Raw genomic sequence first — 288,358 nt, 5'->3', positions numbered from 1 at the left:
TACCCCAATGACATCAATCATCTTGTCTTGCCCAAACATAGGACACAGGCACCTGCTGCTCCAGCTTCTCACGGGCCCAGTCCAGTTTCTCAGCCACGCTACCACTATTTACCTGGATCTCCATCAGGTGAGACTTCTTCTGCCTCAGAGGGAGCAGGTGCATCTGGGTGTGGGCAATGACGTGGATCACTTGGCAGTACTTCTTCATGCTGCTCAGGTCTTTCTCCAGCTGCTTTTTGCCATCCTCATCTTGCCACTTTTTGCAGTACTTGGTGAAGGCCTTCTTCTTGGACTTATGCCAATTCTTATAGAATCGCTGATGTGATTGGCAAAGATGGTCTTAAAGCTCCACAGGCCTCTTGGGGTTTGTACATAACCCACGATGCCCACAATGACCATGGTGGGGTGTCTCCACGATCGTCACAGCCTCGACCACTTCCTTCTTGTTGACCTTTGAGCCTGGCCTGTCCACTGCTGATGTACCTGCGGCTGCCATGGAGGTGAGTTTGGAGAGGAGGTAACATTACTTTTCAGAAATGAAGTTGTCCAGTAATGGTCCCCAAACTATCAGTCACAGCCAGGTGAATATTTCATGGCTCTTAAGAGGTTAGGCACTATAAAACCAAAATTCTACTCATATCTCTACTTCTTGCCTTCCCATCTTCTCAGTCATAAATGGGTCAGTCATTCCCACATGAACACATCACTAACTATGAGCAGATTTCTCCAGAAGCTAAATGTCTTCTCTGGACGTGAATGTTGATAATCACACCATGAATGAGAATTGTTGTACTTTTCTCTATTTCTGCAAAAATTCTAGCCCTATTCTTATTTCTTTAGTCCACCACTCTCATCTTCATTCCCTAACTTCCTCATTCCAATCTACTATCCGAACAAAGAAATAGATCTCTACTGTAGCAAGAGTCAATGAGCAAAATTAGATACGCTTAATCCTTTCCAATTTGACGACTTTGAAAAGCTGCAAACATACGGGATAATTGAACATAACGTGTGACTCCCTCTTTTATTCAAAAGAGTTTAAGACAGAGTACCAGAATTTTCCAGGAGTACCCAGTTAAGATATAGAAAAAAGTAGATTATATAATATAGACAAATTGGGGTTAGAAAAACTGTAACATGATTACTTAATGCTAATTTCTTGAAATTAGTGCTTCCAAAACTCCTATAGAAGAGATACTTCTGAAGTAACATAGTCTTTCTTTAAGATATACATGACAAGCAAATTTTGATGGGATATACAAATATAAATGCACCCTTTTTTATGACAAGTAATTAGAAACTTTTGAATTTGGAAAAAGTCATTTTTTATAATGGAATTTAAAATGAATGAAATTAATTTTGCATGTGTATCAGAGTTATTTTGGAAGTATATGCAAGATGTGTTGTTTGTGTTGCCCATGGTCAATGTAGAATGCAAAGAGTTCACGCCTCAATTCTCCATTTCATTCCTACTCATACTATTGATAGCTGTTAACATCTACTGACATGTTATTGACATATCAAAGACAGCATCTCTGCTAGGTTTCTCTGCCATTCTGTGGGCACCTTAACAGAGGTCTTATTTTTCACTCGAGAGGCTATCCTAACAGCTGAACTGTAATTCTTGCATGTTGTCACCATTATTTATAAATGTTTGTGTTCATAACAAACATGTTGATAAAGTTTACAGAAAATATCTGTATGTTGTATGTTTTCTTTTATCTTCCCAAAGCAATCATATTACACGGAGGTACTTACCAGTACCAGTAGTTTCTAAGGCATCTTCATCCTCTGTTGTCAAGCTGATCTTATTTAAAAGTATAGACAAAAAATATTGGGTTATTAACAAAGCAACGTTTGAAATAATTTCCTAAAGAGGAAAAGAATGTTCACTAAAAAGCTCTTCTCTGCCAATCAATATTCCCAAAGGTTCTATTATCCTAACTACTAATCCCACCGGTCATATAATATATTTCCTGAAGATGATTAATATTTACAGCTGGGAGAAGTGAGCTCAGCAGAGATTCATCCTGAAGAGAAATCTTTAAGAAATCAATTCTATTTCAGTGTCTGAGAGTTGTATTTATTAATTAAGAAATATAAGAGAAATTTTCTCTAAAAGTCGAAAACAGTTGTCTTGTGAATAGTTATGTGATTAAAAATTGTTGCATGTTTTAGGAAAATAACTTAAAATTTCAGTGTTTGGAATTATGTGAAAATATTCATGTAATATATTTTAAAATTTAAAATCTTACCATCTTATCATCTTTTGTCTAAGACCGAGGAAATGGCACAGCAAATTTAATACTGAAGCTCAGGTTTTTAAGAAAACACAAGAAATTATTTTTAAGTCAGAATTAATCTATTAGAACTTCAAATAGAAACTGATTTCTATAGGATACTTATTGACTTAGAAAACCACAAATTAACATCATCTATACTGTATTCTATTTTTATTTATTTGATTAGACATTTTCCAATTACATTTTAAACTGGTTCATGCCATTCTCTGGAGCTGTGTTGTTAGTTTGCAAGCTACAGACTTGATGCCTCAGCACTAGAATATGTAACATCAATGCATGGACCTAGTTTTTGGTTCATTTTTTTTCTCTTTCACAGTATGTCTTCTTGACGCTATTTTTGAAAGTAAAGAATGGAAAGTTACATCTTTCACAACTGTGAATATGGAAAAAATTATAACCACACACAACAGACAACATTTTAAAAGAGTAAATAGACAACTTGGAATACTTATAATTAAAAAAGCTTTTGTTTGTAAATTAAGGCAACTAGAATTAGGAAAAAAAGTGATACAATTTGGGGAGGAATCAGTGAAATAAATATATTTGATAAAAATCTAACATCCGCAATTTATAGGTAATAGAAACAAATCTTGAAAATTGAACCATTATGCAAAATACAAGTGGTCAAAGGACACACATACACAAAAAATAACTTTCAAAAGAAAAAATGTAAACTATCAACAGTCATTTAAAAAACTATTTAAAAATACTAAGGATCAATCCCTACCTCTGAGGCATTCATTCCCTTGGGTCCACCAAAATTTCAAATGTGGCTAAAATAAAATTTTTAAAGGGAAGAATTCAGTGTCACAAAGTTTCTTGGAAGACCAATATGCATGTTCACTGCTTCTGAAACTGTGAACTAGTCCAATCAATTTGAGAAGTATTTTGGAATTATGCAAAAAAAAACCCCAACCCCAAAATACTAAATTGTTCATGCTTTCTTCCCCTTACAAATCTCATTTTTATCCTCCCAACAACCCTAGGAGGTAGGTATTATTATTATCTTCATTGTACAGATGAGAAACTGAGGTAGAAAGAAGTTAAGTGATTTGACAGCATAACACAGCTTGTAAATGTCTGAGTTCACATTTGAACTCAGGTCTTTACATCCTACCTGACTGAGGAAAAACAGACTAAACTAGGTTGAGGGTAATCAATGAGCCTTAAACTCATTGGTGAGTTAGTGAGGTGTCTGCCTGAAACATGTGAGGACATTCCCCCTGGTAGAATGCTCCAATGGCCGCAAAGATGGTTGAAGTGGGTGCTGTGGAATGCCAAGGTCATCCACTATATCCTGGGCTATCTCCAGTTGTCTTGACTTTTGTCTTGCCACTAGACTTCAATGACTCTTGAAGAGAGAGTGAACCTAATGACCTTGTGCAACTCTGCCCCACTTAAATCCAATTCACCTCCAAGTTAGGACATCATTCCCTATTGTCACTGGTCCTCTTTAAAAGGCAAGTCAAACAATGACCTTTCCTAATCCTCCAGCTACAATGCCCTGACTCCTAACTACCTTGAATTTATTTTGCACTTATTCTGCGTATACTTATAGGTACATGTAATCTCCTCAAATAGAATATAAGCTCTTTGAGAGCAAAAATTATTTCTCCTTCTCCTCCTTCTTCTTCTTTGTCTTTTTGTTTCTAGTATAGTACCTTGGCACAGAGAGACACAATAATTTTTTGCTGGATAATTCATAGATGTTGAGCAAAGAAACTTTATCATGACTGAATGACTGAGAGGGCATCTGACTTGAGAAGACCAGAGAAGATGGATCCAGAGGGATTGCTTGCCTTTGGCAAGAAGACCCACCTTGTCTATCTGGTCAGTCACCTCATTTTTTACTGATGAAAAAACTGACACCCTGGGATGGTAAGTGACTTGTCCAGGATCAAACAGGTAGAAAATGGTTAGACTTGCATTCAGGTGGTCTGAAATCTCTAGTTACTCTCTTTCAACTATACTACATGGTCTCCTTTCTTTTATCCTTCTCTATGGGGATAGCTAATTAGATAAAATTGTTCAATTTTGGTATTTTAAAACCTGAAATGACCTTAAGGATTTGCTCTAGCCCTCTCACTTTGCTGGTAAAGAAGAAAGTAAGGCCCAAAGAATTAAAAGGACTTAAAATCATACAGCTAATGAGAAGATTGAGAACCAGGTCAATCTTACCTCTCTTCACACTCCTTTTCTTCCCAGTATCCTATTGGGTTGAAGAGCAAGTCTATATTTCTTTCTATTCCCTCTGAAATTTTGTAATAATTGCCCTCCCCTCCTGCAACTAACTTCTGGAGAAGAGAGAGAAGACCTAAGGTTATTGGAGGGAGGTAAAAGGTTTTGTTTGGTTCTCACATGATGATGGGGTCAGCAGGATTTTGTCACCTGGCTAGAATGGAGAATTTTTTTTTTAATGTTGAAAATTATTACATTAATACAACCTTTCCTCCACTTCTTTTGTTTTAACTATCTGGGTCTCAGTTTCCTCATGTAGTAAAATGAATGCCATCTGCTCCTATATGGTATGGGGAAAAAAAGAAACAAACTGGAATTGGTACAACAACTAGCATTATGCTTGATGAACCATTCACTAAAGCGGCATAGAATTTTTTTAAAATCAAACACATTGTCTTATTCTGGAAGTACATAAAGTATACACTTTCTACAAATGTCCTAGTCCGGCTCTTGGCAATGAGAAAATCACTCTGGTTTCTCAAAGGCTTTGCCACTTGAACCTAAATTCTGGCAGGTCTTACCAAATTAAAAGGCTTTGAGCCTATGTGGAAACATGTTTACAAATGGGACAGAAGCTTGAAAATCAAGTGAAAAAGTAGACAACTCCTTGATTAAAGAATCTCAGAGACACAAGGGACCTCAGCAACTATGTAGCCCGGATCATACAACCAAGAATTCCTTTCACCATATATCTGACAAGGGGACATTCAGCATCTGCTGGGAGACCTTGGGACCATGGGGAGGGAGCGATCTTTTGTTGTCATTGTTTAGTCATTCAGTTGTGTTCAGTTCTTTGTGACCTTGTGGTTCATGGTGTCAATGGGGTTTTTTGGCAAGGATCCTAGAGTGATTTGCCATTTCCTTTTCCAGTGGATTAAGATACACAGAGGTTAAGTGACTTGCCCAGGGGTCACACAGCTAGTAAGTGTCTGAGGCCAGATTTGAACCCAGGTCTGTTCACCTAGCTGCCTCCTAAATAAATTTGTTATTATAGTTACTTTTTTGTTTTAGTCATTCAGCCAGTTGTAAATCCAATTAATTAACTTCTTTTCTAGCCCACATTTTTACATGCTTAAAAGAATAGAATGAGTGACTTTTATTGGGGTGAAGGGAGCTGGTTTCCTCAAAGTCAGAGGCAAATAATAGAGAATAAAATACAATATCTTCAACTAAGTGCAAAACTTGTCTTTACCTGGTTATCCCTTTATGAAATGTGAAAAAACTTCCTGGATTGAATTGAGAATTGAGAAGAATTGAGAACTGACTCAGAGAGCCCAACTGTATGTATGTATGTATGTATGTATGTGTATGTGTGTATATGTATGCACACATATATACATGCATATGTGCATATGTATGTATATATACACATACACACACAAGGGGCAACTAGGTGATGCAATGGATAGAGTACCACTGCAGGAGTCAGGAGGACCTGAGTTCAAATCTCACCTCAGACACTTGACACTTACTAGCTGTATGACCTTGGACAAGTCACTTAACCCCAATTGCCTCATCCTGGGTCATCTCCAGTCATCCTGATGAATTTCAGATGACTCTGGAGGAGAAGTGAGACTGGTGACCTGCACAGCCCTCCCTCATTCAAAACAAAGTCAAGTGCAAGTTGTGTCATCATTTCTCTGATGGCATGGTCTTCATTGGCAATGAAGGATGAACACACACACACACACACACACACATACATCATTCCCTTGGGAAAGAGGTGTGATACCACAAGAAAAAAAATGACACAGAGCCCTACATTACAGGAGGCATGAGTGGCTACATATATGTTCCTTACATATGTGCCTCACTACTAAAAAAAGTCAACACTCCTGGATCACTCCATGACTGGAAACAGACCCTCTAACTCCCTCCCTTAGAATCAGGAATGGCAACTGTAAGGATGCTTCATAGGACGGCACTCATTAATTCACATCATTTCTTGTGCTGAATTTTTTAGTTTCATTCATGGCAAGTTTATCTTGTCAAAGGAGTTTTGGGGTTTTTGTTTATTATCTTTGTAGGGTACGTTTATTGTCTTGTTTTTCTCTTGATGATGCTTTTGTGACTATTTCAAGTCAATATCTTGTGGGGTAGATGATCCTACAATTCCTGCAGGAGGGAAGGTAGTTACAATACAAAGGAATAGCCTTATCTATAATCTTCTTTCCCATTAGATACAAGGAAGATGAAGCTTTGATAATTACTCCCAGAAGCTGAAAGCTCTTGGCCTGTTTCTGAGGCTGTTGTTTTTCCTATGATTTATTATTATTCCGACTACCCCTCACTATCTTATCTCCTTCTGCTCCCTACTAGAACAGCCTTCGCCTCAGGCTTGGGTCTGCCAGTGGTGGCTCGTAGTTGAAGTTCCAACTCCAGCATCTTCTTTCTTCTCTGACACAGACCCCTCTCCCCTTCCAACACAAATGATGACCTGTAATCTTAACCCTGTGTAGCAGGGGGCAGTTATCAAGTGGCAAGAGTAACTTCCAAATAGATCTCTTAATATTTTAGAGGATTTTTTTGTTATACTTTTCATATTATTGGTTTTGTTGCAGAGTAGTTAGTGGAGCTGGCTTCCTGTTTTCTTGTTATTCTGCACTGTCAGAAATCTTTGGCCACCATGTTTTAGGAGGTATGTTAGCAAATCCAAAGGATTTGAGAGCAAGCAGAATGGTGAGGTCATTTGAAACAATATAAGAATTCATCAGATGAATTGGGATATTTAGCCTAGAGAAGGGAAGATGTAAAGGGATGTGATCATTGTCTTCAAATAATCTTGAAAACTGTTCATGTGAAAGATGGATTAGATTTATTCTAGTTTGTCTAAGAGGCAGAACTTCAAATTGATCTGGGTTAGAAGGTCTCTTGGTAATAAATAAAATGAGTCACCTTGATCCTAATCACTGAAAATGTTTAAGCAGAGGTTAGATGACCATTTGTCTAGGATGTTGTATAGTGCTTTCATGCTTGAGGCAAGGGATAAATTGGATGAACTCTAACATCGTTCTTAACTATAAGGATCCATGATTCCATGATTCAGCTAATGATTATTTAAATTCTTTGAATTTAAAAAGGTTTTTTTGAGGTCTGATTTGGATGTTCCAAGTCTCTTTAAAAAGCTATATAGAAAAAAATGTGTCCTTGAAATGTGTGCCATTGAAAAATGGCTGAGCAAATTACGGTAGTTGGATGTAATAGGATATTGTTGGTTTTTTTACGTTGTTATTTTTTTTATTTGGTTGAGTATTTCTCAATTACATTTTAATCTGGTTCAGGCAGCACTAAGAGTTTTGTGGCCATGAGTGTGATACCTCTGATCTAGTTTATTCCATTTGTTCCAAGTTGAACTCTCTCTCTTCTATAGAGTTCTTCTATACTTTTAAATTATTATTTAAATCTTTTATTGTTATTTAACTTAACACATCTTTTCATCTCCCCGGCTCAGTTGTAAGGTCTTTAAGGGCAGAGAAAATACCTTAAATTTTTTTTGCTTTTATTTGATATAGGTCTCCAGCCTATATTTAAAGATAGTCAAGGAAGGAGATTTTACATCTTCCTTTGTAACCCATTCCAGTACTTAATAATCTAGTCAGAAATTCTATCTTATCTTTAAACTAAATCCTTCCTGTTAAATATACAGTAGATCAAGTTGAGTTTGTTCTGTCCTTAGTGGAAATGGGAACTTGTTGAATATGATCTGGACTATTGTTCTTTACTTATTTAAAGATTAAGCAGAAAATTAACACCTGGAGAGATATAAAAATGGCTTAGAATGGTCCCTGATCTCCTGGTGATTAAAGCAGGAAAGATAATGTGTGTACAGAAATGACTATGAAGTAAGGTACAATCTGAAAGTTTGATAAAAGAGGCACAGAGTGTTCTGTTTTTCCCAAAACTCAAAATTGAAAGATGATGACCCTGGCACTCCTAGATCATCTCTGTTTTCCCCCGTCTTCTATGCTTGGTTGTTAAAAACAGGTGGTAATGCAAGGACCTATCATTGGACTCTGTGGAGAATCATTCTGCTTTTTACATTTAGAAGGAAGAACTGACCCCAAAAAAGCCATCACCATCATCTTCACTTTGATTTCTTCTTTGTTTTCTTGGGGTTGGACCAGTGTCATGTTCCTCTTAAGAATCTTCCTTTCCCTCTTGATGTGGCAAAGGAGAATCACTATCTTCATCACTGGATGATGAGTCTGAACTACTGCTCTTACAGTTGGAGGACAGTGCTGGTTCAGCAATGGGACTCAAGTGTGGCTCTTCCTCTGCAGTCTGTTGCGCATTGAAGCCCAGGGACAGCATGGGGCCAAACAGATCCCTGACCATTGAAGCCTGAGGACAGCCTAGCCTCTCTGCCCAGGCAGTAGATAGGACACATACAGACCCTCATAACAGAATATTATCACACCTTCAGAAAAGATGAAAGGGATGGATTCAGAGAAACTTGGGAAGACTTGCATGAACTGATTAAAGGTGAAGTGAAAAGAATCAGGGGAAAACTATATATAATGACTATAGTAATGCAAAATAAAACAATTTTTAAAGACTTAAAATTTTAATTTCTGCAGTGACCTAATAGGACTCTTGAAAACAATGACAAAGTATGCTTCTTGCCTCTCAGCAGAAAAGAGAATAATCAGAGATGCAGTAGGACACATATTTTCAGACATAGATAATTTTTGCATTTATTTTACTTTAACCATATTTGTTATAAGGGGAAGCTTTTATTTTGGGGAGAAGTCATGGGGAGAAAGGGAATTAGTGAGTGATTTTTAAAATAGAAAAGAGTATCAGTTAAACATTTTAAAAACACACAGAAGAAAACAAAAGGAAATTCAGAAGGGAATGTAGATAAGCAATTCTGTGTGTATTATCATGTTAATTTTAATATGTACTTAAGAAACTACATAATAGAGTCATGGTTTACAATCTTCCTTTTATTTTCTGTTTTTTTGTATAAGGAAATATTCATTTGTGAAATCTACAATAAAGAATTTTCAAATAATTTATTACAATTTCACTACCATAAAAACCAATCTTAAACATCAAATAAAAATTATGTAATACAGACATATTTATAACATAAAAATAGCCATAATAATATCATTAATGTATTGGGTAGACTTGGTTTTGAGTACCGTCCCTCAAAACATGATAATATTTTTTCAACTACTTATTTTTCTTTTAATAATCTGTCCCTCCCACTTTCCCCTGCCACTATTGCCAAAATAAAAAGTAAACACAAAGGTAAAGTTAATTTGTCCAAAACATATATCTGTGGAAATGTTTTGCATGACTGCACATATATAACCCATATAAAATAACTTACTGTCTCACGGAGGGAGGGAGGGAAGGAGAGAATTTGGAACTCAAAAAGTTTAAAAATAAATGTTAAAAAATTTTTTACATGTAATTGGGAAAAGATAATAAAAAATTTAGAAAAATGAAATACATATCTGATCACGTCACTGTCCTATTCAAAATTCTTCAGTGGTTTCTGTTTGCTTCCGAGATAAAATAAGAAATTCTCTGGCTGGCATTTAAAGCTCTCCTCAGTATTGCTTCCTCTTCCAATCTACTTTCTATCACTCCTCTTCATGTACGCTCTCTTTTCTAGTCTAACTGGTCTATTAGCTGTTTACCCCATGTGGCGTTCTAACGTCCACCACTTTTCCTTGGTCCAGCTGGTCCTTCGCAGGTATCATTTATACTCCTAGAAAATGTGCTGGATTTAGGATCAGAGAATTTGAGTTTGCAATTTGAGTTCTGCCACTCGCTAGCAATGTGACTGTGGGCAAATCACATAACCCTTCTGGGCCTCATTTTACTTTCTGTAAAATGAAGACTAGGTATCTTCAAAGATCCTTGGAGGACCAAATTCCATGGCCATCCTCCTCCTCCTTCTCTTCCTCCTCCTCCTCCTCTCTCTCTTACAATCCCTAACTTCTTTCAAAGCACAGTTCAGGTGGTCTCTCCTGCATGAAGACTTAACTCATCTCAGCTATTAGTTCTCTCTTGCTCTTGAAATTGTATAAAATTTTTGTTTATTTATTTATGTGTGTGTAGTACCACTGTTTGTAGAAAATAAGCTTCTTGAGAGAAACCACAGTTTCTATGTTTTTATTTGTAGCACCAGCACCCAGGACAATGTCACACACCTCGTTGCTGAATAAAAGTTTGTCTATTTGGACTTCATTGCATGTCCTGTACATGCCTGTCACCCCCTTCCTATCTATCTCCTTTTCTTGTGCACCTTCCATACATAAACACTTCTCTCCACCCAAAGCTCCTCCCTTAGCATGCTGTCCTGGATTGTCTCACATTGGTCCCACATCTCCCTAACAAAAATTCATTTTCTCTTATTAAATCTCAGCTGTTAGAAAATAAGCTGATTAAACAATTTCCTGTGTAAACCAAACAATCCATGACATTCCCTCTTGCCCTCATTATTTCTCAGGTGTGTTTGTTAAGATAAATGGATCCCTTGCAGAATCTAATTCAGTGTGACAGAGGATGGGGATGGGATGTTTTTGGGAGGAAGGAAAAAAACATTTATGAAGTGTTTACTCTGTGCCAAGCAGTGTGCTAAGCTGGGGATATAAATTCCATCAAGAAGAACGATAGTCCTTGCCCTTAAGGAACTCACATTCTAATGGAGGAAGAGAAAACACAAAAAGGAATTAAAAAGGGGATGGGAAAGAAAGCATCTGTCCTAGAGTAATGGTTCTGAAGTCTGAAAAGTCAGGAACAGAGCTGGGAACTGGAGGAAGGAAGGCCAGGCAGACAGGAGGGGATGAAATGAAGGCTGACGGAGTAACTTACCAATGACAAAAGAGAAAGGAGAACAGGTCTTGGGTGAAAAGATCACTTCCTAACTTCTACAGTCTCTTACCTGGTAGGATGCTTTAGGGTGAGGAGGACCCAGGAAAGAAGAGAAATTCCCAGATTAAATAGTAATAGAAATATGAAGTCACAAAATCAAGAACAGGGCAGGAGATGGGATTTGATCCTTCTGACATACAATTCATCTCTATGCCAGTCTGACCTTGTCCAGGGCAGGATAATGCTCCCACTAATTAACAGTATGATCTTGGGCAAGTCACCTAAAATCTCTAGGTCTGTTTCCTCATCTGTAAAATTGAGAAGGTTGGACTACATATGTGTGTATGTATATGTATATATTCATTTATTTAACATATTCCTTTTTTTCTTTTGAAAAGTTATTTCTATATTATGTTTTGTTGCAAGATATACTTCCAGACACACCCTTTTAATACAATATTTCCCTCTCCCTCTAAAAAAACAAAAGCTGGTAGATTATCCATTATTAACAGAAAGGAGGAATGTGGCATTTCTTTGGCAACATGTTATTAAAACAGATAATTATTTTGATCACTTTTTAAAAAATACATTGAATTGATGCCTTTTGTTTTCTACATTAAGTTATTTCTGTATCTTACCCCCTTCCTTAGTAACTCTCCCTTATAACAAAGAAAAAATCGACAGACCTGATCTGTCGGTGTCTCCAACATTCCACTTAGTGCCCCATCCCTTTATGGAAACAAATGGGGTGCATTTTATTACCTACTCTACTGGACTAAGGGTTCAGCTTCATCAGTGATATTTTCACTTCCACTGTGGGAAGTTCCTGGTTCTACTAGTTCTTCTTAGCTAGTCAGGCTTCAGTTTATACATTCTCCTCATGTTTCTCTGAATTTTTCATCGTCATCATTTCTTAGAACACAATAATATTCTGTTATACTCACAAGCCAGTTTGTTCAGCCAATCTCTATTAACCTTAGACTGCCCAGAGTTTGGCTGAGGAGGTAGGAAGTGAAAAAAGGCATATAAATGCAATTAAATCAAATGCAATTAAATCAAATTAACTCTTGCAGTCTTAGTGAAGGAAAGGTTTGAGATACGGCTAGAAAGGCTTGAGACCAACCATATATGCATAATAAAGTTAGGAATTTGAAATCAAGAATTGAGATGCAGGGGACAGACAGACAGACCAAAATGGAAAGGGAGAGAACTGGAGAGGGAGATAGAAAGATAGAGATAGACAGACACAGACAAAGACAGAAACAGAGAGGGAGGTCAGACTCAGAGAGCCCTTGGCAGTTTGTTAGAAGTGAAGTCCCTAAAATCTTTTAAAAAGGGTATAGTTTGGCAATCAGATAATAAAGAGGAATCACAGGAACTTATTAAGCATAATTCAGATTGAGAGAGACTATAGTCCAGTTGTGCAGAAAATGAATGTTAAAAATAGATACACTTTTATGCCTATGGGCTGTTTTTTCTGAGTTCCCAAAGAACTTAACCCCCAGAGGTGGGAAGATTCTTTTTTTGAAAAAATCAAATCTATCACTGACAAGATTCTAAGGACTGGTAGGTTCCAAAGTAGAAGGAAACCAGAGAAGAGTTTTTTCCCTAGTTCAGATATTAGGCTTGTGAGGGCCTTGCCCTTTGCTTTTTTTTTTTTTTTAAATACATAAGCACAAAATGTTATTTCTTTATACAACTTTCATGGAATTTGAACCAAACCACTAGGATTTGTTTATTTGTTTTTTAAAAACCAACCAAAGAATGGATATAAAAACTGTAGGCCTGAATCCAAAGATTTTTCTTTAATAGTACCAAATACCACAAGGTACACTTTTAAAAATATGTACAAATTTTAAATGCAAATACAATAGGGTTCAGTTTTAAAAAGAAAACAAAAACAAAGAATGAAACCACATCAGGATTTCCTTATTCCATAAAAGACAAACTTCGAGGGAACCTCCTCCAGTTCTGGATCCAAGTCTCAAAGTTCCCTCTTTGTCAAACTGGAAGTGTAACAAAGTGTTAGGTCAAGATGCCAACTCATCTGCTTCACATTCCTTCCCTTTCCTCCTTGTTCTTCAGTTAAAGTTCCAGGGGTGTGGAGCCTGCGGCCACATGTGGCCATCTAGGTTCTTGAGTGTATCTTTTTGACTGAGTCCAAGTTTTACAGAACAAATTCTTTGATTAAGGGGATTTGTTCTGTGAAGTCTGAATTCAAAGAGTCACACTTGAGGACCTAGAGGGCCACATGTGACCTTGAGGTGGTAGGTTCCCCACTCCTGAGACATACAATGACTTTGAGTGGTGAGAGGGGACACAGCTCTTAGCAACCCTCAGAAAGTCAAACTTTGTGATAGCATAGCTGTATAATGTGGGGAGGGGAGTCTAATTAAGCCAAAGGCAGCACCCTCCCCAAGGATTTCCTCTGAACCTGCTGGGCTAGAGCCCTGGGTGCACAGAAAGGAACCAGCAAGCAGCTATCTAGCACTTTCCTTCCTTCCTTTCTTTCTTTGGGGGTGGGGTGGGGTGAGGGGAGTCTATTTTTCTGATAAATCAATTAATTAACAAGTATTTATTAACGTTTCTGCCTCTTGCTCTGGAAAGAATATTCAAATCAATACTACCATTGCTACTGAAAAGGGCAGGAAAATTGACTGCCCTAGGGCAGTCAATCTCACAATCCCTGTGGCTGCCTTAGATCAAAACTCTCTTCCCTGGTCATCACTCTCCTATTGTGTTGAGTTCCCCAGTTAGGGCTGGGACTGACTCCCTTTTGTACCTCTGCAACCTATCAGCAAGGCACATCAATGCTTTTTCATCCATTCACTTCCCCATTCTCCCTGGGTCCCTGGAGAAGACCTGGATAGCTGGAAGAAGGCCAGAATCAGACAGATGCCGATGAATTCCCAAAAGGTGAAGCCTTGGAGCTCAATGAGGGAGTAAATATGCTTTTTAATTAATTAATTAATTTAATTAATACCCATATTAATACCCGGATTAATACCCAAAACTAAATCAATCATGCAGTTATTTGGCCAGAAATGATGTGGGAAAGGAGGTGGCTCTGACTTCTGAGGTGCTAAACACATCAGTCCTGATATTTGCTGGAGTAACCTGTGTCAGTTACCGTGATCTCTCCTTTCCTATCATTCTCTAGCCAGGGCAAAAAGAATTTTGGGGGTCAACTATTCTCATTTGATCCAGATTATTTTGGGGATCTCAAGGACCCAAACAGACAAATGAAGTCTTCCCAGACATCATCACTCCCTTGGGAAAGTATATAGGTAACATTTAACCTTTGGTTGTTGATTCATATAGCAGAAAACCAGAGGTAAGGGAATAAGCATTTATGTAGTACCTACTACGTGCCAGGCACTGCGTTAAGCATTTTTAGTAAATATTATCTCATTTGATCCTCACAACAACCCTGTGAGGCAGGTGCTATACCCCATTTTACAATTTAGGAAACTGAGGCATAAAGAAATTAAGAGGCTGGGTTTGAATTCAGGTCTTCCCAATTCCTGACACTGTCCCACGAGCTTCTCCTAACAAAGTCCACAACAAAGTCACTGGGGGTGAAAGAAGCAATTCATCCTGATGATATTTTGTAAATATTTAATGACATTTATTAAAGCTTTTATTATGTACAAAGAATTATGTTAGATATCAGGGAAATGGAAAAAAAAGACTTACCTAGCTCTCAAAGAGTTTATGATCTAATAAAATGTTTCATTTAACACCAACCAGAATGTCAAGAAGCAACAAAATAAAATTATGCACTAGGTGGCCCAGTGGATAGAGTATGGGCCCTGGAATCAGGAGAACCTGAGTTCAAATCCGACCTGAGACACTGACTAGCTGTGTGACCCTGGGCAAGTCACTTAACCCCGATTGCCTACCCTCCCCAAAAAAGATAAATAAATTAAAATAATTTGAGATTAACCTATATGTTGTTGTAGTGGATAGAGAGCCAGTCTCTAAGCCTGGCTCTAAGATCTGAATTCAAATTCTATCTGTGACACAAGCTGCCTCTGCCATCCTGAACATGCTGCTTAACCTTGTAGTGATCTACAGGTAAGTCTCTACCTTGAAGAGGAGATGCCAAGCTGCATTGATAAAGGGAGCCTCTTCACTCAGAAATTCCCTTTACCAATGAAATCACAGGCCTACTCCTTATCTCTAAACTATACTTTAAAACTTTGATGAATCTGTAATTTGACTTTCCTGAACTAGTACCAATTGTAATTTATCCAAGCCTTCTTCTCATGCTGACCTACCGCTTGGAGGCGGTCAGATACTAAGTAACTGTATTGGCAAAGAAATCCACAAATGAGACCTCTCCTTGGTCCTTGGGGGCAGCATCAGGCAGGCAGGCAGTGAATGGAGCAACAGCAACTGTGAGGACTGGTTTATCCTCCTAATCATCAAATAATTACTCCCGTCTATTGAGCGCTTTAAAGTCTGTACAATAATTTCTGCATGATAATTCTGTAAGTTAGATACATAAATAGTATTATCCTGTAGGTAGCGCAGTGGACAGAAGGCCAAGCCTGGAGTGGGGAAGATAACTGTTCTTAAGTTCAAATCTGACCTTAGACTCTTCCTAGTTATGTGACCCTGGGCAAGTCACTTAACCCTGTTTGCCTCAGTTTCCTCAACTGTAAAATGAGCAGGTGAAGGAAATGGCAAAGCACTCCAGCATCTTTGCCATGCAAGAAAACCCCAGATGGGTCACCAAGAGTAGGGGCATGACTAAAATGACTGAGCAACCACAATTCAGGGATTAGGGATGGGAGAAGAAGGGACTGTTAGTTTAGGGGGTGAGATCCAGAACCATTTTATCCCCTCCCCAGCCCCTGACATAACTGAGGTAAGGTCAGTGCTGCCTCAGCTCCAATGAGTTCACAGAAATCAGTGGCCCTCCATACCGTCCTCACAGAGAAAAGCAAAGGCAGACTGCTTGTCCTAAAAGTGAGTTGTGCTGTCAGACAAGCTGCCTGCTCATCCGACCTACAAACCCAAACCCGCCCGCAAACACTTGGGGACTGAGGTTGGTGCCCACGAAATGAAAGGCAGTCTTCTAATACAAATCACAGCGAATGCGTGAGTTCTTTTCATGGAAACTTCAAAGTTGAAGTGGGTTTTTTCCCCTCCAGATCTAACAATAGAAAATTCCAAGTACGTGCAAAAATAGCGAGGGATGCCTACATTTTGTACCCTAACGCTTAACTCCGGGTGGAGGCCTGCCAGCCTGCCGGCCCTCGGCCCTCCGGGCAGTGGGGGTGAACGGGCAGGACCGCGGCTTTCTGCCCAGGTCCGGATCTCTCCCGGAGGGTACCGACAGGCCTCTCCTCGGTATGGAGTCAAGCTGCCAAGGTAGCGGGCGCTCGGCGAAAGGCAGCCCCCGCCGGCCGCCCAGCCCATGCCACAGACATGAACCCCTTCCAGGCCCCCAAGCAGGAGCAGGCCGTCCTTCCTGAGCTCCCGCGCGGCTCCGGGCCAGGGCGGGGGGGACCGCAGCCGGAGGAAGCGGCCGTGCGGGCTGCCTGGCTTCCGGACCACGCTGCTTCCCCGCCCGTGGGCCAGCCGCTGCCGGTGCGGTGGGAGGTGCTTTTATTCTTTGTCAATCTGGATCCCTGCTGCGCGCTCTCTGGCATCGCAATAAGAAGGGGGAGGAAAAGAGGTGAGCGGGGAAGCCTGCACGAATCTCCCTCTTCCTCTCCCGCCTCCCGCACCGCCCCATGCCATCCCATGCCATCCCATCCCATCCCATCCCATCCCACCCCCAGCTTCCGCGGCGCTGCGGTCCGGATGCACTGCAGTATCAGGTAGGATTCCCCCTTTACCTCTTTCTTCCCCGGGCAGCACTCGCCCCGGCGGGCCAGCTCCCCGCCTCCCAGGCAGCCGGGACTTCGGAGCGAGCGGAGCTGCCGTCGGTGTCCTCCATAACCAACCGGGTGGGTTGCCCAGGAATCGCATGGAGAGAGAGAACGGGGCTAACCTGCCGTCCATCTCCATCCTGAATGCTCAGGCAACATTTTGTTTCACCGAGAGCAGCTGTAAAATGAGGGGGTTTTATTATTTTTTTTAACTACCCTCGCCCTTTTCCCCTCCCATGGAGAGAAGAACTTGAAAGGATCCGAGTTTGTGTTGTAAACCAGCAGGGCAGGTATCGGTACCTACCTAGCACGGGAACTGTGAATTTTCAGAACACACGTTCCCAAGCACTTCGGGCTTCCAGGCTTGGAGACCCTCAGATGCCAGTCCCAGGATGTGATCTGGCTGGGTAAGCAGGGCCGGGCCTGCTCTTACCTTTACAAAGTAGCCTTGGTACTCCGTGTGCAGTATGGCATTATTTTCAGGGATTTATATACCCTCAGTTAAGCAAGCCAATTGAAAGACATCCCAGAGACCGGGAGGGCAGCAAGAGCTGTGGACGCTTTGAATCTCATGGTAGGCTGGGAACTAACAACCCAGGATGAAGTTAGCCAAAAACTTGGTGGAGCAATTTGGTTTCCAACTTTTCTTTGAGGGTTGCTGGTAGGGGAGCAGGCAAGATCCTAAGTATGGCCTGCTCCTCTAGAAACATTCCCTAGTAACCTGACACCTTGAGCATTTATCTTGTCTCTTGGGGATTTTTCATTGCCATCCTCAAACCATGACTTTCCAACTGTTGCTACTGCTTATTTTGTCTGACTCCATCTGTGAAATATATATGTGCCCCACTTTTTTGGGGGAAGGTAAAAGAGGACAATAAAGGTGAGCACATAGGTGGAAAATATGGATAAGTATGTCTGTTTATCCATCCATCTATGTGCCTTGATCTGTTACAAAATGTGGAGTGCAAGAAAAGATTCAGAATCTAATTGGAGCTGAGCAGAAAGAATGAAATTATCTCAACTTTAGGAAACTAATGGGATCAAGTCAGGCAGCCAGGTCAGCTCAAGCACTGCCTCCTACAAGAACTCCCCTCCCCCCAAGTTACTAGTGCTTTCCTTCCTTAAATTACCTTCTATTTACTTATCTGACTACCTAGTACTGTATTCCACCCTCCACTTTTCAGCCCAGAATCAGGACCGGGCAGGGATTAGATCACTTTTTATCTTCTTTAAAATCATAGATTTAAAGCTAAAAGGGACCTTGGAGGTCATCAGGTTCAGTCCCCTCATTTTACACATGAGGAAACTAAGGCCTAGAGAGAATATGTGGTTTGCCTTAGCTAGAGTAAGTGACCAACCCAGAAATGGAACCCAAATGCTCTGACTCTAAAAGCACGGTGCTTTCCACATCATCATATAGGTGGTTTTATAATCCTAGCCCCATAGCCCCTTGCCTTGCAGGTAGCAAACTGCTTAATAAATTCATTTGGAGAATTTGAAATTCAAAAAAAAATTGTGTTCAAATATCATTCAAAAATGAAAAGCTGTATTATCACTTACACTTTGATGCTTCTGTTAGCAAAAGGGATTCATTCCAGTGACACCCCTTTGTTAGAAACTTCATGATCAGATAATAATATAGGGGACATAAAAATGTGTTAAGGGAGATTTATTATGCAATAATTTTATTAAATCCTAACTAACAATGTCAGATGCGGCTAAAGACAGTGTCTGGAATTGAGGAGGAAGGTGGAGCAGAAAGGACTGGCTGATTTAGGGTTTGATGAAGTTTAACAAACAATGGTACTTTCTTCAGGTGAGTTTAGAAGATTTTTTTCTAACCTGGCTAACTTTGTATAAAGGAGCTTTGTTCCCAGGAAATTAATCACTCAAGATAGGACTGGTTGTTTTCTGCTCTAGATTGACTTTAACTTTGTCTTATAATGTAGAAGTGTGCTTTTTTAAAAAAAAGTTTTTTGATGCCTTTTAAAAAAAATTTTTAATCAAGCATTTATTTTCTCTCAAAAAGAAAAAAAAAACCTTGACTATATGCATAGTCAAGCAACAAAAATTCCCACATTGACCATTTTTTAAAATGTGTGTCTATGTCTTGAGGCCATCACCTCTCTGCCAGCAAGTGGGAAGTGCATGTTTCATCATACACACTATGGAATCATGGTCCTTGCATTGTTCAGGGTTTTTAAGTCTCTGGTGCCTTTTGTTTCACTTGACTATATAACCCACTATCCAGACTGTTGCAGGTGACTAAGAAAAACCATTCAAAGCAATAATCTCCCACTAGGGGTGTGCTTTTAAGAAAACTTGGCACATGAAAATGAGTTTAACGAAGTATAAAACTTAAAGTAGAAACTGCTTGTTTTACTGAAGGATTCTTTCAGTTACAAGAATTAATTTTGGTTACCTTGAGAGAGTGAGTTTCTTTGTTACATTAAACATTGTCAGTTTCAAAGATTCTACAATGTCTCAGTACACCTCTTAAATAAAGCAAGGCTTCTCTGTAATGGACAGCTAGGTGGTGTAGGGGATAAAGTGCCAAGCCTGGAGTCAGGTAGCCTCGATTCAAATTTAACCTCAGACACTTACTTGCTGTGTGACCCTGGGTAAGTCACTTAATCTTGTTTGTCTCAATTTTCTTATCTGTAAAATGAGCTGGAGAAGGAAATAGTAAAACCACCATTTCCATATCTTTGCCTAGAAAAACACAAATGGGGTCATGAAGAGATGAATATGACTGAAATGACTGAACAGTAACCACAAAAGGTATATCTGTACCTGAGTCGTTGGTGAGATTCTTTATTCTTACTCTATTAGGTTACCTTTTTCAAAAGAGTATAGTATTTGGAGGCCCAACACCTCTTAGGACCCACTAGCAAGGCCAACGACCACCAAGGTGCCTTTTCTGCCTAGTCTTGAGATTGAAATCCAACTAGGATACAATTTGTCTCCATTTGGAGTATTTTCTTAAGTGGCCTTTGGTGTTTTGCCTCCTGTCCAGCTCCCTCACATCTAGATATTTAAATATTTCAAGGACTTGTGATTTTATGGCAATGGGTACTGCCTTTGCCTAAGGCAGATCACAGCAGCTCTTTACCCCTTGAGTGAATAGTCTTTAAACAATTGTCTGAGCTGAAAAAATTGACCCCCTAGTAGCCAAGCTTCTGCTGATGAGCATCTCTAGCTATACCAGGTCTCAAAAGTCCAACCTACATACAGTTATTCCATCACCTGCCTAGGTTTGAAGGCTTTCCAGCTGAGTAAGACTGGCCAGAGCCTGTCCTTCACTGGCATAAGCTCTAAGGAGATGGACGTCACCTCCACACCATGATGGGACATCACCTGCATAACAATTTTTAAATGTTTAGGAGATGGTCAGGCTAGCAAAACTATCCCAGGGAGCCCCAGGAACCAAAGGGACAGATATTCTTTGGTTCAGAGAATTGTCATTAAATGTACTGGCAACCACCATGGAAGACCAGAATTGAGAGCTAGAATTCTCCTTCACTAGGAGCTGACATCTCATTCCTGGCTTCTTTTCATGCATTCCTTCCCTTCACTCACAAATATGAAAATGACTCTAGTGTCTTTCTTTCCCTTCTCCTTCTTCCTCATTACCTCACGCAGCCTGTGTTCGGCTACTTTTGGGGGAGGTTACCTAATGATCATCATATTTCCAGGTCTCTTTTCCCATCAAAATTTACCTGTCCTGCCTCACAATCCTTTAGCACCCTTTCTGGGACTGAGTGATATAAATTAATTTGATAATTTAATCCATTTTTAAGTTCTAATGGATAAATGTGTTAATGTATCTGGGATCTTTTAAAGATAATTAAGGAATGATTTCAACATTAGAAGTAAGTGCGGTACAGTGAATAGAAAACTGGACTTAGAGTAAGGAAGACCTGAGTTCAAATCTTACCTCAGACACTTACAATCTGGTGACTCTAGGCAAGTCACTTAACCCTATTTGCCTCAGTCTCCTCATCTACAAAATGAGATGGAGAAGAAAATGGCAAACAACTTCAGCATCTCTGCCAAAAAAAACCCAAATGGGGTCATGAAGAGTCAGAAACGACTGAGCAGTAACAATGACAAAAACTAATAGAGTTTCAGGCATTTGGAGTAGGTTTCTGGAAGAGATATTTTTGGGGGAGGAGAGGCTTCTTCAACTTCCACCATCATCTAGTTCACACAGATGCACAAACTTACATAGATATTAAAAACAAACCAACCACGTATACCATGCAATTCCCCAAAGAGCAGAATGATGCATAGAAATGCAGAGAGGAAAGGAGAAGTTAAAAAAAGAAAAGTAAACATACATGGAAATAATGTACTTGTGAAGGAATCATGGGATGCATGCAAAAGGAAATGGTACACTGAAAGGTAGGGAAGAAAATGACTGATAGTGGGTAGTTGAGAGACAACAGAGTAGGCAGAGAGGACTGGGTCGAGGATGTACTGGTGGGCTTGTACAAATTAGAAATTGGCAAGTGCTTATAAATCCGCGTTATTTTGTGGATTATCTAGACTCAAGGTGGTGATGGAATGTTAATTATGCAGATTAAACTTAAAATGATGTGGTGCATTTTTGGAGAGCCAGTTGTGTAACATTTAATAATACATCCCTGGACCCTGGGCATTTATCCTCTCCAAGCCTCTGTTTCCTCAACTGTAAAATGAGGGTAACAATACCTATTGTATTTACCACACAGTTGTGAGGTTCAAATAATATCTATCTGTCTATCTATATATGTACATGCTTATATACACTTATTTCTATATAACATATAATATATGATATAACAATATGTAATATATAATGATATATTGTTATATATTTATGTTATAATATATTTTATGTTGTATATTTTTATATATGACATAATCTACTTACATGTGTATATATGTAGGTTTGTGTGTGTTTCTATTTATCTACATCAGACTGTAAACATCAAAGCAGGCTATAAATGTCAGCTCTTACTATTATGGCCATAAGGCTATCAGAGGAAGAAAAGTGATAGATGCCTTAGCTAGTGAAGAGCGATTTGCTTTGAGTGAGAGGATGTCACCATACAATGTTAGGTATGAAGTGTGTACTATGAACCGGCTACTTTGCTAAATAGTGGGGTTACAAAGAAGAAGCAAAACCAATCCCTCAGCTCTAGGAATTTCAGTTCCAATGAGTGAGACCACATATGCATATATTGGTACCCAGAAGGTAAATACAGAGTAGGTGGAAGTTATAACGCCTTTGAAGCACTTAGGAATGATCCCATAATTCTAAATACTGATACTTTACTGCATCTAAACTGATATATGATCAGTGAAGCATCATGAAGTGTGGCTAGGCACTGGTAAATGTCTCTGTCAGTATGTACCATGAACAGCTTAGCCTTTCCATTCGATAGCAGGATGATAATAATAATAGCTCACGTTTATACAGTTCTTTAAGCTTTGCAAAAACACTTTACGTATATTGTCTCATTTGACATAAAGATAATTCCATTTGCCAGGGAAGTGAGACAGTGCTGCTCATTATGCTTGATGTCTGATGACAGCAGACGGGTAGAAGTTTGTAGTTTTTTAACATCTAGATTAGACAGAATGATAATAAAATTATTAGAGCAGAGTAGATTTGCCACCTTAAATCATGGAGCTGACCTTGCAGGGTTAAGTCTTGAAGCTCTCCGGTGATAAGAAACTCATTACCTCCTGAGGTAGCTCCATAAGTGTAAAGAATTTATTGGTTTTTTGCATATAAAGCTGCAATCTAAGTTTTCCCATCTCTCTCTATGCCAAACATCTTTAATTCTTCAATTAATTCTTGTATGGGCAGTTAGGTGGTAAAAGTAGGCAGAGGGCTGGGCCTGGACTCAGGAAGACTCATCTTTCCGAGTCCAAATCTGACCTCAGATACTTACTAGCTATGTGGCCTGGGCAAGTCACTTAACCCTATTTGTCTCAGTTTCTTCATCTGTAAAATGAGCTGGAGAAGGACGTGGCAAATTGCTCCAGTATCTTTGCCAAGGAAACCTCAAATGGGGTCATGAAAAGCTGGACTCAACTGACCAAAAAAATGGCAGGAATTCTCTCTCCAGCCTCCTCACTAGTGCAGTTACTTATGAACACACTCCAGTTTGTCATTGCCCCAACTAAAATGTGTTATCCAGACTGAATATAAACTCCAGAACGGGTCAGGCTAGGGAAGACTTTAATTGGATTATCACCTCCCTAAATTCTTGCTACTACATCTTCAGCAGAAGAGAGATGTTGTTAGACCTACATTTTAGGAGCATTAATCCAATCTGGCTGGTTGGTCTGTCGGGCATAGTCCTTCATTCTCAAAGAGGATCAAAATGACATCACCATGATAAAATGAAGTTTCAGTGTGTCCGACTATGGCTGATCACACCAGTACAAGCTCAGAATGCTCTACCACAGATTGGGCACAGATAGTCCCTGTGAACATTTAGGGCGGATTCTCAAAATTTGTGTACCCTGCATTTCCTTTGAGCTGTTTCAATTCTGCTTTGCTCATAGAGGCCAGCACCTTCTCTTATATGGGCACACCATGCTGAACAGTCTTGTGCCAGTGTCTCCCATGTCACACATTCAATTTCAAAGTTCTTTTTTTAAATTTGTTTTCAGTGTTCTACAATCACTTCTATATATCTTAGATTTTTTTTCCCCTCCCTTTCTCTCCTTCCCCCCTATCTCCCCACTCCTTCCCTAAGATGTTGCATATCAATTCCAAAGTTCTTAAGATAGACCTTGAGAGCATCCTTGTATTGCTTCTTCTGACCACCACGTGAACACTTGCCCTCTGTGAGTTCTCCATAAAATAGTCTTTTTGGCAAGCGTACATTTTGCATTTGAACAATGTGGCCAGTTTGTTGGAGTTGTACTCTCCAAAGCAGAATTCAAATGCATGGCAGTTTAGTTCAAGTAAGGACCTCAGTGTCTGGTAACTTATCCTGCCAGGTGATCTTCAGAATCTTCCTAAGACAATTCAAATGGAAGTGATTCAGTCTCCTGGTCCACCATCCAGGTTTCACAGGCATATAATAATCAGGCAGCTGTGTGGAGGAAGACCTGGAGTGCTCCCCACCTTAATGAAATCACTGTGGTGTTCATCCTTCGTTTTTGAAGAAGACCATGACAGAGAAATGATGACATGACTTGCCCTTGACTTTGTTTTGAGTGAGAGAGGGCTGCACAAGGTCACCAGCCTCACTTTGTCCTCCTGAGCCATCTGGATCCAGTGACCAGATATTCATCAAGATGACTGAACATGGCCCAGGATGCAAAGGGAGACCTTCGCCTTTTAGGCTAAGGCCTTTTCAGGTACTCACTTAAAGTGAGGTAATGCCCATTCGGTGAATAGGCCTCTTTAAAAAGTAGTTAAGGGGATGGCCCCTTTAATAGAAAAGAAAAAAATAGATAAATCTTGCTGGGAGGGGCAGGAGCCTCAGGGTTGTTGTTTGGTTTGGAAGATAAACTGTTACTATAGGAACAGGAACTGAAACTGATTCCATTGGTACTGGGGGTGCTCAGGTGAGAATATTCCCTCTCCAATGCAGGCAACTCATAATTCCTCTACAGTCTAAAGCTTTAGAGAGCTGTCTAGAGCACAGAGAGGTTTAGTGACTTAACCCAAAGTCACACAGTCAGTAGGTGTCAGAGTTGGGGCTTGACCTGAGGTCTTCCTGGCTCTAAGGTAAAGTTCTCCATTATACATATTTCTTCTTGGGATCTCCAAAGGAAACTTGTTTCACATCAGACTGTGGCTTTTCCTGACTCCATGCAACTCTGCCTCATGAACTATCCTGAAAATTGCCAAACCTAATCTGAAGTAGCAGCCTGACCTAGGCAAATCTTCAGCTTAACTGTTAAGTTGATGAAGTTTTTCCTAGTATTCTCTCACTTTATCCTTAAGTCACAAAGACTCTTCTTCCTGAATTCAAATCTAGCCTTAGACATTTACTAGCTATGTGACCCTGGGCAAATCACTTACCTCTGTTTGCCTCAGTTTCCTCATCTGTAAAATGAGCTGTAGAAGGAAATGGTCAAACCATATATCCTGGATTTTCAAGGATAGACCTGATTTTAATGGTCTATCTTGTTATTTCAGTAATCCATTGAAAGGGCCCAAAATATTCTCCATGAATATTAATTTCACAAATCAAGTCCAAATGATCTCTGAGTCCAAAGCTCCATTACAACATTATTATATGTGTCACGCAACATTGTTTGGTCTGAATTGGGGTCAGATGCCAAGAAGTGCAAGGTAAGGCCTACTCCCTTCTATTTACTGGATAAAATGTAAAGCTCTTGGGTCTTTCACTCAATGACATTTGATAAGGTACTGGCCCAAGTTTACAGCTTCACAATTTCAACGTACTTGAAAACCACTGAGTTGACATATCAAGACTGATAGAGGTCATATGCCTGAGCTGGACCTTAGACTTGTTCTTAAAAGAAAGGAGGAGACAGATTCAGAGCTGAGTAGGTCTCTACTAGGGTGAGGGCTGCAAATGAATGGAAAACACCATATTTCACCACATAATCATCACACATTTTATGTTTTTTGCACAAAAAAGTAGGGTGCAGCTATTATGTGAAGCTTTAAAAAAATTCTGCTGGTATTACTTAAAAATCACCTATTACTAATCTGTCTTTGGTGCAAGATTAGGATGCACAGAATACTCTTGAATATACATCAAGACTGAATACTGACAACGTGCTGAGAATTCTAGGTTTGCAATGCAAGAGAGATAAATGAATATCCATATGCCACTGGTGAATATATTACTGCTCTGTTTACCTTTTAAGCAACATGATTAATAGAATTATGCCATGTGACGATTACGTGATGAAAGGTTACAAATGGATTTTTGGACTAAAAAGGATGCAATGATTATGCTGTGTCAACAATTATATGGTGAAATGTGGTAGATGCTGAAATAGTGAACAAAGTCATTCCAGGGTGAAGCAAACCTGAAGACTTTGCTCTTGTCAATACCAGAAGGGCTGGTACAGCAGTGAATTACATTCATCCCAACGTGCAACTCTGGACCCCTATTACTTTGCTGGTACTATGAGTCATGTTGACTCATAGGTAGTGATAGAAGGTGGGATACAAAATAGAGGACAGTTGCTTGGGATAGTTGGAGATGTGGTGACCATGAGAAACTACAATGTATAATGGAAAGTGTAGGGATCTTGGAATCAGAAGCTCTGATTCTGAATAACTCATCTTACTACTCAGAGCCATGCTGTCCCCATCTGTAAAAAAGAAACACTAATCCTTCGACTGCCTACCTTACAAAGTTCTTTATAAATCTTAAAACACTCTAAAAATATGAGCCTATTATGATTGGCTGTGACATTTCCAGTCATAAAACTCATGAATACTAGTCTCTTATGTCCTAATATTATAGCAAGCATATTTTTCAAACCCAAACTATGACATGTGATCTGACAAAGATTATTCCTCTTGTGAAGCCTTATTAAAAATAAACTTTCTTTTCTCGAAATCAGAACTGTCTTGGAAAATTTAGAACAGAGAGTCACCATGGTGTGGCGAGTGAAAGATGAAATTACTGAGGAAACAAAGGTTCAAGTATCCAAGCATATCGATTTATTAAGCAATGTATGCCCATTGCGTAACAAAACAGGACCAGTCCTCCTCAGCTTTGGCACTGGACCCCAAGTACAGGGGGAGACAGATTTTTTTGCGTTAAAAACAATTAGTCAAATAAGACCAATTAATTAAAAGAAAACAATTAAACAGGATACAAAATTAAGTAATCTGATTGCTTATTGGAGGAAAGATGAGGGACTGTCCAGGTTGGGAGAGGGAGAGCTAACAGGTACAGTTCCCTGAAATCAGAACAAGAGGTACTCCACTTCCCACAAGTATTTGTAAACAATCAAAGGAACATAGAAATAACTGGGTTGGCCAGCACAGGGTTAGTTTTCAGATAAGACATATGGGCTACTTGAGATTTATAATTGTGAGAAAACTCCTTCCATCAATCTTTGGATCTGACTAGATTTCTGGTTAGCATAACGCAGGACCTTAGTTAAAGGTTCTGAAGTGGCAGGGAAAAATGATCCAGCTTCTAGCCATGCAGGGTTAGGTTCAAACAATGCAATAAAGCTTTCTCACAATTCCCACGATTGAATAAAGTTTTCTCAGCAGACAGAAATTGGACTAGACCCGTAACTGAATAGAAAGGGAACTGAGCTAGCTCCACAATTGAGTCACAAGGTGGAGTCAGTGTGGTTGACTCAATTCCCACTAACATTTGCTTTTTTAATTCCTTCTGTAGCAACTATAAAAAAGGCTACTTGCTCAGCTGTGGCACCAAGGTAAACAGGGTAGCCTGTTTAATATACTTTAATTTGGAAAATAAAGTCACTATACTTTTCATTTCCCTAGGAACCCAGTGTCTTTATGCCCCCTAGGCAATTCCTTCCATCCAAATCTGCTCTCACTCAGTTGTTATGTTGGAAATGACGATATAAATGGGAGCTATCGTTGGTTTTCTTATTGGAAGTGCATTAATAAATTGATTCATTCTAATTTGGGGGGTGGTATGGGTTTTTTTGTCCCAACCAATAATTTCATTGCAAAGTCCATTTGAAAAAAACTTTCTCTTTTGTTTCAGAGATTTTCCTCAGGAACTCCAAGAGGTTAAGTGACTTGCTCTAATATGTCAGAAGCAATCAGGCCTACATTGCAAAGTCTCGTTAAAAATAAGCTTTCTTTTCTTGAAATCAAAATTCAAATATTTCTGACTCTAAGGCTGTCCCTTTTTCTCTCCACTACCTTTCCTCTTATTCCTCTGATAAATTAAAATATCTTCTAAAAGACCATAAGCAAAGCTTTTTAAAACTTTTTTTATTTTATAACATTAAAATTCAGGCTGTCAGACTCTCGTCTTGAACTCAAAGACTTGTTTACTCCAAGATTGTCCCTCTACTGACTTTCCTTCATTGTCTCTCCTATTCCTCGAATACGTTAAGATATTTTTTAAAAGGCCATTAAAATCTTCTTAAAGCTTTTTCATTCTATAACTTCTTAAAACGAAGAGTGAGGTAAAGGCTGGAAAGCATGACAAGAGGATGAACTGTTCTGAGCTCCATCATGTCCCATGACCTGCTGCCACCTGAACATCTTTGCCTAGATGTCTTGTAAGCATCTTACACTCAACATATCCCAGAATGGAGTTCATTCTTTTTTCAGAGGTTCTTAACTGGTAGTTGGTGAACTTAAAAATAACTGCATTTCAATATAATTGATTTCTTTTGTAACCCTGTGTATTTTATTTTATGCATTTAAAAATATTCTGAGAAGAGGTCCATAACCCAAAGAAGATTAAGAACTCCTTTTCTATTTCCATCCAAACCCAGCCTCCTCCATAATTCCCTTTTTCTTTGGAATGCACCACAATTTTTCAAATCATTCCAGATTAACAACCCTAGAATAATTCTTGATTCTTGCCTCTTCCAGATCATTCCCATTCAGCCAATTATCATATCTTATTGACTCTACTTTCACATTCTCTCTTGGATTCATTCCCTTTTCTTTATTCACATACCCACCACCCTATTTCAAGCTCTCCTCACCTCTTTTTTTTGGACTCTTGTAATAGCCTCCTCACTGGCCTCCAGGCTTTGAGCCTCTCTTATCTCCATTTTATCCTCCACGGCAGTCAAATTAGCCTTTCTAAAACACAGATATGCCTATCTCATTCCCCTATTCAGAAAATCTTCCATGACTTTCTAGCGCCTGCAGGATACAACACATAATCTTCAGCTTGTCATTCAAAGCCCTCCACAATATGGCTCCCACCTACGATTCCAGTCTATTCTAATCAAACTGGCTTATTATTTGTTATTCTTACATGACTATCTATGCCTTTGCATAGATTGTCTCAGATGTCTGGAATTCACAATTTTGCCTGAGGCCAATGCTGAGTCACAGCCTCAATTGTGGCTCAGTTAGTCATTTTAACCACCCTATGGAAATCAGTCCCTTTGTGCCACTGAACTCAATACAAAATTTCTGTTCCTGTGTGCAGAATTCTCATCACTGCTCTAGTTAGCTATATAATCTTTTTCAGAGGTTGATTTGTTTGGGCCTCAGTTTTCTCATCTGTAAAATTATTGGGTTCCAAACTAGACTATTTGAAAGATCTTGTTGAACACAAAATCTCCAAGTAAATAATCAAATGGATTTATAACCATGTTGATTCATGATGTTCTTACAATATTCAGATAACAGTCCTTGCCTTCTCTGTGTGATTCTTTCATGTTTTCCCAAAGATCTGGCACAGTAGGTTCACCCAATGTACTTCCTCAATTTCTTCTGACATTGTGAGGGTACCAGTGGATCACTGTGGCTACCCGCCTCTCATCCCTCCCACTTACTAGGTAACCAGCTCATCTTTTCCTTCTGTCACACAGCTCTTTGATGACATTCTTCCTTCTTTTCCTTCCTCATTATTTATATTATGCAGCCTGCCCATACCCACCATATGCTTTTCCATTGCTGTCTGTCTGTGTGATGTGTATCTTTAGTTTTTCTGAGGCAATGGTGTTCCAGATTTCACTGTTGTACAACTGATGGGGTTCAGACTCTGGGAAACTCCTTGAACATCCCTTGAATATCCCCACTTAACCTGGCCTTTCATACTCAAATCTGTTGCTCTTGGCCTAGCCCTAACGTTGTCTGTTCCCTCTTGATTGTTCCACCTACTTCCCACCCAAACCCTCCATTGTCTGATACCTCCCAATTGCTTCCAGCTGTTTCCCACCCTGGATCACTTCGCTATTTACCCCAGTCCCATCAAGATCCTCCTGAGACCCTCCTCCCAGACTGCTAGACCACCTCTAGATCTTTCCTATGGATTTTCTGTGTGTATGTTCCATCTCACCTCCATGAAGGCACTCAGATTCAATCCAGCTCAGACTCTGTGTAGCTGAGATTGTATCTGGCCCATCTGCGAATACAAGCGTTACAAATGTTTAGGCTCCTTAAGAGTCAACCCAATGTGGTGAATCTTTGATAAACTTTGTTTTTCTTTGATTTTAAGAAGGCTTGTATCGAATTCATTCAAGCAGGACCCAGCATGTCAGTATTTCAGGGTCCCCAGCACACCTAACCTCAACACAATGACACCATTAAAGTATTTAATGGATAATATGGGTCTTGGCTACTATGAGAAGCCACTTTCCTAAAAGCAATCTAACCCACTTAACTCTTTTTTCCTTTCTGCGTCCCTGTCATTGTATTGTCTATCTTATATATTTACCCATACTAATAGACAAGCTCTAAAGAGTGTCTATTCCGATCCATGTTGATATCTAGACAATAAACATTCTTCATCCGTTTAGTTTTTCCTTTCTGAAAGATCTATGACCCTAAGTTAATATAATACTAAATAGTCCTGCAAATAAACCTACTTCTTTATATTCCTGCAAATAAATCTACAAGTACCTGCTTGATGCAAAGCAAATGTTTCTGCTTTTAGAGAGAAGCTGTCCTATTGGGACCCCCTACCTACCAGTTGCTGGTGTTGAGGGTTTTCCAATGTTGAATTCCTAAAACAAAGGCCTGATGTGATTTTTTTAGCCCCTGTCATAGATCATCTGGGGTTACAAAGTGAGATCTTCTCTCTTGAAATAATGTTTTAGGTGTTCTGGTTGTTTCAGAATTGTTTTACCTGATCTTTTCCTTTTGTGTCCACCATACTTGAGCTACCTTTTCCCTCTACCTTTGGCCACCTTCTCCCACCGGTGAGTTCCTCTAGAAACTCCCATTTTGATGAAGGGACCAGACTAGCTTCGCTTCATTCTCCTGACTTTGCAACTACTCCTTCTTTCCCATCCTCCCACCTCCCCCCATCCCCTTCCCATACACACACACACTTCAGCTCCCACTGGAAATTAAGTTCCTTGAGTATAGGTGCTGGAATTCTTTCTGCTTGTAATTGTATCTGAGGGTTTAGCACAGTGCCTGACAAATGGAAGAGGCTTTGTCTCTCTCCTTTATGTCTCTCTTTGCTTTTTGTTACCTAAAAAACCTCCCTCTTTTGATTATAATATGTTCTCATGATCCTTACCCTTTGTTTTAAAGTTTTTCCTCTTCTCTGCTTCCAATATTTTAAATGATTTTTTTGGCACTTAGTGACCTTTAAAATGAAACAATAAACACACTTTCAAATATCAATAGCAACTCAACTAACTCCATAATGTCTTCTTAGCTAATGGTATTTTTATAGAGTTGCAGTCAGTGCGTACAGAGTTCTTTGTTATACTGTGTTCACTGCATTGTTCCACATAGACCTCTCCATGTCAGTATGATCTTCCTATCTGTCATTCTCAATGGTGGTTTAGTAAGTGCATTATTGCAGTGACCGGTCTGTGCAGTCATTTTGTCACTGTTGGGCATCTGGGTATTTCCAGGTTTTGGTCCTATAAATAGCACCACTATGAACACCTTTGAACAAATAGGCCCTTTTCCTTTTGGCTACTTTCCCTGGGATATGTGCCCAGTAGTGAGATTATTGAGGCAAAAGATAGGACCAATTCATAGCTTTTTCTACCACTTGCTAAATTATTCTCCAGTAGGAGTATTTAACCTAGGTTCATGAACTTAGTGGTGGTGGTGGTGATTGTTTTAATCATTTCGAAAATTGGTTTCCTTTGGGATCCTGGGTATTTTATTCCAGTGCATTTAAAAACATTTTTGTGAGAACAGGTTCATAGGCATTGTCAGCCAACCAAAGGATCCATGACACAAACAGCAGTTAAGAACCCATGTTCTACAGAAACATCTGACCAACTTGTATTGCTACTAATAGTATATGAGTGTACCTGTTCCTTATAGACCTGTCTATCACTATAGGTTTTAATATTTTAACTTACTTTTCTAATTAAAGGAATATCCTGAATTGGTTTGTTTTATTATATATTATACTATCCAATAATATTGTTATAACATTTATATTATTTCATCAAATTTTGTTTGTTTTTGTCAGGTTTCTCATATATTAAACCTGTAATTTACTTGGATCCACTTCTGGGATCTCTATTCTGTTCCATTGGCTTATTTTTTAATTGGGTAGTTTTGATGGTTGTTCCTTTATAATATTTTAAAATATGGAAGTCATTAAACTTCCTCTCACCTCCACTTTGTATTAGTACTATATTTCAGTACTTCAGGACGCTGTGATATCATCCATGAGATACTTCTTCCACTGAAAAAATGATTGAATGAATGAAAAGGCATTTATTAAATGCCTGCTATATGCTAGAGTCCTCCTTAACCTAGAGTTCCTTCACCTGGAACATGGGCATATACCTGAGAGCCAGTGTAGCTTCAGAAAGGGCCAAGGAACAGTTGATATGGTGTTTGCTGCCTGACAACTCCAGAAGAAATGCCAAGAGCAGAACAGAGGTCTGTACACAATGTTTGTAGAGCTGACCAAGGCCTTTGACGCTGTTAGTCATGAGGGCTTTTGGGAAATTATGTCAAAATTTGATTGCCCAGAGAAGTTCATCAATATTGTACATCAATTTCATGATGGCATGTTTGCCCTGGTTCTGGATAGTAGACTATGCTCTCGTGCCTTCCCAGTCACCAAAGGAGTGTAACAGGACTGTGTACTTGCTCCCATGCTTTTTAACATGATGTTTTCAGCCATGTTGACAAATTCTTTCAATGAGGATGAACACAGCATTAAGGTCAACTACCGTACTGATGGTAAATTCTTCAATTTGAAAAGGCTACAAGTCAAGACCAAAGTGGAGGGAGTGTTGGTGCATGATTTTCTGTTTGCAGATGATTGTGCCCTCAATGCAGCCTCTTAAGCTGAGGTGCAACAAAGTATGGATCAATTTTCTGCTGCCTATGCTAATTTGGCCTAATAATTAACACCAAAAAAACACAGGTGCTCCATCAGCCACCACCACACCATCCATACATGGAATTATTGGTTACAAGAAGTGGAGAAGTTTTGAATGGATAAATTCACTTGCCTTGGTAGTGAACTTTCCAGGGATGTACACATTGACAATGAGGTTGATGAACACATTGCCAGAGCTAGGTCAGTGTTTGGGAGGCTCCAAAGAAAAGTTTGGGAGAGAAGAGCTATTAGACTGACTACCAAACTGAAGGTCTACAGAGCTGTTGTGCTGACTTCATTGTTATATGTTTGTGAAACATGGACAGTCACCCGCACCATGCCAGGAAACTGAATTGCTCTCATTTGAACTGTCTGAGGAAGATTCTGAGGATCACCTGGCAGGATGAGGTACCAGACACTGAAGTCCTTGCTTGAGCTGAACTGCCCAGCATTCAAACTATACTTCAGAGAGCGCAACTCTGATGGCCTGGCCACATTGTTTGATTGCGAAAATGTACACTTGCCAAGAAGACTATTTTATGGAGAACTTGCATGGGGCACGTGATCACATGGTGACCAGAAGAAATGATACAAGGACACTCTCAAGGTGTCTCTCAAGAACTTTGGATTTGACTGTGCAACATGGGAGACACTGGCACAGGACCTCTCAGCATGATGTGCCCACATCAGAAAGGGTGCTGTGCTCATTGAGCAAAGCAGAACTGAGACAGCACAAAGAAAATGTAGGATGTGCAAATTTGGGATATCCACCCTAAATATTCACAGGGACTATCTGTGCCCAAACTGTGGTAGAGCATTCTGAGCTCATATTGATCTGATCAGCCACAGTTGGACACACTGAAATTTCACTTTACAATGGTGATGTCATTTCGGTCCTCTTTGAGGACGAAGGACAACAACCAACTTTATGCTAGCTACTGTACTGAGTTATGCGGAGGATACAAAATAAAGCAAAAGACAGTCCCTGATTTCTAATGTCTAGTAGTGGAGAGCACACAAACATCTGTGTACAAATGAGTACGGGATAAACTGTAAATAGAAGGAAGGCAGTAGAATTACAGGAATTTCAGGAAAGGTTTCTTGTAGAAGGTGTGATTTTAGCCAGAATTTGAGGGAAACCAGGAGGAGCTGAAGAGAGAGAACATTGCAGGCATGGAGGAAAACCAATGAAAAAACATTTTCAGGTGTTAGGAGATGAGTTCCTGAATTAGAGTTGTGGCTGGATAAATGGAGAGGATCTGGAGGATAACAAAAGGTGCTATGGAGGAAGAAATGAAAAGATTTGGCAGTGGATTTGATATGTGAAGTCAGTAAATGAGAGTGAGGAGTCAAGGAGGGGTAAAGATGGGAGATGAGGAAAAGGAGAAAATAGGAAGGTCTTGGTGAATAGCCCCAGTTGGGTGTGTGTGTGTGTGTGTGTGTGTGTGTGTGTGTGTGTGTGTGTGTGTGTGTGTGTGTGATGACCTGAGGTCCTCAACGTAGAGGATGGGGGGAAAGGATGCTGCTGTGGAAGGTTTGAAAAAAACCAAGAAAATTTGGAATAGCCACTGTGGAAAAAGACAAGTCAAGTGACTGATAAGTATAGACTGCAGAATTGCAGGGAGAGGGCAAGGAAAGGAAAAGGTCAGTATTGTACTAGGTTGCCCTTTGATTGATTGGAATGCTGGAGTGCTAAAGTATACCTGAATCCAAGACAAACAACTCCTTCCAAAACCAGCATTTTAGGAAGGCTCCCAGGACAGCCATTTGTCAATATTATTTACAATGAGTTACATGTAGTATACTCCCTATATGTAATAAGTGACATATTTCACATGCATGGTGCCCACTTATTACACATGGGTAGTGTCATTGATTATGCTCTTATATATCTTTTTTAAAAAATTGTGGTCCAGTAAGAATATAGAGAATCTTGTTTGATTATATTTGCTGTAACATGTGAGAAATAATTTTCATCAAAGACTAATGCAAGATGATGTTGTGTAATGTAGAAGATAGGTTGCTGGATTTGGAATCACTAAGATCTGTGTTCAGATCTCTCCTCTTGATGCTTATTAGCAGTCACTTAGCACCTAATTTATAGGGTTGATGTCCATGTGAAAAGAAATGTATGTAAAATGAGTTATGGGTAAAATTCTTTGTAAACCTTGAGACCTTATATGTCAAGTATTATTAATGAAAAAGATATATTTTGAACATGGGTAAATTTAAGGATAGCATACACTTTCGTATTTGATAGAAACTTTAGCAGAGAAGAAAACATTTAAATTTAGGGCTTTACAATATTGTAAGGATGATCAACTGTGAAAGACTTAACTACTCTGATCAATCAGTGACCCATGACAATTCTTAAGGACTGATGATGAAAAGTGCTGTACATACACCTCCAGAGAGAGACCTGATAAACTCTGAATGCATATTGAAGCATACTTTTTTACTTTATTTTTATTGTTTTATTTTGTTGGTATTTTTTTTTGCAGTATGGTTTATGTGGAAATATGTTTTACACGACTCCACATATATAGTTGATATCAAATTGCTTGCCTTCTCACAGAGGGGGGAAGGAGAGAATTTGGAGCTCAAAATTTTTTTTAAAAGATTGTTAAAAAATTTTTTTTACTTCTAATTGGGAAATATTTAATGCAATAAAAATAATTTTAAAAATAAAATAATAAATTTAGGTCTTTACTTGTGATTAGGTTAAAATAACTTGTCAAAGATTTAGTTGAACATATAATTATTGTTTAAAACTTCCTTTTACAGGATTCTTACTGCCTGGAGAAAAAGAGTAGAAAATGCAAAACAACGAAATTATAAAACCTGCCAAATACTTTTCTGAATTGGAAAAGAGTATCTTGCTTGCATTAGTGGAAAAGTATAAATATGTGCTTGAGTGTAAGAAAAGCGATGCCAGGACAATTGCACTTAAGCAGAGGACCTGGCAAGCCCTCGCCCATGAGTACAATTCTCAACCGAGCGTCTCACTACGAGATTTCAAACAATTGAAGAAATGTTGGGAAAACATCAAGGCACGGACCAAAAAGATAATGGCACATGAAAGGAGAGAGAAGGTAAAAAGGAGCGTTAGTCCACTTCTAAGCACACAGGTAATAGGAAAAGAGAAGATTGCCAGCATGCTACCTGAGCAAATTTACTTTTTACAGAGTCCTCCAGAAGAAGAGTCAGAATACCATCCTGACACAGCAAACCAAGGTATAAATGCTCCTGTTACTCCTTGTTCTGTTCATTGGGATGCCATCTGCATTTTTTTTGTGTAATGTCCCCAATTTTTACATATACTTTGATGTTGGTTTTTGATTTTCCTCATTGAGAGTTTGGGACAATGGAGTTGTATAGAGGGAAAGAATTAGACACTAGAATAAGGTGTTGATTTATTTGTTTGCAGCCCTTTATCATTGTGACACCTTCTTACAAGGCCTACAGATACTTCCAAAAATGGGAAAACTTTTTATTTGATTTACCCAAGGACTGTCGGTGATTATGTCATTCAGTCCAACGGGTCAGAATGCATTCTGAGCATGTAAACGGGCATTCTTCAAGGAGGATTTGTATTAATGTCTGCTATTGAATAGTACACAATGAGCATTTCCAAAAGTTTATTGCAATGTTTCTTATCCCAGAGATTCCCAACCTTTAACAATACCTAGGGATCTCAGAAATTCTCAAAAGAAAATTAATTTAACTTAATTTAAAGAGAAATAATAATTCTAGTGTTTACATAGCACTTTAAAGGTTTCAAAATGCTTTACAAATATTATCTCAATTGATCCTCAACACAATCTTGTGAAGTAGATGCTATTATCTCCATTTTACAGATAAGGAAAATGTGGCAGTTTAGGTTACTTGCTCAGGGTCACACAACTAGTAAACGTCTAAGTCTAGATTTGAATTCCAGTCTTCCTGACTCCAAAAATTATAACTGTTTGACAAGCATGTCATAGAGAATTCATTTAAGGAAAAGGAAGGATTGTTAGGAAAAAAAACCCAAAACAATGACTGGGTATCACAATTCAAAAGGCTAGTAGTAATCACTGAGCTATTAAAGTATCTATAGAAGAGCTAGAAAAAATAATATCAAAATTCATCTGGAAGAACAAAAGGTTCAGAATATCTAGGTAATTAATGAAAAGAAATGCTAGGGATGGTGGCCTAGCCACAGCAGATCTTCAATTGTATTATAAAGCAGTAATTATCAAAACTACTTGGTATTGACTAAGAAAAAGAGTGGTGGATCAGTGGAATAGGTTAGGTACACAAGATATAGTCAATGACTATAGAAATCTACTCTCTGATAAACCCAAAGATTCCAGTCTCTGAGATAAGAACTCACTATTTGACAAAAACCACTGGGAAAACTGGAAAAGAGTATGGCAGAAACTAGGCATAGAGCAACATCTTACACTGTATACCAAAATAAAGTCAAAATGGGTACATGATTTATATATAAAGGCTGATACTATAAGCAAACTGGGAGAGCAAGGAATAGTTTACCTGTCAGATTTATGGAGAATGGAAGAATTTATGACCAAACAAAAGACAGGGAACATTATGAAATTCAAAATGGATAATTTTGATTATATTAAATTGAAAAATTTTTGCACAAACCAAGTCAATGCAACCAAGATTAGGAGAGAGGCAGAAAACTGGGAAACAAGTTTTATAACCTATGTCTCTAATAAAATCCTCATTTCTAAAATATAGAGAGAACTGAGTCAAATTTATAAGAATACAAGTCATTCGCCAACTGATAAATGGCCAAAGGATATGAACAGGCAGTTTTCAGAGGAAAAAATTAAAACTATCTATAGTCATGTGAAAAAATGCTCTAAATCACTATTGATTAGAGAAATGCAAATTAAAACAACTTTGTGGTACCACATCACATCTATCAGACTGATTAACATGACAAAACAGGAAAATGATAAATGCTGGAGATGATGTGGGAAAATTGGAACACTAATACATTGTGCAATTTGGAACTTTGTCCAAAGAGTTATAAAAATGTGCCTGCCCTTTGACCCAGCAATACCACTTCTAGGGCTGTGTCCCAAAGAGATTATACAAATGGGAAAAGGATGCACATGTCAAAAATATTTATAGCAGCTCTTTTTGTGGTGGAAAAGAATTGGAAATTGAGAAAATGCCTGTCAGTTGGGGAATGGCTGAACTAGTTGTGGTGTTTGAATATAATGGAATACTATTGTGCTACAAGAAATGATGAGCAGTCAGATTTTAGAAAAACCTGAAAAAACTAGAAGGAACTGATGCTGAGTGAAATGAGCAGAACTAGGAGAATGTTGCATACAATAATAGCCACAATGTGTGATGACTAACTTGGATAGACCTATCTCTTCTTAACAATGCAATGATCCAAGACAACCTCAAAGGACTCATGATGGAAAATGCTGTCCACATCCAGAAAAAGAACTATGGAATCTGAATGCAAATTGAAGAATATTATTTGCTCTCTCTCTTTTTGCTTTTGTTTCTTCTTTTTCATGATTTCTCCCATTGGTTCTAATTCTTCTTTACAACATAACTAATGTGAAAATAGGTCCAATATGAATATATATATATGTAGAGCCTATATCAAATTACACACTGTCTTGGGGGGCGGGGAGGGGAGAGATGGAGAGAAAATTTGGAACTCAAAATCTTATGAAAGTGAATGTTGAAAACTAAAATAAATAAATTTTGAAAGTAAAATATCTATAGATAAGTAACAAAATATAAGTTTTGTTATATATTATATATAATACATATATTGTATATCAATATATCAATATAATATATATTATATATAGATATAACAAAATAAGTAACAAAAATGGCTATGCAGAGATGCCTTCATCCTTCGGATAATTTCAGAAAATATTTATATGTAATTTTGGAAACCCTCAACTTAGGTACTGTTTTTTTTTTCTAATTAAAGCTATTTATAAGTCAGTTATTTAGAACCTAGAACATATTTTCCTATGGAATCAATCCAGCAAATGTTTATTATACATCTGTTGTTTGTAAAGCACTATATGGTAGGAGCTGAGACTGAACTGATGTTATGGTTTCCAACAATATCTCGCTAATATTAGGTTTCATTAATTTTGTTGTGTGTGTGGGTTTTTTTTTAGTAATTACATAATGTGCTTTTCCAAATTTTAAATTTTAGGTGGTAGATCCAATATGGCCCTCCTTATCTGGTGCCTTCTGAACATCTTTCTTCTTCTATTTCTTAATCATTCATTAATGTTCTTTTTTCTTCATTTTTTTAATAATATCTCTATTACTAATTTGCCATTTCCCCCAATTCCAACCAAAATAAAAGCTCTCTTTATAAGCAAATAACCAGTCACACAAATCAAATCCACTTATTTGCCATATCTTAATTTGTATGTCTCATTCAGTACCTCTAGTCTATCACCTCTGCTAAGAAGAGGATCTTTAACCACTTAGCAAATGAAATTGGCAACATTAGGCATATTGTCTTATTTGTTTGGACAGTAAGCTTTTATTGGCACTTTTAAAACAACTTATCAAATTGATGCCTACTGGGGCTTTGTTATATTAAGCTCATTTGCCAATATCTTCCTCCCACTCCACCCCAACCTTAGCCTGGAAACATACCTTATAACAAACTGTTAAGCAAAACCAACAGATCATTAGTGTTTTTGATCACATACATGTTTTCCTTTTTTTCCCATGTTTTTCTTTGTATATATTGAAATAACTCAAGTGTAGCTCTAGTACGTCATCCTGGCACGGAGGTGCCTTTATCTTCCTGTCAATAGGGAAAAACTTCTGGCAAGCTAGAAATGCTAATAGAATGGACTTGGCAAACGGACCAAAACTTCATCATCTCATCACCAACCTAGCCAACCTTAAAGAAAAAGAGAGATATTACTAAGTTATGAATTTTTTTGACCAGGGTAAATCCTGAATCTAGTTACAAAGCTATAATGAGGTTGTGATGTGCACTGATTTAGAGAGTAAACATGGTCACAAATCTTTCAAAGTACTAAAGAAGTATCCATTCAAATATGTTGTATCTGACATCCTCCATATTTTTTAGTAGTCATGAATTTATCTTTCTCCCTTAAACTGGGATAAAATAGGCAGCTAAATGATGATGGATAGAACATTGGGCCTGGGAGCAGGAAGACCTGAGTTCATATGTGACCTGAGATACTTACTAGTTTTGTAACCCTGGGCAAATCACTTAACCTTTGCCTGCCTCAGTTTCCCCCTCTGCATAATGGGAATAATAACAGCACTTATCTCCCAGGATTGTTGTGAGGATCAGATGAGATAATATCTGTAAAGTACTTTGCAAATCCTAAGGTGCTATATAAATGCTAGATATTTCTGTTTTCCTCAACCTTTTAGAGAAATTTTTTAAAAATGTTTTTCTTTGGCCCATCTGCAATCTATTACATGTGTTATAAAGTATGAAAACAAGCCTTCTCTGTGGTTGATATCAACCTATAGAGAGATCTGTACTTGAATACCATCTTATATTTTTCTGTGTTTTTATCAGTGATTTGAAGGCGTGGGGGTGGGGTAGAGGAACACACATTTTTTAATGCACCAGGCACTGTGCTAAGTGCTTTATATATTATCTCCTTTGTTCCTCACAGTAACCCTGTGTGGTAGGTGCTATTATCCCTATTTTGCAGTTGAGGAAACTGAGGCACAAGTTAAATGACTTGACCAGGGTCACACAGGGAGGAAGCAAACATCTGAAGTCATATTTGAACTCAGAGCTTCCAGATTTCAAGCCCAGCACTCTATCATTGTGCCACCTAAATGCCAACATAAATACCAACATAGATGGCATGATTGTCAGATTCTAGGAACAAAGTTGAAAATATCACCAATGAATTGGCTGATTGAATTGAGATCTCATCAGACAATAGTGAAGGGAAAAACTGAAATAAAATTGGAAATACAAGTTAGGGACAGATTGTAGAGGGTCTTAAATTTTAGACTGATGAATTTGTTGATTTTTTTTATCTTACAGGCAGTAGGAACCACTGAAGAATTGTAAGCAGTTCTTAAGAATAAGAAGTCTGGTAGGGCAAGGACATAATTGTTTCCTTTTTAAATTCCTTAGTATTCTTACTCCTTCTAGATAATTTTCAATATCAATTTTTCATATTCTTTAAAATTTCCCACAGGGACTTCAATTATATTGCATTAAATCTCTATTAATTTAGTCTTCCCAGACATAATAAACTTGTCCTCCATTTAATAATCCTTTCTTTTAGTGCTCCCACTGGAATTTAGTGTTTCTATTTACATAAATAACTTATTACTGATTTAATAACTGGTATTAAATCTTTTCTATTACCCAATTTATTTTTTCCATTGTATTTTCTATCTAGATGCTGTTAGTATATCGTGAAATACAGTTGATTTTTAATTATATATCACAATCTTGCTGCTCATTAAAATTTTCTTAAGGTGGTATCTCTTGTTTTTACATCACCTCCATTTTCAAATATATTCCATCCATACGTCACTATCCCTTCTAACAAAAAATAAAACAGAAGGCAGTTCAGCAGTGCTGGCCAAACACATCAATTAGTCTGACAATATGTGCAAGATTCCACACCGTGCCCCCATTCTGCAAAGAAGGGAAGGAGATGCAATTACTCATCCCCTCCTAGAGCCAGACTTAATCATTATAATGACACAGAATGCTAAGTGTATTGTGAATTTGTCATTTTAAGTTATCTTCTTGGATTTTCTAAGTTTATATTAATACTGTCTATATAATATGAAGTTTTTATTTCTTTCTACATTTATAAGATTTCTTTTTCACTTTTGATAATGGTGATCAACATTTTTTTTACTGTATTCAGTAGGTATTAATTGCAGAAGACCTTGTTCTTGTTTTTAAAAGGGGGAACTTTTCTAGGTAATATGATATTAATCCTTGGTTTTAAATATGACCTCTTTGCTATATTAATAAAAATTATTCCTATCTATTTTAAGAATGGCAGTAGATACAATCTTACCAATCTTACCTCTTATCTACTAAAATAATTATGCAAGTTTTTCTTTGTTTTATACTAAATATGCTATATTGATAATTTTTCTTTGTGTCATGCCTACTTTTCATTGGTCCCAGGAAATAACTCTTAATGTTTGCTACGATTTCTCATAGGATTATTGAATCTAGTTTCATAAGGGCAGCTTTTCTGTGTGGGGAAGTGGGTGTGTTGCCCTTTTCGGGTATGGGAATAAAACCCACATTGAATAAGATTAGGATTTACATAGTACTTTTGCAAAGTGCTTACTATGTCTGAGGAGGGTATGGAGGAGCTGGACTTTCTTGTGACCTCTCACTCCTCCCCTAGACTGTATTTGTATCCCCAGCCATCCCCAGTCATCTTGACTTTTGTCACTGGACTTTGGTGACTCTGGAGGAGAGAATGAGGCTGATGACTTTGCCTGCCTCACTTAAATCCAATTTATGAGCAAGTCATGATATCACCCTCATGATTTCATTGGTCATCAACGACAATTTTCAAAGAGTCGAATAGAGGCTCCAGGGCAGTGACTGGATTGAGATGGTCTATGAGGTCTTTTCTTCTGCTCCTATAGGATAATCCCTAGTTTATTTATAAGGGCATAATACTCTTTGCCACACAGCATGTGTGGCATTTTCAGCATGTTTTCTGTGCTGGACTTGAAACTTTGATAATTTTCTTTATTTTCTCTCTAAAGTGCTTGGTCAGAATTTATTTTTATTCTGTACTTAACAAACACCTGCCCCGCCCCCCAAGAACATTTCCATATACAAAATAGAATGGAAAAGGAATATTACATATGAAATCATTTTATTATGTACATCTTGCTTTTTAAAAAAAGTCTGTAATTAATTTAGCATGTTACTTTCAAAGCTGTCCTGCCTCTGTTTCCTTCTGAACTTCTTTCTGTTTTCTTCTGGGCAGTTTAAAAGAATGCTTCATAGAACCTTCTTTCTTTAATTTTTTGTTAAAACTATTGGTAGATTCCTTCTTCCCCCAAATCTCTCCCCACTCCACCCCAGGAAAAAATAAATAAAAGCACAAGCCTTGTAACAAATAATAAAGAAAAACAAATCCACACATTTGTCTTATGCAAAAATATGTTTCCTATCATGAATCCAGCACTTTTCTGGCAGGGGGTGGGTAGTATGTTCCATCATCAGCCTCTGGAGTTCTGGTTGGTCATCATATTGATTGAGTTCTTAGTCTTTCAAAGTTGTTTGTTATTACCATGTTGTTATTGTATAAATAAGTTCTCTTGGTTGTTTTTACGTCACTCTGCATCAGTTTTCTTCCCTGCATTCTCTGAAACTGTCCATTTTGCCATTTCTTATGGCTCAATAATATACCACTACAACCATATCGTATATCATAATTTAGTTAGCTTCCATTAATGGGCATCTCCTTTGTTCCCAGTTTTAGGGTGTGTGTGTGTGTGTGTGTGTTTTGCCACATCAAAAGGAGTTGTACAAATATTTTTGTATATATGGATCCTTTCCCTCTTTTTTGATCTCTTTGGATTACAGGCTTAGCATATCACCAGGTCAGAGTTCAATAGCTCTTTGTACCTCCTTGCAAATAGTTACCAGAATGACTGGGCCACTAACAGTTCACTAATGTGTCAGTCTTCCCAAAGTCTTTCCAACAATTGTCATTTCCCTTTTTTGCCATCTTTACCAATTTGAGAAATATAACCTCAGAATTGTTTTAATGTGAATCTCTTTGATTATTAGTGATTTGGAGCATTTTTTTCTCTTTATGACATGGATATCTTCCTTTGGGAACTAATTGCCTGTTCATATCCTTTGACCACTTCCTGGGGGAATATATTTATATCTTTTTATTTATAAGGGTTTGTTTCATATTTTATTCATACATGTATATATTCATATATTTTAATCAGTTCTATCTTAGATGGTGTTGAGTCATTTTCAGTCATGACCGACTCTTCATGACTTCTTGGCAGAGATACCAATCTGGTTTGCCATTTCCTTCTCCAGCTCATTTTACAGATGAGGAAACTGAGGCAAACAGGGTTAAGTGACTTGCTATGGGTCAGACAGCTAGTAAGTATCTGAAGCTAGATTTGAACTGAGCAAGAAGAATCTTCCTAACTCCAGACCTGGCACTCTCTGCACTATGGTGCCACGTAGCTGCCTTCTCACTTAGATATCAGACTGTTTTGAGAGAAACTAAAGATTCCCCACCCCCCACCCCCAGTTAACTGCTTCTCTTCTCACTTTAGTTGATTTTGATTGTGCAAAAATGTTTCAGTTTTATGCAATCAAATTTGATCCTCTTCTGTAATCCTCTCTATCCCTTGTCTAGTCATGATTTCTTCCCCCTATCCATTGTTGTAACAATTGCCTTCCTCTATCCTCTTTTAAATTGTTTATAATGGACCTTTTATATCTAGGTCATGTATCTGTTTGGAACTTAATTGTGGTGTATGGTGTGACATCTTGGTTTAATTGTAATTTTTAACTTTGACCTAATCCATTACTATTTCCTTAGTCTTAAATACACCACAAATGTATTCTTCCCCTTCCCCCTTTTCTTTTAAATAAGGAGTGTATCCTGCCTGATCTTCCTGCCACTATGTAGGGAGAGAATAACTGGGCTGCATTTTTTATATCATCTCTTGATGTATCAGGCTTAAGCTGGATATGGCTCAATATGCTGGGAATTAGGAGGGTGAAAGAAGACCCTTCTCTGCTATTGACTTCCAGTTTTACCTTGAATATGATACATGATTCCTATGTATGTCTCTTGAAAAATGTGAAAAAATGATGCCTACACCTCCTTCCTTTCTCACCAGGACTTTATGCTCGCAAATAGCAATGTATTATAATTCATGATTGGGAAGGCAGCTTATCCCTAGAAATGCTATTAGGAATGTTTGAAATGTGCATTAACTTGTCTGGGCCATTGTTTCATTACTTCATTGAGAAGTCTAGTTAACAGCCTGAAAGAATGAATGTATCTTAAGTTGGCCACGAGGTGGCATAATGGATACAGCAGTGGATTCCTAATTCTGCTTGGTACTTTACCTCCCTCATCTTTAATTATCTCATCTATAAAATGGGGATAATGATAACACTTACCTTACAGAGATACTGTGAGCATATAAAGAGATCACATGTAAAGTGCTTCGTAATCTTTAAAGTTCTGTATAAATATTCGTTATGTTGTTGTGATTGTTAAAAAATTTTTTTTTTATTTAACTTGTAACATTTATTTTCACAAAATTTTGGGTTACAAATTTTCTCCCCTTTTATCCTCTCCCCCCCCCAAACCCAAGCATTCTAATTGCCCCTGTGACCAATCTGCTCTCTCTTCTATCCTCCCTCTCTGCCCTTGTCTCCGTCTTCTCTTTTGTCCTGTAGGGCCAGATAGCTTTCTTTACCCCTTAACCTGTATTTCTTATTTCCTAGTGGTAAGAACATTACAGTTGATCCTAACACTTTGAGTTCCAACTTCTTTAGCTCCCTCCCTCTCCACCCCTTCCCTTTGGAGGACAAGCAATTCAATATAGGCCAAATCTGTGTAGTTTTGCAAATGATTTCCATACTAGTTGTGTTGTATAGGACTAACTATATTTCCCTCCATCCTATCCTGTCCCCCATTACTTCTATTCTCTTATGATCCGATTGTTAAAAATTTAAGATGAATTGTAGTGTAGTGGATATGAGACTGGCCTTGGCCATAGGAAGACCCTGAAGCATCCTGTCACTATGGGTAAACCATTTAACTTTTCAGTGTCTTAGGAAAAACTATAAATTGTAGACAAGTTGCTGAGTTGCACCAAAGAAAGGTGTTCTTACTCTAGAACTGCAGTTCTAGACCTTACTTACACTCACAAAAACAAACCCCAAACTTTACCCTGTGGAGAAAATACTTCCTCCTGGCAAAAGTGCATTCAATATTAGGAAGCAAAGACTCTATGTAAATCCATTTTATCTGGTTGTTGGGATTTGAAATTGCCATTATCTGTTCCTTCCCATTCACTTTGTCCTGCATCTCTCCCAAGGCATTTTGGTATCGCCCTTCCCAAACTGGCCTCTGCATTTACTTCTAGTCTGTTGATATGGGAGAGCAGCCTCTGAAGGTCTGTTTTCTGTTCCTATCTTTCAGAGCCTTTTCCTGTTTCAAATCGAGAGCTATGTGAGGAGGAGAAGGAACTAATCCATTTCCCAGTTTGTGAAGGGACCTCTCAACCCGAACCTTCGTGTTCAGCGGTCAGGATAACAACCAATAAAAACTACCGCAGCAGAGCCTCTCAGGAAGGTGCTTTAAAAAAGATGCATGAGGAGGAACACCATCAGCAAATGTCCATTTTGCAGCTGCAGTTAATCCAGATGAATGAAGTACATGTGGCCAAAATCCAGCAGATCGAAAGAGAATGTGAAATGGCAGAAGAGGAACACAGGATAAAAATGGAAGTCCTCAACAAAAAGAAGATGTACTGGGAGAGAAAACTGCAAACTTTTACCAAGGAGTGGCCTGTGTCATCATTTAACAGGCCCTTCCCCAATTCACCATAGAGGATGGGGAATGAACACGCATGGGAATTTATATTTAACGAAGGTGTTTGGAAAAAAGGGTGTGTGAGATAAATCTGTGAATCTAAGACTTAACGAAGTTGGAATGAGACCAGTTAAGTGTCTGAATCAAATGGAAAGTAGTAACTTTTTTGAGATTACATTCAGGTAACACACATGACTTGCCCCCCTTTCTGACTACTTTATCTATAACCACCTCTACTAAGGATGAGGAAAGAAGTGATTTTTGGTTTTCGAACATTGTAGCTATGAGTATTGTCCTTCAGAATGTGACATTGTCTTTAATTAGGATTCATACAAGAACTCTGTGGGTTTGCTTTTTTGGTTGTTGTTTTTTTAATCAAATACAAGGTATTTATAATGAGACCATTTATTATTATCATTTGGATTATTTTGTACATTCAGATGAGGGTTGTTGTCTTCAAAGGGATCCTTCTTGGGAGGCCAAAGACTTGGTTCTGTGATCCTACCATTGCTCTGAGCACATCTGCACCTCTTCATGGAGAATGAGTTGCAGAATAGTCCTTTCTGCTTCATGACCTTATAGTCCTCTCTCTCTCTGTCTCCCTCCCTCTCTCTCTCTCTCTTTCTCTCTGTCTCTCTCTCACACACACACACACACACACAGATTCTCTCTCTCTCTTTCTCTCTGTCTCTCACACACACACACATACACACACTCTTGTTCTGGTCTTTTTAAAACATCTCTCCCATTTTTATTCTTTTGAGGTGAATTTGATTTTTTTTTATAATAGAAATCATCTGGAGCCCAGCCTAGAGCTTGGGAAGGATGGTACACAAACAAAACAAGAATCTTGGTTAAGAGATATAAATAATGGGACAAATCAGAGAGTCTGCAGAGTGATGGAGCCAAATGGAAGATCTTGGAATGGCAATGGGGTGCAAGGAGGAGGCCAAATAGACAGTGTAGAGAGGTGGAAACAAATGCTAGCTCTGGAATCAGAGCACTTGGGTTCACATCTTGCCTCTGACATTTACTATTGGTATGATTTTTGGGTTCAAGTGTGTTCACTTACCCTTCTTCATCTCATTTTCCTCAGTTATAAAATAAAGTTGTATTAGATGGCCTCAGATCCTTCCTAGCTATAGATGTAGGACCTGAAACCTGAGTTCTTCTGGCCGTGTGTGTCGGGGTCATGAAAGAGCAACCAGCACTTTATAAAGAGGCCAGGTGTCTTCCGGAGAGAGCCAGGATTTTGTAAGCATAATAAGATGGATGACATATGAGACAAATTTTGGATAGTGCGGAGTTTATTGAGACTGATTGATGGATAGTCAAAAGAGGGATAGAAAGAGAGAGAGACATGACTATAAAGTCATGAGAGAAAGAGGAACAGTGTGTATGTGTAAGAGAGAGAGAATGTGTGTGTGTGTGTGAGACAGAGAAAAAGAGAGAGAGAGAGAGGACTATAAAGTCATGAAGGAGAAAGGACTATAATGTTGAGACAGAGAGAGATGACTATAAAGTTATGTGATTGGTTGTCTTGGAAAGGTATTCCCAAAGAGAAGTCTGAACTCCAGAACTGTTCTGAGCAATGGTAGCTCACATCGTTGAATAAAGCGTATGGCCTTCAGGGCAACCAGGAAGAAGAAAGGCTTTCACTTGGATGTATATATCTGAGCACATTTGTTACACTGTCTTATTTTTATAATCACACCGGGTATATTTTAAGAAGGTTCTGCTTTCCTGGCAGTGTTCCCAAGGGCTCCCGCCTTTTCTCTGGATTTTCTACCTACTTCTATAGTATTAAATTATTGATTTCCTTTTATCTGGGCTTCCAGTCACATCCACAGAAAGACCCATTCACCAGCCATGCCAAAGGTGCTAGCTTATACTCATGTGATGAAATTATGCATTTAAAGAGCAGGGAGCTGGTTGGTTACTTTTCCATCACCAACCTATCTTACCAACATGGACTGATTCAACAGAAACTTTGACAAGTTCTTCCTCAGCATAAAATGACAGTTTGGAGAAGAAAATGCTAGGATAAGTGAGGTGATCAACACCGTAAGAGATGGCAAAATTCAGGCATTAGAGCATTGGACTGTCAGTCAGAAGATCTGAGTTTCCATTCTACTTACTTACTAGTAGTATGACCTTCAGTACGACACTTCACATCTGAGCCTCAATTTCCTCATATATAGAATGAGGAGCTGGACTCGATGACCTCTTAAGATTCCTTCTAGCTCCAAAACTACGACCCTATGACCCTCCAGAGCCTCAGTTTCCTCATCTGTAAAATGGGGATAATAATAGTTGCACTGTCTACCTCACAGGGTGGTTGTGAGGAAGAGTGCTTTGTAAACTGTGAAATACCATGTAAATATGAGGTATTATTATTATAAATTCTAAGGTAGTTCATTAGTATCCCAAGGTCATATGTGATGAGATAAGGATTCAGAATAAGTAATAGAATATACTCTACCTGGACACTATGAAGAGAGTGCTGGATTTAGGGTTAGGAAGCCTGGGTTTGAGTCCATCTTAGACATGCATTAGCTGTGTGATCCTAGGAAAGTCACCTAACCTGTACGAGCCTCTTTTTCCTCATCTATAAAATGAGAATAGTAATACCTATGACACCTGCCTCACAGGATTTTTGTTAGGAAAGAATTTGGAAAATCCTAAAAGATATAAATGAATGTTGTTATCATGCTTAGCTTCCAGAGGATAAAGACCTATTTTGTTTGGAGCGTTAGTACCAAGAGTATCCTAAAACAATGCATCCACAGAAGCGGTGTGTGCCAAGCGCCAAGCAAAAGGCACCTGACATCTTCTGGGCTTTGAATGCATCACTTGCTTTCTTTTTAAAAATGGTTTAACATTTCCCCCCAATTACATGCAAAAACAATCTTTACCATTAGTTGTTAAACATTCTGAGTTTCAAATTCTCTCCTCACCCTGCCTCATTGAGAAGGCAAGCAGTTTAATATAGATTATACATGTGTTATAAGTTATACATGTGCGGTCCATCATTCATTTTCTAAGTTTGTCCCTTCTCCTCCCACTTCTTTGGGTCTCTGCCTTCTCTCTAAACAGTGTAGCTCTAAATCCTCTCCCAATTCCCTGTGGACCCTCCCAAGGTCTAGATTTATGGAAGATGGCACAATACAGTGGAAATAACACCGGAATTCAAAAGACATGATTCCAGATCCAGCTCCATCACTGGGTATTAGTATGACCCTGGGCAAGTGCCTTTCCCCTTTCTGGCCCTCAGTTTTCTCATCTCTGGAGGAGAGGGGTTGGATCATACGACAGCTAGATGGTGTAGATATATGGATAAGACCAGCCAAGTTCAAATCCTGCCTCTAGCTATGTGACATTGGGTGTATCACTTAACTCTCAATTCCTCAATTTTCTCATCTGTATAATCAGGGAGATTGGATTTCATGACCTAAGGCCCCTTCCATTTCTAACATTCTATGCTTTTGGGGAGGAGATTATATCATAGCTTCAGAGTTAGAAGGGACCTTAGAGATCATCTAATCCCATTCCACTCATTTTATAGGTGAAGAAAAAAGGTCCAGACAGATTATGTGATCTACCAAAGGTCACATTTTTATTTTTCAGTCATTTTAGTCATATCCAATGCTTTGTGACCCCATCTGGAGTTTTCTTGGCAAAGAGACTGGGATGGTTTGCCATTTCCTTCTCCAGTTTACTGTACAGATGAGGAAACTGAGGCAAACAGGGTTAAGTGACTTACCCAGGGTCACAGAGCTACTAAGTGTCTGAGGCTAGGTTTGAACTCAGGTCTTTCTGACTCCAGGCCCAGCAGTCTATCTACTGGACCACCTTGTTAACCTGTAGATTATATAGGTAGTAAATAGGAGAAGTGGGATTTTAGCCAGTCCTGATTTCAAAGGCATTGCTTGTTTTCACACTGTACTCAAAATAATCAAAATGAAAGCAATATGGATTTCTTTTTCTTTTGTTTTTTGGCTAAAGAGAAGCACACCATCCCCTGAATGAATTTTCTCAGCTTCTGTTCTAGGACTATCTAATATTTGTGTATGCTTATTTGTGTGCATAGAAATTTAAGACTGCTTTAGGACTAGATAGCATAATCCCAGATAATATGACAAATGAGGGAAGAAAGAATGATAAGGAGACATAAAGGGAATTAGTGTGAAGTGACTGGGTGGGTGGGGCTGGATTATGGAGCACCTTGAATGCTAGACTAAAGAATCTGGACTTTTTTTTTCAGTAGGCAGGAGGGAATCCTTGAGGTAGAAATTGACATGAGCCACAGAGTGCTTTAGAAAGATTCATCCTGCAGTGATTTGTGGGATGTACTGGAGTAGGGAGAGACTAATGACAGAGAGACCAATTTTTAGGCTCTTGCAAGAGGGAAGAGACACAGATTGTTCTGAAGCTTCAGGTCTGGGTAAATTAGAGAAAAGTGATGCCATGAATAGGACATAATCAGGAGAGACAGGTGTGCACTCTTAGGCCCCAGCCCTTCCAGGAACTCTCCAGTGCTGCTGCCTACCCTTCCTCTTCATTCTTTTCTTGGTACTCCATTTCCACCCTACTACCTCAGCTGTGGTCATCTCTGTCTTTGCTGCTGAGAAGATTCCATTGCCTCACCACCATGCTCTCTGCTTCTCCTGAAGCTGCTTACATCTTTAGCTTTGGCCACCTTTAAATTCTCCATCCATACTCCCATCCCCTCAGGCAGCAGCATCACCACCACTGACTGAGGACTGGGAAACTACCCTCTGTATCCAGGCGGCTAAGCCTCCACAAATTATGAAATGTTATTATTTTCAAAACATCTTTCTATAAAGGAGCTATGATCCTAGGGAATTTAGTGGAATGAATGTACAACACATCACTTTCTGTGTTATTCAGAGAGCTTACAAAAGTGAATATTTCCTCTTGAATTTAAAAATAAAAATATTTTGAGGGCAGTGTTTGGGGAAGGCAAATGATTTTTTTTTTTTATGTAAAACATTTCCACACTAGCCACATTTTTAAAAAAGCAAGAGAAATGAAGTGAGAAAATTGTACTTCAATTTACACTCAAGAATTCATTAGTTCTGTCTTTGGAGGTGGAGAGCATTTTTTTTATCATGAGTTCTTTGACATTGTCTTGGATCATTGTATTGATCAGAGCAGCCAAGTCTTTCACAGTTGATCATCATTACAACATTATTGTTACTGGGCACAATGATCTCCTGGTTCTTCACATTTTACTTTGCATCAGTTCATATATATCTTGCTAAGTTTTTCTGAAACTATCCTCTGTCATTTCCTACAGTGCAACAGTACTCCACTGTAATCATATACTATAACTTATTCAACCATTACCTAACTGATGAGCATCCCCTTGATTTCCAATTCTTTGCCACCACAAAATGAACTGCTATAAATATTTCTGTACATATGAGTCCTTTTCCTTTGATCTGTTTGGGAAAGACAAGTAAATTCTATTTCACTTTGAAGGGCCTCTGTAGGGAGAATGGCAGACATTGTTCAATAGTGAACAGTGGCAGAGGTTGGGGAGAAAAGAGACTTGATATGTAAAAAACTCACAAACCTGGAAAAGAAGAGGATATGCATTTTCACTGGCACCAACTTGTCAGTCTCCTGCCAGTCATATCCCTCTACCTTTGTACCCTATGGCACTGACATCTTTTCTCCCTCTACGAATATAATGAGGCACTTCTGCCTTACATTCCATTGGCATAGAGAGGAAAGTTACTTGTCACAATACTATATTTCATAACATTTTGGAAGCCTCAGTGTCAAAGCATGTAACCTAATTATATCTCACTGAACCCCTTGAATTTCCTTGGTTCCTTCTATCTATGGTTGATTCCAGGAGAGCCATTCTATTTTCCTTCTTGCCTTCTCACCTCCCTTGACATCTCCCCATTTGTTCCCATGTCTTCTCTCTCCATTTTTTTCAAATGGTTTCCCTTTATTTCATTTTCCCAAATCTCTAGCTTGGCAGTATTTCCTCTTGCTCAACATGAGCCTCAATTCTCCATATCCTGGAGGTTAAATTACTGTGTGTGTGCGTCTGTGTGTCTCTCTGTGTGTGTGAAGGGAGTTGCAGAATGCTTAAAATGAGACTATATTCTTACATTTGGTATGGTTGAGCTAAAGGTAACCTTTGAAAGAGCCAAGTAAATGGGGCCCTGCTGTATTGTGCCAACTTTTATGTTGGCAAAATTCAACAGCTGTTGGAAGCCAGTGAGGGAATAATGGGATTGATGGTGGCTGCAAATTCTTTTCTTAACTTTGCCATGAAGTATGCCCTTGAATGCAACCTAATTTTTCTCTGCCTTGGTTTTTCCATTAGTGAAATTGGTGTGATGCTTATTTATCTACCTCCCACGAATGTTGTTAAGATTAATCAATTAATGGTGGTAAAAACATTTTTATAATAAAAAGTATTCTAAAGTATGTGACACTGTTATGATGCTACCATGCATTCCTGGTCGTAAAAGTCTTTCTGTGTTCATTTTCCCTTCTATAGCAGCATTACAGATGTGCCCACTTTAAAAAAAAAAAACTCAACAGAGCCTTTTATGATAACACACCCTTTCCCCTTTTACCCATTGGGGAAGCTGAGGCTGGTAGATTGCTTGACTTTAGAAGCAGAGCTAAAGCTGATGAGTATTTGCATTATGGGAGCACTCAGAAATAGAGGGATACCAGGCTGCCAAAGGAAGAGTGAACCAGCCCAGTTCAGAAAAAGGTAGCTGGTGAAAGCTTCTGGGCTGACCACTATTGGAATGGGTCCCAAAGGTGGCCACTGTACTTCCAGCCCAGGTGAGATAGGGAGATCTAGTCTCCAAAAAAAAAATTAAGCACATACAAATCTAACATGTATTAGAGCATCATTATTTGCTTTACAAAAGGGTTCAATATAGCGTACTGTAAATAGTGAGCCCTGGGGAATAGTTAAACAGGATTCCTTTTCCAAAAATGTGATTTGTATATTATTTTTTAAAGAACACATCTACTAAATAAAGGCAGTCCAATATATTTGAAGGTTTCTGAAATAACTTAGAACTTGGGCAGGGCAGTCAGCTTATTATTATAAGCCAGATGGCAGTTCTAGGGTGGTTCCCTTGCTATTGTGAGAGAAGGGTAGTTCAATTACTCCCTTAATACGCTAGGATTTGAAGATCTAGTTGAACCAGTAAAATGTCCGAAGGCTTCAGGTTCATGATTATCCCTAATATCAACCTGGCTTAATAATTTTTTTTTTTTTATAGCAATGGGCTGGGAGTCAGAAAGTCTGGGTTTGACCAGTTTCAACACTTGCTATCTGACTTCAGGCAGGTCACCAAAAGCCTTTGAGCTGAACATTCCTCCTCTTTAAAAGGAGGTTCGTCTTTGAAGTGTTTACCTTTATTGGGAGCCGAGTACTTTGCAGATGACAAAGCACTGTGAAAACCTGAGCCGATGTAGTAGCCATTTGGAATCCCAGATTTCAGATTGACATTTTTCTGATTTCTCCCTTCTTTTTGTGAAAAGCACAAGATGAACCTCTTGGGAGTTGAAGAGGGGGAAAAAGTCCTCTTCCTGTTCTTTTTCTGCTGTTAGCTGGTGGATTTTCCAAAAGTGGGCTAGTAAAAGTACCTAAGGGACTAGAGAAAACTTTAGGAAATTGTTGAGAGTGGATAGCAACCCTAGAGAAGGCACACTTAACTTTTTGTGTGTCAGTCTGTAGCAGTCCGGTGAAGTTTATGGATCCCTTCTCATAATAATGTTTTTAGTTGTATATAATAAGATACATGCAAAGTAACTCATCATTTTCAAACCTAGTTATGAACCTATTAAAGAAATGTGTGATGTAGCAATATATCTAGCAGCAGTTCTAATAACCAGTATAATTTCAAAGGAGTGATGAAATGAAATATTTCAAGATAATCTTCAACTACTACTATGATATGAAAATATCTGATTTCTATTGGTGACAAAGTAACAGGTATTGCTAACATTACTGTGGTTTGTTACTTACATTTCATAATGAAAGAAAATGTTAAATTTCAGTTAGAGGTTAGTAAAAATACAGATGTAATTTTTTTCAAAATCACTGAAATCTATCCATGGACCTTGGGGTCCGTGGACCCTACCCTGCACAATTCCAATTCACAAATACTGTATCTAATCTTACTCCGGTCTCAACCCTCCATCTTGATTTTTAGTGACATAGCAAGCCAGAAAATTCTCTTTTGTGTTGCAGAAAGGTCTTCTGCGGGTTGCTGCTGGCCGTGGGCCAGAAAACCAAGTTCCTAATTTTGAAATGTTTAAAGATCACTGCCTTCTAATACTAGTTATTTAGCCTGTTAGGACCTGAGGCTTACTGCCGAGTGATATTGGATACTACCCTTAAAAAACATTCACAAGAATTGGCCTCAAAGGTACTTGAACAGGTAGTTCAAGTCATTCATTAGACATTTTCTAATTGACAATTAACATGCACAATACTCTGCTAGGAGTGGGATTTGGAAAGATTATAGGAACAAGTCCAGTCAGGCAACAAACTTCTATTAAGCACTTTCTAGGTGCCAATGCTAAGAAGTGCTGGGGATACTAAGGATGGCAAAAAAAAAAAAAAAAAAAGCCTTATCCATGTCCACAAGTCGAGGATCCAGGGGGACAGGAGGAAGACGCAACATGTAAATAACTAGGTATGTACAAAATGGGAGGGAAAGGCATTAGTTGCTAGGATCTCCTGTAGAAGGTAGGATTTAAGTTGAATCTTGAAGGGAACTATGGAAATTGAAAGGCAAAGGTAGGTAGGGAGAACATTCCTGCCATAGGTAACAGCCAGTAAAAAGGGCATGGGGATGGGAGATGGAGTGTCCTTCTAGGTCCCTCAATGTAGCTGGATTATATTGTTCATGGTGGTGGGAAAAATAATAAAAATAATGGGGAGGTAAGAAGGCGTCAGCTTGTGGGGTGCTTTAAATGCCAAACAGAGTTTATATTTGATGCTGTTGGGAACAGTAAACTACAAGAGCCCAATGAATGGGGTGAGGGGAACACCATCATGCCTTCACATTAGAAAAACTACTTTGGCAGCTGAGTGAAGGATAGATTGGAGTAGGGAAAGATAAGGTTGGAGGACGATTGCCATAGTTCAGGAGAGAGGTGATGTGATGAGATCCTGAATGAGTGGAGAGAATGGAGAAGTATACAAGAGATGTTTTAAGATTTGAAATTAGACTTGATATGTGGAGTAAGTGAATGAGAGTAAGGAGTACAGGGTGACATAAGAGGTTGTGAGGACGGGTAAATGGGAGGGTGGCGGTGCCCTTGATAGGAAAGTCAGGGAAGTTTTCCTTGATGTAAGGAAGAGGGAAAAGATGATGAATTCTGTTTTGAACATGTTCTGTTTAAGATGCCTATGGGACATCCAGTTTGAGACATTAAAAAAGGCAGTTGGTGATGCAAAATTGTAAATTCAGGAGAGACTAAGGCTGCACCCACATATCTGATAATTGTTTGCATAGAGATAAGAAGACCCATGGAGGCTGATGAGATAACCAAGTGAGATTGTATAGAGGGAAAAGAGAAGGCCTAGCTTTGGGGGGATACCCATGCTTAGTTGGGCATGACTTGGATAAAATCAAGCAAAAAAATTGAGAGAGGTCAGACAGTAAGTAGCCAGGATTACAGTCTGATCTACAGTATAAAAATACCAATGGTAAGTCAAGAAGGATAAGAATTGAGGAAAGGCTATTATTATTATACTTGGCAATTAAGAGATTATTGGTGTCTTTGGAAAGAGTAATTTCAGTTGATTGATGAAATCTTAAGTCAGACTGTAAAGCTTTGAAGAAACCAGTAGATATGGAGAAGGATGATAAGATGGAGTTGAAAGGATAGTAGAGGTAATTTGCTAGCAAAGTTAAGGAGGGGATAGGGTTAAAGGAGCATGTAGATAAATTGACCTTGTTAAGGAAAAGGCTATGTCTTCATCTGGAGTGAAGGTGATTATTGGTAAAGATGTCTCAATGATATGAGAGGAGAGAAGAAGGGATAGGTAGCTCTTTTGAACCTGCACCAAAAGCTGGAGGAATTTCAGATTTTGGTTCAGCAACCTGATTTCATTCTCTTCTGTTCTTGATTTTACCTTAAGGTCTGTTTCCTGATGTCATGCCCCCACTCCCCTCAGAGAATCTATGCTTCTGACCCCATCTAGGGGACCTAAGGCTTATTTCTTCCCCCTGACTTCTTCTCATCACTCTTTGCCCTTCTCTGTGCCTAGATTCCAATCAGGAGCCCATCCCTCAGCTCAGCAGGATGGGTCCAAGAGCTTTTCCCTGTCAAGCAGAGCATGGAACTGATGATCAGAAGCCTGAGGTTCTGAGTTCCAAAATATCGGACAAATCCTTTCCACTTTGGCCTGTGTCAATGCAAATTAACACCAAAGGACTCAGACGAAAAATAGTTGCCTTTTCTGTCAGGAAACACTTCTAAAACTGTTTTTGTTATCATAAGTCTAGTCACCTAACAAGCTCAGAGTCTTTATTGCATAATAAGCTTACTTCTCTTTAATAACTCAAAGGCTCTAACAGCAATAGACCATGCTTTCAAGGTTCAGACATGTTACATCCTAATCCAAACATTCTATACTTCCCTCATAAGCATGAAGCCATATAGCCAAAGAGATTATAAAAACTACATTAGAAAAAGTTCTGGTTTCCTGGGAGTTGGATGCCTTGGATTCCAGGCCTTGGATTGATAACCTGTGTGACCTGGGCAAGTAATTTCACCTCTGTAGGTCTCAGTTACCTCAGATAGAAATAATAATGTTTATTCTGCTGTAACATTTATTACTCGGGCCCTCACTACCTGAAGGTTAGGTAGGTTATATTTTGTCCTTCCCCTAGGGTTCTCAAGTACCCTTCTTAAGGAGAAGTGAAGGGGTTTTTCTAGGCTCTCTGCAATCAGTTCTGACCCCTCACCAAAGGTACCCCCTCTTGCGCAGTTCCATTTAATCTCTAACAAAGTAGCTTTTGCAAAGGAATGTTTCCTTCAAAGGCATAATAACAAATAGATAGACATACTCTCCCAAAATGTGGAACATAATCCACCTCCACCATTATAGCACAACCTCATACTCTGGAGGGTGGAAGTGGATTAGTTAACTCACTTATCTACAGAACAAACACCCAATCTCTAGTTCCAAGTCCAAAACCCCCATCAGGTTCAAATTCCAGGTTCTCTGCCCTCTCTAGTCTCCTGTTGGACAGCCTGGCTGCAAGCTTCTGCAGGAGTCCTGCCCTGAAAGGCATCATGGGTTGAAATGGTGGGAATCACCTCCAACACCTAACACTAGTACAAACTCCAACACCACCAAGCCCATTTCTCTCAGAGTCAGCTTAAAAAAGAGGTTGTACCGGTGAAGAAATTTTTCTACTCTCACAGCTTCATTTAAGTCATGACATCAAAGCTGTGGTTGAACAATGTGATCTTCACCCTCTGGATTCAGCAGCAGGGAGTGCAGAACAGAGAGTGAGTCAGAAAGAACGGCCATTTTAGTCTTGCCAGCATCAAAAATGTAGCCTTTTGGGTTATGCATCCAATCAGAGGAGGCTATATCCATTCACCTCTAGTAGGAGATGCAGAGCAGTTCCATGTTAGTCACTCTGGGCATGCTCCAAAGGCCCCTCAGGATGCCTTCTTACACCACTTGTCTTACAGAAATGGCACTGCTGACCTGGCCTGGAATCTCTGGCCATGAGCAAATTACATAACCTCAATGCTCCAGACCTTTCTCTAAAACCATGGTCTACAGATGAGTGACCAATCTTTATCAGTGGAGAGAGTTGCCAAATAGGGAGTTCCTCATACTGATGAAAATCATGAATCTAAACCAAAATACTTGATCGTAGATTTAGAGCCAGAGGGACCTTAGAGGCTATCTTGTGCAACCCTCTCATTTTACAGATGAGGAACTGAGTCTGACAGACGTTAAATGACTTGCTTAAGGTCACACAGAATTAGTATCTGAAACAGGATTTGAAACCTAGTCTTCTAGAAGCCAAGGCTAGTACACTATCCATTACATGATGTTACTGTGAGGAAAGAAAGTATTTTGTAAAAATTAAAATACTAAATAAATGATTATTCCCACCCCTCCCAAGTTGTGAAGAAAGCATGTTATATAGATTTAAAGGGCTATAGAAATGGTTGCTATGATCACTACTACCAGCGTCCCCTCTTTATTGTGAAAATAACATTTTGTAAAAATTAAAAAACTATATAAAAAATTAAAAAAATCATTACTCTATTAACACCAACAACACCTGAGCCCCCCCTTTTCCCTCTTACTACCTAGTTCCCTCAAAAAGTTCTTGGGAAAGCACTTTGTAGACTTCAAAGTACCAAAGAAGTATAAGCTCTTATGGCTTACTGGTCTCAATTTGCCACAAACTATCACAATGCCGCCATCTTACCAACTAATCTGACAAAAGCACCACCAACGCAATTCAGGGTAAAGCTTTATGTGAAAGTCGGTAAATGTGTAATGTGTTAACATTGTCATGGCATTGTTGCTTGGGGCATCTGGGCCTCATTGGAGCTTAGCATTTGCTGTAGATAGCAGCATTTCCTCGCTCTTCATATTCCTCTTTGCTGACCCAGAGCTGCTGGAAGGCTTGGAGGGAGGCTAGGATGGAGCCTCCAGTCCATACAGAAGTCTTCCTCTCTGGTGCTGCTGCCACGAGGGGACTGTCATTGGGAAAGAGTTGGCTCAGCTCCCTCTGGAAGCGGTCTGGGAAGCCATCCAGCATAGTGCAGCCCCCACATAAGAGTATATTGGCCATCATCTCCTCCTTAAAGGAGGCTTCACATTTGTTGAGACAGGCGGCGGTCACGGAGGGCAGGCCCTGCTGGCTAAAACCAGCTAGGGAAGGCTTGAAGAGCATTTCAGAGCACAAGAACCTTTCCTTGCCAATAGTGATCAATTTCCCATCTGGGAGCTCATAGTCCACCCGTAGGTCTTCGAGGGGCAAACTGAACTCTTCGTCCAGATTGGATGCCGCATAACAACACTTTTTCTTAATGTGCTCCATGATATGTAGGTGTTCATCACTGAATTTGTGCCCGGATTCATTCAGTAGCTTCATAAGGTAATTGGTTAGGTCGCAGCCGGCATAGTCCACATGGCCTATCAAGCCTGGCATGATGTCCCCCTCTGAAATGGGCACAACATGGGAGACACCATGACCACTCTCTACTACTAGTCCTGAGGTCTTGCCATAGGAATAGATGGACAGCAGGGACTGAGAAGCAACATGCATAGCTGGGATGCTAAAAGTCTCAAACATCAGTTCTGCATACTTCTCCCGGTTACTGCTGGGACTTAGTGGAGGGTCTGAAACAAGAATAGCATGTTCCTCAGGGAGGATCTTCATGGCTGAATGAAAGATATACTCCCAGATATCCTGGACACAGTCCCAGTCCACCACTATACCATGTTTGAGAGGGTTGACCAACTTGAGAGGTACTTCTGTGTTCAAAAGTTCATGTCCCACATAGGTTTCTTTCCGGTTGTCTCCCGAGTTGGCAGTCTCCAGGAAGTGCTTACCAACTGTTGATGAGATGAAATAGGTGGGCCTTGGTTCTCCTGCATAGCCACATTTACAATACTGGGAGCCAAGGTCGATAATTAGTGCTTTGACCTTTCTTGTTTTCTTTGGTTTCATCTTCATCTGTGCTGGTGTCCCATTATCCATGGATTTCCCATCTAGGCTCATTAACATACTGGCTTCGCCAGGATCACCTTGGGCAGTTCCTACAGGCATGGGCCTAGGGCTGGGGGTGTTCCTCGTTGCCATTTGCTTCCCTGACTCAGTTTTCACATCCACATACTTGAGATCTGTGGTGAGAAATAAGTAAGGCTTACGCTCTGATGGCCGTCATGGCGATCACTGTAATTGTGATGTAACAAGCATTCATACTTCAGAGAGTTTTCCCCTCCAGTGGTCTATATGATGTATTGAGGACATGTGAACTCTTCACTTAAAAGTTCTGATTCAGTGGGAAATGCATAACTAGTTTTTTAAAACTCCAAACACCATTTATTCAGAGAACCTCTCCATGTCTCTCCATTTTACTCCTTTGCTAAGAAGGGTTGAGTCCTCTAACAGTGTTATTAACACTTGTGTTCAAAGAATCAGATAGAACCAAAATTCCCCTGATTAATTTCTTTGAGAAGGTATAAAAAATGTTAGCAAGTCAAGTCAGGGGAGACAACTTGAGAAATGTTGTTCTAAGAAATAAAATCTAATTTAGTAAAGATAGTTGTAGTGGCATAGGGAATAAAGAGCCAGTCTTAGAGCCAGGAAGTGCTAGAATCAAGTGCCTTCAAATAGGTATTGGCTACGTGACCCAGGGCAAATAACTTCCAGTACTCTTAAGTGGTTCTCCAAGACTAGAAATTGCAAAGAAGATATTGACCTATATTGGTAGGAGTAGCCTATACTAATGAAATAAATCCAGTATTCACTCCTTTACTGTACTTTAAGAGGCAAAGTAGAGTAATGGAAAGTGAGTTCGACTTGGAATCAAAAGACTTCATCTGAGATCTATCTCCAATTGTTAATTGTGTGACCTTAGACTTTTATTTGAAAAAACTGAGGTTCAGGAGAATTATCTCTAAGAGGGATTGATAGTAATTAACTGTCCTGCCTGCCTGCCTCATATTGTGGTTTTGAGAATCAAATGAGATGCTGTAGGTAAATGTTCTTTGTGAAATGTACAACAGTACACAAATGAAAGCTTTTATTAATATTACCATTATCATAATCCTAATTTTTTCTGTTCTACTATATGGAAATGTTTTCTCTCTCCCCCTTTCGGTGTTCATAAATTCAAGATAAAAAGTAAATTTAAAAATAGCATTATTATTATGGTTAAAAGTAATTTGGCTCTATGGTAGCAACTAAAAACCAGAATAAGCAGAGTAGTTCAATAACTGTTCATGAAGGTTCATTTGGCTACATGATCCCTTCCCTCAAATAGTTTTTAATCTAGAAGGAGATAACGCACACACAAGTCTATCATGGAACAGGACATGCATAAGAAGGGTGCAAACTATATGACACCTGGGTAAGGGAAGATCATTTTCAACTAGGAACCAGAGAAGGCTTCATGGAGTAAGTAGGTAAGCATTTGAGACAATTCTTAAAGGATAAATGGTATTATTTTAACAAGTCTTGAAGACAGAGTTAGAGAAGAATATTTCATTTGCAGGAGATGATGTGAACCTAAAGGCAGGGAGATAGGAAAGTGCAAACTTTGTACAGGAGTCAGAGATGAGTGAAACGTAGGGAGATGCTTGAAGCAGGGAAACCAATTAGGAAGTTATTTCAGTACTTCAGGACAGAGGGGTTAAGAACCTGAACTGGGGTAATCTAGGCTATGTGAGTGGAGTGAAGGGCACACATGAGATAGAAACAGCAAGATTGGGCAGTTGTTTGGTTGCACATGTAGAGTTAGAGTGACTAAGTCGGAGGATGCCACCAAAGTGGCTAAAATTGGTGTCTGGAAGGATGGCGCTGTTCTCTACAGTAATAGGGAAGTTTAAAGAGAGATGGGTTTGAAAGGAGAAATAACGAGTTCTGTTTCAGATGTGTATGCAGAGTTCAAAATAATCAATTGGCAGTTGTTGATGCAAGCCTGGTGCTCAGGAGAGAGGTAAGAGCTGGATTCGTAGATCTTAATATATATATTAATATATATATATAATTGATATATAATAATCTGTTTAGAGGTGACAACTGAAGGGGTGGCTGATTAAATCGCCCAGAATGAAAGCATAGGATAATAACAGCTAACATTTAGATAATGCTTACTTATCTCCTTTGACCCTCACAACCCTGGGAGGTAGATGTTATCTCCATTTTATAGATGAGAAAACTGAGGCAAACAAAGACTAAGTGACTTGGCTAGGGATGATACGGCTAGTTTCTGGGGCCGATTTTTGAACTCTGACTTCAGGCCTGGCACTCTATCCATCATGCCCGGGAAAGGTCTAGGAGGTTAAGGGACTTTCCTGGTCCCCCGAGCTTTCAGTGCTTACCTTCTGTCTACTATGTGTAGACAGACACCTTCTATGAACCTCGTTTTTAACATGTCTCTCACACTGGAATGTTAGTTCCTTGAGGACAGGGGCTATGTTTTCTCTGTATACCCAAGCACTTAGCACACTATCTGGCACATAGTAAGTGCTTAATCAAAGCTTGGTGACCAAATGGATGATGAACTAGCAAAGGATGTTGCACGGTGCCAGGCACTGTGCTAGCCCTGAGGTTACAAAGACAAACGTGTCATAGACCTGACATTCTATCAGGGGAGATAATGAATGAATGAAAAAGTATTTAATAACCCCTTACTGTGGCACAAATCTATTGGGCCATGCATATCTACCAGGCAGGCTGGAGCTGTTGGTCTGGTGGGTGTGACAGGTTTTAACCTTCAGTCTCCTAGTTTTCTTCCAGGATGACCTCAAGCCAAATCTGCATGCAGGCTTTCCCTGCTCTGCTGGCACTATCTTGCCTTCCCCTAAAAAAAAAATTACCATGTATTTAAAATGTAAGGTCCTTGAGGGGAGAGGAGATGGTTTCATTTTTTTTCTTTTTAACCTAGGGCAGTACTGGTATAGCACATAGCAGTATGCACTTAAATGTTTTGTTGATTGATTATATCTAGGCAAATGGGGAGAGATCAGCTAGTGTAGGGGAAGGCAGGCTGAGTTCCTGATAGCCTACCAGGTCCAAGCAAGAGGCTGATTTCAAACCCAACAATGGCTGTCCCTTGCCTCCTGAATAATGACTGAGCATTCAAGTTCTTCCTTAATCTGGCTCCAAGCTACCCTTCTAGCCTTCCCTAATATAACTTCCCATCATGTACTGTGTGTTTTAGCCAAGTTAGATTATTTTTTCTCACTTCTATGCTTCTATTCTTACTTTCCTAAACCTGGGAAAAGGCAGACAGACAGACAGACACACACACACACACACACACACACACACACACACACACACACACACTGTCTCTCTCTCAGTCTCTCTCGGACCCCAGTGGAGACAATGCAGGATCTAAAGCCCCAAAGTGCTGGGAATAGCCATTTATACCCTCCCCACCATAGATAAGCATATACAGAATATATACACAATACAAGTGTAGTGGGGAAGAAGGGTGGGATTTGGTTCTATAGCCTCTATCCATGGCCAGTTGATGTGATCACCATAAGCAAAGGGGAATAAAGTCATCCTTTATAAAATGTGAAATTCTTCCTGATAGAATTAGAAAGAGAGCCTGGACATTGAATGGGGAGACAGTTTGACAATCTGAAAGAATTCAGGCCCCTCAAGTAGGAGACACATGCACACACTCTACATGAAGACAGACTCATTCTGTTTTAAGGAGCAAGGCCTCTGGCAGCAGAGTCCCAGAGAGAGAACTAGCCTGGCTGGTAGATTTGGTCTGCAGGCCTACAGAGTTCAGCTGGATCTAGGGCCTAGCACTGTGGATCCTAGGCCTAGGAGAGAGCAGTGTGAAGACATCTGGTGAAGAGGAAAGGACACTGAGATCCTGTAGAATCAGAGGCAGGGATTGTTGTCTTTGTGTGTTATCATTAGTATGTCATCAACACTCCACTTGTCCCACAAGCACATGGAAAGAATGCTTTGTAGTTCTTATACCACTTATCGAAAAAGGGAATCAGAATAGATGTGAGAGAGAGAGAGAAAGGGAGCGAGAGAGAAAGGGAGAGAGAGAGAGAGAAAGACAGAGAGAGAGAAAGAGAGAGAGAGAGAGAGAGGGAGAGAGAGAGAAAGAGAGAGAAAGAGAGATAGAGGGAGAGAGAGAGAAAGAGAGAGAGAGAGAGGGAGAGAGAGAGAGGGAGAGAGAGAGAGGGAGAGAGAAAGGGAGAGAGAGAAAGATGGAGAGAGAGAAAGGGAGAGAGAGAGAGAGAGAGAGAGAGAGAGAGAGAGAGAGAGATGTTACTGTAAGGCTTTGGGGCAACAGGGCTTCTGACTGGCCCAAATATGTCCCGGGGATACTTGAGCTTGTTGTTTTCAGCTTCTTAGCTACCACCCTTAATAACACTCATGTAGATGAGAGCAATGATATGTATGATGAATATTAGCAACAAATTTTATTCATCTTCTGCAAACATGATTAAAAAGCACTATTTCTATAGCCTATTATTGTGCTATTAGAGCAAGATATAGTAGCTACTGGGTTCAAGATTTGTCTCTGGTACATATTGGCTATATGACCCTGGGCGGGTAAGTCACTTAAACTCTCAGGTCCCCAGTTAACTCTCCAAGATAAGAGCTCTCAAAAAATGGCCCACTGATCCCCAGGGTTCCCTGAGAGCTTCTTCCAGGGGTCTGTGAGGTCAAAACTATTTTCATAATAATACTAAAATGTTATTTACCTATTAAAACACTCCCTTTTTGACTACATATCTATATGAGGCTGAATTTTCTTTATATACTTCAATCAAAACATACTGTAACAGACTGAAGTGAATATGAGAATCTAGTTCTATTAAGCAAGTGAGAGAGATTTGCAAAAATATGTAAAACAATGCCACTTTTCTCACTAATTTTTTTTTGCTCTGGAAATTATTTTCCATAAATAATACTATTTATGGTAACAGGTAATAAGTTTATTATTATTTTAAACAAATCAAAAAGCAGTTTAAAATTTATTAGTATTAATTCCTAATACAGTACATATTGATATAATACACATAAACAACAGCTCTTTGTGGTACTCAGTTTCTGAAAGTGTAAAAAAGTCCTAAGATCAAAAAATCTGGGAACACTTGCTCTAAGACTATAAATTGCAGAGGAAGTACTAATATCCATAGGTAGAGGGAATTTCCTCATGCAGTATTTCCTTAACCAATGAAACCCACAGGCCCATTTCATTTTCTTCCTTTAATAAAAACAGAAAATATGTAAACTTTTGTTATAAGTAAAAACATTCTTGATTTTTTTTGGGTTAGTTTTATATTTATTTATAATAGAGTCTGTCTAACATTACTTTAAGAAGCCATGTTTCCACTGCAGTTTTGCAGAGTTGAAAGGCTGAACAGGACCAAAACCCAGCTAACACCTTCAGTCCCACAGGACAATGGTGTCTAAGGTTGCTAGTAAGGAAAAGGGGTGGAGAACAGGTTCCAGGCAGCTTAGTTACTAAGTAGTGGTTCTTATGGTAATTTGAGGGACTTTTTCATTAACCAGCAAGCAAGTCTCCTTGAACACTATTATGATAGAAAAAAAAGAATATATTTTTATTTCTGGCATGAATTATTTTTATATTTAATTTTTAAAATACGATTTAGTCTCATTTTTCTGAGGGATATTACACAACACATTTGAGGGGAACTGTGTTAAACGGGAACAGGGAAAACAGGGTGGTCCTCCATGATTTTCCCCATTGTAGTCATTCCTCAAAAAGACTGAAAACCACTGAGGCAGAGATAAGGAACAAAGAAATCACCCACATAGTGTTCTATGGTAAGTGGTATAGAAAGGGTAACCAAAGGTTTGAGTAATTTAAAATAGGTAGTCTTAGGAAAAGAGCACATAGAAATGACCAACTTTTTTTTTTTTATCCAAGATCTATCCTAGAGCAGACAAAACTTCTCAGTGATTGAAAATCATTATTCCACCAGGCTGTACCAACAGTTGCCTTCTGTCATAATCGGTGATGTCACTGTCAGGAAGATTCTGAAGTCACCATTTTGATTTTGGCCTCTTCCTCTGCATTACGCCAATTGAGCCTAAGGAAAGAGTCATCCATGAGAGGAGGGGAAAAAATATGGCATTCACAAGGACATGGGCTCCACAGGTAGCGACTATTGGGGAAGGTCCAGCAAAAAGAGCTCTACTTGTTAAAGCAACTGAACAATTTTCAAAGGAACCCGAGTCTTTCCAGGTTGCCTCCTTGACAGAAGGTCCCGCAAAAAAGGCACTGCTTATCAATAATAAGAAAAAATCTGAAGAAAATGCCCTTTCTACATTAGTTAAGGAGAAACCAAAGAGAGTGAAGAAAACCAGAGCAGTGGTTGTGGACATCGGCACAGGCTACTGTAAATGTGGCTATGCTGGAGAGCCAAGGCCTAGTCATGTGATTTCATCTACAGTAGGGAAACCTTATATGGAGACCGCTAAAACTGGAGACAACCGAAAGGAAACATTTATTGGACATGAGCTCCTGTACCCCGATATCCGCCTTAAGTTAGTTAATCCCCTGAGACATGGTATCATTGTGGATTGGGATACAGTGCAGGATATCTGGGAATATCTTTTTCTGCACGAAATGAAGATCCCTACAGAGGAACATGCTGTTTTGGTGTCAGACCCTCCCCTGGGTCCCTATACCAACAGGGAGAAGTATGCAGAGATGCTCTTTGAAACCTTCAACACTCCAGCAATGCACATAGCCTATCAATCTCGACTGTCCATGTACTCTTATGGAAAGACATCAGGTTTGGTAGTAGAAGTTGGTCATGGTGTTTCCTATGTGGTCCCAATCTTTGAGGGATATCCTTTGCCAAGCATCACAGGTAGGCTAGACTATGCTGGCTCTGACCTTACTGCTTATCTAATGACACTAATGAATCAATCTGGGAAGCATTTTACAGAAGACCAAACAAACATTGCAGAAGACATCAAGAAGAAACACTGCTTTATGGCTCCCGATCCTGTCCAAGAGAGCTCCTCCGTCAAAGATGACACAATTAACTACAGGCTTCCAGATGGAGAACAGATTACTGTTGGCCAAGAACGTTACCTGTGTTCCGAGATGTTCTTCAAGCCTTCCCTTATCAAATCCATACAACTGGGCCTTCATACCCAGACTCTGACGTGCCTCAACAAGTGTGACATTGCCCTCAAAAGGGATCTGATGAACAACATTTTGTTGTGTGGGGGCACTACCATGTTGAACGGCTTTCCTGACCGTTTTCAAAAGGAGCTGTCTAAAATATGCCCAAACGACATTCCTACAGTGAACGTGTTACCTGAAAGGGATACTTCAGTGTGGACTGGAGGGTCAATCTTGGCCTCACTTCAAGGATTTCAATCACTCTGGGTCCAGCGGTCAGAATACCAGGAACATGGGCCTTTCTTCTTATACAGGAGATGTTTCTGAAGCCAAAGCATGCCTGCTGGAACATGTACTCATGGCCCAATTAACTCTGCTGCCTCTCAGGACAGTGGCCCAAGATATATCTAAAATACCGTAACTCATGTTCTATTCAATAATTACCATGTTCCAATTCACAGTGTAAATGATCTTCTGTTGCTTGATTTCACAGGAATGGCAGACATCACAGCTATGTCATCTGACTTAGGTATTTGCCAAAATGAAAGGGTAGGGGGAGGAGGGAAGCTTAAAGGCATATACTATATTGTTTAACCTAAAAGAATTATTTTTTCCTTTAGAGGAAAAAGAACCTAGTTTTATTTACTTACATGCAATACTTAGTACAATTTTATAGTCAAAATTGGGGGAAGTAAGAGGGTCCATTAGTTGTTATTCTGACGAGAGCTTACCAGGGGCAAATAGACAATGAGTATTTTCTCCTCAAAATTGGGATAAAATTATCTAAGCAGAAAAATGTTCAAGACAACAACAAAAGGCCAGTCATCTGTGTATATACTCTGTTGGAAGTGGGCAGGCAAGGCTCAGCAAGGCACAGACATAAATAAGAAAATCAGCAATTGAGTAGAAGCAGCTTGGACTACAAGTTCACAAACTTCTGCTAGACCATTAGAGAAATACAAATTTACATTAAAATTTTCCACCCAGGGCCACATATAATCAAAGAAATATGAAGTGATTCTGTCAGTAGAGTATAAAGTTACAAGATTATAGGTGTGAATTACTTCATACCTTCCCAAACTGGGAGCAGGTTGTATTTGTCAAGCAGAATGACTATAGGAATAGGTCAACCATACAAAGAAGTACATGATCAACCAGCATTTATTGTGACTTATGCATGCCAGGCACTGTGCTAAGGGACATATAGTCAATTCTCTGATGGGTAACAGGCCTAATAGTTTCCATTTCCCCAGACAGTCAAGACACAAAGTTTTTGGGTTTTTTTTGAAGTTTTTACATAGTTTATTTATGCTCTGATGAAAAATTATCTTTACAGATAAACAACATCCATAGTGCCTTTTATTCCTTTTTGCCAGCACCAACATTTGCCTTTGCAGTACCCCTGACTCTTCATTCTGTTCTTGTGTTCTTTTCGCTGCTTTCTTAATGTGTTTTTCTTCTCATACAGGCCATGCCTTGCAAGTCTGTGCTTTGGTTCATTTTTCTTTGCATAGTCAAAGGAATCATAAATCATGCCAAGACCTGCTGTCTTGCCACCACCAAAATGGGTTCTGAATCCAAAGACAAAAATGACGTCTGGAGTTGTCTTGTACATCTTGGCCAATTTTTCTCGATTTCAGTCTTGGGCATCGTGGCCTTTCCAGGATGAAGGACATCTATAACCATCTGTTTACGCTAAAGAAGTTTGTTTGTCATTACCTTTCTGGGTCTGATGGTTACAGTGTCATTCATGGTGGTGGCCAGCTCCTCGAGCAGCAGGAGAGGGAAGGACACAAAGTTCTGGAGGTGGGAAAACTCCCTTTGTCAATACTGTCAGCCTTAAGCAAGTCACTTAAACTCTCTGGGCCAGTTTCCTTATTTGTATAATCAGTTGGATTACATGGTCTTGCGTTTTCTTCTAGTCCTAGATCTATGTATGTCACTTATTCATTAATTTATTCCGTAAATATATACTAAATAGCTGTGGGTAAGGTACCATGGGAGACATAGTGTGATCCAGTGGAAATAGTGTTAGATTTAGAGTCAGGTTTCTATTTGTGAGACCTTGGATAAGTCATTCAATGTCTCTGAATCTCAATTCCCTCTTCTAGAAATTGAGAGAAGACCAGAGTAAATAACTTTTAAAGTCTTTCTAGTTCTAAATCTGTGATCTTTGATTTTGTATATGACACAATCCCTGCCATCTTTCAAAAAGCTACTAACCATGGGCAAATTATATTATTTCTAGGTTTCCATTTTTGTTATTTGTAATTAGACTGTTGGACCTATAAGGTGTCCTTTAGATTTAATATTCTGTGACACCTAGGTGAATGCCTGCTATGGATATGCTAAGGTGCAGACTCAGTGCTATGGCAGCATGGGCTTTGAATTCATGGCACTTTGAAACCATTTAAGGAGGTGATATACACAGAAATAATTGCACTAGTGTTGCTGAAGTAGAAGGCCCCAAATTGTAGCATTTTCTACTGCTATGCGTTTTTCACCCAAGTCTGGAAATGTTCTTAGGTGTTCCAGAGTAGTGAAACATTTTGTAGGAATAAACATTATCTAGGCTTGGTTACTCTAGAGCCAAGTAATTTGTGCATTTGATTCTTGGTCTAGAATCCCTATTTGGTTGTAATGCTTCTCTTCCCTCACTAAATAAAGGGCCAAATTCATGAAATCTAATGGAAATCTAGACCTGAGTGGGATAAGCCGGCTCTGCCTCTCACATATCTGAAATTCAGGGTACTCCTGAGAAAATGAATCATATAGAGCAGTTTGCTACTGCTCAGGGTCATCTACAGTAGTGGTTTCCAAGGTGGAAGCCACTACAACTGATGGGGGAAGATGGTTCAAGACAGGCCAATTGGAGAGTGAGAAAGTAAATGGCATCTCACTCTTCCCATGACAGTCAACCGAATGCTTGTCTCTAACACAACCCCACTATTTATTATCTACATTCATGATCTACCACTCCCCCATTCTTACCATTGACTGCCAAGCATCAACGCCTCAGGTGTTTGCAACTAAATACAGACCTAGGTACCCACATTTACTGTATAGGTGTCATTGGGAAAATGATTTCTCATCTCCTTACGTACTCATATCCTGTGCCCAAAGCCTCTCATGGCAGTGGAAGGTGCCCTGAGTTAGTGTATGAGCAGGCATGGATGAGTTACCATCTGCATTGCTCATCTCATCCTTTCCCTATTTCTGTTAAGAGCTCTATCCCTCAGTCATCCAGGTTTATTCCCCAGCACTCCTCTCAGTCCATCTCTTGTGCACTTGCCACATCCAGCTTCTACTTCTGTTCCCTTTTCTCTGCTCACACTATTATTCTGTTCAAACACTCAATACCTCTCACCTATACTGTTGCAGTAGAGTCCCAACTGTTCTCACTGCTGTCTCCACCATTCTCCACCCAGATGCCAACAAGTCTGCAGTAAACTCTGAAACCTTCCTATTGGCTCTAGGATCCAATATAAATTCTTTTGTTTGGCATCTAAATGCCTTCACAACCTGGCTCCAACCCACCTTTCTAGATTAATGTATACATTACTCCCTTCTACACGCTAGGACAGTCAACTGTCCTTCTTGCTGACAACACTACATCATCCCTCTCTGACTCTGGCTGTCCCTCATGGCTGGAAGGTTCTCCCTCCATACTCTTGCCTCATAAAATTCTTTGTTTTTTTCAAAGCTCACCTCAAATATTACCTTTTACGTGAAACCTTTCCTGATCCTCCTAGATCCTAGTGACTACTCTTGCAAAATCACCTTGTATTTTTTTTTTTTTAGCTTGCATATGCTCATTTAGATATACAGTTTCTCCTCAAACAGAATGTGAGCTGCTGGAAGGCAGGGAACATTTCATTCTTGCCTTTGTATCCTGGTATTATGACTTGTTCAGTGGACGCTGCCTCAAACATTACCTCCTGTGGGCCCCTTTTTGCTTTGTGCAATCCCTTTAGCTAATGATTCTAAATTAAGGTGATGTCACCTTGTATAATTTTTTCCTGGTTTCACTGTCTCTCACAAGGTAAATTAATCCAAAAAATATTAAACATTCACATGTGCAGCGTACTATACTAGGCTCTAGAAATGCAAAAATAAGCAAGCCATGTTCCTCATGCTCTCCAAGAATTTACAATCTAGTAGAAGTAATGAAATGTATACAAATACATGTAACTAAAACTAGAATATGCTAAATGCTTAAGAGGGATGGCAAAATGTTGAGATGAGGGAGAATTCACTTCAAATAAGGATTTAGGGAAGGCTTCATGGAAACGGTAGCATTTTACTGGTCTTGAAGGAAAACAATATATCAGAGATAGGATGAAAAATATGTGTATTTGTGCATGTGATAACAGGTGAGCAGGCTTAGGGAAATATGAATAAAGGCACATTAGACAGTATGGGATTTATTTGGAAGAGAAAGAGGGATCCAGTTTGGCTGAAGTACAAAGTACATGATGAGAAATAGTATTAGAGAAAGTGAGATAGTTCGGAGACAGATTATGGAAGAACTTGAACACTGTCTTTATTTAGTAGGCAATAGGGAATCATTGTTGTACTTGAAATTAGCATCTTTCTTGGGCTGACTGGACTATAAAAAACTCAACATGCCTCACCCTAGTCAATCTCTTCCCATTTCTTATATTCACTCAACCAGTCAAGAAGTATTTAAGTGTCTACTATGTGCCAGGCTAAAAATAAAAAAAATATATACATCCACATGGAGTTTATATCCTAAATATAAGGTAAATTTTTTTTAGTGGGGGGAGGACAAGGTAAAGGGAATGTGAGCGTGGTGGTGGTGGTGGTGCTGGAAAAGCAGGGAAAGACCTCATGCAGGTAGGGCAATTCACTTAGGTATTATGTTAGTATGTTTTTTAGAAATGGACTATTATAAATTGATTATATACATTGTATGTGTATATCTATATATGTATATACATACATTTTTTGATTCAACTTCAACATTTTTATTGACATTTTTTATTTTTACATCACTTTAACTTCTCAATATATCTCTCATCGCCACAGTACATGCAGTATTCCACATCTATGGATCTCCTCTCCAAAGAGAGGGGGGGCACATTTTCATATCCCATTTTCAGGTCCAAGTTTGCTCATTATAATAATAGAATCTTTTTTTATCTTTTCTGTTTTTCACTGTTGGAATCGTTGTGCATATACATTTTTTCCTGGTTTAGCTCCCTTCACTTTTCCCCCCATGTGTCTCTGTATCCCTCACAGCATAATAATATTCCATTTTATCATGAACCACAATTTGCTGAGCCATTCTTCGAATGACATAGTCTCAGCATTCTAAAGAGATCTGGTATTCTTAGCAGTGTTCTGGGCAGTTAAAAAACACCTTTGAGATTCTAGTAAAATGTAAATTCCTCAAGTATAGGGGCTATTTTTAATTTTTGGATACATTTTTCCAAAGCCTCAAAATACAGTATGTGCTTAACAAATGCCAAATTATTAGAGCCCAGACTCTATCTTCAACTCGTAAATAGTGTGAATACTACTTGTTACAGGGCTTGTAGGAAGCAAAATTCTGCAAATATTTTATTCCTATTCCAAGCTCTAGCTAAAATTTTGCTTTTTATAATTTGCTTAAAGCACTATCAAGTGTGACAAACTTGACTAGAGATATATCAGAAAGTCATCAAAGATAAGTAGGGGTATAAATATTCTCATATTAATATTCTATATCTATTCAGAGTAATTGAAATAGGATTTCCTGGTGGTTTATATTCTGTAATCAGTAAGACCTGCAGATGGGTTGTTTTATGGTTTTATCTCATATAAAGGCCGGCTCATGGAAGGTTTTGGACAAGACATAACAGCCATCAAGCAATCAGAATGAACTATACTGTCACTCTGCATTTGTATTCCCACACTGTTCTGCCTTTTAATGACAACTTCTTTCCTCAAAACAAAAGAAAAACATCTTGAAAAATCTGCCATTTGTCAAAAACAATAGAATGGAAATCAGAACACCAATAATGAAAACAAAATAGTATCTGAGACTCTACCTAAGATATATTAATAAAAGGAAATAGTCTTTGGAGAACTAGGAGTTATTATTACATTATATGTGCTATGGAGGCACTCTGCTAAATTCTGTTGTGAATGTAACAGTATTTTACAGGCATTTCAATTTGAGTCAATCTTCTAACACTGCTATCTCATTAGCAAAAAGTATTGAAGGCAGTATATCAAGGCAGTCCATATATACAAATTAACTATAGGAAGTAAAAATTAAACATTGGGAAGTTTATTTGTTAAGGTACAACCTGAAATTTTTATGAAAGTTAACAATTGCCAACTAGGTGAAAACTGATAAATAGGAGAGCTTAAAAATTCAATGGAATTATAAAACTTTTTATCTTGCTTTAGTTAACTTGGAAAAAAGACATACAAATCATCAATTTTCACAAACCTTTAGGTGATACAACTACTGGTAGCTTATTTTTCATATACATTGCCTTTCATCAAGAACTTCAAGCATGTCACGGCCATGAAGTTATTTGCCCTCACGATATTCTTATGAGGTAGGAAGCAGGGATCATCCTCATTTTAAAGAAGACTAAGTGATCTGCCACTGTGTTAGAAATGTAGTGAAAAGAGAAGCCAGTCCTGATTACTGTACTAAACAGCAGTCACTAACTTTTAATAACACCATGAATAAGGTTCTTGTAACTTAAAAACTGAGTATAACATAAGACAAAAAAGAGATGAGGACTTTGAAAAAAAATAATTTTAAGGTGTTAGCCAAGGTCTGACCCAAAAAGTAACAGTCATTTCAGAGGATATTCCTCTTATTCTTCTCCAAAGTTCAGATATTAGGACCTCAAGGTAGAGAAGGGAAAACACTGAGAAGAGTTTAAAATATTCCTAATTGCCCTAAGAGCACCTGCAAACGGTGTGAGAACTACTCCAGAAGGCTCAGCTTCCACTGGATAGTTTTATTGATTTTCGGAGGTATGAAAAGTTCTGCACCTGAAAAAAACCAGAAAAACCTGAATGACACACAGAAAGATAACACCTATCTTGAGTGGGAGGAGCTGAAATTAGATGTGGATTCTAAGACCCACATGAAATTCCACATTTCAACATCTGGTGGATAGGTTTTTAACAGGAAAGGAAATAAATGATGCTGATCTCACTTTCTGTGTCTCATCAGAAATGGTTAGACCTGATGTTCCTGGGAACAACCCATCACTTCCCTTATGTACATATGATGGAAAGACAATACTCATTTAAATGGTTCAACACTAAGAAACAACAACTTGGTGGTGAGGCTGGCACTCTGTCCTCTTCCCAATGACCTGCTATGGTTATTTTTCCAATTTCCTCAAGTCACCGTATCCAACTTCAGGAGGCAACAAGATCCTAGAGTCACTGACACTGCCTTAATCTGATTCCATGTAAAATCTTGAATTAACAAGAGGTTTTTGGCTGATAGTTTACATTTCTAAAGCTCTCTCAAATTTGATACAATTAAATCTAATATAATCAAGGAATTTGGATACTCTTAATGATCCTCAAGTTTATTACAATGGATTTTGATTTGAATGTGAAACATATTCTTATCAATATAAAACCAAGAACTTATGAAAACAGTGAACAGAAAGTTGAAATGATATAAAGCTTTTTTTCTTCAGCTTACTAACATATCCATATTCCTTTGAAAAACTAACCCTGGAAAACAGGAGTGGAAGCCTTCTGTTGCCGATAAGAAGCCATGATGCTGTTGGCAGTTGAATTCGGACCTGTAACCTAAGCAGAAAACAGAAATATTATTGGCAGCACATTCAAGAAGAAATTTTTTTTATTGTTGTGGGCACAAATTGTTTACAGCATTCAAAGGATCTACCAGATAAATATGGACAGAGCTTCTCCAAGACATTTTGCCAGCATAGCCACACAATTCTCAGGGGAATGAAAATGTGTGAACTCCTACAAATTGGCTTTATTTAATCCTTTCAATCCTTCCTTACTATAGGAAAAAGCTTTGATTTTGAGGATCTGAACCCTATGTTTGTATACGTATGTGCAAAAAAATATTTGCTGGTAATTCACTAAATGATGTTACATTAGAGCTAATAACAAAAAATAAGTGTTCTGTCATTTTCATGGCCTGGTGAGCATAGCAAAGGGGATAAAGTGCTGGTCCCAGAGTAAGGAAGAAGACATGTTCAAGAACTCCCAAAAGTGGAATGGACTGCCTCTAAAGCTGGTAAAAGTTCCTCTTTCTTGGAGGACTTCAAGCTGGGGCTGGATGACCATATGTTAGGTATGTTTATAGTGGAGGATTCTTTTTGGGTAAGAGTTGGACAAGATGGTCCCTTCCAACTCTCAAATTCTGTGATTCTGTGAAATGCTATGATCAATCTTGGACTTATATACAATCTTCTTTTTCTTTTCCTTTCTGTAAATATTCAGGATGATGTCTGTCACATTTGTAATAAAAATAGAAGACTTGCTGCATGTTCCAGGCAAGTTATTCATTTAACCTTTTTTTCAGGCTCTGTTTTCTAATTTGTAAGGTACTAAAATTCTACCTACCTCAAAGGTCATACCTACACACACACACACACACACAAAATACGTCAAAATGATTAGAAAACCAAAAAGTTCTTAAGTCTCAGGGATTAGAGTATTCATGTATCCCATTTTGTTCATTTTTAAACCTTCCCTTTATAGGCGAGAGAATTCATCATTCTGTCCCTTTTTATTTATTTTTTTAATTGGGATTTTTTTCTTGGATTTATTTTGTTTACCAGTCAGTTTACCAATATAAAAATAATCCAAAGAAATTTATTTTTGGTAACTCAAAGAAAAGAACTAAACCATAAACCCCCTTACTTATAAAATGAAAGTTCAAAAGCAAAGCAATGCAACATATGAATTATGTGATCTCTGAGAATCAAGTTAGTGAAAACTTACAGGAACAGCTGGACTTTGCTGGTGGGAAGAGGTCCAAATTTCTGGGAGCGAACTTTCCATCAGCTGCAGAGTATCCCCAAACATTTTCTGTAACTCTCTTGCTTGTTTATCATACTCGAAGAGAAAGAGTACTTTTAAAAGCTGGTAAATCTCATCTAGGGAGAATCAATTTGAGATGCCATCAGGGCCTAAGAAAAAGTAAGTGCGTCCTCCATCCCTTCAGTATTACTGAAGGGGTCACAGGCGAATACAGACAATATCATGCAATGCAGCTGTAACCCTTACACATTCCTCTCCTCCAAACCACAAACTGCAGTTTTCAGTGGTTCTCCTTCATGGGAAACAGTCATACTGTGGCTTAATCGACCCTTCCGCCGATTTCCTTTAATTCAGTGGTGGTGTTAAGAATTCAAGTTTGATTGCTCGTTGTAGGAATCTAGGATGAAGTCTTCATTGCTTTGGAGTGCTCATTCCTACGAGCTATGTTAACTCCAAAGTCAGGGCCATTTCATAAGGGCATCAAAAATGGCTCCTTCTTTGTGCAAAGCCCCGTTTCTTATGGCTAGGATACTGTGTCTATTACGAGTTTCCTGTCAGCCAGTAAGTCTGTCCAGAAAACTAAGTACTTTCCTCCTAAGGATTAGTTTCCAATGTATTTGGCATCAAGAACATACCTTTCAGTTTTTCAATGTTATTTACCACCTCACTCAGGGCTTCCAAAAGGGCTAGGTCTTCGAGTGGACTCCCTTCTTTCAGGCTGTGCCTCTTTCTTTCTGCTTTTCGGCGATTCTTGGAGGATCTCCTAATAGGAGATTTGAAATTAGTTTCAAAAAGGAGAACTTCTCATGGGAGAATTAAAGAACCTAAATAGAGTGGGATGGTAGTGACTAATCCATAAATGACTGAGACCCATTATTAAGGAAGAAAATGCCTAAAGGAGATTTAAATTTGGGGTAGATTTAGAATTGGACAAGATCTTAAAGTCATCTAGGCCAGATTCTTCACTGGGAGGACGAAATTGAGGGCCAGAAAAGTTTAGTGTATGTAGAAGAGCGAATTTAAAGTCAGGTCCTGTGCATCTTGCTGCCTCCCTTAAAATCAGAATCCCTTTGTGTCTGGATACAGAGCATATTTGCATATTTTGCTATTTAACAATCTCTGTGACACACACACACACACACACACACACACACACACACACACACACACACACACACACACACGGGAGAAGAAGTGGCTACACGATCTTATTATCTGTAATAGATGAAAGGAGGATATTAGGCATAGCCCAACCTAACTCCTAGGCTCAGAGAGATCAGATTTCACAAAAAAGATAGGTCTATGATTCTACAAGGGAAGTTTGTTTAAAAGGGATGGGATGCTCTCAAGAAAGAATTTCTGATAAGATGAACAAAAATGATTCCAACATGGACCATAATGGGGAGATAACTAAAGGAGGCAAGTTGCTGAACAGGGGAGAATTTATTGACTAAGCAAACTGCAGCAAGGCCAAGTAACTGTGGATGAATATAAAAGGATGAAGGTCCCATAAAATACTATTAGAATATTTAAATTCATCCAGCAATAGTTTGAAATGAATGCTAAAGACTTTTTATCTGTCCTGGGAGAACAAAGTGGTGATTTTTGGGTGGACAACAACTACAGGAGTAATGAAGAAAAGGCAGAACTAACTTAACAACAATTTTGGTTTTTCCTTCTATAAAATTATCTTCAAACAACTATATGTGTGTATATATATATATATATATATATATATATGGAAAAAAACTAATGAGAAACTAAGTCCCAAGATAGTAACTGAGGATATGATATGGGGGCTTTAGCTGCCTTAAAGAGTTCACAGTATTATTCAGATTGAGTTTCAATACCATCTAGTTCTAACATCTTATTTTACAGATGGGGAAACTGAGGCTTGGAAGTAATGAGAGACTTGCCCAAGACCAGACAGCAAATTAATGGCAGAACCAGGTTCTCTGTTTCTAAAATCAGGGCTCTTTTCACTACTGCATGTTGCAACTTCTGCTGCAGCTGCAGCAAACACCCACATTTTACAGTATGATGAGCACAGTGCTAGAAATACAGCAAGTTGTTTAATAATCAGTATACATACGCAGATATCCTGGAGTTACTATGAGAGTATCTGCCAGTCAGGTCACTACCACTCATACTGCTAGCTTCAGAGAAGAGGTCTGACTCCTGGCCATTTGGCATGTCATCATCTGTAAGAGAAGAGGGATAAACAAAATTTTCTTTATTCATAGCTAAAGACATACAAAACCCACTCAATCACTGCTGAGTTTCCCTTCCAAATATTTTCATTCAACAGGGTAAGGTGACTATGGTGAGTTTGATAGGGAAAATACAGAATGTGAAAAGTCAAAGCCATAAAAATTCACTTGAAGGTTAAGTAAGACCATATGAGATTCACTATAACCAAAGTCATTTTTCTAACATTACCATGAAGTGCAATATGCGATCACAGAACGAGCTGTTGCTCATCTGTGCAAAGTGCCTTAGACAGTATGCAAATTAAATCATTTAGCACTTACCCAGATTCCCTTGTTGCATCTGTACCTTGAACTCTCGAACCACCAATAAACGCTTTCTATGGCGGTTGAAAATGTTTGTCTGAGAGTCCATAAACACCATGTAGTTTTTGTAGGCTGAGTGGTAAAATGGAAAAAAAGTTTTGGAATGGTTTTAAAGGCAAAGAGACACAAGTAAAGATTAAAAAAACAAATTAACCCAGGAAGGAACAAGAGTCTCAAAAGTTTTCTAACCAAGATAGCAAAATTCTCACTAGCCAGTATAATAACTATCTTACAATTTAGTAGGAAAATAAGGAAAGTGAGAGTCTCCAGTCCATGAAGCAATATTATGGTTAATAGAGCACAAAAATCAATATAGAAAGACACCAGATTTATAAGACTGGAATATATAATAATGGTTTTAAGCTTTAGTAGCTTAAAACTGCACTGACACTTTTGAAACATTCTATATAGTGTTTTAAAGTTGGCCCAGTGCTTTACAAATATTAACTCATTTTATCCTCATAACAACCCTGGAATGTAGGTACTATCATTATCCCCATTTTACAGATGAGTAAACTGAGGCAAACAGGGTTAATTGATTTGCCAAGGGTCACATGGCTAGTAGGTGTCTGAGGCCAGAGTTGAACTTGAACTTGGGTCTTCCTGACCCAAGGTCCGGTGCTCTATCTGCTGTGCTGCCTAGCTTCATTCTCCAGAGTGTGACAGCACTGAAAAAGATAATGGTCCGGACCTCTCATTCTCTTTCCCTCTCTCCTTCAAGTGAGGCATTCTAAAGCACAAGTTCCCATTTAACAGAATGAAATACTCACCTTCTAAAATGGAAGGTTTAATATTTGTCTCTACGATGTCAAGCCTGTGGTATCTGTGAACCTGAAAGCACAAACTCAACAATAATAACAGCAATAATGCGAACAGCCCCAGCTCCCCCCCCCCCCCCCCCCCCGCTGCCCTGAAGACAAAGAAACGTTCTTCAGGAATGGGCTCGTTTCAGAAAGCAAACCTCCTGCCCAGTGAATGACTAACTGGCAGCTTGGAGTCCTGGACTCAAATATAAACATGCTACTTCAGGGCTGAGTTCATCTTCATGTTTATGACAAAAGAACACAAATGATGCGTCTCATCTGAATGGGCCTCCTCGGACCCTCAGACTAAGAGCACAAGCTCGCTAGCTGCCCTCAGCAGATCAGACTCCAAGTGACTTTCCTTCCATTCTCACTACCTTAACTCAATGCCCATCAAAATGATGGCTCTTACCAGTCTTAACGCTTCTTCCCAGTGAGCTCCTTCCAACAGCAACAGGACAGCTTCTTCATAGTCCTGAGGGGGAAATAAAAGGCAAGGGAATCATTTGTGCATAATCCTCAACATTCAATAGCTTTCAAAAATGTTAAAATAAGTGAAATAAAGAAATAGTCCAAGTCCTACAATCAAGCCAGATCAACCTCTAGACCCCATTTAAAGGATGACATAAACTAGTGTTCCTACAACTTTTTATTATCTCAAATGGCACTTAAATTGCTTTCAGTGTACTTTCTGAGAAAAAGAAGATGGCACAAAGAACAGTGGTTTGGGAGTCAGTGTATGGCATTAGGAAGCAAAGTACTGTTTTTCACTTCCAGATCACCCACTGGCTCACAGTGATTTAATTCACAGTTCCCCAACTATGGTGAGGAGGAATATAAGGATGAATAACAGAATGTTACGTGAAAGCAATCATCACAATATGTGACATTTATGGTTTATAAAAGCATTTTAGATCCTTAAACTTGGTGAGGAAGATAATATAAATATTATGCCTTCATTTTACAGGTGGGTAAACGGAGACTAAAGGAGACTAAATGATTTGTCTGAGGTCACACAACAAGCAGGGCCAGCAGGATTAGAGTCTACATTTCTTGGCTCATAATTTACTGTTCTTTTTACTGTGTCACATTAGACATTTGGGTAACCATGGTATCCAATGAAGAATGAGATGACCCAGTCATTTCATTGGAGGAGGTCCAGGCAGGGGGAAGGTCAATCTCAAAGTTGCACATCTAGTTCCATGGCAGAGGAAGGAAGGGCTGGAACTAGGGCTTCTGATTCTAAGTCCTGTGCTCTTTAAGCTGACATGTTATAGGTGTAGCAGAAAGTTACAGATGCATTCCAGAAAAGAGAGCTAATAAGCATATTTATGTAAACTTGAACCATGGTTCCACAGTAGCTCAAAATCTCCCCTCATTTGAAGGCCATACTATTCATTCTTAAGAACATTTTCCCATCGTTTTTATCTACTGACTGATCACCAAGACGTTTGCCTACTATTTTCTTTTTAAAAAACACTTTCTTATTGGCGTCTTTTGTTTTTACATTGTTAAAATGTCTGTCAGTATTCCCTCTTAACACCCCCACCCCAATTATCTACTGTGGGATGGCTTTGGGTCTTATACAGCTTTCCAAAAGTCTTAGTGAAGTTTTAAATTTATTAAAATTTAAGGAAGAGGACACATATTTATCTATATCTACATATATCTAAGTTGTGTATAGATTTTGGATACCAAATCCTGATCTGAGAAATTTGACACAAAGATTTTTTTCCCCGGTGGACCACTCCCCTTCTTAACATAGACACATTAATTTCTTTGTGTAAAACCTTCCCAATTTTATGTAATTAAAACCTGTATCTATAGTATCTTTTGTAATTATCTCATTTCTAATTATTTTTAAGAATATACCTGCCTACAGCTGTGAAAAGTAGATAATCTGTCTCTTCTAATTTTTTTAATTGTATGACCTTTAATATTACGTATCCATTTTGAATTGTGGACTATGGTATAAAAGGTGGTCTAAAGCTATTTTCTGTCAGACTTTCCATTTTTTCATAAGATTTTATTAAATAGGTAGTTCTTTCCTAAGCAATTTATATTTTGGGGCTTACTGAACAACGGGTTACCGAGTTCCACTGTTTTAACTTCTTCTTTGTCTAGTGTATTCCACTGATCTACCTCTCAATTTTTTAACCAAGTGGTTTTGACAGCTGCTGCTGTATAATCTCTTACCATTCTCAATGACTTTAGCTGCTGACATTTAATCCTCCTCACTACCGTCTTCCCTACAATCATCCTAGAAGATTTCAACATTTAATTTATAGAACTCTACACTAGTTATAATGACCAAGTTTGACTCCAAAGAAGAGTTAAGAAACTCTGCCTCCCTCCCTTTCTTGTAGAGGTGGGGTCAATGGATATGGAATGTTGCATATGTTGTCAGACAAGGTTATGTTGGCTGCTTTGGCTGAACTGCTCTTTAAAAGTTTTTCTTGGGTGGAGCCAAGATAGCTGAGTAAAGGCAGCAAATCAGCCAAACTCTCCCAACATTCCTTCCAAACAACTTTAAAATAATGCCTCAAGTCAAATTCTGGAGTGGTTGAGTCAATAAAAGGTAAAAGTGAGACATTTTCCACCCTAAGACAACTTAGGAGGTTGGCAGGGAGGTCTGTGTCATGGGGGTGCATGCCAGCCCAGAGGAGAGGCCAAAGGGCAGCACCAGTGGTGGGCCTTGGAAGAAGTAGTTATCAATAGTTTCTAGAGCTCTCAGACTAGAGTTAGTAAGAACATCAGACCACTGGTCAGAAAGACATTATAAGGGATTCTTTGCTGGCACTAGGTGCAGCTAGTGCTGACTGGCAATTCTATTGCCCATAAATAGTTCTGGGTTGCAGTTCCAGGGTGGGGAGGAGTTCATGTGGTCAATCCCAAGGGAGCAGGAGCTCTGGTTACAGTTCTACAGAAGAGAGAAGCACTAGTGTTTGTGGCCATAGGAGAACAGGGGACCTGTGTGACAGTGAACCAAACTAAGAGCTGCAGGGTAACAAGAGTCCTTCCTGGGTAAAATCCAGGGAACAGGCCAGGAGAGGTAATCACACCTCTCCCTGGATCACATCAGCTTGGAAGCACAAAAAACTTGCAGACCCCTAGAACTAGCTCTGAAAAAGCAGTACAAAAAAGCATGAAACATGGGACAGTGTGTTTCCCCCACCCCAAAGTGAGCAGAGCCCAACTTTAACATAAAGTTAAAAGGCAAGAAATAAGCTGGAAAAATTGAGCAAACAACAAAGAAGTTGATGATAAAAAGACATGAAGGTGGCAGGCAAAGACTGATGCAGAAGCTTAAAAGAAGATGACTTGAAAACAGCTATAAACAAAGCCTCAAAGGAAAAAAATACTAACTGGACACAAGCCCAACAAGAATTCCTCAGAGTTAAAGGAAAAGATAAGCGTGGTAAAGGAAAAATTGAGAAAAGAAATAAGAGTGATAGAAGAAAATCATGAAAAGAGAACTAATAACTGGGTAAAAGAAGCACAAAAAATAATGAAGACCTTAAAAAACAGAGTTGGCCTAATAGTAAAAGAGACACAAAAATTAATTGAGGAAAAAAACTCCTTAAAAAGCATAATTGGCCAAATAGAAAAAAAGGTGCAAAAGCTCAATGAAGAAAATAATTCCTAAAAAATTAGAATTGGACAATTGGAAGCTAATGACCCCATGAGACTTCAGGAAACAATAAAACAAAGTCAAAAGAAGGAAAAAAATAAAAGAAAGTGTGAAATATCTCACTAGAAAAACAATCGGCCCACAAAATAGAACAAGGAGAGATAATTTAAGAATTAATAGACTACCTAAAAGCCATGATAGACAAAAAAAAGTCTTGACATCATATTTCAAGAAATCATCAAGAAAACTGCCCCAATATTTTGGATCCGGAGAAATTGAAAGAATCCACCAATCACTTCTTGAAAGAGATCCCAAAATGAAAATTCCCAGGAATATGATAACCAAATTCTAGAGCTCCTGGGTCAAAGAAAAAATGCTGCAAATAGCTAGAAAGAAACTATTCAAATACCACAGAGTCACAGGATGACACAAGACCTAGCAGCTTTCATCTTAAAGAAGCAGAGGATTTGGAATATGATATTCTAAAGGGCAATTCCAAAGGATTACAACCAAGAATCACCTACCCAGCAAAAATGAGTATAATTCTTCAGGAGGAAAAAATGAATTTTCAGTGAAATAGAGGACTTTCAAGCATTCCTGATGAAAAGATCAGAGCTGAACAGAAAATCTGACATTTAAACACATGAGAAGCATAAAAAGGTAAACATGAAAAAGAAATCACAAGGGACTTAGTTAAACTGTTTACATTTCTTTATGAGAAGGCACACGTAATTCCTAAGAATTTTATCATTATTAGGCAGTTAGAAGGAGTTTACACAGATAGAAGGCAGGAAGGTGAGTCAACTATGGTTGGGGTGATCTACAAAAAAAAAAGAGCGAGAAAGGGATGCACTAGCACAAGGAGGAAGGGAGAGGAAGAATGAGGAAAATTATCTCACATAAAGAAGGCATGTGAGGGAAGAGCTTTTACAATAGAGCAGAAAACAGGAGGACTGTAGGCAGCGTTTGAACCTTCCTCTCACTGGAACTGGCTGAAAGAGGGAAGAACGTATATATACACACACCCAGCTGGATACAGAAATCTATCTTATCCAACAAGGCAATAGAAGGGGAGGGACATAATAGAAAGGAATGTGTGCGTGTATCAGGGGGAGGGGATGAAAAGGAGGGTGGATTACAGAGGGCAGGGACCAGATGCAAAACAAACTTCTGAGAAGGAACATTTGGGTAAAAAAAGGCTAAAAGGAAGAAAAGAGAATGGAGGGAAATACACAGCTAATAATCGTAATGGTAAATGTGAGTGGAAGAGGAAAGCAGAAAGGATCACAAGCCTGGATCACAAACCCAGGGATTTTTTTTTTTTTTTTACAAGAACCACATTTGATACAGAAAGACACACACAGAGGTAAAATAAGGAGATGGAGCAGAATCTATTCCGCTTCAGCTGAAGTAAAACAAGGGAAGTTCACACTCATGATCTCCAAGTGAAAGCAAAACCAGACTTAATTAAAGGAGATAATCAGGGAAACTTCTGTTGTTGCTTAGTAGTTTTAGTTGTGTTTGGATCCTCATGACCTGATTTAGGGTTTTCTTGGCAAAGACGCTGGAGTGTTTTGTCATTTCTTTCTCCAGCCCATTTTACGGATGACAAAATTGAAGCAAAAAAGGTAAGTAACTTGCCCAGGCAGCACAGCTAGGAAGCGTCTAAGGCCCAATTTTGACTCTGGATCCAGCACTCTATCCACTGTGTCACATTTTTGGTTTTTACTCTCTCCTGTTATTAGTTGGATAATAAAATCATTTGCAAATAATGATATATTTTATGGAGTTAAATACCCGTGAAAGGTCTAACCTTTAAAAAGAAAACAACAAAAAGCCTTTCATATTTTAATTTGTTCTGGTCCATCAGCAAAGCAGAATGATTGCTTAAGGTTTCCTCTTCAATAAAAGTAAGGTAGTGACAATCTACTCATTTGGAAGCCTCAGATTTCATATATACAGGGTCCCAGAGTTATTGAAGTTTAAAATTTCCCTACACCTTTTGGGTTTTTTTTTTTTAAACATTATACAGATCTACAAAAGTATATTAATTGTTCACAAATCAACTATCCCTTGATTGCTTCTAATATCTTCTAAGTTTTAAGTTTCAAGCAACCTTTCTTGTCACCCTTACTGAATAAAAAAGCCTGAGATCATATAAGAGCATGGTTATCTTATTTAAACACAGGATAGCTATCCTTCTGCTTGCTGTAAACAAATCACTAAATAAAAGGTGAATAACTTCAAATATGCTAATCTCATTAATGTCAATTATTTGAGGTTATCCCTATAAACTCATATGTATACTCAATTTTCCCTCCTGATCTGGTCTATATATTATTTGAAATTTAGGGTTACACAAAACTGCATGAGGCAATAGAAAACAGAGGAGATGACAACACAAGTAGGTAGGGAGGGACACTCCAAAGAATTAGTTTGAGATTTGTGGTGAAATCATGTATTCTGGGCAGTATTTACCTGTATAACAACTTACTCTTACAATCTGCCCGTATAATAATTTAATCTCCCTTATTTCTTAGTCAATTTCTTAGATCACTAAAAGCACAACTACTAAAGAAGTAAAAATGATACTCTTTAGCAAATAAGATATTAGTGTATTTTTCAAAGCAGACTTTTGCTTTAACTCTAATAACTACTATAAAGCATTTTCAATAATGTAGAGAAATTATATTAAATTTTTGGGTTTCCAAATATCAAGTCTTTCATATTTAGCACATTAAAGAGAAGTGCTACAACACATCCGTCCCTCAAAAGAAAAGGTATACTAACTTCACAAACTAGAATATACTAATTTTTCACTTTGTTGACTAGGACTGGAACATATTAGATGTTTTCCTCCCTTTTGTGGTAAAGGAAATTAATATGAAGGAAACCAAAGAGATTTCACCTGAGCATACTGCTCCAAAACTAGGGCTGCATCACTGTGTTTCCTCTGCTCTGCTAGTTTTCCTGTAAGAAAAGGATATTATTAACAGATAATTTGTCAAGAGAAACCTATTAGAAACCCCTCCAGTAAACTTATAATAGTATTTAATTTATATTGCTTTAATGTTGGGAAAGAGATTTTTTTAAAATCCCCAATCATCTCAGAGTACACAGATAAATGCCTCTTCAGAATGGTGTTTTATCAAGGTTTTATGAAGCGAAGGACACTCCTGTACAGTAATACAAAATAGTGAATACAAAGAGAAATGAGAAAAACACAAATTCTAAACATAGCTAATCGGATTAAGGGTAACCAAATTTACTAAGGACTTAAACACAGAGACACACTGAATCAAAGAAACAAAAAGACAGAAGGAATTTTATATTTCAGCAGAACAACATGACATTTTCTGAAGAAAAAAGTTTTTGTATATTGTACCATGGATCACAAAATAAGATGCCCTCAAAGTGTTTATTATGCAAACATAAACACTTTAGAGCTTTCCCAAGGAATGTGGATGGCTTTCCCTTCTTGTAACACAGTATTTACCTATTGCTTCAGTAGGAAAAAAGCTAAGTGGCAAAACAGAGAACCCAGTTAGATTTTGCAGTTCATCTGGATTGAGATGTTAATCTGTAGCATGAGTTTAGATTAAGATTATTCCGATCTACCAACAATGAAGGGAAAAGTTAGAGAAAAGAATATAAAAAAACAATACCTAAATCAACTTCAGAGCCTAATCAAAAGTACACAAAAGAGAAAATGAACAAAGGATAAAGAATCTGGACAGAAAAAAATTCAACATTCATGAAGAATGAGAAAATCTTCAAACTGTGGAGGACAAAGTCTTATCTCCCAATCATTCAGCAGCTTAGACATGCAAAACATTTTTTGTCAAGAAATATCTTCCCATCTAAATCCCTACATGGCTAAGAATTCTGTCTTCTTGCTTCATGTGAAAAAAAATTTCCTATACCTAGGAAAAAGCTGGCTGCCAAGATCCCAAGGAAAAGTTGGCAGAAGCATATTTACCTCTGGTTACCTGGGGTTGTTTTAACTTAGAGCTCAGGTAATATGGCCTTTATGGCTCTAGTTAAATAAAACAACAGTAGAAAACTGGTAACAGAAGGAGATTTTTTTAATCCTTAAGACCACTGGAAAAGAAGCTCCCAGGTAGAACAAAGAGGGAATTTTAGCTGATGAGAGAAGGAAATCTTATCACAATGTTGTACACTGTAAAGTCAAGCAAGTCAGTGTCTCTAACTTCTTCTACAAAGAAGTCTTAGCCAAACAATCTCTATCCCTTTGGGAAAAAGATTATTGGCTACTGCCAGAAACGTTCAAGTTGTATTTTAATGTTGTCTCCTCTTAGAGCTACATGCTTCAAAGCGTCAGCAAGTCATGTCTCTCCTGCATACAGCATAAGGAAAAATGATGTTTCCTCAAGATGAGACAATAAGATGCAGCAAAAACTGAAGAACTCTCAAAGCCATTCAGCCCTAGAACAATTTGTTGGTTTTTGCTTGGCTTGCAATTCTGTACTACCAAGAATTCATTCATATATTAGTTATGGTCAAGTGTGCATTTTTTTTTAAAAACTGCCAATAGGAATATGAGAGAAGTTCATTTTTGTGGCCAGATGTATAATGATTTATAGGCCAAGTGCTGGGTTACTGCACTTGGCAGTTGTTGCATTGTCCACAGACATATAAATTTACATATATCTACATACAGGTGAGAGGATGCAAAAATGATGAATGATAAAAAGGGGATGGGGAGAAAGATTAAAGTAAGGGCTGAAGGGACAGAGATGAAGCTGATATACAGGGGTGAATTTGGCAGATAAGCGACTACAGGATACAAGTAGAATACTATTTTTTTACTACTCAAGTATCTGTTTACTGTATGTCTGTAACAGTGCTTCCCAACCAGTGTTGTGGACAAAACAGCGAGCTGAAAAGATCTCTCTGCTATGTTATGGTAAATCAGGTTTCCCTGAAGCTCTCTGGCTCCATTTATGTATTACTAATGGGATAGTTCTTAACCTGTTTATTCTCAGCCTTTCATGTCCTCATTTATTACATAATCTACAACCTTCTTACCTCCAAAATTAGAAACTAGTTCTGTCTGGAAGCATGTTGAATTTAGGTATTCTACTGTTCCCAATCCGAACTGATAGCTATGTAAATTACCTTAAAGTGTGGCATATGAAATTAAGAATGTACAAATGTGTCAAAGAAATTACAAAAAGAAAAGGGTTACACAGAAATTGCAAAATAAATATCAACTCTTACCTGACAGAGTTCTGCCCAGGCCAGCCAACTGGTCTTTGGTATAGTTCAGCTGGGCTGCCATACAGAAGGCTTGCTGCCAGCTGCCACTGTTCACAAAAGCATCCAGAGCTTTTTCATAAGCACCAGAGCGGGCAAACACCAGTCCTGCTTGTTCAAAAAGATTCTTTTGCTTCAGGTGTTCCCCATAAATGCTACTGATATCCTAAAGTGGATTTAATGGTAAATGAGACTACAAAAACTCCAGCATCAATAAAATAGCCCAAATATAGGCTGGTTCAGTAATACATTTTTTCATCAACCACTTATTTAGGATGATAATATATCTAAACAGCTTGAAAATAAACCTCAAAGACAAGGATAGTGTTACTGGGTATAATACTAGTCTAAATAATGCTACTGGCAACACTCAACAAAACTCGGGATAACAAATTACATACCTTGTATTGCTGAGAATTTGATGGGTACAATTTTAGAGCTTCATTATATAAGTTTTTGTCCTTTATCAAGTTTAAACATTCTGGAAAATACTCAGGTCCTACAGAAATAGAATTAATTAAAATATAGAATTCAGAATTAGAAGGGGAAGTAAGAGTTCAACTGTCCAATTGGTGAGTAATCCCACTGAGAACAAGCCTGAGAGATAAACGGGCATTTATCATCTGTTTGCAGACCTGTTCCAAGGATGGCCTGTTGGACAGCTATTATTTACTAGCTCATTCTTCCTTCTGTTGAACGGAAATTTGTCACTTTGTTAACTTACTCATCTTATTGGAGTAGAACAGGTTACTTCATAAACGATTCACCTACCATAAGACTTATAGATAGTGTGCTGAATGTAGATTCAATTTCACATGCATATATGTGGATAATATGAACTTCAATTACCATATATTTGTATATTATATACATACAGGTATACACATCATATGTATACATGTGTGTATATATGGTGTCTTAAAAGTCTTAATGTAGTGAAGCTATTAAACTTGTACTTTAATAAGTGCTCACTAATCATACCTGTGATTAATGTTTGCTGAATGAATTAATAAAAAATAGAATTGGCTTTTCCATGAACTGGGCTCAAATTAGGTAAATAGAAGAATGACACCTCACCCGTAAAATCATGTTCAGAAAAAATAAGAAATATTGAAGGATGACAAAAGATAGGCTTAATCACAAAAGTTCTTCTAGAAATGAAACACTGACCCATTAAAGGTGAGCCCATAAGTGAACTGCCTCAGTCTTTTACAAACAGCAATTGGTAACAAATTTTGAGAGTTTCTTACAATGACTCTTCCATGGCCATATCTGAAACCTTTGGGTTCAGTTACTTCAGGGTACAATTAAAGTGACAGCTGCTTCTCTAGATGAAATTTTTTCATATCTCTTCATGGTCACTGTGACCTGCTACTACTGTGTTCCTTGGAACTGCTGCCTTTACCCTGATGTGGAAGGCTGTTCATCCCTGCCAGTGTGATAACTTGAGCTACTAAAGGAACAAGCAACCACGGAGAGAGGTAGTAAGATAATTCCTATCAAAAACAGGAGGTATCTTTTTTTTTATAAACTTGCAAACTTCTGAAGCCTGCTGCCTAGGGAGTAGGCTGGGCTCTGATAGCTTAAAGGATATGGCATTATATTTCAATCCCAATTCAACAAATTTTGTCATATGGGGTTTCTAACATACTATGTAGATTATTAGAATAGTAGGGTACAATTAAGTCTTTCTTGAATCTTTACTAAGAACTTTGACAAAAACTTCCACATAGTCCTAACTACTAAATAAGGTTTTCATTAGCCCAGGCTAATGCTCCAATTTTTAGAACAAAGAATCTTAACTTTTTTTGTGTTATGGATGACAGACTGGTAAAGATGATGAACCCCTTCTCAGAAAAATGTTTTTATTTTATTTTATTTATTTATTTATTTTTTTTATTTAACTTTTAACATTTATTTTCACAAAATTTTGGGTTACAAATTTTCTCCCCTTTTATCCCCTCCCCCCCCCAAACACCAAGCATTCTAATTGCCCCTGTGACCAATCTACTCTCTCTTCTATCATCCCTCTCTGCCCTTGTCTCCGTCTTCTCTTTTGTCCTGTAGGGCCAGATAGCTTTCTATACCCCTTTACCTGTATTTCTTATTTCCTAGTGGTAAGAACATTACAGTTGATCCTAACACTTTGAGTTCCAACTTCATTACCTCCCTCCCTCTCCACCCCTTCACTTTGGAAGGCAAGCAATTCAATATAGGCCAAATCTGTGTAGTTTTGCAAATGACTTCCATACTAGTTGTGTTGTATAGGACTAACTATATTTCCCTCCATCCTATCCTGTCCCCCATTACTTCTATTCTCTTTTGATCCTATCCCTCCCCATGAGTGTCGACCTCGAATTGCATTTTCCTCCCCATGCCCTCCCTTCTGTCATCCCCCCCACCCTGCTTGTCCCCTCGTCCCCCACTTTCCTGTATTGTGAGATAGGTTTTCCTACCAAAATGAGTGTGCATTTTATTCTTTCCTTTAGTGGAATGTAATGAGAGTAGACTTCATGTTTTTCTCTCACCTCCCCTCTTTATCCCTCCACTAATGAGTCTTTTGCTTGCCTCTTTTATGAGAGATAATTTGCCCCATTCAATTTCTCCCTTTCTCCTCCCAATATATTTCTCTCTCACTGCTTGATTTCATCTTTTTTTTTTTTAAGATATAATCCCATCCTCTTCTATTCACTCTGTGCACTCTGCCTCTATGTATGTGTGCGTGTGTGCATGTGTGTGTGTGTACTCCCACCCAGTACCCAGATACTGAAATGTTTCAAGAGTTACAAACATTGTCTTTCCATGTAGGAATGTAAACAGTTCAACTTTAGTAAGTCCCTTATGACTTCTCTTTGCTGTTCACCTTTTCATGGTTCTCTTCATTCTTGTGTTTGAAAGTCAAATTTTCTCTTCAGCTCTGGTCTTTTCATCAAGAATGCTTGAAAATCCTCTATTTCATTGAAAGACCATTTTTTCCCCTTAAGTATTATACTCAGTTTTGCTGGGTAGGTGATTCTTGGTTTTAGTCCTAGTTCCTTTGACTTCTGAAATATCCTATTCCATGCCCTTCGATCCCTTAATGTAGAGGCTGCTAGATCTTGTGTTATCCTGATTGTATTTCCACAATTCTTGAATTGTTTCTTTCTAGCTGCTTGCAATATTTTCTCCTTGACCTGGGAACTCTGGAATTTGGCCACAATGTTCCTAGGAGTTTCTCTTTTTGGATCTCTTTCAGGCGGTGTTCTGTGGATTCCTTGAATATTTATTTTGCCCTCTGGTTCTAGAATCTCAGGGCAGTTTTCCTTGATAATTTCATAGAAGATGATGTCGAGGCTCTTCTTTTGATAATGGCTTTCAGGTAGTCCCAAAATTTTTAAATTGTCTCTCCTGAATCTATTTTCCAGGTCAGTTGTTTTTCCAATGAGATATTTCACATTATCTTCGATTTTTCCATTCTTCTCTCTTTGTTCTGTGATATCATGCTTTCTCGCAAAGTCCTTAGTCTCCATCTGTGCCATTCTAGTTTTGAAAGAACTATTTTCTTCAGTGAGCTTTTGAACCTGCTTTTCCATTTGGCTAATTCTGCTTCTGAAAGCATTCTTCTCCTCATTGGCTTTTTGAGCCTCTTTTGCCAATTGAGTTAGGCTAGTTTTCAAGGTGTTAATTTCTTCAACATTTTTTTGGGTCTCCTTTAGCAGGGAGCTGATCTGCTTTTCATGCTTTTCTTTCATCTCTCTCATTTCTCTTCCCAGTTTTTCCTCCACCTCTCTAACTTGATTTTCAAAATTCTTTTTGAGCTCTTCCATGGCCTGAGCCCATTGGGTGGGCTGGGACACAGAAGCCTTGATTTCTGTGTCTTTGCCTGATGGTAAGCATTGTTCTTCCTCATCAGAAAGGAAGGGAGGAAATGCCTGTTCTCCAAGAAAGTAGCCTTCAATAGTCTTATTTCTTTTCCCTTTTCTGGGCATTTTCCCAGCCAGTGACTTGACCTCTGAATATTCTCCTCACAGCCACCTCGCCTCCTGATCCTCCCAGCCAGTGTTTGGGGACTAAGATTCAAATGCTGCTTCCAGCCTTAGGGCTTTTGGCGGGGGCAGGGCTGCTATTCAGTATGAGATTATGTTCAGGTGGTCAGGTCGGGGCAGGGCCGCCTCTCAGGCTCAGTTCCCTCAGGGGGTTTATGCACAGACCTTCCACAATGGATTCAGGCTTCTGCCTGCTTGGGGAGCCCTGGTCTGCAGCCGCCTCTCAGCTTCTACCTCCCGGGGGGGCCCGAATCATGGGGGCACCCCACTCCCCTCTCGACCCGCCAAAGAGACTCTCTCACCGACCCCCGTCACCTGTGGGAGGAGGGACTTGTGCAGCCGCTGGAGATCCCGTCCCTGAAGCCTGCTCGGATCTGTTTCTCTTGGTGCCATGGCCGCAGCACGTCTGGGCTGGGCTGGGCTCTGCGTCTGCAGCGCGACAGACCTTTTGCGAGAGGTTTGCAGGTCCCTCTGTGGGTGGAGGGACCCACGTGGCAGCTGGAAATCCCGTCCCCGAAGCCCGCTCGGATCTTTTCCTCTCGGTGCCGCGGCAGGGCTGCCCTCAGCTCCCAGTCCCGGCGCCCAGTCCGCAGCGCGAAGGACCCCCTGCGAGAGGTTTGCAGGTCCCTCCGGAACAGAAATCTCCCTCGCTCCAATATTCCGTGGCCTCTGGGTGCAGAATTCGCCGTGAGTTACTCCCCTGTAGCCGTTCTGTGGGTTGTGGGTTCGGAGCTATGTGTATGTGCGTCTTTCTACTCCGCCATCTTGGCTCCGCCCAGAAAAATGTTTTTAAATGAGCAAAGTAAAATAATATGTACAACTACAAAGGAAAACAATTATATTGAAATACAGTTTTAAAAAACATAACAAAGAACAAGTTCTGGGCCCAGCTTAAGAACCTCTGAACTAGAAGATCTAGAATTCAGCATCATTTTGCTCATGTCTCTTAAAGGTGTTTCAGAAACTATTCAGTAGTGCAGCCACAGTGCTATTTCAGATTTCCCAAGGTTAGCTTTCATAGTGTTTTACTGCTAAAAACTTATATTCAAAATTGACAAGAAACTGATAAATGAAAAAAATACAGCTTCTATTAATGACTCAGGTACCATATTAAAAGAAACTCAGTCTCTTTAAGAATGAGTAAACTTGAAGTTTTTAATCATATACATTTCACGAAGGCATCCATAACCAAAATGAATAGAATGCTGCAATGTCTGTGCTAAAACCTGATATAAAGAACCTGAACTTTAACTGAAATATCTCTTTAAGACTAATAATAACCTTTCAATGGATTACATGCAACATTTTAGCAACATATTTCTATTTAGCTGGTTAAAGTAAGATGTGCAGCTACAGTAAACAATATAGATTTCAGGTAGGAGAAATTATGATCCATATTGTATGACTTTATTATCAATGTAATCTTTTAAAAAGTTAAATAGTAAAGAAACCTAACAAATATTATCATAGACTTACCACATTTGCTGAGGTGGCCAATGGCTTTTTCATACCGTTTCAAGTGCTTATCTATTGTGTACCGCTGATAATTGATTTCCATCTTTCTAAGTGTGTTTAGAAATGGAAGATATTCTTTGGGGTCCTAAAGAACCAAATAACATTGCTATATTCATTTCTCTTAAATATCAAATAATACAACTCTATTGAGACTAAATTTTTCAAAAATGCAAAACATTTTTACTTTTCATGCACAACACATTTTCCTATTTAACTACAATTTCACCTCCTCTACCTCTTTCTCATGCCTTATTTTGTAAGCTAATAATGGCAAAGTTCACACCTAAAAGATAATTGTAATAGATTTCTCTAACGACATTCCTTTTGTTTTCAAATGTCATATAGGAAATAAACTGAATTTTTATACACAGAAGCACGTTAAACAAGTCTCCAAACTTATCACTCAAGTATTCACTGAATGCCAATCTCCAAAATCACAGAGAGCCACAGAAGATTTACACAAAACCAAAGACAGGGGGAATCAGCATGGTTTAGTGGAAAGGGCATTGTTTTTGAGAATAATGATAACAATAAAACAGCTAACATGAATGTAGCCTCAAAGATCTAAGAAGTGCCTGATGTACAGTGTTTGATTCTCACAACAACTCTAGCTACAGTGCTATTATTGCTCACATTTTGCAGATGAAGAAACTGGGGCTGCACTGAATGCCCTGCCCCTGCCTGAGACAAGATTTACACTCAGGTCTCCTGACTCCAAGTCCAACACTCTCTCCAATACATCATTTAGGATCTGGGTTAAAATCCTGGCTCAGCTTCTTATTGCTTGTATGATCTTATCTTATCCCCAGTTCCATCATTTGCAAAACTGACAGGGCTGGACTAAGTAACTTCTCAAGTCTCTACATTAAATCTGATGAGCTCTAAATCTGATAAGCCTCTGTGGTCTTTCTCCTCAATGTAATCTCACTTCACTGATGGGTCACTGATACCTCAGAGGGAGGCAAGTAATGGAATACCCAAAGAACTTATGCCCAATCTTGTCCAACATTTTTATTCATGACTTAGATGAAGGCATCTAAGATGGAATACCTATCAAATTTGAAGAAGACATGAAGCTTGGAGAGATAGCTAAATAGATGACAAAAATTGGATCCAAAATAATCTACATGATAGAATAATGAGCTGAACTAAGAAGAAATTCAACTGGGATTAATATAAAATTCTATATTTGGGTTGAAAACTTCTGCTTCACAAAGGCAGTGTGAAGGCAGAGGTCAAGCTAAAAAACAGTTTGTGTGAAAAAGATATAAAGGTTTTAGGAGACACAAGCTCGACAGGAGGCAATGGTGTGATGTGGTATCTAATAATGATAAATGATTGACATTTACGTGCTACTTCAAGGTTTTCAAAGCACTTTTCATATGTTAACTCATTTTAATCCTCACAATGACCCTGTGAAGTAGGTGCTACTATTACCCCCATTTTATAGATGAGAAAACTGAGGCCAGAAGAGGTTAAGTAACTTGCCTAGTTTCACATAGTGAGCAAGTATCTGGTGCAGGATCTGAACTCAGATCTCCCTGATTCCAAATCACAAGCTCTATCCACTTTGCTGCTTTAAAAGAGGCAATGTTTAGTACGAGGGGGATAATGCAGAGATCCACCGTACACTACTTTAGGTAAGCCACATGTTAGTTCTGGGCAACGTGTTTTAGGAAAGACACAGAAAAGGCAAAGCTTGTCCAGAAGGGGCAACCAGGGTGTCGGGAGAACAGAATCTTGCACATGAAGACTGCTTGAAGAAGCAGAGGATAATTAGTATAGAGAAAAGAAGACAGAGATAATGTGACTATTGTTTCCAAATATTTAAAGACTATGATACAGATGAGGGATCAGCCTTTTTCAGCAGAATGTAAACTCTCTGAGGGTAGAAGCAATTCATTTTCACCTCTGTATCCACAGTGTGTACAGCAGTTACTTAACTGACGGCTGCTATTGCTGCGTTTGCCCGCAGAAAATCAGTGACAGAAGTTGCAGAGAGGAAGATTTAAGCTTTAGGTGTGGCCTAACAGAGCTGTCTAATGGACCGGGTTGCCACAGGGTGGGTGAGGGAATGGAACGAACGGGGTATCCCTCATTGGAAGCCTTTAAGCAGTTGTCACAGGTTTTAAGATGATGACCCCTGATGTTTCCCTTCCAACTCAGATTCTGCAATGCACTACATCATGCAGAGCTAGTCAGTAATTCATTTAGGTCCTCTCTGGCACAGCACACTCACTTAATGTAAAAGGGCCATCTTCCTTAACTTGTGAAAAAGAAGTAGAGCATATCTATTGTGTGCCCTAAGGAGTCACAAAGATGGGGGTAAACTTTACTCTTCAAGGTCTCCGACTCATATACAAAAACAAAAAGTACCTTAGGAATCAGTAACGTTAGCTTTGTAAGAAACCATAATTCAATGCAAGTAAAATTTGGGAATAGTAAGAAATAGTCCTTTCCATTTTTCCAAAATGGCATACAGCATACATATGCTTACTTAGCATTAACATATTTTATCTTGAACAAGTTCTTGAATTTCATCATTTCTATCAATGTTTTTGTAATAAAAGTTCAACTACCACTATCAAGGTAATAGGGATAAAAAGATACAAAAACAAAAAAATTACTGATATTATTCATACCTTCTGTGACTTTTCAGCTACCATGAGCACCAAGTCAAAGTCATACGTCCCTAAAGAATGGTCATACAATTCATTGACATCCACCAAAAGCAGCAAGTATTTTAAGGCTTCCTCTGCACTCACAGCCTCAGGAGAAGATGGAGCATTTCCTATAATTATTTAAAAATATACGTCAATACATCAGAAGACAAAAATAACTATGCTGGGCCTATTGCTAAGTTTTATGCTACCACGCTACTACATTAACCATCTTCCTAAAAGGAAATTTCACTGAAGAAAAAAATGTACGCAAGTACACACAGAAAAGCAACAAAAATATCCATCACACTAGGATTTTACACAAGACAGATTTGGAGAGAAGTGTAGCCTGTATTTTGAGCAGTAAAGCAGTATCATATTTTGACAGAGTTGACACTATCCGAACAGACATTCTTCTGACTGTCTGCACACAACATGCAATGCCACCTCAGCCAATTCCCTCCCGCATTTATGCATTACGCTCTGATGATTTACTGTTATTTAAAAAGTAATCTGTTGTTTTCTTGTGCCAATGACATAGCTCCACAGAAAGATTTATAACAAATTAAGGATGCACTAAAATGGTGACATTAACACACTATTATTGTACCTTGAAGCTCATGGACCTTCTGCAGAACAATTTCCAGTTCTGGTTTAGTCTTTTTTATGTGAGAAGTCAGTATACACAGGCAGTACCTGAGATGAAAAGAGGAAAAAAAGAACGAAAATAACTTCCTTTTGCTTTTAATTAGAGACTTCATTTGACTTTTTACTCGGAAAGACTTTACTTCCGCTTCTCCTTTTTTTAGGTGTGAAATGAAATACTACTATTAAAAGTCTGCCTATGGTAAAATCATGTTTATCTATAATCAATATTGACTAAGGTATCTTATATACACATCCTGTAAAACTTAACGTATTATTTGAGTCTTTTAATTAACTGAAATTTGTCATATACAAGATCACTAATTTTCAAAGAACTAGACTATACTAAAATATGATTTGATGTTAAAACCATAAAAGTAATTAATTTCTTTTTGTGATTCAGAATCAACTTCAGAATCTTTCAGTGAATCAGTTCCCTTTATAAATGTCAAATAACATCGTCTAATACCATCAAATGTTAAAAACACTAGAATGGAGTGGCTCTGGGTATGCACTTCATTATATACTCTGGAAGTTGTTTTTAGGAATAAATCCCTGATATTATTATTTTTTTTATTTGGATGAGAAAGGAACAACAAAGAGAATGCTGTCAAGTTTCCTATTGCCCTAACAACATAATTCTTCCTGCCTCCACACTGCTCCCCTTTAGATCATCTTGAACAATTATCACCATAATAAACATACTGAAATACTATTCTGCATAAGCCTCTCAACTGTTTCAATACTTTCTACTTCGCTCTACAACTCCAGAATGAAGCTCACACTCCCTAACCCGAGAGTCTCCTGTAAACTCACCACAACCTATCTACCGAGCCTATACTCCACTGCTTTCCTACATCTCTCATTTATTTCTGCTGGTTTATTCAAGAAATCTAGTCTTTTCCTGACTATCCATTCCTTTGCTCATATTCCCTTTTCAAGAATGTTTCCTCTTCATTTATCCAAGTTCTTTATCTCTTTCAAGGTCCAGGTCAAGTTCTATCCCTCTTGTGAAACCTTTCTGGGCCACCTAATTATACAATAATCTTACAGGATTTATAATCTATGTCACTCATTTGGCAATTAATCATACGCTGGGGGGGTAATATGTCTTGTACCATTCCTTATAGCAGTATTCATAAATATATATCTTTCCCCACAATTAGATTTGCAAATATCTTGAAGGCAGGGAGGGTGATTTATACTTCTATTTTCCAACACGTAAGAACTGTTCAATAAGCATTTGCTAACTGTAAAGGCTTTGTTCAGATCAAAAAAATTCTCACCCGGCATTATCACTTCTAGGATTGTACCCCCAAGAGATCACAAAAATGGGAAAGGGTCCCACATGTACAAAAGTATTTATAGCAGCTCTTTTTGTGGTGGCCAAAAACTGGAAATCAAAGAGATGCCCATCAACTGGGGAATGGCTGAATAAATGACATATGAATGTAATGGAATACTATTGCAATATAAGAAATGATGAACAAGAAGACTTCAGGAAGGCCTGGAAGGACTTATACGATCTGATGCTGAGTGAAAGGAGCAGAACCAGGAGAACTCTGTGCACAGCAACAACCACAGTGTGTGAGAGTTTTTTCCGGCAGACCTGGAACTTCACAGCAATGCAAGGACTTAAAAAAAAAAAAATCCCAATGATCTTCTAAGGCAAAATGCCTTCCACATCCAGAGAATGTAGCAGATCATTTTAGTTCTTCTACACAGCATGACTACAGTGAAAATGTATTCAATAGGAATGTATGTGTAGATCCTATATAGAATATATGCCGTCTCGGGGAGGGAGCAGGGAGGTGGGGGGTAGGTAGGGGGGAAAAAAAAATCTAAGTTTTATGGTAGTGATTGCAGAACATTTAAAAATAAATAAAATTCATACAAAAAAAGGTTCTCCCTTCCCACAATAAATGATCTTGTTTTACTGTCTTTATTTTGAGAAGATTTCAAGAGCAAATATGCTAATATCCCACCATTTAAAGTTATATTTGAGTTCACTACCTTGTCTTCAAGACAAAGTCATGACATTATACCCTGTGGTGTAATAAATCATCTCATATTGATACAATGCTTCTAAATTTACTAAAGCAATACAACCATTTTTGAACTACATAGTGTATTATTTTCTCCATTCTCCAAATTAGAAAACTCAGGCCCTAAAAGGGTGAAGATCTGAACTCAGGTCTTTGGATTACAAGCCACGGGTCCTTTCTAAAACTACCATACTTCCTCTTACGGTAAAATACAAATGCAAATTTTGAACTATATTCTAGGGTATACAGACAGTGCTCACTTTCTATAGACCTCTCCTTCCCCTCTCCCCCAAAGGTTCCACATGACCCCCCATTCCCTACATGGTACTACAGCCTGGCTTCAGTGTTTGGTACCCCCTCCCACCCCCACAGCCAGAGCAGCCTTAATGCCTGCAGTGGAGGACCCCTGGTGTGGGGTCCTTTGGCTTGCCTGCAGGGAGCTGAATCTGTGGAATGCAAATTTACATAAATTGAGAACTATCAGTACCCACAAAACACAACAATAACCTCCAATTTTGGTGGACATCAAACTTATACAAGCATAATTCCATATTCCTGCTATTTTACAATTTCTTTTAACATATAGTATACATACTTGTGAGGATTTATGTTCTGCATGGCTACTCTCATGGCATCACAGATAAGGTCTACTTTTTTATCATCGGGACCCCTGGTCACCTGGATATTGTTGGCAACTGGAGAAGGGTACATAGTCTTTGTAATGTCTTCTTCCCTACCAAAAAAAAAAAAAATGTGTGCGTGTGTATATATGTGTATACACATACACACATATGAAATATCACTAGTTGAACCCCACATGAATCCAGTCATAATTTAAACCCAAATGTGCCTAAGTAAAAAATGAAAAAAATTGCAAGAACCAACAGTACATTTCTAAGGAGTAAAAAGTCTGGTATTTGTCTATCAAAAATTCCAGATGGAAATTCTAGCTGTTTATTCATGTCCCCAAACGAAGTCATTCAAATTTATTTCAATTCCTAATGAAATCAAAATTAAGAATCACCGTTTAAAAAGAATCACAGATCTTATAAGAGCCATAAAAATCACTGTATCAGCTCCCACCTAATAGATATCCCCTCTAAAACATCTGTTAGTCTTTGTTAGAATACTTCCAGTGACATGGAAACAAACTACTTTGTAGCCCATTTCTAACTAATAAAAGCTCTAACTAATAAAAATGTTGAAAGGAGGAGGGTAAAAAAAAACCTCATGATACTTACTTCAATTCTGTGAAAAATAGGTTGATATAATTTACAGAATCAATCTGTTTTACAAAGGTTTCCACATTTTCAAGAAATGCCTGACAAAAAAGCAAAAATTATTTCAGTTTATCAAATAAATACAAAAAGATGTTAAACAAAAGAAAGGCATGTTTAGAGTTAATTAACTTCTGCCCTGAAATGACTCCATAATATGTAAATGTATAATTTTAAAACATATTTTTATTATGTATACTCTCTCATACTAATTCAATAATGAAAGCATTCTTGGTCAGTTTTAGTTCTGTGAAAATTGTCCTCATTATTTTCTTCTCTCATTTCAGCCTTATTTCTTCTCAATATATAAGATATAAGTGTAGGACAGAAGTCAGCTATTATTTCTTTATGTGTTTGTGAAATACGTATATGAAAATATCAGAGATTTAGACATTTACCTGTGGGTTATGGTCATGAATTAGATTTAGATTAATTCTCAGTTTTCTCATACATTCAAATGCTTCTTTAAACATAAGTCTATGGCAAGATAAAAAAAAAAAAAGAATGGAAAACATATATTTCAGAAAAATTCATTTCACTAGAACCAGAATATTTTCACTACTATAAAAAAATTTACAAGTAAGTTATCTACCACATGCAAAAATAAAAAATAATTTCTATCACAAGAATGGAGTAATGGGTTTTTCCTTCCAAGAACACAAAACAAAATAAGAGTCAAAAGTGCAAGGTACTTCTGAAAAGACGTAAGGACAGGAATCATAGGCAGAAAGAACTCATAAGGCTGTTCAAAAGCAAATTTTCTTTTGGGTTCTAAAATTTTCCTAATGCCAATAAAAAATCCACAATTATCACATTAACAACACTGCACATAGTAAAACCATACATGGCACTCACCTGTCTAACCACTTCCGAATCTGAGCTAAAACCAGAGCTCGATGATAGACAACTTCTAAGTTTCCCCTTGGCATCTTTAACATAATAATGTAAATAATGTGTTAAGTTTCATGTTAAAAAAAAAAAGACAAATAATAGCCTCCATGTCCAAAGAGAAGTGGGAGCAAAGGTAATTGGCACAGCCTTGTAAACACTGCAGAGGCTCCAACATAAACTACCTTTTCACCTGCCTCTTGCTTTGCTATCAGCGAAAAGGGAACCCTCCAACCAAGTTCCTAGTTGGCAGGGAGTTTGTCTATACAGAAACAATATGAAGACAGGCTTTTAATAAATGCCTGGGATGACTTTTCACAGGAGAAATCTCCAGGGCAATGGCTTCCTCTGGACATATTTTCAATTCTAGTATCAATTATATAGTAAAAATTATCTTAAAAAAAAGCTGACCTGTAATACAAGCTTTGTGTCCTGCGGCACAACAGTGACAATGCGGGACCCTCTTTCTACTTTCCGAAGAGTTTCCTCATTAGAGGCAGTGCTGGTGGTCAGACCTGCTTGGAAAGCTGAAAACACCACAACAGTAAAACAAGCTGAAAATGACCATAATTACCATAGTCACCATAATATGTAGTGAAGGCCTGAACTGAAAAAGAATGCATATTATAGGAACTTCACAGAAATATACTCAGAATCAAAGGGCTAAGAAAACTTAGCCTATTTATAAGACATACAAACATGCAAACAACTTGCATGACTATAATAGAAAAATTACTCTGCCACAAGAAATAATGAACATGAAGAACTCAGAGATGCTGAGGACAAGTTTATATGAATTGATGCAGGGTGAAATACATAGAACTAGAAAAACAACATGTGAGGCAACTACAATAATGAATATGAAATAAACAAAAAAGTGAAACAGAGGAGAAAAAAAGTCTTTTCTCTGATAAAAGGTCTGGTATCAAAGATAAATAGGAACTGATTCAAATATATAAGAACAAGAGCCATTTCCCTCAACAGATAAATGGTTGAAAGATATGAAAGGATATGAAAAGGCAGTTCTCAAAAAAAAGAAAAGTTATCAACAATATGAAAAATGTTTCAGATAACTAATAAGAGAAATATGCATTTAAAAGACTTGAGGTTTTGCCTCGCACTCTTGAGATTGGCAAAGAAGACAAAATGAGAAAATGGAGACTGCTGGAGATGCTGCAGAAAAACAAGTACACAAATATACTGCTGATGGAACTATAAACAGGTCTAACCGTTCTGTAGAGCAATTTGGAACAATTCCCAGAAAGCAATTAAATTCTGAATATCCTTTGACCCAGCGATACCACTATTAAGCATGTACTCCAAAGAGTTAAAAAAGAGAGAAAAAAAATAAAAAAAATTTTAAGAAAAAGAGAAAAAGGGAAAGGGCTCATAAGTAGAAAAGTATTTACAGCAGCCATATTTTGCAGCAGTAAAGATTGGTAACTGAAGAGATTTCTACTGATTGGGAATGGCTGAACAAATTATGTATATCAATGTAATAGATTATTATTGTAAAAAGTGACGAAAAGGATTGATTCAGAGGAACCTGAGAAAATGAGTATGAACTGATGCTGTGATGAGAACAGAACCAGGAAACAATTTACATAATGACTACAACATTGTAAATAAAAACAACTATGAAAGACTCGAGAGCTCTGACCAAATGATGAACAACTACAATGCCAGAAGAGTGAAAATGAACCGTGCTTCTAAACTTTTAACAGAGAGGTGATGGACGAGAGATGCAAAATGAAATACACATTTTTGGATGTGGCCAACATGTGAATTTGTCTTAATGACTATGTTAACTAGATATACAAAGGGAAGGTTATTTTGGGGACCAGGGAGATGTTGGGGTGAGGGAAGCTAGTACCAGAAATACCAAAAAAAAAGTCAATGCATTTTAAGAAAATGCAAAAGAGATCAGAAGGAGTTTCAGACAAGTCAAACAGTTTTGAAACTAAATGTGCTAAAATAAAGTTATAAAGTCATATGTAATGATATTTGTGGTTTCACACACAATCTATTTTTTTCTATTTTTATTTCCATGTGGAAATGTGAATGGTTGCTGGTGTCCACATTTAGAATAACAAAAAAATTAAAAATACTGATTAAAAATAAGACACAAAACACCACTTCCAGGTACATATACCAAAGAGATCCTAAAAATGAGAAAAGGACCCACATGTACAAAAATATTTATAGCTGCTCTTTTTTGGGTGGCAAAGAATTGGAAATTGAGGAGATGTCCATCAATTGGGAAATGGTTGAACAACTTGTGGTATGTATATGAATGTAATGGAATGCAACTGTGCTGTGAGAAACGATGATCAAGTAGACCTCAGAAAAACTTGGAAAGACTTATATGAACTGATGCTGAGTGAAATGAGCAGAACCAGGAGAACATCGTACATAGTAACAGCAACATTGTAACAATGATCAGCTGGGAAAGACTTAGCTATTCTCAGCAATGCAAGGACCTAAGACAACTCCAAAAGACTCATGATGGAAAATGCTATCCATATCCAGGGAAAGCATTTTGGAGTCTGAATGAGGATGGGAGCAGACTATTTGGTCTCCTTTTCTTTTGTAATTTTTTGTTTCTTCTTTCTTGTGGTACCTCCCATTAGTTCTAATTTTCCTTTACATCATAACTAATGTGAAAATATGTTTAATTTGAATGCATAAGTACAGCCTATATCAGAACGCAAGCCATTCCTGGGGAAGGGAGAAGGGGAGAAAATCGAAATCTTATGGAAGTGAATGCTGAAAACGAAAAATGTAGAAAAAATTTTTAAATAAGATACAGAAATCTAATACAAAAAGTTACATCTATTCCTAAGTCTCTTCCTAAAAAAAAATTATAGTTTCTACTATAATCTTGGGTGTTCATAATAAACTTTCAATTATATAGCACTTTAAGGTTTACAAAATACTCTCTTCAGAATAAAGGTAATAACGTGCATTATTAACTCCATTTTGTAGGTCAGAAAACTGATGCTTGGAGACATGTGACATGTGACTTGCACATGGTCATAAAACTAGTTAGCAATGGAGTCAGAACTCTATTCCAGGCTTCCTGACTTTCAATCCAGCATCTTCCCCCTTCTTCCTCTCCCCTAACCCCCTCACTGTTCCACAGAAGCCTCTTATAAGAGGCTAACCAAGCTGCTATCCATGAAAAGAACTGTGGTGAAATAGGCATGATATATTACAACCCTGGTGGAACTATGAATACACATGATCTTTTGGAATTCAATCTGACAATGGATAATAAGAATTAGAAAGATATTTATACCTTCTCGACCAGTGAACCAACAACTAGGAAAATACTCAACCTAACTACACAAAATATTCATTTTAGCATTATTCATAATAGCAAAAACTGGAAACAACTCTTGTGTTCAGCTACTGGAGAATGTCTGAAAATGTGGGCATAATAGAACAGAATTGCCTTATAAAATGACAAATAAGAATACAAAGAAATATGGCAAAAAAAAATAGGTGATAAAGAAACTTTTACTATGTGCCAGGTACTGTGCTAAATGATGGAGATACAAAGAAACATGGGCCTGACCTCAGGGGGCTTACATTCCAATCAGGGACACAACTTGCAAATAACTATGAACATATAAGACATACACAGTGTAAAGGAAAAGTAATCTTAGGGGGAAGACATTAGCAGCAGATGTTAGGACCAGGAAACCCTCTCTCAGAAGGTGAGACTGGAGCTAAGCAGGAAACAAAGTTAGGGAAACTCAGAGGTAGAGGATGAGGATGAGGAGGAGGGAGAGAATTCCAGGTAGCAGGGCTGGGGTAGTACAAAAGCACAGTGTGAGGATCAGTAAACAGACCCCGGTGGCTGGATTGCAGTGAGAGCAGTAAAGTACATGACAACTGAGAAGGTAAGAAGGGGCCAGGTTGTGAACAGCTTTAAATGCCAAACATAATTTGATATTTCATCTTGGAGGTAATAAGGAGACAGTGGAATCTGGTGAACTTATACTTTGAGTAGCCAAGTAAAGTAGGATCAGAACAATTCAAACCTTTCCTTGATCCTTCCATCCCTGCTATCATCTTATTTCTCTTCTGCCCCTAAAAGGCTGTCTGTACACGACAGGCATCTCTCCTTTCTCTCTTCCCCTCTCTTCTTCATCCTCTACAATCTGGCTTTCAAGTTTATTCACTGAAATTTCTCTCTCCAAAGTTTCTAATGATCTTTTAATTGTTGAGCACACCAGCCTTTTCTCAGTTCTCCTTCTGAGTCCCTCCAGCCTTTGCCAGTGTGGATCACTCTCTCCTGATATTTTCTTCTCTGTAGATGTTTTCCACACCACTCTCCTGGCTCTCCTCCCAGTTTTCTGACCAATTTTTCTCTGTCTCTTTACTTGAATCCTCTTCAAGATCATGCCCTCCCCTATAAGTGTCCTTCAGGGTTCTGTCCTGGGCTCTCTTCTCCTTTTATACTATTTCACTTGAACTCATCATCAGCTCCCAGGGACTGAAAGATCAACTCTATGCTGATAATTCTCAAATCTACCTTCTTGTCCAAAACTCCCTGCTAACCTCCAATCTTGTGTCCTGAACTGCCTTTCAGACACTTCGATGTCCAGCTGGATGTCCTGTAGACATTTAAAATCCATTGTGTCCAAAACTGAACTCATCTTTTCCCCTAAACCCTCTTTTGCTCTGACCTTTCCTATTACTGCAGAGGGTAATACTACCCATCCATCTCTCAGGCTCACTACCCAGGACTCATCCTGTATTCTCTCACCCTCCAAATGCAACCTGTTTTGCTAAAGTCTGTCACATTTTACTTTTGTGATATCTCTAGAATATATCCTTCTCTTCTCTGACATTGTCCACACATTAGTATAGACTCTCATCACCTCACTCCTGAACTACTGAAATAGCCAATTTCAAGTCTGCCTACTTTAAGTCTCTCCCTGCTCTAATTCATTCTCTTAAAGTTATTTTCCAATCATGTCACCCTCACTCAATAAACTCCAGTGGCTCCCTGTCATCTCCAGGATCAAATATAAAATACTCTGGCATTCAAAGTCCTTTGTAATCCAGCCCCTTCCTAATTTTCACGTCTTCTTACACTTTACTCCCTGACATGTATTCTTCCATCCAGTGACATTGGCTTCACTTCCACAAACAAGATATGCCATCTCTCAGCTCTAGGCATTTTCTCTGACCATCCCCATGCCTCGAATGCTCTTCCCTCCTCTGCTGTGCCCACTGACTTCCCTGGTTTCCTTTATAGTCCAATGAAAACCCCATCTTCTACAGTAAGCCTTCCCCAACTCTGATAATACTTATTTTTAACAGTTAAGTTTTACTTCCCTAATATGGACCAGAACTCTCTTAAATATTATGCTCAAAAAAAGAAAAATAGCATGAAAAAAAATTTATGGGCAGCTTTTCAACTTCCAAGCAGAATGATCTAATTGAATCATATTGAAAAAAGAAAAGACTCCCAGAGTTGCTGATAAATGGGAAGAGGTGGTGGTGGTAGGAATTATTAAATTAAGTGTAATGCATTAGTACAAGTGGAAGGCAGTAATGTCTGACATGCAGAAGAAACAGAGTAGAAAGAAAGGACCTTGTCTTTTTAGCAAACTAGGAGATGACTGATTCATCCAGATGCTGGATAAATGGCAAAGCTGAGAGGAAAACACGCTAGTTAAGCTATCCTTTCTTACTGCTACTGCAGATAAAATATGAAGAAATAGACTCAGTTTGTAAAATGATGGATTTAGGAGGTTAGATATATGTCAAAATTTGCTGACAAGACAACCACTGAATATTAGAATGGGTTACTTATGGGGTCATTAAAGAGAGTTGTAGAACCTTATTTTCTGGAGGCTTTTCCAAATGGGACACGGTAGATTCTAACTGGTTTAGAACGGCTTAATTATCCGTCTACAAATAAATGAAGTGACTAAGCTACACCTCAAGATTTCTTACACTCCCAGGATTCCATATTTAAATATATATAATATTAACAATAATATATTAATTTATATAATATATAACTTGCATATATAGTATTATATATGAATATACTTAGTATATGTATTATACATATTTTGTGTTTACACGCACACATACACACACACACATAAATAAGCAAGAACACAAAATCAAGTCTTTAGAAGGAAACAGAGAGCTTGTATCATAGTTAATTATAGTTCTTATCTGAAAATTTACCTTTAAAAGAAGTATCTCTCAAGTACAGACACTGGCAGGTATGACAGTGGGTTGTCAGCAGCAAAAATTCATCATATATTGCAAATGACATGATATTTGATGCAACCTATAAAGTAGAGAGTAAAGCAAGAAGGAAAAAAAATCAGCATTTTGCCTATACTCAAAACTATGATCAATGAAACAATTTAAAAAATTAGCCTAGATACCTCAATGTCATTAATGAAAAAGCGACATCTGTCGGTCAGCCCCAGGATGCATTCCTACAAAAAGAAAAGAAAATTTAAATTAGGAAGTCCAACCTAATTTTTCACTAGTGACAGTACAGGGACTATAGAAGATAGCATCTCTACTAGAAAGCTCAGTTGGATATTTTCATGTCTTAAAAAATACCAAGCTTTTACCAATGCATTTTTTTTTTAGTTCAAAAGATGAATTTTGTTGAGCTAATTTGATATGCAATTTCTCTCCTCACATGTTCCCTCCCAAGAAATTAGGGGCTACTTCGCTTGCTGTGAGGAAACATTTCTCCAAAGGTTGATCATAACAGCTGAATAGGCACAAATCACTAGAAAGTAAAAATATGTTAAGAAAAGTTAAACTGATCTGGGTTCAGAGGCTCCACTTGTAGTGAGCCAGGAAAATTAAGGAAAATATATTCCTGGACAGAGAAGCTGAATTCTTTGTTTTCTTGATCAGTAACAGTTACAGCCTAGGATAATTTACTTTCACCATATTTACTAGCAAAAACACACCTATCAACATTTCCATAACAAACTATTTTGATCATCACTGATACTATAACTACCATATTTGAATTCAACTTCTCAGCACCTGGTATACTACAGGAAGAAATAAAAATGATACTCAAGATGACAAGAGTAGAAAGAACAACTAAACATAGTAGAAATACTATGGCAGGAATGACAGGACCCTGAAAACATTAAAGGACAGATTCTCAAAATATCTGAAAGAGAGGAAGGTCATAAATCACTGGAGGGGAAAAGTATGGATGCTAACAGAAATGCAAACAGGCAACTGAACAGATATCAACATCTAAGAACCCATATGCCTACATTCACTTTGAGAATGATCTATATACATATCAAAGATATATGTGACAAAAATATTACAAAGGAAAAGGCTAGCTTTTGCAAAAGATTATCTAGAAATGATCATACCTTTGTAGTCACATAATTGACTAAAAGGTACAGAAAACACAAGATTTAACTGTGCTTATAGTTTGCTCTTTATTTCAAAAAGTAGCCTTTGAAGTTCTCTTTCAACAATCTGCCTCCCATGTGTATTTTAATATCATATAAGATTCCTTCTGAGTTGCAACACAAACACTGTAATGAGCCTGATGATCAAAACTAAGGGAAGCACAAAATGGGAAGGCTTCAAGCTCACTAAGGATATCTGCACTGTCACAGAGAATGACTGCTAAAAGTTTAAATATAAGATGCTGCTGTTTGCAGACAGCATTTTGGAGATTGGATCAAGTTCCAGAATATTATAAAGTTCCCTTATTTAAAATGAACAACTCAAAGGAATTAGGCCTAACAACTTTCACCAGAAAAAAAAGTGTAAATAAAAAATGTTTATTGTCTAGACCATGATATGCAGTTGGATGGATAACTGGATAGCTCATCAAGTTGGCCTATCAGGACATATATTTTATACACTCAATGCAAATATAAAATAAGCCTGACCCAGAATTAAATGGGAAGGAGATAGCAGGCTGGTTTGCATTTGGGAAATTAAATTACCCTTTCAACTGCCCAAGTTTCTCTCTAAAACGAAAACTCAACTTTTTGATACTAAAAGCCTTTCAATGATGCTACATGACTGGGAATACTACAGTCTCTAAAGAACTAAAATTATGGATCATTCAAACAGCAATGCAGAGGCATACAGTGGGCAGAAACAGGCTGTAGAATATTGCCAATACCGAGCTACACACAAGAAGCAAGGTAAAGAACATAATCAAAGAAATTAATGGCTGGATAAGGTTATGGGCCAGTCATAAAGTAAAAATGAAAGATATTAGGTGGCCAGCCTTTGTGTTGCACTGGTATTCCCATGTTTAAAAAACATGGAGGGAGGCTCCTAGGATGTTGGGTGGACCACAGGGGGAATTTATGGAAAAACATGCGGCAAGATGAGAAAGTGTGGATGGGCTTCAATCTGCACAATAAGAGGAAATACCTACATTGATAAGACCAATGATTGATTGAAGAATATTCAAATATATATAGTAATAGCACACTATATGGGAAGGATCTAAATTTGTGTCATGGTTACTAGAACGTTCCACATTTAAAGGGCACAAAAACATGTTATATGAACAGCCTTTCCTAATATTCTGCACTGAATCTGGATGATTATCTTTCCATTCAATTCCACAGAACCTGAAAAGTGAGCACACAATAAATCTGCCACGGAACTTTTGGTGTAAAAGGGATGGACACCTGCACAATAAGTTTTAGATTCCATCTTGATGCACTCAAAGAATGAAGAAGAAGCATTTATTAAACTCTTTCTATATCTACGCCAAGCATACAGAAGTCAGTTGCACAGGGCGATTCGTTTTTAGCACAGCATTCTCTCTTGGAGAAGTCCTCTCCCAGGATCACTTACTTCACCACCTATCAAAGCCAGTGTAGTCTGCACGCATGGATAGGGAAACTGGACAGCAAAACCACTACGATCCTTCCATGTTTCAACAGCAGGAGTTGGAGATTCTACAAATATATACAGAAGTATTTCTTTTTGAATTCTGTTACTTTTAAAGAAACAATAGCAAAAGTTTTAAGGCATTTAATATCAGGTAATGTGGAACAATATTGACATAGTAAAACCAAGTCATTTATACCCTTCAAAACACACAAAAGGAGGAATAATACATTTAATGACATAAATGACATTTTAAAAGGCAAGAACTCAAACCCTGAAGGCCCAATAAAATATATTACACTTTTCTAAAAGACTAAAAAATAGAAAAATGATATGTAAATAGACAGAAGTTCCAATCCATGGTTGTAAATAATGTAGCATTAGATTCTTTATGGGTACAACCTGAGCTAAACTGTTCCATTTAAATTTGTAAGGAAAATCCATAAAACTTACAACATAGAATTTTGATAATTACCCCAGAGGTATTTCAGGATCTGGCCATCAGCTAATTGTAACGCCGCTGACTTGGTTTTGGGATTGTAACACAGACTGATCACAACTCCATCCACAGTGACTGATGAGCTAACAGAAATTGTAGAGGAACAAATGATAATTTAACAGAATTCTTGGTTTTAGCAAAGAAAGAAATACGAGAGGCAGTTTCCACATGGCATGACTTCTTCTATTTCTATATAGAGGCAAGCATGGTACAATGCAATAAAGTCCAGGTCAAGAGTAAGAAAACCTAGACTGGAGTCCAACCAACATCACTTACAAGTCCTTTGGCCTTGGGGAAGTAATAGCATCTCCACATCTTGATTTCTTCACCAGTAAAATACTAATGCTTAGCCTAGCATTCAAAGTCTTCAATGAACATTCCCAATCACTTCTCCCATCTTAGATCACACTATGCCAAGTCATACAGATTAGAGGTTAGTAAAACTAACGTATCTGGCATTATCCGAACTCATCCTATCCTTTTCTGCCTCAAAACCTGTGCTTATTCATCCCTCTGCCTGGAGAGGAATGACAATTATTTCCTTACTCTCATTCCCAACATTTGCCTGTTTAAATCCTACTCATCCACATTTCAGAAAGGAAACTGAGTTCTCCCTTGTGAAATTTCATAGCTTTCTTTTTCATTCTTCTCATATTTACCAGGCTCTACTTCATCTATCTCATTTCTCTTATACAATTTTCAAACACATATCACTGAATTTATGTATTACCAAGTGAGTCAGTTCAATAATTATTTGTTCAAACATCATAATTCCACTTTGTTATTAATGAATCAAAAATATCCCAAATTTTTTAATACCTGACATTCAAACATCCAGTTTTGTCCTCTGCTTCAGAAGAGGCCACAGTCAAATGGTGAATAACAGAGCACGGGCCAGTCTGACCATGACTAACAGCCAAGAAAGTATCTTCTTGGATCCAAGTGAGAAGGCATAAGTTCAAGGGATTTACTTCCTGATCTTCTTTATTGTCAAACTGAATTCTGTTTGAAATATTCAAGAAATTCAAGACATGAGTAAAGTCTTAAAGGCAAACAAATTTTCTGTATGTAATCTATAAATTACTTTTGCAATTTTAATTGTTCCATGTAAATTTAAAGTAATCTTTAAAATTTAAAACTATTATTTTGTTATTAAATAGTTTTATGCTCTGAGCAGCTAAAATGACTTGAATGTACTTTCACTTGCACATGAGTATATATTATGTTCTTAGAATTCACAACACTTAAAAAAAATAAACAGTGAAGTAATACTACAAATACATTCAGAAGATAACAATCTTGCCACCCTATTTCCTTGCTCAGGACTGCTTGCTACTGATTTCATGATAAAGTATAAAAGCATCATTTCTGAGACCACCAGAAAACACTAGCCTAAAACAAGTCATCATTTCTCGGACTGTTATGCTATGGGTTTCCACCTATTCTAAGTTACGGTAGAAAAATATGATAACTGGTCTTAAATCTTTAAAATCTTTCCTTCTGCTGGGCTGTAGGCTACTTGAAAGCAAACGAGATCTTTTCTACAACACATTTTACTATGTAATATTGCCAACAAAAATCTCTGAAGGCAAGATGCACAGTGGAATAGACAATTTATACAAATTATGATAATGTGTAACAGAATAAACTATTCAGGTTTCTTGGCAACTATATTGCTCTTTGATTATATGAAGGTTCAGTGGAGAGATTTCTAGACCTGGAGTGGGGAAGACTTGAGTTCAAATCTGACCTCAGTTACCAGTCTTGGACAAGTCACTTAGCTCAGTTTGCCTCAGTTTCCATAATTGTATAAAAGGAATAACAGCACCTACTTCCAAAGGATAAAATGAAGATAAAATGAGATTATCTGTAAAGATCTTTGCAAACCTTACATTGCTGTTATTCTAATATAATCATGGAAAAAAACTAATGATGACCAATCTCCCTCCAAAAAAGGTAATTTGCAAATTAGTGTCTTTTGATTTGGTTTGAACTTGTGATTTCTTCTGTGCAAGTAAACTCTGATGTGAAAACTCCATCTAAAAGTTAAAATTGGGCCTTCAAAGGTCAAATAACTTGCCTCTGGTTATACAGCTAACAAGTGTCAGAAGCAGAATTTAAAGTCAGGCCTTTCTGGATCAAAAGTTGGGCCTTTATCCACTATGCCAGTTTTGATGTACGTAAAACCCAAAGAGAAAGACGTCCCAGCAGCACAGTGACTTAGGAAACCACGATGAACATTATCTATGTTGTAATACATTTTTATTTATTTTGTTAAACATTTCCCAATTATATTTTAATCTGGTGGGTAGCGTGCAGGAGGGGCTTGGAGTTGGACACCTATGCAGTATCTGCAGTTAAGTATGCCACTTATCTCTCAAAATAATGCATTATCCTTCATGTAAAACAAGGCGACTGTTTTACTGAAATTTTTAAATTTTTAAAAATAACAGAGGTTGAGCTTCAATTACAGATCAGTAACAAACTATATTTCAACAGTATTTTTGAATTTCATATCTGGCATGGATAAGAACAAGCACAATTTTAAAGTAAAAGTTTGCCAGAAAAGTCATCTAGATATGAAAAGGCATATGTTGAAGAGGAGCCTACTGAGTTCATTTCTTCTATACTGGGGCTAACTTTTTTGTGTCACAGACTCCTTACAATAATGTTTTTTTAAATGCATAACACAAAATACATAAGACTATAAAAGAAACCAATTATACTGAAATATACTTATCAAAATTTTTTTTTTAAAACCCAAGTTCTCAGAGCCCAGGTTAACTGCTCCATATGATATAATAAAGTAAATACTGTTGAGATTAGGCAGATCTTCCTATTTCTGTTACAATTTCTGTATTTCAGTTAAGTGACCTTTAGTTCAACTGGTAGAAGTGTTATTGAGTAGACTATATACAAATTATATATATATAATATTTTGCATTTTTATAGCACTTTAATAGACATTATCTTACTTTGCATGTTTGCAATAACTTGGGAATGGTTTCAAAGCAAACTGTAAGAAAGAGTAAGAAAAGGTAGATCAAATTTTTGAGTGCTCAAAGTATTTCATTTTCAGCACTCAAGTATTCAGTCTCTACATCTTTATTCCCTTCCAGAGATCTGGGGAAAAGGAACCCGCACCTGAAGGTGTAGCAGATAGTACCACCAAAAGGAGGAAAGCAGGGATAAGAATAAAAAGACCAAGAAGTTTTTGAAAAAATTAATATATTTTTTTTTCTCAAAGGTGACTTAGGTCATGTTCTACTCCTCTCCATACTGTAGCATCATATCAAAAAAATTGCCTACTTGTATATCTTTTCCAGGTGAGGCGTTGTAACTGAAACCTTAAATCCACTTCCTCCAACAGCTGCTATTTTCACTGTAGGGTCTAAATCTGCAGTACCACCTAGAAAACAAATGTAATTATTATCATCACACACACACACACACACACACACACAAATACAATAACTCACTACAATTTTTCCTTCATTACCACCAAATTGCTTGATAAATGCATTACTACACAGTAGGGAGTGAAAGCCAGAGGAGACACTATCTTCCTTCCCCATACACAGATACTGATCAGAAGAGAATAACGTCTTCTTATTTATTTTTGCGATGACTGAACATTCTTTAAAAGCACATTAAAATAGAGATCACAGCCTCCTTATTTTTACTGAAGAAACTTAAACACTGAAGAAGCTGACTTACCTAAGCTATCTATGACTCTTCTATATTATTTCTCATTTCTATAACAAATATTAAGGAAGTAGTGGGCTGAAACAGGGAGAGGGGGAAGGGTAGAAAGTACCAGCTGAGAGAATGACGAGCCAGTTTTCCTAAAAATTAGTCCTTACAGCACAAGCCAAAGATTGTATAAAATAACTACATAAATCACAAATAAAACTAACATTTAATTTACTGTATCAGAAAGCATCAAATTTTACTTATTGATAAAATGTTTTGACACAGCAGATGCTTCCCAACACTTACACAACTGGCCTCACAAAGTACAATCCCTCCCTAACTTAAGCAAAACTCCTCAATAATGACTATAACTCAAGAGTACACGCATCATATAAAATTTATATTTTGGTTTTAATAAAGAAGGAATCCCATAGCTACTGTATATTCCCAAGGTCCAACCATATCTTAGATACCCACTCTTCAAACTCAAGATGCTCTGTAAGAATTATTTATAAGTCAACAGAAACGTAAAGCAATCCTTAGTACAACTTAATATCAAAATACGTTCCAAAGGTAGTATTAAAATTTTTATATACTAAAATACAACACTAGAGTTCATTTCTTTTTGGATGAAGGCCAACAGGCTTATATCAGAATAAAACAAGGAAAAATAAAAGTCCATATATTTAAAATAAAAAAACACTCATACCAGATCTATAGACAGAAATCTGGTTATTGGCATCAAGAACGGCAAGGTCACTGCTTTTTTTAGGATGTGCACAGAACATGACTTGGTTCACGGGATGTGGAAGATGCAACTCATAGGTACAAAGAGGAGGAGGCACCACGGAATGTTGAAAGGCTGTCACCAATACCTTGTCTTCAATTGAAAAACAAATCAGTACATAAAGGGTTAGCTACAATGATGTTTTCATTACAAAGTAGGCATTTATATAATACTGCATAACTAAATAGAGATGAGAGTACCACATTTCCATTAATTTTCCTTTAAAAGCTATCTTACTTTTTCTGTCTCTGTAACAAACAAATATAAAATGAAAGAAAATCATAAAAACAAGCTTATAGGCTATGGGGGAATAATGTCCATTAGCTTTACCAGATAAGGAGACACAAAGGGCACTCAAATGTGTGCCATTTATATTAGGAGGGTTTTTCCTCCCGGTGGTCAATGATATCTAAAAGACTGTGGAGAGCAGGACAGGCACACTGGGAGCAGAAATGGAGAAATGGCCCAATTTTCAAAAACGGAAGAAAAGTTTATTGTTTGTAAACTAAAAGTCATAGATAGAGCTTATCTTCAATTAGTGGCAAAACTCTAGAACAGTGATACCAAAGTCAAATAGAAAGGAGGGAGGGTGCTAACATGGGAAGCACACTGAATTCATTTTTTTACATTTATTTTTTGTTATATTTTTAGTTCCGAACTGTTTCCCTCCCTCACAACAATAAAGCTACCATTTGACACAGATATCTATCTAACCTCTCTATCTGTAAAAAATACTTTGCATATTTCCATTTAACGGTTCTGTCTCTGGAGGTGGATCTCATCTTCCTTCAAAGATCCTTTGCAGCTGATCTGAGTACTTACAATACTCAGCATAACTTAGTCACTCACAATTATTCCCAAACAATATTGCTGTTACTGTGTGCAATGTTCTCTTGGTGCTGCTCATTCCCACTTCATTATTTCATGCAAATCTTTCCATGTTTCTTCTAAAATCAACCCACTCATCATTCCTTACAACACAGTAGCACTGCATCAACCACTCTCGCTGACTGATGGGTTTCCCCTCAAGTTCTAGTTCTTTGCCACCACAAAGAGAGTTGCTATAGTTTAGAACACAAAGGTTCCTTTTCTTTTTCCCTGATCACTTGGGAAACAGACCCTAATAGTGGCATTTCTGGGTCAAAAGGCATACAAGTTTTACCCTTTGGGTATAATTTCAGATTGTTCTCCCAAATGACTGGATCAGTTCACAGTTCCACAAACAGTATATTAGTGTTCCAATTTTCCTACAACCCATCCAGCATTTGTCATTTTCCTTTTCTATCATTTTAGCCTATCTGATAAGCATGAGATGATATCTCAAAGTTGTTTTAATCTGCAGTTCTCTAATCAATAAAGATTTAAAGCATTTTTTCATAAGACTACATATCACTTTGATTTTTTTCATCAAAAAACACCCTTTTCATATCCTTTGGCCATTTATCAACTGGGGAATGATTCATATTCTTAAAAATTTGAGAAATTTCTTTATATATTTGAGATATGAGACCTTTATCTGAGAAACTGTCTATAAATTCCCCTTCAATTTTCTGCTTTCCCTCTAATCTTGGCTACACTATTTTTATTTATACAAACCCTTTTTAATTTAATGTAACCAAAATTAGCCATTTTACACACACTCACAATGCTCTCTATCTCTTGTTTATTCATAAATTCTTCTCTTATCCTTAAGTCTGATATGTTCCACATTCTTCTAATTTACTTGTGCTATCTCCCTTTATAGCTAGGTCATGTATCCATTCTGACTTTATCTTGGTAAATGATGTAAGATATTAGTCTATACCTAGTCTGCCAAAAACTGCCATACTGAACTTTTAAAATCACCTATTAGTATTATATATGTTCTATTTTATTAAATATTTCCCAATTACTGGTTCTGACAACCCAATGTGTTTGAGAATTCTACTCTAGAAAAGATTAGGAAAGAGATGGCTCTTGATAAAGGAAACATGTAAGAAAACAGGGATCACAAAGAATCAGACTAGTTTCTTTCAGCTCAAGTCATGACAGACTTTGCAAGAAGCTTTTCCCAGACCTCCTTTGACTAGGGCATTCCCTTTGAGATGATCTCCAACTTACTCTTATGTAGAATTGTCTGCATGTAGGCTCTTCCTGATTAGACTTACCTCCATCAATGACAGCCACACTTGCTAGGTCACATGCAGTCTCTCCTGCACTCCGGTCAGTACTCCAGTGCCAGTCATAACAGAGGTAATGCCATCCTTGACAGAGGACATGTAATCTGTATGGAGTCACTGGGTCCCAAGTCAGAGACACAACCTTGCTCTTTTTGCAATTACTGAAGTGCAGATTTTGTTTAAGGTACCAGTGATAGTTTCCAACTGTCCACAGCTGAACTATGGGAGAAAATAACAGGGATATTATTATCTAAACAGACTTAACTAGAAAGACTAAACTCCCTATTATCTGAAAGAGTGTGAAAGGGTAGGTAGTGACAGCTCTTTAGCCATCTGACCTGAAAAAGCAAGGAGCTAACAACTAGGATAGAATACAGTCAAGAGTCACAGTGCTAAGAGTTTGGCTTAACTTTTTTTTGTTTTTGTTGTTAAAAGGGAGGGTTCAGCTAGGGGGAAAGGGAAACAAGAGATAACTTCTTTAAAAGACTGGTTCCTATGGAAGGAAAATGTCAGGTACCAATAAGGGGAATCACAGAGATACTTATTTTTATCCTGGATCTGAATTTCATGGTAATAGGGATTCAGAGAAACAAATAATCCTAAGGCAAGAACATGCTCTTTCCTGGAGGGGTTATTCACAGATTAAGTGTTACAGAAGCCATCTTGGCAAAGTTCTGCAAATGGCTCTTAAAAATAACTAACAAAAAATGCCACCCTTGATATAATGGTGAACTTAGGGGTATCATTATATATTTAGATCTGCAAGTTCAACACCAAAGAGGTTTTTATTCTAGGTACTTGGCCTGAAATTAAGGTACATTGCCAAGATACCAGTCCTTTGGTCATATGCTGTACTCTGCTGGCTAAGAAACTTAGATTAGCAACAAGAATCTTTTCAGGAAAAAATTATATATCAAATTGTTAAATATCACCATGTTGAACCATGTTAATGAACAAGGGACAGTCTGGAATAGTAGAGAAAAAGCCAGCCTCAAAGCTATAAGACCTGGGCTCACTCAGCTCCTGTATCTGACAACATACAGCTGTGTGACCTTAGGAAAGGGAAGTGGTGGTGGGAATAAGCATTCATTTATCTTTATTTTCAATTATTTTTGGTTCCATATTCTCTCCCTCTCCTCTCAACTGAAATGACAAGAAAAATAAAACCCATTACAAATATGTAATCATGAAAAAAGAAGGAAGGAAAGAAGGAAGAAGGGAGTGAAGGTGGGAGGAAGAAAGGAAAGGAGGGAGGGAGGATGAAAAAAGAGAGGGAGGAAGGCTTCAGTCTGCCCTCAATCCATCACCTCTCTATCTGGAGATGGATAGGTGCTTCATCACGAATGCCTTGGAACAATGGTTGGTCACAGTGTTGATCAGATAATAAGTCTTTCAAAACTGATTATTCTTACATTATAGCTGTTACACTGTTCTCCTAGTTCTGCTCATTTTAATTTGCTTCTGTTCAAACAAATTTTCCCAGGTTTTTCTGAAACCATTCTCTTCATCGTTTCTTACAATAATGTAATATTTCATCTCATTCATACACAGTAACTTGATCAATCACTCCCCAATTGATGGCCATCCCCTCAGTTTCCAATTCTCTGTCACCACACATATACAAAAAGTTACTGTAATTATTTTTGTACATATGGGTACTTTTCCTTTCTGTGATCTCTTTGGGGTACTGATTTAGTAGCAGTATCACTGAGTCAAAGGGCACACAGAGTATAATAGCTTTTAGGGCATAGTTCCAGATCGCTTTCTAGAATGATTGCACTACTTCACAGCTCCACCAACAATGTATCAGTGTGTCTATTTTCTTTTTTTTAATTGAAAGTAGTGTATTTTATTGATGGATATAGGAGAAATAAAATACAGTTTTCCAAAAATTAGGAAAACACAATTTTGAAATGTCAGTTTTAGTTTAGCAGCTTCTATCTAGTAAGTTTCAACAAAATTACAAAAGGAAAATTAAACTTAAACTTAACATGTGCACCCTTACAATCTGTATTCTGATTCCACTTAGATGTTAGAATGGAAAAGCAGCACTTAATCATGTCAATAAAAGAGCTAAATATTCATTATACAAAATTTAACACTCCACATCAATGATTTTTAAAAAAATACAGGTCAGAAATTCCTATTACTGCTGTAGTCTCTCCATTTAGCAATAAAACCAGCTTTTTCTAGATAGCAGTTTCTATTTTGATGGGTGTTCACACTGAGCTTCCTCAAACAGCTCTACCCATAATATGTCTCAGGATGCAATAACCCTCTAGAGGAAGTCATATTTTCTTCAATGAAAGGAAATTTGATTGAAATGGTTATTATTTTGGCCTTGTTTGGTATAAAAAGTGAAGTTTCCCCTCCCCAATTTGAATAGTAAATAATATTAATAAACTAATAAATTTAAAAGTTAAACTTTTATAGTGAGATGTAATAAACAGTTAATTTTACTAGACTGTTTACTATAAGCATATCAAATTTTTTGACAGAGAATTCTTGCAATTTTCACTTTTAACAACTGTATTTTCAATTAAAACCACAAAAGCATGCAAGTTTTAATTATAAATCAATGCTCAATTTACAAAAATGTAGTGTCTATTTTCCCCCATACCCTTTAGCATTTGTTATTTTCCTTTTTTATTATAATAAACAATCTACTGGGTATGTGGTGGTAATTCAGAGCTATTTTAATTTGTACTTCTCTAGTTATTAGTAACTTAAGGGCATTTTTTTTCATATGGCTAATTATAGCTCAGTGACAGCTTTAATGCCATCTTCTGAAAACTATCCATTCATATCCTTTGACCATTCATCAATTGTTCTTCTTCTTACATATTTGACTCAGTTCCCTATATGGACAGTTCTTGTTTTACATAAATTCACATTATGCAAATTCAACTTTATGTAAAGAATTCTGAAAGAAATCCACAAGCCAAAAAGATCCTATGTTAACTTTACTGCACCATGCCATGCTAACTCCTCTCTTGCCCTCAGCCTGGCACTCCACAGCCTCCTACTACCAAAAAACCAAAACAAACCAACAAAAAATCCCCCAAAACCTCCAAGTGAAAGCTGAAAATGTAAAGGAAGAGCCCCCCCCCCCCAGTTGCCAGATTGGGGGCAAGCCTGAGACCTCTGTCCCCCCAGATCCACCTGTCATTTGTCTGTCTTCTGTTCATCAGTGCTCAAGCATTGCCTGTCCTCTCCTATCTGTGTCTATGTTTGGCCCCCACATGTCTGCCTTGTGTCACTGAATCATGTCCTAGTCCCCACCCACCACCGACTCAGCTCCTTTCCTGCCTTCCTACATCCCTCCCCTCCCCATATCCATGAGCAAATTCTTTTTACGTAAAAATTGCTTTAGAGGTCTGCAGATCAGTCCACTTATGTAAAGCAAGAACTGTCTGTATACCTGGTTGTGCATAATTATTAAAAACAAACAAAATAAGTAAATGGTAGAAGAAATGAGGGGCACTGCGAAGTCCTGGAAGAAAAAAGAGATCTCCTGCCCTTTCTACCATCCTAATATTTTTATCCATACTCTTACCATAGGATGCTGGACCTGCATTCTCTTCAAAGTTAAGGTCTTCAAGCCAAAGTGCAAGGACTGTAGAATCTGAATTCCATAGTAGCTCATTTACCTGGTAAGAAAGATTCTGTTACTGTACTCTAACTGTTACTGACTTTTCACTCAAGTTTCCAAAAGCCAAAAGACTCACTGATACTGGAAATGTTTCTGCTCCTTTGTATAAGTCAAGCACACCAAGAACCTCATCAGTTGTTTAGCTGACAAGATCCCAACTAATACCACAGTGGTGACTAATCTGCTTTCAAAGGTGGTATCTGATTTCAACTGGTGATTAGCTTTGGCAATGAGGTGATTATGTTGTAAAATTAACAATAAAACACAACAGATTTCTCTCTCTACCCAGACTGTCCAATGCCATTCATTCACTTTCAATAGAGTTTTATTTCAGAGAAACTTGAGGGTGATAATGAAAGAAAGTACAGATCACATTTCAATAATCCATCTCTCTCTGCCTGAGTAATAAAACCATTAACATGCAAAAAGGAAAAAAAATCAATTCAAACAAACATATTCAATCTGGCATTTATTCAATGCCTGTGTTCAATAAGAATCATCTTTTTTTAACAATAGGCACTGATGGTGGAGATGGAGATAAAGTGTTTTTTTAAAAAAAAAGTTATAAACTTGGTAAATATCAATGAACATTCCTATATACAAAGAAGAGAATAAGATTACATATTAATAGATGTTTTTCAAAACTGTATCTGAACTGCTAGAAATAGTAAACAAACTGTGTTGAAGAGTTCAGAGAAAATGTCTGTATGCAACTCTCTTTTTTTTAAGTATAGAACTCAGAGCTTCAGAATAAGGGACTGCATCCCACATAGAGTCCCATGTACTCCACAAGCTAAACTCTTCAAGTTTGCTTGAACCTAACAGTTTTGAACAAGTCCAACCTAAGATTAGTTCTCAAGGCAAGTTAACTAACCTACTAACCACCTGCTTATTTATAAAGTCTATATTTTTAGCCAGTTAGCAAGCATTCATTAAGCATGTACCATGTGGCAGGTAGAACAGCCAAGTGGCACAGTGGGTAGAGCCCTAGGCCTGGAGTCAGAAAGACCAGAGTTCAAATGTGACCTCAGACACTCACTAGCTGTGTGATCTTGGACAAACTATTTAATCCCTGCTTGCATACAACTGGAGAAAGAAATCGCAAACCATTCCAGTATCTTTGCCAAGAAAACCTCATGGACCTTTGGTCTACAGGGTCACAAAGTGTTAGACACAGCAGAACAACAAAAGTGTCATGAACTGAAGTACAAGGAATAAAAGCAAGCCTTACTGTAAGGGGCTTGCATTTGAATAGGGGAGACAACAATTACCTATGTGAATATATACAGCACAAAAATAAATACAAATATGTACAAAATAGGTACAAAGTAGTCTGGAAAGAAGGGGGGCCCTAGGTGTTAGGGGGGATCAAGAAAGGGTTTATGATGAAAATAGTACTTGAGCTTTGCCACATGGAGAGAAATTTTAAGGAGGAAGTGCATTCTTAGGCTCAGTCACTGGCACATAGTAGGCCTTAACTAAATCCTTATTGACCTGACTAGCTCCAGGTATAGCAAACAGTCAGTACAAAGGCAACTAAGTCCTGAGATAAAGAAATGTATGTAATTGCCAAAAGAGTAGTTATACTTGCTAAGCAGTCACTCTATCAGATACAAGCATGATTCTTTCTATGAGAAAGAGTTCACAATATTCAAGGGAAAGGATTCTGAAAAATCAACAAATGAATTCCAAAAGCAACTCTGTCTACCAAATCATGCTATCAGATCCATTAAAAAAATCAAAAATTAAACTTATCCTTCTCAACACAACAGGGTATATACATCTTGTTTTTCAACTTTACATTGTAAAAACCATTTCTCTTTTTTTTAAGAAAAGAATCATGTAGTGCATTACGTAAAGAACATAATTAATATTAATAAATGGTTGCTGAATGAAATGCCAGCTATAACTGACTTATCTTCCTTATTAAGAATTCATGTTTTAAATTAATAATTAATAACATCAGTTAATAAGACTTTTCCTTTTATACCAAAAACAACAATCACACAGTTTTCCTACAGTTATAGAAAGTTTGCTTAACATGGTAGGCTCAATATTGATTCATCATGTACCTTCTTACTTACCTTTACCTGACCATTCTGGAAAGGAAGTATAAAATCTCCATGAAGAAGTCCATTTTTTTCAAAAAACACAACATCATGTTGGTTAGGTTTATTCTGTGTAGATGCAATCAAACTACCAGAAGGCCTTAAAGCAAACCAAAAGAGTATTACAATAAGACCAACAGATTTTTCTTTTCAACAGCAAAGAAAATCGAAGTAAAAAAGGTACCCACTTATTGGGGAACTACTGAACAAATTGTAGTATATGAATATAATGAAATCCTGTTTCACTGTAAGAAATCCCAAAGGTAAAGAATTCAGAGAGAGTAAAGGTTTCAGATCAAGAGCAAAATAAGCAGAACTAGAATAATGATTTACACAATAAGAACAAAAAGGGAGTGAACGGAGCAAAGATGGTGGAGTAGAAAGACGACCTGTTCTAGCTCTCTCCCCATAACCTATAAATACCTGTAAAAAATTACTCTAAATGAATTCTAGAGCAGCAGAAAATATAAAACAACAAAGTGAAAGAGATTTCCAGCCCAAGATAGCCTGGAAGGCTGACAGGAAAGGTCTACTGCTCTAGGCTCAGACAAGAGTGCAGCCCAGCCTTGGCCCCATGACAAGGACGGGACTGGAACAAGTTTCAGGGTACAGAATCACCAGTAGCAGCTGCAGTTCCCAGATTTATCAACCCACAAATACCAAAGACAGCTGCAAAGGTCAGTGAGAAAGCTCTTTCACCTGGGTGAGACTGGAGAGTGGTCTGACCCCAGTCCCAACCCCACAGCAGCAGCATCCACTTTTAGAATCTTCAGCCTAAAGACCCTGGTGGAATCTAGTGGCTGATACGGGTCTCAGTGCTGGGGTGAGGAGGAGCCCTGGTGTGGTGGAGCTAGTGGAGGCTCTGGAGAGGGAATCCTACTTGTAGATCCTGGACAGAAAAAGAGTGCTTGTGGTTGCTGCCAGACCAGAGAAGGTCAGGAGAAGAGTTTGCCCTTGATTGTGCCACCTTGGAGGAACTGAGAACTTATAAGTCCCTAGAGTATACCCTCCACTTTACAAAGGACTCAAAAATCAAGTAACTGGCTGGGAAAAGACCCAAAAAAGGGGAAAAAAATAAGGTTACTTTCTTGGTAAAAAGGTGTTTTCTTCCACCCTTTCAGATGAGAACAAGGTATACCATCAGAGGAAGATATAAAAGTCAAGGCTTCTACATTCAAAGCCTCAAAAAAAAAAAAAAAAAAGGGGAAAACAACATTAAATGACATCATAACTCTTATCGATGCAGTAAACCATCACAACTTCAGAGGATGGAGTGTAAGGCATGCCTTTCTCTTCTTGGCAGAGGGACAACCAACTACAGGTATGGAATGTGGCATCCTTCATTAGACATGGTCAATTAAGTTTTTTTCTTTATTGTACTTTGTTAAAAGAGAGGGTACTATTTCAGAGATCAGTGGAGTGAAAGTAAATGATATTAATGTTTGAAATTTTAAAATTTCTATAAAACCCCCATGTTAAATGATTTTGTTTTTTTAGTCATGGGTTCAAAATATTCTGTCTTTCACAACCATTATTTATCACTCTTTTAAATCATACACTCACTAGATTTCCAAATAAGTGGAAGTTACATTCATTCCTTAGGATTTCCTACAAGTCCTTAAAATAATCAACTCAGAATTTTCCTTGTTTCAATTGCTCCTTCCTATAAGAATTTCCATATACATTAGTAGAAAAAGAGGATTGTACATAAAATTGTGAATCTCTTATTATAAACTACTTGCTTTTCCTTTCAATATGATAAAATCAAGTAACTGAAGGCTGTATAGATGTTTTAGTTTTATCTGAAGAATTCAAAACTGCTTTCCAGAATGGCTGGTCCAATTCAAAGCTACTTGTTCTGTGGTCCTAACAGTATATATGTCAGTATATCAATGTGTTTCTTGTCTCCCATCAGCTGTTATTATTGGTTGTGAAATAAACCTCACCTGAAATAAACTTGTCTTCTTTTGCATTTCTCTTACTATTAGTAATGTGGAACATCCTTTTCTATGGCTGTTAATAGACTGCAAGTCTTCCTTTGAAAACTGTACGCTGGTATCTTTTGGCCATTTCTACATTTGGGTCTTATATATTCCCGTTAGCTCCTACAAATTTTGGATTTTTAACTCTTATCAAAGATAAATGATACAAAGATTTTCTTCTCAGTGGAGAAGAATCATAGTTGCATTAATTTTATTCATGTCAAAGCTTTTCAATTTTATGTAATCAAAACACAATCAATGATTTTTAATCCACTCTGCTGTTTTATGAAATATTCTCATTCACTTCCTGTGAAAGGTTTATATGGCATAAAACAAAACAGAATTGCACAATTCTATATCCTGTGATAAGAGTATGACCAAAACTACACAGCTTAAAAATAAGTCTTTTACAGATGATGGTTCAATTCTCTACTTAAGTCTGCTTTACAGAATGAGGTTAAATAGTAGTGTCAAACACAAATAGAAATGAAGGCCATTAACCAAACATAAAGTTGTGTGTGGGCTACATTAGAAAAATACATAAAATTATCTTTATTCTACTGTATTTTTATTTATTTTCTTAAATGTTTCTCGGTTACATTTCAATCTGTTCTAGACCACACTGTGGTCACTTGTTTGACATCTCCGAAGTAAAGTGACTAGAATATATGTTGCTCCTTCTATTGTCATCTAAGAAACAAGGTAGCAGAAACAAATTTTGGATAGTTGTAAGCCCAAATGTTACCATATTATGGGTATAATAAGTTAACATGTATATAACTTTTTAAGGTTTACAAAGTACTTCACATAAAACACAAATGCTTAAAACTTCACTGAGACTTCTGAACACCTGAAACAACATCAATTGATGGTACTTCTAAGGAGCTATTTCATGACCAAGAAGTAGACTGTTTGGAGAACTTACATAAAAGAGATTAAAGTATACAAAGAGATGAAATAGCAAAAAAAAAAAATATCTTTTTTCAAGACTCATTACTGATGGAGAACTGAAAATCAAAAGCAAGCCTTTGACCTGTACCCAAATGAAATCTACAAATAGCACTGAGGTCGGACCTTATCAAAGATAAACTACAACGAACATATAAAAGTCTAGCAGCACTGCAATTCGACATGGCAATTCTACGTAAATTTAATAGAGCCCAGAAAAAGAAATGTCAAGGTTTTGAAGTAACCATGAGCTAACAAACAAAGCAACATATTTTACCACTTACTTCCATGCCAGTGCTTGTCCTAGTCCGGCAACAGGCTCACTGGTTGACTGTAAAACCAGCTCTCTGTTCCATACTCTAATTTTGCGAGCCCCTAGAGTAAATGGTTTGAAAAAGAGTGAACCAATATTTAAAGAAGAAGGGAATGGGGGGCAGGGGAGAACCAAGGAAAGGAAGGTAAGCTATAAATTACTGTCAATTCAACAATTTTTTGATGAATTCCTTCATAAATTAATAGTCCAAGATTAACTGCCATATGTAAGTTTACACATAAATAGATTCACAGTTTTCTGCTAGATCCTTAAGCCTGTTAGAATTTAGAGTCTATCCCATGTTGGATCACTTCTGTTTTTCAATGGGACTGGTTCAAGTTTTGTATTCAAAAGAAAAACTAAGCTAAAAACAGCAAAATCCATCTAAGAATTGTATCTCTTGAAAAGGATGATGACATGAGGACAAACACTCCAGGAAGACAGAGAAACAAGTTTCGAATATGAAGTTATCGAGAAATTGAAATCTACTTTTATTAAGTAGGAAATTCTTAAGGGAAATAAGCCAGGGAGCTAGGGAGAAAAGTACCTACTTTTCTGAGTCACCATACTTTATGAGGGTGTCTGCCAAAATAATAAACAGGGAGGGCAGCCTTGAAACCATGTCATGCAAGATACAGCTGAAGGAAAATTCTTGAGAGCATGAGTGTTTTGTTATTCATCTGTGCATCCTTCACAGTGCCAAGGAGTGTTTTATATAGAATAGCTGCTTAATAAATAACTGTTGAATGAATCAATCATTCTTTAACCTGGGATAGAGAAGCATTGGGCGAGAAGTGATTATTAAGGAAGATCATATAGCACAAAAATCAGACACTTGAGAGAAGAACTAGGTCCAATGGATAGAATATAGAGGAAAGGTTTTGGCTTCATTCTTTAGGAAGTATTCTCTAATAATCAGAGATGCCTAAAAATAGAACAGGCTGTCTTGAAAAGTAGTAAGCTTCTAACACTGGAAACAAAGAGAATTTAGATGATCAAAATGAAAGGTACTGAAGGAGTCCTTCCTTAAGACTTTGGACCAAATGACCTCTTGATTCTCCTTTCATCAATTAGATTCTATAATTATTTTTAACCATTTATAAATGTATCCCTGAAGTTTATAATTAGAAAAAACTATCCCAAAATGAAATGAGAGACAATTTCTTGAACTTACTAATAAAATTAAATTTTAAAAAGAATACTTATGGAAGCAGTTCATCTCCATACCTGTCTCTGGGCAAACAGCACTCACAGCAAAAAACTGCCCATCCCCTCTCCAGCTAACTTGGGGTCTATGGTCATCCCAGGGCAAAGCAGGCTGCTCATTCTGAGTGGAGAAGAGAAAAAGAGCAATAAAAAATATCATCTAGATAACCTGGAACAATGCATGTCCCCTCCCATAAAATGGTCTCTGGTTATGAAAAATAAAATATTCTGTATGTAGAAAAAACCCTGACTGCCTAGAGGTCAACTACTAAAAGTCTTTCTTGATCCATCAGGCTTCCATAACTAGTATATACTTAGAAGTGGTGTGTTTCTGTAAAAGTAAACAAACAAAACCCCAACTACTTCTTTGGCAATGAAGTATCAGACCCTGAACATCTAATAATAATGGAACAACACTAAGAAGACTCTTAAAATGGAAGATTATATTCAATGAGTCATAATAATATTTAATAAATCTTATTTATACAGCATTTTAAGCATTTTACACATATCATCTCATTTGTTTCTCCAATAATCCTGTAAGGTGGATGCTTTTATTACACTCATTTTACCAATGAAGAGAGAGATTAAATGACTTGTCCAGGACCACACAGTCAGTAAGCATCTCCATGTCTAATATTCTAGCCACTATGACAAACTGCCTCCCAAAGCAGGTCAATTCATTGACTCAGGAGTACAGTAGTGCTATGTGGTAACTGGTGGTATCTATCAACAACCATTTTTTTTAAAAATAGAAACACAAGAAGCATAGGAAAAGAAACGAGAGAAAAAAGAAGACAGCTGCCATCAGGAGCAACGAGAACAGAGATTATAAGTTAAAATGAATGAAGGCAACAAGCAACTCTAACACTAGAAGAATATGAAATGAAATTTTATGTCTTCTGGCTTTGCGCACAACCATCGGTATCTCAATACAGTAACCCCTGATGGCATGGGACACTTCTACTCTGAATGTGTATTTGGAAGGTGGGAATTACTGAAAAGGCACCTATGCTACACTCCTAAAAAACCCTGAAGACATCACCTTCCTTGCAGAAAACATACCAACAAATACCTTTTTATAATAGGGGAATGGGGACAGAATACACTAAGTGAAAATACAGTAGAAAATTTTATTCTATAATCGTATAAAAAAGCAAACAGTAAAAAGAAGCTGGTTACATCACAGGAACAATACTATAAGATTCAATTTGTATTAAGTCAAAGATAAAGCAGAGAAGTATATAAGTACATTAATCTTTTTAAAATTATTTTATTTGTTTTCAGTGTTCTACAATCACTTCCATATATCTTAGATTTTTTTTCCCTGCCCTCTTCCTCCTTTCCCTCTACCTCCCGATTCCCTTCCTGAGACGGCATACAATTTTATATACATTCTACACATACATTCCTATTAAATATATTTTCACCTTAGTCATGTTGCATAGAAGAATTAAAATGAATGGGAGAAATCATAAAACAAAACAAAACATAACACAAAAGAAAATGGTCTGATCACAGAATGAAGCAGATTCCATAGTTCTTTCTCTGGATGTGGAAGCCATTTTGCCTCAACAGACCAGTGGGAATTTTTTAAGTTCTTGCACTGCAGTGAAGTACTAAGTCTATCTAAGTGCAATAATCTTAAAATATAAAATGGACACCTGTATGTGATTCAGAAAAAGGGAAGCAAGAGAAAAGGTTGTGATAGCAAAAATACTGTGAATTCCCATGGCTTAAAATACACAGCTTGCTAAAATTTTCTTTGCAGATTCTAAGTCACCTAAATATAGAGTTGTGCCATATAACTACTAAACTAAATTATCGAACTTAAACCAATGTGTACATGAGTGGTTTTCAAAGAAAAAAATCTGAAGGCACACCTGCTTCTAGTCCAATATTCACTGAAAAACTAAAATATTTTATGAATAGTCAGATAAGCCGTGTCTATTTTCTGAAGGGTGACACTGGCACTTCAAACTAAGACATGGCATAAGGCCAGACATAGCCGATGAAAAAAATCCAACAAATTATGTGGTCAAAGAATTATGTGGTTTTTCCAGATAACTTATTTGAGTACAGCAAATTTTGCAATGATGGTAAAACTTGTCTATTTTTACCCAGTAAGGCATTAATAAATTATGTGTGCCTCACATTTAACCAGATTGCTTTTGCCTGAGTTGATACACAAGCTATTAAAAAAAAACTTCACTGAAAATTGAAAAATTCATTATCATAAAGGCACTATACATTTACTTCTTGCATAGAGATCAATTAATGCACAGAGAGCCAAACTGTTTTTAATTGCTTTGTGTATTTTTAGGGAAAGACCATTTTAGGACCATGGGCTTACTTGAAGCAAGGAGAACAATTTGTTGCTAGAGATGTTTAAAGATTTCATTCTAAGGAAGTAGATTTTTTTTTCTTAATAGTAATTTTTTTCCAGTTACTTATAAAGATAGTTTTCAACATTCATTTTTGTAAAATTTTGAGTTCCAAATTTTTCTCCATCTCCCCATTCCCAAGATAGCAAGCATCTGATACAGGTTATACATGTACAATCACGCTAAACATATTTCCATATTAGTCATGCTGTGAAAGAAAAATAACAAAAGGGAAAAAATACAAGAAAAAAACCAAAAAAGTGAAAACAGTATGCTTCAACCTGCATTCAGACTCCCTAGTTTTCTCTGGATGTGGTTAACATTTTCCATCACAAGTCTTTTGGAACTGTCCTGGATCACCATATTGCTGAGAAAAGCTAAGTCTATCTAAGTTAATCAACACACGCTGCTGCTGTGTACAGTATTCTCCTGGTCCTGCTCACATCCTGAAGCATCAGTTCATGCAAGTCTTTCCACGTTTTCCTGAAATCTGCCTGCTCATCAATTTTTCCTTTTTTTTGAAAGTATTTTCTTTTTGTTTTTTCCCAGTTTCACGTAAAAACAATTTTCAACATTCATTTTTAAAATTTTGAGTTCCAAATTCTTTCTCTTCCTCTCCTCTGCCCTGAAGGCAAGCAGTTCGATATAGGTTATACATGTGTAATCAGGCAAAACATATTTATAATAGTCATGTTGTAAAAGAAAACATAAGACAAAAAAAAAGCATTCTTCAATCTGCATTCAGACACCATCAGTTCTTTCTCTGTGAGTGGATAGCATTTTTTTATCCTAAGTCCTTCAGAGTTGTCTTGGATCTTTGTATTGCTGAGAGTAGCTAAGTCATTCACAGCTGATCATCTTACAATACTGCTGTTACTTTGTACACAGTACATTTCACTTTGCATCAGTCCATGCAAGTCTTCCCAGGTTTTTCTGAGAGTATCCTGCTCATCATTTCTTACAGTACAATAGTATTCTACCAATCACATAACATAACTTATTCAGTTATTCCCCAATCAATGGGCATCCCCTCAATTTCCAATTCTTTGTCACCACAAAAAGAATTGCTATAAATATTTTGTACATGTGGGTCCTTTTCCCTGTTTAAAGATCTCTTTGGGATACAGATCTAGAAGTGGTATTGCTGAATCAGGATCAAAGGATATACACTGTTTGGTGGCCCTCTGGGAATAATACCATGTTTGGATTAGTCCACAACTCCACCAACAGAGCATTAGTGTTCCAATTTTTTCACATCTTCTCCAACATTCATCCTTTTCTTTTTTTTTTGCAAACATGTCTCCAACAATAAAAAATTAGATGACATTAAAGCATCTTTTACTCCATTACTATGTATCCAGTAAGGATTTTTTTTTCTTAAAATACAAGAGAGTACATCTGTACAAAATTCTTTCTGATGCATTTGGCAGAATTGGGTTTTTTTAATCAAATATTATGAAAACCTCTCATATTTAAACCTCTCAATACATCAATATTAAGAAAAATATAATAAGATTTGTGAGAAGACAGTTCTCTGCAAAAAAAAACAAAACAAAAAATGGGAAGTAACTACATACAGATGTGAACTACTTGAAAAGATTACAGTGGTACTCAACCACCAGCTTTCTTTGAAGGAATCTAAACATCAATAATTCAAGGGAATGAACAGATGAAGACATAAATAAAGTGACAAACCTATTAATATAGGTTTGTCACTGCCCAATAACTTCACTCTTACTATTTACTCCACTGAGATGAAGACTTGAAAAGGTTATCCTTGATAAGCAGATTTCATCTAATTGGCTTTATATTCCCTTCAAAAAAGTCACTCCCCAGAATAAGACAGTATAAATTAATATCGCATATATCATTATTTACTCTTCTTGATAGTTGATCATTTATAAAGCTAAACAGGCTCCTGAAAGGACACCGAACATTTCTGGTGGCATCTCTGCATGAACCTGTGATCTAATTACTTAGGAAACATACAAAAACTTACATTTTGTAAAATGCCACATCAATAGAAGAGGACTGCAAAAAAATGTTGACATCAGTTTACTGTATTAAAAGACGGCTGTTTCTTGTATCAAGTTTCTTTCATTATTCATCATCTTTGGAACCAGTTTTGCTTAAATGCTTAATGACATCAACCCAGTTCCAGCCTAATGGAAGTTTACCTTCGTGATCAGTCCTGCTAGCTTCTGTTTCTGGGTTTTTGAAAGCTGTTCTTTTTTGTCTTTTTTCCTACTCAAAGGAGCAGGATTAGGAGTTTCAACTGAAATAATATGGCTTATTGATGTGACAGAATTAACAGGATGATCATTCTCCATGAACTGCTCTTTATTGCCCTTGGCATATTCAAACAATGTATATGTCATTGCAGTTCCAAGATTAACTTCAACTTCTTACTGTAATTTAGCCATAATACTTTGCTTTAAGGTTGATGATACGGTATTGTTGAAAAAAGCACTTATAGATATACTGTAGCTGTTTGTAGATATGTTTCAGTACAAGAAAATTCTATTAAAAAGGCTTTGGGATCACCATTTTCCCCTATATATTGAAATAAAACTGAACTTAATCCTCAGAAACATTCATCACCTTCATAAATAGAACGTAATGATTCCAGCTCCATCTCCTGGTCTTTGTTGGCACTCATCACTCTGGTAGCGAGGTCCTCCTCCCTCCAACAGTGAGACAGGAAACTGGGGGAAGGAGGAGGAGGTGGCCAAGGCAGGGGTCAGCACCTGGAGGATGAAGCACCCTTGGCCACCACCTCGCCATACCTGAGTCCTTCACCTTATAGTCCAGTCTAATACCAATCCTTTTCTGATAGGTGTGATGTAGTACCTCAGAGTTGTTTTAATTTGCACTTCTCTAATCAAGTGATTTGAGCAACTTTTCATATGATTACAGACACCTTTAATTTCTTCCTCTGAAGACTACCTGTTCATATCCTTTAACCATTTATCAATTGGGGAATGACTTGTATTCTTATAAACTTGACTCATTTCAGAAATGAGGCCTTATGGCTGTAAAAATTGTTTCCCAGCTTTCTGCTTTCCTTCTACTCTTGATTGCATCAGTTCTGTTTGTGCAAAAACTTTTAAATTTAATGCAATCAAAATTATTCATTTTGTATTTCATAATGTTCTCTATCTCTTGTTTGGTCATAAATTCTTTCCTCTCCATAGATCTGACAGATAAACTATTCCTTGTTCTCTTAATTTGCTTGTGGTATCATCTCAAGTCTAAATCATGTACCCATGTTAACTTTATCCAGGTATAGGGTGTTAGATGTTGTTTTATGCCTAGTTTCTGCATACTATTTCCAGTTTTCCCAAAAGTTTTTGTTGTTAGTTCTTATCCCAGAAGTTGGAGTCTTTGGATTTATCAAACAGTAGATTACTAAAGTCATTTACTACTATGTCTTATGTACTTATGTACCTTCGCTATTCCATTGATCTACCATTCTACTTCTTAGTAACAAATAGTTTTGATGAATGCTGCTTTATAATATAGCTTTAGACGTGGTACGGCTGAGCCATGGAAGTAGACTATTTCTAGGAAAATTTTTTACTGCCTTCCTGCCCTTCAATATTATTTTAATGCTTGATAGACCAAGTTGTTATTCACAACGTGAAGTTATTATAAATAGGATTTCAGAACTTTGTCTGCTCTTAGACCATAATCTTCTTTCCCTCCCACTGGAACCCTGGACTTTGACCTTGTTTCATCCACTCTGGTGACAAGTAAGTTTTCACCTTATTTTGCAGGAACCAGCAGCTGCTGGCACTGCACTTCTTCCAGTGACATACTGTCTTCTCCCACTGGAACGTAACTGCCTTGAAATCAAGGACTGTATTGCTTTCTTGTATTTGTGAAACTAGTTTTTTAGAATGGTGTTTGGTACGTAGCTAAAATAAATGTTTGGTTTCTTTTTTAATTTGCAAAACACAATTCTCACAGGTTTTTAGTGTTGAATTCTGTTCAAAGTCAAACAATCCAAGAATGGTTACAAAAACTATGGCCTGGAAGTGGCAAATATATTCACAAATGTCATCAGAGATTGCTAGAACTTTAGGCAACAATTAGAAATAATCTAGTAAAACTTCCTCATTTTGTAGAGAAGAAACTGAGACCCCGAAAAGTTAAATGACTTGCCCAAGGTCACACAGGGGATTGGTAGCAGAGCCAACGCTAGAAACCAAGTCTCTTGATTCTTAGTCTATTGCTCTTTTTCCTTCATCATGTTTTTAATGGTGAACATTTTATAGGTTTTGGAGTAAGCTAATATTAATACAAATTCTTAAAAGGAAGAGGAACATTCCTTGTCAACAAACTTTATACAAGTGAGACAGAGTAGTATTTAAGTTCAAGATGCCAAGGAGATGCTTGTTACATGCAACATAGTTACAAATATCCTATTAAGATGCTGATCCTTAAAAAGGTTTAAATTTCAGTTATAAGACTCATTGTCTCGGGTTCCAACAAGTCCAGAGAACTGAAGCTTTACTATACTACATAAAGAGTAAATGATTTACCATCTTTAGCTGGATACTTGGGATTTTCATAAAATATTTCTGTATTTATTAAACATATCTGTGAGCACTACACACTCACCACTCCCAGGAATTCACTCCTTTGGGTCTGACCAGTACACTTAAATTAAAGAAATATCTTAGAAAAGAAATCACCTTCGCATATTCACAACTATTCACTATTTGAGAGACGTTATCATACAAAAAGGCATTACCGTTTGCTTGCGATGAGCAGCTTGTTTGCCTTCTGATCCATGGAACTGAGTCTCCTTTTTACCCCATCCAACAGTGATAAATTTGCCTAGAGATTAAATTTGAAAATGTGAAAGGTAAAACAATTAAGCTAAATAAATTACAACAACTTGCATTATTTCCTGTCTAAGCTATTAATCAGCAATTACTTGAGCTTTTAGAGTTTTCATTTTACCAAATTACCCAAAGTAATTCATCTGAAATACCTAGTCTCTTAATATGCACACCTATTACTACAAAGAATTTAAAAAAGTATTTTCTATTTCCCTGTTCTTTAAAACTATTTTAGAGATCCGTCTAACAATGTTCCTGGTAAGGTACGTCAGTAATCTCATCTCACACCACAAGTGAGCATTTTTTTAAAATATAATTTACTTATTTTCAGTTTTCAACATTCACTTCCACAAAATTTTGAATTCCAAATTTTCTTCCCATCTCTACCCTCCTCCCACCCCAGGACTGCATGTACCCTAACCACTTCTCTACCCAATCTGTTCTCCCTTCTATCACCTTCCTCCTATCTCCCTCCCCTCTATTTTCTCGCACAAGATAGATTTCTATACCCCATTACCTGTACAACTTATTTCCAGTAGCATGCAAAAACAATTTTTAATATTCATTTTTAAAGTTTTGAGTTCCACAATCTCTCTCTTCCTCCTTCCCCACCCACCTTTACTGAGAAAGCAAACATTTTGATATAGGTCATACATGTGTAGCCATGCAAAACACTTCCATGACAGTCGTTGCAAAAGATTAACCACATTTCCCTCGTTCCTGTCCTGTCCTCCATTTATTCCATTCTCTCCTTCAACCTGTCCCCCTTCAATAGTGTTTGCTTCTGATTACCCCTTCCATCAATCTGCTGTCCCTTCTATTATCCTCCCTCTCCTATCCCATGTCCCTCGGCCTTCCTGCAGGGTAAGACAGACTTCCATACCCAACTGAATGTATGTTAATCCCTCCTTAAGCCAAACCCAATGACAGTAAGACTCACTTATTCCCTCTCACCTCCTCCCTCTTCCCCTCCTTTGTAAAAGCTCTTCCTTACCTCTTTTATGTGAGATGATTTACTACATTCTACCTCTCCTTTTCTCCTTCTCCCAGTACATTCCTCTCAACACTTAATTTTATTTTTTAGTTATCCTCCCTTCATACTCAACTCACCTTGTGCCTGCGCTGTCTATATAAACACATGTGTATATACACACACGTATGCACATTATACATATACATACATACAATACATATACCTACACTTACATAATATACACACCTACATAAATTGTATATATATATATATATATATATATATATATATAGTCCCTCTAACTACCTTAATACTGAGAAAGGTCTCATGAGTTACAAATATCATCTTTCCATGTAGGAATGTAGACAGTTCAACTTTAATGAGTCCCTTATGGCTTCTTTTTCCTATTTAACCTTTTCATGTTTCTCTTGATTCTTGTACTTTAAAGTCAAATTTTCTATTCAGCTCTGGTCTTTTCAACAAGAATGCTTGGAAGTTCTTTATTTTACTGAAATTCCATTTTTTCCCCTGAATTATTGTACTCAGTTTTGCTGGGGAGGTGAGTCTTGGTTGTAATCCTATCTCCTTTGACCACTGGAATATCATATTCCAAGCTCTTAATTCTTAGTGTATAAATTGCTAAATTTTGTGTTATCCTGGCTGTGTTTCCACAATACCTTAACTGTTTCTTTCTCGATGCTTGTAATATTTTCTCCTTGACCTGGGAACTCTGGAATTTAGTTACAATATTCCTAGAAGTTTTCCTTTTAGGATCTCTTTCAGGAGGTGATCTGTAGATTCTTTCCATTTCTATTTTACCCTCTGGTTCTAGAATATCAGGGAAGTTTTCCTTGATAATTTCTTGAAAGATGATGTCTAGGCTCTTTTTTTGATCACGGTTCTCAGGTAGAGCAACAGTTTTTAAATTATGTCTCCTGGATCTATTTTCCAGGTCAGTTGTTTTTCCAATGAGATATTTCACATTGTCTTCTATTTTTTCATTCTTTTGGTTTTGTGTCATAATTTCTTGATTTCTCATAAAGTCATTAGCTTCCATTTGCTCCATTCTAATTTTTAAGGATTTTCTTCTGTGAGTTTTTGAACCTCCTTTTCCATTAGACTAGTTCTGCTTTTTAAGACATTCTTTTTGTCATCAGCTTTTTGGACCTCTTTTACCATTTGGATTAGTGTATTTTTGAAGATGTGATTTTCTTCAGCATTCTTTTGGGTCTCCTTTAGCAAGCTACTGACTTGTTTTTCATGATTTCCTTGCATCACTTGCATTTCTCTTCCCAATTTTTCCTTTACTTCTCTTACTTGATTTTCAAAATCTTTTTTGAGCTCTTCCATGGCCAGAGTCCATTTCAGCTTTTTCTTGGAGGCTTTGGATGTAGGAGCCTTGTCCTCGTTGTCTTCCTCTGATTATATGCTTTGATCTTCCTCACTGTAAGAAAATATCTTTTCACCAAGTAAGTAACCTTCCATAGTCTTACCTTTTCCCCTTTTTGGGTCATTTTCCCAATCAACTACTTGACTTTTGAGGTCTTTGTTTAGTGGAGGGTGTACTGCCCCAAGTTTCAGGGGTTTGGTGCAACTGTTTTCAGAAGTATCTCTAGGGACCTAAAAATTCTCATTTCCATCAAAGTGGTACAGTCAAAGGAGAAGTGTTTACTCCTCTCCTGGCCTGCATTCTGGTTTGTGAGCAACTACAAGTACTCTTTTCTTCCTTAGAACTGCGTGTAGGATTCCCTCTCCACAGCTGCCACCAGCTATGCCATGCCAGGACTACTGCCCAGGACTGCATCCCAGATCAGCTGTTCGATACCCCACCATCTATAAGCCAAGAGCTTCAGAAGCAACCACTACCGCAGCAGTGACTGCCTCTGCCTTGGGGTTGGACCCCATTCCTCTCTCCCCCAGGTGAAAGAGTTTTCCCACTGACCTTTGAAATTGTCTTTGATATTTGTGGGTTGAGAAGTCTGGAAAACACTACAGATACCAGTGATTTAGCACCTGATGCCTGCTCCAATCCTGTCTATGCTGGTGTGGCCTGTGATGGACTGTGCTCTGCTCTGTGCCTGAAGCAAAATACTCTTCCTGTCAGCTTTCCAGATTGTCTTGAGCTGGAAATCTTTTTTGTGGCTTCTGCTGCTCTAGAATATGTTTAATTTTTTACAGGTATTCTGAGGGGCTTTGGTGGAGAGCTCAGTCAGGTCTCTCTACTCTGCCATCTTGACTCCAATACAAGTAAGCATTTTTAAAAATTACATATCCATGAATAAAGCAAACTACTGGGAAAGATAAAAGTAAAATTTACCATTTCCAAGCTTTGAACTACCATTCAATTTTCTTAATTTTTTTTTTAAATTTTAATTCAATTTTATTTTCCGTTCCAATTCTCTCCCTTCCTTGGGCTTTTGCCCAAGAAACTAACTCTGAGCCTTATCCTGGATGAGGGTGAATGAGGAGATAAATTTCCAAAGAGGGACCCTGTGTCCAAGTCTGTTCACATATGCTCAGTCATCAATTTGATATTCATGTACCAAGTAAATCATTTGCTTATGATAAAACAAGGTCATTAATGGTTAAAAATTAAAAGCATGTTTTAGAACAAATGGAATTTAGAAATTAGACTTGTACTCACTTTCTCCAAAATCATCTTGATGGATTTGCTTTTCAATGATTGGTTCAAAGTCTTTGGTCATCAAAATTAAGGTCTGCTGGCCTGTGAGAAAAAGAAAAAATGTCTTGTTTCCCAAGTTTCTGCTATTCCCTGAAGAAAATATTTATTGCCCAAGGAAAATGTTTAGTAAGTAAAAGTATAGGGAACTAGATCTGTGATTCATATTGAAACATGGCTCCTAAGTGAAGAGATCCCTCTACTAAGAGAGGTTAACTGATATTTTTTAGAGCTGACTAGAGCACTTACAGACCAGCATGTGTCCAATGTAAGACCAGAAGCCAGCTCTTTCTGGTTTTGAGGCTGGCTCTCTATCCAGTACACTAAGCTTTCCTTCCTCAGAACTCAAAATAGATTTCAGTATTTCTTTTCATTCATTACCTTGTCAGTGCTAGTGCTCCTAAGTACTCTTGGGTGTACACATGCGCCCTTACCCCTGTAATTCCATCAGGAATTATAATTATGTTCCAAGAACACTAACGACTACTATTCATCAAAGAATATTTGGGAAATCAGTAACACTTTATTAAAAGTTATCTGTTTACAGAGACAATTACATAGGGGATACAGAGAAATACAAAAGGGAAAAACAAGACTTTTAAAAATTTGTTGATAAAGATATCTATCTTTCACTCTGGCATCTCAAAATTCATAGATCTGAAATACTAGACTAGGTATATAGAATTAAGCCTCAGACTATTAAGAACAAACAGCATCTTGAAATTTATTGACAGTTTTCTCCTAGAAAAATACACTGCATTCTCACCCACTTAAAATATTTTATGACTTTGCTTTCCCTTTCCACAAACTCAGAAAATAAAGTTTTAGCAGCGCTATAAGCTCGAAGGACACAAATGAGAGTCCCTCTAGACTATGATGCTTGATGATTACTTTTTACCCTAAAATCTTTCTTCTGACATATATACATATGTATATATATTTTTTTAAAAAAGAAATAACTTAAAGATCCAACAGATTGAGTTAGAATACTTTATGAGAGGTTCAGTGTAGGTAAACTGTGACAAGTCAACCTGTAACAAGAAGAACAAGCTCCTGGTCTGGACTCCAACTCATGACAGACAAACCACTGGCAACATTCCCAACACACTCCAGCTGAAACACACAAGGGAAAAGAAAAGTGAAATGCTGAAGTTCAAATGACCAGAGACAGGGAGCAAGTGAGTCCTTATTTAAGCTTTCAAGCCCTAAATCAAAGTGACAAAAAAACAAAACAAAACCCTAAAAAACCCTTAAGCATCATACCCAATTTTTTAAAATAAAGGAATAAATAACGCAAGCTGTCCAAGATGGCTCCAATCTATCCTTCTGAGCTAATTCCAAAAGCTCTCCATCTCTCCATTCCAGCACAACAGGCCTACTTACTGTACCTTGTGCACCGTATTGTTCCTCCTGCCTCCACGCTTTTGTGGAAGTTGTCCCTCATTCCTGGGATGTTCAATTTCTCATCTCAGTCTCTAGAAATCCCTAGATCCCTACAAGGTTTGGCTCAAGCAACACCTCCTACATTAGGTTTTCCCTAATTCCATCCCACGTCCACTTGTTTGGGCTCTTTCCCAACACCAATATTATTTTGTATTTATTTATTTAAGTACATGTTAGCTCCTCATTCCCTCCCTCCACCCTGCAAGAATATAAGCTCTTTAAGACAAGGACTCTATTTTTGGCTTTGTATTCTTAGTAGAAATGTCTGACAGGTCCCTAATAAAGACTTATTGGAATGAATTAAACAAAAGCTGAAATCCAACACACTTATAAAATAATCTGGAGGATTTATAATGGACAATTTATATAACTGATGTAAGAGACAAAAAGACAAGAGAGCAAAAGGATTAGGGAAGCCAGGTCACTAATCTGGAAACACTGTTAGTAAAAAAGAAGGTAAAATCTATATACCTAAAAAAGGAAAGTTTACTACATCAACAACCTAAGAATATAGGAAGATGAAGTGAGTTTATAAGTTACTTTTATCCCATTAATCTTAATACCTTGTAGCACTGATGCATTCATGACAAAAAAAAAAGTAAGAAATGAGTAAATTCAGACCTAAAAAACAACTGCAACTTAAGATCACATTTTTTGGAAATGATCAACCTACATGCAAGCACAAGATATAGCTTTTTTCAATACTGTAAAATTTTTATTTGAAAAGTTCTATGATTTGTCAATAGAAGACTATAAATTTTCTCTATGGTTCTAGTCAAAGTTAGTGGTGGGGAACCTGTGATCTCAAGGTCACAAGTGGTCCTCTAAGTCCTCAAATATGGCCCTTTGACTAAATCCAAACTTCACAGAACAAATTCCCCTAATAAAAAGAATTGTTCTGTAAAACTTGGAGCCAGTCAAAAGGCCACACCCAACAACCTAGAAAGCCACACTTGGCCTAGAGGACACAGGTTCCCCACCCCTGCGTCTCAACACTGCCAGAGCCACGATAGCAACTCTATCAAGTATTAAGTCACAATATGGAATATAGTGACATTTAACATCTAAAAATTATGCTCCCAAGAATACTGTAACTGATTCAAATCAAGATCTTTACTGTAAACACAAGACACATTAGGTCACTTTTCAGGTAACCTGCAGATATTTATTCAACTTCCTTTTTTACCTGGCTAGTGCTGAGATTACAGAGTAGAACATCTCCTGAAGCTGTAGCCACACACACAGACTCTTGATCTAGTAGGTCCTGGACACCCACAATGCAGCCACTGCCATCTTCTGGCAGATAGCCCTCTGACATCAAAGGAATCTCAGAGGTTACCTTTCAGCCAAAGAAAACAAGACACAAATGAGAAAACTAAGGCTCTCAAAACAACATAGAGCACTCAAATCATAAAATAATGTTTAATGGTTTTACAAGTACAGAAGTTTCATAAAATACCTTCAAGTAGGGGAAATTTAAAGCTCTGCTAAGGGAAAGATCATAACAAGTAAAGTCAGTGAGATCTACTTAGAGGAATGGAAAACTAATGGTAATAAGCTGTCTTCAAATTGGATAAAGCTGAAAAAGTACAAAGACTAAATGCTCACCTCCTGAAAGGCTCAAAGGACAATGATGGGAAAAGAGAACCTAGTTAAAAGGATTTTCACTATTTCAAATCAATTGTTTGTTCTAGGCAGAAACTGCATCGAGTACTTAGGTGTTTTCACTGAGTTCAAGTCAATAGGTCCAGGCAAATTACATCCCAGGGAAAAACAAATAAATAAATAGATGAATGAATGAATTAATAAAAATAAATAAAAGAATTAATAAAAATAAATAAAAGCTACGCTACAGAATTGAAGATGGGCAAATGCCCATTTTATTTAAAGAGGAAAAGCTTAATTGAATTGAATTGAATTTGTAGAATGACCCTCACTTAAATACCTGACAAAATTCTAGAGGTGATTGTTGTATCCATCAATATCAACCTCATTCTCTTTTTGGGGAGTGTTATTAAACTGAAAGATTCAACTGATGTTATAGGTAGAGCAAACATGATTTCAGCAAGAATGTGCACAAGGTATTTAACACTATTCTAAAAAAAAAAAAAAGAGAGATGTGTTGTAATGACAATACTTGACTATACTTAGAACTAACTGAACCCCAAACTGGCCCCACAGGGTAGTGACTAATGGAGTTTTATAAACCTGAGGAGAGGTCTGTAGAGGAGTGCAATAAAGTTCTGTTGGCTCTTTTCTCTTTCAAATTTTCATCAGTGACTTGTAGGAAGGCATAGATAATTTGTATGTGTGTTAAATCAGCAGTTGGCATAAAACCTAGAAGGATAACTAATATAGTATATGATACAATTAGAATTCCAAACAATTTTAGAAGGCTAAAATAAGCTTAATTTAGCTGAAAAAAACAACAACATAGGAATGAATATAAAGTCCTACTACTTAAGCCTTTAAAAATTAACTGCATGAAGTGAAATATACTGGGTACAAAGTAACAGCAATACTGTAAGCTGATCAGCTATGAATGACTTAGCTATTCTCAGCAATACAAAGATCCATGACAACTCTGAAGGACTTAGGATAAAAAATGCTATCCACCCTCAGAGAAAGAACTGATGGTGCCTGAATACAGACAAAGCATACTTCTTTTTTACTTTCTTTAGTTTTCTTGAAGTTTTTTTTTTTGGTCTATGTTTTCTTTTATAACATGACTATGATGGGTATGTTTTGCATGACTACACTATATATATGAGAAAAACATATATGAAATTGCTTGCCTTCTCAATAAAGGGTGGGTGAGGAGGGAGGAAGGGAGAGAAGTTGGAACTCAAAGTTCCAAAAACATATGTTAAAAATGTTTTTACATGTAACTGGGGAAAGTTAAACACTAAATAAATACCAAAAAAAAATTAATTGCATAGTACAGAATAGAGATATCATAGATAGGGAAAAGTTGATGTGAAAAGGATCTGGGGATGTTAGTAGACTTCGAGCTCAATTCATGGAAGATACAAAGAAGGGGAGTGCTCTAAGCACATCTAGAATATATCTGGATAAATGAAAAGCATTTCAGTTTCAGGAATGGATAAGCCAGAAAATGTCCAAAAGAAGGGGACCAGAATGGTGAAAGGACTCTAATCCGTGCCACAGGAGGGACTGGTAAAAGGAATTATGTTTAACCAAAAATGGGAACCCTTAAGAGAGAGTTGGTAACTGTCTTTGTATGTGAAAGGTTGTCAGATAGAAGACTTGTTCCACTTTATTTCAAATCACAGATCTAGGAATAACCATGAAAGCTGTAGAAAGGATTTTAATTAGACATAAGAGGGGAAAAAATCTTAATAAACTGGTCCTGTCTAAAAGCAAAATGAACTTCCTGGCAAAACTTACTGGGCAAGGTTGTACTACGTACCTCCTGAGGTCTCTTCCAACTCTGAAATACTAAGAATCTGATTTTAACTGTTCAAAAATTATAATCAGTGGTACTAAAACTAAAGTGAACACCAATGCTTCAACAATTGTTTATAAGAATGGCATGGGAATCCGAAAGAAGAAAAAAATGGGTTCTAGTAGTTCCTTTCAGTTTGTTTGTATTTTCTTTTAAGATATCATTGTTACTTCCCAATGAATTTCCCTTCCTTGGAATAAAAAAACAAATAGTCAAAAAAAAAAAAAAATCAACACACTGGCTAGATCCGAAAACACACGCCTCATATCATGACTATTGTCTACCACTTCTCTTTCAAGACGCAGGTGGCATCTTTCACCATCAGTTCTTCATTCTAGCAGTTTCTGAAACAATTTTGGAACCCACAAAGCAAAATCCAAATTTATATATTAATTTAACAAGGTGTATGCCATTTCACTCAACAATTCAGCAAGCAGTCATCTCTAAGATGCACCTATAACACCAATAAACAAAAAGGCTGGCATCTCCTTTCCCCCATTAAAGTCCCTACGGGATGTGGAACAAAAGAAGAATGGAACTACTCAAAACATGTTAAGAATATGTACCATAAATGAGTATACACACGCACACACACACACACAAACATATATATATATCTCATGAATCTTAGGCCGCCAATTAATTTGCAGAGAATAGAAATAGATCATGATTTGAAATAACTACACCTTTTATGACACATGTAAACCAGCGGGGATTTCTCATTAATGGGAGAATGAAAAACCATATAATGAAAACAATGCCACTAGAACCTGGAGAAAGAACTGGAGAAAGTTTAGAAGAATTGGAAAAAGGCTATGACAAGATGACATAAAATTCTCCCCCAGTGACTCACTTCTCTTGCAACTGGATCCACTTCAATAAGTCCATATGCTGAGCCAATGAGCAATGTCCCCTGATCAGTCCGGAGGGAAAAGCACTGAGGTTTCCCAAGAGTCTGAATATCCTTGAACTCCAAGGTTCGAAGCAACTTTAGATTACGCATGGTGAACGAACAACTGTTGGGAGAAATGAACTTTCAAACTTAAGTAGCATTTGATCAAAAAAGGAAAATGAAATAAGTGTTTCATATTTATGAGTTAAATGGGCATCAGGAAAAAGGATAAGTAAATAAAATCAGTTAACTATAATTCTTATTGCACAGATACATATATTCACACATGATCTCTTCCTTCCCTCCCCACCCCCATATCATATGGAGGTATATTAGAAGATGGTCAGGAACTGAAATCTATTTCTGACTTTGTCATTTAAAGCCAGCAAATCTATGAATTTCATATTCCTTTAGCACTAAAAAAAAACCTGGGTATGTCAAATAATGAAAACATGAAAACACCTAAAATGTTTTATCTATGGATTATTATTTAAGTAAAAATAAATTGATATAATCTTATATTATCAAATGAGTGATAAAATATATGCTCTTATATAAAAGAAAATAAAACTGTATGACCTTAGGCAAGTAACTTAATTTCTGTAGAAAAGGAAGAACTTAAGACCTGATGGCTTCCAAGGTAATCTCCAGATAAAATCAATTATCTTAAATTTTCAAACAAATACAAGTACAAATTAAGCTGAACAAGAAGCATTATAAAATTACTACTCTGAAAAATGTCTTAGGAGTTCAATCAAAAAAGTTGCTTAAAATAATTAGATCCTCCCAATAAGCTTTATTTTTCAATCCCATGAAAAAGTTCCAAAAGACTGCCCAGAACCAATAAAAATTGACCTTTATGATAGCAAATTTAAAACTTAAAAAAATTAAATACAGTACATTTTTTTGTGCAGAACACTTTAAGATTTGTAGTTAGAGAGTAGTAGAAAGTTCTAATTTTAAGTCATAAGTGAACGGTGAGCATTAGAATCCCAATAATTTTAAGATTTCAAAACATTTTACCCCATCTGTTCTTTGGAAGCAAGCAACTGATTCTTACATGTATCCAAAATCTAAGGATTACTCCAAACTTTTCCTCTTTCCTCAAGCTTCCACACTCATTCTCACTCCCCATATTTACTGCAGATGACAGCTTCCTACTTCACTGAGAAAATTCAGAGCCATCTGACAGGAGCTTCTTCACACACCCTTTCCTCTCCCCCACATGATTTTAGCACTTCTCTGCATTACCAACCACAAAAAGAAGACTAATAATCTTTCTGACTGTACCCTTGATCCTATCTTCTTCCTCCTACCTTTAGAACATTTAATGGGTTTGTCTTCACTGCTTCCTTCTGAGACACTGTGTAATCTTGGGATGAGTCATTTGACTTCCATTTTTCTCAGTATCCTCAACAATAAAATGTAGATAATAATAGCATCCACCTCCCAGGGTTGTTGTGACCATCCAATGGGACAATAATTGTAAAGTGCTTAGCACTGTGCCTGGCACGTAGGAGGCACTATATAAATGCTGGCTACTATCATCATCATCATCATCATCAGTCTTCATAAACTTTAGCCCCTCCAAGCCTTTAAAAAGTTTCTCTGACAATTGTACTGTAAATCAGAAAAGCGACCAATCTTCCATTCCTTTCACTGTCAAACTTCTTAAAAAATAAACAAAAATCCCCAAAAGTCCATCTATCTATATCTACTTCTTCAATACTCATTTTTGCATTAACACCTTGCTCTCTAACACTTCCTCTCCCAATCACTGATTGCTCCATGGTTACAAATGGCTTATTAATGGCCAAAGTCTTTGGTCCTCATCCACTTCTCTGTAACATTTCACACATGACTTGCTTCTTCTAGAGCAGGGGTGGACATACCTAGCAGTTTGGTAAAGTCTATGGACTGCTTCAGAATATTTTTAAAATTTATTAAAAATACATAAGATTACAAAGAAAACCAGTAATATTGAAGTTCGTGAACCCTAGAGAAGGCTATAGAGCACATCATAGAAATGTGGCTAAAGTGCTCCACCGGGCATCGGGAAGAACTATGGTCAAACCCTACCTCTGATTGGTGACTCACTGTAAGATCCCTGACTAGTCACTCAAGCTCTCTTTCCTTACCTGCAAAACAGGAATAACTATAGTGTCTACCTCTCGGGGCTTCATGAGACAAAACAGATGTAACATAGGTAGGGAGCTTTGTAAAGGACCTTAGAGACTACCTAGTCCAACCCAAGAGATGCTGGGGTCTCCCTTTTTATTTCCAACACTACTACTCCTTTGCTTGACTCTTCTGACCCTTGGATGCGCTGACAAAGAAGACAGAAAGGGATACTTTTTCATTCAGTCACTCTACACACTGAATGTAACGAATAATGCCTCCAGCTCCACCTTCCTTCCCGAACTCCAGATCTAGCATTATCACAGTGCCTGGCACACCGTTAATGCTTACAAATGCTTACTGACTGAGACTAACTTTGGGAGTGGATAAAAAAACTGAAGTTTTGGGAGACTGAGTAACTTGCTTAAGGTCAAAGAGGGAGTGAAAGTCAGGGGATTTGATTCTAGAGCCAGTATGCTCTTTCTGCTATCCCATATGCTGTCCCATTATTCCCTCTTACATACCCAACACTCATAATTTCCTAACAATCTCCCTCCCCCTCCCACCACCTCATTCACCTCTCCACTTTCGCCTTTCCCCTAATTCTCCTAGTTCAAACGCTATCCATCCTTTAAGGTCCAGCCCAAAGGGGACCTCCTCCAGGAAGCCCTTCTTAATCAACCAATAAATCTTTAAGTGCCTACGGTGTGCTAAGCACTGATACAAAAAAAAGAGGCAAAAAAGACAGTCTCGGTGCTCGAGGTGCTTACAATCTAATGGGGCGGGGAGACATGCAAATGAATTTTATACAAAGCAAGCTACGAGCATGATAAATAAATAATGAACAGAAGGGAGGCACCGAAATGAAGGGGAGTTGGGCAAGGCTTCTCGTAGAAGAGGAGTTATTAGCTGAGGCCTAAAGGACGCCAGGGAGAGGAGCACCAACACTGATCCACGGGCCCATGGTTCCTGCTGCTCCCGTGCCCACTCAGACCGTGAACTCCTGGAAGGCCGGGGGCCCGTCCCAGCCAAGCCGGGGTTCCTCCCTCCCAGAACGAAGGAATCAATGAACGGGGCGGGCCCTCCTTCCGGGGACTAGCTACAGTGGCAGTCGGAGGCGGAACACAAAGTATCAATTAACAGTTTATCCACCGAGGCAGAATTCAGAGGGAACTCCCGGCGCCCCCGAGAAGCGGGTCTGCTCCCGCAGCGGGCACGCGCAAAGCCGCTCACGCGAGGGGCGAGGGGGGTGTGGAACGGGCACGCGCCCTCTGCAGATGCCTCCGCGCCCAAGCCCACTGCTTCTTTCTCGGGAATGGATCCCAAATAGCCCGAAACCCGGCCCCCGAAAAAGCTGCGCGTGTATTTACCTGCTGCCGCTCTCTCTCTAAAGGGAGTCCCGCGAGGTCCGCAGCCTAGGCCGTAGCCACGCGTACAGGGGGCTGGGCGCACGCTCTCCCTCCCCGGCAATGCGGAGCACTCAAGCGAGCGGCGAACCAAAGACGCGCAGGCGCCCGGGCTCGCGACACCGACCACGCGCCAGGCCGCGCGCACGCGCGCGCACGCTCCGACTTTTTTCCGGTTTCCGGCTGACAATCACGCGCACCAGTTCTACGTTGTGGGGCTTGCCGGGAGAGGCCGGAGCTAGAGCCCGATGGAGAGGCGGAGGAGAGCAGGATGCCTGGCCACTGCGAAGTACACGTGACAACAACAGAGCCTCGTGATAGCGCCCCAGACACGTGACGGCTTCCAGGGAAAGGGCGGGGCGTGTGCCACGAGGTGTGAGCTGGGGGTGGACGAGAAGCTCCTCCGCCACATCCCGACCTGGAATGCAGCTACCTGCCCTGTCTGGCCCGGAGCTTCCTTAGGATGGGGGCGGGGACGACAGCCTCCGAAGAACTGCCCGTGGGCCCCCTTCTTCTGGTCACCCCCTCCTGACATCGGGCGGGCCCTCAAGTTTGCCCCAAGCCTTTAGATCGCGACCCTTTGGCAGACCTCCCTCTTCTACCCCCCCCCCCCCACATCCAATCCCAATTTAAGGTTGAGTTTACATAATCCACGAGTCTCATCGGACCTCTTCCATTTCGCTACCAAACACCCTAGGTCTGTGCCCTCTGTGCGCTCAGAACTGTAGTTACCATAAGCGCTTAATAGGGGTTTCCCTGCTTTCAGTCTTATCATTCTCACTCACTCCCTACCCCGCCCATTGCTCCTCCGCTCAACACGTGGCTTACTCTTGTCCGAGCCTAAGTGATCCCCATGTGGCTGACTTCTGCCCAGCAACAGTGAGAGCCTTGCCTAAATGTATATATCGCTCCCATCTGTTGCCAAGGAAACCTTGTTCTTTTCTGTGTAAGTGACTAACCCCTAATGGTTGTGGAATGTTGCAAGTTAAGCTTCCTGCGTTGTGACCCCATCCCTGAACTGTTTTGTAAAGTACCCAACACTACTTCGGCTCCTTTCCGGCCTCTTCTGACACACCTGCTTCCCTTTTCCTAACATCCTTCCCTGTGGCTAACTGTCCATGTAAGAGCACCCACCCAGCTGAGTGCCCAAAACTTGGGTGTAAAAGTAAGCCCCTGTCTTATCTCTAACTGCTAGTGCTCCTAAGGGACTGGCCTGACACTTTTGCTGCAATAAATTTCTCTTATCTAGGAGACTCTCTGTCCCCTAAATGCTTTCTGGACTACTGGACACTGAACATCATCTACCTCTTCAATACCATAGACAAAACATGGGTTTTCTTGGCATTATTTGCCATTTTCTTCAACAGTGCAGGTCCACTTTACAGATGAGAGAACTGAGGCAAATGGGGGTAAATGACTTGCCCAGGATCACACAGCTAGTAAGTGCTGGATTTGAATTCAGATCTTCTAACTCGTGACCTAACTACCCAACTCTACACTTAACACTAACCAAAAGAACAACCTGGTCGGAGTCACCTACTACTAAAAAAAAAAGTTAAATGGATCCCTGTTGCTTATTGAAAACAACAATAATTACAACAACAAAAATTAAATTGTTCAAATTTGATCTCAGGCACTTTAGTTGTGTGACCCTGGGCAAGCCACTTTAACCACTGTTTGCCTCAGTTTCCTCATTTGTAAGATGAGAATAATAATATCCTCCCAGGTTTGCTGTGAGGAGAAAATATTTGCAAAGAGATTATATAAGTGCTAGCTATTAATATTGAAGTTCCTCTATGTTGTAATTCCAGTCTATTTTTCCAGTCATGTCTCACATTACTCCTATGGCCACATCCTCCCTTACCTTCACCTATTGAAATCCTTCCAGAGTCAGTTCAACTGCTCCATTCCCTGGTACCCTACTTAAAAAGAGTCTTTGCCATCTCTGGACACTCTAAGCGTTTTATGTCTCTTTTTTGGACTTCTGAATGTGTTCTATCTCTTTGTGGACTTATGAATGAATTAAAAGGCATTTATGTGCAAAATTCTACACTAATCACTAGGGATATAAGTAGAAAAGTGCAGACATTCCCTGCCCTCAAGGAGTTCCCTAACATTTTACTGGGAGAGACAACATATATCTAGAGTTTTGATGAGAGCTGGAAGGGGGGGTGTGAGACCCACACAAAGACCCAGGGAACCAGGGGCAGGTTGTCTGGAGAAGAATTCACAGACTCAAGCATTGTTGAGGTCAAGGCAAAGATTTATTATGCTTTTCAGCAAGAGTTCAGTTGCAGGGAACCTGCAACCTTAGAGGGGTACAGGAAAAGTTTATATATGACGTTCTATCATATCATTTGTGCCAAAAATGCTAACTAGGTGTTTTGGAGTGGGATTAGGAAGTGGTTAAAGGAACATGCACTTTTGGTATCTACTGTGAAGTAATATTATTATTACCCAGAGTTCATCAGGAAATAGCCCAAGGAAGGTCTACCTGGAGGTGTAGTTTTTGACTTGAAATGTCACTAAGTCAACCAACAGTCTGGGCTAGCTCAGAAATACCAGGTTGCTCTCATCAATGCCTTGTTAGACAAGGTAAATGTAAGGGAGTATAGGTATGTCTAAGTCTAGGATACATATTATTGGTCAGTGAGTAATAAATGTTGTTATGACCCAGCACACAGCCCACTAAGCCAGTATATAACTGGTTCAAAGTAATGAGTTCTATAGGTACAGCTGGCTACTATAGCAGGAAGGGAGATAATGGTTGCTGTTAGAGCAGACTGTGTCTTTGGGAGAAAGTGCTGAGGAGAAACTGCCTGGGATAGTGTTTTGATGCTAGGGAGAAATGTGATTTTAGAGTCAGGGTCCAAGCACATGCACATAAGCACCCTATCAGTTTTAGGTGGATAGAATTGGAAAAAAGTTTCCATTGACAAAAAACATCAATTTCTGATCTTGAATTATGTACACTCCAGTTACTTCTCTGGATGATAGCTGTGGGGGGCTGGGCTAAAAACCGGGCTTTTAGTGAGGGGTATGCTCTTATTCCCAGAGTTCTTGAGCTCAGTGTCCTGGGCTTCTCCATTGAGGTCTGAGTACCCATGGTAGTCTAAGCTTGTTTAATGTGACTGGACCACGTTGCTACCTGGCCCTCCCTCATGATACCTTGCTGCTTCAGCTAGACTGCCTTGCCTGACCTGGAGGTGGCATTTGGTCAGTAATCAATGAAGATTATTCCTTTTTAGATAATTCCCAAGATCCTAGATATTAGTTCCCAGGATCATAGTTGTAAAGAATTTCTACTGTGACTATGCAGTGAGATATAGGGATAGCATAATATAATATTTACTACACTTGTACCTTGTTAAATCATGATGATATTGCTAAAGGTAATCTGGAATGCAGAAAGGGAATGTGCATATGTGCCTCAACGGGCCCCCATTGAAGCTTAGGGGGGAATGCAAAAGCTAGAATTCTGTGTGTGCCTTGATCAGCGCCCCCTTGAGACTTGGTGGGGGGGGGGGTGGTTATTAATGTGTAGTAGTCTCAATTGGCTCCCATCGAGACTTTAGGGGACCTGTGGGAGTTGTAGTTCCTACTATATTCTTCCTGCCCCCTGTGAGAAGAGTAATTAGGGGATGCTATAGGACTTGGTACTCCCATTACCAACAAACCCTCTTGAGAAGACTAGAATAAAGTAAACTTATTTAACCCCTTATTATGTCTCTGATTCTGCCTTCCTGTCTGCTCGGATAAAGAGTGAACTTGCTAGTTCTAGAAACTCTCCCACCTTATAACTGGTATAGTCAGTGTTATCTGTCTAACATCCTTCTACTTGGGTTGCTTCCTTGCATGATAGCTGCAGGGTCTGGGCTGCAAGCAGGAATGCTGATGGTAGTGGTGGGGTGGTGCTTATGTTCACTAGTGGCAATTGATCAGCAGTTAGTGGACATACGTTTCCTACTAAACAGTAATTTCCTTTTGCTAGTTAACTAATATTTAAATACCTACTGGCATTTAAATATGCATTTTCCTGGTGATGCTGTATAGTTGCAAATCTTGGAACATCACAATCTGAGAAATCAAAATTGCAAGTGACTGAAAGGACAAAGGTTGAGACAATGGAGGGCAAAAGTAGTAGAGCGGAAAGACTATTGGATTTTCAGTCAGAGGACCTCAGTTTAAATCCTGATTTTGCCATTTCCTGCCTCTTAGCCATGGACAAGTCACTTCCTTTCCTTGAACCTCAAACTTCATCTTTAGAACGAGGGAGTTGGACTACATGGTTTCCAAGGTCCCTTTTAGCTCTAGATCTATGCTTCCACAGTATGTATGAGCTCTCTTGGGCTTCCATTTTCCCATCTGTCCTGGTACAAAGGAAACAGGTTTTTTTGGTTTTTTACCTATTCCTGTGACTTTGGAGTATCTGCACTATATCTGTATGGGCCAGCTTAAACTGAGGCCTACAGACATTGTTATTCACCCAATGTTACACAGATAAGTAAGTAGCAGAAGCTGGATTTGAGCCCAGCTTCTCTGACTTTTCCAGATCCATCTCTCTTTCTACTACATCATTCTGTCTCTCAGGAAGAGAGAGACAGATAAGATAAGCTGGATAGCAGAATTAGGCTCCCAAAAGAACATAAGATTCTGATACGTTGGCCAAATGTCAAAAGATAGAATTTTAAAGATAGTCTTCAACTAGGTTTAATATGTAAAGACCTATGTAACAGGATATAGAAGTCACAGCCAGACAGACATTCATTTGAAAAGCCTCAGGGGTTTATTTGATTGTTAGTCAACAGTGTGACTGGGCAGCCAGAAAAGCCAATTTGATCTTAGGCTATAATAATACCTGACATTTTCAATTATAATGATCAGGATTAAGAAAGTGTCCTTTATTTTTAAAATAGTATTTTTGTAAATAGTATTTTGTAAATACTACTTCATTCTGTGCTGTCAAGCCACAGGGGCAATACTGAATTCAGTTCTGGGTACAATATTTTATGAAAGGCATTGACAAGTTTGAAGTGTACCCAAGAGAGCACCATTAATTGTACCTGGTGTCAGTGGTAAGACAAATCCAGACATGGGAGGGAGGAGAGACAATAGTGACAGATCTTAGACCTGTGTACACAATTCTTGGGACATTAGCTCAGAGAGAGGGAGAGGAAGAGATCCCAGGATAATCTCCATCTCTGTCTAGAGGGAGACCATGATGCTATTGCTCAGAGGCCACCTTCTAGGTGAGAGAGAAAAGTTGAGTTCTTATTCCAGGAGGAGTTCAGAGTTCATTTGGCAATGTGTTAATTATTTGGTGGGTTCCTATTTGTTAATTAATGGTAAACTCAGTTGCTTCTAACTGCTAAAGAATACCAGTACTGTTAGCATACTCTAAATTTTGGTGCCTTCAGACAAACTGCCAGTCATTCTGCCTTATTCTTCTGGTATCCCAAGGCAAGTGACCAAAAAAGTGACAGGAATAGACATTGTCAAACAACGATCAGTTGAAAGAATTCAGAATGTTTATCTTAATGAAGAAGAGCTGACATTCTTGTAACTTGTAACATACCTTGTTACTTGTTTCATTCAATAAGATCTAAGCAGATTGAGACATTGTATTCTATTTTTTTTTTTTGTTTGGGATGAGGGAATGAGTCAATTACTGCTTGTTTCACTGCCCTCTGAAACTAACTAGGGCTTTAGCTTATCCGAACTGATAATGAGCTCTTTTGCTTTTATTTTTGAAGTCAAATTTGTGGAATTCCAAAGGTTTGGCATGTTTGTAAAGAAATATATTTTGGAATCTTAGAGATGTCAGTTTTCTGGGCACTTCTACAAGTCCCTTTATTACTATAGAACTGTATAATTCTTTCCTTTTTGTTGAAAGATGAATTTTATTTTACTTAATATTTTAAAATTATATTGAAACTTTCATTGACTTCACTTGTTAGGTGGAAAAATATATTGTGGAACCACATCTTTTGATTCAGTGATTCGTTGCTAGAACTCACTCGATATCTTTTAGCGGGCAGAAAGAATACAATTTGGACTTAGAAAGATCTATGTTTAAATTCACCCCTGAGTGGGATAGACTTAGTGAAGACTCCTCAGATTGTAATTTTTCTCCCAGGGGTGAGGTAAGGCCTAAAGGCTCAAGGTTACAATATTTTTAGAATAGAATAGTTCCATATAAGGATATAAAACTGTGTAGTGTATTAGGGTCTCAATGATTGGACAAAACTTACATAATTCCTCGATGTCTTCATTTCAAAAGGGATTGGTTAGATTTCGTGTCTAGAATGTAAGACCATATTCTCAGCTAATGAGGATAATGGTCAGTTGGGGGAGGAGGGACTTGCATTAGGGTCTATATAAATCACTGTCCTTTTCTTTGTCTTCGGCTTTCCTACTCCTACAGGTGAGCCCCCCTTCTCCAGAATCGAATAAATCTCTTTTCTGTCATCACTTTGAGAGGCCTCTGAGTAATTGATTTATGTAGGGACCTGAGCCATCCCACACACCCCCCAGGGACTTACTAGTTGTATGATCCCAGACAAGTGACTTAAAAACTGAGGCTTCTTGCAAGAGGTGGCACCTGAGAGGCAGGGATGAGGGAATAATTCCTACGTACGGGTTGACGAGATGGGGTGTTGGGTTCTGGGAACAGTCGAATGGTTTAAGAGTTTGTCAAGGGGAGCGGGTGTGTGAATTAAGTTTCGTAGAAGCGATATTGTTAGGCCCCTAAATGCCGGGGTGAGGAACAAATGTTTTACCCTAGAAGGCAGTGGAGAAACGCTGAAGGTTTTTTCTGAGCAGGGGTGGAACGTGGTCTGACCTGTGCTTTGGATATACTAATATAAAAACGGAAGGGGAGAACCCCTGAAACTGTATGTATAGGACCGCAGGAGTGATGGACAGTCTCACCTGGGCCACCTTTACAGGAGCCGGTCATGCGCTCTGGGTCTCCTTTATTTTTAAAAGGAACCCCTCAACCTCTCTCCTCAGCCCAACAACTTCTTCGTCCAGGGATTGCAGAATAGCCACGAAACATTCGATCACGGGGCGGCAGCCGGAGGGGGGCGCTCGCGTGCGCCCGAGGCTCGGGGCGCGCGCCCGCCGCTGCTTCCGCGTGGCACGGAGGAAGTGCACGCCGTCTTTTCGGAGGGGCTGGGGGCTCCTGGCTCTGCGCTACCTGGATCTGGTGGGAGGCCGAGCTCGCGATGGCGGCCGGTGCCGGGGGCATTGCTCCCGCAGCCCCGTCGCTGGTGGATCGCTACTTCACCCGCTGGTACAAGGCCGGTAGGTAGGAGGCGGCGGGGCTGGTACGGAGCGGTGGGCCCTGCCCTGGGACGGAAGGCCCGGGCGCCCGGCCACCATGCCGGTCCGCGAGCGTGCATTGAGCGCTTACTGTGTGCCGGGCGCGGATGCCCTGGTGGGGGTCGGTGTCTTGTCGCCCCGGACTGCCTTCCCACACCTGGGGTTCCGACTCAGACTGGCACCAGGAGGGGTATCCTTGCTTATCAAAGGGCGTCCTAAATGGCACAAATCGCCCGGGGGAAGTTGCGGTGGTGGCAGATGGGTGTAGGTGGCCAGTCTGCCACGCTTGCCTCCCCCGTGCCTTTGGGTTTGCACCCTGTCTGGGAGCCCCAGGAAATGCCGGGAAGAACCTCCCGGGGCCGCAGACCCTGATCGAAGCCGTAAGGCACCCCACTGTGTGATGTCATGTGTAAACAGCCCATGGATGAGAGAGCCGTCCTCTCCTCCAACCCGAACCTTGTGGTAGGTAGGGCTGATCCTCTAATGAGGTGTCAGCCACGAAGTGGGGAGAAAGGAAGGCTTCCACCTGGGCACTTAAAACACTTTATTAGAAGTATTTAGTCTTTGATATTCAGGTTTATTTTTTATCGTGTTTTGGGAGGTTGGTACATCGTAAGAAACTATATATGAAGTATAGAAAATTTGATTTTACAGTGAAACCTGTCATCCTGTCAGTGTTCTAAGACTGCCTATCAAAATGATCACTTGTCTTTGAAATGAATGATAGGTGGTTTCTTTAAATAGAGTATAATGCTATAGCAAGTAGTAATTTGGCAACGATGATATATTTATTTAATTCTTCTGTATTTCCTAGATGTGAAGGGAAAGCCATGTGAGGATCACTGTATATTGCAACACTCTAACAGGTAAGTGCATCTGAATTGTTAATTGTTGAAAAAAATGGTACTCCTTGAAAATAATGATAGCGTGTATTTGTATGTATTTTTAAGATTTACTATGTTTTTCTCAAAATCTTATGAGGTAAGTAGTATGGTTATGGAATTTCCATTTTATAGCTGAGAAAGGTCAAATGTCATGTTCAGGATTGTGTAGTTAAAAGCTGTGGGAGCCCTCATGTTATGACTGATAATTTTATTTACATGTAGCATTATTCATTAACGATGCCTCATCTAGCTTGAAGCTTTTGAGTAAATAATTGCTCCTTAAATCCCTAAATTGTCATTAAAACTTCTAAGCAATTCACTTTGGGTGCACAAAATTCTCTTTCTTGGGAAATGGTGAAAACTAGTTCACCCAAAATTCAGTTAATCAACAAGTATTTATCATACTGCTTTTGCCAGGCATTATGCTAAGTAAGAACTAGGTAAACCAGGAGCTCCCTCAAAGAACTGATATCTTAATATAGGAGGTATACATATATATATAACCATATAGTTTGGAGATAGACTACATTTTGCATATGGGGGATCAGAGAAGACATATATAGAAGGTGATGGTTGAGCTAAGTCTCAAAGGAGATTCTAAGAGAAGGTGAGGAGGGATGGGGGGACAGCCATTGCCAAGGCCCAGAGATACAGGAAAATCACTTTTGACAGCTATGGGGGGATATATTGGATTAGGAAGGAGACTTGAAGCACCAAGACTAGTTAGGAGAATGTTCTAGTGGTTTAAGGGATGAAGTGGACATTATATCCCCCCACCCTGGAGCCCCTGGGTTGAGAAATGTCTGTTGAGTTTCTAGGTAGGGTTGGGCCGAGCAGCCACTCTCTGTTGTACCCCTTTGCCTGGCAGCTGCTTGGGCCCCCCTCTCTGTTGTGCCCCCTTGCCTAGCAGCACATAGGAGCCCCTGTCAAAACTGTTCTGTGGAAAATGTGTGCTATTGGAACCGCAAGGCTGTACCAGGAAGTGCTAAGATGCTTAAAAGGCACACACACTCCTTGTTCGGGGCTGCCTCCTCTGAGGACAGCAGCTGGCTAATAAAGACGCTCCCAAATTCTCAATTGACTCTTGCCTGTGCTTGTCTTGGTCCGTCCATTTCAGGGAGAAGTGATGAAGATTTGAAATACGGTAATGGCTTTGGGAAAGGACAGGAGACATAGATGAACATAGAAGAGACAGGATTGGCAACTGATTAGATAGGTAGGGTGAGTGAGACTAAGGAGTTGAGACTGACACTAAGTCTTTGAACCTGGGTGATCGAAAGGATGCTGGTGCTCTTGGTAGTTACAGGAAGGTTGGCAGAGAAGTGAGTTTAAAGAGAAAGATAAAAGAATTCTATTTTAGACATTAAATTTGAGGTGTCTATGGGTCATTCATTTGAAATGTCCGATGGAGAAAAATTGGAGCTAGGCCTATAGATCTGGGAATCATCTCAATAAAAATGATAATTAAACCCATGGGAACTGGTATAGTCACCGTGAGAGAGTATGTAAAGACAAAAGAGAAGAGGACCCAGGATAGATCTTTGGGCTGCACCCAGAATTAATGGGTATGACCCAGATGATGAGTCAGTGAGATGGACTGAAACATGGTCTCACAGGAGGCAAAACAGGAAAGAACAGTGTCAAAAAAACTCAAAGAGGAAAGAATGTCCAGGAGGGAGAGGACTGTCTACAGTATCAAATACTTTCTCTTCTTGTGAGCAGATACTTACCATCTCTATCAGCTTATAGGTTGAGTAGCATTCTTAATTATTCTCCACAGAGCATTTTATCATCATTATGTTTATTGCTGGCAACTTTTTTTGTGAAGTGGCTCCATTAAGTGTGTAATATTTCCTACATAACATTTCTCCAGTTCACAATAATGCACTTACCAACGCCTTTCAAAATTTTAAAAAAATATTTCATTTTTGTTTTATTTTTCTCAATTACATGTGAAAACATTTTAACATTTTATTTTTTTTTTAAATTTGAGTTCCAGTTCTTTTCCTCCCTTACTCTCCTTTCCCTCCCTGATAAGCAATTTGATCTAGCTTATAGGTGTGAATTCACTAAAAATATATATATATATTAGCCACGTTGCAAACTACAAACACACAAAAAACAAGAAAAATAAAGGTTAAAATACCCTTCAATCTGCATTCAGAGTCTATCAGTTCTTTCTCTGGAGGTGGAGAGCATTTTTCATCCTAAGTCCTTTGGAATTGTCTAAAATCATTGTATTACTGAGAATGGCTAAGTCACTCACAATTGGTCATTGTGCGATATCACACACAATGTTCTTTCTCCTTGTTCTGTTCACTTCATTTCCAAATGCCTTTTGGTTGCAGATACTCCTTTGCAGATCCCTAAGGTTTTTTATTTTTAGTGATTTTTTTCTTTATTATCCAATTGAAGTATGAGTCAAGGAATAATTCTGAGGCTAGAACGTACCGTAGAAGGTAACCTACTCTGGGGTTCCTTGGCTACTTGTATTTTTGGCAAAACCTTACTTTGTTTTATGGGATTAGAGATTATTCTTCCTGGTGATATGTAGCACCTACATTTTGCTGTTATAACTTGAAAAGAATTTTGAAGCCATTTTGAGTGGTCATGAGAGTAGAAGAAGGGCCTGCTGGCAGGCTCCTCAGGCATTGACATCATACCTCATATGGCTAGCATTTAGATTTTGCTTTCTGAGGCATTTCAGGGTAAGAATTTAACTCAGTTCAAGTAGCTACATAAATCCTTTCCCTATATTTAACTGTTAGTGTCATCTGCCCTAGCAAATTACATCATATGCATTTTCTATTATAAATATGTATGTATTGATACCCCAGTTGAATATAAGTTTTCTGAGGGCAGCAACTGGTTGTTTTTTTTTTGTCTTTGTATCACTAGATGGAATTGTAACATGTCATAGATTATATTTAAAATAGAGCAGGATGTGTAATAGGTAATATGAACAGAAGAGTAGCTGACTTTGAGACTAGGAAAGGGAGATCTGGAAAATAAGAATATATTACTTTTTTCCCTCAGCATTGTCCAGGGGTAAGAGGTCTCTGGTTCTAGGTGACTAGCCTGGTTATTTAAACAGAAATATCATGAAAATGGAGAAGGCAGTCAAAAAATATCTGTTAAGCTCTTTTCTGCCAAACATTGCACTAAGTTCTAAGGATACCAAGAAAAGCAAAAAATAAAAAAAATTTAAAAGTCCCTGCTGTCAAGATGTGTATGGTCTGATGGCAAGGTATATAAATAGGTATATACATGCATATCTCTGTTGTCATACATCAGAGTATATGTATGTGTATATTTCATCCTCATTTGTAATGAGTAGATAATACTTGTACCTAGTTTTCTGAAGAACATGAGATACTGTATACGAAGGAATTTGTAAAGCTTAGTGACTTATGTATCAACTGTTACTATTTTACTTTCTCCTTTCCTTCTCTTAGTAACTGTATCATCTCTGGTCCTGTTCTGTTAGCTATTGAGATTTAATCTGTTTTCTAACATTTTTGTGTTGTCTTAGGAGCAGCAGTTTTCAATTTTGGATTAATTATTAATCTTTCATATCCTCCATATTGATCCTTACTTCTTTTCCTTCACCCAGCAACAACCACAGGGGAATAAAAATCATTGTTTTCTGGACCAAGTGTTGAGTAGTACAATGTAAACTCAGAGAAATTGTACCTGAGACAATAATGGGTCATGAATGAGATTAAAAATGTAAATAATAAATGTTTCTTTTTTATAGAATCTGTGTAATCACATTAGCAGAATCTCATCCACTTCTTCAAAATGGAAAAACAATTAAGAGTATTAACTACCAGATCAGTGCCAACTGTAGCAGACTTCAGAACAAGGTTTCTGGGAAGTTTAAACGGGTATGGATATTTGTTCTTATTATCTATTTATATCCTCACCATTAACAGTAATATAAAAACAAGTAAGCCTTGAGAGTGGATGATGGTTAATTGATATAAAAAATCTTTTCTGATAATATAAGGAAAATATTTGTTCTCTGTACTAGTGTCATACTCTTAAGAGTATTTATTGTTCATAGCTAGCACAAAATTATTTTTGTAAAGGTGAAACACAAAAGATCATTGGTGTTTGTTGCTCTGTAACTACTAAGTAAGTGGTATAGTTTTTGGCTCTAGAAGTGAATAACGGGGGGAGAAAGGGGAGATTTGGGGATTGGAGAGCAGAACCCCAGTCATGGCTAGGTTTAGTGTTCCTTTTTTTCCTACATAATACTTTGTGATTGGAGGTGAATGCTTTTAGTGTTACGTGATGAGGAGGGTGTTAAGACTTACAAAGTGCTAGCCAATACCGTCAAGTCTTGCTGGGTTAGACAGATTATCATTGCTTTGCTTATTTAAGAAGCTTAAGTCTATGTGAATGACCTCTTACACCAGAAACACCAGTTATTGCAATCTTTGCAATATTTAGACAGATTTTGTTGGGAGCATTTTTATAAACTCATAGAAGTAGATTTCTATGTTTCCAAATTTTTTGAGATTCTCAATTCTGTCCTTCTTGAACCCTTCATGTACTTTAGTCACAATAGAAGTATACTTCTCTCTAGATTGTATGACCTCAATTCTGTTCATCTTTCTGTATGATTTTTCTTATTACATTATAAAGGATTTATCAAACTTTTATTTTGACATATTTGTGAACTTAATGGGGCACAATGAAAAGCAAATTACCCATCTTCCTCTCCCCACTATCCACCTAACAGTCCAGTCACCTGTGAGTCCAGTATCTTCTGTTACCAATCATATTTTATGTATATATACTTCCACCACCTTCCTGGTTACAGCCACCCTGTCCTTCATACCCCTGCTGAAAAAATTCCCATAAAGAAATGAAGAATGTTAAGACACAAAGGATTGTTTTCATGGTACGTTGAAGTATCTTAACCCATTAGTTATGTTTCATGTGATATTTCAGTGTTAAACTTTTTAAAACAATTGTAAAAATGCTTTTAATTTAACAAAATATGTTTAAAAGGGTGACAAGTATATATATACGGATAAATTTCTCAAAAAGTCATATGAACCCCATTTGCTTCCCCAAAGTCTGTTAAAATATGCTGAGGAAGCCCTTCTAAACTCCTTGATAGGATCTTCACTTTCTGATTTATTTTAGTAAGAAAAAAGCTGAAATTAGGAAGCAAAATTAGAAAATTTGTAGTGTTATAAAACCCATCATGTAAAATTTAGTATTACACAGCATCTTTGATTTTTGTACATTTTGGAAAGTTTATCCTAGAAAGTAGGCAGTAATATCACAGTTCAGTAAACATTAAACATTTCTTACAAGGTGTTTATGTTGTGTTTGAATAAGTGAGAAGAGCTAGGAATAAATGGGGCACATTTGGACAGTAGGTGCTGGAGGACAAAACGATGAAAAAATAGATGATTAAAGTGTGTTGGGTTTGGTAATTTTATTTAAAAGTGGGTATCAAGCCCTTGGTTATGAATTTAATCCTTTATTTATGATATTTTTAAAAAATGAATATAAGATTCAACTTTTATTCCCTACTGAAAGACTGAGTAGTTTCTTCTTACTTCAAATACAAACTCCTTATCAAGGAGTCTAGGACTACTCCCTTATTTCCAACCTTATTTTGCAGGTATTCTTTCATACCTGCACTCCAGCCAAACTGGATCACTCAGCTTTTCTTGAGTTTTATCTTGACCTTCCCCACTTCTGTGTATTGGTCTGTCCCTTCCCTTCTTGTTCTTTTGAAATCCCTTTTTTTTCTCCCAGGGCCAGCTTCAGTTGTCACTTCCTCTATGAAGTCTTAAACCTATAGCTTGTCTTGGTAGTGTATAGGGTCAAGATTTACATTTAGAAGAAATCTTTGAAGTCATCTAATGTAATTCCCTTCATTTTAAAGATGACAAAAACCTGAGGCTTATATATATTGAAATTACTTGCCCAGAGTCACATGGTCTTCCCACTCTCCAATTGTGTAAAAATATATTATCCTTCCCTTACTAGATTGTCAACTCCTTGAGGGCAGGAACTCTTTAAAATTTATCTTCATGTACTTCTAGTGCCTCGGACATAGAATTTGATCAATAAATGTTTATTAAATTGAATGGTTTTCACTTACTGTTAATAAATTTTTACAGGAATGTAGTCATAAAATAATATTTATACATTTTGTAATATAAAAAATTCACATTTATATAATACTTTTAAGATTTACTAAATTCTTAGCTTTAAATATAAGGACTGTTTATATGTTAAGAAAGATTCAAATATAAATGAATTCTTGTTCTTTCTTTTATATCCAGGGGGCACAATTTCTAACAGAACTTGCACCTCTTTGTAGAATATCCTGTTCAGATGGAGAAGAATATACTGTGTCAAGGTCAGTTACTTTTGAAACAGAATTTGGGGGAGAAGAAAAAGGGAAGCAGTTTTCTTTTAAAATGGTCTTTAAAAAATTTGTTTTTAACAGCTGTGTGAGAGGACGGTTGATGGAGGTGAATGAAAATATATTAGATAAGCCATCCATTTTGCAGGAAAAGGTAAAAAAAAAAAGCCTCATTCGTACGTTTTTGTTGGGTTTTTGTCATATAAGTTATATCAGATTTTGGGTTTATTTTCTAGCCATCCACTGAGGGATATATTGCTGTTGTGCTACCCAAATTTGAAGAAAGCAAGAGCGTTACTGAGGGATTATTGACACAAAAAGAATATGAAGAAGTCGTGGTGAAACGAATTAATAACAGATCAGAAACATCCTGAAGACAAATGAAATCAAAAGAAACAAATCTGCAGGTGTTAAAGGACCACCTGCTGTAGAGCACACCTGGACAAGAAAGCGGTGGTGGGAACAGTGCTCTGCGTATTGTGGGATGGCTCTGCTTCAGCACTGGCGATCTCTGCCACGCCATCTTGATTTGTTAGGTCAGCTGTTCCCCTCTTAGATCAGCTCTGTGCAAGGATGCCCCATTTCTTCCTAGCTCTTCTCACTTATTCAAACACATCATAAACAACTGGGAAGCTGCAAACACTATTTCCTAAATATTCACTTTGGTGAAACAAGAGGGCCCCCCCCCGCCTTAGGTCTCCTCCTTTACCAGTTTCACGAGGACATTGAGACAAGGTAGTATACTTTGTCCAAGGACACTTCTCAATTTCCTGAACTGGAGGAGAAGAGATTGGGAATGAGAGGGGGTAGAAACTAGACTGCCTTCTCTGTGTTTACATATTTTTTTTTGACCAGACCTATTATTTTACCAGCATGAGGAGCTTTTGGTGAGAATTTCTCACTCCCATTGCAGATGGCCACTTGCCCTTGAGCTTAAAGAACCTAAGAAAGCTGCTTGGCATCCTAAGAGATTAGGGACTTTGCAGCGTTAAATTGTCTGTGTCAGATCCAGGGCTTCCTGCCTCTAAGCCCAACTCTTTCTACCCACCATGCTATTTCACTTGTCACCTGATCTACAGTAAAGCTTTTTGTATCTCTATTCCTCCCTTGTTTTTGGGGTGTCCTCTCTCATCTTGGCCCAGAGCTGAGACACTGAGATTCAATCAAGCATGTGAATTCTCACTAAAGTTGGTAGCAAAATCGTTTTAGTGCATATGAAAGTATTGCAAAAAGTATCCAGTGTGTAATGTTTGATCATTTTTGGGGGGGTCTTGACTGATGCTATTGGTTAAAGAAATCAACTCCCTTTACAAAAACAAAAAGCAGCTCAGAGTATTAAAAGATGCTAAGGGCCCTGAGAGGCTAAGTGACTTGCCCAGGGTTATAAAGCCTGTATTTGTTGTAGCTGAGACTTTGAGGCCAACTCCCTAGATACTGTGCCAGGCTGCTTCTCATTGATAAAATAGGATAATTTAATCTTTGAGCATTTCTGCAGGTCTATTTTATAAGCATATGCAAGGCTCTAGGCACATCAGTGTTTTTTAGTCCACAGGTGTCTTGAGTAAATTTGTAGAGGAGAATTTATCATTTAATCAGTTTAGTGAAATGCAGAATTTTAAGCTGGGAAGGGGCATTAGAGGTTATCTTCATCTGTAAAAAGTCATCTTCACAGAGGTCTTTCCTAGTCAGTAAAATAAGAGATCATTTAGTATAACCCTCTTATTTTACAGTGAAGAACCTAAGGTTCAGAAAAGGGAAATGACTTGTCCAAGATTATACAGTTGTCATATTATATCATATTATATATAAGGGTTGATGTTGAAATCTCTACACATTTTAGAAAAACCCAAAGAGAAAGTGAATGGTGAGTTCTGGGAGTTGAGTTTGGGGACTTATTGTTATGCAGAAGCGTGGGAAAAAATTTGGGTTTTGAACGAAGGTGGATTATAAGTGAAGATCCTTTGGTTTGTAAAGTGTTGCAAAAATATTCACAGTACTCTTAATACCCAGAAGTTTATGGATCTGGCCCCCTTTTCTTTTCCTATGGGTTAATGGATTCTCTCCATTGAAATGTATCTCCCGCTGCAAAATGGAGAGCTCGGGCTATGGAAAAACATTTCACTTTACAGCAAGTTTGGTTGGAACATATTTATTCCATTAAGTAATACCCGTAAACAGTGATTTAATAATCATATAGGCATATTCCAAAATAAATGATTTCTAGAGATTTAAGGTACTACAAAGCAATAAGGAATTTCCCAGAAACAAAACTGCTTCAAAAACATTTAAGTATGGTACTAAAAACTGCAAATACAAACGGGACATAACAAAAGTGGTATGTCAGAGGTTCTCGAGAACATCTTCATAGCTATTTCTTTGGATTAAAGATTCACTAAGACATTCTGGATAAATGGTTTTGATTCTTAAATAAATGTTAGCAATGATACACATGCCCATTACAAAATCACACTGGAATTGAAAGTTTTGAAAACTACTATGCCATTTATTAGATGCTAAGAATCATCACAACAGGTTTGATAATCTGAAATCCTGATGGGAAGGAAAAAAAGCAAATAGAAAGCACTAATTATTTTCTCATAGCACTGAAGAATCAGAGGATTATTTGCTTTCTAAAAATGTCAGGTTTGCTATGTTATGTTCCAGAGATCTGACTGCAAAAGCTTCTACAGTTTTCTCATCCATGCTATCTTTAGTTGTAACTGTTTGCCATCTGCTTTCCATCCAGGGTTGAAGAGAATTTATACAATCATTTTCTGATTTGCACTGTAAAAGTAATTTTATAAAGTTAAATGTCTTTTTTTGGCACAGTCAGTTCTGCTATAACACTTCTTTTAAAAATTCAAATTTGTTTCAGTGCAGTTGATAAATTAGGGAAAAACTTGAGCGCAATCCAGATTTCAAGTTTGCTTATATGCATTTTCATCTTTGAGAAACAGAAGTCAGAAAACTGCAACACTTACAATAGTTCACAAGCTGCAGCCCTTCTAGCACTCATTTCCACAAGCAAACTTCAGGTCCTTTTCAAGGTAATGTATTGTATTATATATTTTCTGGTACAGTTGGAACACCAGTCAAACCCTATTCCTGTTACCTGCCATGGCTACAGCCCCAGGTCCTGGAGTGAGGGCCCAACAGGGTCACCCATGGATATCAGCTTTGCCCATCCAGGCCCCTATGGGAACCCAGAGTGTAGGCTGAACAGTAGCCTGAGATCATGGATGTTTCCTCTATTGTAGTATTTATGCCTTTCAATATGTATAAAACTAATGTTTTTCTAGGCTCCTGTCTTTTTATAAATGTGTCACTGATGAGGTTTTTGGGTATTGTTTCACTTATTCCATTTTTCTGAATGTCCTGTGATTTTTAGTTCATGATTTTTCACAGCATGGTGATTTTTAGGGACACATGTCACTTTACAGCAGAATTGACTGTACATTCTTTCTCTGCTTACAAGGATGACAGTTTGTTATGGAACAACGAACTCACCTTATGCATCAGTTTGTAGCAGATTGGGAGAAGTTGGGTTAATGTAGCCAGGACAAATCTTGTTTTTTGAATACATTTTTCAACCTGTATTATAGAAAGAATGTCAATTTAAGCTCCCAATTTAGTAGTCTTTTATATTAAGGAAATCAGGAAACATCTAAAGCAGGTAAAGGCAATGGATATGGGTGCTTGACTAGAAAAATAATTTAAAGACCTCAAGCACTTTGTTACCAAATTCTAAATTCAGAAGAGCCTTCGGGCAGCTCCATTGCCTATAACATGAATGAGACAGTTCTGCAGTGAGAGCAAAGTTCTCTCTTCACTGTGGTACTAAGACTCCAGGGAAACCTCTTCAAGATCTTGGGCCTAGCCTTGGTTGGGCAGATGACAGTATGAGGACAGTCTATAAAGTGGCTGAGATTTTGTTGTTAAATTAGAGCAGTTTTCTTACTCATCTGAGTCAGTCTGCAGTAGGTTTTTTGTCATCGGTTACAACCAGAGAAGAGTTATTCTGGCAGCTGAGCCTTGGGGGAGAGAGGAATTGCCCCTTGTGTGATAACATGCAGGACTGTGAAGTCTATACTAATACAAGCAGAACAATAAAGCATTTTATTTTTCTAGCTGAATAAGACATCTCCTTTACCTTTGTATATATTTTATTCTGAATGGGGGTCTTAGCTGTGAGTTGGAGCTGCTGGCACAGAGGCATCAGCTTGTTTATTTCCAGGAGAAGTAGAAGCTTGTCATCATCTTTCAGCTGAAATGCAAATTAGGAAATTATAATAATCCCAATAAATAATGGCTTCAGTTTTTATACCCAGTGCTATATCTTCAAAAGGTGAATCTTCAACAGACATACATTACCTGTTTTGAAAAACTTTGGAGAACTGAAGCAAGCTTTAAGCCCTCTGTAGCAAAAACCTGATAGAAGGGAGAGGATTTATTTTAGATCTCAAAATCTGTATTTAAGAATATTTTATAGTAAATGTATTATGATATTTAAATTTCTATACAGTCTCAAAAAAGCTTAAAAGTGGTAAGTGACTGAGCACTAATATTTTTTCTTATTAAAATAGCTAATAAGGAACAAAGAAAGGTGAACTTATAATTTGAACATCCCTGATTTTTCTAACTTATGTACGTAACACAGTGTTAGTATGGGTTATCAATAACTGTATGTTCAAAATCCATAGCAGTACAGGCATATTTCACAAAACCTGGCTTTAGAATAACATTATTATGTATTTTTATATATTATATGTTATGTAGTGTAACCAAACCTCACTGTGACATCACAAAGTCCTGGGATAAGTAACATCATTTAACTGATCAATACAAAAAAACATGATTAGTAATGATGCTTGAGTCCCAGAAGCACTAAACTGCTGGTGTGTGTTTGCATGCCATTTGTAAAATGGTTCCTATTAAGCTAACTGATCTCCAATAACGTTATTTTGCCTGATATTTTCATAGATTCAATGTTAATGGTAAGGTAAGCCTGTATATTGCCCTGTTAAAAAAAAAAGATACTATTGATTTGTAAGGAGGGCATATGATTTGAGTATATTTGTTATAATGGTTAGGTATGCATTGCCCTTCCACATTCCTGTGGCAAATTACCAAAAAAACCCCAAAACTCATCAATGCATGGGCATGGAATGGAATAAAGCTACCTGGCCTATATGGTGTACAGGCTCATAGCCTCATTTACAACATAATGGTATTAAAAAACTACATACATTGTTGTATTTGAACTAGTGTGAAATTTAATGCCTTTGGTAGGAGCAACAACAGGTTTCACCTAGGCTTGTGTCACCTTTAAGGAATAGGGAAATTCTTCTTAACAGTTGGTTCAGGGAAATGGGGTTCAAGTAGTTGATGAGCTTTCCTGATTACCTGAGTGATAAAAGGCCTAACTTACAGAGTCTTTTATCAGAATCCCTATTGCTGGAGTCAACACATCTTTTGAGGGCTGTTTCTGTGGTAAAGTATGATTGTAGAGAGTAGCTGCACCCATCTCAATGTTGCATCCTTATTAGATTTTTTTATTATTTACAAAATTTTTATTAAATGTTGTAAGGTCCATGTTTATTGCCTTCCAAACCTCAGTCTGAATTACTCGACTTGCTTGAGTTAGGCTTGGCTTACCCAGAAAAAAGGGCAAACTTTGACCAACATTAAGTCTATAGGTTGTAGGAAATCTTAAGTGGCTAACAAAAAAATATTCATACAAGCTGGTACGGTATGTTTTTTTCTTTCTCATTGTATAGAATTCTAAAGTGATTTTACCTTTCAGTTCTTCAAAATAATTATTTTCTTCAGGGAGGAACATCACTTTCCCTGCTTTACTGAAGTGACTGTTTAAGGGCTCTATGTGGATGTCAATTCCTGTTACCAACTCAAGGATCAGAGGAAGGGAGATAACCGAGTATTTGGTGACCTTGGAAAAGAAGGGAATCTCTACTTTCCGTCAAAGGTGATAACGTGCTTGTTCAAGGGTAATCCCAAATGTAGGACAGAATAATCCTTGCCAGATGGTAAAATATGTTGACTTTAACTGTATGGTGACAAGACAATCTAAAGATAATCTGGTAACTACAGGACTGAAAAATAACAAAAAAACCTTATTACTAGTGGGCTTTTCGCCATTCTCATTCATGTTAGTCACCAAGGCTGTTCACTGAGTATCTGCAATCCTTTCACTGACTTCCCCCCTCTGAAACCTCCCTTGGTTTTCCTTCCTCCTGCCTATATTTTGTTAACCCTCTTTGCTGCTATCAGGTTAATTTTCCCAAAGGATTGCTTTGATGTCATTTGCTTATTAAGAACCCTTCAACAGTGAATCATTAAGGACTCTTTAGCCTAGTACTTATAAAGTCCTTCATTATTTTGCTTCTTCAGTTTCACTTTCTAGTCTTATTTAGACTTTCTAGTCTACTTCCCTGTATGAACCTAATTCTCTAGCAAAAATGGACTTGTTACTCCGAAGTAATTTTTCCCATTTCTGTGCTTTTGCTAAGACTGTTCCCTCTCCTGGAATGTCCTTACTCCTATCTCAACCTGTAAAATCTTACTAATTCCCCAAGGTATAATTCACAAGCCACTTCTATAAAGTCTTTCCTGATCATCTAAGTTGAATGTGACCCTAGACTATAAGCTTTTTGATAAAGGTGGCTCTGTCTTAGTAGCATATATTTGACAAGAATAGTTTAATAAATATTTGATGATCAAGTGGTTAAGTTTATATTCTCAGTGGGAACCAAGGTTCACATAATTTTTAAATGTAGAGGAATCTGGCCCAACAGCTACTCCATTTTGGATAAGGAATATCCTTATGAACTACAGCTATATCCATTGTGATCTCAATTGGGAATAGAGAGACAATGTCCACAGAAAAGAAGAATTTCTAAAGGAGAAAGGAAAGATGAAGATTTGGGTCTTTCTTTTCTAGGACCCTCTAAAAGGTAATGTCCATGTCAAATCTGCTAGTCCTTTTGACAAGAAGAACCCATTCCAAGTAAAGTACTGGTGGGAGCATACTTACATAAGTGCTAAGGAAAGATAAGCCAGCTAGATGAGGCCTATAACTGAGGTAGAAATCTGGTATGCAGGGAGAAGACTGTTGGGTTAATTGGAAGTTCTTTTAAGAATTCAATTCCAACTCTATTAGCTAATGGGCTAATTTTTTAGTCAGCTGGAAAGCAGAAATTTGAAATGACAATCAAATAGTTTCATTACTGGACCTTAAGGCCTGGGTAGTCAAATGACAGAAGACCATTAAGGATTTTAGAAGAAGTTAATGTTAACCTTCCTCTGGTCTAACTGGTCATTTGGTCCTCTCAGATCGTTCCTTTCAAAGACTATACTTTTTGCCCATTCTCCGTTCCTGCTGCTGCTGCTTCAGTCAAAACCTTGACACCTGGATAATTTCAAAAGGCTGACTTCTTGACTCTTCTCTACCCATTCTAATTCATTTTATATGCTGCTGCTAGGGTAGTCTTAATAAAACAGTATATACCTATCCAATTCACTGGTCCCCAAGTGCACATCCCTCCACTCAGGTTGGTTTTCTTTTTGTTCCAACCCTCGTTTAAGCCTTTTCTCATATTATTTACTCCTTAACCTGTTCAAGAACCTACCCATTCTACAAGGTTTATCAGAATTCTCACCTCTTCCAAGAAGGAACTGCCCTAGCTACTGTAACCCACAAACTTCATCTCTGAACTCCAACACAATAAAGTTTTGGGTTTTTTTTTAGCATACTGATAGGAACATGGAAAATAACTGACTGATTAATGTAGCAGACATTGCGTTACAGTTGATGAAATCTTCCTGGTAGATATTTCTGTTGTTGGCTTTTTGTTTGTTTTTTAAAGATCCTACTGACTACTTGGAAACCTCTACAACCTCAGAAAGGTCATTGAGAAACGTGGTGTGAGCTATACAAAGAAGGGAAAAGACTTGCTCTTGGAAAAGCTTATGAAAAGGTCACTGGCTTGACAAATGTAGATACAATATAGCAATAAGGATAGTTCAAGGGGCAAAAATAACATGTAACTAGCTGCTCCCATTTAGGGTTATTGGATCATTGAGAGCTGGAAGGGACCTCAGAAATCATTTAGTTCAGCCTTCATTTTACGAATGAGTCAGGCCTAGGGACTTTAAGTGACTTGCCCAAAGAAAGACAGGCAGGTAATATCAGAGCTGAGATTTGAACCAGGGATCTTTGGCTCCAAATCCAACAGTCGTTGCACTATAGTGATAGGTCAGACCCCCATTTGCCATTGTGAAAAATATGGAGCTCTTAGTGAACTTGTGAGTTTAGAAGCAGAGAAAGGGAAGAAGTTGTGAAAAGCAAAACAGCTTAGAGCGGGCATGCTTAGCCAGAAGCTTAGGGACCCCTTCTCAGAATAGTGTTTTTAAATGCATAAGATAAAATACATTGGATTACAAGGGGAACCAATTAGATTGAAATTAAGATGTTTTTTTCCCCATCAAAATTCAAGAATGACCTGGCTTAGAAGAATAGGCCCTGGCAGGCACAGGAATGTGGAAGTCCTGTTTATGGGGCAGCCTTAGTTCTCCCCATTCACCCTCTCCATAAATACCTTTCCATTGCTGCTTTTCACTATGTTATGCTACCTGAATATCTTCCAATTATTAAAAGTATCCTCCTGTATGAAAAAAGCCTCTAGAAGGTAACTAAAGGCCCCTGACTTATAATTTAGGGTAGTGTTAGTGTTGTGGGTTAGATACATTCTAGATAAAATAGATATGTATACCCTGTGTTCCATACTCAAGAACACAGTTTCTATTGAAAAATATACCCTAAACTCTAAAACTGACTTACAAACAAGCTCTTGGAACACATTTGTATATTAGGAATCTGTCTTTATAAACACCTATGATTTTAAATGACAAGGAACAAAGGCAAGTGCTTTAGAATATAATTGGAAGGAAGGATAAACTCGGTGACATGGAATGGTCAATGTAGTTTCAAGAATGAGGTAGGAACCTGCAGCCTCAAGGTACATGTGGCCCTCAGGTCCTCAAGTGTGGCCCTTTGATTGATTCTAAACTTCATGGAACTAATCCTTTTATTAAGGGAATTTAAATATAAACAGAAGTGTGTGGAGTAAGCAATGTGTTTGGGAAATAGTGAGTAGATTAGCCTGACTGGAGCAATTTCAGTCCATTCAGTTAGCATTTAAATGCCTGCTCTGTGCTACACACAGGAAACAACCTCAGCTCACAAGGACTTTTTGCATTCTAGTAGGGGATATGTATGCAAACAAGTAAAACACAAAATAAACACAAAGTGGGGCAAAAGAACCAACAATTAGGCTCATGTACAAGTTGGCATTTAAGCAGAGAGTTCAAACTGGGAAGCACTATAGTCAGAAATAAAACAGGATAGGGTGGGTTAGGGCCACGTTTATGAATAAATTGGCAGTGGTGCAGTGAACATATTAGAAGTAAAAGACTAGAGGAAAGAAACTTGCTATAGTCTAGGCATGAGGTGAACTAAGGTTATGGCAGTATGAATACAATATAAGAAAGGATAGGACCTGAAAAGTAATTTGTTATGGGGCACAAAAGGAGAGAGATGGATCTAGACTGCCTGGAAGTTTTAAGTCTGTATGGCTGAGAATAAGAGAAGTTCAAATTTAGGGTATGGGAAAATGGAAGGGGACTTTCTTTTGAGAAGTAGAAGAAAATAACTTTGGTTTTGGATACGTTGGATTTGAAGTGACAGAGAAGGGCTTTTTAGGTAGGAATGTGGGATTTATAGTATTAGAATTTGGCAAAAAATAAAACAACAACAACAAAAAACTCCAACCCTGACAACTAGAGATTTGAGGGTCACTGGTGTAGAGGAGACAGCTGAAGCAGTTTACTCATGTAAAGAAATGAGGGTGATCAAATTGAAGAGAAAGGCACCCTAGAGGGCAAACATAGATTAAGGAAAGAGAGCTGTTTCTGAGCTCTGCTACTAAAATACACATGAATAATACCTGAAGTAGAAACTGGGACTCAGTCAAAATGACTTGCTCAAGGTCACACAGGAATGAAAAGTCTAAACTGAGACTCAAAGTCAGATTTTCTGACTTCAAGTTTAGTGTTCTTCACAAAATTATTCTGCCTTTAATAAGCTGTGTGTCCATGGGCAGGCCACTATGCGTCTATAAAATGAAGATCTCCATTTCTAAAATTATGAGTTGATGAAAAGGCCAAAATTGAGAAACTGCTCATGTGGGTACAATTACTTCCTTTTTTCTGCTGTTTGGTCAGAATGTTGAGCATTAGAGAAAGTGGAAAAATTCAAGCCTTGTTAGGGTATATAAAACGAAGTCAGATGGTAGGGCAGCCTGTCTTATTGAGCAACTGCTTTGCCAATGGGTATCTGGCAAAAGTGATAAAGTTTTTATAATTCTCCTTAAAGGAAGACCTGATACAATTCACCTACAATTGGATCTAGTGGGGATTCTTTACCTTTCATCCAGAGTACCTGCTGGGATATCTGATAACTTAGAGTTTGCTTTGAGGAATCATGTGTATCTGGTACTGAAACAAGAACATGAGAAAACTTGTGCTCTAAATGTTTGAAGCTTATCTGATAAAATCCCAACTATAAAAGTCAGGGTGTTGGGAGAATAAATCTTAGAGCAAGGATTAAAGGGCTTAGAAAATTTACTATTAACAGGGTTTCTAGTGATAAAGTCCCATTGTCATGTGGTTAGTATGAAAAAATAGGCATTAGAAATGGACAGGGCATCATTTGTCACAGATGCAAGAAGCCAACTGGCAAGTGCCACATGAGTAACTAGCAGGTCACCGTCCATCATCTAGCATGAGGAATAGACAGGTGATGTTTTGTGGAGTGACAGTGCCTGTACCCCAATCCAAAACTTCATGACTATTAGATAGTTTGGTCCAGTTTAAGGGAAACAACTCCTAAATAGCTTATTAAAAAAAAAAAGTCTAAAAGGAGATTTACTTTTATTATTCTGACTTTATCATTAGCTGTCCCTTACTTCATAACAACTACGAATGTCTTTCCTAATGAGATTTGGCTGTGAAGCAATGACTATGCACTTCTTGACTGAAGGGGATTTCCAAGTTGGAAGATAATTCCAATTTTAGATTAAGGAAGGGTGCTTTGGAGTGGAGGATGGAATGGTCCATTGGTCCTAAGCAAATTAATATCTGACAATTTTGAGTTTCATAAAGTTAGAATCACTAAATATTAGGGCGAGGAGGGACCCCGTGGGAAGTTCAACTCTGGCCTTAGGGAATTGAAAAAAGAGAAGGAAAAAAGGAAGTATAGTATTAATACTTCCCCATTGTGATTAAACGTTGCCTTTAGAATCTGGCAAAGACCAAACTCTGAAATTCTTAACAGTGTGCGTAGGCGCCTGATGGGAGGATTTTTATTCATCTTTAGAAAATCTAGAAACTTCAGATATTCTTGTATTAATTGGCAAAACCTATTAAGCTTTATTCCTAGGAATTTTCATCAAATATGTTGTTCAAAAATGCTTCACAGAAGACCGCTACAATATCCTAATTCTATATTCTCCCTTAAAGTGACAAGAGAACAGAAAGTCATTGCTGAGAACATAGATGTTACATATTATTAGCATAAAATATTATGTAGTAATGTAAACTAGAACATACCATACCTCTACTTGATAAATTAAATCCTGAGTATTCTTCAACAGCCCTTCCCCCCTGAAATAAACAACATTAAATTTTATAAAAGAAAAATCACTATAAGGAGACTGGTCTATTTTATACATTATTAATGCTCTCAGTTATATGTGTGAATTGAAACCTCTAATTTATTAAAATCTTAATGAACCAAGCCAGAGAATTCTTGTGGTTAATTATTCCATTTAACTATTAACCATATAGTAAGTGTACATTTTACATGAAGTCAATCAGTGTAAACTGAATTATACCAGAGTTTTACATGTCATACCTATACCTTTCAAAAACTTCTATGCCTTCATTTTAAAAAGACTATAGTACATAGAGTACTAGGCAAGTGGCAAGATTTCTGAACTCTGAAGCGGTGAGATGTAGGTAATTAATACTTTCATGATAACTGAATTCCTGCTTGAGTACACCAAACAGATTCAGACTCAGGGCAGCTTCCCCCTTCCCTGGGGCTTGGGAGTATTGGTACTAAACGGCTAATTGTCAAAGACAGGTGAATATCACATGGCAAGGAAAGGTGGAAAGCCAACCATAAGTGAAGCCAGCCTCAAGGAAGGAAAAAAGTGAGATGTAGCCAGAGAAGTGAGAAAGTGAGAAGAGAAACGAAGCAAGAAATTAGACAGCACCTTTCAAATAATTAAACTGCTGTTCAAAAACGTTATCCAGAGAATAACCTGGAGAGCAAATTCTGTTTCTTTTAAAGCCTGGCAGCTTAAATGCAAAGGGCATCTTAGTCTAACAAGAAAAGGTAGGAAGCCTACCTTAAATAATGCTTGTTCAGTTGCCCCATTACCGAGTCGTTAGCCAATTAAACAGGTGTAAATAGACAATTTATCAGAGTAGTTAGCCATGAGAGTTGCTAAAGAATAGGGCTAAAGCTCTTGCTTCAAGCAAGTATAGAGAACACAGGTAATTTTGCAGCGTATGTGCTTAAAGATTTAGGATTTAGATGGGACTTTACTTTGGTCATCTGATACTACCACATAATTTTACATGTGAGGAAACTAAGGCCATGAAAGGTTTTGTGTTTCTTTGAGTACTAACACCTATGCATGCACAAAGTACAAATTGGTCTTTTTTCCTAGAGTTGAAGCTTGATGAATATAACTGCACCCTTCAAGTTATCAGGGAGGATCAAATCTTCCTTTAAAAAGTGAAAGAAAAGCTTTGAAATGGGAACAAAGAAAAAAGAAACCTAATTCATGTTAGGTTGTGGGAGGATAAAAAGAATATGACACATAAAGAAAAGGAAAGACCCCTGATTTAGAACTAAATATAAGACATAAAACTCTTCCCTTGGAAAAGGGAGCTAAATGCTCTTGGGAGCAAACAACTTTTTGTGCTTCAAGGAATGAACTGGTGAGAAAGGTGAGAAGAGACAAGTGATGATAGCAACCACTAACTTCCTACTAAGGGCTGCTGATGATCAACAGAGAAATTTGTTGTTTTCCCAGGAAACATGTCTGGAGTCTGTCAGAGAACCTCCTGAAATCTGTTAAATCTTTTGGCCACTACCCACTGTATGGTGGCAAATGGTATGACTAGAAGCACACTTTGATAAAAAGGCATTTCTCAGGATTTTTAAGTTCTAGGTAAAAAACCCGAAAGCCTTGAAGGTATAGGTGTTGTTCTTTAGCACTGTTAACAACTGAAGGTACAGGTTCAAAAGAGAAAGGCAGCCTTGGGAAGTGAAATGCAGACGAAAATGTTGGTGTGAAAAAGTAGGATTTCAATTTTAGACCATCATTTAAAATACAGGATGTGCTCCTGACCAGGGATGGAGTTCACCTAATAAGTGTCAGTAAAAATATATTTTCCCAATCGATTAAGGGAGATTTACATTGAAAATACAGTGGAGGGAGAAAACTGTTCATATATATGTGCCAAGTCAGATACCACAGAGAATCTTAGGTATAATATAAGAGCAATTGCAGAAGAGAGGACAGTAACTCATTATAAGCATTATCTAGAAAGAGAACTAGCAATAAAACTCATGGCTTCAGATGTCTATATATAAGCACATAGATAATGGGTAGCAATAAGGGCAAATTATGGTCCTAATCAAAGGAAGAAAATTTGACCTCAAAGGTATCACTGACCCTTGGGGGGGGAAGAGATTCGTGGCTAAAAATGTGAAGAAATTCAGGGAAAGCACAATACGGTTAAGTGGTTGAAGAGCAAGAGGAAAACATGAATCTGTAGGTACTTGCTGATAATCACTGAGGCATGGCAGGTTAAGTCCCTTTACCAGCTGGTACTTCTGATGAGAGGCTAGCACAGTCAGTGGAAGAAATACTTGGGCACTTGTGACATAATCTCACTGTCTATCTCAGCCTTAGCTAAAACAAGGAACTGAAACTTGGGAGCTGTGGGATTTTGCAGGCAAAATGAGCAGGAACATGGAGATGCAAGGAATTTTCTACCTACAGTTTCAGGCTTTTCTTATTAACCTATTGTATGAGGGTGATCCTCCAGGGCCTTCCCCGCAAAAGTTGACACTGTATGTATATTCCTATTCCTCAACTTGTCGCTGTATCTTTCTGTCCCTCACTATTAAACTTTTAGGAAATAATTTATAATTATTGTATCTGCTTCCTCATCCCTCACACCTAATCTTCTGTAAACTGTCTTCTGGCCCCTCTCCGTTCGCTGAGTCAGATCTCTTGAAGATTATACTTCCCAAATCCAAAGGCCATTTCTTAGTATTCATCCCTTTCGACCATTTAATACCGACAGTCACCTGCCAAAATCTGCTTTCTCTCTGCATCCCTACTTCTGTTGATGCCAGCATGATCTTTTGTTATAGAGAACAAAATCTCAGTCATCTTTGATTATCCTCTCCTCCTACACTCCCCATCTGATAAATTACCGAGTCTCTCTTTTCACACCTACCTGCTCCTCACCGCACTAGCACAAGTGCTCATTTACCTTGTACGGAGATGATCATCATCATCTCCTAGCGTCTTCCCCTCTTCATCCTGCACAGCTGCCAAAATAATCTTCCGAAGGCACAAATAGGACTCCTCTCTTCAAAAAAACTTTAGCAGTTGCTCCTAATCTCATTAATCTAATTAATTTTGTATTTAAGGGACTCCTCCATATTCCATTTAGAATAATCTGTTGGAATCAATCTGTACAATCAAGTTATTATCAAATCTTATCGTATCACCCATACCTCATGGGTGCTACTGCCAATACCTGGAATATAATCCTTCCAGTTCTTTGCTTTTCATCCTACAAAAGTTAGTACTATATCTTCATTACGTCTTTCCTTATCCCTCATTTGAAAGTGATCTGTCCCTTTTCAAATTTTCACGCAGTATTTTGTACTAATCTCTTCTTTGCCCTTATTCTTAACATATTTTATCTTCTAGTATCTTTCACAGTGCTATATGTAATTTTAATATTAAGGGTCAGATAATCTGGTTTTTTTTTAAATGTGTATTTTCATGCACGGGTGACCTTAGGCTGCTAGGTGACACAGTGAATAAAGCACTGGGTCCCAGAGTCAGAAAGACCTGAATTCAAATCCCACTACAACTACTTACCACCTGTGTGACCTTAAGGTCACACATACTGATAAAATATGGCAAATTATAACATGTTTGCCTCAGTTTCTTCACATGGGAATAACAATAGCACCTACTTTGCAGGGTTATTGTGAGATGAAATACTTAGTGCAGTGCTTAGCACATAGTAGTTATTATATAAATACTTACTTCCTTCCTCTCATCCCTAGCCTGTCTCTTGTGCATGGCAAGCACTTAAGAAATGTTTGTTAAACTGTACTGTGGTCCCGGGAGAGTTCAGACTTGCTGGACTGTACCTCACTGCACCCTAAATCTCTAATAGCTAAAATGTATATATTCTTTGACCTAGAGATTCCAAGTAGGTCATTAACAAAAATAAAAGCTCTACTTACACCAAAATATCTATATTTTTTGTGGTTGTAAAGAACTAGACACAAAGTAGAGGCTCATCTTTATTCTCATTTATTAGGAAGAAGGAAGGGTTCCTAGGAAGAACAGAAGAAAAAGAAGTAATCTGGGCAGGAAGCTAGAGCGGTTCTGAGGGTAGAGGAGAATCAAATTCAATATCAATATCAAAATTCAGTATCTTCTGCCAAGCAGAAGAATGGAGGGAACTGAGGAGAAAAGAAGCTCTACGTCACTGGAAATAGGAAACAAATTTGAAATTCCTCTTATGGAGAGTTATTACAGAAAATATCCAGTGTTGCTCAGAACATTAAGGAGGACACATGGGTCATGTCGGGTGAAAAGAATCCTGTCCCTGTTCCCAACAGGAGATGTCTTTATGATCACTGACAACTTTCTATTAAGGCATGCTGGTAAATGTGCATAGACTTGACACAGCAAACTGGAAGATGTCTTCCTGGCATATGTATCAAAGGTATAAAGGGGAGCCTTTATACTCATCAAACTCAATAACTGCTGTTCACTTCTGTTGATTTACATGGGAATGAATGACACTTCCAGAAAACACAGAACAAAACAAACCCCTGTAATATATCTTGAACGCCTTTGAAATCCTAGGAAAACTTGAAAGCATGTTGTGTGTTTACTTGGTCTAACATTTGAAAGTCATGCCTCTGAGAGAGAAAAAAATTATGCTCAAGGGAACAAATGGTTACAAAAACACATATTGAATAGAATTTTATCTTTCTGGACTAAATGCTGCATTGATGGTCTTCTGGGAAAGAGTGGAGCCCTACAAAGGCTAGGAATGTTTTATGGGAGTCTCACACCCTAGATAAAAGGACTCTATACTAAAATTTTGAGGATAAAAATGCCAAGATAAAATTGAAAAACTAATTAAAGGCCCACAAGTATGACACAGAAAGGAACACTGAAGTTTATGTAAGAGGAAAGAGGGTTGGGAAAAATACTATGACATTAGCTGTATCTCAAGGATACCAAACAAATTTGGAATTTTAACACAAAGAAGTAACTAAGACTTGATAGAAGAATCATTGATACTTGGGAGACTCAACTACAATATGGAATATATTATTTTGAGCAAATATGTAACTTTCTATTTCAAACTAAATATATCTAATAGGGAAGGGAAACAGCATTGAATGTTAAGAAGGTATGTGGACATTAGAATACAAATACCAAGTCCTTTAACCTTTCCAGACTCACACATTCTTCAGTCTAGTCAAACTGCCATTATTGTCCCTCTTTGCTTATGTCTAGGCTGTCCTTGGTGCCCCAAATGTACTCACTCTTCACTTCTTCCTCAAAAAATGCCAAGTCTGCTTCAATGCTCCTTTGCTTCAAATGCCACCTCCTACCTGATCCCTTTCCTGATCCTCTCAGCTACTAGTGCTCCCCCCACACCTGAAATGACCTCGTGTTTATTTTGTATACACTTATATATGTACTGGCCATCTCCCCCAATCAAATGCATGCTTCATTTTTGTATTTTGATCTCAAGAGCCTAATACATAACAGGAGCTTCTGGATAATCCAACTTGTTGATGGCTTTGTTATGAAAACTAATAAATCTGAAGAGCTAAAGTAAAGAGAGAAAGCAAAATGTTATCTTTGTGGGAATATACCTCAGACAATCCATCTGGATGAAGGACAGAGAAGATGCTTTCCTAAAAATTATGAAACTGAAACTAGCAAAAAAAGACATGATGGAAAATTTCAGCCGCTCGAAAGTAGAGCAGTAGATTTATTTACTCTGCTGATTTCATTTTTTAGAAGAGAGAGGAAGCTGTTGAGGAAGCTATTTGCTTTCTCAATTGTGACCAAAATGAAACACTGATTACATGGAAAGTGAAAAATAATAGGAGAAAACAACCATATCACTTGGAGTTTGTAACACAAAGGAAAGGAACTTAGGCCCAGTCCAACCTGCACACTTAAAGAAAGCTGTAGGATGAAAATACAGGTATGGCTCCATGGCCAAGGACTCCAGAGGAAATACTCAAGATAGCAGAATTCTTAAGGACAAAGTTCTGTTCACATAATTGTGAATAAATGTGATAAAAATAAAGGAAGCATCTAAAGAAACCAATGTAGTTGCACATTAGATTTTAAAAATATATGTGAGCTGAGAAGATATAACCAAAGACAAATGCAAAAGAGTGGGAGGAACTTGTCAGAAAGCCTTGTTACAAAAGCTAAAGACAAGTCTTTTGAAGAGGTATCCAGAATAAGAAGAAAACAATGGGCAGGGGAGTGAAGAAGTGTGGAGGGGATATGGTATGATTTTAATAGCCAATCAACAGGTATTTATTAAGCATCTGTTGTGCAGTAAGCACAGGGAATGCAACAAATGAAATCTCTACTTGAAATGAGCTTATATTCTTACGACACAAGAAATAACACTATAACTCATGCTTGTTTTCTCCAATAAGTGAAAGAATGTTTAAATTGAAAAATGGGAGAACAAACATAAAGAACTTGAACCCTAAGATGGTGGAGAGATGGTAAGAGAATACCTTTTTTTTTTAAAAGTGAATTCAAGTCTTTAGACCTAGGTTAATTACATCTTAGGGGACTATAAAGACTTGCAGATATAACCTAAGAACCACTGTGGATCATTTTTGAGAAATCATGAGGAGGTACCAGATGACTAAAGATGAATTAGTTTTTTCCTGAATGTGTAAGAAGGAAAAGAAGGATATTGCTTAAGGTCCCAAGGGAAATTCTAGAATGCATTATTAATATAATAGCACATACAAAAGTAGGTATGCAGAAGGGAAATGCAAGGTAGATATGGTAATCATTATACTGTTAGAAATATAAGACCCCAGAAGTATAAGACCTGTACTTACACATATTCACTAACTTCCACCACAACCGGATAATATTGGGATATGAATATTGGGTAATATTCACTGGATAACAATTGGCATACTGAATAACATTCACACTTCATCAGCCCTTATGTACTCCTGCTTAACAGTTGGTTGTCTTCGTAGACAAGTTTTCTCTTTCACTTAAGTACATTTTAAATGCCAAGTCTTGATATTGACTTTCATATAACAGATAATAAGTAATCATCTGCAATTTACTATTCACATTTTCTTTTTTTTCACATTTTCTTAACATGGAAGATATTGGTTGGGTTGAGGACACCAGAATGGTATTTACCTAGTAAACAAGTACATGGAATAGGCCATGCTGGACATGTTCTGCCCGTGTCGGACAATGTCATTCTCCTGGTTCTTCCATTTTTCTACTTCACAGTCTACATCTGATGTAAGTAAACGGAGCTTAAGTCCAAGTTTTGCTATCTTTGCTTGTTCCTATAAATTAAAAATTTTAACTCTTTGGTCATTATTGAGTTAAAAAAAATTTAAGGAGTATAAAATACAACACAGTTCAATAGGAAATGGTCTCACCTCAGAATCAAGTTTGGTTGGCTTAAACGGCTTCAGGTTTGCGTTATTCTTCTGTTGTAATTTTAAAAAAAAGTATAAGATAATTTTTAAAATGGAACATTTGAACATAGAGAAATAGAACAGTCAATAAAAACATAAACTAAATTCATTCTTTAAAACAATATTTGCAATAAGATTTTAATATTTGAACTAATACGATGAAATGATTGTTATTATGAAATAACTCAGACCTCTAACATTTTATATGCAATTCCTGTTTTCCTCATTTTTATGAATTTGGAATTCAGTTTATTAAATGTTTCTCCAAATCTAAGAGCTTACATTTATTTAGTAAGTTAGATTTAAGTGAGATACCCTTCCTAATCCTAAATTTTCTAAATTTTGTAGAGGATTACATTTGTATTGAGGAACTCTGATTTTCTAATAATAAATTCAAACAAAAATTAAGGTAATATGCAAATTTATAAAAGTATTCCAAAAACACCTTTCTAAGTGAATTATTTGAAATTTCAAAAATATATTTTGTAGAACAAATGATGATGAGGATTCCAGAACAGCCCACAAGAGGCCACTTAACCCATAGTATATCTGAAATACATTTTGACCTCCCTAAAAATCTTACTTTGAAGCCCTGTGGTGTGGAATTGTCCTGTCCAAAGTTCAAAAAGACTCACCACCAGACTGATGACTTCTTTTTACTATATCAGCTCTTGAAAATAATCCACTAACTATAAGGAGTCAGTAAATGCTTATGTCAGTAAAGCAAGCTCCTACACCCCTAAAATGAAAGATTTTTGAAACATTGAAGTATATAGATCTATAGAAATTAATTATTTTATAGCAAAATATTTCTAGGAGAAAATGAAATGAGAGTTCCAGCTTGGCATACCAGGAATTCACTAACTTCTCCCCAAAGGACTCCTATCTTCTAAGCAATGAGAACAAGGACTCACTTAACTCCAAGTCACTGGTGGTGGCATCTATGATCTGGGACAAGGGTTTCAGAAAGGATGAGAGCTGGGAGAGGCCTCAGGTGCTCAGGGGATGGAGAACTGTAGGTACAGACCCTCAGAAATACTTTTTGATCTCAGGTTGACTTCATGGGTACATCTTTGAGTAAGTAATATAACCGCTCCGGGTCTCAGTTTCTGTAAAACGAGGGAGCTGGGCTAGACAATCTTTAAGGTAACTTCAAGCTCTAACATTTTTATATGTCTGTGATTCTATTTTAAGGAAGGGAAGGTAAAAAGACTGTGCATCATTCTACCATTTGGCAGTGGGCAAAAAGAATGTGACCATGAGAAAGAATGGCTTGCAGCAGTGACACAGAAGGTGTGGATAATGTGCAGAGAAGTTAAGTGACTTGCCCAGGGTCGCACAGCCAATATGTGTTAGAGTGGGGGACTGAAACCAAGCCTTCCTGGCTTCAAGGCTGACTCTCTATACTGAGATAAGGCAATATATTTCAATTACCTAAGACACTATAGCAAAAGGGCTCAAATATGCAAAACCACTTTCCAACACTTACCACTGGCTTTGGAAGTGAAAGGTAGGCACGCTTCTCTCCTACAACCAATACAAGTATTAGTAAGCAAAATTATTTCATAAACATAATATTTCTCACTGTTATGCTTTTCACGATGTTAACTGTTATTACATAAACTACTAAGAAATCCTTAGGTAGTAATGCTATATGTATTCTATCAATCACATGCATATAGAAACAAAATTCTTTCATTTACAAGCCTGTACATTGAAAAGTTACATAACTTCATATTAAACTCATATTAGTCAATTATTTAAGATATTTTCTGAGGGAGGAAGTAAAATATTTCAAGTATACTCATCTAAACCTATAACCAACTTACATTTCTTAAATAAAATTTGACTGAAACAAAAACTAAAACAGATGATTCCCCTTAAAAGAGGCAAATGTGGATGGGTCATCAAAGTCCAAGTATTTTCAGTCACAATCTTATACTGAAGAAAGTTATATTGAAAGTTATTGTAATAGTTTGCCTGACTCCATATCCCCTCAATCCTAGTAGAGGAACTTAACTACCAGCTGTGAGTTCTGCCTCTCCTCAGACTTGAGGACTAATACTTTTCCAAAAAAGAGGGAACATAAAGAATTATGTATGAGGAAGGTTGAACTATGTTACTACTTTAGCATCATCCAGGCAATGTTGTTGGTATTTTGATCTTGGTAACAGAACCTGTCTCCCACTTCTCTTTACCTTTGTGTAAAGACTCTCCTAAAAACTCACAGTTTTGTTAGGTGCCTGTCCCTAGAATAAATTACCCTCTTTCCCCACCCGCCACCAGACTTTACTTAATCCTGTGGGCTTGCTTGGATTCCTACTCTTGACCTTATAAAATCTAGTTTTTCCTACCACCATCTTAGCTCTTGTGCTGACAGTGTAGCATCACTCTGAGCCTGCCAATGAAAAGTGCTCTTTTAGATAAAACAAAATAGTCACTGAGCTGCTGTTAGTCTATGTAGACACACATTGCATGGGAGATTTCCTAGTCACTCTTATTCAATAACGTTTGTCAATTTATCCTTTTTCCTCTATTATTTTCCAAAGCATTTCTCATGCCTTTGCTTCTTCTACTATATATTTCTTCCTGGAGCTCCACTGTTCATGTGATTTCAACTACCACCAACATGAAGTTAACTCCTCAAATGGCTCTCCTGCTCACCCCTCAGCATCATGTAGGAGGCAGTTTGTACAAGATACCTTTGCTAATTTGGCTATTTTTTAAAATGTATTGAATCATTTTCATCTTTACATCATGCTTTGTTTCCCTGATAAGACAGTAAGTTTATCGAGGATTATTTATTTTCTATCCTTCACAGTAACCAACATAATGAACACTTAGTACATTGCCCTGAATGCAAGGACTCAGTGGCTCTACTTCCTCATCATCGAGGCCCTTCTAAGCTCCCTGTAATCTGGTTCCTGTTACTCTACTGACACTTCTTTGTCAGTGTCAAAATTCTTGCCAAATCCAGTGGCCTTTTCTGTCTCCGTTCTCTTTGGCTACTGATTTGCCCCTCTGTTTTGAAAATTTTCCACAGCTTTCATGACACTATTCTGGTTCCCTTATTATGTCACTCCCACTGATTGTTTGGCTCTTCTTATTTCTCATAACCCTAACTGTGGATATAACCTAAGGTTCATATCTTGATCCTTTGGTTCTTTTCCATTTAACTCTCAAATTGGTAATAACTATCATCTTTGAACCATCACTTTTATCTATATTGAATCCCTAATCTATATTTTCAATTCTGACCTCCTCTCTTGTACTTCAAAATACCTTCAGCGAACTTCCTTGTATGTCCTGTCCTCAGTCTCAACAAACAAAAAACTCAAGTCACTATCTTCTTTTGTAAACTATCTGTCCTTTCCAATTTTCCTATTTTTGTCAACTGTCTCATCTTTCTTCCTGTCACCCGGGCTCAAAATCTGGAAGCTATTTTCAACCCTCCCACTAATACATCCCTTATGTCTATTATATCTTCCTCTGTGGTATCTCTTGGATTCACTCCTTGCTTTCCATTATCACTGACAGCACCCTAGTCTGGTACCTTGACATCCCACAAAATCTTAGAGTTGGAAAGGAGCTCAGAGGTAATCTAGAACAACTCATTTATGAAGCAATAATCCTACTTATAACATACTAACAACAGAAGACCTCTAATAGAGAAATTTCTACCTCGTGAGACAGCCCATTCTACTTTTGAGCAGCTCTGGTTGTTAGGAAATTTTTCCTTATATTGAACCTAAACACATTTTCCTATAGCTTCTATCCATTGATCTTAGGCAACTCCCCCCCCTCTCCACACACACACACACACACACACACACACACACACACACACACACACACACTATTACCTCTTCCACATGGCCACCCTTCACATATTTGTAAACAACTCATATTCCTCTTAAGTTTCTTTCAGGCTAAATAAATTCAGTTCCTTGAACTTAGCCAACAAGCATTTAGGAAAGACTTATTGATTTTGAGACCGCTCATAACCTTGGTTGCCCTCTTCTGGATATCTTCTACCTTGTTAGTATCCTTCTTAAAATCCCTATGTGATCTGAACAGGGCTGAGGAAGGTAGAGCTATTACCTCTCTGATACTAGACACTACATTTACTTAATGCAGCTCATTCGTTTGATGAGAAGGACTATGACTCACTTAGTTTGCAGTACGTGACAAGATCCAGGACTTTTTCACATTAACCATTGTCTAGCCATGTTTTCTCCACTATATATTTATGCAGTTAATTTTTCGAAACCCCATTTAGTACTTTACATTTATCTTAATTCAATTTCATCGTATTAGATTTGGATCATCATTCCAATCTGCTGAGATATTTGGGGATCCCAATTCCATCACCAAATAAATCATCAGTTTGTCCCAGCTTTGCAAACTTGATAGGGGTACATCTGTGTATCAGCATATTATCTGTGTGCCTGTGGTCTCAGGATGTCTGTTTAACTAATCTTGTTGCTTAACTTAAAACCTAAATTGGAACCTGATTGCTTCTACCGGGAATAGCTAGGGATACGGGGGTGTCTCCTGTTAGTTTAAGTAATACACAGATATTATTATTTTTAATCACTACACAAGGTATAAACCCTTTGTCTGACTATCTTTAACAAATCATTCAACAAAATGGATTTGGTAGTCCTTCGATAAGAAAGCTAATACAGGTGGTCTTCTTGTGAAATTACATAACATGGGACCAAACATAACTTTTTGTACATTATCAATTTAGTACAGAAGTGTCTATTGCTAAAATGACCTGATGTGGGAAATAAGATATGAGATATTCTTGTGAAAATTGTTTGTGCCATGCTCAGACATGGATAGCATCAGAGATCATTGGGCCAGTCGAGGACTGGGAATCCCTGGACCCCAACAAAGAATGAGGGATTACTAATCCCTAAATCAAAGCAGACAATGGGTCATGTTTAACAAGGCTGGAAAGATTGGAGCAGTGTAAAAAGTCAGAGTAGTAAACACGTCTAGTTCAAGCCATAGATCAAGGCAGGTGAGGGTCCAGAGTCCAAGAAGTCATTTAGCTCTAAGCAATTGTATAAGCAAGAAGAAACATGAAATGAATTATGATCACAAGAAAGAGATTAGTTCCCATTTGTTCTCTTTTTATGACTCAAGTGCAGGCAAACTTGGGTCCTCAAGTGTATAATTACCCCCAGAGGAAGACATCAGAGGTCTGAAGTATGCAGTATGAAAACACTGCAGAATTCACTGAAGTATGCCTGATATGTGTCTAGTCACAGAACACTAGGAAGTTAGAGATAGCTCTTTAATTAATTAAGATTAAGAGACTAGAATCCTTATTATTACACATCCTATTAGTGATATCCTCTGCTATGGGTTAACAACAGGAAACAGAAGGCAATACAGAGTATTTCACAGAGCGTCATAGATTTACAACTGGAAGGGAACTTAAGAGGTCATCTAGTCCAACTGAATCATTTTACAAATCAGTAAATTGAGAACTGGGGATGTTAAGTAGCTTGCTTGGAGTCACATAGCCAGTGACAGAGGCAAGATCTAAACCTAGCTCTTCTTCCTAAGTCAAGCTTCCCATCCCCCCATGCCACTCTTTTCCACATTTCATCTTTGCCTGTTGCTTTCCTTTACGTCCCAACTAAAATCCCCTCTATAGGAAGCCCTTCCCAATCCCTCTTAATTCAAATGCCTCCCCTTTCTCAAATATTTCCGTTTTTCCTGTAGATAGCTTGTTTGTACACATTTGTTTGCTTATTGTCTCCCCCAATAGAGGATGAGGTCTTTGAAAGAAGGGACTGTCCTTTGTCTCTTTTTGTATTCCCAGTGTTTCGCACAGTGCCTGGCACATAGTATGTGTCTAATAAATGTTTACTGGCTGTTTCTCATGGCAAGCATGAGGTAGGCTATTGTAGCATCTTGGGAGATGAGTGTATTGTGATTATTTGTGGTTTTTGTCATATTGAATCTTTTTATCTCCTGTAAAATGACCCTGCATATGAGTTTTTTGTGCATTTAACTTTTCTTTCTTATGGGCAGTCAAGCCATAATGCAAACTCCTTAGTCTGACATTATTTGGAAGTAAATAGCTGGCCTTGGAGTCAGGCGACCTGGTCATAAGTCTTGCCTCTGACACATACTAGTTGTGTGACCATAAGAAAATCACTTAAACTCTCAAAGATGATAAGTTACAGAAGAATTGCCATTCTGCATTGGTGGAGGAAGTTTCTTTTGTGGGACTTCCATCCATTAATTAAAACACAGGTCTGGACAAAGAAACAAACCAAACCAAACCATGTACAACAACCAAAAAACCCCTCCACCTTCTTGAATCTGTCCTCCTTCCCACGCCCAATACACTATGACCATGGGATGTCTCTAATCCTGTGTCTCTTATGTCTCTACTCTACTACTTTGCTAGTTTTCCATTTCTTACAAAACACAGAATGAACTCCTTATCCAGGTATTCTAAGGTCCATTACGATTCATGTCCGTTCTACCCCTCCAATCTCATTTCACACTAGTCTCTTTTGTGTTTTCTATGCTAAAAACTATCATCGTCCCTCCTTCTTGACCTGCCCCTTCCCATCTCTGTGCTTTTAGTTAAGCTCTTTTCCATTATAGAACAGATTCATTAAAAAAAAAAAATCTATTAAGTGCCTACGCAATACAGAGATTAAAAAAAGAAATAGTCCTTGACTTAAAGAGACTTGGGGTGAAGGGGTAAGGTGGAGGGATATGATGGTTATTCTGATAAGTACAAGGTAGAAAGTGAAAGGGACAATTAAATCTGAAGAATGAGCAATGGGAAGATGTGAGGAATTCAGTTAGACAGGCACGGGTGCTGTGGAGATTGGGTAAAGCCACATGGAAGAATTGGTACTTGAATTGATCCCTGAAGGAAAAAAGGGATTCTGAAAGGCTGAAATTAGGAGGAAGAGCATTCCAGGCACGGGCGATAGATAGTCTGTGTGAACATACAGAGGCAGGAGGTAATATGCTGATCTGGAGGAATAGCTAGAAGTAGTTTGGTCAGAATGCAGAATGTGTAAAGGGAGATGATATGAAATATGTATGGAAAAAGGTTAGGACGAGATTCCTGAGGGACTTAAGTGACAGGCTAAGCAGTTTGTATTTCTTGTTTTTTTCTCCTCCTTTCCACTAAGCACCTACCTGAGTTGAGGCCCTCATCATCTCTTGCTTGGACTATTGCAATGCTAATTGGTCTCCTTATTTCAAGTCCTTCCCCACTCTACCCATTCTCCACATGATTGCTGAAGTGATATTCTTAATGCCTAGTTCTGACCACATCACTCCCTTGTTTAATAAATTGCAGTGGCTTCCTTTTTTCTCTAGGATCAAACTCCTCATTTTGGCATGTAAAGCCCTTTACAACCTAGCTTCATTCTAACTTCCTAGTCTTATTATCTATTATTCTACTTAATGCACCTTTTGGTCCAGACAAATCAGTCTTTTTGCTGTCCTCCATACAAATTTCCCCTTTGCAAAGGATGTCCCCCCAAGCTTGAGATGCTCCACCTTAGAAGCCTCTTTTCTTCAAAGCTCACGTCAAGTACCATCATCTCTGAGTTTTTTTCTGATCTCCCCAGGTCCTAATGCTTCTCCCACAAAAAATGAACTAGAATTTATTTTGCATACATTTCTATGTGTACGTGTCTCCAAAGAGAGTCTAAGGCTCCTTAAGGGAGTTTATGTCTTTGTATCCTGTAAATTCTTGTTGACTAATGGAATTTTGTTCTAGAGACAAAGGAAATTACTAAAGGTTTTTGGACAGGATGATACCTTACGAAAAATACTTTGTCAGTTGTGAAGGCTGGAACAGGGAAGGAAGACAGAAGAAGTAGAGACACCAATTAGGAGACTATTACAATCAAAAGTCCAGAGAGATGGTGATAATCTGAATATACAGAAGGGTCTATTTTGTAGAAAATGTCATGGAGGTAGAATTGACAGGATTTGTCAATAGATAGTATATGGGCATGTGAGGGAAGAAAGAGGCGCAGATAACAGGTTTTGAGACTGGGTAGCTATAAGGATGGTGGTACCCTTAACTGAAATAGTCAAGTAAAATGACAGGTTTAGGGAAAAAGATGATGAGTTCAGTTTTGTACATGCTGAGTTTGAATTGCTGGCAAGAAGTCCAGATGGAGATTTCAATCAGACAGCTGAAGATGCAGGTCTGGGGTTCAGAAGACAGATTAGGACTGGATATGTAGATTTGTATCCTTCCGCACACTGTCTATTAAAATTGCTTTCTTCCTTCAAGACCCAACTCTAATTTAAGCTCCAAATTCTCCTGAGATGGTCTGGCTAAGCTGGATCTCACACCAATTTCTTTACAGGCTTATTTACTCCTCAACTGTTTTCCATGGTTTTTTTGAAGTCACTTTGAAACAATCATCTTTTCCATGAAGTTCTCCATTATTCTCCTCAACTGAAAACTATCTTCCCCTCTTCTGAACTACACAGAATTCTTTACCTCTCCAATGCATTCATCACGTTTTATCTTACATTATATATCTGTATATGTCTTGTATTTCCTATTGGATTATAGACTCCTTCATTTTTGCATCTCCTCCCAGAACCCTGCATGTATATAGTGCAAAGATGAAGACTGATCCTGTATCATCTTCTTATTGATCCTATTTACAATTAATTGGTTTTGTCTTCTAACAGCTAAAGTCATAGTTCTTTGTCTCTGAACTTAGTTTGGAAATCAACTGTCCTGTAACAGGTTAAGTTCAAAAATTCAGCTCTCCTGCTAACCACTGAAATATTTTTGCCTCAAGGAATTTAACGGGGGGATAAGAATGAACACAAGGAAGTCGAGTCTAATATCTTTACACCACAGAACTATCCTTCAAGGATGTCTTCACTTGTTATCTAGGACCTGAACTCTCAGGAGGGAAGGATGGTTTTGGTTTGCTTTTTTTTTTTTTTGCTAGTCCCCATTACCAAACTTCCAACCAATCATGTTGCCCTCATTCCTATGATGTCATCTACCCTGTTCTGGTCTTTGCTCTGTACTCTCCAAAACCTAAAGAAGAAGAATTTTCCTGTGGCTCGGGGTCTTTGGCATAAATGGAGGCAATCCATTGACCTATTTATTGATAGGCAGCATGCCCCTATTAATAAATGTTACCTTACTCAGAGAATTGTCTCCATTTACCCTTCTGTTAAATTTCAATCATGACAACAGTAGATGTGTCCTAAATGTTTGTTGAACTGAATGTTTCATAAATGATATGGCTTTAAAAAAAAAAAGGTTGTTGGGCTTAAATTCTGGAAGACCCATCTTCCTGAGTTTGAATCTGGCCTCAGATACTTCTTAGTTGTGTGACTCTGGGCAAATCGCTTAACTGTCTGCCTCAATTCCTCATCTGTAAAATGAGCTGGAGAAGGAATTGGCAAACACTATAAGGTCATGAAGAGTCAGATACAAATGAATAACAACAACACTGCATTTATGCTGTGATCATTCAAATACACCTAATTGTTGTGTATGGTGAATAAACATTAATTCAATCAGATTCTGGTTCTAAATGGCATTTTATAATAATATGCTCTTGATGAATGATATAATTAAGCTATACTAAACAGATTTTTCCCTAAGAAATAACATCACTAAAACTACAATGAGATCTTTTTGATAGTAAGTATAAGAGACACATAGTAATGAAAAACTTTCAGGTGAAATTAAAACGAAGAATCAAAATAATTTCTTACTTTATATCTTATGGTGCCAGTCTATATGTCGTAAAAATACCAATAAACTTACCAACCACAGGAAATATTCCAAGGTTGTGTAGTCATCAGGTAAAGAGATTCCATCCAAGAGGAAGGACAGCAGTTCAAAAATCAAATAGCTACATTCATTACATTATGAAGTGTCTACAATCCAAGTTAATAGTACTAAATAAAGTATGGGATTGGTTCCAAGAATAAAAGATAGTTGTAAGAGAAAATTGGTAAGGTTGAATCTTAATGATAAAAGTGAAATATTAAATTCAACAAGTCCTACAACACTAGTCAAGTAATAAAATTTCTACTTAATTATGCTTATGAAGATTTCAACTGCTTAACTACTAGGATAAATAATGACCGAGGTGAACAAAAATTACAGTTAACAACATCATTTGTCATCATTCATAATATATTTGATTTAGTAAAGATAAAAAATAATTCTAATCTGTAATTTCTGAAAATTTACATATTTAGGTTAATAGCTAACTTGAGTGAAAAAAGATAATTCATTTTATATCTAATGAAGCTTGAAACAAAAACTATAAACTTAACAGTTCAAAATTTAAACATGTGACCAGCATTCCAACTTACCTCGTTTTCCTTCAAATACATCATTTATTTCTCTTAGTAATGTTGACATATCACTGATCTGAGACTCCCAAGCTTCACAAAACACATCTAGATTTTCTTTCGCAATCTTGCTGGATGGATGTAATGTCAGAGTTTCAGCAGCTGAAATTATCTGAAGAATACATACTATATGTAAATGAATTTCAGAAAGTTTCCTCTCACTTTCTCATCTTCAGTCTCTCCTTAAATACCTACTAACATGATTAGTTCCCCCTCAAACTCACAAAATCTTTACTTGATTGTGCCATCCCCTCAAATTCTAATCCTATTTTTTTCCTTTTCACTGCCAAAACTCTTGATTCCGTCCTTTAAACACTGCCTCAAACTTCCTCACTCCATCACTCTATGGAAACCTCTCTCTCAAACATTGCCAATGGCCTCTCACTCACTCTATCCAATAGCCTTCCTTCAGTCCTCATTCTTCTCCTCCATTCCAGCTCCTGACATTGCTAACCAGTCCCAACTCCAGAAAACTACTTCTCTCTTTGTTTCGAGGACACATTTCTTTTGGTTCTCCTACTAGTATACTTGCTCTTTCTTTGCTGGCTCATACTCTGTCTTTCACTCTTAGATATTTCTCCAGGTCCTATTCTGGGCCCTTTTTCCTTGCTGATCTCATTAACTTCCATGACTTCAGTTCTATCTCCACAATATATCATCCTTTCTTATTACCTTTATTATAAAATACAAATTCTCCAGCCTTGTACTGAAAGTCTTCAACAATCTGGCTCTAATCTACATTTTCTGCCTTATTTCACAGCACTCCCCTTCATGCACTCCATGTTCTCGCCAAATTAGACTTCTTTGAATTTAAAATTCTACCTCCCATCTCCGTGTCTTTGCATAGGCTGCTCCCTACCCATGTTGGGAATGTACTTCTTCCTCACCTCTACCTTTCAGAATCCTTATCCTCCTTCAAATGTCAACTCAGTTCATGTGGCACCTTCTCTTTGAAACTTTCTCTGAGTCCCCTCAGTTGTGAGTGCTCTCTCCCTTCTCGAACCATCTTGTATTGACTTACCTGTGTATGTGGTATGTCTTTTTTAGTATAATATACTTTGAAAGGGCAGGAGCTTTTTTTCGTATCTGTCTTAATATTCCTAGCACCTTGCACAGTACATCGCAAACAGACTGAATAAATGTTTGTGGAACTGAGTTGAAAATTTTCATAGTACTCAAATGTTAGAGTAACCTACAGCTTAAACTGACTGGAACGTCTGATAGGTAAGCATGAATAAGAAGTAGCCCATGTCCAAACAATACTTCCCTGGAAATGCCATCAACTTTGAAATATTGCTATTGAAAACAATAATGGTTTTTTAAAAAAAAGATTAATGTCTGGATGGGCTGTTTAAAAAGTGGAAAACATCTTTGCCGGAGAGTGAACCTGGGGTCTTTGGGTATGTGTCAAAAAGAGATGACACCTCAGGGAGAATGAAGTATACCCTTCCATTGTATCCCAACTCTACACATAGCCTGTAAGAAATGGTTTTACAGAAGAGATGAAGGCAACTTATGCTAATATGTTGTAATATATGATTTTAAAAAAGCCTTCCTTGGGTAATGGCCAGGGTAGACAAGACAGGGAATTTATATTACCATGAATCTAAGACGAGATGGTTAAATACTGGGCTAAATTATCTTCTTCGCCTATGTTGAAACTTCTTCGCCTGTGTTGGCTGAAACACCTACCTTCCCTACTCTGGCGTACAATAAACATCTAGAGCTAAACTTCAGTTGCTTATCTTCAAGGTGGAATCTAGTTGAAATAATAGGGCAAGCATAATGGTCAAAACCCTTAGAAAAATAGTGTATCTATTTCTGAGCTCTAAAATTTGAAAATCATTTGATCAAGTATAAAATTATATTATGCGATTTTAGAACCTCATAGGGGGCAGCACTTCTTGCTGTTTTAAAACATACTGCCCATTACAATTAAAGTTTAACAGTTACAAAACTATTTGAGCATCTTGGGATGGGTAAGTCAGTCTCTCTCAGGGACCTAATAATCTTTTTATGAGCTGCTGATCTTTTCTTTTGCTTCTATTCCCAAGGCATAGCACTGTGCCTGACTTATAGGTAAGTCCTTGGTAAATGTTTACTCTGACTGATTAATCACATTACATATAAAAATGACCATGAAGATTATAAGATGAGATTCCATGATAACATAACTTTGTTTCACAGCTCAGAACAGTGTGTGTGTGGCGGGGGGCTTCTAAGCTAATTTCACAAAACCAAAAAGTGTTTTTAAATTAAGGTCTTATTTAAAAACACCAGTCTCAAATTTTGCATATAATCAACAGTTAACCACTTGATATAATGGATGTCAAAGTCACACCCATGCAAACTGCTACAAAAAGATCTCTTGGTTTTTAGATTTGAAAATAAAATATTTTCCAGTTACTTTGAACTTGGAGAGACAACACCTGAAATTTCTCTCCTTATGGCAAATACCCTTAACATGCTTGGTGTGAAAATTCAAGACTAAACTTTTGATTCCTAGAAAAATGTTATTTAGGAAAAAAAAAATCTAATGGCAATCATACCTGTTGACCCGTAACCTGAAATGTCTCTTCTGCATGCATACAAGTAATTTCAAGAGGTTCTGTCCCTGATACATGTCTTAACAATCGACACGTCTAGAAAACAACAACATTTTTACAGTTTAATTTACAAATTCACATTCCAAATGAGAATTAACAGCTAGAATTGTGAGGATCTGGTTCAATTAAGTGTGAGTAAAAATTTTAAAAAGATCACACATATGAAACTTACAAAACATTATAAAAACAAGTTCATGGCTGCGTTCCAGACAATTGAGGTTGTTGGGATTTTTACCAGAAAAAGACAGATATACTACAGTAATACATGATACTGAATTAAATTTTTTTTTCTGTTTCCTGAAGACAAAATTGTAGAAAGTAATGTTAATAAATAATAAAGTTTGTTAAATAATAACACCGGAACTCACCTCAATAAGCTGTTCTTTCTGTTCAGATAGCTTACAGGCATATTCTGCCAAACCTTCTAAGTTTCCTTCTACTCCAGTAATTTTTAATGCTTTCAAAATCGCATGATCTGCATGGTGCTTTAGAAGATCTGTCGCAAGCAATGTAGCTGCACTGTGGAGCTTCAATTATTGGAATAATAGTGAGACAAACAAATAAGGCTCACTGATCACTTATTAATATTTTAAAAACCAAATATATTAGTATTCCATTTCACCACCTAGGTTTCAGAGAAGTTGTGGAGGAAAATTGGTAAAGTGGCATCTTGTGTTGTGTAACTAAGTGTAGTGTGATGGTCCACAAAGTTTTAAATTCTTTTCATTTTACAACCAACGAGCCCTTTCTTACATGGTTCACCTTTCAGTCAACACTGCTGCACCTGTCAGAGTATATGAGGAATGCATCAACTGTTCTGGAGGGTGCACTTGTTAAGCACAGACAAGAATCCAACAGGCCTTTTCACAACCTAAGGAGAGCCAATAGGAGAGGAGAATTGACAAGTTCTTTTGCTTCTCTTGGAAGAACTGATGATTGTCCCTAAGACCCAAAGGGACATTTTACCAGTCATAGAGGACTATTCACTTCTACTTTTCTTAGTGAAAAGGGTGAACCACAAGGTTCACTTAGGGAACAGGCAAAGATGGGGATGGAGGAAGGGAGAATATATTGGGAAATTACTATGATATAAAAAACATCCCCATATCATAGTTTTCCTTTTCTTTTTTTGGGAATGGGAAAGGCAAGGCAGTTGGAGTTAAGTGACTTGCCCAAGGTCACACAGCTAGTAAGTGTCAAGTGTCTAAGGCCACATTTGAACTCAAATCCTCCTGACTCCAGGGCTGGTGCTCTACTCACTGTGCCACCAGGCTGCCTGGAAACTTTTGATTTAGACCTTCAGGTGAGATTTTTTTTCAGGGAATGGACCTTTGATTTCACTGGTGTGAAGAACTCCCAGGAAAATATAAACTGCCTATACCAAAGCAAATCTGCAATTGTTCTACAGTTAAATGTTAGTTTATTGAGGGCACCGAGGGGCTAAAGGATTTGTCAAGTTCACAGAGCCATTATATGTTAAAGGAAGGATTTGAAACCTGTTCCTCCTGGCTTATCAGCCAGCCCTTTATGCACTATGCTATGCTGCCTATTTAGTTGAAATAAACCTTAAAATTATTTGTTCATTTAAAAAAAAAAATGAATCACCACCTTTGGTGTCCAAAGGTAGTAGTGGGACTGCTAAGTGGAATACTTATCTGGAAGAGAAGACTTTTTCCTTTGAGGGGGGGAAATATTCTCTTTTGATTGTAAAAATACCACAGGGGAGTCACACTCCTGATATTCACACACATAATATATAATTTTTCTAGGTTTTTTTTTTTCCAACCCATGTGTACCAGAAAACGTTTTTTTTTCTTTTGTGTAACTGAGATAGAGGGACAAAAGAGTTAAAGTCTCAGTTCAGGACTGAGTACAAGACTGTAGTAAATGAATTGAGAACATTTTCAACATGGGGTTACCTTGCCTCCACTTGAGTACTACTGATAAATTACTACAATGCCTTAATATTAAGACATCTCACTTGATCCTCCAATAACCTCACGAGGTATTACTACGGTAATTATTATCCCCATTTTACAGATAAAGAAACTGAGGCTCAGAGAGATGAAGTGACTTGCCTGAAATTCTGCAGCAAATAAAGATTAGAGGTGGGATTCAGACTGGACTCTTTCTGCCTCCATGGAGGCACTCTCTATCAGTGCCACATTTCCTCTGATAAAAGGCCTCCAGTGAGTAGGAACCCAACAAGCTAAGTTCCAAGAAAGGTTGGTGTTTTAATTGCTGGGAAGCGCCTGCTAATTCTGCCTTACAGTTTCCAATTATTGTTCCTAGTTCTGCTCTGTGGGACCAAGCAGAACAAATCTAATCCTTTCTACAAGTGCTCAAACATCCCTCAGCCCTCCCTCACTCACATCAAAGGCAACTGCAAGTCACGTCATCATCTTGATGTCACATTCCTCTTTGAGTTCAAAGTTCAAACACAACAACAAACATCTCTAATTCCTCAGTCGGCCAGTTCTCAATGTGACATGATCTTGAGGTCCTTTGTCATTCCAGCAACCCTGATCTGGACCTTGTTGCTATCCTCCATAAAATGTGATGCCTAGAACTGAGCCCAGAGCTCCAGCTGCACTGTCACCTCGCCAGCCCTGGACATGGTGCCTTTCTTCAGACAGCTCAAGACTGCATTAGCTTTTTTGATTCTCATATCATGCTGTTGATTCATACTAAGTTTACAGTTTACCAGCCCCTTCGTAACTTTTTCACACAAACTACCACTTTTCCATGAATTTTCCCTGTTTTATACTTGTGAAGTTGATTTTTTTTAATTCTAGTATAAGATATTACACCTATCCCTATTACATTTCATCTCAACAGATACTGCCCATTGTTCTAGCTTATAAAGAACATTCTGGAACCTCAATCTATGACTCAACATGTGAGTTACGCAGGGGTTTTTAACCTAGGGTGCATGGACAGATTTCAGGGGGGCTGTGAATTCAAGACTTCTAATATTTTGATAACAGCTTTTCAATAAAATCATCCTTTTAATAATATAGTCTAGAATTTTGATAGGAATAGGGTTCAAGTTCACAGGTTTATAGTTCGAGGGTTTCAGTCCTATGGTACTTTTCTCATTCCTCATGACCTTTCAAAGATCACTGATAGTGGATGAGAAATCACAGGACACTTCTTTCAGCACCCTGGATGCAATTCAATTGTACTTCTAATTTAAATTCACTGGAGCTTTGGAATCCTCATCTATAAAATGAGAAGAATAAAAGTACTTACCCCAAAGGCAGGTTATAAGAAAGAAATGAGAAAATGTGGTTGGCTTCTGTTTTCTCTAAAAACAATAATCTTTGGACTAGGAGTTGAAACCCACAGTAAAAAGTATTAATTCACTTAGAGTGCACTAAGGTTTGCAAATCATTTTGTATAAATCATTATTTCACTGATCCTTACAACAACGTATGAGGAAGATGCTATATTGTTGAGGATTTGTACAGTAGATTCTTGTTCAGATATGAGTTCTTCTGGAATTCAAAGGTGTCAAATATGCCAGAGCAAAACTCCAGAGTCAAAGACCAGATTAAGATGTGATTGGGAACTTTTTTAGCAAAATAAATACAACACAGATAATGTTAATTTGTGGTTTCTAAGTCACTATGAAGTTGCAGGGACCTAGTTCTATTTGAGTCAGATAACATAGGTTTAGATGACCTCAAAGGTCCTTTCCAATTGAAATTCTATGGCTTTATTTTTCTTTTTTGTTAAAAAAATTTTGTTAAATCTAAGACTTACTTAGATTTGTCGTACATACTGGCATCTAAAATATAACTGCATGGGTGAAGAATTAAAAAAGGTTAATTTCAAATTGTACTTACCTCTCTTTTAAATTCATTCATGCTATGGCTTATTTTTAATATAGCTAGTTCCAGATCTTCCATGATATTCTTTGTCTTCTTGCTTTGCTAAAATGAAAAAAAATTTCTTATTCCTATTGTTCCTTTAAACCAATAATAATTTTTATTCTGTGAAATATAATTTTAGGTTGGAAATTTTAAATGTTAGAATTTACTGAGTTGTATTACAAAGTTGTTATGTGGTTTAAAAAAAGTTTTTTAAAGCCCATCATTCTTCAAATTTCCAATGTTAAAACGTACAAAGCCAAACTCATTTTCCCTCTGAAATTAGTTTTTCCACATGACTGCCCTATTTGTATTAATGGCATCACCATCCACCATTATTCCAGTTACCCAGGCTCCAAACCTCAAAGAATCTGACTTTTTCCACTTCATGATTCTGCAAATTTACTCATTTACCAAAACCTGTCAATTTTACTTCTGCCAAGTTTCTTACACATATTTCTTCCCTTCCATTTCCATCCACTATCATCACCATAATTCAGGCCTTCCTCTTTCACCTGCATTATTGTAACACTCTCCTGACTGATACTGTCTCTCCCCAGCTGCAGGAATCCATCCAATCCACCGCCACCATGTTAATCTTCTTAAAGCACGCCTCTGCTATTATTCTCCTACTTATATTATCAACCCTTTGTTTATGAACTTAAATCCAAATTCCTTATCTAAACGTTACAATGTGGTGAAAGGAGCATTAACTTAGAAGTCAAGAGACCTGGGTTCAAGTAATAACGTTAAACAAGAACAGAGTGTTCCAAAAGTCTTAGTGCAATTTTAAGGTTTTAGTTCTTCCAAAGTTGAAAATAGCAAGTCCTATTGCTAGAGGAGAAAAAACGAAACAAAAAACCAACCCCCTTTCTCCTAAAGTCACAGCACACAGAATGATCTGTTCTGGGATAAGTGGGGAGATGGCAATGCCCCCTCCCCCACTACCACCGCGCAAATACTTAAAAGGAAACAATAAGGAAAAAACCTGTTCAACAGAAACCATGATACAGGATAATGCAAGACAAGTAAAAATGGAGAACAGTGAAGAAAAAAGAAACAGTATTTACTAAAAACTTTCTACAACTCTGTGTGTGTGTGTGTGTGTGTGTGTGTGTGTGTGTGTGTGTTCATCCTTCGTTGCCAAAGAAGACCATGCCATCAGAGAAATGATGACATGACTTGCACTTGACTTTGTTTTGAGTGAGGGAGGGCTGTGCAGGTCACCAGCCTCACTTCTCCTCCAGAGCCATCTGAATCCAGTGACCAGATATTCATCAGGATGACTGGAGATGACCCAGCATGAGGCAATTGGGGTTAAGTGACTTGCCCAAGGTCACACAGCTAGTGAATGTCAAGTGTCTGAGGTGAGATTTGAACTCAGGTCCTCCTGACTCCTGCACTGGTGCTCTATTCACTGCACCACCTAGCTGCGTCAAGTACAGGATATGCCAAATTAACCATTTCTGTAGACCACTAAAGGTCATTATTCCTGAGGATATAAAACCTCTAGTCTTGCTATGGGGTCAAAACCTGCAGTCCTCACAATGAAGTTTAACTTCCATATGCCATCATACTTTAGGGGGAAGAAACCTGTTATATAGAATCTATTTTAATACAAAAAGTTCTTTCTGTTTGCATCCATACTGAAACCAGATGTTGCAATTCAATTTTAATTTGGTTTGATAGCTCCAAGATGCATTTCTTATGCTCATGGCTGGTGTAGGTATAATCAATAAAATCCTCTGCATATTCCAAAATAAGTTTCAACACTGTTGAAAGATTTTCCTTAGACTGAAAATAAAGATTTTCTCAAAGGGCTTCAATATTCATCTGAAAAGGTTTTAAGCTTAAAACTGCACTAAATTTTTGGAGCAGCCTGTATTAAAGTTCGGGAGAATTTTATAGTGATGTGCACAAAGTATTCTGTGTTTGTATTTCTACAACAAGAAAAATCTGTCTCCAAAATAAGTATTTACCTCTAACCTACAGAAAAAAAATGAAAGGGCTAGAGGAACACATTTCTAAGATTGAAATATTCCTTGAAAGAATGGAAGAAGGAATTCGTAGAGGAAATAAAAAACAAAAAAGATATGAAATGATAGTGGAATTTTCACATTTTGTATGGTGCAAAAATGTGCCATAGAGAAAAACCACTGGACATCTGGAGTTACATAATGGGACAGGGACTCTGAACCTGGGATCTTGGAACATGCTTAAAAAAATTTTTTTGATAACTGCATTTCAGTATGATTAGATTTCTTTATAATCTTATATATTTTATTGAATGCATTTAAAAAAATCATTTTGAGAAAGGGTCCATAGGCTTAACCAAATTGCCAAAGAGGTCCAAGACAAAGAAAAAATATTAAGAACCTTTGTAATAGAAGAGATTTGCCTTGTAGAGGTAGGGACTGGCCTATCTTTGGAAAAGTAGCTTTCTGTGCTCTATGGAAGAATATTTTTGGGGAGGGACAAGGTCAAAAGAGAGAATAGAATAAATGGGGGGGGCAGGATAGGATGGAGAGAAATATAGTCAGTCTTACACAACATGACTATTATGGAAGTCTTTTGCAAAACTACACATATATAGCCTACATTGAATTGCTTGCCTTCTCAGTGGGGATGGGTGGGGAGGGAGGGAGGGAGAGAAGTTGGAACTCAAATTCTTAGGGATGAATGTTGAGAATTGTTTTTGCATACAACTGGGAAATCAGAAATACAGGTAATGGGGTATAGAAATCTATCATGCCCTACAAGAAATGAGAGAAGAAGGGGATAAGGGAAGGGAGGGGTGTGACAGAAGGGAGGGCAGATTGTGGGAAGGGGTAATCAGAATGTATGGCACTAGGGGGTGGAGGGAGGGGAAAGAAGGGGAGAAAATTTGGATCACAAAATTTTGTGGAAATGAATGTTGAAAACTAAAAATAAATAAACATAAAAGAAGAAGAAATAACTGGAAGAATTGCTATTCAGGACTTGATACTGACCAAAGAGATACTAACAACTGACACAGAAATGACAGAAAACTAGGGGGAAAGTAATCACTCCATCCTAGTTCATGATAGAGGTAAAGAAGCCAAGCAAATTCTGGCAAATACCCTGATTTTGGGAAAGCAGATCTTTCAAAGAGATCAGCAATAGTATTGGTAGGAGATAATAGTCCAATATTTTGCAAGGTAAGTGTACAAGAAGGATGAGAAGCTTTCATGAATAAGGATGGTGAAAACAAAGACAAGTATGAATGATTAGAGGGAAAAGCAGGAACTATTTAAATAATTTAATGTGCTTGCACAGATTGTTCATTAACCAACTCAGATTTTAAAAAGACAAGTACAGAAGATGGAACTGAGGATGGAAGCAAGAAAAAGGAGAGGTCAGGAGTTTAAAGCCCAGAATGAGCTAAGGTTGCCAGTGAATGCTAAGCAATAACTTAACAATCTTTGGGGGTTTTAATATCGATATTAGGGGCAAGAGAAGAATCAGAGAAGGGATAAGACTGTTGCTTGAAGTACATGGAATGCTAGTAATGGAAAGTTATAAGAATAAAGTATTGATCTTCCATTTTTTCTTGCAAGGACTCAGAAGAAAAAAAAATAGGGGAAGTGGAAACCTAAGATAAGGAGAAATTGAAACACTACCTAGCGGTTGCCTTTCATGTGTTAAAGTCACAAAGACAGATGAACTACAACCTGCAGTACTGAAAAAAAGGACAGGTTGAAGTCCTGAGCTACTTTGAAAGGTCTTAGAGAAAAGACGTGTCCCAGGGCTGGAGGAAAACAAGGGTCCCAAATTTCAAAAGGATGAGATTGTAGTCCTCTAATGACACACCTGTTACCTTTCCTTTTATTCCTGGCAACATTCTAGAACACATTACTAAGGATGGTTACGAGTGGTTAGAAAAGGAAACAGTATTTATTAAAAATCTGTCATGACTTCATCAAACAGGTTATGCCAAATTAACCTAATTTTCTAGACCACTAAGGGTTATTCCTGAGGGTCTACAGCCCTTTTTATCGAATCCAAACTTCACAGAACAAATCCCCTTAATAAAATGATTTGTTCTGTAAAACTTGGACTTAGTCAAAAGGCTGCATCCAAGGCCCTAGAACGCCACATGTGGCCTCGAGGCCCCAGGTTCCCTATCCCTGATACTCTCTGGTATTACCATGGAGTCCAAAACTGAAGTTCTGTTAATGAAGTTTAACTTCCACATGCTATAATACTTTAAGGGGGACAAACTGTTATATAGACTTTATTTTAATACAAAAAGTTCTTACTGCTTGCATCCACACCGAAACCAGGTGCTGCAATTCATTTTTAATTTGGTTTGATAGCTCCAAGATACGTTCTCTGTGCTCATGGCTGGTGTAGGCAGAATCAGTAAAATCCTCTGTATGTTCCAAGATAAGTTTCAACATTGTTGAAAGATTTTCCTTAGACTGAAAATAAAGATTCTCTCGAAGGGCTTCAACAGTCATCTGAAAAGTAGAATTTATACTTATGTAAATCTTACATAAATAAATTACAGGCACAAAACAAAATGGGTTCATTTTAATTTCCATATTTTTACATGATTATCACTTGAAAAAAATTATGAAACTATACTGATTCATTATAAATTTTTGCTGTCTAATCTCCACTGGGCTACCACCGCAATACAACAAACCCTTTATTAGCTATCACATCCTCCAGTGAGTGCTCCAAAGTGTTTTTTTCTATTCAAGATCCCAAAGGCTCAGGAGATGAACTCATCACACTTGACCTTTCCTAGCTTCCCAACTCCATTACGCTGAATTCTTTATATGTACAGTATTCCATTTTTCCTTCTAGTCTCAGAGGAACAAAAAAAATGCTACTTTCACTACAAAGCTAACACAGCCACTTCATGTCATCCTCAGGATATCTATCATATCCTCTGGTACCTTGTCACATCAGTCACCAGTGAGTCTCACGGAGTATTGGACTTTCTAATTCTAATCTCACCTCAGACACTTGCTATCTCTGTGACCCTCACCTATAATTTAACTTCTCTGTGCCTTGGTATCATCATCCTGCTCTCTGTTTTCTAATTCATTTCTCAGCCTACTGGCAGAAAAATCTCTATGCATACCTGTCCTCTGCTCAATAATCCCACTATCTTTCAACTGTTTACTACTGTTTACTAAGTAAAGCACATTCTCCTTTGCCTAATGATCAAGAACCACCAGAAACTGGTAGTTTCCCACTTCTCCAGCTTTATTTTATATTCTTCCCTTGCAAGCATAGAAGTCTCTAACCAAAATGTTCTCTAAGGAAACTATGCCTGTAATTTTCTTCTTCCCTCTCATTAATTGTAGAATCATTATTCATAAAACTCATAGTCCAATTTAATACCACTTTGGCCAGCAGGCTGCCCTGATACCACTTTCAGTCAATTTTTTCCTTTATCCTTCTCCTACCTCACATAGCTCTTTATCTTTCACATTTCTAATGCATGTATGTATCATTTATATTATCAGAGTCAATATATCACATCTCCTTAATAGACTTTAAGCTTCATGAGGGCAATTCAAACTTTTAATCTCCCTCAGGAGCTAATATAGTGCTCTGTACCAGTAGATGCCCTTAATAAGTGTTAGCTGCATTTATCCAATAATCCAGATACTTATTATGTGAAAAATATTGTGGGAGTGGCTAGAGATCTGGTGTCGGAATCAGAAAGACCTGGATTTAAGTCCCACCTTTGGCTTGTACTGGCTCTAAACAAGTCACTGAACCTCTAACTCGATGAGTGCCCCAGACAATTCTTTAAGACTGTAAATTTTCTTAAAGAAGAGGCTGACTTGCATTAACCCCAAGGAATCTCCTCAAGTGGGAGTCCCTGTATCAGTGAAATCACAGATCCAGTTCTTATCTGTATTTATGGTGTTACTTGCTCTGTTCTGCATAGTAGGAGATACAGAAAAGGTCAAGTCTTTGTTCTCAAAGAGCTTACAATCTGGCAAGGCCAGTAACCATAACTGTAATGAGGTAGCATAGGGGAGTGGAAAGAACATAGAATTTAGAATTAGAAAATAAAGGTTTCAGTTTCACTTCTGCTGCTTAATAGCTGTTTGACATTAGAGAAGCACTTTGAGCTTTTTGAACTTCAGTTTTGCTATCTGTAAAACAGAAATAATAACATTTAAATGACCCTCCACATAGGGTTATTTCAAGGATCCAGTGAGATAATATATATAAATTTCATATAAATGTAAGCTATTATTATAATCATAAAACAAAGCTAGTATCCTCTTTTATTCCAGCGAACAAAATGAGGATCAACTGGTAGAAGTTTTGTGGAGAAGATTTTGGCTTAATACAAGGAAGAACTCTGTAAAGATTAGAGTTATCCAATAGTGGAAGGGGCTGCCTTGAAAAGAAAGAGGGTGATTAATTCCACATCACTGGAGGTATTAAGCAGTAGCTAGCTGATTATCTGATGGGGACAGATTGTATTATAGGTTAGACAACTTGATCTCTAAAATCCCTTCCAATTCTAGAATTTTATGGCTCTGAGTACAATACGAGTTCAGAAAAAGTAGAGATCAATAAGGGTTAGTGGGGAAAGTTCCACAGAAGAGATAGAAACTGAATTGGGCTTTGAAGGATTTGTAGGATAAACTAGGAGGTGTTATGGAAAGAGAATAAAGGCAAGGGGAATGTATGAGCACAGTAGAAGTTGAAAAGTGAATATTATAGATGTGAAGGATAGAGAGGAAATCTGATCGAAGCAGAGGACATGTATTAAGACATGCAGAGAAAAACTGGAATAAAACCCAATTATGGAAGAACTTTATAGCCAGATGAAAGAGTATGGGTTTGATATAACCAGATAGAGGAAGTCACTGTAGCCTTTGGAATAGCCAGGATATTTACTTACCCAGGATGTCTCTGTTAAACATAATATATTACCTGAATAATGGAAGTAAGTTATTTGGAATAGTCAAGAAATAAAGTGATATACATAATTATAACATAAAGAAAACTTGCCTGAAAAGTTTTTTGTACAAAACAAGTCAACGCAACCAACATTAGTAGGGAAGCAGAAAACTGTGAAACAATTTTTACAACCAGTGCCTGTGCCTCATTTCTAAAATATATAGAGAACTGAGTCAAATTCATAAGAATATAAGTCATTCTTCAATTGATAAATGGTCAGAGGATACAAACAGGAAGTTTTCAGAGGAAGAAATTAAAGCTATATATAGTCATGAAAAAATGCTCTAAATTACTATTGATTAGAGAAATGTGACTCTGAGGTACCATCTCACACCTATCAGATTGACTAACATAACAAAACAGGAAAATGATAAATGTTGGAGAAAAGGTGGGAAAATTGGAACACTAATGCATTGCTGGTCGAGTTATGAACTAATCCAACCATTCTGGAGAGCAATTTGGAACTACACCCAAAGGAATATAAAACTGTGCATACCCTTCAAATCAGCAATACCATTTCTAGGTCTGTATCCCAAAGAAATCATAAAAACAGGAAAAGGACCCACACATACAAAAATATTTATACCAGCTCTTTTTGTGGTGGCCAAAAATTGGAAATTGAGGGGATACCCATCTATTGGGGAATGGCTGAACAAGTTATAGTATGTGAATGTAATGGAACACTATTATTCCACAAGAAATGATGAGTAGGTGAACTTCAGAAAAACCTGGAAAGACTTACATGAATTGATGCTGAGTGAAGTGAGCAGAACCAGGAGAACATTGTACACGGTAACAGGAGCATTGTGTGATGACTTTGATAGACTTATCTTTGCTTAGCAATGCCAGGATCTAATGACTCATGATGGAAAATGCTATCCACATACAGAAAAAGAGCTATGGAATCTGAATGTAGATTAAAGCATACTATTTGCCCTCTCTTTTTTGTTGCTGTTGTTTCTTCTTTTTTGTGGTTTCTCCCATTGATTCTAATTCTTCTTTGCAACATAACTAATGTGAAAATATGTTTAATATGAATGTATATGTAGAGCCTGTATCAGACTGCATACCATCTTGGTGTGGGGGAGGGGAGGGATAGGGAGAGAATATGGAACTCAAAATCTTACAGAAATGAATGGTGAAATTGAACTAAAAAATATTTGAAAAGGAAAGAAAAGAAAACCTGCCTAGATCTATCTAAGATTAACCTCTATAATATGAAGTAGAAATAGGAATAGAGTTTGGAAATAATATAAATTAAAGAAAAAAACATTATGAATGTATTTTAGTGTGAAGAAGTTGATGTGCTAATGGCAATAACAGTGTTCATCATCTGTTAACTGATGGTGAATCACCATTAATATGGTCTGTGCTTGGACTGGGATTATTTTTGAATGGAAGAGACTGATTTGTACTAAGTCACTAAGTGTTGATCATTCTTTGTGACCAACAGCAAAAACAGCTAAAGGACAAAAGGTATGGTCATATGCCCATCTGTGAAGTTGGAATCTTGATTTATTAGTATCATAAAGAAAAGGTTGTGCCAATACCAAACCTGGAGAGTTTGAAATAAGTCTTATAGTCCTGTACTCTACTCTTCCAGTAAAGTCCAAGAGAGTATTTCCTAATTTGGATGTAACTCTGGTTATTTAGATGTATACAAATACATACACACATATTTATATCCTTTGTGATGGTAGACAGTGATTAGGGTTTCATTTAACACTCCTTGAAAAAATACAAATTTCCTTCCTGAGACCATGCTCACCAAAGCAATTAACTGAGTGGTTTGTTTTTGTTTTTGCTATTAAGATATTTACATTTTTGTTTCATTCTTTTAAAAGCAAAAACAATTATACTTCAGTTTGCACTCAGAGCCACTTCTCTCTCCAGAGGAACATAGCATTTTTCATCACAAGTCCTTTGGGATTGTCTTGGATCATTGTATTAATCAGAGTAGCTAAGTCTTTCATTGTTGATCCCCATAATAATATTGTTGTTACAGTGTACAATAATCTCCTGGTTCTGCTCACTTCCCTCTGCCATCAGTTCATACAGGTCTTCTCAGGTTTTTATGAAACCCTCCCCCTCATCACTTTTATAGCACAATAGTACTACATCACAACCATATGCTACAACTTGTTCAGTCATTCCCCAATTGATGGGCATCCCTTCAAATTCTAGTTCTTTGCCATCCCAAAAAAGAGTTGCTATAAATATTTTTGTGCATGCAGATCCTTTTCCTTTGATCTCTTTGGAATACAGACCTAGTAGTGGCATTGCTGAGTCACAGGGTAGGCATAGTTTTATAGTCCTTTGGGCATAGTTAATTACTCTCCAGAATGGTTGAACCAGTTTACAACTCCAACAATACATGAATGTCCTTATTTTTCTACACCCCCAAGAGCATTTGTCATTTTCCTTTTCTGTCATGTTAGCCAATCTGATAAGTGTGAGGTATTACTTCAGAAATGTTTTAATTTCCATTTCTCTAATCAACAGTGATTTAGAGCATTTTTTTTGTGGGTTATAGAGAGTTTTGATTTCTTCTGAAAACTGTATGCATATGTCCTTTGAACATGTGTCAACTGGGGAACAGCTTTTATTTTTATAAATCCGACTCTGTTCCCTATATATTTGCAAAATGAAGCTTTTATCAGAGAACTTGTTATAAATATTTTTGATATTACTTCATTGTCTAGGGTAGCTTTTAGCAAAATATAGTTTCCCTGATTATCTCTTTAAATTAGGTTTATTTTTGCTTCAGCTTTGTCCAAGATTATGATTGCTACAAGTATGTTTTGGTGGTTTTCTTTTTTCCTTTTTAACCATAGCTGAAGCATAATGGATTCTGCTCTAGTCCCTTATTTTAAGTGTGTGTGTGTGTGTGTGTGTGTCTGTGTCTGTCTGTCTGTCTGTCTTTCTGGTTTAAATGTGTTTATTGCAAACAACATATTGCTGGATTCTGGTTTCTAATCCATTCTATTTGTTTCTGTTTTATGGTAAGTTTATCCCATTCACTTTCACAGTTATGATTATAGACTGTATATTTCCCTTCATTCTATTTTCGTCTGTTTATCCTTCTCTCTCTGTTTTTCACCTTGTCCCTCCTCCAAAGTCTGTTTTACTTCTAACTACTGCCTTTCTTAATCTGTTCTCCCTTGTAACATCACCCATCCCTTATGCACTCTCCTTCATACATGTGATCAATTTCTTTACCCAACTGAATGTGCATATATATTCTTCCCTCTTTTTTTCCCATTTCTGCTCAAAGATTCAAGAACTGCCTGCTATTCCCCTCCCCTTCATTTTCCCTTTACAGTAAAATCTCTTCCTTGTAAGCTTCTTTTATGTGAGCTTATTTCCTCCATTTTTCTGCTCCCTTCCTCCTTCTCCCAGTGCATGCCCTTTTCTTATTCCTTCATTTTTTTCTTAAGACCATCCCAACATAACTGACCTACACTCATGTTCTTTGTCTATGTATACTCTTTCTAACTGGCCTAATAATGATAAAGTTCTTAGGAATTGCATATATGATATTCTCACACAGGAATGAAAACAGTTTAAACTTTATTAAGTCCTTTATGATTTCTCTTTAATATTTACATTTTTAAGCTTCTCTTGAGTCTTAAGTTTTAATATCAAATTTTATATTCTTCTTAGGTCTTTTTATCAGGAATGCTGACACTTCCTCTATTTCATTAAATATCCATTTCCCCTCCCTGAAGGATTATATTAATTTTGCTGGTTATAATCATGGTTCCTTTACATTCTAGAATATCATATTCCAAACCCTCTGCTCGTTTAATGTGGAGACAGTTAAATCTTGTATAATCCAGGCTCTGACTCCATGACATCTGAATGTTTTCTTTCTGGCAGCTTACAATATTGTCTCCTTGACCTGGAAGCTCTACAATTTGGTTATAATATTCCTGGGAGTTTTCATTTTGGGTGGATTCTTTCCATTTCCATTTTACCCTCTGGTTCTAAAATATCAGGGCAGTTTTCCTTGATAATTTATTTTCTTTTTTCTTTTTGCCTTAAATTCTTTGTTAAAAATTCTATAAAATTTAATTTTATTTATTTTTGTTGCACTTTACGTTCCCAATTCTCTCCTTCCTTCCTTCCCCACTGTACAACAGATCTTGTGTTATCCTGATTGTATTTCCACAATACTCGAATTATTTCTTTCTGGCTGCTTGCAATATTTTCTTCTTTACCTGGGAGCTCTGGAATTTGGCTACAATATTCCTAGGAGTTTTCCTTTGGAGATTTCTTCCAGGAGGCAATTGGTGGATTCTTTCAAGATTTATTTTACCTTCTGGTTCTAGAATATCAGGGCAGTTTTCCTTGATAATTTTGAAAAATGATGTCTAGGCTCTTTTTTTGATCATGGCTTTCAGGTAGTCCCATAATTTTTAAATTGTTTCTTCTGGATTTATTTTCCAGGTCAGTTGTTTATTCAATGAGATATTTCACATTGTCTGCTATCTTTTCATTCCTTTGGCTTTGTTTTATGATTTCTTGATTTTTCATAAAGTCATTAGCTTCCATCTGCTCCGTTCTAATCTTTAAGGAATTATTTTCCTCAGTGAGCTTTTGGACCTCCTTTTCCATATGGTCAGTTCTGCTTTTTAGGGCCTTCTTCTCCTCATTGGCCTTTTGGATCTCTTTTGCCATTTGGGTTAATCTCTTTTTTTAGTGTTATTTTCTTGCATCACTCTCATTTCTCTTCCCAATTTTTGCTCTACTTCTCTTACTTGATTTTCAAAATTCTTTCTGAGCTCTGCTATGGCCTGAGATCAATTCATATTCTTCTTGGAGGCTTTGGATGGAGGAGCTTTGGCTTATTGTCTTCTGTTTACATGTTTTGGTCTTCCTTGTCATCAAGGTAAAATTCTATAATCTGATTCTTTTTCTGGTTTTTGCTCATGTATTCCCCAGTCATTTACTTGACTTTTGAACTCTGTCAAGGTAGTTCTCTGCTTCCAGTGGGGGTGGGTGGTATACTGTTAGCCACTTGATCCCCCCACAATCTGTGGGCCTAGAGCTCCAGAAACAGTGGCTGCCTCTGCCCCTGCTGCTGCTGAGGCTGCTGCAGGTCCCTCCGCCTCCTCCCCCCTATGCTGCCTTGTGGCTGGTACCCAACCACTCTACTTTCTCACACAGATCCCACAGGTTTTTTCCACTGACCTTCCAATTTATGCTCAGCGTTTTGGGGTTGTGAAGTCTGGAAACCACCACAGGAAACCACCACCCGAGATTCAGTCCCCCAAGGCCTGCTCAGGTCCCCTCTGTGCTGGCGTTGCCCAAACTACACTGTGCTCTGCTCCCACCACAGTGCAACAGACACTTCCTGGCAACCTTCCAGGCTGTCTTGGGCTGGAGATTTGCCTCACTCTGTCATTCTGTGGGCTCTGCAGCTCCAGAATTTGTTTAGAGCCATTTTTCACAGCCCAGTATTTGGCTGGGCTTGGGGGGAGTGCTCTAGAAAGTTCATGCTGTTACTCCGCCATCTTGGCTCCTTCCCCCTCCCCCCCACTGTACACAAGAAAAGGCCACATCTGACACGTATTTATAAATATATATAAAATAGATATATACTATACCTACTACTATATTATCAATTCTTTCTCTGGCAGTGGACAGCATCTTCCTTCATAGGTCCTTTGTAGTTGATTTGAGCATTTATAATACTCTAGAATAACTTGGTTATTCACAGTTATTCTTCAAACAATATTGTTGTTACTGTACACGGCATTCTCTTGTTTCTGCTCATTTAACATTCAATATTTCATGCAGACATTTTTATGTTTTTCTAAAATCAATCTGCTCATCATGTCTCACAGCACAATCACACACCACAATGTGTTTTAGCCATCCCCCAACTGATGGGTATCTCCTCAATTTCTAGCTCTTTGCCACTTCAAAGAGAACGGCTCAAAATAGATTAGAACATAGAGGAAACAGACCAGGTACTGCTGGGTAACAGGCTGCACAGTTTTATAACTCTTTGGGCATAATCCCAGATTGCTCTCCAGAATGGTTAGATCAGGTCACAATTCCACAAATAGAGTATTAATGTCCCAATTTTTCCACATCCTCTCCAACACCTGTCATTTTCTCCTTCTATCATTTTAGCCAATCTGATAGGTGTGAGATGATATCTCAAAGTTGTTTTAATTTGCATTTCTCTAATGATTTAGAGCATTTTTTCATGACTATAGTTTTTCATTCTTTATCAAAAAGCTGTCTGTTCATCTTTTGATCAATTGGGGAGTCATTCATATTCTTATAAATTTGAGATGAGAACTTCATCCAAGAAACTGTCTATGAAATTTCCCCCTCCCCCACTTCCTGCTTTTTTTTTCTAACCTTGGATATATTTTTCTTATTTGAACAAACTCTTTTAGATTTAATGTAATCAAAATTATCCATTTTATATCTCACAATGTTCTCTATTTCTTGTTTATTCAAAAATCTTCTCTTATCAATAAATCTGGTAGGTATTGTGTTCCATGTTCTTCTAATTTTCTTATGATATCTCCCTTTATATCTAGGTCATATATCCATTTTGACCTTATCTTGGTAAATGATACAAGATATTGATACAAGATCTCAATTTCTGCCAGATTGCTTTCCAGTTTCCCCAGTTTTTTTAAACCAAATAGTATATTCTTATCCCAAAATTTAAATCTCTACATTTGTCAAACACAAGGTTACTATAATCATCTACGACAGTGTATTATACCTACTCTCTTCTACTAAGCTAACCTTCTACTTCTTAGTCAGTACCAGATAATTTTGATAATTACTGTTTTATAATATAGTTTGAGATCTGGTATTATTAAGCCTCCTTTCTTTACCTTTTTTTCATTTATTCCTTTGATATTCTTGACCTTTTGTTCTTCCAAATGAATTCTCTTAGAATTTTTGTTCTAGATCAATAAAATAATCTTTTGGTAATATAATTGGGATGGCACTGAACAAGTAGATTAGTTTAATTAGAATTGTCATTTTTATTATCTTAGCTCTGCCTTCCCATGAATAATTAATATTTCTCCAATTATTTAAATCTGACTATATTTGCATAAAAAAGCATTTAATAACTAATATTTAGTTAGCTTCTAGGTTTATCTTGGCAGGTATACTCCCAGATATTTTATACAGTCTACAGTTATTTTAAATGGGATATCTCTTAATATGTTTTCTTGAAAGATTCCATTAGTGATATATAGAAATGCTGATGATTTATGTGGGTTTATTTTATATCCTATTTTTCTAAAATGATTATTTCAACCAACTTTTTATTTTTAGTCAGATCTCCAGGATTTACCAAGTATATCATTGTACTATCTGCATAAAGATAGTCTTATTATCTCATTGCTTATTTTGATTCCTTCAATTTCTTTTTCTTCTCTTATTGCTATTGCTAGCAAAAATACAATATTAAATAATACTGGGGACAATGAGCATCCTTGTTTTACTCCTGATCTTACTGGGAAGGCTTCTAGCTTATCCTCATTATAAATAACTTTGCTGATGGCTTTAGATAGATGCTTCTTCTCATTTTAAGAAAAAATCCATTTATACCCATGCTTTTAAGTGTTTTTTTTTTTAAAGGAATGAGTGTTGTGTTTTATTAAAAGCTTTTTCTATATCTATTGATATAGTCATATGACTTTTGTTCCTTTTATTATGGATATAATCAATTATGTTAATAGTTTGCCTTATCCTAAACGATCTTTGCATTCCTGGTATAAATCCCAGTTGGAAATAATGTATAATCTTTGTGATATTTGTTGTAATCTCCTGGATAGTATTTTATTTAGAATGTTTGCATCCATATTCATTAATGAAACTGGTCTATAATTTTCTTTCTCTGTTTTTCCTTTTTCTGGTTCAGGTATCAGCATCATATGTGTTTCATGAAGGGAGTCTAGTAGGACTCCTCCTTTGCCTATCATTCCAAACAATTTATTTAATATTGGAATTAGATGATCCTTAAATCTTTGGTAAAATTCACTTGTAAGTCCATCAGATTCTGATGCTTTTTTTCTCAGTAAGCCCATTTACAGCCTATTCAATTTGTTTTTCTAAAATTAGGGGTTTTTTGATATTCCATTTCCTCTTCTATTAGTCCCAAAGTGAGTGATACTGCTCCCTGGTGGGGTGCTGGAATGATTGGGGGGGTAGTAGTGTTGGGTACAATTGGGGGGTGTTGAATAAAAATACAGGGGCAGTGGAAGCGTAAGGAAAGATGAGAAGACAAAGAAAATTTTGAAAAACCATTTGTGCATGTTTCATCTTTTGTGTAGCAGAGTTAAAGTTATAGTGATTACATTATTTTCCAAATAAACACACAAAATACAAGTTATAACCAATCAATGGTCAAGTCCACCAACAGGTCTTAACAAGCAAATGTTGGTGGGTGAGTGTGTCATGCATCAGCAGGAATATGTGTGTGTAATGACTTGTTTACAATACTCAATACTGTGTCATCAAAATTTCAATGCAGGAAAAATCCACAAATTTACAACAAATTATTAAATTTAAGATGAGTCATTAAAAATTATTTTACATATTTCTTAAAACAATGCAATTAAAAAAAAAAACATTAAAGAAGTAAAGAAAATAGATTTCCAGGGGAGGCACTGAGTGAATTTTTTTGAAAGGGGGTGGGAGGCCAAATAAGTTTGGGAACCTCTACTCTAAGAAGTTTATATCTTTGTAAATATTCTTTCATTTCACTTAAGCTGTTAAAATTTATTAATATATAACTGGGCAAAAAACTCCTAATAACTGCATTGATTTCATCTTCATTAGTGATATATTTGGCCTTTTCATTTTTAATGAGTAATTTGGTTTTCTTTCTCTTTTTGATCATATTAACCAATGGTCAACCTATTTTATTGTTTTTTTCCCCATAAAACCAACTTCTACCTTTACTCAATAATTCAATGGTTTTCTTACATTCAATTTTATTAATCTCACATTTAATTTTTAGGATTTCCAATTTGGTGTTTAACTGACAATTTCTTGAAGGATGATGTCTAGGTTCTTTTTTTGCTTGTGGCTTTCAAGTAGTCTAATAATTCTTAAATTGCCTTTCTTCTATCTATTTTTCAGTTCAGTTGTTTTTCTGAAGAGATATTTCACATTTTCTTTTTTTTAAATCTTTTGACTTTATTATTTTTTGATGTCTCCTGTAGTCATTAGCTTCCACTTGCCCCATTCTAATTTTTAAGGAATTATTTTCTTTATTGACATTTTTGTAATCTGTTTTTCCATTTAGCTAATTCTGTTTTTTAAGAAGTTTTTTCTACAATGAATTTTTATGCCTCTTTTATCATTTTTCCAATTCTGTTTTTTAATTTTTAATATTTAATTTAATATTTTTATAATAATTTAATATTTAATATCTTTTATGTCTATATTACCAAGCTGTTAATTATCTTTTCACAGTTTTCTTGGATTGATCTCATTCCTTTTCCCATTTTTTTCCTCTACCATTCTTATTTCTGTAATGCTTTCTGGAATTCTTATTAGCCTTGGGATCAATTTGCATTTTTCTTTGAGGTTTCGGTTGTAGCTGTTTTCATATTGTTGTCTTCTTTTTAATTTTTCCTGCCACTGTAGTAGTTTCTTATGGGGTGGGTTGTTTGCTTATTTTTTCAGCCTATTTCTTGACTTTGAATGCTTCTTTTTTTTTGATAACTAATTTGATTTCCTTAATAGACCTATCTAGCAGGAAAGGTGTGCCAAGACAATTTGGTTCCAGTTATCTTGTTGTACATTTTTGTCACTAAGTGAACAAACTGGCATTCACTCATCCACCGAATAAACATTTATTAAGCATTATGTTAGGGCCTTTCCAATGCTCCTGAGTGATCCATCAACTTTAATTCTTCAGAAATTGTGGTAGATAATGACTCTCAGGTACATAACATTATGGAAAGAATACTGTTATTTAAAGAGATAAGTCTGACTACACAAATGTAAATGCAAAAAAAAAAAGAAATGGAGTGGTATGAAATTGGAATAACTTAAGGAGCTTGGATCTGTAGAAGAGAAGAAAAAATGCATTTCCTTTCTTTGCAGAGTTGGGAGGAGGGTATAGGTATGGAATATTGTGTTCACTATCAGAAAGGATATGCAGTGCTTTTTGCACCATCACTTTCTTTTTTTCATTACTACAAGGAATGGATGGCACTGTATCAGGGCAAAATGGGAGAAGGAAAGAATATATTCAGAAATGAAAGTGTTGTAAAATGAGCCATTGTGTTAGGGAAACAGAAAAGAAGGTGTGCTTATCATGTGCTTTTTATGAGAGAAGAAGGATAACCAAAACTTACCAGTACAACAAGGTCTCTCCCCTCCTGTTCAATTCTAGGACAAGCTCACTGTTCCATCTATAATGGCTAAAATGTAGGTACTGATCAATTCTATGGACTGTCCATTTAATTTTGGTGCAGTGAATAAAGCACCAGTGCAGGACTCAGGAGAATCTGAGTTCAAATCTCACCTCAGACACTTGACACTCACTAGCTGTGTGACCTTGGGCAACTCACTTAGCCCCAAGTCATCTCCAGTCATCTTGATGAATATCTGGTCACTGGATTCAAATGGCTCTGGAGGAGAAGTGAGGCTGGTGACCTGCACAGCCCTCCCTCACTCAAAACAAAGTCAAGTGCAAGTCATGTCAATCTTTCTCTGATGGTATGGTCTTCTTCGGCAACAAAGGACAAACACGAACACACACATTTAGACCAATGTTTCCTAAGCAAAATGAGCTCTAACTAAAGATTTACAAAAATATTGTTAACTCTTTTCGGAGTGGCAAAGAATGGGAATCTGAGGGGGTACCCAGAAACTGGAGAAAGGTTAAACAAGGTATGGTATATGAATGTGATAGAATACCATGGTGTTGTAAGAACTGATGAAGGGGAAGATTTCAAAGCAACTTGGGAACTAATACAGAGTGAAGCCATAAAACCAGAACGATTTATAAAATAACAATAATATAGTAAAGACAAACAACTCTGACAGAATAAATAACTGATCAGGATAATGACCAACCATGATTCCAGAGGACTAATAATGAAACATGCTATGTACCTCCTAGTAAAGAGGTGAAGGACTCAGAATAAAGAATGAGACATATGTGTCACTTAAATGTGTGTGTATGCATGTGCATTTTGGAGATGGCCAATGCAGAAATCTGTTTCACTTGGCTATACATATTTATAACAAAGGCTTTCATTTTTCTTTAGTTCCCAATGATGAGAGAAAGACAAAAAAGGTGAGTTTTGCTGACTGAAAAGAATAAAATACATTATAATTTAATAAATAAACTTAAGGTTCTACCACTGAGTAAAAGTTTGAGAACCACTGGTATATATTAGAAATTCATCATCTACTTGACTTTTCCCACATCTAAACTCTTGATCATGTGTCTCATGTAGAAGACCTTGCGATGCATAATGAGGTTGTAACATCTTTCACACTCAAGAACTGGGCAACAGTAGTAGCATAAAGGATGGTATCAGAGAGATGTATGAACAGAAAAGAAGGTGTGCTTATCATGAGAGAAAGAAACCAAAAGATAAGCTGCATGTTTCATGGGTATTCATGCAAAGCCAAGAACTTTTAAAGGAAAAGAGTTGGCTACGTTGGATTTGATCTGTACTGGCGAGTAGCTTTTGCAAGATTAAGAGCACAAGTTTATGAAAATAAATGCACAGAGCTTGTGTATGAATCACTGTTCTATGATAAACCACTTTTTAAAAAAAGTTTAAATTTAGTATTTCCTTACCACTAGCTGGACTGAGTTACCTTCACATTTTTAAACCAACAGCCTCAAAGTATACAACAGTGTGCTAGAGCTGGAGCTAGCCCTCTATTGGAGATTAATGACTTCTTCTCTAACAGTAGCCATATACATGCCTACATATGCACTTCATTAGAGAAACAGAAAGAGGACAACTTTTTGGTCAAAGAGAAAAATCCAAATTTTATAACTGAGAACCCAGAGGTGAGAATGTAGTAAATTATTAAAAACATAGATATTACCAATCTTTGTAAAGCTCCGATCCTAAAATATGAACCCATAGACAACTATTAGTAAGAGAAAATAGAAATGGAAAAAAATTATAGTTCTTTCTTATTCTTACCTTAAGTTCTTTTATGCCAGCATATATACTGATAGATGGTATTTCATTCTCTCCATTTGGTCTACAGTCTGTTACAATTTCAATTACTTGTTCCAAAGCCAGTTTCATTCGGTGAAATACTCCCCCTTTATTTTTACGAGCTGATTCACAATTAGGATGCCTAAGACATGTCTTTTAAAAAAAAGTGGACTTCTTTTAGGTGAATGCTTACATAACATGCAGAGGAATAAATGAATTTTGTAACTGATGAATCTCTCTGTAGTGACATGAGGAATCAAAAGATTAATATTAGAGCATCAATGTAAGCAATTCATTTATTTACTACATAACAGATGCTCAATAAATATGTACATAAGGAGTAAACAGAGATAGTAGACAGAGGTTGGAGTTAGGAGTTTTGAATTCAAATCCACCCACAGATACTTCCTGTGTGAATTACCAGTTTCCTTATCTGTAGAATGGGGAAAATTTTAATTGTACAATATAATCCAAAGGATTATTCTGGAGAAAGAGAACTTTCCTATGTTTTTCATGTCTTAAATTTCTTAGAATAAAATTCTACTTTTAGAGTACAGTTTTTAAAATTTAAAGTTTTTTTAAAAAGACAAACAATGCAAACTACCAATTTTAAGTTCTCAAATACTGAAAAATTAAAACCACTAATTTTCATATTACCTTTGAAGCTGTGAGAAGCATCATAGTACACTTCTCAAGAACTGCTCGAGCTGCTGCCATTTCTGCCTTTTTCTTTTCATCTTTCAAATCCTAAAACAGAATGAAAATGAAATTACTAACATTTTTGAATGACTACAGAAACAAATTCAACACCTGAAAACCTTCTTCACTAAAGAAAAAGCACTTAAAGATGCCATAATTAAAGGAAATATAAATTTTTTATTTCATTTTTTCCCACTTAATAGTATTTTATTTTTTCCAATTACATGTAAAGATAGTTTTCAACATTCACTTTTTAATAAGATTTTGAGTTCCAAATTTTTTTCTCCTTCCCATCCCTCCCCTCTTCCTAAGACAGCAAGCAAACTGATATAGGCTATACGTGTGTAATCAAATTAAACATGGAAATAGAAATTTTTGAAAATTATCATCAGGTTGTGTTCCAAAAGCCTTATTTTTAAGTTGGTTGACTGAAATCTGGATTGTATGTCCTAAATAGAAACAATGATACAATACTATCAGACCAAACTCCAAGAGTCTATTTAATTATAACACCACTTAAAAGAAGTCAAACTAGGATAAACTATGGTGAACAATCTCAGTCCTGTACAACTCATAAAGACACATACTTTCCTCCTTTAAGGAGAGAGGTAAGCCTAAGGAATGAAGACTCTGGTAAACACAGCCAGAAGCAGTAACATCAGATGGATTTGCATAAATACTTTTGTTATTTTATAAGGGAAGGTTTAGTGGGGAGAAATGCTTTAAAGGGAAATAATTGTGGCATATAAACAAAAGGCAACATAGTGGACTCATCCTGAATGTGCAGTCCACTGAAACTTTTTATCTTTTTCACAAAACTATCACCTAGCCATACTTGCCTATTCTTTATTTGTTGATTTTTTTATAAATTGATTTTATAAGTTGATATTTTTTACATTCAAATATAAAACCTTACATTTTTCCTATGAATTTCTTTACATTTATTCCACTTATGTATCAGAAAAGATAACCACTAACAAGAACTCAAACCTCTAGCCTAGACTGCCAGAACACAATGATTTTGAAGGGGACAGGACAGGAATGTGATAGTGACAAAATTTCCGTTTGTGTCCTCTTTTGAATTTTTATTTCCTTATTTCCTGTATTTTCATTATATTTTACTGACGTCCTTTTCTTTCTATTTTTTTTGAATCTCATTAGTACCCTCTAATTTCCTGCTTCCATAAGAAATAAATATACGTAAGCAAAACAATTCAACATATTGACCACTGATAATGTATACCTCATCTTACACCTCTAGTCCATCACCAAGTTCATCAACTTCTAATTAAAGCTGCTTTTCCTCAAGTATGAGTAGTCGACATCAATAAAAACTATTTCTCATTCAATTTTTACTGTTTCCTCTCTAATTATTAATCTTTTCACTGAAAACAAAAGGGTCTGCCAGGCAGCTAGGTAGCCCAGCACACAGAATGCTGAATCTGGAGTCTAAAAGACCCGAGGCCTCAAACATCTATTAGTTATTGACAACCTTAGGCAATCACTTCACCTCTATCAGATTCAGTTTTTTCCTCCATAAAATGAGGGTAATAATAGCACCTACCTCCCAGAGTTATTGTGAGGATTAAATGAGATGAGCATTATGTAAATGCTAGCTACTATTATTACTAATGATAATGAAAAGCACTCGAATCATCAAATCTTAGAGTGTGATTAATCCGATCTCACATCTAATCCAATTTCTATCTGAAACATGAATCCTCTATTGAATGAATATTATTAGGTGAAAATGAAAAAATTTAAAATGTATGGTATTTTGGATAACATTCTTCAGGCATTTGTAGACTGGACTGGGTACCTAACAATTATTTATTAAAAAGTGTTTTTTTAAAATATATACACACAATACATACAATTGTTAAACATTCTATTTATTTATCTTGGCTCACTTCTCAAAGACATCCATAAACGCTTATAAAAGTTTGGGCACATAATTCACTTAGAAAAGAATATAATTTCAAGTGAAAATAAAAGTAAATTTTGGTTTTTTACTCTAAATTTCTAAGACCTAGAAACCACATACATTTTGTCTGTCTCCAGTTAGGTGTGCAAACTCTACCATTTCATTTCCAAACTGACTGAATATTTGCACAAACTCCTGAAAACTCCTCACGCTCTCCAGCTGTTCCATAGTTGCAAGGACCTATGAAACAAAACATAATTTTATAATCTTTTTTCATACTGAAATATAATTATCAAATATTTTTTATGTGTGTAATTTTTTTGTACTTATTTAGCATTTAATTTTCCCAGTTACATGTAACAACAATTTTTAAGATTTGTTTTAAAATTTTGAGTTCCAAATTCTCTTGCTTCCAACCTCCCAACCCTTCATTCATTGAGAAGGCAAACAATTCCATATAGGAAATATAAGTGTAGTCAGGCAAAACGTATCCATAATAGTCATGTTGTAAAAGAAAACACAGATTAAAAAAAACCTCAAGAAAAATAAAGTGAAAAAAAAGGTGTTTCAATCTGTATTCAGACACCATCAATTCTTTCTCTGGGGATGGATAGCATTTTTAATCCTAAATCCTTCAGAGTTGTTATGGATAGTTGCATTACGAGGAATGGCTAAGTCATTCACAGCTGATCATCCTACAATATTGCTGTTACGTTGTACCCATTACATTTCATCAGCCCATGTAAGTCTTTCTAGGTTTTTCTGACAGCATCCTGCTCATTTCTTATATAGTATTATTATTATATAGTATTACATCACAATTACATACCACAACTTATTCAGCCACTCTCCAACTGATGTGCATCCCCTCAATTTCCAATTCTTTACCCACAGAAAAGAACTGCTATAAATATTTTTTGTACAGCTAGATCCTTTTCCTTTTTGTTTTTTAATCTCTTTTGGGATACAGACCTAGCAGTGGTATGGCTAGATCAAAGCATATGGATGGTTTTACATTTCTTTGGGCATAGTTCCAAATTGCTCTATGGAATGGTTTAATCAATTCACAACTTCTACAACAGTACATTAATGTCTCATTTTCCCCACATCCCCTCCAACATTTGCATTTGCCTTTTCTGTACTGTTGTCTAATCTAATAGGTATAAGGTAGTAACTCAGAATTGTTTTAACTTGCATTTCTCCAATCAATAATGACTTAGAATATTTCTTCATATGGCTATAGATAGCTTTAATTACTTCATTTGAAAACTGATTATATCTTTTGATCATTTACCAATTGGGGAATGGCTCTTATTTTTATAATTTTTCATTCTTTTGGTTCTGTTTTATAATTTTTTGATGTCTCTATGTTAGAAAAATGAGCCTTTATCAGAGAAGCTTGCTTCAAAATTTTTTTTCACAGGTACTACTGTAAATTGCAATTCCCTCCATCCTATTCTCCCTAACCCTGCTTATTCTATTCTCTCTTTTCTTTCACCCTGTCCTTTCTCAAAAGTGTTTGCTTCTGATTACTCCTTCTGCCATTTTGCCCTCCTTTCTATCACTGCCCCCCCTTATCCCCTTCTCCTATTTTCCTGGAGGGTAAGAGATTTCTATATCCCATTGCCTACGTACCTTATTTCCCAGTTACATGTAAAAACAATTTTTAACATTTGTTTTTATAACTTTGAGGTGCAAATTCTCACTCTCTCTCCCGCCCTACTCATCCTCAATGAGAAGGCAAGCAATTCAATATAGTTTATACATGTGCAGTCATGCAAACTACTTTCATAATAGTCACATTGTTTCCTTTCACCCTGTCCCTCCTCAAAAGTGTTTGTTTCTGATTACTCCTCCCCCAATCTGCCCTCCCTACCTCTTTTATCCCCTTCCCTCTATTTTTCTGTTGGGTAAGACAGATTTTCATGCCCACTTGGGTATGTATGTTATTCCCTCCTTAAGCCAATTCCAGTGAGTGTAAGGTTCACTCATTCCCTCTCACCAACTACTGTAGAAGCTTTTTCTTGCCTCTTTTATGTGAGAAAATTTACTCCATTTCACCTTTTCCTTTTGTCCTTTTCCCAGTACATTCCTCTCTCACCCCTTAATTTTATTTTTTAAATATCATTCCTTCATATTCAGCTCACCCTGTGCCCTCTGTCTCTCTCTCTCTCTATGTATATATTCCCTCCAACTACCCTAATAATGAGAAAAATTTCATGAGTTACAAATATCATCTTTCCGTGTAGGAAATGTATACAGTTTAACTTTAACAAGTCTCTTATGATTTCTGTTTCCTGTTTACTTTTTCGTGCTTCTCTTGAGTCTTATATATGAAAGTCAAATTTCTATTTAACTGTTTTTTTCTCAAGAATGTACCAAATTCCTCTATGTCACTGAATGTCAATTCCTGCCCCTCCCCCCCAATGATTATGCTTAGTTTTGCTGGGTAGCTGATTCTTGGTTTTAATCTTAGCTCCTTTGACTTCTGAAATATCATATTTCAAGCCCTCCAATCCCTTAATGTAAAAGCTGTGAAATACTTCACACTGTTTTCCATTTTTTCATCCTTTTGTTCTGTTTTGTAATTTTTTGATGTCTCAAAGAGTCATTAGCTTCCATTTGCTCCATTCTAATTTTTAAGGAATTATTTTCTTCAGTGAGCTTTTGGATCTCCTCTTCCATTAGGCCTATTCTGCTTTTTAAGGCATTCTTCTCCTCACTGGCTTTTTGTACCTCTTTTGCCATTTGGTCTAGTCTATTTTTTAAGGTGTTATCTTCTTAAGCATTCTTTTTGTCTTCTTTACCAAGCTGACTCATTTTTCATGATTTTCCACATCACTTCCATTTCTCTTCCCTATTTTTCTTCTCTTACTAGATTTTCAAAATCCTTTTTGACCTCTTCCATGGCCCAAGACCAAATAACATTTTTTTAGAGGTTTTAGATGTAAGAGCTTTGACTCTGTTGTCTTCTTTTAAGTGTATGTTTTGATCTTCCTTAGCACCAGAGAGTAAGATTCTATAGTCTGATTTTTTTTTCTGTTGCTTGCTCATTTTCCAAGACTGTTATTTGACTTTTAACTGTTTGTTAAAATAGGGCTCTGCTTCCAGTAGAGAGGGCATCCTATTCCAAGCTTTAGGAGTTTGTGCAGCTGTCTTCAGAGATACGTCTAAGTTTTCAGTTCTTCCAAGGTGGTATGATCTAAGAAGAGGGGTTTATGGTCTGTGAGTGACCACAAGCACTATTTTCTGCCCTGGAATTGTGAGGAGGCTTCCCTCTCCACTGCTATGTCAGTGCTCCTCATTGCTCTGTGACTGCCAATCAGGAATGCAACTCAGATCCAAGTATGGGCAAACCAACAGAGTCCTGCCTCAATGATAGCAAAGAGACTCCTGTAATCGCCTTCTGACCAGCTGTTTGATCCTTTACCATCTGTGGGTTGAGAGCTCCAAAAAAAGCTGCTGCCATTACAGCCACTACCACTGATTCAGTCATTCCCCAGGCCTGCTCCTGGTTTGCTGGGGTGGAGGCTGTTCTGGGACCAGAATTTTACTTTGGTCCTCTCTCATCCAGGTCTAACAGTCCTTTCCAACTGACCTTCTAAGTTGTCTTTAGTGTTTGAGGGATTAGAAGTCTGCAAATTGCCACAACTGCCAGTGATTCAGTCCCCTGGAGGCCTGCTCCAGGTTTGCTAGGACTTCATTTGTGCTGGTAAGGCCTGTGCTGGACTGCACATCTCACTTAGGCTGGTGCAACAGACCTCTACTATCAACTTTCCAGGCCAGAGATATGTTTCACTATCTTTTTGTGGGTTCTGCTGCTCTACAATTTGTTTGGAGTAATTTTTTATAGGTATTTGGAGGGATTTGGGAGAAAGCTCTGGTGAGTCCCTGCTTTTACTCTGCCATCTTGGTTCTGTGTCCCCCCTTTCATAATTTTATAATCTTAATAGTAATCAGATTTACTTATAAAACTTTAGGATTCATTTTTAAAAATATATATTTGTAAGGGAAACAAATCAGGGTAATTCTTGATCAAACTGGAAAGTTTCCCAAATCAACTGATTACATGCTAGAGCTCTGGTCTCTGCATAAAGGCAACTGACAAGAAACAGGATCCTTCCAAAGACTGGCTGACTTAAGGTCAGCTCTGTCTCTGGAGTCTTTAAAAAGAAGATAGTCCTATTTTGAGACAGTGAACTTGAGTCACCTCCTAAAGCAGCACCCCAGGAGCACCTCCACCACCATCCCCAGTCTACATGTACCACTCAGGTGTCTTGGAGAACTACCCTGGGTTCGTGATACTATGTACATATGCATTACTAAAATATAGCCCATGAGCTCCCATTGTTTACCTTCAACAGTCAAAGGCTGCAATTAGCTCAAAGCAATACCATTTCAAAGATACAGTAAGAAAGTAGTAACAAAGTATCTCCCCCATAAACCCAGGGGCATATCCCACAAACACACTCAGCATCATTAGGGAAAAATAACACACATAGAGGTCACAGAGGGAGAGATATGTAGGGATCATGTGTGAGGCACATTTATACTGGGAACAGATGTGGCCAAGGCATGTGCCAGGAAGGGAAACTCATGCCTTCAATGTCTTTCCTCTAACCTTAGTCTTACAGTCACTTCCAGATGCTGCTCCAATAGTGTCGGTAAATGCTTGGTTATAGTACACACTTGTAGCTTTTGCCTCAGCTAGAATTCTTAGAGGCTTTGTGTCCCAAGATATCCATCACTATGAATAAATTTACATATGGTGCATCAATTTCTCTGAAACAATGAATCATATCTATACTTAAATTAACTTTTCCCAAAATTATGGCTTCTAATATGATTTAACTTAAAAAAAAGGCATATCTTTTTAACGGGTTCTAATCACACAGTCATCCTTCATAAAACTCACTTTATATCCTATCAATGATTATCGTGGAGTAGAAATGTAACTATTTAGGTCAGGGAATTTTTAGAAATAAAAGCTACTTTAAACATGTAATGTTAATGAGAGTTAAAATCTTCCTCGTCCATTAACAGGGCTCAGAGGGAGCCCATTAAAGGAGGCTTGTATTGTAGGAAGGCCCACACCTTTTGTTAATTGTTAATGAGGCACTGGGTCATGAGGGTCGTGATGCCCTCCAACTCTGTAAAGTGTATATATATTCTGAGAAGAAGCTTTGCTTTGGGGCTCACTCTTTGGAAGAAAGTTCATGTGCCAGATGAGACTTTGGGGAGCCATTAAGGGCCCCCCCCCACCAATCTCCCCTTTGAAAACCCAGATGTTGGTGCTTCTCTCTCTGGCAACTATGTATGTATATAATGGTCAGACAGTTGGATCTGTCTGTTGTATGTGTTGCTTATGGTCAGACAGTTAGAAGCCTTGTCCATTGGTCTTTATTTTTCTGCTTGTGTTTTATCTGTTGGTGAATGTAATTAAAGTAGATTGTTGACCCCCTTTTAAGTTGCTTTCCTTAGAAAAGCAGATCTAAGAACTTGTGCCAGCATGTCATCCTGTATATGCTAGAGTGCTTGGTGCTACAAAAGGATGGCCACATTATCATAACACACTGCTGAAATAAAATATACCTCCAAATCATCACCTAACTAAATACCTGCCAAGATTTGTGGGCCTTGTCTATTTTGCACATTTTAATTTTATTCTTATCTATGTCTTTGGAACCAAAAATGAAAAGGTGCACTGTAAATGGGAAAGGGGACAATACAGTATCTACATCTCTCTTGACCTACTGCAGGGAACCAACATTTTCTGTAAACATCCCACAATCTTGCCACAGGATCCATTTGCTACATAATAGTTAATGGGAAAAAAAAACCGCTGCCTACCAATTTGATTTCCTAGGAAGCTGCTCTTAAATCAGACAAAGGCATATATTGTCCCAAGATTACCAAGACTTCAATCCTTGTCAGCTTTATAACAACAATACAATGACAAGGAACTGGGGTTTGTGCAAAACACTACAGCTAGCTTGCAGGAAAATCTCATAACCCTCCACTTGTCAGAATGCACTGGACTAAGAAGCATTCTGAAACATTCATGCCCAGATTAGAGTTCTGCAGTAGCAGCCACAGGCACTGCTAGAGTCAGTGCCAATTTTCCAAAAGCTATAGGAGAAGTTAGTCCCTAAAATTCATTACACAGGCACAAAGTCCTCTAGTCACAAATAAGTCTCCCCTTGCCCCTCCCCCCAACTTCTTCTTTCCTCTGGTTGATGATCTGAACAGAAAGAGCAGGGGTGTGGATTGGGGGTGGGAAAGGAAAGAATTGAATACTTTTAAAGTACAGGACAAGCAGCTGTGCTCCTAGGAATGGTTTGAACATTGCCTTATACTAACGGGCTAGGTTGCATCCTAACAATGACGATAATAATAATAAAATTTTAGACTTGTACACGGTTCAAGAACATAAAAAAGAACTTTCATATACCTTACCTGATACTTCCAACCACTTGGCAAGATAAGCAAAGCAGGGATGATCTTTCAGGTCTCACTTAGCTCTAAATCCCATGATCCTAAGAAATCCTGCCTATCTCCAGATGCAGACCATTAAACATAAGCATCTGGACACAACATAAGCCCCTAAAGAAGCTTAAGTTTCAATAATGCTGAGGACTAAAGCAAAATCCAGTCACTTACCTCAGGGTGATACTCCACTTTTCTTGATGAAATTTAATCAGGCATAAGAAGGTTAAATTGGTTCTGTATCATTTTTTATTGATCCTAATTGATTTTGTCCTGTAATTACCTAAGTAATGGTCTCTGAACTCAGTACAGAAATTCAGCTGGTCTATAAGGAGTTCTAGTTCTGCTAATCACATTCTATTCTTGCCTCAAGGAAATCTGCTGTCTCTGAGGAATGCATGTGGACACCAGTGAGTCTGGTCTAGTATCTTCACACCACCAAGCTATCCTTCCAGGATGTTTGGTTTGCTATCCAAAGAAGTCTGGTTCACTATCTCTGACCTTGCAGGTGGACTCAAATAATAAACATTTCTTAGTCATAGGAGGAAAGGAAAGGGTTGTGCTAGGTTATCATTCCCAACTTCTAATCAATCATATTGTTCTCCACACCTCAACTCTAAAATCAGTTATGTCTTCCTCACCCCCATGATGCTGCCAACTCTGTAACCAATCATATTCTTTTCCCATCTTCAAACATCTGTTCCTTGCTCTTTACTTCCTAAAAACTCCTAAAACTTCCTAAAAAAGGGAAGCTGTCTTTCTGCTCAGAGTCTTTGGCTAAATAAGGCAAAACATTTTCCCATTCTTCTGGTAGGCAGAAATCCTATTAAATTAAAATGTGCCTCAGTTTACCTTTGTTGAATTTAATTCACAATAATTTGGAGGCAGGGGTGGGATCAGGGAGAAAGAGCTTCCCCCAGACTCTTATCAGAATCTTTCCCCTCTTCTGGGCCCAGGTGAAATTTTTTTTCCACAAAGGGAGTCTGTCTGGAGTCAGAGGACCTGGGATTCAAATCCTAGCTCTCTCAGTTACTACTTGTATGATTTTGAGGAGGTTATGTAACTTTCCTGTACCTGTTTTCCCCATCTATAAAAATGAAGATGGTTGGACTAGATAACTTTCCAGCACTAAATTCATCATCCTTTGATCTTTTGTGTGAGTCTGTCACACCAGTTCTGGCTATTGCTTTTGGGGAGATCACCTGTACACGATGAATATCTACTTGAGCCAACAGACTGGGAAGTTCAAACAAGATTAAAAAGGCCAGGCAACCTGCCAACATGAATCAGAAGTCTTAATTTCCAAAAGGAACAAGAATTGGTTGGACAGCCACAAAGATTACAGTTTCATCACCTATCACAATGTGGTCAAGACAAGGCAAATTTTCAGCTCAATTCTATTGAACAAAATAGGACTGCATGCTATTCTTCAAGTTTTATGATTATCCACTAATATTTGGGAACCCAGCAAGCACAAATTTTATCATGAATAAATGGTAAGTATAGTTCCAAGTAAGATCAATTTTTGCTTTTATCTTGAATAAAAGTGTTGATTCATTCAATATTTTTTTAAAAATAAGTTTTTAATTGATATTTTCTGTTTTTTACATTATCATAATATCCCATGTATCCATCTTGCTGGCCTTCCCGGAGAGTCATCCCATAGGACAAACAGTATATTTTGAAGAGAAGAAAAAAATGTCAGCACAATGTTTGATATACTGAAAAAGTCCAAAACCATGTTTAATGTGCAACATCTCTGGACTTGTCACCTCCACAAATGGTTAAGCTGGAGGGGTCTCCTCATGTCCCTTTATTTGAGTCCTACTTGAACTTAATAGTTTTGTCACTTTTACTTTTGTTTTTTTTTTTAGTATGGTTTGTTCTTTCCATTGACACTGTTATAGTCACTGTGTATATTGTTTTCTTGGCTCAACTTTCTTCTGCATCAGTTCAAACAGTTCTCTCCATGCTTCTATGTATTCATCACATACATCATTTCTAACAGCAGAATAATATCCCATTACATTCATGTATCACAAGTTGTTTAGCCATTCCCCAATTGATGGACATCGACTTTGCTACCAATTCTTAGCTATTCCAAAAAGTGCTGCTCTAAATATTTTGGTGTATATGGAAACTGTTTTTCTTGTCAATGACTTCCTTGGGTATAAGCCCAGTAATAAAGACTGGTTCAGAGGGTATGGGTAATTTAGCTATTTCATTTGCATAATTTCAAATTGCTTTCCAAAATGGTTATATCATTTCATAGCTCAACCCACAATGTATTAGTGTGTCTATTTTTCCACAACCATTCCAATACTATTAGACAGCTAGGTAGAGAGATAAGATACAAAACCCTTATCAGAGAAATTTAATACAAAGATTTTTTTCCACATTTGACCACTTCTCTTCTTATCCTATACACCTTAACGTTGTCTGTGCAGAAGCTTTTCAGTTTCAAGTTCCCTCTTCAGTTGTAAAAATAGTATTGTGTTCCTTCAGTTACTTTAATCTTTTTTTTTAAAGGGGACCCTGTTTCCACTGGTTCTCTTCCCCTCATGCCTGATCTCCTCTTCTCATTTAATACCATTGTCCCTTTATGATTTTGGGGTTCCTTTTTCTTTCCTCCTTTTATCTGGTTAAATATTTAGTTCTTCTCCTTTTTCTTTTCAGTCAGTCAAGTAGATTTCCCCTTTAGCTAGTCTAGTTTCTTAGCTGTAAAATTTCATTTTTCTGTACTCCCTTCCCAAAAGGATTTCCCACTCTCTTCATTATCCATATTCTCTGTTTAGTCTAGATGCTCATTTTCTAATTCATGACCCCTATAATTATCTAATCTCTTCCCCCTCCCCCCATTCTTCTTATACTCAAAGCTTCTTAAAGCGTTGTGGTCAACCTGGCTATCAAGGCTGAAGCAAACTTTCACAGGTAGCAATGCGGTTTCTGTGGCATTGCAAAGACAGAGGGAGAAGACTGGATTACAGGAGTAGGTTCTGATGTAAGCTCGTATCATGTCTTTGCAAGGGACTGGGGGTGCAGCCTCATCACTTGTAGCATGGGAGGTAGAGAAGAGGTGGTTCCTTTCCTGTTTTTATGATCTCTTTGGAATATAGCCCTAGAAGTGGCATTGCTAGGTCAAAGGATATGCACAGTTTTACAGCTCTTTGGGCATAGTTTCGAATTGTTCTCCAGAATGGTTGGATCAGTTCGCCAACTACACCAACAATGCATTAGTGTTCCAATTTTCCCACATCTTCTCCAACATTTATCATTTTCTTGTTTTTTCATGTTAGTCAATCTGATAGGTGTGAGATGGTACCTTAGAGCTGTTTTGATTTGCATTTCTCTAATCAATAGTGATTTAGAGAATTGCTTTCATATGACTATAGATAGCTTTAATTTCTTCATGTGAAAACTGCCTGTTCATATCCTTTGACCATTTATCAATTGGGGAATGACTTGGATTCTTATAAATTTGACTCAGTTCTTTATATATTTTAGAAATTATCAGAAACACTGGCTCTAAAAATTGTTTCCTTGTTTTCTGCTTCCCTTCTAATCTTGGTTTCATTGGCTCTGTTTGTGCAAAAACTTTTCAATTTAATGTAATCAAAATTATCCATTATGCATTTCATAATGTTATCTGTCTTGTTTGGTCATAAATCCTTCCTTTCTCCATAAATCTGACAGGTAAACTATTCCCTGCTCTCCTTGTTTGCTTATAGTATCAACCTTTCTACCTAAATTGTGTACCCATTTTGATTTTATCTTAGTATATAGTGTAAGATATTGGTCTATGCCCAGTATCTGCCACAATATTTTCCAGTTTTCCCAGCAGTTTTTGTCAAATAGTGAGTTCTTATCCCAGAAACTGGAGTCATTAAGTTTATCAAACAGAATCTACTGAATCTACACAATCTAACTATAGTTATTGACTACCGTGCTCATGTACCTAAACTATTCCACCAATCCACCACTGTCTTAGCCAGAACCAAATAGTTTTGATGACTTCTGCTTTATAACACAATTTAAGCTCTGGTACAGTTAGGCCATCAAGTTTTCCTTCTAAAAATGTTTCAAACTCTTCCATTTTTATTCTGTATGGTTAAAGTCAGATTTGCAGGATGGACTACTCTGGGCTGAATCCTGAGCTTCAATGCTTTTTGAAACATATCATTCCATTCCCTCCTCCTTTTTCTAAAGGGTGCAGAAAAGTCCAGCTTTATTTGAATGTACCTTCCTTTGTATTGAAAGGTCCCTCTCCTGATGTCTTGCAAATTTTGTTTCTGAATTGAATTGTTAAATTTAACTACTATGTGTCTTGGAGTTTCTAGCCTTTTTTTGGGGGGGAGGGGTGTGGTTTTTGGAGTCAATCAATGAATTCTTTCAACCAGAATTTAATTTTCAATGTTTAGAAGTTCTGGGCACCTCTTTTTAATTATTTCCATCATTATAGTGGTAAGGCCCTTTTGTCCTGTCATGTTCTTCAGAAACCTATGATCTTTAGGTTGTCTCTGCGTATCCTACCTTCAAGATCAATATCTTTTGCTTGCATTGTGAGCACATTTTCTTCTAATTTTTATTTTGCTTCTCTTCTAGATTTTCCTTTACTTCTGAGTATTCACTTTCTTTTATTTCTTTTGTGAGGCTTGCTATTGCAAATTCAAATTTTTCTACTTTCATTATTTTTGCTGAGCAGGACATAAATTCTGCTCTAAAACCAGGGATGATAATGAGTGATTTTTACACACACACACACACACACACACACACACACACACACACACACACACACACACACAAACACACACACACGTTTGTGTGTTTATGAATCAAGGCTTGCCTCGAAGGCTTAAAATAACCCACCTTCTGATAGTATCTGACAATAAGTGGCAGAGAAAATAATGTGATGCTAATCCTTACTGGAGCAAACAGTTTGTAAATAGTGTTGGACAGCACAAATGTACTTGTGCCAGTGTTAACCTTAGAGTTGTGGGGCAACTCTGAAAATCTAGCTTACAGAGAAATGAAGATACATTCATACCGCTTCAAACAATCAAGTAAAATATTTCCAAAGATACTAATGATAGCCTAATATGCAATGAAATTTTTAATTTACTAGCATACCTCTGATCACAGTACACATTTTATTAGGAAAACATATATAATGAAGGAGAGTAAGCACTGTTTGTTTAATGAATCTGCTTCACTTGGTTATCACTCGTGCCAAAGAAAATATTGTTCTAGTAAAAAAATTAATTTACTATATATTATGCTATACTATACACTAACCCTAGAAACCTTATGAACAACTCTCATAGCTGTATTTGTAAAAAAGAGTAGAAAAGTCAAATACCTTGTTTCTTGAAGTTATTATTTGTTTAATGACTATTTGATCTGCCAGTAACAGCACTTTTGTCACAGAAGAAAGAAGTAACCTTGCAGCTTTTATGACTCCTGTTTTGTCAGTAAAAATTGTTATTTGCCCATCAGATTCTGCATTATTCAAGCTGGTTACATCTGTAAGTTCTGCAATTGTTTCTCCTGTCAAGAAAACCCAAATAAAAACAAAACTATTTTTAAAAGGTAATCATATTCTTAACATATTTAAATCAGTCAGTCATATTTTGCTGTCTTGGGCATCTTCTTATCTTTCCCCTAAAACTCATCTTAATTTATAACTTTGATATTTCTGTAGTACCAATACTTTCAATCTCATGTTCAAAAACTTGTAGTGAATTTGTCTTTTCTCACCTTCTGATCTCTCACATCTAGTCAGTTTCAAGGGTTGTAGATTCTCCCTCTTCAACATCTCTAGTATTTATTTCTTCCTTTCCAGTCTCATTATTGACCAAGTATATGCTCTCGTTATTATCTATGAGGACTATTAAAATGTCCATCTGACTTATTTTCCCATTTCCAGTCTCTCTATCCTTCCACCCTTCTGCTTCTGTCACTCCTTTCCTCAAAACTCCTCAATGACTACAACTGAATAAAGTTTAAATTCCTGACATTCAAGGCACACCAAAATATGATTTCACTCTATATGGCCAGTTTTATCTCACATTATTCTTTCTTCCATAGTCCAGCCAAATTAGACTACTTCCCCATGGGGACTTTAAGTAATCCCTATTTTGTACTGTTCTTATGCATTTATCATATATTGTTTTGTATTACAGTGTAGTGATATATATTAATATGTGTTATACCTTCACTGAAGTAAATGGCACTGGAGAAAGAAATGGCAAATCACTAATATCTTTGCCAAGAAAAGCTCATGGACAGTATTGGCATGCTATAGTCCATGGGATCATGAAGAGTTGGACACGATTGAATGACTGAACACCACAACCCTCATATTAATATGATTGTGACCTCCATGAAGGCAGGAACTATGTCTGATTTAATCTTTGTATCTTCTCTAGTACTTAGCATGGCTTTCTTGTTCTGCAGATTATACATATGGGTCCTGTTTCTCTTTCTTTGATTTTTTGGGGAGACTTAGTAGTGGTAAAGCTGGGTCAAAGGCTTTGCAACAGTTTAATGGCTAGATCAGTTCACAGCTCCATCAACAGTGTATTAATATGCCTGTTTTCTGACAGCCCTTCTACCATTTATCATTTTCCTTTTTTGATCAACTTTGTCAGTCTGACAGGTGGGAGGTACATATTCAGAGTTGTTTTATTCCATATTTCTCTGTTAGTAATGATTTAGGGCATTTTGGGGGTTATTGACAGCTTGGATTTTTTCATCTGAAAATTGTCTGTTCATATCCTTTAGCCATTTATCAATTCTTACAAATTTGAATCAGTTCCTTATAGCTTAAAAATTAGGATATTATCAAAGAAATTTGCTGCAAAGATTTCCCCTCCCCTTTATTTGCTTCCTTTCTAAATTTACCTGGATTTTGTTTCTGCAAAAACTTTAAAATTTTGTATATGGAAAACTGTTGATTTTACCTTCTATGTCTTACTATAATCATGAACTATTCTCTTATCCATAGATCTGACAAGTAATCTCTTCCTTCTTCCTCTAATTTATTTCTGGTATTACTCTTTATATCTAAGTCATACACCCATTTGGAGCTTATCTTGGTATATAGTATGAGATGTTACTCTCTACCTGATTTCTCAGATTGCTTTCTAATTTTCCTAATTTTTTTTGTCAAACAGTGAGTTCTTACCCCAAAGGCCAGGATTTGGGGTTTATCAAACATTCAGGCTGCTGTGCTTCATAGCTTCCGTATGTTGTATACCTAATTTGCTCCACTGATCAACTTATTTCTTAACCAGCACCAAATTGTTTTGATGTTTCCTGCTTTTTAGCATAATTTGCAATTTGGTACTTCTAGGCCCCCTTCCTTACCGCTTATTTTTTTAATTCCCTTGAGTTTCCTAACCTTTTATTCCTTGAGATGAATTTTATTATTTTCTAGCTCTATAAAATACTACTTTGGTAGCTTGATTGGTATGGCACTAAGTAAATTAATTAAGGTAGTACTGTCATTTTTATTACACTGACTTGGCCTACCCATAAACAATGAATATTTCTCCAATTATTTACATTTCTTCTTCCAGCCATTCTTACAACCCTTGTGCCCAGACCACTTCTTAATCTAAGACATTGCTTTTATTTGTCCTGAAGTTACTCTTTTTTGTCTTGCACTGCTTTTACCCTCCAGTATTTCTTCCTAGTGTTTGGTGCTGTCTTGTGATTAGTCTTATTTTCTCCAGTTTGGTCCTTCATCAGCAGTTTTAGACCTTATGACATTTTATAGAGGATTGCGCTGGTTACCCTGTTGTGACCTTTCTCCCACCCTCTGCTGGCTGTCTTTTTTGGTATATTTTTGGCCTGAATGAAAGAACTTTTTTCTGTTTCTCTTTGCTTTATTGGAGTGTGTGTGGGAGAGCTGGGCATCTCTACAACCTTTCATCTTGCCAACTTAACCAGAAGTATGTATTATTCAGTATCCACAGATGGTTTTTCTGGGTCACCTGATTGCTCATTCTGGCTGTGTGAGGATATGGTAAATGATGTGGAGGGGGTAATAAAGAAGAAGATGGTGTTTTAGGTCTCATTTCTCTGGTTCGTGCTTCCTTGGGATAGAAAAGGGTCAGAATGGCAATAAAGTCACGATTTCCATTTTTTTAATGAGTTCCATTTTTGTTATACTGAGTGTGAGATGCTTATAGGATATCAAAGTGAAGATATTTTTCAGTTGGTGATTAAGGATGGGAATTCAGGAAAGAAATTATGGATATGACATATATGAACATATACAGCTACTGATATATGTATGTGCATGCATGTGTGTACATGTCATCTAGAGATAATTATTAATACACACATGTACATATATGTACAATGTAACATGTATGTTATATAATGTATACACATTATCTGCATAGGCATCATTAAACCTAAACCTCTAACAGTCTAACAGCTAAAGAATTCACCAAAAGAAAGAGTATGTAGAAAGAAGACAAGAGAGATCAAAGAATTTCCAGTGATACTCAAGAGTTAGGGGATAATGATCTAGGAAAAAAAAGACTGAATCGAAATGATTAGGCAGATAAAAGGAGAACCAAAAGAAAGCAGTAGCTTGAAAGTCAAAGGAAGAGAAGGTATCCAGGAGGAGAAAGTAGTCAACAGTGTCAAAAGTTGCAGAAAAATCAAGATGAAGACTAAATGAAGGCTAATGAATTTAAAAAAAAAATTCATTGGCAACATTGGAGATAGAAGTTGAAGTCAAGCTTTTAAGGTCAGGAGATGAGTACTGAGTTCTTGTTGTGGTTGTGGAAGGGAAAGATATAGTATTACAACTTGAGGAGGTAAAAGGATCAAATGAAGATTTTTTTAAAGGTTGACTAGAGCATATTTGTAAGCCTTAGAGTGTTAATTATGATGTGTGATTGAGAGAGATGATTGTAGAGAGAAAAAGAGATGATTGAAGGGGCTACTTCCCAGAGGAGACGAGAGGGGATAGGTTCAATGGAAGAAGTGGCAAGTTACAGGGTCACCTCTTTGTCAGAGATTAGAGCAAATGATGAGAGAATAAGGGATGATGAATACAGAAGAAGAAGCTTAAGATGAACAGCCTTTATTTTCTCAGTAAAGAGATTTTTTTCCCCTAGGTTTCTGGGTAGGGCTTAAATCAAAAGAATATGACCAATCCTTTAAAAGCAATCCAAGACTTCATGACAAAAGCATCCTGAAATACACAAGACAACAACAATCTTAACGACTATCTACGTGGCAATAACATTGGTATTAGACAAGGAAAAAATGTAAATATTTACATACCTGCTTGTTTTGCTTCCAAGCAAGCAATATTAATTTCCTCTTTCAAATCCCAATTTTCATTGGCTATAGCTTCCCCTACCGTAACAAATCTTCCAACTGCCAAGTTGACTGCTTGTCCAACTCGTTGAATTGCTTGCAAAGTCTTATCTGACCATTTTGTTTTATCTTTATGATTAATAAGTGTGGTTATCTATAAACATAAGAGAAAAACCATGTTAGAATCGTATATCAATTGCTTTTTAAAACTTAAAGATATTTGTCTAATTATAATAATGGTTAATTATGATTATTACACAGCACAAGGTTTTGGTTTTTTTTAATGAATTAAGGTAAGCATTGAGCCATTACCAGTAACATAACCCCTTATCATACTTCAGGACTGCTACTCTACCAAAATCAAACTTAAAGTTTATTCTGCAGACATCATCCACATCCTCCAACAACAGTTTGGAACAATGAGCGCTATTCTCCTTCTTGCCACTATATCAAATGGTAATAACAAGTGTTAGGTGGGAGGTGGGTCTTGGTGGAGGAAAGCTGGCTTTCATAGAACCTACAACTGTCATCACCAAATGCCGTCCTTAGTTTCAAGTTTCTCTGTTTTCCTTGAAATTCAAATTCCAGCTCTCCCTGATAGTTCTAAATCCAGACAGAGCTACTCATTTTAAGCATACTTTTATATTTTATCCATTTATGTGTTTCATTATATTGTACCAGAAGCAAAGAGACAAGTCATTTAACCTCCCTGGGCCTAAGTTTCCTCATCTGTAAAATGAGGAGCTGAACTAGATAGCCTCTGAGGTTCCTGCCAGCCCTACATCTATGATCCCATAAAGAATAAGGAAACAAAAACAAACACAAGTTTACTTCCTTCAGAGATAAAACTGGTTGAAAAGGTCTTAGAAAAACAGCATTACAGGGAAAATTAAAAATTATCAGTCTGAACATACTGTTTTTAACTGAAAAGACATACATTAAAGACAGGAACAAAATGGTGAGATATGCAAATAATTTGTTTAGAGTCTTATTTTCTGTAAAAGTGTTTGTTAATAAGTAATAATAATAAAGGCTTTAAAACAGGCTAAAGCACTAACCATATTTCAGAGTAACCAGATTGTTCAATGACTTCAGAGTTCCTTCCAATTAGTATGAAAAATCAGTTTGTTGTATTTTTCTCAAGCTCTGGAAAAATTTCCCTTTAGATATAGAAAATTTTCAAAATTCACCTTTGAGACTAATATGCAAGTTTTGTAACTTTTAAAAGAAAATATAAATGCTTTATATAATTAAGAATCGAGATACTATGTCAGTTTCATTCTTAGTAGTGCCAGAGTCTTTACAAAGATGGCATTTACTAAGTGTGCAGCATTGTAAAAAGCATTGGATTAGAAATCAGAGGACTTAGATTCAAACAGTGACCCGGCATATGTGGGATCTCAGGAAAGTTGCTTAACCTCTCTGGCTTCAGCTTCCTCATCAGTAATATGTGGGAATTGGACTAAATGACCTCCAAGATCCCTTGCAGCTCTGAATCCTATAATATGCATAAATGATGGATTTTAAAATGATAAAAAGAAAGGAACCTAACCACAGATTGGCAAAAATGAAAAAAGATAAAAATAACAATTGTTGAAGGGTTCCTGGGAAGACAGCACTTTGAAGTTTACAAAATGCTTTACATGTGCTATTTCATTTAAGTTCCACAACAACCCTCCTTCATCCTCTTTGACTTTTTCCTCTGTCCCTTGCCTTGTTGTTTGCAAAGGAGGCAAGGCTTCTACATAAAACCTAGTAAATATCTTAAAGAACCCTAGAAGATCAATGATAAAGAAAATCAAGCAGAATCAGAAATTACCTTCACCATCCAGATCAGAACTGTTAAAACCAAAACAAATAAACAAAAAACCAAACCAAAACAAAAAACCCTAGCAGACGGGGATAAAGGCCTCATTTCTAGAATATATAGAGAACTAACCCAAATGTATAATCATACAAGTCATTCCCCAATTGATAAATGGTCAAAGGATATGAACAGGCAATTTTCAGAGGAAGATATTAAAGCTATCTATAATCATATGAAAAAATGCTCTAAATCACTATTGGTTAGAGAGATGCAAATCAAAACAACTCTGAGGTACCACATCACACCTATAAGATTGGCAAACATGACAGAACAAGAAAATGATAAATGCTGGAGAGGATGTGGGAGAGTTGGAACACTAATTCATTGTTGGTGGAGCTGCGAGCACATCCAACCATTCTGGAGAGCAATTTGGAACTATGCTCAAAGGGCTACAAAAATGTGCATACCCTTTGACCCAGCAATATCGCTTCTAGGACTGTATCCCCAAGAGATCATAAAAATGGGAAAGGGTCCCACATGTACAAAAATATTTATAGCAGCACTCTATGTAGTTGCCAAAAACTGGAAGTCAAGGGGATGTCCATCAATTGGGGAATGGCTGAATAAACTGTGGTATATGAATGTAATGGAGTACTATTGTGCCATAAGAAATGATGAACAAGAAGACTTCAGAGAGGCCTGGAGGGACTTATATGACCTGATGCTGAGTGAAAGGAGCAGACCCAGGAGAACTTTATGCACAGCAACGACCACAGTGTGTGAGAGTTTTTTCTGGTAGACTTAGAATTTTGTAATAACACAAGAACTTCTTACAAAAAAAAAAAAATCCCAATGGTGGTTCTCAAGGCAAAATGCCTTCCACACTCAGAGAGAGAAATATGGAAGTCATTCACATAATGTAGCAGATCATGCCTGTGTATGTGTATGTGTTTGTGTATCGTGTTCTGATTTGTTATATGATTTCTTTCATTCATCTTAGTCTGACTACGTAGCATGACTATAGTGAAAATATACTCAATAGGAAAGTATATGTAGAATCTATACAGAATTGTATGCAGTCGTGGGGAGGGAGGGGGGTAGTGGGGGGTAGGTGGGGGGGATAAAATCGCAATTGTATGGGAGTGATTGTTAAACATTAAAAAATAAAAAAAATAAAAAAATAAAAATAAAAAAACCCTAGCAGAAAGCTGATTGACGCATATAGAAAGGTCTCAACTAGGGAAGTCAGTCTGATCACAGGTAAATAGGGAAGCTGTAAAACTAAAGACAGGAACCTTCCCAGGGAAGCCAGTATGAGATCCCCTAAATGGACACTTTGAGCAAGGGGAGCCTAATTATCTCACAACACTGGGTAGCACAGTACGAGACAGGGCCAACTAAGCAGCTGACTGCCAATACCAGAGCAGGGGAGATTATTTTGAAACTAAAATAATCTGTAGTATCCCTTTAGGACCTATCAAGGAAATAGGAAGAACAGGACCATCTACTAACTGGGGATCTTGCAAGAAAAAGACCAAGTTCAGCTGAAACTAGAACCCACATCAGCAAGAGACTGAGATGGAAGCCAGATTCTGAAGTACAGAGGGGGCCTAATGTCATCTACCCTATTTAGATCAGCAGCAGAAGCTACACTACAAAGGGAAAAGAGTCAAATAAGATTTACCCAACTCATCCAAGAGTGCCAGAGGAGACTGGATTGAGCACAACATTCCAAAACAAGAACTGAGGTTGAAAATAATGAGTAAACAAGAAAAGACCAGATAATGCAGAAATGAAGCAGATTAATGAAGCAGAAATGAAGAGATTGAGAAAAGATTAAGAGGTAAATCCAGAAATCCCCTCTATAACTACAAAAGGTCTCAAGAGAAAAAAAAATAGCTTAGCCACAAGGGTTACAGAAAAGGTGAGATCAACACAAAATTGGAAAAAAAAAGGGTTCAAGGGAAAAAATTGAGATGAGAATATACAGATTAAATAGAAGTAGAAATGCATACTCCCTGGAACTAACAGAAATCAATAATTCAATGAGACAAAGATTTCAATCAGTAAACATTTATTAAGCTCCTTTTATGTTCTAGATACTGTGTTAAGTCCTGGGGATACAAAAAAAAAAAAAAGACACTCAACCTCAAGAAGCTTATAATCTAATAATTGGGTGGGGTGGAGTATGAATGAAGTATGAAAAGTAGTCTGATATGGCTTGAGTATGTAGCACTAATGAATAGGAGCAGCGTAACATATAGCTAGGACACTCCTAAGACCTTAAGATCTAAGAAAGACATAAATATCTGGGTAAAGAGTTTGGAGTTTATCTCACTTGTGAATCCATATTGACCAGAATTTGTTTTTGACAAATATCCCTCCTATAAAAGACAATTTGTGGCTTGCTCAATTTTTCTTTACATTTTTGTAAATATTCATCTATTTTAAGTTTTTAGCTAGGTGGCACAGTGGGTAGAACCCTGGAACAGACAAGTTCAAATCCGGCCACAGACATTTACAGCTATGTAACCCTGGCCAAGTTACTTTACCACTGTTTGTCTCAGTTTCCTCATCTATAAAATGAGAATGATAATAACAATAGTACCTACCTTGTAGTGCCGTTATAAGAATCAAATAATATGTGTAAATATGTATAAAGCATTGAACATAGTGCCTGATACATAGTAAGTACTTTAAAATGTTTATTTCCTTCTTATTGGCAAATAATTGGCTATAGTAGTTTCTGAACATTTCATTTCCTCTTCATTGATCGTGCACTCCTCATTTTAAAATTCTGACAATGTGTTTCCTCCCTTTTTAAAAACAAAGGTCAAATTGGCTAATGGTTCATCTATTTGAATGTTGGATTTTTTCCCCCAAAAGCCAGATGTTAAATTTTATTCATTAGTTCAACAGTCTTTTTGTTCACCTCCTTTTTAATTTTCAGAATTTTTACTTTTGTGTTTATGAATTTATATAAATTCTTAATTTTCTAGAGTTTTTATTTTAGTCATATATGCAATATATCTTTTTTCTATTTTGTTAGCATAAGTATTGGGAGATATAAGTGTTCCATTCTGATATGTTGTCTCATTAATTTGTTTATTGCTTCTATGGTTTGTTCTTTGACTCACTTTTTAAAAATATAATTTATTTATTTTTCAGTTCTTAACATTCACTTCCAGAAGAATTTGAATTCAAAATTTTCTCTCCATCTCTTCCCACCCCCCACCCCAGGACAGCATGTACCCCATCCAGTCCTTACTTCAGTCTGTCCTCCCTTCTCTTACCTATCCTTCTTCCATCCCCCTTTTCCTCTATTTTCCTGTAGGGCAAAATAGATTTCTACACTCCATTGCCTGTATAGCTTAATTTCCAGCTGCATGCTAAAACTATTTTTAACATTCACTCTTAAAGCTTTGAGTTCCATATTCTCTCCCTGCCTCCCTCCCTCCCTTCATTGAGAAAACAAGCAATTCAGTATAGGTCATGCATGTGTAACAATGCAAAGCACTTCCATAATATTTATGTTGTAAAAGACTAACAACATTTTCCTCTGTTCTATCCTGCCCTTCATTTATTCCATTCTCTCCCCCTGACCTGTCCTCCCACAATACTGTTAGCTTCTGATTATCCCTTTTCCTAATTTGCTGACCCTTCTATTATCTTCCCACCCCTATTCCCTTCCCCCTTGCGTTCCTGCAGGATAAAATAGATTTCCACATCCAATTGAGTGTGTGTTATTTCCTTCTTAAGTTAAATTCCATGAGAGTAAAGCTCAATTTCCTTTTATCTCCTCCTCTTCCCCTCCATTGTAGAAGCTCTTTCTTCCCTCTTGTATGTGGGGTGATTTGCTACATTCTACCTCTCTCTTTCTCTTACTCATAATACATTCCATTCAACAGTAAATTTTATTTTTTTTAGGTATTCTCCCTTCACATTCAGCTTACCATGTGCCCTCTGTCTATGTATATATATATATATATGCATATACACACATGTGTGTATACACACATGTATATATACACATACACACATGTACACATACATAACTACACATATATAATATACACATACATACTCATACACACACATATATGTACATATATATATACACACACACACATACATACATACATTCCCTCTAACTACCCTAATTCTAAAAAAGGTCTCATGAGTTACAAACAGCATCTTTCCATGCAGGAATGTAAACAGTTCAACTTTAATGAATTCCTTAAGACTTTTCTTTCTTGTTTATCTTTTCATGTTTCTCTTGATTCTTATATTTGAAAGTCAAATTTTCTATTCAGCTCTGGTCTTTTCAATAAGAATGCTTGAAAATCCTCTATTTCATTGAATTTCCACTTTTTTCCCTTGAAGTATTATATGCAGTTTTGCTGGGTAGGTGATTTTGGTTTTAATCCTATCTCCTTTGACCTCTGGAATATCATATTCCAAGTCCTTTGATCCCTTAGTATAGATGCTGCTAAGTCCTGTGTTATCCTGATTGAATTTCCACAATACTTGAATTATTTTTTTCTGGCAGGTTGTAATATTTTCTCCTTGACCTATTGGCTACAATATTCCCAAGAGTTTTCCTTTGGGGATCTCTTTCAGGAGGTGATCAGTGAATTTTTTCATTTCTGTGAAAAACTCTCTGGTTCTAGAATATGAGAGAAGTTTTCCTTAACAATTTCTTGGAAGATGATGTCCAGGCTCTTTTTTTGATCATGGTTTTCAAGTAGACCAATAATTTTTAAATTATCTCTCTTGGATCTACTTTCCAGGTCAGCTGTTTTTTCAGTGAGATATTTCACATTGTCTTCTATTTTTCATTCTTTTGGTTTTGTTTTATAATTTCTTGGTTTCTCATAAAATCATTAGCTTCCATCTGCTCCATTCTAATTTTTAAAGAACTATTTTCTTCAGTGAGCTTTTGAACCTCCTTTTCTATTTGGCTAATTCTGCTTTTTAAAGCAGTCTTCTCTTCATTGGCTTTTTGGATCTCTTTTGCCATTTGTGTTAGTCTATTTTTGAAGGTGATACTTTCTTCAGTATTTTTTGGGGTCTCCTTTAAGCAAGCCGCTGATTCGCTTTTCATGATTTCTGGCATCATTCTCATTTCTCTATCCAATTTTTGCTCCACTTCTCTTACTTGATTTTCAAAATCCTTTTTGAGCTCTTCCATGGCCTGAGACCACTGCATATTTTTTTTTGGAGGTTCTGGATGTACAAGCCTTGACTTTCATCTCTTCCTCTGATGGTATACTTTTTTCTTCCTCATCCAAAAGGATGGAAGAAAACACCTTTTCACCAAGAAAGTAACCTTCTACAGTCTTATTTTTTTTCCCCTTTTTTGGGCATTTTCCCAGCCAGTTACTTGACTTTTGAGTCCTTTCTCAAGTGGAGGGTATACTCTAGGAACCTATAAGTTCTCAGTTCCTCCACGGTGGCACAATCAAGGGAGAGGAGTTTATTCCTCTCCTGGTCTGTGCTCTGGTCTGGGAACAACCACAAGCACTATTCTGCCCAGGATCTGCAAGTAGGATTCCCTCTCCAGAGCCTCCACCAGCTCTATCATGCCAGTGCTCCTCCTCACCTCAGGACTGCCACTCAGAACTGAGATCCAGATCAGCAGCTCAATTCCCCCAAAGTCTTCAGGCAAAGGGCTCTAAAAGTGGATGCTGCTGCTGCAGTGGCTGCTGTTCACCCTGGGGTCAGGGCTGTGCTGGGGCCCTGATCTCGCTTCCCTCTCACCCAGGTGAAAGAACTTTCTTACTGACCTTTGAAGCTGTCTTTGGCATTTGTGGGTTGACAAATCAGGGAATCGAGGCTGCACCAGGGTGATTTTGCACCCTGAAGCCTGCTCCAGTCCTGTCTGTGCTGTCTAGAGTGGCCAAGGCTGAGCTGCGCTCCACTCTGAGCCTGGTGTGATAGATCTTTCCTGTCAGCATTCCAGGCTGTCTTGGGCTGGAAATCTCTTTCACTGTCATTTTGTGGCTTCTGCTGCTCTAGAATGTCTTTAGAGTCATTTTTTGCAGGTATTTTTTGGGTTATGAGGGCAGAGCTAGAGTAGGTCTGTCTTTATATTCCACCATCTTGGCTCCACCCCTTTGACTCACTTTTTTAAAAAATGTTTTATTGTGCTCTCTTTTTTTAAATGATACTATGATTTCTCACTGACCTCCTCCCCCCATAAAATTCTTATGACAAAAAAAAAGTATAGTCAAGGAAAAAATCAACACATTTGGCCCATTTATTATTTTTTAATCTTATTTTTACTGATTTTTAAGTATCTACTGTATTTTTGAATACTATCCCCCCCATCATTACTTATAGCCAAGAATAAAAAAAAATTAAAGGCAGTTCAACAAAACTAATACATCAATCATGCCTGCTCCTATGTGAAATAAGCTACACCTTTAGTCCCCTCTACCTCTACAAAAAAGAGGAAGGTATATTTTTCAATTCTTCTCCAAGAAAACTTGGTCATTTTTTTCTTTTTTTGGTCTTTCCATTCAAACTGTTGTAGTCTCTCTCTATACCATTTTTCTGATTCTTCTTACTTCATTCTGCAACAACTAATGTAAGTCTACACATACTTCTCTGAACTCTTCTAATTCATAGCTTCTTCCAGCTCAGTCAATATTATATTCATGTATCACAATTTGTTTAGCCTAATTGATGGGTAAATTACTTTGCTTTCAGCTCTTTACAAGTATAAAAGGTATTGCTAAAAATGTTTTGGCATACATGAGATCCTTCTGTCTTTTACAACTTTGGCATATATGTGTAGCAGTGAAATCTCTGGATCAAAGAGTAAGAACATTTTATTAATTTTTTAAAAGTATAACTCTAAATTGCTTTTTATAAAGACTGGTTCAGTTCCCTGTTTCACTAATATAATAATCTTTAGCATGCCTGTCCTTTCTGATTTCTATTTTTTGTTGTGAAATGAAACCTCAATTGTTATGATTTGCATTTCCCTTATTATTACTGATGTGGAGCAATCTTACTAGTTGATGGTTTTCAATCCTTTTTAATATTATTCATATCTACTTGTTAGTGGGGATGACATTATTTAGTCTCCATCAAAGTCTGAGTACTTTATATATCATTTCCTCTCCTTATTACAGTTTTTATTGTATTATGGTCTATAAAAGAATAGAAAACAGACGTGATTTTTTTAGTGTGGGAATTTCTGGTTGAGGAAGCTACTCTACAGCTTAGAGTTTTATAGAGTTACTGAGTGCGCTGAGAGGAGTACTTGAACACAGTTCTCCCAGGCTTCAAGGCCAGTTCTGTGTCATACTGTCTTTTATAGTCTATAAAAGACATTTCATAATCCTGTTTTTCTACATTTAGCTGTGAGCTCCTTTTGTCCCAACATAGGATCAAATTTTGTAAAGGTAATCATATTTCTTTTAAAAATAGCCATACTCTATTTAATTTCTATTTGGTAATTGTCAAAAGTCTATCATATCTAGTTTTCCTGATTTTTAAAAAAATGCATAAATTGGAGCTTGTTTTTCAAATTGGTTGGGCCAATTTCCTTTGCTATTACCAGTGAATTTAATGTGCATATATATACTGCTAACATAGAGCATTCCTCATCTTTGAGATGCCAACCTCAGAGTCATTTTAGTTTATGTTTCTTTTATTAGTCGTAATTTTGAGCACTTGTTAGATGGTTATTGATAGCTTGCATTTCTTCTTTTGAGAACTGTTTCTTCATATCCTTTGACCACTTATCTACTTGGAAATGGCTTTTAATAAAGTTCCTGATCTAACCTTCTTGCCTGACTTTAATATCATCTGTCTACAAAAGATATGAGAATTCATTTTCTAAGTCAGAAGATCTAAAAATCTGATAGCACTTCACTAACACTTTCTTTTGCAAGAAACTTCATGTTGAACTATTCACCAGAAGATAAATACAAAGGCTTTTAAAACCAGTGTTTGCCCATTGCCTGGGGGAGTGGAAAACAGAACTAGCAATGCTGCTTATTAGAAAAACAAATGACAGAGAGCAAAATGGAAACAAAACTTTTCCCGATTTTTTGTTCAAGACAACACTACAAATTGAAATCAGTGAAACTGCATTGGTCCAAATATCTGTTGTTTTGTATTTGCTTAATGCTGGTTATATAAATTCGGTTTGTATAAAACACAAGTGTGTTTCAGTATCTACTTTCATATACACTGTCCCTTTCCAAGAAAGGGACATTTTAGGAAGATTTTACCATTTTACCATAATTCTTTCAGGTCGCCTATATTTGAACTAATCTTAAATTTTTATCTTTCTAAGAAGAAATTAGATTCCTATTGATTACAGTGGAAGGTTTGGGGTTAAACTTCCAGGGAACATATTTTAGACACTGTTCTACAAAGAAGTGAGAGAGATCATGAGAGAAATTACTTTATTCAATTACGTAGTCCTACAAGTTTATCTTTGCATTTTGTTCAATTTGATTAGTAATTACTAAGCAGCAACAATGTGCCAAGCTTTTGCTACACATTGGGATTAGAAAGACAAAAACAAAGCATTCCCTGTTTTCAAGGAATTTACACATTACTGAAGGTTTCCACCTGGGTAAGTATAAGAATAGTATTGCCCTCAATAGAAAGAAGAAGGTTAGATGGAAGTGTAGACTTCAAAGGATGATAATGAGTTCACTTTTGAAATTTGAAATGTCTATAGGATATTCAAGTGTAGATATACAGTAAGCACTTGGTGATATGAGACTGGATTTTGGTAGAGATCAGGACTAGATCTGTGTATTATAGATTTGGGTGTACTGCACAGTGGCTAGTGTTAGACCTACATTCAGGACAGCCTACATTTGAATCCAGGCTCATCAACAGACTAGCTCAGTGACTCAACCTAAATCTTAGTTTTCTTATCCATAAGATGAGATCAATAGTAGCAGTAATTTCATAGAATTATTGTTAGTATCAATTGAGGTAACTTCTAGAAAGTGTTTCCGTACCTCAAAGCACTACATACATGCCAGTTATAACTCATAGGATGTGCCAAGAGAAGGTAGAGAGGGAAGAGGGCTCTGGACAGAATTCTGGCATACATCCCCACACAGGAGGTGGGTCATGGTTGCTGATCCAGGATAAGAGATTGAGAGTGTCGGACACCCTTTCACCCAGCAATACTGCTTCTAGAGCTATATCCCAAAGAGATCATAAAAATGGAGAAGGACCTACATGCACAAAAATATTTACAGCAGCACTTTTTGTGTACTGTGTAAGAAATGATGAACAGGTGGACTTCAGAAAATCCTGGAAAGATTTCTATGAACTGATGCTGAATGAAGTGAGTGGAACCAGGAGAATATTGTTCACAGAAACAGCCACAGTATGTGATGACTGATTTTGATAGACTTCGCCCTTCTCAGAAATGCAAGGACCTAAAACAATTCCAACAGACTCATGATGGTAAATGCTGTCCAAATCCAGAGAAAGAACTATGGAGTTGGAATGCAGAGCAAAGTAGACTATTTTCTCTTTTTTTGTTTTGTTTTTTTCCTCATGTTCTCTCTCATTCGTTATAATTTTTCTATGCAACACGATTAATATGAAAATGTGTTTAATAGGAATGTATGTATAGAGCCACATCATATGGCATGCCATCTAGGGGAGGAGAGGGAGAAAATTTAAAACTTAGGGAAGTAAATGTTGAAAACTTAAAATAAATATTTTTTTTTAAGTATTAGATAAGTGAGAAGAGTACCAGGAGACAATGTCACAAAAATGTAGAGAGGAAAGAATATCCAGAAATAAGAGATCAGTGTCAAATGCTGCAGCATAGCTAAAAAGGATGAGGGCTAAGAAAAGGTGGCTGCATTTAGCAATTAGAGATCAGTAACCTTGGAGAGAATCAGCTTTAGGGCAACGGCAGTACTAGAAGCCAGACGGTGAGGTGCTGAAAAGGAGATCGGAATGTAACGAAGTAAAAGCAACAAATACGAAGCCTTTTTTCTAGGAGTTGGACTGTGAAAAGGAGGAGAGATAAAGGGTGATGTCCTGAGGGGATAGGAGGGTCAAGTGAAGCTTTTAAATGACAGGAGAGATTTAAGCATGCCTGTATTTAGGGAAGGAGCCAATAGATAAACAGAGCTTGAAGATTAGAAAGAGAGGGGATCTATATAGTCCCTTTCAGTTCTTGCTCTATCATCCTATGAGAAAGCTCCTGGGGGAGAAAAGGGATGAGATCAAGGGTACAAGAAGGATGCACCTAGCAAAGAAAGAGTGTAATTCTGAAGGAATCTGAGTTGTAGAATTGGAGAGAAAAGAGAGCTAATAATGGATGCCCCCATTCCTTTGATGTAATTTAATGAATACTAGATATGCAATGCAGTGTGCTCTATCTGGGAACCACAGAAGATAAACAAGACACAAAACTGACTGCAGGCCCTCTGTAGGTAGAAATCAACAATTCCAGATACTCTGCAGTACCTTGCACATCACAGATGCTTAATAAATATTTAATAACTTGAAATGTTTGTGGACTAATCAAACTAAAGAGGTCCCAAGAAAAGACTTTTTTGCCCTAAGAGGCTTTTTAATTTGTCCCAAGTGCAAAAACCTAGAGTTTCCAAACAACTAACCTTAATGAATTGTATTAATATAATTCCATCAGGATAGACACAAAGTACTATCTACTCCATCTTTAAAAAGAAAAATCCTCCATTATCTCAAAATTACCAACTAACCACCTTGTTGATCCTTCTTTTCAAAATCTATGCTTTATACTCCAAGGAGGTAAAGGAGAAAAAGAAGTGTCTCACAAATCCAAAACACTCATAGCACCACTTTTTTGTGGCACCAATGAACTAGAAGCAAAGCAGATGCTAATTAACTGGGGAACGGTTAAACAAACTGTGGAACATAAATGTAATGAAATATTAATGTAATATAAGAAATGACAAATATGAAGAATTCACAGAAGCATGAGAAGATGTATGTAAACAGAATGAACTAAGAAAACATATACTACTGTAAAAATGTAAATGCAAAGAAAAAAATCAAACCAAATATAGTTTATAATGACCAAATTTGGTCCCAGAAAGGAGATATGCACCTCCTTCCCTTCCTTAAAGAGGTAGAAAATTATGGGTATGGATCACTGTGTAGGGGAGCAGAAGAGGGAGAAAATGTAAAACTTCAGAAAATAATGTGTAATAAAATGAAATGTATCAATAATTCTCAAATAAGAAATCAAATTTTACAACGTTATCATTTTTAAGCCCTATGTCAGTTTTTCTCTTCAATAAATAGCAGAACTGAATTTCTCAATATAATATCCACGAAAAAGGAGAATTTAGTAACAAACCTCCCAGTGCTGTTTAATAACAGAGCTAGCATTTATACAGGAGTTTTGGATTTACAAAGCACATCATAAACTCATTTGATCCTCACAACAACTTTGTGTGGTAGATTCTATTATTATCCCCATTTTAGAGGCTGAGAGAAGTAAAGTAACTTGCCCAAGGTCACACAGCTACAGACTGAGGTAGGATTCCAGCTCAGGTCTTCCTGACTCCATTCTGTTAGATCTCAATCAAGAGTTAACAACAACTTCAGGGATTTGCCGACTAGCTATAGTCTTTGGTTTAATGGCCATGAACCAAATTGTCCAGTTAATATAGTTATTGGGTAACTGATACTTCTTTTCGGAATCCACATAAAAAAAAAAACTGCTAAAATAAAAATAAGCAGGAATGGTCTTTTGGCAGATATAATCCTGCTCTTAAATGGTTAGCAATAGGATCACACTTCATTACTTCTCTTCCATCTATATATAAAAGCTTGATCCAAATTAAGTAAACATGATACATATCTTCCTGCATTAAACAGGTAAGCAAACACTTTCCTTTATACTGATGGCACAACTGCATTGTCTGTAACTGGACATTCTTTTCTGTTTGGCATCTAAAGTCCTTCACAATCTGATTCCATTCTATCTTTCTGAAAAGAGTCAAGAAGACCTGGGTTTGAATTCTTCCTCAAACATTTAACAGTTATACACCTCTGGACAAGTCACTCTCTCAGCCTCAGTTGCTTCATCTGTAAAATGAAATAACAGTAGCATCTACGTTGCAGGGTTATTGTGAGAATCAAATTATGCATGTACTTTTGCAACCTTAAAGCACTACGTAAGTGCTAGCTATTACTATTATTTCCCCTCACACACTCTATTCTAACCCATGATGTGCCATCTTCCACTTCCATAACTGTGCATAAGCTGTCTCCAATGCCTAGAATGCTCTCCTTCCTCATCGCTATCTTTAGATTTCTTTTGGAGAACAGCTGCATAGAAAGAGGTTAGGACTCTCTCTTATACAAAATTTTTCCTGGCTCCTCCAGTTAACAACTGTATTCTCTCCCTACCCTAAAATTTCTTTCTATTTACTACATACATACTTTGTTACTTTTGTATGTTTCCTGTTTGGTTGTTTTGAATTCCCAGTACTTATCACAATGTTTGATATATAACAGATACTCAATAAAAGCTACTCTACAGACATCTCACCAACTGCATTTCTGCCCTGAGACCCCACTGTCCTAATTGGTGAGTGTCTCTCCCAGAATATTATTTCAGGAAAGTCCACTATTGTACAAAGAGATGATCAGAATCTTGAAGTCTAATACTGAAAACTACAGTCAGGCCTGGTAAATCCTATTTCTTTTTAGTTACTTTCATTTCTGCATCTCTTGCATTCCAAGTCATAAGTACTAATGTGCCAACAGACAAAGTTAATAATTAGGATGCTAGAGGAAAATCCATTGCCACAAGCAAGAGTATTCTGCATGTCAAAGTCTTTACAGTTAAGCAGAGCAGGCTTTGTATGGCAGCTGCAACCACAGGATTCCTATATTGAGATCCAACGGTTTACTCTGAAAACCAACTCTATTTCCACACTGTGCACAGGATTATAAATGGAAGAACTCACTTATACATAACCATGGGGAGGTCTTCTATTTATGCCATGATGAACTACAGACAAGGTGCATTAGGATATTCAAGACATTTCATTCGGTAATTTTAAATTTCTAGTGGTCATGGATTTGATGTCATATCACTCTACACATATAAGTCTCTGTCACTCAAATCAAAGTGAACTGCAAGTCATGTCATCATCTTGATGTCATGGTCCTCTTTGAGAATGAAGGACAAACACACACACAATGAGACCTGCCCTGAGTGAAGCATTTGGGAAGAAAAACCATAGGATATCTATAGCTCCTAGTCAGTTCTTAGGTACTATATACTCAGGGTCACTGGACTTTGTCACAAATGTGCTGCTGTCCAGGATACCATGCTGGTGGTAGTTATGTTTATTAACCAAAACAGCCCACTGTGTTGTTTCCCCCACTGAGACCTAGTCAGCCTACTTATTCCTCAATGTTCTCTCTCTTCCTGCTCCCTTAGCTCTGCCTCTCTACAGTCCTGAAGCCTGGCTTGCTGCTAGCACATTCCACATTTCATCGGTCCATCTCAATTCTGACTTTCATTCAATAGTTCCTTGATCATCTATGAAGGGGAGATTCCATAATTTCAGCATTAAATTAAATGGAAGGACTACAGATAGGAGGAACATGCCTCAGAGTCCAATAGAAAGCTCTAAATGTCAACATTCAGTATAGATCCCATAACATGACCTGGACCTCAGGTATAGTAATGCTTGGCAGCTAGGTCTTCAAAGCCTAGGAGGGGAAAGGCTTTTATTGCCTGGATTTTAAAAAAAGGTATCATCCTACTGGGACACAAAGGGCATATCACATTGTGCCCTGAACTGCTTTTTCAGAGCAACAATATTTGGTCTTCTATCTCCTGCTCCAGTCTTCCTAGTATTTCACCAGGCCTCCATGGACTACCATTTCTAATATCTTCCACTGATAAACCTCATATTTTAATCTCTTCCCACTTTGGCTCTACCTCACTTACTAAGCAACCACAAGTTCTACTTGCTAACAAACTTGACCCACCTTCTTTTGGACAGGACACGTGGAACAGTAATATTTAGTTATTGCCAGAAAAAGAAAGTGAATTACATCAATGAAGCATTAAAGTTGACTGTGTTTTGTAGGCATTCACCAAAATTTAATTAACCCTATCCATCAGGTTAACTCATTCAGCTATTTGTGAATGCACTTCATAGCAAACATCCTTGCTGACACAATATTATAGTTTTGTTTAAAATTAGATGTTATCTAGGGGATGTGAAGTTTTTTTATGGGTAAAGACTGTTAACTGGTAACTCTCATCCTAAGAAATACGTAGGCTAAAGAGTTCTTCTATGCTAATGATGCAGAACTCTAGGGTTCTAAAACAAGCAGAGGTACAACTTAACATGATTGATTCCACAAAAATACATCAGTCAAAACAATGTCACAGTGATAAGCTGTTTCATTTCTTAATTTTGATCTTAAAAGAAGAAAACATTTTCACATACACAGTAAAACATAAAAAGATTACACAGGCTGTCCCCAAAGTCTCAGTGCAATTTTAAGTTTTAATAACTTTTCCTTTTAATAGATTAAAACAGCACTAAGACTTTTAGGATACTCTCTACATGAAATTCCGAATCTCTATATAAAACCATGAATCTCCACAATTATATCTACAGGAAAAAATGTTCTATGAACAAACTCTTATGTATTATGATAATGATAAGTAGACTGGCAGAGGAGTTAATACCATGGAGTGCTAGCTTACATTATCACTAACTGATCCGAATCTCTGAGAACTGGCTCAAGGTTACAGTCAAGGCTTTTACAATGTTAGAACGGGCTTTATTTATAGTGTACTGGTGATGTCACTGGAAAAAAATTACCCTGGTTATTGCAACATTGTGGGGGTATACTTGTTACAATGCTTGAAAATATACAAGGTTTTTGTTTTGTGAAAAAATAAAAGCTGGAGAGCTGTAGGAAATGATTCCAGCTGAAAATAGGTTGGCCCATATCGGTGAGAATACAAGCTTAGTTTTGGAACTTTTACCAGTTATTTCATCTTTTAAAACTATTATTTATCAACTACTTAAGTGTCACAACAAAAGTGAATAGTCATGGAATGACAATAGTACTATCGTGACTGGTAGCTAAGGTACAGAGCTTGAACTTTAACAAACAACAGAGAATATCTGCTTTATAAGAACTTCAGGAAGTTTAATCATGAAATGACTGCAATCAAAGGCTCTGATATTTAAAGTAGAATAAGGATCATGGTAACTATCCATTATGTAGATGTTTTAATTCTAGCCTAGTGTTATTAGATCACCAGAGAATGAAGTACCTAGGACATATTATCTCACTATCCACAGAAAATTTCTTATATATCTCTTTACTGAGATAAAGTTAATGTCATATCTTTTACCTTGAGACAGGATCAATAAAATGTTTATGCATTTAAATAGACCTTGAATGAAAGAAGCAAAACTAGTTGAGGAAATTGCCTGTGTTACTAAAGGTCCCTAATAGAGGACCCATGTGATAATTTTTGCTTGTAGTTTCAAAGAAATGCCTATCTCAACAGAAGTTTTTATGCACCCTCTTTAGTCAGAAAATTAAAACTACATAACTTAACAGATTTCCTCTTTACCCTAGCTGTCAAGAAACTCAAGAGCATCAATTATTGTCCAAAAGTTGTACTCAGTTTGTCCTTTTTTAGATAAGATTCTGCTTTATTTCTAATTGTCCCATTTTGCAGTATGCTTAATCTCATAAACTACTTCACATCCTTTTGAAAGTGGGATACAAAGCCTAAATATGTATTTCCATGGATGTATTGTTATTATCTGGACACAGACGCCAATCAATCCAACTAGCCCTTCATATTTGTGCCTTTTATTCCTTTAAACCATCCCCAGTGAGTTCAAACAACATGGTGGAATCTTTCCTCCAGGTTTTTTGACATTATGTAGATATCAATGGAATACAAGGATTTTCCATTGGTTGTTCCTTATTCTAACTACCTGATCAAACCATCTTCTTTTCTGGTTATACAGCTCTCTAATGACATTCTTGATGCTGCTTTTCCCTTGCAATTGGTAATGCCTATTAATGTCCATCATTTATCCCTCTTGCCATTTGGGTAATCATCAATTTGAATTCACTGGATGCTGTGGTATTCCATGCCTCATAGCCATATAGCAATACAAGAAGGCTTGCAAATGAAAAGGAATTGACTAGTATCAAGCTCAGGAATCCTCCAGAACCTCCCAAAGGAGAACCATAATCACTTGAAAGCATTCATTCTAATATTTCACAAAGGAAAAACCAAGTGGATAAAGAATGGTCATTTCCCAGTTGGTGATACATAGTTGAATGGTCAAATCACAGCGTTCCTTCAGTATATACATCTTGGATATGTGAATGAGCAATGAACCAGGTCTGGAACTGAAAAGAAGGACAAAATGGGGTTGTAGAAATGCTTGAGGAAATTGCTTTTACTGGTCTACTTGTAGTTACGGACCTAAGGAACTAAAGAGATAGAGGCCAAAAGGCTCAAACTTTCTCATCTTTTTGTCTATTTCAGAGAAAAAAGTATCCAGATTTCTTCTTTCCCAAACTAGTCCTTGGCTCCATAATCTCAATTTGACTCTTCAAACTTTATTAACCACCTACTGCATATATGGGGTATTGTACAGAAACATCCTTTTCTACTGCTTCCAGGGTCTTCTCCCCTCTCCCGAGCATATTCAGTATCTCCCTAGCCACCAGCAATTGCTCCCCCTCTTCCTTCCCTTTAATATACTGCTAATTACAAGGCATATGCAGAAGTACAAATGAACACATTTTCTTTGATCAGTGGCTGTACTGCATCACTCTCCTCCACCCCTTTTGTACAAAAGAGGGTATACTACAAATATCTGATGAATGAACTCTGATCCACCATTAGTTCCCACAGTAGACTTTTCTTTTTCTTTTAGTCATTTCCAGACTTAAAATATGGATCAAATGAGATAACACATGTAAAGTACTAAACTGGCATCATAGATTCATACTTGACTCCATTCACCAATCACTAAGTCCTGCTGAGTCTTTTTTTGAAATGTGTCTCACATCTGTCTCTTTCTCTCCACCCCCACTATTATATAATAGCATATTGTTTACCCAAGGCAAACCATGGTTACTTGGTTTGTTTTCTTTTAAATTGGTTTTTGAAAAATATTTATTTAGTTAGTTTTAGTTTTCAACATTCACTTTTATAAGATTTTGAGTTTTAAATTTTCTCCCTCTCCTTCCCCTCCCTGTTCCAAGGTAGCATGCAATCTGATATAGGTAATACATGTACAATCAATCATAACAAACATATTTCCACATTAGTCATGTTGCAAAGAAGAATTAGAACCAAAGGGAAAAATCATGAGAACAAAAAAAAGAGAAAATAGTATGCTTCGATCTGCATTCAGTCTCCATAGTTCTTTCTCTGAACGTGGATAGCATTTTCCATCATGAGTCTTTTGAAACTGTCTTAGTTCACTGCATTGCTGAGAAGAGCTAAGTCTATCAAAGTCATCACACAATATTGCTATTACTACGTACAATATTTTCCTGGTTCTCTCACTTCACTCAGCACCAGCTTATGCAAAGTCTTTCCAGGTTTTTCTAAAGTCTGCCTGTTCATTTCTTATGGAACAAAAGTATTCCATTACATTCATATACCATAACTTGTTCAGCCATTCCCCAACTGATGGGCATCCCTTCAATTTCCAATTCTTAGCCACCATAAAAAGAGCTGCTATAAATATTTTTGTGCATATGGGTCCTTTTTCCATTTTTATGATCTCTTTAGGATACAGGCCAAGAAGCGGTATTGATGGGTCATAGTTTTGTAGCCTTTCGTGCATAGTTCCAAACTGTTCTCCCCAACAATGCATGAGTGTTCCATTTTTCCCATATCTTCCCCATCATTTATCATCTTCCTGTTCTGTTATGTTAGTCAATCTGATAGATGTGATGTGGTACCTCGGAGTTGTTTTGATCTGCATTTCTCTAATCAATAGTGATTTAGAGCATTTTTATATGACTATAGATAGCTTTAATTTCTTCATCTGAAAACTGCCTGTTCATATCCTCTGACCAAAAAATTGCTTTTCTTTAAAATCACTTTTATCATGAATTTTTATCAAAAGATCTTTGAAAGTCTGAATAAAGTCATTAGTTCTTGTCCACATGCTTATTCATCATTTTCAAAGAACTTTAAAAATGAAAGTAGTAGTATTTTCCCTTTCAAGAAACCATGAATAGAATATTAAATGAGAAGGAAATGTACACATTATCTAGTCCAGCTTCCTTAACAATGTGGGGGTTACTCTTTCAAGGAAGGAACAACTTGTAACAGATAGTCAACCAGTCTCTGGTTGAATATTCCCAGTATTGAGAAGCTCAGTACTGGATGAGGCAGCACTGGATGAGGATGTTGGACAGCTCCAACTGCTAAAAATGTGCATTTGTGTGTACACACACACACACACACACACACACACACACATACACACACACACACACATATCCTTTACCTTTCTGCAACTTCCACATACTGGTCCTAGTTTTGCCTTCTGAAATAATAGGAAAAAGAATCATTCCTTCTACATGATAGCTCACATTTAGTCCACTTCTCTTACCATTTCCTTGGTGACACAGTTCTACATCCCTCCCTAACTTGGTTGCATTCCAAATGCAATCTAATTTGTTGATGTCCCACCTGAAAGTATGAAACCCAGAAATAGATACAATATTCTGAATGTAGCCTGAGTAGTATAGTATACTACAGGACTATTACCACTTTTATCACAGATGTCATGCTCTGTACTTGGTAGACATCTAATAAATTTTTGCTGAATTGAGTTGATATAGCTCAAGATTACATTTGTTTTTAGTAAGCAGTTGTCTCAAACTTTTGACTCATATTGAAGGTGTACAAAATAAAAAACCAAAAAATGAAAACCTTTGGCTCTTTTCCCGCAGGAATTGCTGTTAATATAACAGATGACAAAAATCAGCATTCACAGGAACGTAGAGTTGGAAGGGATCTTTTAGATTATCTAGTCCAAGGGTCAGCAAACTATGGCATGAGGATGAAATCTAGCCCATAGTCTATTTGGTATGGCCTATCAGTGGTTTTTACGTTTTTAAATGCAATAATACCTTGTTTAAAATTGTAAAAATTATTCTTACCTTATGGCTCTACACATAAAAATGTATCCGACCCTTGATCTAGTACAACCTCTCATTTTGCAGAAGGGGAAACTGAGACCCACAGAAGTAAAGTAACTGGCCTCAAATCAAACAATTACTAAGCAGTAAAGACTGAGAAATCCAAGGTCCTCTGACTTCAACTCCAGTATCCTCAAAATGATTTCAAAAAAATTTCAAAACTAGGCCAAAATGAAAAAAGATTAAATTTATCAGGGGCTAAAAAACTGGTTCAAAAATCGCTTGCAAAAAAAAATAGGATAGCTGGAAGAGAATATTTGCTTGGCAATAGTCCACATTAAATTTATCTGGGCTTTTTAGTTGATCACAAACTCAATATTGGCCAACAATGAGATGTTGCTACTTAAATTTAAAGGAATCTTAATGTTCAGAGCACAGGAAGAAACATGCTCATGGTACTCTACACTGATCAAGCAACATGTGAAATATTATAGTTAATTATGGACACTAAATTTTTAAAAATAATATTTTATTTTTCCCCAGTTACATGTAAAGACAATTCTAACATTTTTTTTCAATTTTTAGTTCCAAATTTCTCTCTTCCTCTGTCACCTTCTCCCTCCCTGAGACAGTAAGCAATTTGTTATAGGTTATACATATTCAGTCATGTAAAACATATTACCATATTAGTCATGTTGCAAAAAAAGACAGACCCAAAGAGGAAAAAAAACATGAAAAAATACATAAAGTGAAAAATAGTATGCTTTGTTCTACATTAAGAATCCATCAGTTCTTTTTCTGGTGGTAGACTACATTTTAAGAGAAAAACTAACAAACTAAACTTCATTCTGAAAGGATGATGTGAAAGGAACTGTTGAAAGAACATGAATATTGGGCTTGAGAAAGAGAAACCAAAAAAATAAAAGGAGAAAATAACTATAGTACCTAGCATAATATCTTCTCACATTTGTTAATAATATGATTGTTATAAGAATTATCATTTATGAAAAGCAGTATGGTTTTATATCATGGTCATGGAGCCAAGAAGATTAGGCTTCAGCTCCTTCCTCTGATTATACACACATATACATACATACACACACATATATACAGATACATACTAGCTATGTAATCATGGGCAAATAATTTCATCTCTCAGTGCCACAGGCAATTCTCTCTAATTATAAGCTAGAGAAATTGCTAATGGTCTGTACAAGTGAAGTTTCCACACCAGAAATTCTTGAAATCACAAGTCTGTGCAAAAATAAAAATAAAACAAACAAAAACTCAGTTGGCACACACAGATACATGCATGCATATCTATATCTATATATCTTTAAAGTCTGCAAAGCACTTTGCATACATTATTTCACTTGTGCATTTGAGGCAGAAAATCCTATGCACAATCTGTAGTTACAGAAACTAAAGCTCTGGGGTTAAGTAATTTATTTGCCCTGCATCAGAGGCATAATTTGAATGCAAGTCTTCCTGATTCCTTGGTGGACCCTCTATCCATTATGCCACACTGCTTCTCACATGGTAGCTATTCAACAGTACCTGTTAAATTAATAGCTACCTTCAAATATCTGAAGGATTGTTACAAAGAAGGGAAGATTTACTCAGTGTTACTCCAAAGGGTAAAATTAGGACTAAGGGTGAAAGTTACATGAAGGTAGGATAAGACTTTTCTAACAATTAGCGCTGCCCAACAATGAAAATAGCTTCCCTAATAATTAGTGGCAAACTACTCCAGTATCTTTGCTAAGAAAAAAAACCTTCATAAACAGTATGATTCATGGGATCATAAAGAGTTGGACACAACTGAATGACTGAAGAACAGCAAATCATTAGTGAGCTTCCTGACGATGGAAGTGCTGAAGTAAAAGCTGGAGGACCAACTGTGAGGAATGTTACAGAACGGTTTCCCACTTTACTGGGAGGTTGGATCACATAACCTCCAGACCCCTCTAGTGTCTACATTGTAGAATTTTTATGCCTTCAAAGCCTTCTATGGATACACTTGCAAAATGTTGACCCAACCAACATCAGCCAAACTGTTATATAATTTGTATCATATACTATTATTATTGTTAGAAATAACAGAAACAATAACATACACTAACCAGCAAGGTATATAAACCCTGCAGGGAGGGGGGCGGTGCTAAAGTTGATGGAATGCTTGAATTCAGGACTTCTGAGCTGCAACAGGGCTAAAACCAATTGATGTCCACATTAAGCCTGGCGGCACCAATATGGTGAGCTCCTTGGAGCTAAGCGGCTACCAAGCTGTCAAAGGAGAAGCAACCCAGCCCAAGCTGGAAAAATGGAGCAAGTTAAAGCTTCTGCACCAATAAGTATTGGTCTGTGAGTGGCTTCTGCACTTCCAGCAGAAGTAAGACAGGGAGATTCAGTCTCAAAATAATAACAATAATGATAACAATAATACATACAAAGATGCTAACCAAAATCCACTGTAACGTCAAGAAATCCAGTTGAGATGTGTGACTAAGCATTTAAGAGTCAAACTGGATCATTACTTTCTTGCTTTATAAACCAAGTGGAAACAATGAAAAGTGTATTCATAAAAAGAATTCACTATATTTTGAACCAGCTAACACACCGTGACAATGTCAAAAAGTTGCATACATTCGGCATTCCCAAAATATTCAACATGGTATAGGGAAGAGAGTATTGGATTTGGAATAAAAAGACCTGGGTTCAGATTTGACTCTGACACTTACTACTTGTCTGTTATTTGTAAATTCAGGGAATTGAACTTATATTTATAATGCACTTTCCAGTTCGAAGTCTTAAAATTCTAAGTCATATATGCCATGGTTACTTGACTACTTCCCATAGTGTGCTTTCTCTGAGGCATTCCTTCCATCAAATAATAATGCTCCAACTTGGGGGTAGGGAGTTAGGGAAGGAAAGGGGAATATTGCAAAGGTGCTTGATGCTACTGGTGTTCTTGTAAGTCTGTCCCCTTCCATTGCAGAGCTCATTTTTCTGCCAAGACAAAGGAAAAGGGAGAATAAAAACCCTTCCAATTTGGAGTTTCTTCTCTTTTTTTTCTTTTTCTTTTTTCTTTTTTTGGCTATTGATGAGGGGCCTACAATAGCTCTGGTCACAATAGCATCAGCTCTCATCTTCACCTCTTTTTTCATGCCATAGCAATCTCTTTCTCTCTGCCAAGTTTAGTCAGTTCCAATATTATCCATCTCCTACAAGCTCTACTTCTCTTAGTTCTGCATCAATGTTTCAATTCCTTATTAGTCTCAAGTCTCTGTAAAGACTTATTTTAAGCTTAAATTTTGGCTGTCCTGGAACATATCTCCATTCTATAACGTTGTTGCTGTAGCACTAACTGCCTCCTCTAATGTTTTACCTAGTGTCCTATTTTCATGAAATCAATTCATGTCACTGGGTGGGGAGTGCCTGTACCAGCTTGTTCTAAGTCTTGTTTCTCTGACAGTACTGCTGCCCTTGCTTCTATCACCTCCGGGCTATAATTCTTCTTATATGGGATGCTATATTAAATTTTCTTCTGATACTGTTTTTATCAAATCACCTCTGTGCTAATAAAACTACAGTAGCCACCATTATTCTCTCACATACAGACTCCTCATTTTGGCCTTCAAAACTCTCAACCACCAAGTCCTCCCTTCCATTTCAATCTAATGTAAATGTTAACTCATAATTTATGAGCAAAAAAGGCTAATGGGGGTGGGAAGAACTGAGAGAGAATAGTAAGAACTAGCAAAAGAGAAATTCTAAGGTTTCAAGACTGCAGTTAGAGATAAAAGATGGTGAAAGTCTGGGGATACCAAGGACAGCAATATAAAAATGTTAATGAGACATCCAAGTAGACTAAAAAGACGGTGTGAAAGGTCTAGGCTGAAGATGTAAATTAAGGGGCAACAATGGTGTTTGGTATCAACTAAGTAAGAGAGGAGAAAGGATAGGGATACCACCTACAGTAAGTTTAAAATGTCAAAGGGACATCCAAGTCTAAAAAAGATAGGGCTAGGCTGAAGATGTAAATTAAGGAGCAAAGTATTTAGTATCTACTAAGTAAGCAGCTGCATTTTTGTTAAATTCCCCAAGGCACTGAGTGTGGGAGCAGAGGAGAAAGGGACCTAAGAGTAAGCCTGGGGAGATCAAAGACAGTTTATGAGGGGTGGGAGACAGATAAATGGGGGGGGGGGAGGGAGTCAGGGAAATCTGAGAAGAATGGAAAAAGCAGCATAATCTCTAGAAAGCTAAAGAGTTTAAAAAGTCTAGAAGTCTAAAGAGTTTCAATAAACAAGGAATGTCAACATTAGTGAAGGCAGTAATGAGGTCAAAAAAGCTGATTATGTCTGGGATTTATCCAGGAAGAAGTCATTAATGACTAAAAGCAGTCATTTCAAAGACCTAAGGAGGATGGTAGCCAAATTCTGAAATTTAAGGGGAAAAGTAGTAAATAAACAGAAAACAACGTAGATTACTCGTCTAAGAAGTTTAGAGATTAAGAGAGAGAGTTGATAGTGCCTTCTTTGGTAATGTTTACGAAATGTACTAAAACTTTTAGAACCAGGTATAATAAATATAAGTTTGGACTACTACAAAGAACTGAATTATTCTGAATAGTCAGAGCCCATAAGCAACCTCCAAGACAACACAGAAAGTGTTTTTGTTTTTCCTTTTGTAATAAGTAAAAAAAAGTGCAATTAAAATTTTTTAAATCTGGATTTTTAACATGTACCCAAATAACAAAGAGGTACACAGAGGGCGTTTTCCTCTAGCCCATCCCGCTCTACACTCTAACCTCCCTTTTACAAAACTATTATCTAGATTTCCTTTTTAAAACTTGGCCAACCTGCGCGGTGCCCCCGAAATGTGTTTCCACTTTAAGGCAGCAACTTGAGCACCCGCGCGCGCGCCAAGCCACGCGCGCTCGGACACACTCACCCCTCCAAGGGTGTACCCTGAGGTGGCCAGACTGCGCAGTGCCCCCCAAACGTATGTAAGATGGCACCACGAGCACGCACGCACACCCCCGCTCCAGGCACCGATACACAGTGACTGCTCGGCGTCGCAGGGTGCCCCTCCGGGGGATGGCCGCCTGCCCTCCGGGCACACAAAGGGAAGGCACAACTCCAGGAAGATTTCCTCACTTTCCCTAAGTCCCGTCCCGGGCTCCCGCCTCAGCTCCCCCCGGCCCCGCGGGCCGCCCGCCGCGCCCCAGGCTCGCGCACTCCGGACCCCGCAGGAAACTTTAGCACTCGGCGGCCCCCCGCCCCCCACCCAGGGCGTCGGGCTCTCGGAGACCGTTACGGAGACGAGCCGGGGGCGGGACGGACAGAAGTCACGCCGTCCTCCCGCTCCGCTCTACCCCTCGGAGTTTGGGCAGGCAGCGGGAGCCCCGCGCTCTCCGCGGCCGGCCGCCATCGCGGGCCCGCTTCCTCCGGGGCCCGGGGCTGGGGGGCCCCCGAGGCCGCGCGCCGGTCGGGGGGTCAGGCGGTCAGGGAGTCCTACCTGCGACACCAGCGGGAGGAGGGTCTGCTCCACCGAGCGAGTTTTGATCTCCAGTCCGGAGTCCAAGCCAAAGCCCGGGAAGTTTAGCGAGGAAACCCCCAAGCCGCCGCCGCCGCCGCCGGGAAAAGTGGCCATGGTGGTCCGCGACGGCGGAGCAGGCCCACGGCGCTCCCCGACCCGCACCACACTCCACCGCAGCCCCGGCCGTCACACCGCCGCCGCCCCCGGCGCCACCAAAGCCGCTGCGCCCGCCGCGCTCCGCCCCTGCCCCGCCCCCGCCGCCGGGGGGAGGGGCCCCGCGAGGCGAGAAGCGGGTCTAAAGCCTCCTCCTCCCTCCCCGGAGGGGCCTCGAGCCCACCTGCGCGCCCCCAAGGTGTCAGGGTCGCGGGTGAGCCCCAGGGGTGGACGCGTTCCACGGAGGTGGAGCTGGCCGAAGCTGCCACAGCAGAAGCCCACGGGGATGGTGCTGGAAGGAAAGAGCGTGGAGATCCCAGACTGTCCACCTCTCCCAGCCAAGCTTTACCTGGAAAGTATTTTCGGTAATAGTCTTTCTGGGTGTTTCCGAGAGCACCTCGGTTCACGTTTCAACATCGTTCCTCTTAATTTATTCCTGGAGAAATCATCCCCTCCGGCTTCTCGAATACCTTTGTTATACACACCCTGACTGGGGGCTGAAAAGTTATTGATTCACTCATTTCACAAATATTTGAGGCCAAGGGTATAGGAAAGAAAAGGAATAAGGAGAGAGAGAGGAGACAGAAGGAAAGAAGGAAGGGGAATTCTTCTTTTTCTAGACGAATAATTCCTTCGCAAACTGTGTTCACTATAAAGGGGTTTGACGGAAGGATCTTTCGGGTCTTTTCTAGGATCTTGTGATATTTCTGATCTGCCCAGCTAAAGGGTCAGACCTGGACAAGAGGAGCCAGTTTCCTAGATTCAACCCCGGTGACCGAGTGGAGGGATAGGTCCCCTTTAACTTCTAATGTTCCCTCTTGCAAAGCCACTCCGAGATTGTCCAGAGGTAGCGACGTGGTACTGTGGATAGAGCACATGACCTGGAGTCAGAAAGACCTGAATTCAAATATTGCACCTGGGGCAAGTCCCTTAACCTCCTTCAATCTCAATTTCCTAATCTGTAAAACTGGAATAATAATAGCACCTACCTCCTATACTGGTTATAAGGTTAACATGAAATAATACTTGGAAACATTTTGCACCCTTAAATTGCTATATAAATTCCAGCTATTTATTACTACAGGTCAAGGACCCAAGATTCTAAGCAGCAATCAAACTGAGGACAGTACTGTATTTAGTAAGTTATTTTTATGCTGCCAGGTCAATCAGTTATAGAACCACCTTCTCTTTTAGTTTCTTAACTTTTTAAAAAATATTTTGTTCTAATTAACTAAGCTATGTCTTCTTATTAATCTCATCACCCATTCTACTAAGAACACAAGAAAAACAAAAATTATCACAAATATGTATAGTCAAAGCAAGTTTTCACATTGGCTATGTCAAAAAAAATTGTCATGTTCTCAGTCCTTCACCTCTCTATTGGGAGGTAAGTAGCATGTTTCTTCATTAGGCCTCTGGAATCTTGGTTGGTTTATTATATTGCTAAGAATTTAACACAACAGTATTCAATCCTATTTAAATACATCACTTGTTTATTCATTCCACAATTTATGGGCACCCCCTCAGATTCCCATTCTTTCCCACCTCAAAAAAAGCTGCAAATATTTTCATATATCTCTAGAGTTCACTTTGTTTGAGATGAATCTCTCTCTTAATTTACCCTCCCTTTAATTTCCTTACCCCTTTTCTACCTTTCATTCCTATTTTCTTGTTAATTAAAATGCATTCTGTACCCAACGCTGTGCTGAGTAGATTCTTCCTTCTTTGGATCAGTTCAGAAGAGAGTGAAGCTCAAGTCTCAGCGACCTCTTCTACTTGCTTGTATAGATGTCTATGTGTGCACCGTGATTATGTGAGATAATTTTCCCTAACTTTCCTTTCCCTTCTCCCCCACCCCAGTGTATTTCTCTTCCCCTCTCTTTTTTATTCTTGTCTTAAGATAATCAAATATAATATAACCACTTCCAGGGTATGTCTCATTGGACTCCATGTATGAATCCTGATGATGATAGGATTCACAGAGTACACGTGTATCATCTCTATCTGAATGTAAGTAGTTTATGTTTGTTTAGCACTTTGTCATTGTTTATTAATGTTAACTTTTTTATGTTTCTCTTTACTACTATATTTGAACTTCATTGTTTTTCCAAACCTCTGCTCTTTTCTTCAGAGATGCTTGGAAGTCTTCTATTTCATTAAAAATCCTCTTTCCTTCCTGTAGCATCATACTCAGATCTGCTGGGTAGGTTATTCTTGGCTGTAAATTCATATCCGTTGTCATCTGGAATATCATATTTCAAGTTCTCCAATCCTGTATGGTGACTAATAAACCATGTGTCATCCTGACTGTGGCTCTTCAATACTTTCTGACCGTTTCCAGTATTTTTTTCATTGATCTGGAAGCTCTGGGTTTTGGCTGTCATGTTCCTAGGGGTTTTCATTTTAGTGTTTCTTTCAGAAGGTAACTGGTGAATTCTTTCTATTTCTGCTTGGCCCTCTGATCTAAAAGATCTGGGTAGGTCTCTTTTAAGATTTCCGGAAACATGATGTTTAGGCTCTTTTTTTTTCATTTCATGGTATTTAGATCATCCAATGATTCTTAAATTTTTTTCCTCCTGTTTTCTAGTTTTTTGCTATGAGATACCTTATATTTTCTTTATTTTTTCCCAGTATTTTGACTTTTGTTTTAGTCTTTTGACTTCTTCTTGCCTAACATAATCATTGACTTCCTTTTGGTCCATTTGAATTTGGGGGGAGTTTGTTGCTTGGGTAAGATGTTTTTGAATCTCTTGTGCCAAGCTGTTAATTAGCTTTCCAGTTCTTTTATAGCTATCATTTCTTTTCCAATTTTTCCCACTCAAGCACTCTCATTCCATTTGTAAAAGCATTTTTAAAAACTCTTGCTTCATCTCTTCTGGGAATTCTAGTTGAGTTTGTGCCCAAGCTGTGTTTTTCTCTGAGGCATTGCTTGTAGATGTTTTGAATTCATTCTCTCCTATGTTTGTATCTTGAGCATCCCTGCTACCATAACAGCTTATTCATTATGTTGGGATTATTTTTGGTTTTTTGTGTCCTTGCACATTCTTCCAGCCTATATCCTGACTTCAGAGTTGACTTCAGGGCTATGCTCCACTTCTGGAAAGATGATCTGCGCCGGTGCTATTGCTGCTTTCTTGGAGGCAAGTCTTGAGTATTGTGCTATTCCAGGGTCTCGTGGACAGGCTGAGGACCTGCAAGCTTTCAGGTCTCCTGAAGTAGTCTGATCTAAACTACTAGTTATCCTGAACTACCGTTTTCTTTCTCCTTGGTCTAAGCCCTGCAAGTTCCTGAGCTAGGTGTGGGACTGTGCCAGTGTAGACTGCTACTGGACTCTGCCCTTACTAGCCAGCTGGAAAATTTTGTTGGTTCATAGTGACAAAATTGCAGATTCCTCTTTGGTTTGAGATTCCTGCCTTGGTTATTCTTCTGCAGGTTGGACTAGATGCTGAAAGTGAGATCAGACTCTACTGTTCATCTGAGGACTGGGCTACACTCCTGCTGCTGCTGTTGGTTTCCTCCTTCCTCCTTCCTCAGTACACTACCAGAGGCCTCCCTACCCAGGAATGCCATTCTCCTGTGCAGGTCCCCTTCTCAGTCCACTCTGGGTTTCTTTAGTAACCCCAAAATAAGCAGTGGGTAACAAAGTTGCAAGTTTATCCCTGTCCCTATCTCAGTGCTAAGTATGGGTATAGAGGAGCCCTGGTCTGAAACCTCTCTTTGTCCTGGTGTACAGCCCCTCCTTAGGACTGGAGTGCCTTTGTGGTGTGCTCCTACCCCACCTTGTCCACAGACCTCCTTGTCTCTTTCTTTATGACAAGCTGGGCTGGATAAATGACTTACTGTGACTTTTTCTAGATTTTCTTATCAAGATTTGTTCTGGTATATTTTCTAGATCTGTTTGGAGAAATTTGTTGATGAGAGCTCACTACACCACTTCCCACCACTCTATCCTGAACTACAGTATCTTAAAGTTGGAAGAATCCATTGAGATCATCTAATCCAACTTAAGGGCATCTAAGTGGTGCAATGCATAGAGTACCAAGATAGGACCCAGAGTTAGGAAGACTCATCTAAAATCTGGCCTTAGACACTTACTAGTTGTGTCTCCCTGGGCAAGTCACTAAACCCTGTTTGCCTCAGTTTCTTCATCTGTAACATGAACTGGAAAAGAAAGTGGCAAACCACTCCAATATCTTTACCAAGAAAACCCAAGATCAATGGGAAAATTCTGTGGGACCTGGGTGAAAGAAGAGCAGGGCTGTGGGGGTGGGGGTGGCAGCAGCAGCAGAGGCTGCTTCTTAAGCTCTGGGCCCACAGAGGGTGGGGGATTGAGCAGCTGATACAAAAATCCCTGAAGCCTGAGACAGTACATCCACCTCAACCCCCATCCCACTGGAAGCAGAGTCCTACCTTGACAAAGAGTTAGAAAGTCCAGTATTTGGATGGGAAGACGAATAAACATTGTAAAAGAACTCAGACTATAGAATCTTACTTTGGTGATAAGGAAAATCAGGGCATACAACCAGAGGAAGACAGCAGAGTCAAAGCTCCTACATCAAAAGCCTCCAAAAGAAATATGAATTAGTTGCAGGCCATGGAGGAGCTCAAAAGAGATTTTGAAAATCAAGTAAGAAAACTAGTGGAGAAATTGGGAAGAGAAATTAGAGTGATGCAAGAAAATCATGAAAAATGAGTCAACAGTTGGCTAAAGGAGTCCCAAAAAAATACTGAAGAAAATGACACCTTAAAAATAGACTAACTCAAATGGCAAAAGAAGTCCAAAAAGCCAATGAGGAGAAGACTGCCTTAAAAAATAGAATTGGCCAAATGGAAAAGGAGGTCCAAAAGCTCATTGAAGAAAATAATTCCTTCAAAATTAGAATGGAGCAAATGGAAGATAATGACTCTATGAAGATATCAAGAAATTACAAAACAGGACCAAAAGAATGAAACAATAGAAGACAATGTGAAATATCTCATTGCAAAAACCACTGACAGGCAAAATAGATCCAGGAGAGATTAAAATTACTGGACTACATGAAAGCCATGATCAAAAAAAAGGGCCTAGATATCATCTTTCATGAAATTATTAAAGAAAACTTCCCTGATATTCTGGAACCAGAGAATAAAACAGAAATTGAAAGAATTCACTAATCACCTCCTGAAAGAGATCCCAAAAGGAAAACTCCTAGGAATACTGTAGCCAAATTTCAAAGTTCCCAGGTCAAGGAGAAAATATTGCAAGCAGCCAGAAAGAAACAATTCTGGTATTGTGGAAATACAATCAGGATAACACATCTAGCAGCTTCTACATTAAGGGATCGAAGGGCTTGGAATATGATGTTCTGGAGGTCAGAGGAGCTAAGATTAAAGCCTTTGAATCACCTATGCATCAAGACTGAGTATAATTCTTTGGGGGGAAAAATGGACACAATAAAATAGAAGAATTTCAAGCATTCTTGATGAAAAGACCAGAGCTGAATAGGAAATTTGACTTTCAAATATAAGAATCAAGAGAAGCATAAAAAGGTAAACAGGAAAGAGAAATCTTAAGAGACTTATTAAAGTTGAACTATTTACATTCCTACCTGGCAAGATGATATTTATAACTCATGAGACCTTTCTTAGTATTAGGGTAGCTGGAGGAACTAGATAGATAGATACACAGATAGACAAATAGACGGCACAGGGGGAGTTAAATGTGAAGGGATGATATCTAAAAAATAAAATTAAGGCATGAGAGAAGAATATATTGGGAGAAGAAGAAAGAGAGAGAATGGGGCAAAGTATCTCACATAAAAGAGACAAGCAAAAGATTTTACAATGGTGGGAAAAGGGGGGAGATGAGAAGGAATGAGTGAACCTTACTCTCACTGGATTTGGTTTAAGGAGGGAATAACATACACACTCAATTGGGTATCTTACCCTACAGGAAAGTAAGGGGGAAGGGAATAAGAGGGGTCTATGATAGAAGGGAGGTCAGATGGGGGAGGGGGTAACCAAAAGCAAACTCTTTAGAAAAGGGACAGGGTCAAAGGAGAAAATAGAATAATTGGGGAGATAGGATAGGATGGAGGGAAATATAGCCTTTCACAACATGAGTATTATGGAAGTGTTTTGCATAACTATACATGTATAGCCTATATTAAATTGCTTGCCCTCTCAATGGGGGTAGGTGGGGAGGGAAGAAAGAATTTGGAACTCAAAATTTTAAAAACAAATGTTAAAAAAATTATTTACACATGCAACAGGGAAAGAAGATACAGGCAATGGGGTATAGAAATTTATCTTGCCCTTTGAGAAAGTGAAGGGGAGTTGCCAGTGGCTTCCCAGTTTGAACGAGTGCCCACAATGGCTGTAGCTCCTCCTCCTTCTTCCACTCCATGCTTCTGGCTGCCATACCCAGAGGTCTGCTGCTTGGAGACCAGGCTCCCAACTTTGAGGGGAACACCACAGTTGGCGGCATCTGTTTCCATGACTTCCTCAGAGACTCTTGGGGCATTATCTTCTCCCATCATTGGGATTTTACTCCAGTGTGTACAACAGAGCTGGGTCTTGCTGCAAAGCTGGTCCCAGAATTTGTGAAGGGGAATGTTAAGATGATCACCCTTTCTGTTGACTCTGTTCAACACCATCTTTCCTGGAGTAAGGACATCAGTGCCTATAATAGAGACAAGCCCACAGAGAAGCTGCCTTTCCCCATCATTGATGATCACGAATGGGACCTTGCCATCAAGTTGGGCATGTTAGACCCAGATGAATGGGATGGGCAGGGCATGCCTCTGACAGCTCATGTGGTGTTTGCCTTTGGCCCCGATAAGAAGTTGAAGTTGTCTATCCTCTACCCAGCAACTACTGGCAGGAACTTTGATGAGATCCTCAGAGTGGTTGATTCCCTTCAGTTGACAGCATACAAGAAAGTTGCTACTCCTGTTGACTGCAAATATGGGGATAGTGTCATGGTTGTTCCAACTGTTCCTGAAGAGGAGGCTAGCAAACTGTTTCCTAAAGACGTTTTCACCAAAGAGCTCCCTTCAGGGAAGAAATACCTATGGTGCACCCCTCAGTCATAGGTTACTCCAGCAAGACCATGCTAGGATCCAGCTGGGCCTGCCTTGAAGATCTCTACCAGAAGAGATACCAGCCTGCCAATCATGTCTTCCTACAGTAAATGATTTAAACATCTTGGGGTGATGAAAGTAAAGAGTCTTTCAGCTACTCTTCTAATGACTCGTTAAATGAAAATGGCATTAAAAGTCACCCATAATTCCTCTCTTTGTGCCTTTACCAGCATTTCACTTGGGTCATTGAACTCCCTGGCTATCTCTGCTGGCTGTCTCTGGGATGGTACTGTTTGGAACTTTAAATCCTTGTGAGATCTGTTGCAATCATCAGTCAACTAGTATGGTTGGCATTTAGGAAAGGGACTACTTAGGAGCATTGCAGGAATAGGACTTCTTTAACTGACCTAATAGACAAATCATCTCTTTTTCTAATTATCCATTTGAGGGAGGATATAATTTAACATATCTAGTTTTGAGCTTCACCGCCCTAAGTTTATGACCAACAACTTGTAATAATTTGAGTGTTTCAGATAGTGTTGTTTTTTTCTCAAATGTTAAATGTTCTAACCACAGTTAGGAAAGATTTGAAGATTATTTTCTTTTTAGTAGACAAAAGGAAGCAGAATACAACGTTAAAATATTTTGTTAGATTGGGCAAAAGAACTTTCTAGTTATGCTACAAGTATGTGGTTAAGACTACAGAGAAGCTGCACAATGTCTGCTAGAGATGTACAGAAAGTGGAGGGCCATAATTACGAGCGCCCTTTTAAACAAGTCACGTATCTAGACATGGAAAACTGCTCTTAAATGTTCATAATAAGATGAAAGTTTGTATACTTGAGGGAAAAAGAAAGGATAAAGATACTATTTCTTTACTATAAAACATTATCTCTTCAGTGGATTGTTTTATGAGAATTTGCTTTTAGGGGAGCCCAAATAAAAGCTTTTTGAAACTAAAAATAAAAGAAAGAAAGTAAAGGGGAAGTGTATAAGAAGAGGGGATGACAAAAGGGAGGGTAGACTGGAGGAAAGGGCAAAAGAATGCATGCCATCTCAGGGTAGGGAGGAGGGGAAAGATGGGGAGAAAATTTGGAACTCAAAATCTTGTGGAAATGAACAATGAAAACTAAAAATAAATAAGTTTAAATCTTAAAAAAAGAGTTTCTCTAAATATTTTCGTACTTGTGCATCCCTTTCCCCTTTTAATGATCTCTTTGGGAAACAGACCTAGAGGTGGTATTGCTGGATCAAAGGTTATAAATAGTTTTATAATCCTTTGGGCATATCAACCAAAAACTTTTGATCTTTCTTATATGAATCAAATACTGTTTTTATTGTATTATGTACTATAATTAATACAGAAGAAGAGCAAGACCAAGTCCTTGCCCTCAATGAATTTGCTGTATTGTTGAGAAGATAGGGAATCACCCAATAACAATACAATATAGTATATATGTTACTAAATTGTAGGGTTCAGATTATGTGTTCTATAAAAAACTTTAGAAAAAAGGAGTGATCAGTGCAGGCCAGAGTACTCAGAAAAGGTTTAATACAAGAAATAGGATTTGATTCAGACTTTGAGTCAACAAGGATTTATTAAGTGTTTACCATGTTCCAGGTACTGTCCTAAGCATTGGTAATACAAATACAAGCAAATATACAGTTTCTACCTGGAAGGAACTGGCATTCTAATGAAGATAACACATAAAAGGGAGCTGAAAAGCAATGGTGGTGGTGGTGGTGGTGGTAGTGTGGTGGTGGTGGTGGAGGTGGAGAGAGGGTACCTTGTGGAGGAATAGAGAACTCCAGAGTGAATCAATATCAGAGCTGGGAGAGGAATGGAATGAGCATGATTGGCCTGGGCATTTCCTCAAAATGGAGGTCCTCCTGGGAGAAACTCACCAATTGGAGAAGGGGGCCATAGGACTGGAGGGATCTTCCAGGGTGAGAAGATTACAGAGTAAAAGCATATTCCATGAAAGCTGCTAAGAGATGGAGGGGAAGTCCAGAGAATCAAGAGCAGAGCTGGGAAAGGAGTAAATTATTTCTTGAATTGTAGATAAGGATTTTTATAGAAGACATTTCAAGGGCAAAAATCAACGTGGTTGGCAAGGAAATTTGCTACAGGAACAGAGGATTATGTGGAGGAATAGTAGGACCAGCATGTCAGGAAGAAGAGTTTGGACTTAGTCCAATAGGTAATAGGAAGTCATTGTGGATCTTTGAGCAGTGGACTGGGGCTATCAGATGGAACCATACATAGCCTGAGGGTTCACAGTAAGGAATTCTTTAAGCTGTATAAAACAGTATTTCCTATTTGATCCATAAATCTGTTATTGCCCATCTGTACATAGTTTGTATTCTCATAAATCTTTACTACTAGTAGTGAAATTGTTTTTTTTTCCCCTTGAAAAAATGGTCTGCTGTCATTCTGACAAGTTAATAAGAGGAAGGGTTATGGCTCTAGAGGAAGGAAGTATCTCAGTCTCCTTCTAGTCCATCCCCCACTAATTTTATAGATGAGGAAACTGAAGGTCACAGAAATTGAACCCAGGCTCTCTGACTCCAGAATCTAAATTCTTTCTACTGTATCATGTAAGGGGAAGGATTAGGTGTAATCTGAACCACATAGTTTAGTATATATATATATATATATATATATATATATATATATATATATATATATATATATACACATATATGTATATATATATATACACACATATATATACATATATATATATTTTTACACATAAAATATTGTAGTATTATTGTTTCACCTGTGTAATTGTTGTCTCCTCAACAAGACAGCAGTTTCCTTTTGGCTGATCTCCTTGCCTCAAGTCTCTCTCCACCCCAGTCCCTCTTCCATACATCTATCAAAATTATCTTCCTAAAGCACAGATCTGACTATGTCAGCCCCTCTCTCCAGCCCATTCAATAAACTCCCATGGCCCCCTGTCACCTCAAATATTAATTTAAAAATCCTCTATTTGGCTCTTAAAGCCAATAATTTGGCCCCTTCCTACCTTTCAAGTGTTCTCTTACCTTACTGCTCTCCATATACTCTATGACCCAGTGATATTGACCTCCTTGCTATTCCCTCCCACGTGACACCTCAATCTCCTTATTATCTGTATTTTCATTGGTGGTCCTTCATGCCTAGAATTTTCTCTGCTTCATCTTCTTGTTTCCTTGGCTTCCTTCAAATCTTAACCAAAATCCCTTCTTGAGAAAATCTGTCCAAGTCCCACTTTATACTAGCGACTTTCCTCTCTGTTAGACTATGAGCTTCTTGAGAGCAGGAAATGTTTTTCCTTTCTTTGTAACCTCGACACTTAGCACAGTTCCTGACATATAGCAGACAAATAATTGCTTGTTAATTTGAGTTGAGGGCAGGGACTGTGTCTTACTGGATTTTTCACACACACACACACACACACACACACACACACACAGACATATGAACTATATACTTTTTTTTATATGAATTATATACTTCTACTGTAGCTATAAGAACTGTATTCCCCCAGCCTAGGAAGTACCATGGGACTTATCCAACTACAAGGTTTCCTTATCCTAGAAGAGTAAATAAAGTAATCAACCAATGAGTATTTATAAAATACTATGTACCACACACAGGGAATACAAAGATGAAACAGTTGATACCATCAGTAACATATTTGTCATTGTTAAGCCATGACTGATTCTTCATTACCCTATGGACCATGTTGTCCATGGGATTTTCTTGGCAAAGGTACTCAAGTGATTTGCCATTTCCTTCTCCAGTTCATTTTATAGTTGAGGAAACTTAGGCAAATAGGGTTAAGTGACTCGCCCAGAGTTATATAGCTAGTAAGTATCTGAGGTCAGATTGAACTCAGATCTTCCTGACTCCAGGGTCAGCACTCTATCCATTGAACTGTCTCAAGGAACATATTGCATTCTATCATAAAGAACCTGTTGTAAAACATTTCACTGAATAGTCATTAGTTATAGGTAATCGAAAACTGTGACAAGTCTTGTGAAGAAAACTCTTTTCTGCTCAAGACTGTTCAGAACTCTTTTCTGCAAAAAACTCGTTGTGTTCAAATAGACTTAAAATGTTCAGAGGGAAATCAAAGACAAGACCTTTTAAAGAATGGGCCTCAGTTTCTTTATCAGTAAAATGAGGGGATTGGATTTAATGATTTGTAATGTACCTTTTACCTATAATTTTATGATTTTATATTCATGTGATAAGAGTTAAAATTAGAAGCAGATCTCTGGCAAGATCTAGCTTGTAAAATGGCAAAGCTTATTAAAGAAATTATACTTGCTATAAATTAAGCTTTGATGAAAAATGAGCTGTTTGACTTAGAAGGATGCTTGCCAGAGTAACCTTCTTCTGATTGGAAAAATATCATTGTGGACTTTATGCAGACCCAGAGAAAGTTATGTAACACGGTCTTTCTGTATTCTTTCTGTTTGGTTATGAAAAGAAAATAATAATAATAATAGCAACAAATAACATTTATATAGCACTTACCATGTACCTGGCATTGTATTAAACACTTTAAAATTATTATCTCATTTGATCCTCACAACAACCCTGAAAGGCAGATACCTCTTTTAGGTAGCTCCTAATTTACAGGTGAGGAAACTGAAGTAGAAATCTTGAGTTCAAGAGGAAATTCCTTAATTCAGTACAATTTGACAAACATTTTTTAAGCACCTGCTGTACATAAGCTTGTGTTAGATGCTAGGAGTACAAAAGCAAACAAAAAAAATTCCTTGCCCTTAAGGAGCTTCAATTCTACTGGACAAATACAACATTTACAAATAAGCTCAGGTCTGGTCCTGTATATGGGTGGCCACAAAGCAGTAGATGCTCTCTCAGGATTCCACTGGCTTCTAAGGCCAAGAACTTTGTGAAGGTTTTTGGAATTTCTCCTAGAGAGTTCTTTGAGAGAGGCACCTGAAGGAGAAGGTCAAGGAAGAAGGGAATATGTGGAAAGATGTTGGCAAACAGGCTTGTTCACCCCACTTCTTTCATTTAACTGGTTATGATGACGAGCTAACTGCCCTTGCAGACTGGCTGGTCCTGAGGCTCATAAGGGTGATGAAATGTTGTCGTGCTGAATATGCCCTATTTGGTGAGGCTAACCCTACAGAGATATTTTCCCTCCTTCTATTACTCCAAGCCATGGAGGAAGCCATTACATTAACTGTCCCCCTTTTAAGCAGGAAATGTATTTCCTGCCCATTCAGTCAGAAACTTAGTTCTAGCTTCTGTATTTTTTGTTAAATAAGGTTTTTTTCAAATGAATATATGCCTTTTCCCTACCTTCTACCTCTCTACTGAGAGAAAAGGAAAAACAAAATCCTCTACTATAGACATGTATAATCAAAGCAAAATCCACCCTGCACTTGCCATGTTTGCTACTAGGTGGTACAGTAGATAGAGTGGTGGGCCTAGACTAGAGTAAGGAAGATGAGTCCAAAAGGACTTCAAATGCTAACTATGTGATCTTGGGCAAGTCATCTAACTAATATTTGCCTCAGTTTCCTCAACTGTAAAATAAGGACAATAACAGCGCCTAACTCAGGGTGGTCATGAGGATCAGAAGAGATAATATTTATAAAGCAATTAGCACAGTGACTTGTACCATATATATATATATACACACACACATATACATGTACATATAAATACACACACATATACATGTACATATAAATACACACATTTGTATATATATATATATATATATATATATATATATAGAGAGAGAGAGAGAGAGAGAGAGAGAGAGAGAGAGAGAGAGAGAGAGAGTTGTTGTTGTTTAGTCACATCCAACTCTTCATGACTCCATGGTTTGTACTGTTCATTGAATTTTTTTGGCAAAGATACTGGAGTGGTTTTCTATTTCCTTCTATTTCCTTTCCTTGAGAAATTGAATGATTTGTGTAGGGTCATATAGCTAGTGTCTGAGGCAGGATTTGAACTCAGGTCTTCCCTACTCCAGACCCAGTGCTCCATCCACTGAGCCCTCTAATTCTTCTTGCACATAGTAGGCACTGTATAAATGCCTATTTCCTCCCCTTCCCTCCTGCTCCACATATATCTCATTCTGTATGCTGAGTCCTTCACCTCTCTCTCAGGAGATGGTAGGTCATTGTATTGACTGAATTTCCTAAGACTTTCAAAATTGACTGTCTTTGTAATATAGTTATTGTAAAGATTATTCTCCTGGTTCAGCTCACTCCACTCTTCATCAATTAATAATCCCTCTACATTTGTTAAGTGCCTACTATGTGCCTGGCATTGTGTTAAACACTGAGAATACAGAGAAAGGTATAAGGCAGTCCTGGCTCTCAAGCTCACAATTTAATGGGGGAAGATGACACATAAAAGGAAGTCATTTGGCAGAATGCTGAGTTTCTGGAGATCATGAAATCCAGAAGGTCAACAGGGTGGGAAATAATGAGGCAAATTCCTTGGTTGTCCTCAGAGAGTCTAAGAGGAGTTCCCAGATATCCACCACCCCTGCCCTCTTCAACCAGAAAGAGGTAGGGAACCTCAGGGACAGAGAGTTCTACAGAAGTGTGAGACTCAGAATTGATTTCAGTCTTGCAAAATGATGAATTTCTAGAAATCATGAAGTCTAGGACAGCAGGTTCATATAGTTCATACAGATTTTTTCAGATGTCTCTGAAACCATCCCCTTTATCATTTTTTTTCACAGCATAGTAGTATTCCATCATGTTCAAATGCCATAGCTTGTTTAGCCATTCCTCAATTCATGGTCACCCCCTTAGTTTCCAATTCTTTGTCACCATGAAAAGGACTGCTATACTTTCCTCTTTCTTTTCTCTTTCAGACCTAGTATTACTATCACTGGGTCAAAGGGTATGCATAGTTTAATAGCTTTTAGGGATAGTTCTCAATTGCTTTCTAGAATGGTTGGACCAGTTCACGTAGCTCCACCACTGGTGCATTAAAGTAAGGTAATTTTGTCAACCCTGCCCTTATTATAGATGTAAAGTGGAACTTCAAAATTGTTTTAATTTTAATTTCTCTAATTAATAATGATTTAGAGCATTTTTCATCAATGTGCTATTGATAGCTTGAGTTTCTTCCTCTAAAAACTGCTTGTTCATATCCTTTGACCATTTATCAATTGGGAAATGGTCCTTATTGTCATAAATTTAAATGTTCCTTTTATATCTTAGAAATAGGACTTTTATCAGAGAAATTTGTTTCAAAGATTTCCTCCTCCCATTTTCCTGCTTTTCTTCTAATATTCTCTGCATTGGTTTTATTTGTGCAAAATCTTTTTTAATTTTATATAATCAAAATTATCCCTTTTACTTCTTGGCAGGTGTATTTTCAGTGGATGGTGCTAGTCATCCTTTTGTTATTTTCTTCACTTCCTGTTTCCCTCTCCCCTTCTCTTTTTTTAAACCATGGATTTTCCTATAACTAGATTAGAAAGGAAACAAACAGTGTGCTAAATTTAGTGTGTTTGGTGTCATTTGGGTGGCAGCCATAGGAAAGATGAATCTGAAATTTGATCAGGAGTTGCATGTATTCTCCCTGCTAGTGTCTCTGTAACAGTTTTCTAAGCCAACACAAGGTGATAAGCAGGAGAAATGAAAGCAGAGAAAGAGATTTATAATCTAAAGCCATAAATTTTCCTTCCAAGAGTGGGAAACTTGTGACCTAAAGGCCACTTGTGGCCTTCTGGGTCCTTGAGTGTGACTTTTACAGAACAAATCCTTTTATTAAGGGGATTTATTCTGTGAAGCTTAGATTTAGTCAAAAAGCTGCACTCAAGTACCTAAAGGCCATATATGGCCTAAAGCTGCAGGTTCCTCACCCCTGAGGCCTAGACCATTTTTGTTGCAAGTCAGAAGCTGATAATGAAGAGGGAGAGAAGGGTTTTGTCATGGGGACTATCTCTTGGATTCTTCTCTCTCCCTCCTTCTGTTTGTTCTACATATGAGGTATATCTGTGCAACATAGTAAAAGAAAAATTGAGGGAGAAAGAACTGAGAAGATCACGGAGGAGGTGGTCCTTCAGCGAAACCTTGAAGGAAAGAAGATTTTGGGAGACGGATGAGAAAGGATTCCATTTTAGGCATAAAGTGTGGCTTGTATGTTTGACTGGAATGTTTAGTTCATGAAGGGGAATACTGTGAAAAAAACTCTAAAGGTAAATGGGAACCAAATAATGGAAGATCCTCTGCCTGGAGGAGCTCAGAAACTGAGATCTCTGTTTTGCCTGAGATTTAAATGCTGGGTCAAGATGTTTGTGTTTTATATACTCAAGGCAATTGGGAGCCAATAAACATTCATGACCAGGAGGGTGACTTAGGAAAATTATATTGGCTGCTATATGGAGATGGATGATTAGAAATGGAAGAAACTAGAAGATTGTTCCTGCCTGGGAGACAAATTAGGAATCTATTATAATAGTTAGGTGAACATTGATATAGGTTTAAGCTAGAATGGTAGCTACATGACTACAGTAAAAGACATGGATATGAGAGATATGGAGATGGAATTTACAAGACTTAATAACCAATTTGATGTGAATGATGGAGAAAACGGAAGAATGAGGGATGACTCCAAGGTTAGGAATCTGGGTGACTCAGAGGATTATGGTGTCTTCAATAAAAATAGCAAATTTTAGAGGAGGACAAGGAGGAGGAGGAAGCTGGGTGAAGAAGGAGATAATTTCAGATTTATTTTATCCAGTCTCAACTGGGCCTTCATTGCATGGCACACCATTTACTCTTCCTTGGTTGGCTCTCTGTCCCACTCCCCATAGCAGTCATTCCAAACTCTTCTCTCTTCTCTCCTCTCCTCTCCTTTCTCTCTCTGTCTCTGTCTCTGTCTCTGTCACTCTCTCTCATTTTTAACCTCTCCTGTCCACTGACTTCTCTGCTACCTTCACATATGCCCAGATTTTGCCCATTTTTACAAAAAACCTTCATTGTGTTCTATCATCCCATATCTTTCCTTCATGGCTAAACTCCTAGCGGGGGGAAGTGCAATTTGGACTTGTTGCTTTTACTATCTCACCTCCCATTCATTTCCCTACGCCTTACAATTTGCTTTTCCTCTCCAAGGTCCCCTTCAATGTTTTTCTTGCTCAATCCAATGACTTTCTGTCTGTCCTCATCATAAGCCCTCTGTAATGTTTGATGTGGTTGACCACCCCCTCCTTCTACATTCTCTGCTCCCAATGTTTTTGTGCCACTACTTTGTCATGGTTCTCTTCCTACCTGCCTGAATGATTCTTCTCAGTCTCTTCTGCAGCAGCAGCATCCATGTCCCATCATCCCTAGGTATACCCCAGTCTATTTCTTGGATCCTCTCCTGACAGGTACAGGATCGCCAGGCGCATGGCATTTGTGCACTATTTGCTTCCCTGCCCAGACAGTGTTGACTTTGTTCCTGTTATTAATATGTAACTTATGTGGTTGGTTCTATTTTTTGCCCATTTCATGGTAACATTTCCCTAGGTCATAGAATGGCAAGACGGATGCATTCTAAAGCAATGCTTGGGTCCCAGTAGGTGTTTAATAAATACCCTGTATTTATGCCATTTGTGACTCTATCCAACTTTCTTCTGTCCAACAACTCTATCCAAATCCTACTGATTTCACCTAAAGCCACCAAGTTCTCCTCTAGGTCTATAAAATCTACAAAAAATGGAATTCTACTGTGAAAACTCAAGTTTACCAGAATTTCCTTTGATCCAGGACTGTTCTAATTACAGGTCCTCCAACAGGACTCAGATCATAGGAATATAGATTTAGAGCTCAAAATCTTAGAGTCATCAATTATAATCCCTTTCTTGTGTGAATTGAGACTCAGAGTGGTTAAGTGACTTGTCCAAGGTCACACAATACTAAGTGCCTTTGGCAAGATCTGAACCTAGGTCATCCTGCCTCTAAGTTCAATGTTCTATCTATTGCACTATCAACTGCCAACCAATTACCACTTACCAACATGTAAGCTCAAGAAACATGGATATAGTAGAACCTTCTGGATTCTACTAGCTCTCTTCCATCCTGGTCCCATGGCGATCATTCAGGGTGGCAAAACTTGTTGAGAGGGGGCCCCATCATCTTCACTACCACCACCACTGAAAGCTGCTGACCAATTGCAGCCAATGGAGTAGGCAAATCATCTTAACTGAAGTAGCAAGGCATCTTAAAGGAAAGATGGGGGAGGCATATACCAGGTCAGTCAAAACCACTGGCACCACCTTGACTACAACCGCCCCCTCACACTCCTGTTGAGACAGCTCAGGACCTAAAACCTGAGACCTGGTAATAGCCATGGCCCCCAGACCAGTCTCTAGTCATACTTCCAGCCCAGCTTCTACAGCTATTATAGATGGTTGTAACCCTTGTAGACACATGACTTGGTACATGCCTCTTCATGTTTTCTCTACTATGCTTTCCTCCTCAGTAGTCAGAACTCCACAACCCAAAAAGTTCTCACCACCAAAGTCTGTAGCACTGTCAAATGCTTTAATATCAGAAATCAATATGGCTTTATTAATGGAGATGACACTACAGAATATACATTATGATCTGCTTTGCTGCTGCATGCTAAGGATACTTTTCCACCTGATTTCTTTATGTGTTGTTTCCCCCTATTAGAATGTGAGCTCCTTAAGACTAGGGATTGTCTTGCTTGTCTATTGGTGTACTCAGAACTTAGCACAATGCTTTGTACAGAGTAAACACTTAATAAATGCTCATTTATTTATTCCTTCCTACCCTACAAGTGTCTCCACAAAATCCTAGAGCTCATACACTGAGCCTCCAGTTGGACCACAAACTAATGGGACATTGAAAGCTGTATGACACCCTACAAAACCTCCATAATAATAAAGGTCTTGAATCAGTGTTCCCAAACCTTGCTATTAACAATTTAACAGAGAGAATATTTCATGCATTTCCATTGCGGATCTCTCACCACCCCAGTGATCCTGAATGAGATTGATCTCTTCACCAAAATGGTACCATTTATCACAATACAGAAACTCCAAAGGACCCAGCACATGTATTGCTGTATATGGCTTTTATTTGCATGGGTCTTCTCAAGATACCCTTTCCAATCAAAGCCCACATTTACTTGGAACTTCTGGAATAGGTGTTTTATATATTGTGTGTATACATATACATACATATGTATATACACATCTACATATATATCTACACATGTGTAGATTTATGTGTGTGTATATGTATTTATCCAAAATTTGCCAACCACAAGTGAGCTGACAGATGGAGAGAGTAAATCAGATGCTCAAGTTTTCTGAAGATGGAGGCAGGATGACTGGTCTCTCAGGAATTTACATAATATTTTTTATATACCCTTTGTAGCTCCCCTACCCCATTTACCTCCCCTTTATCAACTACAGTTTTCATCCTCCAAAGTATCCTGTCTGATCTCACATCATTACTCATGTGGCAGAGAGGAAAGGGTGTGGTAAGCATGCTGGCTTACAGCCACAAACCTGTTAAAAGAACACTGCCTCAGGGAAAGAGGTTGCCCCACACAAAGCTTTATTTCACCAACACCAATTGCTTCCATATTAACTCCCATAGCTTTAGACTACTGCTTTAGGCCCTCTTTCCTACCTTTCGGCTTATGCATTAGATTAGGCATTTCCAGTGATTTCCTATGTCCTTTCATTTAACCTCCCTCAGATCATGGCTTGGACCACATCCCTTTTCCCCATGAGAGTGTTTTTCCTCTGGTTCTGGTGATGGCTTCAGTAACTGTTTATTTTTTCTACCTCATTTCTCTCTATTCAGCTAACTGGCAGTCAGCGATCTCATGTATTTTATCCCCTCCAACCCTTCATTAGTTACTGCAGCTGTGAGTTGTGTGACATTCATTCAGCTCTGATCCAACAATGGAAAAAGTGAAATAGGCGTATGCAGAACAGGCCAGCTCGCAAACAAGGGCACAACTTGCTTTGAGAGGTGTGGTCTGGCTGTTTCCAGAAAGACAGTGAAGCAGGAACTCAAAACATGAATCCTACCCATGACATCCTTGCCTACCACATCCCAGATTCTATTTGAGGACTCCTATAATAGGAAACTCAATATTCCATGAGGAAGACCATACTATTCTTGGATAGCTATAGTTGTTAGGGCATTCTTTTTCCCTTTTGAGTCAGAGAAGAGTACCTCCTTACAATTTCTACCCACTGTTCCTAGTTCTTCTTTCTGGATTCAAGAACAATGAGTTTAATTCCTCTTCCAAAGAACAACCCTTTGAATATTTGAATAAGCAACTATGTCCTCCTTTAGTCTTTTTTTAGACCACCTATCCCCAGCTAGGTGGCACAGTGGATAAAGTCATGGGCCTGCAGTCAGGAAGACATGAGTTCAAATACGACCTCAGACATTTACTAGCTGTGTGATCCTGGGCAAGTCACTCAACCTTGTTTACCTCAGTTTCCTCATCTATAAAATGAGCTGGAGAAGGAAATAGCAAACCACTCCAGTATCTTTGCCAAGAAAACCCCAAATGGGGTCATGAAGAGTTGGACACCACTGAACTGCAACCCATCCCCAGTGTCATTATAATTATTGTGAAAATAGCTTTATCCATCTTTACAACATCTCTACTGCTTCCACATGGTAGTTTGAACAGGGAGTCAAAGTGAACTTAAGCCTGGGCCTTTGGATGCCTCTTTGTGTTTCTTTGCCTGATTGATGGAGCCTCTTTGCAGTCTGGGTTCTGACTTCATCATCCAACTGATGCTGGTAACTTCAAAGTTAACAATGACATTTTAATCGCCAAATCTGATGGCCTTTTCTCAATCCTCATTCCTCTTGACTACACAGTCATTAGGTTTATAAATAATCACTGGTGCTTCTTTAAGGCATTTTAACAACATGTGTTTGTGAGTTTTTAATATTTAGTATTTTTTTGTGTAGAAGTAATAAACAATTTTCCTATGCCCGATTTACATTGAGCATATTTCTACTCTCCAATTTTGGGAAGATCACAGACATTAGTCAAATGCAAGTTTTAAGTAATTTTTCCTGGGGCTTTGGATTGTAGGGTGTGAAAAAAGGACCCTGATCTCTCTTTAGGGACTAAGATTCCAGGACTGAATTGAGCCCACCTGCAAATGCATGGGGCTGTCTATTGGAGAGGGAGAGGGTGAACACTCAAGGGTCCCTGGAGTCAGCAGCAATTATAATTGTTAAACTAAAATATATAGGTCTTGAAGTATAGTTACTATATGAACTAATCCACCCTTTATTTCAGTTGAATGTGTCTTCATGTCTTGTATTATTTTCACATTAGGAAATACACTAGACACTTTTGGGATGCTTGCCACAGGCATGCTGTTTGCCCTCGGCGCCAAATTGCTACTACATTTGCTAGTTCTAGCTCTGACACACACACATCTGTGCATATGTACACACAAACATATGTATACACACAATAACTATTATCTATCTGTAATTTAAATACATAAGTTTTTTTGCCCCAGATGTCGTTATGGCTGTGTGATATGCATACACCAACACACACACACCAACACACACACAACTACAACCTTTTGGGATGTACATACATATTTATATTCACATGTTTATCTATTTATAGATAGAAGTATTTCCAATCTCTACATCATTTAATTATGTATATATGTATTTATATAGGCACACATTCCTATCCAAACAGATATAGGTATATGGATATGGAGGGAATTGGTTCCAAATTTCCTCATCTAGATGTTCCCTATACCAATGCAATGAAAGGTTCAGGTCCTATCCACATACTCACACATACTTCACTTCCAGTAACATACAACATACATAAAATATATATAATATACTCTAGATGTATGTGTATATATATATACATGTGATATATGCGGTATACATGTGTATACACACACACATATAGATAGGCTTGAACCTGAGTGTGCCCTCTTCTGTGCACACACATATACAAAATCACATGTACACATACATGTGTGTATGTACATACATGCCTGGATGTGTTACTACAGTATAGGGAACTTCCAGATGAGGAAACAAAGAAATCTAGAACTAATTTAGATAAACCCCAACCCTGCAACTTATTTGAGAATAATGAGTCAAGCTAAGAAGTCAACAAGCATTGATTAGGTACTTCCCAGGATCAGAGACCCAGTATGTGCCAGACATGGGATCTGAAACTAGAATGCTGGTTTCAAGGGCAGATTTCTGCTTACTACTCCATTCTGCCTCTCTTTGGAGATACATACATGTAAGTATTTACTTATTTTGGTCTGTCATATATAAATTATGATTCAGTAGTCTTTCATAGAAAGTTCTTCCCCATTGCTTTATGCCATATTCACATAATGCTAGATTGAATCTTACTTCTGTCCATTAAAGAAAATATAGAGATAAGTTTTTTTCTTCCCCAGCAACTTCTTTTGGTGTGTTCTTAGTGTATAGATACTATTTACATGGAACCTGAATCACAAAGAGAACAAGTCTTGCATAGGTCATAGGAATTAGAGCTAGAAGCAAACTTAAAGATTTAGTCCAGCCTCTTCATTTTACATCATTTATAAGTTCAAGAATTCAAGAGCTTGGAACAGAAAACAGAGCTGAACACATTTTTTCCCCTCTTCAGAACAATTGTTAATTGTATGTCAGAAGAAATACTCTACAGAAGTGCTTCTAACAGCATTGAAAGAGGCATGTGGGAAGCCAGTCCCATTTCACTCCTTAAAGAATCCTTTTACCATGGCCAAATCTTAAAAATGACAAGCATTTAAAATAGAAAACAGCAAAAGGTGACACAAGGAAGTTATTGTTGTAGCAGTGAAATGTGACTGAAAGCAAGGTTTTCAGATTCTAAAGAGGTCACATTTCCATATTTTTAAGATGTAATTATTTTCATCAAATAGCAAAGCCAGTCTGTGATTATATGTGGAAGCTGTTATAATTTCCTTACAGTGTTCAATAGGAAAAGGAATACTGTGTCTAGGGCTAGGTTCCTAGTGGGGCTGACCAGGGAATCAACAGTTTTAGGTTGCCAGTCAGGGTTACCAGAGGCAGATACCCAAAAGTATATGGAGAGGAGGTCCTGGGGACCTGGCTGATCAGGGTCAAAATAAAGTCAATTAGCAGCAGGGTGGAGTGGTGTGGTTCCTACGGGTTGGATAACATGGTTACTTTGGTGCCTTTCAATGCTCAAACTCTGGGATCCTTCAAGGTTAGATAAGGACTTAGGGTGATGTCATATTGTAGAGGGCCTTGAACCTCTGGCAGAAGAATTTGAACTTTAATTGGTAGAAAGCAAGGAGTCACTAAAAACAGAGGAGAGACCAGGTTCATGTATGAAGAAAGTTAATTCATCAATATGAAGGACGGTTTGGAAAAGGGAGATAGTGAAGAGAAGACCTGTTAAGAGGCTAATACAATTGTCCAGAGAGGTAAGTGATGAAGGCCTGTGCTAGAAAGAAGGTAACATCTGTGAGGGAGATTATGAGGGATGGTAAATTAGGGCTGCTTGCTGCTGCAGTTGGAATGAAGACTCCTTGGGTTGGAGTCTGGAAATGAAGATGCCTGATCAGTTTCTCTTATCTACTTCAATTTCTTTATTTGCAGCAAATGCTTCTCTAAAGGAGTCTTCTATGTTGTCATTTGGGAGAGAAAAAGGAAACCCAAAAGTCTTATGCATGAGTTACGTGTTAAATTTTTTTATTAAAATATATTATCAACAGCCAACCAATGCCTGAGGAAGGCCGAAGATATGAATGGCATGCTATAGCCTTCATATCCGTGTCTAAATTGGGGTGGTGACATGAAACCTTCAACGATGGCTTCCCAGATTTCTCTTTTTAGTATAGGAGAAGTCTCATCTCTGATGTATTTTAGAAATGCTTCTTCCTTTTCAGGATTCCATGATGGTGACTGTTGGGGAGCAAGGTGTTATTTGCTACCACTTCTTTGAGAGCTATACTGGGGTAGTTGATGAACATGGTACTTGAGTGGGATGAGTATGAGACTGGACCATTCCTTGATTTACTTAAGGTAGACTTACAAGGGAGATGTGTAGTGCCTTATTTGTACTTCCAGGCGCTATGACATCTATGATGTTATTAATGAAGAGATCTTTGATGATTTTAGGGGTGAAAATAAAACAGCAAGGAACAATTAACACTTGAAGGACACAAGACAATTATCTGTCAGCTGTTAGAATAGACTTGGCTTATTCTCTCAAGTGAGTAATCAAGGATTTTGTAGAGGTAGGCTCATGGTCCTATTTCCTCCCCCCATCCCATTTTGACATGTGAAGTGCTAAGTCAAATTCTATCAGGGAGGGGGAATAATCTTCAAATACACAAAGAGCTTAAAAAGGGAAAAATACCTTACTTATTAATATAATTTACATATAAATGTGTATAAGCATACATATGTCTAAAACAAATATTGTTCTTGTACAGTGTGGCACAGTTGAATACAAGTTTATTACGGGAAAGCCCTCTGACATAGCAAGTCAGCAAACACTCATGGTGTTCCTGGGGTGTCCTAGGGTGTCCTTTACTTGTCAGGTCCTTGTAGTTCCCTAAGGGATGTTTTGTGTTTGTGGGGGAAAGTGGTTACAATTCAATAAACACTGGAATGTTACTTGTCTTGTTAAGGCTGTGGAAAGAATGCAGCAATTATCAGTTCAAGGCTTAATTTTTTAGCATATCTGTTTCATGAATGTAATGCAGGAATAAAGGATTTAGTAGCAGGGCTAGCCCTCGTCAAATATACCAATATTTTCTGATAGCTGTTAATCATCGTGAGGCAGAACAAATCCTGTTCAAACCTTAATCTGATGGGGTGCTTGAGTACCTGTGCTTGGAGCCCGATTCTAAAATCACACTTCTCCCTAGCCTCAAAACACTATCCCAGGCAGTTTCTATCCAGTCCAAGGGCAGCTTGCCCTAGATCTCTCTTCTTGATACAGTAGCCAGCTGCACCTACAGAATTTATTAGTTTGAACCAGCTGTGTACTGGCTGAACTGGCTATATACTGGGTCATAAAGATATTTACTCACTGACCCATCTTACGTGTCCTAGACTTAGACATATGTATACTCCTTCACATTTATCTTGTCTAACAAGACATTGATGGGGGCAGCCTGGCTATTTCTCAGTCAGCTTTGAATGTTAGTTGACTTAGTGATATTTCAGGCCTAAAATCCCACCTTCATGTAGCCCTCCCTTGGGCTATTTCCCAGTGAACTCTGGGTAAAATATCTTCCCAGTAGATACTAAAAGTACATGTTCCTTTAAGAACTAACCACTCCTTAACTACTCCCTAATCCCACCCTGAATCACCTAGTTAGCATATTTGGTACATGTTTTACTGTAGAATATTGTACATAAACTTTACCTATATCCTTTTCAAATCACAGGTTCCCTAAGAACTCTTGTCCTCTGAAAAGAGTGACAATAAATCCTTACCACTTTGACTTCAAGAATGCTTGAGCCCGTGAATTCATTCCAGATGATCTGCTCCTGTACTCCCATCTTAAAGGAGGGGGGATCTCAGACTCCATCTTCCCCCTTTCCAACCCTCATCAAACCCTTCTTTGAGGTTCTAATGCTTTTGACCATTTCTAAATCACAAGGCCATATGATATGATACCTATCTAGAATTTTACATGTTACTTCATTTAAGTCTTAAATGTCTTCTGTGGTAAATAACAAAAGTATTATCAGCCCAATTTTAGAGAAAACTGAGGCTCCTAAAGGTTAAACCTATGGTTACTCAACTACTTTCAGAGGCGAGATTTGAAACCAATCTTCTTGCCTCCAAATCCAACACTATTATTGGATACCACTACAATCGCTATGCTTCATCCCAATTTCTTGTCC

The 288,358-nt window shown here is 37.7% G+C and overlaps 6 protein-coding genes and 3 pseudogenes across 11 annotated transcripts; 4 read left to right on the top strand and 5 right to left on the bottom strand.

The window, feature by feature from the left end:
- Nucleotides 1–212, bottom strand: part of LOC140523212 (large ribosomal subunit protein uL3-like) — a 732-nt pseudogene extending 520 nt beyond the window's left edge.
- Nucleotides 213–16,935: 16,723 nt separating this feature from the next.
- On the top strand, nucleotides 16,936–47,191 carry MSANTD3 (Myb/SANT DNA binding domain containing 3). 2 transcript variants are annotated; one of them, XM_072604481.1, is made up of 3 exons: nucleotides 16,936–17,058; nucleotides 35,977–36,426; nucleotides 46,398–47,191. In XM_072604481.1, the coding sequence occupies exons 2-3, from the start codon at nucleotides 36,009–36,011 to the stop codon at nucleotides 46,805–46,807; spliced, it is 828 nt and encodes a 275-aa protein (XP_072460582.1). In that variant the 5' UTR covers nucleotides 16,936–17,058; nucleotides 35,977–36,008; the 3' UTR covers nucleotides 46,808–47,191. The 2 variants fall into 2 exon arrangements, with proteins under 2 accessions (XP_072460582.1, XP_072460574.1); XM_072604473.1 differs by having other exon boundaries at nucleotides 16,978–17,203.
- Nucleotides 47,192–59,310: 12,119 nt separating this feature from the next.
- Nucleotides 59,311–60,818, bottom strand: ACTL7B (actin like 7B). Its single transcript, XM_072604455.1, has one exon. It carries the CDS (start codon nucleotides 60,659–60,661, stop codon nucleotides 59,405–59,407), a length of 1,257 nt encoding a protein of 418 aa, XP_072460556.1. The 5' UTR covers nucleotides 60,662–60,818; the 3' UTR covers nucleotides 59,311–59,404.
- A 1-nt stretch (nucleotide 60,819) lies between these two features.
- Nucleotides 60,820–68,140, top strand: ACTL7A (actin like 7A). 3 transcript variants are annotated; one of them, XM_072604428.1, is made up of 4 exons: nucleotides 60,820–61,041; nucleotides 61,848–61,989; nucleotides 62,456–62,522; nucleotides 66,465–68,140. In XM_072604428.1, exon 4 carries the CDS (start codon nucleotides 66,666–66,668, stop codon nucleotides 67,998–68,000), a length of 1,335 nt encoding a protein of 444 aa, XP_072460529.1. In that variant the 5' UTR covers nucleotides 60,820–61,041; nucleotides 61,848–61,989; nucleotides 62,456–62,522; nucleotides 66,465–66,665; the 3' UTR covers nucleotides 68,001–68,140. The 3 variants fall into 3 exon arrangements, with proteins under 3 accessions (XP_072460529.1, XP_072460536.1, XP_072460546.1); XM_072604435.1 differs by having other exon boundaries at nucleotides 60,874–61,041; nucleotides 66,520–68,140; XM_072604445.1 differs by lacking the exon at nucleotides 62,456–62,522 and having other exon boundaries at nucleotides 60,935–61,041; nucleotides 66,520–68,140.
- Nucleotides 68,141–72,637: 4,497 nt separating this feature from the next.
- ELP1 (elongator acetyltransferase complex subunit 1) lies at nucleotides 72,638–148,773 on the bottom strand. Of its 2 annotated transcripts, none has more exons than XM_072604403.1 (37): nucleotides 148,431–148,773; nucleotides 144,904–145,066; nucleotides 141,771–141,923; nucleotides 140,173–140,254; nucleotides 139,106–139,186; nucleotides 135,398–135,483; nucleotides 128,279–128,378; nucleotides 127,023–127,113; nucleotides 123,785–123,908; nucleotides 121,605–121,698; nucleotides 118,037–118,267; nucleotides 115,812–115,982; nucleotides 114,719–114,818; nucleotides 112,229–112,411; nucleotides 111,386–111,492; nucleotides 110,875–110,978; nucleotides 108,444–108,497; nucleotides 108,238–108,343; nucleotides 102,433–102,548; nucleotides 101,989–102,062; nucleotides 101,532–101,610; nucleotides 101,098–101,177; nucleotides 100,452–100,589; nucleotides 97,777–97,862; nucleotides 97,149–97,297; nucleotides 94,468–94,591; nucleotides 89,368–89,465; nucleotides 88,931–89,132; nucleotides 86,598–86,659; nucleotides 80,471–80,533; nucleotides 80,026–80,086; nucleotides 79,214–79,327; nucleotides 78,775–78,883; nucleotides 77,318–77,445; nucleotides 76,644–76,798; nucleotides 75,395–75,473; nucleotides 72,638–74,693 (listed from the first exon to the last, which is right to left on the bottom strand). In XM_072604403.1, the coding sequence occupies exons 2-37, from the start codon at nucleotides 145,051–145,053 to the stop codon at nucleotides 74,626–74,628; spliced, it is 4,002 nt and encodes a 1,333-aa protein (XP_072460504.1). In that variant the 5' UTR covers nucleotides 145,054–145,066; nucleotides 148,431–148,773; the 3' UTR covers nucleotides 72,638–74,625. The 2 variants fall into 2 exon arrangements, with proteins under 2 accessions (XP_072460504.1, XP_072460514.1); XM_072604413.1 differs by lacking the exon at nucleotides 148,431–148,773 and adding an exon at nucleotides 147,920–148,133.
- Nucleotides 132,644–133,390, bottom strand: LOC140501161 (RWD domain-containing protein 4 pseudogene; annotated as a pseudogene).
- A 6,092-nt stretch (nucleotides 148,774–154,865) lies between the features above and the next one.
- ABITRAM (actin binding transcription modulator) lies at nucleotides 154,866–164,305 on the top strand. Of its 2 annotated transcripts, XM_072604382.1 has the most exons (7): nucleotides 154,866–154,890; nucleotides 155,478–155,771; nucleotides 156,604–156,655; nucleotides 160,431–160,560; nucleotides 162,988–163,064; nucleotides 163,155–163,224; nucleotides 163,307–164,305. In XM_072604382.1, exons 2-7 carry the CDS (start codon nucleotides 155,693–155,695, stop codon nucleotides 163,442–163,444), a joined length of 546 nt encoding a protein of 181 aa, XP_072460483.1. In that variant the 5' UTR covers nucleotides 154,866–154,890; nucleotides 155,478–155,692; the 3' UTR covers nucleotides 163,445–164,305. The 2 variants fall into 2 exon arrangements, with proteins under 2 accessions (XP_072460483.1, XP_072460493.1); XM_072604392.1 differs by lacking the exon at nucleotides 154,866–154,890 and having other exon boundaries at nucleotides 155,470–155,771.
- An 898-nt stretch (nucleotides 164,306–165,203) lies between these two features.
- Nucleotides 165,204–263,487, bottom strand: CTNNAL1 (catenin alpha like 1). The gene is made up of 19 exons (XM_072604362.1): nucleotides 263,211–263,487; nucleotides 236,669–236,858; nucleotides 232,722–232,909; nucleotides 220,997–221,116; nucleotides 218,911–219,000; nucleotides 218,236–218,406; nucleotides 203,380–203,580; nucleotides 199,076–199,162; nucleotides 195,596–195,754; nucleotides 195,171–195,263; nucleotides 192,583–192,733; nucleotides 183,704–183,741; nucleotides 182,176–182,226; nucleotides 181,925–182,079; nucleotides 174,761–174,809; nucleotides 167,442–167,498; nucleotides 167,221–167,334; nucleotides 166,578–166,661; nucleotides 165,204–165,854 (listed from the first exon to the last, which is right to left on the bottom strand). Exons 1-19 carry the CDS (start codon nucleotides 263,343–263,345, stop codon nucleotides 165,690–165,692), a joined length of 2,298 nt encoding a protein of 765 aa, XP_072460463.1. The 5' UTR covers nucleotides 263,346–263,487; the 3' UTR covers nucleotides 165,204–165,689.
- A 6,201-nt stretch (nucleotides 263,488–269,688) lies between these two features.
- Nucleotides 269,689–270,552, top strand: LOC140501117 (peroxiredoxin-6 pseudogene; annotated as a pseudogene).
- Nucleotides 270,553–288,358: the final 17,806 nt, after the last annotated feature.

Source organism: Notamacropus eugenii, chromosome 1 (assembly GCF_028372415.1).
Source record: "Notamacropus eugenii isolate mMacEug1 chromosome 1, mMacEug1.pri_v2, whole genome shotgun sequence".
Lineage (NCBI taxonomy): Eukaryota > Metazoa > Chordata > Mammalia > Diprotodontia > Macropodidae > Notamacropus > Notamacropus eugenii.
This window is presented reverse-complemented; position numbering and strand designations above follow the sequence as displayed.

What these genes read in the sequence shown, in the direction of transcription:
- MSANTD3 (XM_072604481.1), top strand. Translation starts at nt 36,009, where the DNA reads ATGCAAAACAACGAAATTATAAAACCTGCCAAATACTTTTCTGAATTG. An exon ending in TCCTGACACAGCAAACCAAG is followed by an intron (nt 36,427 to 46,397) that starts GTATAAATGCTC and finishes CCTATCTTTCAG; the next exon opens with AGCCTTTTCCTGTTTCAAAT.
- ACTL7B (XM_072604455.1), bottom strand. Translation starts at nt 60,661, where the DNA reads ATGGCAACGAGGAACACCCCCAGCCCTAGGCCCATGCCTGTAGGAACT.
- ABITRAM (XM_072604382.1), top strand. Translation starts at nt 155,693, where the DNA reads ATGGCGGCCGGTGCCGGGGGCATTGCTCCCGCAGCCCCGTCGCTGGTG. An exon ending in ATATTGCAACACTCTAACAG is followed by an intron (nt 156,656 to 160,430) that starts GTAAGTGCATCT and finishes TCTTTTTTATAG; the next exon opens with AATCTGTGTAATCACATTAG. An exon ending in GAAGAATATACTGTGTCAAG is followed by an intron (nt 163,065 to 163,154) that starts GTCAGTTACTTT and finishes TGTTTTTAACAG; the next exon opens with CTGTGTGAGAGGACGGTTGA.
- CTNNAL1 (XM_072604362.1), bottom strand. Translation starts at nt 263,345, where the DNA reads ATGGCCACTTTTCCCGGCGGCGGCGGCGGCGGCTTGGGGGTTTCCTCG. An exon ending in TGAATGAATTTAAAAGAGAG is followed by an intron (nt 195,755 to 199,075) that starts GTAAGTACAATT and finishes CAATAATTGAAG; the next exon opens with CTCCACAGTGCAGCTACATT. An exon ending in CAACCAAACTTGATTCTGAG is followed by an intron (nt 182,080 to 182,175) that starts GTGAGACCATTT and finishes TTTAATTTATAG; the next exon opens with GAACAAGCAAAGATAGCAAA.
- ACTL7A (XM_072604428.1), top strand. Translation starts at nt 66,666, where the DNA reads ATGGCATTCACAAGGACATGGGCTCCACAGGTAGCGACTATTGGGGAA.
- ELP1 (XM_072604403.1), bottom strand. Translation starts at nt 145,053, where the DNA reads ATGCGTAATCTAAAGTTGCTTCGAACCTTGGAGTTCAAGGATATTCAG. An exon ending in TTCATGACCATAACCCACAG is followed by an intron (nt 101,178 to 101,531) that starts GTAAATGTCTAA and finishes CTTTTTTGTCAG; the next exon opens with GCATTTCTTGAAAATGTGGA. An exon ending in GGGAAGAAGCGTTAAGACTG is followed by an intron (nt 80,087 to 80,470) that starts GTAAGAGCCATC and finishes TTGTGCTTTCAG; the next exon opens with GTTCACAGATACCACAGGCT.